Source organism: Pipistrellus kuhlii, unplaced genomic scaffold (genome assembly GCF_014108245.1).
Source record: "Pipistrellus kuhlii isolate mPipKuh1 unplaced genomic scaffold, mPipKuh1.p scaffold_m20_p_6, whole genome shotgun sequence".
Taxonomy (NCBI): Eukaryota; Metazoa; Chordata; class Mammalia; order Chiroptera; family Vespertilionidae; genus Pipistrellus; species Pipistrellus kuhlii.
In genome coordinates, this window is record NW_023425562.1 from 38,760,924 (window position 1) to 39,049,281 (window position 288,358).

General features: G+C 37.1%; 1 protein-coding gene and 1 pseudogene across 4 annotated transcripts; both read left to right on the plus strand.

Annotated features, from left to right (window-relative positions):
- Nucleotides 1–36,513: 36,513 nt before the first annotated feature.
- Nucleotides 36,514–42,903, plus strand: CBLN2 (cerebellin 2 precursor). 4 transcript variants are annotated; one of them, XM_036419156.2, is made up of 4 exons: nucleotides 36,514–36,616; nucleotides 38,284–38,802; nucleotides 41,753–41,872; nucleotides 42,120–42,903. In XM_036419156.2, exons 2-4 carry the CDS (start codon nucleotides 38,446–38,448, stop codon nucleotides 42,315–42,317), a joined length of 675 nt encoding a protein of 224 aa, XP_036275049.1. In that variant the 5' UTR covers nucleotides 36,514–36,616; nucleotides 38,284–38,445; the 3' UTR covers nucleotides 42,318–42,903. The 4 variants fall into 4 exon arrangements, with proteins under 4 accessions (XP_036275049.1, XP_036275050.1, XP_036275048.1 ...); XM_036419157.2 differs by having other exon boundaries at nucleotides 36,542–36,689; XM_036419155.2 differs by lacking the exon at nucleotides 36,514–36,616 and adding an exon at nucleotides 36,926–37,218.
- Nucleotides 42,904–259,848: 216,945 nt separating this feature from the next.
- On the plus strand, nucleotides 259,849–260,440 carry LOC118707751 (annotated as a pseudogene).
- Nucleotides 260,441–288,358: the final 27,918 nt, after the last annotated feature.

A 288,358-nucleotide genomic window follows, 5' to 3' on the forward strand; every position in this document is an offset into this window, starting at 1 on the left:
CTTTTGTTGTCTACAAAATAAATGTATTTGTGCATCCACATAAATAGAATCAAATGTAACTGCCATAATTCTCCTGTCTTCATTTTCTTTTACAGTTTATTTTATTGTGGTAAGAAAATTAATTGACTTTTAAAAAAATATGTAATATATATTTCTTTACTGATTTCAGAGAAGAAGGGAAAGGGAGAGAAAGGTAGAAACATCAGTGATGAGATAGAATCATTGCTTGGTTGCCTCCTGTGCCCCTCCCACCAGGGATCAAGCCCACTACCTGGGCATGTGCCCTTGACTGGAATCAAACATAGGACCCTTCAGTCCACAGGCCAATGTTCTATCTACTGAGCTAAACCAGCTAGGGCTAATTCACTTTTTAGATGAATAAAAGGAAGATGCAATTTATAACTCAAGTTACATAGTATTAATAAATGAATAACAAAGTAAATCAATGTAAGTATGTTAACTTCATATGGAATTTACAGTTAGGTTTTATTTTTTTTTTCATTTTTTTACTTATCTTGAAAATATCTCCACTTCACATCAAACTGATTTATGAAATGCTTCTATTTTTTTTAATGACACAGAAATAAAGCCTTGAGTATTTTTGAGACCACACATCTTTATTAAATTTTCATTATATATGTGCCACCTGTACTTAAATCCTGATGGGATGCTATTACCATTTTCATATGAAAAATGCCTATATTGAATTTGTATCTTTACACACGTTGTAACTGGACAGCATGTTCATATAAATATTTTGCAGCTACAGTTTGGGCATTTAAAAAGTTAACCTCTCATTTAGCATTCTCTTTTCCTCTGGTGGTGCAAATAAAATACTGTTGAAATACCATATCAACTTAAAATCTCAGAAATAACACTCCAAAGACCTGCTTCACTTACTGTATGTTAAAGAACTCTCTTATATAGTTAATGTCTATTTGTATGGTAATTGCTCCAATATAGGTCTATTTTTTCTCCTTTCTGCTCCATTCCACTTTCACCTGATAAAAGCAGTCATTAACATCCTGTGTGGGTACAAATGATCTTCATGAATAGTGCTGGGCAGATCAATAAAATGTTCAAGTTTGGCTTAAGCTGAATGTTTAACAGTTCATGACTTAAAATGAGATGAGAGACTTCTTGTGAATACCAGGCCTGCACTTTCATTTTATTTCAGTGCCTCTTTGGGAAGACTGGCCTCGCATTTAGCAGGAGGCTTCCTCTGCTCTGCCCTCTGTCAGTGCCATCTGAGAAGTTATGGAAATAGGAATGTTGGTAAAGAAACCCATGGCAGCGTTGCCCACCTGTAATTATTGAACTCAAATGCTCCAACTACACCATATATTAAATGATAGAAAAAACAAAAAAAGAAGAAGCCATCCACAATTTATACTAATAATAGAGGAATATGCAAATTATCCAAGATGCTGTGACAGTAACAGTAATGACCAAATAGCAGACTGCATGGGGCAACAAGGTAGGAAGGGAGGTTAGTGAGGGATGACCAAATGACTGAACAGCAAGCTGGGTGGGCAACCAAGCTGGATTGGGAGGGCAGTTCTGGGTGACCAGGCTGGGGGGCAATTAGGTCAGCAGGGCTGCAGTTGGAGGTGACAAGGCTGGCAGGCGGGGCAGTAAAAGGCAACCAGACCGGAAGGGGGGACAATTAGGAGCAACCAGGCTGGCAGAGGAGGGCAGTGGGGGTGACCAGGCTGGCCGGGGGGACAGTTGGGGGTGACCAGGCCAGCAAGGGGGACAATTAGGAGTGAGCAGGCCAGAAGGCAGAGGCAATTAGGGGTAATCAGGCTGGCAGGCAGGGCAGTTAGGGGTAATCAGGCAGGCAGGCAAGTGAGCAGTTAGGACATAGCAGTCCTGATTGTGAGAAGGATATCCAACTGCTGGTTTAGGCCCAATCCCCAGGAATAAGGCTTATATCTGCAGTTGGATATCTCCCAAGGGGTTCCAGATTGGAGAGGGTGCAGGCTAATCTGAGGGGATCGCCCCATGCACAAATTTCATGCACTGAGCCTCTAATCTATAATATAAAAAGTCATGTCCATAATGACATAAAGACCAAAGATTGGCACAAGTGGATGGGTCTGCAAGCGGGGTGGGGCTGCACAGGTGTGCAAGGTTGTGCAATTTCACATGCTAGGCTTCTAGTTATAACATAAAGAAATAATGAAACAATGAAAATGGAGAGAAAAATAAAACTGAATACTTTAAGACTTACTATATCCTAATCAGTCTTTTCTTTCTGTCTTTTTCTTCTTTTTTTCCTACTGGGCATAAAGCAGCAAATAAGACAGACAGTGTTAGTCCTCTCATTATACACTGAGTGGTCAGATTATTGTGATCTCTGAATGCATAATAATCTGGCCACTCAGTGTATATCCTACATAATAAAAGGCTAATATACAAATTGTCCCCTTGATCAGGAGTTCAACCAGCAGGCAGGCCGGCCAACCACCCATGTCCCCTACCCCTGGCCAGGCAGGCCAAACCCCACCATGCAAGAATTCATGCACCGGGCCTCTTACACACACACACACACACACACACACACACACACACACACACACTGAGTGGCCAGATTATTATGTGTTCAGAGATCATGATAATCTGGCCACTTAGTGTAAAGGGATATATAAGCAGTATACACTTATGTAAATAAACAAGATGACTTATAAGGTGGACACTGTGAAGCAAAAGAGACTCTGATGAAGAGAAATTGGAGAGGGAAGACTGGTTAGGGATCAGAAAGTTCTACATGAGGAGGTGATGTTTGAGCAGAGACCTGACAAGAATATGAGGGGTTCCTTAAACCAACAAGAAAATCTATTCCTGTTCCCAGGCCTCAGTAGAGCACCCACACAGAGCAGGAGCTTAGTAAACACAAAGCCAGTGGTTTCAGCTCTGTCTGTGCAATGAAGTCTCCCAAGAACTTTGCAAAGGGCTTGAGTCTCACCCCATAGATGACAACAGACTGCTGAGGGCTGAGGTGGAAAAGGATTCAGACATGCAGCCACATTGAGAAATACTTTGTTAGATTTTATTATGACTATATATTTTTATTTACTATATTGTTGAAAGTATAATAGATGTCCTCTTTGGTTGTCTTATCCCATTGACCCCCTCCACCTTGCCTCCACCCCTCCCAGGCCTTCACCATATATTGTTTGTGTCCATATATGCATATAAGTTCCCCTGTTAATCACTTCCCACCTATCTCCCACCCTCCTCCAACCCCCACTTCCCTCTGAGATCTGTCAATCTGTTCCATGCTTCTATGTCTCTAGATCTATTTTGTTCATCAGTTTATTTTGTTTATTAGATTCCACATATAAGTGAGATCATGGCTGGCTTATTTCACTTAGCATAACACTCTCCAAATCCACCCATGCTGTTACAAATGATAAGAGCTTCTTGATTTTCTATTTTGAAAAGAATAACGATAGTGGATATTAATCCAACATCATATGTTTTTAAAGTTATTTCATTCTTCCACTTTAGTTAGAATATACTTTTTATTTTTTTCAAAACCTCAAGACCCATCTGCATAATGTCAACAATAAAATAAAAGAAAACACCAATAACAACAAAACCTTAAAACAACTTAGAGATTTTTTTTTTAAAGTCAAGACATAAATATACACATAAAGCAAAATAGGAATAATTTAAAAGATTCTCAAATGCTGTACCTGTTTAACTGCATCGACCAACTTGGCATTTAGGCAAATATGTTAACAAAAGGCTTTCTGAAAGACCTAGGGAAATGTATTGTATTCGTACAGATGCTCAAAAGCACAGCATATAGATGAGCAAGATGTGAGTGAGGTAAAGAGAAGGGCGAGCCGAAACTGGTTTGGCTCAGTGGTAGAGCATAGGTCTGTGGACTGAAAGGTTCCAGGTTCGATTCCTGTCAGGGGCATGTACATTGGTTGTGGGCACATATCGGTGTGGGGTGTGCAGGAGGCAGCTGGTCAGTGTTCCTCTCTTATCGACGTTTCTAGCTCTCTATCTCTCTCCCTTCCTTCCTCTCTGTAAAAAATCAATAAAATAAAAAAAATAAAAAAAAGAGAGAAGGGCGAGTGGAAGTTTTGATTTGAGGACAGAAGTCATTTGGTGTCTTTCAGATGACCTTCCAGGAGGCAGAGGCACATGGACAGATAGCATGGAGCCTATGGGGGGACAGCAGCACTCAGGAAAACCTGCTCCAACACCAAAGCTGCCCCAAGGCTAAGACTCAGTCAGTTGTCAGAGAAGCAAAAGCCAGAGGACCCCATGGCATTTACAAACATGAAGCCTTAGCCACTGTATTAAACAAGGTGTCTTTAGACAGAAACACACATAAAGCAAGGCTATGTATTGATCAGTTAACCATCATGTGATGGCTAGAGGCTCACAGGAACCTAGGAACAAGGCTCCTTATTTGCTAGTTCAGTGTCTGTGGCGACTTTTTAGAACATAACTGCTGGCAGTAATGAAAATCAAGTCTATGCACAAATGTGTCCAGAAAAAGATGTCAGAAAAAGTTCAAAACAACATTAAGGAATTTAAAATAGATTTAGCAACTTGAGATATATAGCATGCTCATGTATTGTATGAGTCAATGTTGCAAAAATGTAAGATCATCACAAATGTCTATATAGTTAATAAGACTGCCATCAAAATAACTTTTTAAATGGACCTTGACAAGATGTTTCTAAAATTTACATGGAAATGCACAGATTCAAAAATAGCCAAAGCACTCTTGAAGGAAAAGATTGTGGGAGGACTTGAATTGCTATATATAAAGCCAAATTCTTAAGCATATGGTTGTGATGCAAGAATAGACAGAGACAGAAAAAAAGTAGCCTTCAAATAGCCCCATGTATAGGAACACTTGACCTAGAACAGAAATGGCTCATCAGAGCAGTAGAGGAGATGGTATAGGACACTTCCTCAAAGATACAAAAAATAAAATAAAAAAATGAACCCTACTGCATATCATTCACAAAAAATAATTCCACAGGGATTAACATACACACACATGCACATGCACATGTGCTAAGTAACCAACTAAATGAGCAAATAAACTTAATTCAATTAATAGAATACCTTTATGATGTTAAAGAAGAATAATATTTCAACAGAATAAAAAGTATTTACCATGCAGAAAAATAATCCAAAGGGCATTAAATGTAAGATTTTTTTTTATTCACCAAAGCAAAGTTCAGCATTAAAAGAGTGCAAAAGGTATTATTTGCAACACAAGTAATTGCAAAGTGATATTTTGAGAATACATGAGAAATCCTACATTTCATTAGAAAGTCAGAAAACTCATGAGAAAATGGGCTAAAGTGATGAACAAGCATAAGCAAACATAAAGGAAGCCATACAAATGATGTGGATGGTTGACATTCATGTGGCAAGGTGCTTAATCTCATGAATGAACAGGGGAATATCAATGAAACAATAGTAACATTCACTATCCATGTGAATGAATAAAACTCAAACAACCAGGAGATGGCACAAATGGGGGCCACACAAACTCTTGTATATTGATGGTGGAAGTATAAATTGTTATATCCATTACAGAAAAAAAAATATAAATTTACATATATTGATTAAGTTGGAGATGATGATACCTGATGACCTAAGCCAGTGGTTGGCAAACTCATTAGTCAATAGAGACAAATATCAACAGTACAACGATTGAAATTTCTTTTGAGAGCCATTTTTTTTTAAATTGATTATGGTCTCACATAATTGTCCTTATTCCCCCATTCCCATCTCAAACCCCTCCCTAGATATGCCCACCCCCAACCCCCGTTGTCCATGGCCACTGGCTAGGCCCATATGTATGCACACAAGTCCTTTGGTTGATCTCTTCCCCTTACCCCCTCCCCCCTTACTTTCCCTCTGAGGTTTGAGAGTCTGATCGCTGGTTCTCTTTCTCTGGGTCTGTTTATGTTGTTCATTATTTCCTCTAGATGTGTGAGATCATGTGATCCAAGAAATACCCTTGTAAGAACCTAAACTGCAACAAGCCATAATGGTTATGCTGAGAGGTAAATCAGTCTGTAGTGAGTTCCTTTCTGGGCCAACAGTTCTTTTGCATCCCAATTCAATGCCAGATAGTTCCTTATGTGTACATGCCAGCCATGATATTTCACATCTGGTTGGTGGACAAATGGCGGTAATGCAGGTCTACCTGTCTCTGGTTTGGTCCTGGGCATCTTTCAGCAACCCGCGGCTGCTGTCTGCTGGTATGCTGAGGTGTCGTCAGCATCTTCCATCTCTGAATTGTGTCTCTTCTGTCTTCATGGCTGGAGCGCTTCTGTCTATTGCTCTCTGTTACAGAATTCCAGATGGTCTCAGAGTTGTTTTCTGAAAATATACAAACATATTCTCGATCAAAAGTTAATAAAGGGATATTTTCTTTAAATTTTATTTGGGATTCTTTTTCATTTCACCCCCCCCCCCAATGGTTTTCCCTTGGCTTGTTTTGTCACCATGTGTGTATTTTCATGGGTATCTTGCTATTAGCATTTCGAATGAAGGTAATTTTCTAAAGCACAAATTTTTTACATGTAAATTATTATCAGAATATATTTTCTTACATGATATTCTTCCACTGTCACCCCCTTTTTTACTTTAAATAATAGAAAACTTTTGGAAATTTTATACTGTAGTATTGATAGCTTTTACATTTTATAATAAGTTAGTTGCGCTACACTATGACTACTTTAGATTCATAATATGTTGTGCAATTTTACTGTGGCCGCGCTGCCAATAAGAATTTTTGTTAACCCATTAGGAACAGCTTTTTGAACAGTACAATCAGTTTTGTTTTTTTTTTTTTTTAAATAATATTCATTTATTTCCATTAGGCACGTTACTTTCCTCTGAGAAATTGGCTACCATTCACCTGTCATACTCAACACTCTAGCATCAATCTCATTTACCATGTGTGTATTAGTGGAGTTGATTATTTCCCTTCTTGAGAAGGGCCTGAGCATTCCTGCTGCTAGGTTGGACCTGGATATTAAAAACCCACTTGCCCACACCATGGGTATGAGTCCTCTCAAATAAGTCTTGTTGCAGTGAGAGGGCAGCTGCTGTCAGCCAAGTCTCTGTCTGTTACCTGGGTCTCACTTTGAGCTGTGCATGGGAAGCGTCGCAGCCAAGGGGCAGGAGACCTCCCTCAGAATGGGAGAAGGTTCAGGCGCATGCCACGTTGCAGGGGGGATTGGTAAGGGTCTGTGACCCACCTCTGTTGACCCTCAAGTTCTTTCTTGATGGCCCCTCTGTGACTGTGCCTATCTTAGGTTGTTCCTTCCTTGAGGAATCTTACCCGTCTCTGGCTAACCAGCTATCCTCCGGGGCCAAGCAGGGTGATGTGAGATTTCGTTCTGTCTCCTTGGTAGCCTATACCCCTATGGGCTCCACACCCAGCACCTGCCTCGGGAACCCCTCACCTGCTGGCGGGGCCCAGGCATTGATCTCATATTTCTGGGAACCCATGTTTCTTTTCCAGAGAGGGCCCAGCTCCCCGCACTGGGTGGGCAAGAGATCCGTGGTACCAGCCACCATGGTGCTTCAGCCTTGGCATGAACTGAAAGGTCAGGAGAGCCAAATTTTTTAAACCTAAACTACTTTTAATGCCACTTCTTCAAAATAGACTCGCCCAGGCCATGGTATTTTGTGGAAGAGCCACATTCAAAGGGCCAAAGAGCAGCATGAGGCTCGCAAGCTGCAGTTTGCCAACCATGGACCTAAGCAATTCATTCTTCACAGCATACTGTGGAACAAGTGCTAAGCTTTAAGGAAGACTTTATTCATAATTATTGCAACAGGGACAAGAAATAGACTCAACTCCCAGTACACCAAAGACAGCTGGGGATTAATTAACCAACCAGCAGAATGAGAAGATCAGTGACCAAGAAGAGACTTCAAGGGTAAGGGGACTCTTGTTTATTTGATTTTATAGAATTCTTGCTAAAGTCAGGCCAAAGACTCACACATCAAAGGAGGGGGTTGAGGAACCTTATTAGATACTAGAGGCCCGGTGCACAAAATTCAAAATGAGGAGGGGCAGGTCCCTTAGCCTGGCCTCTCCTTCTTGCAATCTGGGATGTCTGACTGCTGCTTTAGGATCAGGCCTAAACTGGCAGTCTGACATCCCTCTGCAATCTGGGACCGCTGGCTCCTATCTGCTCGCCTGTGTGCCTGCCTGCTGCCCCTTACCACTCTATCTGCCTGCCTGCCTTATCACCCCTAACCACTCTGCCTGCCTGCCTGATTGCCCCTAACCACCTACTGCCACAGCTTCCTCTGAGCAGATGCCTGGAATGACATCTGGAAAGTAGTTCAGCTTTCTGGTCTAATTAGCATATTATGCTTTTATTATTACAGATTAAGGGTGATTACATCATGAAAGGAAGGGGATTCTTAATAAATTGATTAGTAAGATCTTGCTAAGACTGGAGTAGGCAAGCTGAGGACCAGAGGAGCTGGACAGGAGCTCAAACCTAGAGGAGCAGAGGGCTCAGAGGAGCGGGACTAAATCTAAATTCCGGTCATGGTTGAATGTCATATTCAACAAAAGCCTATGCGTATGTGCACCAAAACAGAGAGATGTGCTTCATAGCATCATTATTTAAAATTTGCAAATTCCAAAACAATCAAAATGTCCATCACTGGTAGCAGAATAAATAAATTGTGCTATATTCACATAATAGAATATTTTATACTTTGAAATGAATGACCTATAGTTACACAAGAAAAAAACCCCCATATAAATCTTAAAAGCAAAGCAGTTAATGTGAGCAAATTGTGGCAGGTAGAAATGGATACATATGTGTGATTCCATTTATGTAAAATAAAAAGCAGGCAAAGCTATTCTGTAGTATTTAGGATGTAAACAGGTAGTAAAAAGCAAAGCAGTGATTTGATGGCATAATATTCAGTTAGGCACTTGCTTTTAGGAGATGAGAAGGAGGTTGTGATTGAAACAAACCTGTGGTACGTGCTGGTTTCCTGGCAATATTCTAGTCTTTTCTCCAGGTGATGGTTATATATGTGCTTGCTATGTAATAGCTCAGCAAGCTGAATGCTTTTCTTCCTGGCACTTCCCTGCAGTTTATATTGCATAATGAAAAGAGTTTTAAAATCTATTCCAGATGTATTTTAAGCATTTTTAATAAGTATTATTATTATTTTTAAATATATATATTTTATTGATTTTTTTTTTACAGTGAGGAAGGGAGAGAGATAGAGAGCTAGAAACATCGATGAGAGAGAAACATCGACCAGCTGCCTCTTGCACACCCCCTACCGGGGATGTGCCCACAACCAATGTACATGCCCTTGGCCGGAATCGAACCTGGGACCTTTCAGTCCGCAGATCGACGCTCTACCGCTGAGCCAAACTGGTTTCGGTTTAATAAGTATTATTGTAGAGCGAATGCAAGTGAATGACTAGTGGCGTCCAGACAAATTAAAATTAAGGGAGCCTTTATTTTTTTATTTTTCATTTTTATTAAGGTATTATATGTGTACATATCTTACCATTGCCCCCTACGTCCTCCCGCTTAGGGAGCTTTTATTAGTCTGCTGGGCAAGCAACTAGCCAGGCGACTGCTCTGCCATTCTCCACACAGGGAGACCAGAGAGCAGCAGCGACCCTTTGTGTAGGACCACTTTTAAGCACATTAACCACATCCTATTTTTGCAGAACAAGTAACCCAAGACAAAACAGTTTTTTCCAAGCAACATCAGAGTCATGCCACTGACGACCATGTTATTAACAGGATCAGTCTGTTCTTTAGAAAGCTGACAGTGTTCTATGAAAGAAGGCCTACGTGCTGGGAAGGGGCCATGAGTCCATATTTCAAGGGCTGGCCTGGTGTCAGCACTGACAACTCTAACTGGGGCATAGTCCATGGCCTCTCTGGAATGCTCAAAAATCCCCACTCTCTAACAGTATAATTTTTAAAATTGAGTTTTCTGATACATTTAAAAGACACTTTATCAATCATTTTTCATATAAATTTCAGAAATATCATTAATTATAGTACCCTCTCTATTAATTTTTTTCTGTTTCTTATGTATATATATTTCACTACAGTTTTTAAATAATTTCTATAGGAGAGAGAATGGAAATCTATGGACTGAGTCTTCTATATGACAGTGTATTAAATACCACAAACCCCAGTAGCTTGATATTAAGGCTTTTAAAAATTAAAAATCACAATTGTTTAAATAGAAAATATCAGGAAAGGAGAATAAAGTGTAAGGTTTCTCAAAAACAAACATTACAAGCTTGGTTAGCAGAAGAAGGAGGGGACAGGAGTACCCCCAGCATGAGGAAACATGGTCTTCAACAGGGTAGGATGTTGTTCTCACACTTCTCTGTGCCCACAAAATGATCTCAGCTGTGCTCCTCATGGGTGCTCAGCGGAGTCCTTATAACCTCAATATAAGGGGAGAATAGGTTGCATCTATATATCATGCCATCCTTGAGTAAAATTTCAGTGTCTTCAAACACCTAGTGGTTATTCCTTTGCAAATATCTGTGAAGAGCAAATGAAAACCTAGTTTAGTGGGCTTATATGAATTATTAACATAGTAACATATACAATAACTTTGATATTCACACTTTAAGGTTACACTATACCAGGTGTGTTCCTGTAACAATACTGTAGGTATTGAAGTCTCATTTTACACAGGAGTAAATTAAAACTCCAAGAGGTTACCACCTTGCTAAGTTGCCGAGCATAGAAGACATAAAGCAGACCCAGCACCCAGACTGTATGAAGGCAGAGCCTGGAGGCTAACTACAGAACTGCAGTGTCACAATTTTTGAAGCACAACACATCATTATTAACCAATAACCAGAATTGGGTTTGAAAATGCTCTTAATTGGCTTTGTTCACTTCACTGTATCACAATAGTGATTCTCATAGGATTATTCTTAGCACAAATCTATTAAAAGTATCCATTGTACTCAGAGAATGACATTGTGTCTTAATGTTTTTTTAAATGTGAACTTTTGAGATGGAAATGGGATCCACTGTGATGAATTTGTCTGTGTCGTTACAGCAAGGCACCTCAGAAAAAAGATGAAAATCTAAGGAACCAGCCACAGGCTGCCTGGGACAATTCATACCCAAAGTTCTTCACCATTCCATTGGTGAAATAAGTTTGAGAAATTCTAACTTAATAAAACATGATAGAGTCACTTAGATATTGGATATTAATGCAATTGTTTTTTCTCTGTTACTGAAGTTCATACTCAACTGGGAAATTTCATGATGATAAAAAAAAATCAGTGTAAACTAACTAATGATTTAGACTATGATTTTACTCAGCTAGTATAGTTTCTTATGCTTAAGTCATAAGAATGATATCAATACAATAAAAGTGTACACAAAATTAGAGTTAAATGATATATTGACAAGACAGCTTCTCTCCTTACTTTTATACTTTTAAAAATATAGGATTTTTATCATTATAAACTAAATTATGACAATTGTAGAGTATCTTTTGTAAAAGAGAAAGAATATATAAAAAGTCAAGTTGCTTTAAAAATTACTAACATATTAGTACATTTTTTATTCTTCCACATATATTTCCATATATAATTGTATAATTATAGTTTGTATAATATTGAAACTTAATGTTTTCAGTCAATATTTTATAATAAAACATTTCCACTGCCATAAACACTTTTAATATAATTTTTAATGAGTATAATGTTATAGATTTACCATAATATGCCAAAGCAATTTCTTTCTGTTATTCCCATTTATACATTTTTATACACCATCCTTAGGTGAAAATAATTGTATGCCTATGTTATACTCATTTTAATAACACCCTAGTAGTTTTATTAGATATAAAGTTATTGAGTTTGCAGAAAAAAATTATCTTAAAAATTCTAGAAATACATTTCAGAGTAATTTTCCAAAATTCCAAAAGCTCCCTCAGGAAAAAAAAAAATGAAGTATTTGTTTCTTTCCCCCTAAGTCATAACTTAGGTGTAGATATGTTGCCCATCTGTGCAAAGCACATGTGCTCATGTAGCCATTGCCTCCTCCACAGTCTCTTACCCAGCAGGGCGCTCACATTCTAAAAAGAGTGGGGGGGGGGGAGGGGAAATTCCCCATTAACAAGAAAATAGAGACACAAGAGGCTGTGTATAAATACTCCATGATTGTGCCAACTCCTGAGTTAGTTTTAAGTCTTAGTTTCAGTCTATTATAGTTTAAGTTTTGACACACTTTTGTGGACTTTGTTCTCCAGCAGATAACCAGTTCCTGGCTGATCATATGTTCTCAAAAAACATTGCTGGTTGAATAACGTGACCGACAGTCAATAAAATGGAAGAGTCTGATTCACAATTTAGATGATAAACACTAGTGCAAGCTATCATTCAGAAAAAAGACTGGTTTCTTCCTGACTCAGCCCACTTGTTGGTGTTCAGTGGCCTGTTTTCAAATTAAATGCTTAGATGACTTAGGTCACCAGCCACTGCATATCTCCTGTCCTCTATCCTTCTCTCACAGTCCCCAAACCCCAAATTCTGCCCCAGGCCCTCTGGAAATCCCAGTGCATCATCATCAAGGTTACCTTGTCCTCAGCCTCTTTGCACCTTGATCCTTCTCCTCCTAACTCTCCTGACATCTGCCTCCCCTGCAGCCTTCACTGGGAGGTCAGGGGAGTGACAACCTGTCTCTTCATTGCTGCTTCCACATCATACTTCAACTTTATATATATATATAATTGATTTTGTACAGAGAGGAAGGGAGAGAGATAGCGAGTTAGAAACATCCATGAGAGAGAGTCATCGATCAGCTGCCTCTTGCACACCCCCTACTGGGGATATGCCCGCAACCAAGGTACATGCCCTTGACCGGAATCGAATCCGGGACCTTTCAGTCCTCAAGCTGACGCTCTATCCATTGAGCCAAACCGGTTTCGGCCATACTTCAACTTTGAATCACAGCTCAGCAGGTGATATTGACCACCATCCCTCCCTGCTGCTGTCATCCCCATATACCCTGGAAATTCCCCCTCACTTCTTAAAATTTTAGCCACTGACTCACTGCCATTCTGTGCAAAATATTGCTGTCTTATATTTGTAGCAATTTGAATGTTCACACAGATGATCTTCCCAGCTCTAGCCTCAAGTCATTTGAAATCCTCTCTTCTGATGTTCTGAACATGCACCCTACCCAGGTGACTCACTCCCGTGGCACCATCAAAAACAGACCCTCTGTTATCTTAGCTCAGTGCATTGCATTCTTGACCATCTCTCTCAATTGCTTTAGTAGTTCAACTCCAACCATCCTTTAACCCCACCAGATGGTTTTCTGTTGATCCTATATCCTCCATGACCTTTCCTGAACTACCTAGCTGAAGTTTCATGATTACTCAATTCCATCACTTCCATACATACACTCTCAACTTCCCTGCTCTGACTTGCCTTATACTGACTTGAGAATACCACGATCTGATTAACTTTGCCCCCTTGATTCCTTGATTGCATTTCCGCAGTGAACCTACCAAAAAAACGAGAACAGCCATCTCACACCGAACTCACCCTTTAAATTCCCCACTGAGAACTACAAACTGGCCCTTAATGATTCATGGCAACCATGTCCACTTTCCTATTTCATTTACCTCCCTTTCCTCAAACCTCAAACACCACTTTTTGTATTGTTATTCTTGGTTTTCTACTCATTGAGAAAATCAAGCTTCAGAATAGAAATTGCAAACTCCCACTACCACACCCCCTCACTTTCCGGCATCTGCACCCACGCACTTTGTATTCCTGCTGTTCACATAGAAGAACAAACAGTGATCCTAACTAAGGCCGTCCCCTCCATCTGTGTACCAGATTCCACCACCTCCCACAAGCACAGGGAGATACTTCAGCAATCCCTGCATTTGACATGACCACTTGAATTATTTTGTTCTTGGCCTTACTCCCCCCTTTCCAGCTACCATCTCATTTCTTTGCTCCTTTGGTAGCACAAATTCTCCCAAGAAGTATCTAAACTATTGTACTAAGATTCTAAGTGATAACATGGAGGAAGGTCCAGTGACTTTGAGTTTAGAGATGATTTTTTTTTAGATATTACACCAAAGGCATGACCCATGAGAATTCATTAAAATTAAAAAAGTTCTACTGTGAAAAACACATTCAAGATAATGAGAAGACAAGCCATGGGCTAGGAGAACATATTTACAGAAGAAATATCAGATAAAGGACTGTTATCCAAAATATACAGAGAACTCTTAAAAGTCAACAGTAACAAAACAAACAGCCTGATCTAAAAACAGGCAAAAGACCTGAATAGACTCCTCACCAAACAAAATATGCAAATAGAAAATAAAATGAAAAGATGCTCCACAACCTATGTCATCAGAAAAATGAAAATTAAAACAATGAGATACCACCACACACCTATTAGAATGGCCAAAGTCTACAACACTCTCAACACTAAATGCAGGTCAGAGTGTGGAGCAATAGGAATTCACTGTGGGTATAAATGCACACCAGACAATGAAATACTATTACGTGCTAAAAAGAAGTGAACTATCAAGCCATAAAAAGGCATGAAGGAACTTTAAATGCATGTTGCTAAATAAAAGAAGCCAACCTGAAAAAGCTACAACTATATGACATTCTGGAAAAGACAAAACTATGGAGACAGTAAAAAGATTTGTGGTGACTAAGGTTGGGGGGGAGGAAGAGATGAATAGGCAGAACATAGAATTTCCAGGGCAGTTAAAACATTCTATTGTGTATTTTTTTTCTTAATCACTTTTAATAGGATATCAGGTTTAAATTTTGAAAGTTTACATTTCATTTTTGGAAAATCACCCATCTTTCCCCCCAAATAGTTCTTTTAAAAAATACTGATGTCTTGCTAGATTCCAGCAAGCAAAGTTGGATTACAGTTCCCAACTGCTCTTGCAACTATATGTAAACCCATTCAAGTGGCTTTTAACCATGGAAGCAGTGTGTGAGTGCCCTGGGTGGCTAAGACAGCCATACTATCTCCTTTGCTTTCATCTTCAATGGTTTATTGAAGACAAGTGTGACAACTTTGTGGAGATCACAAAGTTACAAGATTGAAAGTGTCTGGGTTTTTGAATTACCTCTTGCAGGAAAACTTCTTTACTGATCAAGAAAATCTGTTTCAAACTTTATATGAGAGAAAAATGAACTTTGGTCACGCTGATGCCATGCGGTATTTCGGAGTTTATTAGAACAACTAGTATTGACCCGACTAAGGCATCATTCTCTAACGAAATCAAATATCCTCTGGAGAATATGAAAGCTAAATCTACCATTCCATGGAAGTTTTTACACAAAACTTTTGTACTATATTGTGAGTAGAAAAAAACTGGAACAAATTAAAAATCGCTCATATTGTTCCATGTAAATTTTGTGATATCCAAAGACCACTCTTTCCTATTCTTTGATATGCCTACATTCAGAAAATTTATTTTACTTTTTATTTTTGTATATGATTAGCAGGTGATATAATATATGCTTTTGTTTTATAAGAATTGTGTAAAATTTGCTAAATATCTATGCTAATGATATTTTAATGACCACGTACTTTTTAAAATGGGATTTATTAGACTTACTTCATTAAAAACAGCAAATCTATTCTAACTCTGGTTAATCATGAATTCATTGATCACTGCCCCAGGCACATTTAGCAATCATTCAGGAAGCAGGACAAGATACATGCACATTTAAAACTCTTTGAAGAAGATTTACACTATGGTCAGAAGTACTTTGCCTAATGCAACCCCAAATTATTTCTCAATGTTGTAGTTTCCTAACTGCACTAACAATGTTCTACTAGGCATCCCTTACTGCATCATGACTTTAAAATATCCTGAAAATATAGTCTTATTTGTGGGTAAAACTCTTAAAAGTTTGTTTTCAGTGCATCTTTGGTTCTCATAAATGAGACCATCTCAGTTGTACCATGTGCACCATAAAGCAACTAGCAAAAGCAAAAGAACACATCATGTAAAATAAGGGGGTGGGGGAGGAACCTGCTGATGTTTCCATGTCCGAGACACTATGATACATGGTTTACCTATTAGTCAGTGCAAAAGCATCTAAAACAAGATTTAAGGAGCAACTTCTAATGTGAAAATTACCATTAAAAGGCATGAAGGAACCTTAATGCATGATTCTAGCAAGTCAAGTTACCTGATTATATGATCAAAAAATGTGAGAAATTTATCTTTTTTGCTATGGAAGATAGTTCCTCGTATTGATACTTTGTGGTCCTGTTACTTGTATCCAGTTAACAAAATATTTTAAAAATACTTTCAGTCCTTTTAATTAAGCGGACAATTTTATCTTCTAATGCTAGACATGGTTTTTCCATGATTCTTTCTCTTTGCATTTACTAGAAGAATCTCTGTGGTTGAAATTCTGCTACGTATAATACACTAAGATCTGTCTTGATATTTCTCTCTGGATAAATGAATGAGCTATTAGAATCAATGCTTTAATTTGCTCTTTCTATGTGAAATCTTTGCAAAAAGCTTTGGAAACAAGTTGTTGATGTGCTTTCTCTTATCAGAATAAGACCTTATGGTTATATTGGAAGACATACAGCTAATTGTCAATGTGCTGATACTTCCATGCATTTTCCTTCCTTGTAGTTTCTTCTGTTGCTTTTACGGGGGTGATTTTTTATTTACTTCATTGATTTCTCCATTTCTTTTCAACACTTTTGTTCCTTCTTGATGCTTCTAACCTTCTAGGCTACTTTCTCCAATTTCTTTCTCCCCTTTTTTCTGGGTTTCACCACATTCCCAGGATTTATCACCAATCAGCTCTCCTTGGAGCCCATTTTCAGCCAGTGAACATAGACCTTGGTTTTGATGAAGAACCAACCAATCACATTGCACTTTCTCTAAACTTAATATAATGGATGGTCAATTGTTTCATTGTGCTCATGTGTTATAGTTTCCTTGTTAAAATTTGTGCTCAAAAATGTTTTTGAAATATTGATACTGCAGCCTCTAAAATCCTCTGTTCTCTGGGTTATTTTAGATAAACAAGGTCCTAGAAAACAGGCTTTGCTCTTCATGTATTAAAAAAAAAAATAGAAGTACTCTGGTATTATATATAGTAGAAGATATATATATAACTTTTTCTTTTCTTTTTTTTCAATCACCATTTATCTCTCCTATAACCTCTCCCACTCCCAGTTAAAAATAAAGGCACATTCTTAAAATATATATATTTGCATTTATTTTTAAGTATTTTTAAATTATATATATATAATAAAAATATATATTTTATTGATTTTTTACAGAGAGGAAGGGAGAGGAATAGAGAGTTAGAAACATTGATGAGAGAGAAACATGGATCATCTACCTGCTGCACACTCCCTACTGGGAATGTGTCTGCAACCAAGGTACAAGCCCTTGACCAGAATCAAACCTGGGACCCTTCAGGCTGCAGGCTGATGCTCCATCCACTGAGTCAAACCAGTTAGGGCATAAAGACACATTCTTGATATCCCTCATGTCTTAGGCCAGTGGTTGGCAACCTCATTAGTCAATAGAGCCAAATATCAACAGTACAACGATTGGAATTTCTTTTGAGAGCCAAATTTTTTAAACTTAAATTTCTAATGCCACTCTTCAAAATAGACTCGCCCAGGTTGTATTTTGTGGAAGAGTCACACTCAAGGGCCCAAAGAGCTGCAGTTTGCCAACCATAGTCTTTGGCCATTTAGACTGCTAAATACCACAACCAGGTGGCTTATAAACAACTCTTTGTTTTTCCAAGATCTGAAGGTTGAAGTCCAAGATCGGGGCACAAGCAGTTCTAGGTTCTAGATGGTGCCTTCTCTCTTCCACCTCTCACAGTAGAAGGGGCTGCCAAGTTCTGCGGGGCCTCTTTATAGGGAACTAGTCCTGCTCATGATTAAACACCTTCAAAGGCCCCACTTCTTAATAGCATTCCGGCACATTGGGCATTAGTATTTCATATATGAATTTGTAGGGGCCTTAAATATTCAGGCCTTAACACCTTGGTTTAGGAGAATCTTCTGCTCATCTTTTGGGACTGATGTAAATAAGTAATGAAAATGTGAATGAGTTATTACATTGGCCTGCTTTGATGAAACTTAGACCATTCAGAAAATTGTCTTTCATTTAATTGTGGAAATATAATGTGTGTTTATTGCACCTTTTGGGTTTTTCCTTTCATAATGTAAATCTAGTTTTATTCTATTATAATTTCATCTCTGGATTCATAGTACAAGTTGTTATTTTCTAAAGCTCTCTCTCTCTCTTTCTGTGTGTGTGTGTGTGTGTGTGTGTGTGTGTGTGTGGGTCCACGTATATCTATATCTAAATTTATGTAATTATTTGTAAAAGTATGTATTTTAATGTGAGGCTTCTCTAAATATTAAGGCAAAAATCTTACATTTACTTTAAATAATAGAAAACTTTTGGAAATTTTATACTGTAGTCTTGATAGCTTTTATATTTTAACTTATTTGTGCTACACTATGACTACTTTAGGTTCATAACATGTTGTGCAATTTTTACCGTGGGATGCTCTGCCAATAAGAATTTTTGTTAACCCTTTAGGAACAACTTTTTGAACAGTACAATCAGGGTTTTTTTTTGTTTGTTTGTTTGTTTGTTTTTTTAGAATATTCATTTATTTCCATTAGCCACATTACTTTCCTCTGAGAAATTGGCTACCATTCATCTGTCATACTTAACACTCTAGCATCAATCTCATTTAGCATGTGTATATTAGTGGAGTTGATTATTTCCCTTCTTAAGAAGGGCCTGAGCATTCCTGCTGCTAGAAATAATGAACAACATAAACAGACCCAGAGAAAGAACCAGCGATCAGACTCTCAAACCTCAGAGGGAAAGTAAGGGGGGAGGGGGTAAGGGAAAGAGATCAACCAAAGGACTTGTGTGCATACATATGGGCCTAGTCAGTGGCCATGGACAATGGGGGGGTGAGGGGGTGCATATCTAGGGAGGGGTTTGGGATGGGAATGGGGGAATAAGGACAATTATGTGAGACCATAATCAATAATAAATAAATAAATAAATAAATAAATAAAAATAAAAAATAAAGTAAAAAAAAACAAAACAAAACAAAACAAAACAAAAAAAACATAAGATAGGCAAAAAAAAAAAAAATTCTTACATTTATCTTATGTGAGCACCATTTGCCAAAATAGGAAAGAAATTCTAAGTTCATTGTCCTAGAAGCAATTTGCTTTCAATTTTCTGTAGTTAAAACTAGGGACTGCCAGCAGGTGTAACCAAGCACACTTCAACTGTCAGACAGTATCAGAGAGATACATACAATCACTAAGGTAACGAGCTTCTAAAAGCCTGTGAATCATGAAGGCATTTTCACATAACGTCAAACATAAGTGATACTTGGAAGACTAAAATTTCAAATTGCCTCCTTGAAGTAGGACTCATTTTCCGCTATTCTCTGCTTCCAAAGGCTCTGATACACTCAATATTTGTGCTGTATTCGTTTCTCTTTAAACCACAGATGAAAGCAAAACAAAATAGTGAGATTCAAAAAAAAATATTTCACTATTTTTGTTCCAAACTAGTCAAGGAGAGGTGCCCACAAATGTCAGTCAAATTAGGTCAACTCTATTCCTGCCATCTTAGTCAAATAAATAAGACTGAGAGATTATGATTAGATAGAAATGTTGGACCATACTTCATCCCTGGGGAGAAATGTATTCTATACACTTTTCAAATGCTTTATTTCTCTGCCTTTAAGATTACATTCCTTAGCTAGTGACATACTCTGTCTTCTTTTCCACCATCTCTCAATTATATTTTTGTCCCTATGTCTCCTAATTGCCATTTTCGGTCCAGCCATGCTACACACACACACCATATCAATCCTCACCCATCACACACACACACACACACACACACACACACACACACTCAATTCATCTGATATATAGTTTGGTTTGGGTAGCTGTCATCTATTGTAAATGACATCCCAAAGTGAGCATTGCTGACTGCTCCCTGCAGGGTAGTAGAGGCACATAAAACAAGAAATGCATTTGTAGGTGCAGGACTGTGAGTTATGTCTGTTGCTAATCCGTTATCACAGGCGAAAGGAACTGTGTAACCTGATGATGCTTCTGTGACTTCACCTTGCAGACCTACCTGCCAAAGCCGACCCAAATACAGCTGTTGTCCTAAAACACCTTTTAGTCCCCAGACCGGCGTGTAGTTAGAATTCCTAGGAGCCTCCAGAGCATTATGAAATTATCGTGTATGTACTTTTAAGCCCTCATCCTACTTCACAGGTCACTGCTGCATGGGCCGAGGGGAAATGGTGAATGAAACAAGCAATTTTGGATGCTTTCCACTTCCAACAGATAGTAAAGAAGGCTCCCCTATAAATGTGTCTATCTGTCATGGGCTGCTAAGGAACAATACACACAGTGGTGGCGCTATGATAATTTCTGCAGCTTTCTGAAGCTTGCCAATTGCAAAATTACTCCTGATGCAAGTTAATAAGTAATGTATGCACTGCTAATAGAGTCACAATCTTAAATTCCTATTAGAGGGGGAGATTGTGCCAAAGCAGCAGAGAAGAGCTATATTGTGAGTAGGGGAGGGGGCGGGGGAAAGGGAGAGAGAGAAGAAGAAAACTAAAGATGTGGCCGGAACCCGTTTGGCTCAGTGGGTAGAGCTTCAGGCTGCAGACTGAAAAGTTGACCATGTACCTTGGTTGTGGGCACATCCCCAGTAGGGGGTGTGCAGGAGGCAGCTGATTAATGTTTTTACCTCTCTCTTCCTCTCTTTCCCTTCCTCTCTGTAAAAAATCAATAAAATATATTAAAAAAACAAAACAAAACTAAAGATGTGTTTATAGTGGATGCTATTTCTACTATAAAGAAGTAAAATGAATGCATTTTGAGTAATTAGTAGATCTGGTTGCCAGCCTTAAATATGTTCATATAATGTCTTTTATTCCCACTCCAGCTTAAAAATTAATTTCTCTTACTCTGCATAACTTTGTGAATGTTAATTAAAAAAAAATCAGACTTTTGTTTGTTCTTGGGAGTGACTTGTAATTTACTATGCTTTTTCTGTTTGTTTTTACTTAATGGAAACATACACTATTATATAATATTCTCCATATCTGTCACCATCCTTTATGTCAAAAGCACTTACTAGTACATCCATCACAAAGTTATACACAGTACTTGTGTTCTATTCTTTAAACTCTTTTTTTAAAAAAATATATTTTATTGATTTTTTACAGAGAGGAAGGGAGAGAGAGACAGAGAGCTAGAAACATCAAGGAGAGAGAAACATTGACCAGCTGCCTCTTGCACACCCCCTACTGGGGATGTGCCTGCAACCAACGTACATGCCCCTGACTGGAATCGAACCTGGGACCTTTCAGTCCACAGACCGACGCTCTACCACTGAGCCAAACCGGTTTCGGCAATTCTTTAAACTCTTATAGCAGTATGAACCTTCTTATAGATATGCACATCTACATACAAGGGTCAGCAAACTTTTCTATTAAGGGCCAGTTAGTCCCTATGTTGGGCTTGGCAGACTTCTTGGCTCTGTCATTGCCACTTGCATCTGCTGCTATTGGGAAAGGCACATTGTGACCCAGAGATCAAAACACGGTCACCCTGGTTGTACACAATGTGCCTTTCCCAATCCTAAGGAAAACTTAACTCAAACCTAAAGTTTATCTCAATTTTCTTCTGTAATCCCCCAGGGTAATGTAACATTTTTTGAAAGCTTTGAAACTCTCCATTGTCTGAAATAGCGTCTAATGCATTTTACTTCAGAGGCGTAAGGGCAGCCCCATTCTTTTTCTGGTGCGTGTGGACTGCTGGTGTACCCATTACACAGATGCAGGCCTTGCCCGTCTACAGAGGTGTTCTGTCTCCATGGCAGGTCTGCATCCCGAGAGCAGGAGGCACCCCGCTGCCCCTCACCATCCTCTTTACAACAGGAGGGATGGGATCGGGGGAAGCTGAGTGCATGTGCCCACAGCCCATTTGCTTCTGAACAATAGTTTTGCGAGGTCCTGCCATGAGCAGCAGGAAGAGTGTGCATAGGGAACTGGGGAGACTGCACCCCTCCTGTGCCTTTTCCTGTTCAATGAGCTCAGTCCTGGGTTCAGGGCAAAGAGAGTCAATGCTATTATCCCCATGGAGAAAAGGGATCAAAACAATAGAGAATTGATCAATGCATGTATAAAAAATCAACAAAGGCCACCAAAGAGAGTGCCTCAGACCACAAAATCAAGGTGCCTTTCATCTTTCTTCCAAGCACTTCTCAATGCTCCATGTTTGACTTCAGCAGCCCCATCAGACCGCACTCCAGCACAGCTTTTCATCTCCTCTGCCACAGGAGGCGCCCTTTAAAAGTCTAAGCAAAATAATGTCACCTGTGTCTGTGTGTCACCCAGCCTTGCATTCTCCTCCGGAAAGTCAGATGGATCTGTTATGACACATGCCAGTTAGAATCCAGGCTGGTGGCTGGTAATGGCGGGTGCCTTCTCCACTTTTCCAACACACCAGCCCCGTGTTCTCCAGGATGTTTCATGTATAAGTCAGTCATGTCATCCTGCGCTGTGATGATTAATGCAGTTTTGTTCATTTAAATATTTGACACTGGGTTGTGTGTTATGTTAAATGAGAGCCAACCATAAACGCATAAACACTGTTTAATCCAAAACAGCAGCCCCAGGTGTGTGGGCCCAGCAGGCTTTCCTGGGCTCCTCAGACCCAGTGAGCATGCTCCTCTCCGGGCAATGTGGACTGTGGAAAATTGTCCTTTCCACCTATGAAAGTGCACATGCAAACTGCCATGAAAAATCGTTGGTGCCCCACTGCAGATGGCATTGGGCTTACAGAATATCAAATGTATTTGTGCATGGGTACCCTGAGCAATGCCATCCAAGACACTTAATGGTGCCAGCCAGTGAGTCCGAGTGCACTGGGTGTGGCCACCACCTCAGATGGTACTGCACATCTTTCTTCCATGATGTTTTAAAGTTATACCATATATATATATATATATATATATATATATATATATATATGGTATAACTTTATTAGATTGACTATAGTAAATATTTATAATTAAACTAGAGATCGGATGCATGAAGATTAGTGCAAGAATAGGCCTTCCTTCCCCGGTTGTTGGCACCAGCTTCCCTCCAGCACCTGGGACGCGGGCCTTTGTTCTCACCGCTGCCTTCCACCTTCGCTCTGGCCCTGCCACCCTCCTGTAGCTCCCTCTGCCCCCCTCCACACACACCCCCTCCCACACACACATTGCAGGCGTTACGCCCCACCCTGGCTGCCCCACAAGTTAAAGTGCATGCACTAGATTTGTTGTGTGTCTACTTGCTTATACAGCAAACGAGGAGAGGTGCTGAATTGGAAGACAAATTAAAATGCTTGTGTGGCTTCCTGTGAATTGTCCAAGGCCAGCCGCCTCCAAACAGAGGGTATATTCAGAGCAAAGTATCTCTCCATTTTAAACACAGTGCTGTGCCTTCAGCTCTTTGCAAACCTAAAAATGCAGGTTACAGGAAAATAAATGCCCCCTTTTATCTTTTTTATCTTTTCTCTTTTTAATTAATATGGGGGGCGGGGCGGGTTTCAGTAGTAAGAAACTCGTATTCCTTTTCCAATTTAACTTTTATTTAGGACTTGGCCTGAATATTGGCTTAGAGTATAGAGAAAATAGCTAATGTTTTGTCATTGAAATTCTTTCATCACTGAATTTCCTTTGTTTTTGTTTTTTTCCTTTGAAGGCATTTAATTTTGCTTAGTTGGTGACTTATTTAAGCTCTATAGTGCCTGATGCCAATCTTGTTCTTGACTACACCTAAGTTAATAGGAACAGCTATGTACTATGTAGTGCTCTTCAGTAGTAATTCTAAACTCTGGAATTTAATTCCATTACCTGAAAATGGAAGGAAAGAAGACAATGTTTCCACTTAAAGTAACTTTAGAAATCAGCATTTTAACCTTTTTTCCCCCCCCTGTACATTCTTTATTGCTTTGGGAGAAGCCCAAAAGGTTGGCAATGAGTTTATTTTTCTTTTCAAAGTCATTCCTGTCACTTTCTTCTGAACATCCACGAGGTAAACCAGGCATAATAGATTTCAAAACTTATAATACATTTCAAATGGACTGCTTTCACCACAGTCAAACCCTAATAAGAAGAGTGTAATGAAAACAACAAATATTAATAGTCTTAAGGTTTCACTTCCTTTCCCATTATTAGTCATGCAATGAGCTAAGGATTATGAAGGATAAATTATAGGGGAGATTATGTGATTAGTTATTAATTCTTTCCCTGCAAATTGAGAATGAAATAATGCTATAATATTTCTTCATTATAGAAATATGGGCTGCTTCCCCAGTAATATAATCAATTCGCACCGAGGCCTGGGAATGAATGATAGCTAGAAAGCTGAAAATGAATCTGACAGTTGTCTTCAAATCTCATTTTAGCCAAATTTTTAAATTCCTCTTAGCCCAGACTTCTTATCAGAATTAACAGTAAGTTTGTAAAAATAAATTTACATTTATTTGGGGAGGGGGAATTTCTAGATTGAATTGGGGACTGTAATCTTGTTCTCTTTTAATCATCATCATATCCCCAATTCTATGACCTGAATCAGGTAATTTTCTGGCAGAGAAATTATATACCTATCAAGTTGTAAATTAGCTATTGTTACCTAAATTATCCAAATGTTTGAGCAGTCATTCACTAAAATATGTTACACACACACACACACACACACACACACTTATTGCAAATTTTAAGTTCATTTATTAAAACTTGCCTGTTGGGATCCCTTATTATTTGACTAAGGCTATACTTCCTATTTGCCCTGTATGACAATAAAAATAAATTTATAGTATCTTCTTTCATTTACTTGTTTCAGTTTTGAGCCCCTTGAGAAAATGGGGGAACCAACCCTACCCTGCACTTGCCCTTGGAGTTCTATTTCCCGAAGCCCTGACATCCATCTTTGCCTTCACTAAAGGAACATGGAGGCTAGAGACACCTTTCTCCTCAGTGGTCCCCTGATGGGAGCCCTTCCTTCCCGTTTATGACTCTAGAATCCAATCCCTTCTCCCAGCCACCACTCTGCACTTAGTTTAAACATAATATATTAAAAATATATATATTTCATGTTTTTTAATGAAAATGATTTCCAAAATAATAGTCACAAATTCTCAAATACAGTAATAAATTTAAAAATACAGAAACATACATATTCAATCATACTAGTAATAGATTTTTTGTCTAATACCTTCTTAATGCCTGTAGTATTTTTTTTAAGCATTTCTTTTTGTTTTCTTCTCCTTCTCCTACTATTTCCCAGTCTAAATGATATTATTTTAGGTATATTCATAAATTTATCAACTTTATTCAATGTATTGATTTCCTAGTTGAAAGATGGAATTTTAGCTCAATAACACTAGCCTCCTGAATTTCTCATTTCACTACTAAATTTTTACGGGAATATATTACTTTTAATTTTATTATCCAGGTCAATATACTTGAAAATGATGTGTTTTTCCCATAATTTTAGTGAGCACATAAACATCTCTTAGGACAATGACCATACATGTCACTGGCTCCCCTCCACATTCTGTGAGTCCCACTTTCAATTCCCATTATCAAGCTATTCGCATCATATTATAAATTTCCAACCATGCATTGAAGAAGGAATTGGTTTCTTTCCTATACATTTCTTCGAAAAGAAATATAAAACATTAGGTATTTTTATGATAGCTCAAATTAAATATTTGTATTATGTTTTTAAAAACACTTCTTTCTGATGGATGTGTGGACTGGGAATGGAAGGCTGAAATCATCCACTGAAAGACCTGGTAGAAAAAAGGGAACTAAAAGGTGACAAGAACTGGAGCACTGGGTACCAAGCTCACTACAAAACCCAAACACTTCCCTGGCCAGTGTGGCTCAGTTGGTTGGAGCATCCTCCGGTATCTCAGGTGAGGATTTAAACAACAACAACAACAACAACAACAAACCTAAATAGCAATGGTTTGCTTTTTTTATATGAAAGGTCAGCACAATTGTACAGTCACAAAAAGGAAGTTACACTTTTAAGGTTGAATTTTCAGCTCCCACACTAAGGTGAGTCAGTGAGGTTAAGACAATATATTTCTTTCATATACTGAAGAGCTGTATTAGTTAATATTAAACTATGATATTGATATTGTAAAAGTAAACTATATGATTATAGGTTTTATATATAACTAGTAGCCCTGTGCACGAATCCATGCGCAAGTAGCTTGCTGCCACTTGCATCAGCTGGCACCCGCCCATCACTACTGATAGCTCTCCACTGCTCATAGCTCACTGCCCCGCCCTCCGGAGCTCCCCTCAAAGCCCTCCTCATAGCTTGCTGCCCTGCCCCCTCCTGTAGCTCACTGCCCCACCCTCCTGCTGATCCTTGTTTCAGTAATTAACTGGTTGGTCACTATGTCTCAGGGCATACAGATAATTAGCATATTCCTCTCTTATTATATAGGATTATATACAATAGGATGTAACTCATGTAATTTTGTGCCATATACATATCTGAAAAAAACAAACAAACTTCAGTTTGATTCAAAGACATTCTTCCCCCTCTTCCCCCCCACCCCCCCCAAGGAAACTAAGCCACACACGTGTATGGATAGAGACCCAAACATCAGCCCTATCCTATGAAGATGTATGGAAGTCAGTGATGGCTTGCACTTGAAGTGCATACAGAAGGGTAGACCTTCCATTTGTGAAAGCTTTGAAAAATTTTTCAGTCTGCCTCTGCTTTTATCTTTTACTCAATGCTATCTTCAGGCTAGATTTGGACCACCCAAAAATATAATGCTAACAATTGGAAGCACCGGATTGAACCAGGTTGGGTCTTTTGGCTGTGAGTTAGCATCTCCTGGTGCACAAGAAAATAAAAATAAACAAATAAACAAACCAACAAATCTCTTCAACCCAACTTTTCTTGATGGGCTAATAAAATTTTTTATCTTAAGTTCTGAATTGTATTTTTATTTATTTAAATAATTTTTTCTCATTTTGTATTTGTGAAAGTATGCATGAAGACATATAATAGAATTAGTTAAAATTACGAATTAATGAGTGGCAGATTGAGTTTATCAATATACAAATGTAAGTAGAACTCTCAACAGGCAGAGGTACATGTTGGATGTATTGAAAATAGATATGTATATGGCACAAAATTACATGAGTTATATCCTATATAATCCTACATAGTAAGAGAGGAATATGCAAAAAGTCATGGTTCCTGTTTGTAAAAAATTATAGTTCGTAGATAAGGGAAGCATTTGTATAAAAAATGCTAGCATAAGGGGTTGTTCACCATACACATCATAATGGAGATATAAACAAGATGATACAAATGTAACCATATATCATCTTAGGGAACTATTGAATGCATAGAAATAAATCAAGGAATATTTTAGTATGAGTCTAACATTTAAAAACTATTCTGTGCACAACATCTTAAATAACATTATTAGGTAAAACAAAACTTAATCTAATTCTTAATGTTCACTGAAAGCTTCCTAAGGACATGTAGAGGATTTTTAAAAAATGACTTCAAAACAAACTCTTCCCTGACAAGTAAGGCCATCCATGTTCTGCTATATTTTATGATATGAACTTTTGGTTTCGGTATTTTTGAAAGCTGGGTAAAAATATGTCTCATTGCTTAGGGTTCAGAGTCCAGGGATTTGAAAGGGAATCTGCCTTCGCTAATGAAACTGCTTGTCTTTCTTTACTCAAAGCCCGTCTTCCCAATGACCCCAAGGTCAGCTCTCAAACTTAACTGTCTGCAGATCCTCTGACTTCTCAGCACCTCCCTGACTTGCTGCATTCTGACTCATTAAGTATCTTCCTTCACTCCCTCAGTGGCTGGCGTCTCCTCCAGAGAAATCATGATACAATACAACATGTATCTCAGATATATTAGAAACTTCACAAACACTTATGCTTATTGGCAATGAAGAGAATCCTGCAGGGACATCCGGACACTTCCTTGTAGATCATGATGACAAGAGAAAAGCCATCATTTTTCAAACAGAAATCCAGTCAACCTGCCAGGTTCCAAAGTTTGCTCATTTCAAAGTTAATTTTTAACTGGCAAGCACTCGGGTAGTGAGTATACAAAGCCCAAGTTTCATATAAAGAAGAATATTTCGATATGACAGCCAGATTTTTAAATATATATATATATTATTGATTTTTTTTCAGAGAGGAAGAGATAGGGATAGAGAGTTAGAAACATTGATGAAAGAGAAGCATCGATCAACCGCCTTCTGCACACCTTCTACTGGGGATGAGCCCCCAACCAAGGTACATGCCCCTGACTGGAATCAAACCTGGGACCCTTCAGTCCGCAGGCCCAAGCTCTATCCGCTGAGCCAAACCGGTTATGGCAACAGCCAGATTTTTTACTCTTGTATGTGATTACAGATTCAAGTATCGATGCCATGATCCCCTTCCCCTGTGCTGCTGGGAACCACGGCACCTTCTGATGCAGGAGGCATTTCACAAAAACACACCACCACACTTCAACCCCAAGTAGCATTTGCAGAGTGATATGCAAATGCACTGAAACCCCTTTCTCGACACTTATGTTGTAACTCCTGATAAGAAAAGTTGTACACAGATGAGAAACTTTCCTGAGGTATCAATTACAGAAGCATTTAGGAAGCTGTACCTCGGTTTTCCCTAATTTGTCTTGCCAAAGTTGAGCTAGGTAGGCAAAAATAAATTTACAAAAAGTAAAATATATTGTGTAAGATTTGAACACAAACGTGATTTCTTTTGGAAATAATGTCTGTAGAATATAGCAAGTTAAACTTGAGAAAATAGCTTGAGTGAGCAGTAAGGAAACAACTGCTGTGGGATCACATTATTGGACATTGTCTTCCATGTTCACGATCACTAGACCATTTTCTGATGTGAGTTTCACTTCCTTTATTTAAGCATACTCTCCTCATAAATGTCTTAATAATGGACCTTCTAATATTTCCAGTATAGATTAATTCTCCAGAAGAATAGATTTTACTACTCAAAGTGGAGCCTGAAGATCAGCAGGACTGTCTTCAGCTTTGAGCTTGTTAGAAACGTAGAATTTTAGGTCACGTTTTTTGATTCAGAAAATACATTTGTAAGGGTGCTTCCAGGTGTTCATTACAGTTTGGGAATCGTTGGCAGCTAGGATCCCCCTTCCTTTCCTCCGTAAATTCACTGTAGTCTGGGTGAGTCCGGGTGAAACAGCAGATGAGGAGGTGCTGCACATGGATTCAGCTCACTGCTTGCTCCAACAGCCAGGCAGCACATCCTTCCCTTTCAGATCGAGAAACATTCTTAAATATGTTTGTTCCTGTACTCTGATCTCTTTGCCGAGGATGGCCATATTTCTCTTAAAAACTCCTGGTCAGGGTAAAATGGCTTTTGTAATGCATTAGATCAGAAGAATGGCTCCTATGGGATCAGCAGCTGTTCTCAGCCTGTGCAGGGTGCAACTCTGTGAGACTCAAGCCTTCAGATTTCTCAGTATTAAAACACAGCAGTCCCGTGAACACGTACTTACCATTCCATTAGGAGGCTCTGTTTCCAAAGAATAGTCTCAAGTTAAATGGTTAATATCAAGCAAGAAATAATTAGTTATGGCTTTGGAAATGACAACAAAAAGGTTGTGTTCAGATCTCGACAATGCTGGAATTGCATTTAATCTGTGTTGGTCTAAAAGATTCCTTCCACTATACAGTTTGCTGTAGCAACATGACAGAAATACCTCAGATTTCAGGTCACTAAGGCTGTGGGAGGTGGAGCTTCACCAGACTTAGCTAGGAGATGATGACAAGGAACTCACTAAGAAATTGGATGACTTTTCCCCCTTACCAGAACCAGATACTGGACTCACATCCAGACTCACTCTTGCTTGAATCACAGAACCTTCTAGATGGCTCTTCCCTATACTCCCAATTTTAATTCCATCATATCCTGTGGATATATTGCTTTTTTAGGATGTAGGCATATCCCCTGGTAAGAACAAATAGTATTCTTAGAAGTGCTTAAGTTTAGCTCCAAAAGTTTTGCAATTAAAGCATTACCAATTACTAATTCAACATCCTATATCATAAAAGGCTAACATGCAAATTGTCCCCTAGGAAGTTCAACCAACTGGGAGTTCCACCACTTGCTATGATGTGTACTGACCACCACGGGGTGATGCTGAATGGATAAAGGTTCCTGGCCTACAGCCAGTAGCTGGGAAAGGAAGGCTCTGGCAGACAGCTGGCAACTGGAAGGAAGGCCCTGATCAGCCCTGATTGCTGGCTATGCCTAGGAACCCTACCCATGCACAAATTTCATGCACTGGCCCTCTAATGCCATTATAATTTATTCTTAAAGGGGAACATTTGAAAGGAAAATACATATTGATGTGTAACTTCCTGGAATATTTCTTAAAGCACAAAACTAGCAGTTTTGTTTTATCTTAAATCATGCATGTTTTTATTTCAAAACTAGTTTCTAAGAAAAAATAAGATTTCTGTATATTATGTATTCAAAATATTCCAAATTTAATGATTCTTGAAAATATACATGTGGCTGTGGCTATTCCAGAAAGTTATACAATTAGATTATAAGAAATAATATTTAAGTGAAAATTTTAGGAAATGCTTTAGCTTCATATTAAATGAATCCTTACTCCCTTCTGGGCCGCTAGAATTCTTTTAGCAAGAGCTTGCAGAAGGAACTTTCATTTTGCAATACCATCATCTATCCTTTATTGAGAAATAAGAGTTGACAAACGGCATCCTAGTTCATAAAGACTTTTGTTTTGATAGGATTAAAATGACTAACATTAGGCACTTGACCCAATTTGGTAAAGCAATAGAGACATTGCCTACCATAAAATAGAAGAAATTAAATATTAGGATTATGTAAGACAATAAGACATAACTGAAAAGAACAAAGATGAATTGTTTCTTTTCCCAAATAATGGTCTCCATGTCTGGCATATCATATTTCAAATGTTATCAGTCCATTAAGTTACTAATTTTCCTTTTTCACTAATCCTAAGATATGCCTTAATAAGAATCAAATAGCAGGAGACATTGAGGTACCAAGAAAAATAGGTCACTTGGAATGTTTGCAATATCCTTGATTCATACAGTCTCACTAGCACTAATATAATATGTAACGGTACTTATATATATTTTTAAGTTTAAAAGGCATCCTAAAACAACAAAAAGAGATTTTTAATAATGTAATATGTTCATTTTGTAATACTAAAGAAATAATATCACATTGTTGGTCCAAGGTTGCTCTGTTTTATCAATTTGTTAATAAAATCTAAATTAAAAATCATATTTATAAGTAATATTTATTAAATTTTGAAATAGCTAGAACAATAAATGATCAATTTTTCAGACCTCAATTTAAGGGACAAAATTTCCAGTCCATATGTTATATGTGAACATTAGTACCCTGTTAATGTTAAAATGCTTTCAACCAAGGTTTGCTTATAATTAAACTAACAAGTTACTTTTTTTGTTATTAATTCACTGATATTTTAACAAATTTTAGTGAATACTCTGTATGTTAGAAAAAAACACTGTACAATTTTGCAAACATAAATATTACATATCTACAACTATAGTCTACCTATTTAAATCCAAGAGTTGCCACTTGTAAACAAAGTTCTAAAAATTATTAGCACGTGATCACACAGCATCATGAACGATAATTGGTTAATTGGTTCTGTTGTCACATGACATGACTTTCTGCAGTAGTCTTAACACATGCCAGCTGATGTTCCCATGTGCACTAAGCCACACCCCAACCCTGAGCATCTGTTTACTCACAGTGGTGAAGGCATGCATCTACTAGACCCAGTCAGTATAAATTTAAAATTACTGTAATGTATATAGAAAACTTTTCTGTGAAATTAAACTTTTCATAAACACTTAATTTTAATTACTCAAATGTATCTACATAACTAAACATAGGTAAGCTAAGTGATTTGTCAATTTTTTTTAACATAGGAATTCAGAAAAACTACTTTATTCTATAATGGACTTTTAGCTATAATAGACACCCTCATGCCCAAATTAGTCCATTATATCAAGTTTTACTGTACATGGTCTTTAAAAATAGTTTAGTATGTTCTGTGAGTGACAGAGGTAATTTGTTTTGTATAATATGACCACACAATGCAGTCTTATTGACTCAAATTCGGCCAACCTGGAATTATTAACTAATCACAAATGCTTACCTGTTTTGACCAGATTATTTTGATTACTTAGTAATTATATTCAACAATTACAAACCTGTTGCTTATAGAGACACACTTTTCCTGGTCTTTCTGTTGAACTGAATTAGAACTGGTTCCAATCTTTAAAGATTTTTTTCTTATGTTGCTAACTCAGTAAAGTGTCCGAATAGCATTGAGTATATTTCTTCTCTTTATTGCTATTATAAAAATTTAATATGCATTTCCATATGTTTTTATTACAGTGAAAAATACAGGCATGCATAGGTGATAATTTAGCATGCATAACTTAATGGTATGCAATGTTTAGAATTATTATTTTCCACATCTTACAAACCCTCTAGCATAGTATTATGTAACATTGGAAATACAGTTACTGATAATTTCAAAAAGTTTTATTTCTACTAAAGTAAACATGGAAGTACCTTGTGATCAGTCAATCCCATGCCAGCGTATTGTATCTGAAGGACATGAAATCAGGACCTCAAAGTTATCTGCACCCCCATGTCTATTGCAGCACTATTTACAATAGCCAAGATATGTAAACAACCTAAATGTCTCTCAACAGATGACTGGATAAAGAAAATGTGGTATAAAATGTGATATATATTCGAATACTCAGCCATTTAAAATAAGGAAATCCTGCCATTTGTGTCAAAAAGGATGAATCTGAAAGGTATTCTGCTAGTGCTAAATGAAATATGCCAAAGAAAGAAAAATATTGTGTAAACTCACTTATATGAGGAATCTTAAAAAAAAAAAATATATATATATATATATATATATATATATATATATATATATATATATATATATGTAAAGGTAATGTCATAGAAATGGAATTGAATGGAGGTTGCCAGGGGTTGGAGTGAGAGGGACATGGGGTGATGTAGGTCAAAGACAGACATTTTTGGTTGTAAAAGGTTCTTAGGGTCTAATGTACAGCATGGTGACTATAGTTAGTCAGATGGTATTGTATGCTTAAAAGTTGCTGAAAGTAAATTTTAAACATTCTCACCACATAAATAAATTTAAAAAGTTAACTGTGAAATATATGAGGTGATAGATGTACTTATTATCTTGCTCTTCATAATCATTCTACAATGTGTATGTCTATCCAATCATCACAATGCATGTATACTTTAAATATATCAAATAAATATATATACAAATAAATACTTGTATTTTTCAATGAAGTTAAAATTAAAAGAAAATCCTCTCTGCTTATTAATGCTTCCATGATTGTGTTTAAAAGTACATATATGATGTTCACATCTTAGAGAATAAAATATGTAGCAGATCATATTTATCATATACCTGGAATAAAATCATAAATATGCTATATTAGTTTAAAACATCAAGAATAGGCTGCAATGCACACTGAAAATGCATTTCACTGGTGTGTTTTATCCCAGGGAAATATATTTACATTCTATTAGAGAGCAATACTTAGGACAAATGAAAGGAAGGGAACTTGAATTATCTCATCCTCATTTTCACAATTAAAAAAAAAAAAAGAATACTTTCCTCTTAAATGCTACGCAACCATCTGTCAGCGGCAGGGTGATGGTGGGTGTTAAACTGTGTGTTACATCCTAGATAATGTCCAACATGTAATGGATCCTCAATAAATGGTTGCCATTGTGATTGTCTATGGGGATGTACCTACACTTAATAGTGTCGACTACTACTATTCTACTAATCGTAATGATTACTTATAATTGGAAATGGGACAGAAAAAGTAATCCCTGTGATAATTAGAAAACATTTTCACTTTTAAATCTAGTGACATTCTAAAATATTTTCTAAGCATGTTTATGGACTTAAATCTATCACGACTTGAATGTCTCCTTACAGATAGAACAGTCAATTCATCAGTAGATAAATAATGTTCCATCTCCGTCAACCTGCTTGTTTTCACAATTATCAAGTTCCTTCCAAAAATAGCCTCAAGCCTACATTTAACCCAAACCTGTTTTCCCATTATATAAGAATGCTTATGGCTCTATTTCTGTGATTGAGTTTGCCATATAGATGAACAGTTTATTTATGGAATTTAAACATGTTTGTTGCCAGCCGGAAAAGTTCTGCTTTTATTACCCAAAAGGTGATGATAATAATCTGGTTCATGTGTGTTTGCATTCCTATTAGTCAGAAAAAAATGCTTATAACGCAACCTTTAAGGCAGTGGCTTAACAGAGCTGTTATTTAAAGATGTATGATGTGTGAGAGGCATTGCTACTTCATTAGCATCCCCAGATTGGTCTGATTTTCAGTTTGTAACTCACATTTCCTCCAGAGACCTGGGGCCCTTTGTTACATATTGCCTACATTCAAATCAGAACTCTCTGTGATGGCATGCTAGTGCTGTGCTTCTTATGGCAATAGGAGGTTATAAAATTGATGCAATATTGGACTAATGTAACTGTCTGAAAATAGGAATTAACAATTTCCATTATGTAGTTAACCTCACAAAAAATGGTATATAATGGCCTTGGAGAAGTTTCCTGGCAAAATTCAGTGCATCTGACCAGGTTATAAAAAATGTTGAAGCAGCTGAAACCGGTTTGGCTCAGTGGATGGAGCGCTGGCCTGCGGACTGAAAGGTCCCAGGTTCCATTCCGGTCTAGGGCATGTACATTGATTGCGGGCACATCCCCGTCCGGGTGTGTACAGGAGGCAGCTGGTCAATGTTTTTCTCTCATGGACGTTCTAGCTCTGTATCCCTCTCCCTTCCTCTCTGTGAAAAATCAATAAAATGTATTTTAAAAAATGTTGAAGCAAAACACTTAATTTTTAGCAAATATCTTAGGAGGATAATAGATTTGGGGGCTATCTTACATTTTGTGCATGTGAAGTAGAAAACATTTGGCTGGACAGTTCTTTTCATGGGATTGTTATAACCCTCCAGTATCATGATCTCAGGTTACACAATGGGCTTGTTTCCACTTTCCCCTGTCTTCTTCCACATCCATTTAGGTTGAACTTATTTGGAGTTCTGTGCGGGATGAGGGGGAGGGGTTTCTAATGGGGAGAAGTGTCATGTGAGAGTCTGTGGGGAATGAAGCTTGAAAACACCCAGGTTATAGGGTGGAACCAGAATTTATGGCTGAAATCTCCATAAGAAAGAGGGTTAGGTGCTAAGTGAGGAGGGGGAGGGGAGGGATAAGAAATACTTTCCTTCTATTCTTAGGTATAGTATTGGCCAATTTATTTTGATCAGCCTATCAGCAAAGGGGTACCGGTCAAACCAAAGGATTAAGCATTTTTTAATGATGTTTTTAAAAGTGAATGCACATTTACATACTGTCTTTGTTTACAGGAGGCGTGGAATAGGCAGCCCAGGGTTCAGCGGATAATGATGCTGTGAGAACCTGACTGCAGCATGTGTCATTTTGGCAGAGATGTTTGTGAAAGCAAAGATCAGGAGCGAGGGTGCAAAGAAAGATAATTTATTTTTGTATTTTTGCATAGGCCAGTAGTGCTTTTGAGGGTTAAAGAGGACTCAGCAAACCCCATCCTCATCCCTAGGGTCTTTCCTCCCCCCGCCCCCCCCCCCCCCCCCCAGCCTCCGGAGCCCAAGGCAAGGAGACCCCAGCGCCCGTAGGTGGCGCCCCACGTCCGTGCTTGCGCCCTCGCCGCGCTCTGGGCGCAGCTCGGAAACCCCGCGTGTCTCCCCAAGTCCTCAGAGCTCAGAGCAGGCATTTTAACAAATAAGCGCGAGTGCCAAGCGCTCCGGGAGCCCCGAGGAACAGAGGAGCAGCACCGAAACCCCGGCGGAGGCGCCAAATCCTGACATTTCCCAAACTGGAGACTCAGAACCAAAGCCTTTAACCATTCAAATCCCAAGCCTTTTCCTCTTCTCTCCCAAGCCTTTTCCTCTTCTCCTCTTTTCTTTTTCTTTTCTTTTCTTTTCTTTTCTTTTCTTTTCTTTTCTTTTCTTTTCTTTTCTTTTCTTTTCTTTTCTCTTCTATTCTTCTTCTTCTTCTTCTTCTTCTTCTTCTTCTTCTTCTTCTTCTTCTCCTCTCTCTCTCTCTCTCTCTCTCTCTCTCTCTCTCTCTCTCTCTCTCTCTCTCTCTCTCTCTCTCTCTCATCTCTCCCTCCCTCCCTCCCTCCCTCCTTCCCTCCCCTCAATCCCTTTTTCAATTATGAAAGTGGTCATGCTCCTCAGGATTAAGATTTGTAGGGAATTTGGAAAAGAAAAGAAAGAATCAAAGATCAGAGGTGCGACCGGTGCTTTTGACGGTGTCTAATTTTTGAAAGCTGCGTCGGGGAGGATTTCGCTCTGGGTGTTAGGGTGAGAGCAGAACCTGGGTGGTGTAGGGTGCGGCGGGGTGCGGGAGCGAGTGCTGAGCCCGGAGAGGGAGGGCGCCTTGAGTGCTGGGAGACTCCGGGGCGTTGGGCTGAGCCGTCTGGAGAGGGGAAAGGCTGGGGCTGTGGGCTGGGGTGGGAGGGAGAGCCGTGAGCCGCGCCACGGGCGCAGGAGCCGTGCAGACGCTGTGCAGAGCCGGTGCGGAACGCACGCCTGCCCGGTGCAGAGCGGTGCGGAGCGCACCAGTACGAAGCTAGGGCTTGGAGGCGCAGGGCACGGAGCGGGCTGCGGTCCGGTTGGGGGCTCGGGGCGTGCGGGTCCGGGCCAAGCACCGGTGGGTGCAGCGCGCGGGGAGCAGGCGCGGCCGGCGAGGCGGAGGGGCAGGGCGGGGCGGAGCTGCATTGGCCAGGCGCGGGGAGCGGATTGCGCCCGGCCTCTCCTCCCGCCAGCTGCGCTCATCCTCCTTAAGGAGAACTTGGCTGACGGCGGGGCTCGCTCGTCATGGATGTTCCAGGTAACCAGCCCAGCCCTGCGCCCCGCGATCCGCGCGTTCCTTGCATTCATGCGTGTGTTTTAACCGGGACCATCGCGAGTCTGCGTCTGGGCGTCGGGAGAAGCGACCGGGAATAAGGACAGAATTTTGTCTGGGGCTGAGGACAGAGGCTACTCATTGGAGAAATAACTTCTCTCTTCTGAGACTGTTGGAGGAGTTGTTCAGAGGCCGTGGGCGGCCAGGGGAGAGGCTCCCGGCTTTTTTGTTTCTGGGCTGGGTGTGGGAATGACCTGTCTGGTGTAGGGGGAGCTGAGGGGGCTGGAGGAGAAAGTGGTTAAGTTAGCAGAGAGTCTTGGGGCTGCTCCCCCCAACTCAGCAGACGGAAGCCCGGAGTCTGGGAACAAAAGCTGCACCGTCAGGCCAGCTCAGGGCTCAGGTCGCCGGGATCCTAGCTTGTGCCAGAGGGATCGAGGGATTCTCTAAAGCGCTCGCTGCTGGCCGAGGGGACGTGGTGGACGTGGGTGTTTTCTTTTAGAGTCTCTCTCTCTCTCTCTTTCTTTTTCTCTAATTCATCCTAAGGATCCTGGAGATGTGGTCTTTGCATAGACTGCTTTAAAAAAATGTCCAGGATGGGGAACATACAGGATGAAAGGGAAAGCAGAGAAAGGGAGAGAGAAGGATTTGTAGTGTGTTGAAGAAAATGCCGCTGACATGAAGGCGATGCAGCATGAGTGGATTTTCCTTTGCTGCATCCTGAGCTCCCCTCCGCCTTAGGCTAGAAGGGGGTGTGGAGTGGCCTTGACAGAGCCCCCTAGGGTCCCTGATCTTGTCTCAGTGCCTCCGAGGCCATGCAGAATCGCGGGCCCCTGACCTGCCTGCACCTCTGGCGGGCGCCACCCCGGAGCCTTTGGGGATGCCCTGCCCGGGGCGCCGCCGCGCGTTTCTCGGGACCTGTTGTGCCAATTTGGGGGTGCGGGGGGGTGCTGTGCTCAAGAACAAGAGGGTAGCCTCAGGCACCTGCTCCCCGGGCCCCCTCCCGAACTGCTTCAGCTCCAGTCTAAGGGTTTGGGTTCTTTGCCCTGACAGGTCCGCTGGCGCTTTTCTTGTGAGGACGATCCTGGCCTTCGCCATCAGAGCAGGGGACCCAGGCCAGAGGAGGCTGTCCCCGGCCCCGCACGTTGCTCGGCCGCCCGCGTTCCTCCCGCCGCCTCTGCCGCTGTCCCGAGCGCGCCGCCCCCCCAAGCCCGGATGATGGCGCCTGGCCGGGGCCCCCGCGGGCCGCCGCTGACCATGCCCGGGCTCCGGGGGGCGCTGCGCCAGCCGACCGGCTGCGGCTCCTGCCTCGGGGCGGCGCTGGCCCTGCTGCTGCTGCTGCTGCCCGCCGGCTGCCCGGTTGGGGCACAGAACGACACGGAACCCATCGTGCTGGAGGGCAAGTGCCTGGTGGTGTGCGACTCCAGCCCGTCGGCGGACGGGGCTGTCACCTCCTCGCTCGGCATCTCCGTGCGCTCCGGCAGCGCCAAAGTGGCCTTCTCCGCCACCCGGAGCACCAACCACGAGCCGTCGGAGATGAGCAACCGCACCATGACCATTTACTTCGACCAGGTCAGCCGGCCGGTGTGCGCAGGGTGCCTCTTGCAGGGAGAACAGGGGGGGGGGGGGGGGGGGGGGGGGGGGGGGAGACTGGGCGCTGGGGTTGGGGCTTTCCGCATCCCGGACTTGCAGTTCCAGGATCTTCCCTTCCTGTCCTGTGCCCCTTCCTTCTCTCTCCTGTTTCTAGTGTGCTCTCCTTGGCATTCCCTCCTTATCACGTTATAGCTTCCTTGTAACTGTCAGCTCAGGTGGCGTTTTGGTGACTGAGAACCCCATAAAGCTAAGAGATCAGAAAGATACTTCCCAAAAGGGAACTGCATGGTTTACTTTTTTGCCCCGATGGGGGCTGTCATTTGTGGTAGATGGGCCTTGGTCACCCAGGTGGCCAACTCTGAGACAGCCTTTTAAACTCTCCACGCTCAAGCAGGGGTCCTCAGCCGCTCAGAAAAGAGGTACCTGCTGCTTATTTTGGAAAGAACTGGGAAGAGGACATTTATCTTCAAAAAAAATAAGTGTGCAAGAGTGTGAGGGAAATAGCAGGGTGGTTATATAAATACAAAACAAAATCGCTTCTTATATAACTGCAATGTATAGTGAAAACAATATATAAGACAATCTACATACACAATATGTACACAATATCAATATATAGGTGGTTATGGGAATAAAAAAAAAAAAAGGATCCATGATTTCTTTTGTCCTAATCCATTTAACTTCCCACTGGAGTGAAAGCCAAAAGGTTATGAATAGGATCTTACCTTGGCAACCCCCTCTCTGGTGTGGCTGCTCAGGATTAGAGGTCATGACCTTCCTCTTGGATCCCTCCCCATTTGGTTCTGTTGTTTTTCAGATGCAAATTGAAACATAATAGTGCTTTCCAAACTCTAACGCATCAATCCATTCTTTTGGACCCTGTGCCTTCCACAAATGGAGCCCGATTCAGCTGTCCACACTGAGACCTCCCTCTGCATAAATCCACTCTCACTCCTGCGTATCCATAAACCTGCGCACACACTCTTGCCTCATTTTAGGCCAGTGTGTTCATTTGTTTTCCTTGTTGTTAGGAAATATGTATATTCATGAAGTTTCCTGGGATTTGAAGGTGGTGGTGGGAGGTAGTCTGTCTTTATTTTTATTTATGAGACATAATGATATTTACTTTATGTTCAAAGGAAGGAGACAACAAGAGATAGGTAACTATTTCCTGAATTAATAAGCTCTCCGTTATGTGTCACTATAATTTACTTCCCATGTCCTACAAATATTTTTTAAGTCCATTGTTTCATTTGGGTGTCAAGAAAACGGTGATGATGGTCAGCATAAGCAGTAGCAGGGTTCTCATTTTACGGACGAGGAACCTGTGGCGGGGCAGGCTGAATGGTGTGTCACTGGTTCCTAGTTAGGGAGAAACAGTCTGCTTTTCTGAGCTGGAACAATCCTCTACAGCAGGGCTCTGAAAATGCCAGTTTCCTGAATTTCAAATTGAGGCAAAGAGTTGGAAGAAGCAGCTCCAAGGGCCTGAGTGGAGAATGCTTTATTCTTCGTGAAAACATCATACTACCCACTGAGAGCATAGCCGTGGGGAGGCACAGGACAGTTGGGCACACCATCCCTAAGCATAGAGGCCGCGTGTCTATGTGAGCCCCACAGACTAGAGGGCGGAGGTGGTGCCCCCAGCTCTGGTGCGGGCTGCCTTCCGAACCATTCCGGCAGTTGTGGTTGAGCAGCAGTTGACATGGCTCTGGGAATTGCTTGTTATTCATCTATAATGAGCACCTAAGAAATCTCCACAAAACATATTTGGTTGACATTTATTTTCTGAACAGATGACAGGCTCTTTCATCCAGGGCTGTGTTGTTGTTGCTGGATGTTTGTCTTAGAAGCTGAGAACACCAGGCAAGCCATTCTAGTATCTTAATTGAATTGTGCACTTGTGTGTGAGTAGGAGTGGGGACGGGATCCAGTCAGAGTGGCCAGATTCTGTCTTCAGCTTGTAAAAAAGATTTGGGGGCTCTATACTCTTCAGGTTCTACTTATGATGTCATGCTCCCATCCCCTCTGATTTGAGGAAACCTACTTGCAGGGCCAAGTGAGCTCATATCCCATGGCTAGATTAGTCATTATTTTTGCACCTGATGGAATTCCCAGGGTTGAGCCAAGGGTGTCCAAGCTACTGTGTGGACTCTCCTGCTATTTATTCAAGCACAATGCATGACGTCATACATAGGTCATCCAAGGAAGCAAACATCTCTCAGAGGAAAGGGAGGAAAGCAGGCACCACAGGTGTTTATGGACTGAGATTTTGCACTCAGCAGCCATTATTGAACACCTATTGTGTGCTGCCAGGGCATGTGCCAGGGCTGCAGGAACACAGCGACCAGGACCTGACACAGTCCATTCTGCCCTGGAGCACATACAGGGAAGCTGCATCGGAGGGAACTGATCTCACTTAATTGGCTTCTTGCCCCATAGCCTATTCTCCACCCACTCAGTGTGGCCCACTCATTTTTTGTTTTTGTTTTTATTTTTTAATTTAATTTTATTGTTTAAAGCATTACATATAGTAGTACATATATTTCCTCCCACTACTTTTTGTCAAAGCTCCATGCTGAAGTCCTCATCGTTCCACAAGCCTCAGAACAGACTCAACATCTGGCTGTTTACTGACCTCATTGTCTTCCTTCCTTTCTCTCTGTCCTGCCCCCAATGCATAAAATTAGCACCTACTTTTTTCAACTCATAAATGAACATAGTTTAAAACATCTTTATGAATCACTATCCCTTGGAATGCCTTTGAAATCACTTCCCACTGCGGGGGGATTTTAACTCCAGCAGTGCGTCCCCCGTGGGTGGGCAGCCTGGGCAGCCTGTGGTGGGCCTGGGTCACTGCTGTACCTGTCTGGTCACCCTGTGTGCCAAGGCGGGGCCTGCTATGTCTCTGTGTGTCCCTCTTCTTTTTCAGGTGTTAGTGAACATTGGCAACCATTTCGATCTTGCCTCCAGTATATTTGTAGCTCCCAGAAAAGGGATTTATAGCTTCAGCTTCCACGTGGTCAAAGTGTACAACAGACAGACCATCCAGGTGAGTAGCTTCAGAAACGGGACCCTTTCAACTTTGGGTTACTCATTTGCCACTACTGCAGACCCTATCAGCCCCTCTGTGAGGCAGCGGGCAGGGCTGGGAGCCCGCTGAGACCTCTGGGTCAGGCCCCTGGGGAAGTAGGGCTCCATGGAAAGGGTGGGGGGACGTTTGGGGGGAAGGAGAGGACAGGTGTGTGAGAACAGGTGGGCCCTGCGTGGCCTGCTGAGCTCTCCCCTCTGCATTGTAGGTCAGTTTAATGCAGAACGGCTATCCAGTGATCTCAGCATTCGCAGGAGACCAGGATGTGACCAGAGAAGCAGCCAGCAACGGGGTCTTGCTGCTGATGGAGAGGGAGGACAAGGTGCACCTCAAACTGGAGCGGGGCAACCTAATGGGCGGCTGGAAGTACTCCACCTTCTCCGGCTTCTTGGTGTTTCCTCTATAAATGCCGAGCCTGGGCTGGCGGGGAAGTTGTCATCTGGACCCAGGAATCCGCCCTCCCTACGCCCCTGAACTTGGCAGAACAGGACATCTTGTTTCCAAGCTCCGTCTGACTGTCGCGATAAAAGAATGATTTCCTTCCAAATCTCTAGTATTTTCTCTGACTACTGACCGTTCCTTGGGAACCTGGCCTCTAATTAGTTTTGAGCGATAAGGTCTTCAGGAGAAATGATACTGCGGATCTGAGCAATTTGTACCTGCGATTGTAACGTCGATCTGGGATTTTGCTGTTGGGACCACTGCGATTTCTTCTTTTGTATGGACACCGTATTGTTGTCCGGAGCGAGGAGTGCCCAGACCTCAGGATGGATTGCAGGGGGCCGGCCGCACTCAAAGCAAGAGGCCTGCAGGTCACCGCCCACTGGCCAGCCCGTGAAATGTGTTCTCTGTGTGTCTGTTCAGCCTTAAGAAAAAGGATGGCTTGGCTTTCATTCTGTGTGTTTCCCTGGGAGAATGGGAGGACTGGGGAGGGGGGAGGGCATTGTGATCCTGTCGGAAGTGCTTTATCTGGAGATGCGAGTTTTGCACGATTGGACTGGACTTTTGTTCTGTACTGTGTGTGTGTGTGTGTGTGTGTGTGTGTGTGTGTGTGTTTCCTCGAAAAGCTTTACTTTTGCTTTCCATGCTCGGCTCTCCCTCTTCACTCCTTGCTTTTATTCTTCCTGCTGGGCTGAAGGAGAGAAATGTATGTTGAATTCCTGGATGAGACCCAACCAAACAAAAGGTACCTGTACATCAAAGTGAAAATGACACATGCACAATTCCTCGGATTCTTTTAAAGAGATCCTCTCGGATGCACCATGAGAATGAACAGCCAGGATTTTTTTTTAACGCTCTGGAGTACTTTAAGAACCTGGCGTTCCTGGGTGGCCTGGATCATGTCAGATGAGAGCAGGCGCTGTGTGACCGAGGCTCCCGAATATCTGGCTTCTCTGTGGAGGGACCTGGGCTTCGCAGCAGCATGTTTCACTTACTGGGATCCACTCTGCGTGGGCACACCTGGGGCCATGTGCTTCAAAGGCAGCGGAGCAGCCACTCTCCAGGGATGCCCTCCTGATCTGCCCAGGAAAGAGGGGTGTGGACACGCCCCTGCCCGCTGTGTGCACTGGCAGGAAGCCAGGCTGGAGTCCCAGTGGTTGAAGCTATTTGGCAGAGGCACCCAGGAGCGGTTTCTCAAACCCCTCCTGTTTTGGCACTTTGTATAACAATATTATTAAAATCCAGCTGAGCGTTGATGAGTACAGAATTCTGATGCCAAGGAGATGTCACTAATCCCAAAGCAGTCAAAGAAGAGACCTCAAACCGGATGTTAATTTGTCCTTTGTGTAACAATGTAACCAAAATATTGATGATAAAAAGTCATAATTTAAGATTCAGAATAAATGGGTTTGATGTCTGGCTTGCTCTTCTCCCTTCCCATTGTCTCCGAACTCCCAGACTGTGTGTAAGTATCAGCCAAGGGTCAGGGACTTGCCAAAGGTAAACCCATACCTTGCCTGTTTAAACACACACACACGCACCACACACACACACACACACACACACACACACACACAGACCTAGCAATGGGTCAGATGGAATTTACACATAAAATACATTTTAATTTAAGTACAGGATATCTTTCACACAGGAAAATGTTTGAAGAGATATATAAAAAAGACAGCATTCAAAAGGTGTGCGAGAGGCAGTCTGCTTTTGTCACATGTAATCACTGATGTGGTCCTCTTTCCAATCAGAGACCAGTGATTAAACTGACATTTGAAGAGAGAGTCAGTTATTTCTAAGGCATATGAGATATTGGAAAGGCATTAGTTTTCATTCATTTCCCAAAAAGAGATGCAGTGGGGACTATATAAATGAAAAACTGTAGTTTGAGTAAGGGTCTGTTTCACTGGCCTTAGGTGAAGAGCATGATAGAATGCAGAATAAATTTAATTTGAATTAAAATGATGTTACATTTTGTGAGGATGGGGAAATATCGGGAAACATCAACCCAAAGGCACATGGAATGTTTTGGCTCTGTGATCAGTGGAGATACTTCTGAGCAAAAAACATTGTTTATGAATACCGATAACATAAACAGCAGGATGCTGACCAATATATTTTCCACGTGTTTTATTGCCCTTAGTTATCTAGACCTTTTTCTCTCATTGCCCTTTACCTTCTGTTCAACTTAAAAGAAACAGCAAACCTCATTAGAAGACAATACAGCACTCCAGAGAGTGAAAGACATATGAGTACTTGTTATTTTTATTGCTTACAAATATGGAATACATGCATTTCTTTGTATTCACAACTTTATTACATACAGGCTGTCATTTGGTTATATTGTCTAATAAATAAGTTATTGACTAATCCAAAAATAAGTATATTTCAGGAGTTTATTTTGTTAGGTAAAATGCTTCATTCTGTTTATTACACTCTTTTTTTTTCTTTTTTTCTTTTTGAGCCGATGCCAAAGACTACATTAGGAAGCAGTGGTGATACTGGTGTTTCTGCAGTTGTTATAACTCACTGTCACGTCTGCCCGGGTCCAGTGATGAAGCTCCTGTATGGTCTACAAAAATATATAGGTCAGAGCAAACTTTGAAATTGATTTTCTTTTATTTAGAAAAAAGAGCAAGTGTGATATTTGCCACCCAATTTGAGCAGTTCCACCTCTGAGCCTCAGTTTCCCCACCTTTCCCATGACCCCTGTGCCCCCTCCCAGCTCTCTAGACTATTGTGAGGGCCACATTGCGACCTGAGGACTGTCAGGCACCTTGGGGACAGGCGGTGCCAGACAGGAGAGCATTTGTATGTAAATTTCCATTTTCTCAAAGAGTGTGGTAACACTGTGGTGTTATATTGAAGTATCATCTGATTTTTATGAATGGTAATATAAACATATGCAAATCTATACATTTTTCACATGAACTCAGTTATGCTATTTGACTATCTTTTGTGGCTCAAGCCCACCTTTCTGTTCTAGTAGGTAATGCCAATATTTTATAAAAATAGACATCTGTAACATTTTTAGCACAATAGTGAATTATCATTTTTTTTGCATTATGATAGTAAGTTGGTCTATTTGATAAAGGTTAACCTTACTAACGATAAATGTTTTTTGAAAAAATTAAAAAGTTTTAACTTCAATATATATTCTAATTTGAAACACATTCCTGATGATTCATCTCTCTAGGTCCTGAGAAACTGTGTTTATCATTGTAATTGCTGAGGGTTTTTTTGTTTGTTTGTTTCTTGCATCCTAATATTTTTTATTTATATGTTCATGTATAATGAAATCATTTACATTTTAAAAATTGTGCTTATTATGACTGCTAAGAGCAAAGGTTATAAAATTGAATATTGGCCTGAAAACTCATGGAACCCTGTATAAATTACATATTTACTTGTTTGGAAAAAAAAGTTTAAGCTAAATCTAGTTATATCAAGCATCAGAAAACTTAAAAAGGTATACAAAACAAACTGAAAACTCTGCTGTATCCTTATATTTATTTGTAATATTTGTATTATTTCCTTGATACCTTATCAAGGGAACTGATTGATATCAAGTCACATACATAGCAACTATTCTATATACTTATATTGTTTGCCTGCAAACACCTGAACATATAGTTTTTATCATAGAGACATAAAATAAAATACAGAGATTGGTTCATTCTCCTGGACTCTAGAAATATGTGAGAGAAAAATTTGATAAATCACTGTATACAAACAAAACAAAAGCATGGGTTGCTCCAATACACCACCTATACCAAAGGAGCAGAATGTCCCCTCGATTTGTGTCCCCCCAATTTTGCAATATTTTAAAGGAAATAAACATGACATAAGATAATGTAGCTGTGATAAATAGTGTTTACATTTTCTACAGCATGGGAAGTATATAATAATCTAATGCATAGATGCACATGAATAAAATGCTCTGCTACATTATATTGAAGACAGTGCCAACAAATGATGGAATTCACAGAGGTAGATTACAATGAATCATTCAATAGGTTTTACTGAACCATCTGTAAAAACAAGTACAAAATGTAAAATTACATTAATCATAGAACTACAACTACTCTTTGCCCTTTGCCTTGCTTATGTAGCTGTTTGTCACTGGGATTCACACTTTGCTACTAAAATGGGATATTGCAAACATATTTTAAATTTTAAAATCAAAGCCTATAAATTCTCACAAGACTCTTAAAATTGATTTTCTTGGCATTTAAGGAGCAAGCACAGCAAATACAAGGAAATAAGTTAAAATACTATTTCCATTTTGGAAACTTGGTTTTATCATTTAACAATTTTAGAGCTTAAACATTGTTTTTTAAATGACGCTGAAGAATGTAACTGATGATGGCCACATTCATTAAAAGAGTCTGTTTACATATTTTCCCAGCCTTTTAAAACATTTTTGCAGATATATTCCACCAAAATACTATATTTCCTGTTTGTGCAGGTAGAGGACTACAATTTCCTCATATTTAGATGTTTTAAATGTCAATGTGACATATCTATCCGTGATGTACTTGTTCAGATCCAATCCTCACCCATCCCTTCAAAATAAACAAATAATTCACCCAAAAACATCCTGTCAAAATCATTTACGATAGATTCAATGAATATACACTTTTTAATAAATGGCATGTGTGTGAGTCTATTTAATAACATTATGCTAAAACCCGAATTCTAAGTAAATGAACTTTCCTTCCATTCCCAAACCCAATAGAGTTTCTTGAAATTTAAGGGCAGAAGCCAGGTGACTTTACCTCCCATGGATAACAGGAGCTCTGCTTTATTTTCCTAAGCGGATTTAGCTGTGGATTTCCATCACGAGAATCACTTTAGGGTCTGTGGCCTCATAAATCATCATCTTCATCAGCTGGCCCACATACACTCACTGTGTAGTGTAAATGAGCTCCTTGACAACTAAATTTGAAAAAGAAATCTTCATTCCCTCTTAGAATGCCTGTGGCAGGACTCCCTGGGGTTAGAATGATGCTTTGCAGGGGAACTACCTCAACAGAAGGAGGCTATTGATGAAGGAGCCAACCTTGCAACCTGAGGGGCAGCACCTTGACTTGTATTATCTTGCTCCCTTCCATTCTCTGGGAATGTTGGTGTCTCCCAAATTCATTGCAGGTGGCGAGAAACATTGTTGGAAAAGGTTGGCAGTCCATTGGCATGTGGAACTCCTGAGTATTTTGCTTAAGTCTGTTTGCTCTAACTTGGTTCATTTTACAGTACAGTCCTTATATCAATCTCTTATGCTTTCAAGCTTCTATAGGCTATAGAGAATTATTGGCTTTGACCTATAAATGGACATTTATTGTTATTCCGGGTGTATTGTTGTTATGGAACTGACTTAACAATATACCTAAAATATAACTGAATTAACTGGAAAGTTTTGGCAAATTCTTCTTTATACTAAAACCCCTCATTTGCATTATTTTACATGGGTCTTAAAGATTCCTACTAGCTTTAAAATCAATATTAATATTTATCTTTGCATTGGTAACAATTTTTTTCCAATCATGTAACCTTCAGGTCAATATATATATATATATATATATATATATATATATATATATATATAGTTTCAGAGACCAGTCTATTGCTGACAAAAAAAATGTAGGATCTCAAATTATGACTCTGTCTTTTTTTCAAATTACCAAGTACCATGTCTGGATGTCATAGCACAAGTTTTGCTCTGAAATTGTAAACTGTCAGTGGAAAGAGAAAATTATATTACTTATAAATAATTTATTCCTTAGTGATCAGGATTTAGATATTTTCTTTTCATTCCATCACTGGAAACTACCTCTCATGCACTAGGGAGGTGATGGATTCAGGTACCATTAGGTGCATTGACTCATTGACTCATTGCTCCTAACTTCTTACTCAATTGTTTGGTCTCTGTTTTATATTTTTATATGTTTTTATTCATTTTAGAGAGAAAGAGGAAGGGAGATGGAGGGGAAAAGATGAAAGAGAGAGAGAGAGAGAGAGAGAGAGAGAGAGACCTATAGACTGTCTCCTGTACACTTCCTACTGGGATCAAGCGATCAAGCCTTCTACACCAGTATGTGCCCTGACCGGAATGAAACCTGTGACCTCTGGGTACCTGGGAAGGCACTCAACCAAATGAGTCACACCTGGCAGGACCATGCTTTATATTTTATTTCTTGTATTTAGTCTTAGGAATCTATCTCACCAGAAGGTAGAAATTACATCTGGTCTTCCTTACAGACAGAGACTGAGAACTGTTGAGAATAATTAAGCCATCTGGTGCTATAAATCCAACAGAAACTTATGATAAGTGGATCTCAGCCTAATCTGCTCTTCATCCATTGCATCTGAATTACCTTGGCACAAAAGAATGACAGGGTGCTGAATTTTTTTTTTTTTAAATTGCCACATCTCCCAATCCTTAGCAGGCAAACAACATGCACGCATCAAACTGTGATAATTAGGGAAGACTTATTCTCCCCTAAGGCCTATTACTTTTGATATTTAATTTTCCCTTTTTTTTTTTTAATGTCTCAAAATGTGCTTCACCAAACAGCGAATGGCAGGCGATTTTACTTAGGATTCTTACCAATTCCTGAGTAGGTTGATAGAAGAAATTATTTATTAAAATAAGATTTCCTTTTTATCTTAATGGAGAATCTAAATGAATCTCAATTTATGCTGTGATATTTTCTTACAGAATTGCAGAAACATTAGTTTCAGAAAAAAACAACTCCCCAATAGATGGTGCTGCTGCTGTGATTTAAGCCACAGAGTAATTAGTATGCATAAAAGCTCTGGAGAGAGGCCTCTGGGAATTCCCTCACTTCAAGTTATAGAAATTAAAAAATGGGGCTTTATTTTTTGCGAAATGCAAATTGACATAATTGTCTAATTTGAAAACTTGGGAAAGATTTCTTGATGTGTGGAAGTCAAGAAATTAGTTCTCTTCTCCATTGTATCTCAAATGTCTTTCAAACACAACCACCAACAAAATTGAGTGTTAACAAAGGATGGGCTGAAAGTCCTTCCAAGTTTCATCCCCCATAATGCTTAGTAGAAGCTGTAATAAGAAAATTCCATTATAATTAAAAATGGAGTCCTTTCTTCCTAATTATGGAGAAAAAAAAATGCAGATGCTGAATCCTATTGGCAGAATGCTATGAATGAAACTCTTAATATATCAACCTTTACATGTGCCAGGCAATGTTGAATGCTTTAAAATTATCTTTCCTTTTAATCATTACAATCACACTGCAAAGTTGACACTATCATTATGACCATTTGACGGATGGTGAGAATATGGTTTAAAACAATTACATGGCATGGTCCAGATCTCATAGTATATGGAGCCCAGAGATAGAATTCCAACTTGGACTTTCTAACTTCAGAACCTATTCTCCAAACTGTGGCTTTAAACTGCATCTCAGAATGAGTGCTGAAGTGTGAAAACCATTTTTCTTAAGTAAGAAATCTATATATACTATGATTAGCCATAAGTGTTTGCATAATAGTTATTGCCATTTAATGTATTGTTTTTAAAAATGGGCAATTTAGCTTCGCATTCTACAAACATTTAAAAAAAACCTGCTTTACTGTAATCACAAGAGAAATGTGCCAACTGCTGTTATAAATTTACTGACCCTTTGATACCACAAACACCAATGTTTGGGCTGTTCCTAATGTGTAGTTCTCATTCCCATGCAGAAAATTATAATGGGAACATTTTTTCTTTATTTCTCTTGCCAAATCTCTTTGCAAAGATGGATTCAAAATACTCAAACATATAAATATGAATAGTGCATTTTCCCCAACAATAATGTATATTTTATAAAGGACACAGGCCACTGTCTCTTTAGAATTCTAGAGTGAAACCCAAGAAGTCAAGTGCCAGAAAGGAATAAGCAAAATAAATGATTGTTGAATTGAAGGCATTGCCTTAATGTTTATAAAGCTTTAAGCTTACCCTTTGTTTAGAAAACTTTCTTCGAACCTGGAGTCAGAAAGAACTTTTGCATTGAAAGCATAATTAGGAAGATTTAAATTAATTAAAATTAAAGGGAAATTTTAGAGATGGTATGTGTCCTTTGGTTGGATTAAAGGTTTTGAATATATTCTAATCAGAGGAAAATATTTTTTGAAGTTAGGTAATAAAAAGGCAAACTAAAGATATTTCCAAATGTGTTTTTTTATTTTTTATTTTTTATTTTTTTAATATATTTTATTGATTTTGAACAGAGAGGAAGGGAGATAGAGAGTTAGAAACATCGATGAGAGAGAGTCATCGATCAGTTGCCTCTTGCACACCCCCTACTGGGGATATGCCTGCAACCAAGGTACATGCCCTTGACCAGATCGAACCCGGGTCCCTTCAGTCCCCAAGCCGACGCTCTATCCATTGAGCTAAACCGGTTTCGGCCCAAATGTGTTTTTTTAGTCTGATAATAATTTTCTAATTTTTTGTTACCTCTCTTTTTTATTTATTTTTATTTTAAAAAATATATTTTATTGATTTTCTTCAGAGAAGAAGAGAGTGGGATAGAGAGTTAGAAACACCGATCAGCTGCCTCCTGCATACCCCCACTGGAGATGTGCCCGCAACCAAGGTACATGCCCTTGACCGGAATCGAATCTGGGACCTTTCAGACTGCAAGTCGATGCTCTATCCACTGATATCCACTGAGCCAAACCAGTTTCGGCTCTCTCTCTCTCTCTCTCTCTCTCTCTCTCTCTCTCTCTCTCTCTCTCTCTCTTTAAAGCATATTAGCATAAAGACTGTGGACACAGCAAAGTGATTATCTTTGAAATTACTGCATCTACATTTTTACCAATAATTTTTTAACTATTAGATATTTTCATATTTTAAGCAGATAAGGGGCTTACTTTTTTGTCATTGTTGTTTTCTTAATGTACATTTTGTAAAAACGATAAAAATAAGTATCATTCCAATTTAAAAAGATAAGGCAAAGATACCTTTAACAACTTTTACTTATTTACAATATGAGGCTTGGTCTTCCTGGGTAAAATACATGATGTTTTTTTTAAGAAAAGTGAGTGCCAATTTTTGTAGTAGTATTTGTCTGGGTTCTTTGCTCATCTCTACCACAAGCCTTAAAAATACCCTTTATTATTTGCTATAGCAGAAAATAGATTAGCCAAAAATGTAACAATTACATATAGGGATGTAATTGTTATTTAAGCAAAATCTGAAATGTACAGAAAATTAATTTAGATTTTTTAAATTTGTTTTTTTAATCAAAGATATTGATCATTTTCTAAGGATTATTTAGGATGGTTTGGTTAAAATGAAATATTATGAAGTTAAACTTACTGGCTTGTAAGGTAATCAATGTTACTTCATAATAGTATTAGTTTAAGAACATGTGGCTTATTGAAAGTATCTTGGCATCATGGATGTTTATCTTGCCAACCCTCAATTAGAAAACAAATAGGAGATCCTGTAAATCAATAGGATATGACCCATCTTGTTGGGCTTTCAGCACAGAAGGTGGTGGACCAGGGATGTTACTTCCCTGTCTTCTAGAACAGTGGTCGGCAAACTGTGGCTCACGAGCCACATGTGGCTCTTTTGCCCCTTGTGTGTGGTTCTTCCACAAAATACCACGTGCAGGCAGAGATGTACAGTGTGATTGATATTTCGTGGCCCATGCACAGAAGTCGGTTTTCAGCTCTCAAAAGAAAGAAATTTCAATCTTTATACTGTTGATACTTGGCTCTGTTGACTAATTTGCTGGCTACTGCTCTAGGAGGCTCTGGTATTTTCCTGCTTGCATGTTTTGAGAAAGGGCATCATATCATCATGAACTTGCTTTTACTCTAAGAATATACATTTTGAAAATAAAATAATTTTTTGTTTGTTAGACATAAATGTATGGAAAAGTATATCACAGCATATTGATGGTGATCTTGAGATGGAGATTTAAATGCACTTATGAGAAGGATAGATAGGTAGATGATAGATAGCTAAATAGATACTTTAAATAGATAATGGTTTGAAAATCATACTATCTCAACAAACCTTTGGGCAGGCTCTCTGCACTTTTCCCTAGTAGGCCTTGACTTTGGGCATTGTCTTCAAGCTTCCTTAAGCCAGTTGTAGCAAGAATCTGCTAAGTGAAATTAGAAAGACACAACACTCCGCTCCTCTGGATTATATATGGTGCCCTTCAGCATGGACAGTTTTAAGTCCTAAGATTCTGAGTATACTTTCAAGGCTGGGTTAGTGTCCCAGGCACTGTTAGAACACCAATCCTTCTGGAAGGTTTCTTGGCTCTTTTTAAGAATTTCTTAATTCTTGGGTAGGTCTCTGATGAGGTTTCTTATGTAGAGTCTGGATGAGAGAACTCACAAGACACAGAAACTGGGTTGGAGTGCCAGGCTTCTTCATTTGCAGAGCATCATTCGTTAAGAACATGGGAGTTTCTTGCCTGAACTCTCCTCCTCCGTCCCTATGATTGCATGCTCCACTGCTACGGTGCTAATTCTGTCTGCTTCCAGATCTTGGCTATTACAAAAAAACACTACAATGAGCAATAGGGGTGCATCTATGGTTTCAAATTAGTGTTTGAGTTTCTTGGGATAAATACCCAGACGTGTGATAGCTGAGTCATGAGGTTGTACTTTTGTGTGCAACAGGAACAGCACCGGGTGTTAGACCTGTGGGGTCAGACTGACCTGGGCTCAGCAACCTCAGAACTTGAGTTCTGGCTAGGAAAGAATTCAGAGCCAAGATTCAAACTATAAGAGAACATTTATTTAGAAAATTACAGAGCTAGAAGAAGTAATTCATAGGAGAAATGGGTGTAGGAAACGGCCTATAGAAGTAAAGGAAGGGCCCTTGAGCTTAAAAGTGAGGAAGGTCATGGCGACCTGCCTGGGAGTCAGGGAGTGTGGATGGGAAGGGAAAGGCTTCAGTGTGATCTCAGAAGGAAGAGTGAGCTGGGTCCTCAATCCTCAGGGTTTTAAGGGTGGAGAGTTGAGGGGAGGTTCCAGATGAAGATCTCAATAGACTGTTCGGCAGCTTTCCAGGTGTGTCCTTTCAGGGTTTGGGTCTCCACTGATTGATTAATTGGCACCTCCAAGGCAGAGGTCATTATTCAATGCAGCTGGTTCTGAGGTCAGCCCTGGCACGTTGTGTTGTTGCTTGTCTGGTTTTGCTGCTTTTCTGGGGTTGGAGGTGAAACACAACTGAGGTACAGATGTTATCTCCAGGGAGGGAAGGTCAGAGGTTCCAAACCACATGACCAGTGATGTGCTAGGGGAGGAAAGGCCACCCTGAGGTCCCATTCTGCAAGTGTCCTTTGCTAGGCCCCCAGGACTTTCCACCCTGGTGGTGTTCTGTACCTGGCCCATCATACTCACTCTACTCATGTCTATCTAACTGCCTACCACTTAACTGTGAACTTCAATAAGAACATATTCTCCTTCTAATAGGAAATAATTAGAAAAAAATGGTTTTATAACCAAAGCTTTGACTAGACTGTCATATTTGGGAGAAATGTTCATAGAATCAGTTATGACCAGACAGTTTTAAGGAACTAAGGTTGTCTTTATGAAGCCAATTCTTACAAAGACCTGTTGGAAAAACTAGTCTGATACGTGGCATCTGGTTTATTAGGTTCCCAGTCTTACAGGTAAGGAAGATCACTTCTTGTCAGGCCCTGGAAACTTAGACTATCTTGGGGGCCTCAAGGACAGAAGAATTCACCCAAATCTATAGGTGCTGCAGGTGAGTGTGGTGGTGAGTTCTCAGTTTGGCTTTTTAGCCTCAAGAAGCTTTCAAAAGTCTAATCTGAGATGCTTTATGGAAAGTTTCAGCAAAGTAAACTTAAAAAGGCCTGTATTGTCAATTATCATTATTGCTGAACTTATATAAATAATCAAGCCAAATCTTATATTGTAAACTTTGGTCACCTTTAATCACAGAGAGAGGTGACTGAAGAGGGCAGAGGAAGGTCGTGGTGACTAATTGTGATGGATTATGGAGTTGGATGAGTTGCAAAACAATGGCAACCATGACAGGATTAGGGAAATCATAATGTGCATGATTGATACCACAGTCAACTCGATACTTGTTAAGGAAAACTTCTGCACTACAGATATAATTAAGCTCCAATTGGTAAAATAAATAAATAAACAAACAAACAAACAAACAAACCACCTCTAACAAGTGGTAAATTCTACCACAGTGTAACCTGGGGAATTGGAGATGGAGGCTTAATGTTTTCCTCCACAAAACATTCTAAATGAACAAGTTTTATCTGCCAAGGCTGGTTCATTTTACATTAATATATATGGTTAGTCAGTTTCATTATTTTGCATCTAACAAAACAGCATTTTAAATCTAAAACATAAACCTGAATCTACTAAACTGACAATTTAATATTCCTTGCCAAATCTAATTTGAAGCTTGATTTGCTGATTCACGGTGTTCATTGTGATCCCCAACCTTGGAACTAGAGAACTATAAAACACCATGAAAGATATCTCCAGAAAACTCCTAATCACAAATTTAGAAGACATGTGGAGATGTTAGTTTATTTTCAGCATTAAAATGCTTTTTAAAGCTTACTTGTACTAGTCATACCTAGAGTTTTCCTCCCTATTATCAGATTCTAAAACTTCTCAGAAACTGCCTAGAAGGCATTACAATAAAAACAAAGCATCATCTCTCTATTAGAATTCTGTTACTCAGAGGCTAATTAATATCACTAATGAAAATGAATAACATTGATTGAAAGCTTCCCATGTACCAGTGCCATTCTAAGTGCATGTTTAACTTCTTGTGATGAGCCTGTTCTATACTTTCTTTACTCTGTTACAGAGAAAGTGGAAGCACGGAGGCTAGGTAACCTGTCCACCCCCTCTGCTGGCCGTCCCAGCCAGGGTCTGAGTCCAGGCTGACCACCTTGGGACCCAGAAGGTTATAGATTATGGCATCATAGGTTTGGGAAGCTGCCTCAGAAAAGTTCAATAAGGGCTGAATGCTCCTTTCTCAAATCGATTGTTGTGGTCAGATGCTGATCTTGCAAAAGTTTCTTTTTCACTCCATAAGTCAATTATTTATTACATTTGCAAGTTAATTGTATTTGAGGTTAAAATTAATTCACAAATTTAATAATATTTTCTGTCCAAATATAAAATGACAAACTGATTCCCAACACTGACATGCTTATCTCGATAGCTTAATATATTTGCATCCAGACTAAAATCATTTATTCATTTATATATTAGTGTCATGTACTGGGGATATGATAATGACAAACATTTACAGGTTATGAAGCATGTGGTTTGAGGGTTTTTGATGAGTTGATATGGAACTACCTGTCTGTCCAGTAAATGTTAGGACTTTGAGAAGCAAAGGGTGCCCAGAGCAGAAAACACATTGTTTTCAGAAAGGGGCTTGTTATAAGAATGAGCCAAAGATGGCCACTGTGTACTGGCCTCATGCAACCTTTCAATAGGTACTTACCTGCTAGATCAAAAGCTCCCAGGCTCCAAAGTCCAAGTTATACACATTTAATTATTTTCAAACTAGTCCAAACAAGCAAACTTTTGGCCATTCAGTGCCCGGCTCCTTTGCATATTCTGTAAACATACACCCAGCATACGAAGGCCATTGGTAAACAAATCATGTGGTTATAGGACCCAAGAGGCTGCTATCTGTGCTTCTGAGTGCACTGGCCAGAGACTCCCCATAGGGCTGGTCTCTGATGCCCTCCTCCAGAAATTCCCTCACCTGCCTCTCAATCTGTATGAAAGCCCTTAGCCATGAGCCTCTGCACAGTCACATGCTGTGAGGGACGTCCCCTCTCATGCAACCCTGATCAAGTCCCACCTGCCAGCACTTTCTCTCAAGGTCACATCTTTTCCCCTGATCATCTGAATGACAGGAGTGAGTCTCTGTGCTTCTTCGGTTTGGCTGAGCTGTTAGCAAACATCCAGTGAGGACAGAGGGCCCACATTTTCTTCTTGTGAATTTAATTAAAAACATTTCTTGGAGCAGCTTCTAGACTAAGACCCATAGATGTTTCCTCTTCAGACCACTTGATGAAAGTAGGCCCCCTTTTTGCTTAAAACTTATGTAGGTAAGATGGGCACTAGTGTGGGAGGCAGTCTGCAGAGAACCTCTGCTGGTGATGACAGATACATAGGGCAATGCCTGGGCTGCTCCGGTCTCCCAGCACCATGTTGCCCTCCATCAAAACTAGTCCTGCCGAAGCCGGTTTGGCTCAGTGGTAGAGTGTCGGTCTGCGGACTGAAGGGTCCCGGGTTCGATTCCGGTCGAGGGCATGTACATTGGTTGCGGGCACATCCCCGGTGGGGGGGGGGGTGCTGGAGGCAGCTGGTTGATGTTTCTCTCTCATCGACATTTCTAGCTCTCTATCTCTCTCCCTTCCTCTCTGTAAAAAAATCAATAAAAATATATTTTAAAAAAAACCAAAAAAAAAACTAGTCCTAATTAATTCTCATCATTTGCAGCAACCTGGATGGAATTGGAGAGCATCATGCTGAGTGAAATAGCCAATCAATGAAAGAGAAACACCACATGACCTCACTCATTTATGGATAATAAAGAACATTATAAACTGATGAACCAAAAGATAGATATAGAGACAGTAAAGCAACAAGCAGACTGTCAATTTACAAGGGGGAGGGGAGGGAGATCTGGGGGAGATAATAGATCAACCGAAGAACTTGTATACATGCATATAAGTACAACCAATGGACATAAAACTCTGAGGAGCGAGGGTATGTATGGGAAGGAGGGAGGGGGGCAAAAAAATCAATAAAATATATTAAAAAAATAAAAAAATTTGGCTCTCAAAAGAAAACAAACAAACAAAACAAACAAACAAAAAAAACTAGTCCTAATTTTTTTCTAGAAGCAATTAAGCCACCCATTCCACAGTAACCTCCATGGACTATACAAAAAAAGTGTACAAAGCATTTCAATGAGCTCCAAAGACATTTCCTGATATTCTTATATTAAATTTCATATTGTGGAGTTGCACTTTGTTTTTGGGTTGATGGTTAGCTGTTGTGTTAAAAAAGCAAATTCCTTGCACATACTTACCCTGCTACTAATATCAATTAATGGAACATCAAGACTCTTTGGATTTTGAAACCTCTATTTCTAGCCTATTTAAATGCAATTTGGAGTCAGAAAGACAGTATACAGTATAATAAAGAAGATGTATGTTAAATGGCAAGCATGCAGATTTGTAGACAATTATGACATTAGGAGAACAAGCACGTGACATCTGTAGTCATTAGATGACTTTTCCTTGAGCCAGTCTTTAGATAGACAGTACCTGAACACCTTGGTTATTTTCTACATCCTCCTCAGCAGCTAAGGATAATTTTAGTAAGTGATGATTCTAAAATACTTTCTTCCTCATCTTACTCATCTTGCTGTACAGAAAAACTGCCCTCATTTTCTCAAATGCATTCAGCACTTAGGTAGGTAAGTCTGGGTATCATAAAGTGTGAATGACTCAGCTAATTAGATGACATATCACCAGGGCCCAGGGCTGTGCTTTTCTAGAAAGAAATCTTCCTTTTTCTGCAGATGGTTTCCTTTTTTCACCCCCAGATTTGCATTCTAACAACAAAAGTTGCAAGTCATTATGTGTTAATGGTATGCAAGATGCTGTGCCCATTGCTCCATATATATTATCTCTAAGGATGGGATAGCATTGGTTGGACTAAAGTATGCTTTCATTTATTAAGAGTCTGAAATTATTAAAACACATATGGATGAAACAAATTAAAAGACATATGGATGAAAAAAAATTATTAAAAGACATATGGATGAAAAAACAAAAACATCAAAGTACATATCTTACACATCATTAATCTCAGTGACCTGTCGTTGACAATTTGTATTATTTTAGAACAAATAAAGAGAAATGTGAGAATTCTGAAAATATAAACACCTTCAGTTATACAGTCAAACCTTGGTTCTCAAACATCTCCTATCTCAAACAATTCTCAATCTGATAATCCTTTTATGCTGATACCCAGGTGATCAGTCACATGCCCATCAAGGGATAAACAAAGGAGATAATGGGTGATTATGAGTTAGTTTATCATTAAACCGCATGTTGTTAATATCTCAGGAAATTGTGCTGTGAATAATTTTGTGTTTTTTGCTTTTGTTGCTACTTGTTATTATTAAATTTTTATTTTTACTGTACATTTCATTTTCTTTTTGTTAAATTTTCATTTTCATTTCATGTCCTTTTAGTTTTTAAGTGTTTATTTAAAGATTAAATAGTACATTAGATATGTACTGTATATAAGAAAGGTTTATAGAGGGAATAATTTGGGGGTCTAGATTGGATTAATCCAATTTATGTTATTTCTAATGGGAAAAATTGATTCTGTTTTCAAATAGCCTTCCAGAATTAAGTTTGAGAACTGAGGCTCTACCTATCTGTAAGAATGTGTATTAATAGAAGAGGTCAGGGGGTAAAGGGAAATATATGTAATGCCTTTAACAATAACGATTTAAAAAAGCGAGTGTATATTTAAATTATCATAACATGACCCCAAAATTTGTTCTCATTAACATATAAAGCATATTATGTTTAATCTGCATACCATGCATAACTATCTTTTTTCTTTTAAAAAAATTATAGATTTTTTCATGAATCTATACTAATAATAAAGGAATATGCAAATTGTCCAGGATGCTGTTATGTAATGACCAATCAGGACAGGGGCAGGGCACAGAGAGAGAAAGGGAGAGAAGATAGCTAATTATGGGAACCAGGCCAGGAAGGGAGAGAATATAGGCAGTTAGGACAATCAGGCAACGAGGGGAGAGCAGATAGGCAGTTAGGGGGATCAGGCCAGGAAGGAAGGGCAGTTATGGGGATCAAGCTGGCAGAGGAGAGCAGTGAGGGCAATCAGGCTTGCAGGGGAGCAGTTAGGAGCCAGTGGTTCTAGATTGTGATAGGGAACCCAGATTGGAAAGGGAGCAAGCTGGACTTAGGGACCTCCCTCTGCCTTGTGCATGAATTTCATGCACTGGGCCTCTAGTAAACAAAGAAAAATGAATAGTTATTTCACTTAATAGTCATTTATTTAGTTTATGATCTGACAATAGTATGATTTTAAAATGTTTTCTAACATTAAACAAAAAATTCTGTGACTGATCATTTTGTGTAAAAGTTGAATGCCTCTGTGTTTCACTGTTTAATCTTGCTATCTATACTAGTAAAAGGATAATATGCTAATTAGACCAAATAGACTGGATGTCTCTCTGGATGTCCTTCTGGACAAAGCCAGAGTGGTGGGGGTCGAGGCAGAGGCAGATCAGGCTGGCAGGAGTGATCAGGCCAGCAGGAGAGAGCAGTTACAGACAATCAGGCTGGCAGGGGAGCAGTTAGGGGAGATCAGGCTGGCAGGGGAGCAGTTAGTGGCATCAGACAGGCAGGTAGAGTGGTTGGGGGCCATCAAGCAGGCAGAGGAGCAGTTAGGGGCATCAGGCAGGCATGCAAAGTGGTTAGGGGTGATTAGGCAGGCAGAGTGGTTAGGGGTGATCAGGGAGGCAGGAAGGTGAGAAGTTAGAAGCCAGTGTTCCCAGATTATCAGAGGGATGTCTGACTGCTGGTTTGACCAGGCCTAAACTGGCACAGATATCCCCTGAGGGGTCCCAGGTTGGAGAGGGAGCATGCTGGGCTGAGGGAACTTCCCCTTCCCCCACCTCCGTGCACAAATTTTATGCACCTGGCCTCTAAAGTATACATAAAGTACTTTAAATAATGAAATATCATACTTTTATTTTTCTAATATAATTAGATCCATTAAGTAGAGAGAGCTAAAATGTGGGTAAGTCACATTTTCTGGTTTGCTCATTGCCCATATAAACACCTCGCCTTCCAAAAGCTAGAACAATCACATCTGTAGCCCTTTGAGTAGAAAATTTCCCTGACACCCAAATAGAAAGGAAACTAAAACTCTTATTTGCTGGGTAGTCTAAAGGGATATAGCCTGGACCAGGAACTAGGGGCCCTGAGATCTGAGCAAATTTTTCCTCAGTATTTATGGTGAGAGATGAAGCCTAAAACTTGGAGAATCTTGGTCTCCAGGGATGAACAGCAAGAACAGCATGGTACTCCAAAGAGGAGAACTGTCCTGAAAAATGAGTTGGGTCCAGGGACCAGGCTGTAGCAGTTGGGCTGAGTCAGGAAGAGATAGCAATGGCTGGGGACTTCCCTTTAGGGAAAGGCTGCAGGAACAGGAAGGGATAGGCTCCTGAGAAAATTCCAGACATCCGCAGTAGCCAGAGGAGTACCTGTCCCTGAGGATGTGTAGTGGCTCAATGCATTCAGGTGGCTGCAGCCTTGGACCTTGGCAGATATGAGGTTGGGCCCCACGGTTTTGCCTCTAGTCTTCTGGACATTTGTGGCCATGTAGTTTAGTTCACTCCCCGTTCTGGCCTCCAAAGATCCTGTCCCCGCACAGACTTGGGTCAGAGCCTGGTCACTTGCAGCTGGCAGATGGCACAGTGAAGCTGCACAGTGACTCTGACTGGGTCATCTGGGGGGGCATAGACAATTGACTTGATTGGCGCCCTGAACCAGACTCCTTAGGGCAAGCATGGGACCGGCACCCAAGCCAAGCAGGTGTTGCTCATTCCAGGACTCTGTTGCCAGTCCCTGTAAAATGAAAAGAAGGAAAAAAAAGAGAGAGAGAGAGAGAGAGAGAGAGAGAGAGAGAGAGAGAGAGAGAGAGAGAGAGAGAGAGAGAGAGAGAAAATGAAATTTAAGATGAAGCCCTGTGCTTGAAGACAGACTTGTCTTGGTCTTAAAAGTAGATCCTGGGAGATTTTATTTACTAGTACATATCAGAGGGCTGGGGTTAGATTTAAGATCCCTTACATTTCCAAGGATACCCTTTCAGGAGGGCAGAGGGCAGCTCCTCCACTTCCTTTAAAAGCAGGGAAACATCTTTCCTGTCCCGCACCTGTGGAGCACCTGGCTGCTTCCCTGGCTAACCTGGCTCTCAGGACACATTTCTGGGGTAGAAGAGGAGTGATGCACCTGTAATTAATAATTGCTATTAATAAAACTGATTCTGATCCAGGAAATCTCACCTATAAACTCAGGATACAATTATTAAGATGAATATTGAAAACCCAACACATATCTATTTATACATGACTTTATTAGATAGCATTGAATAAAGTCAGAATTTCAAAACTTTTATGTGCAAGATAGTATTTTATTATGCTCCCCCAGGTGTTAAATATTTCCTAACATCATAGGTTTTTTTTATATTAACTTCTCTCAAAAATGACACCCATTCATATCTTTGAGAAGTACATTCTGATAATAAAGTCAAGTTTAATATTTTCATTTCTTTAATTCTCTTACATCATATCTGAGTATGCACATCCATTTTTAACAACTTATTTCTCTCAATTATAAATCAAAGCATCTATTTTGGCTTAGAACAATATATTATAAATCAAGCCGTGATGTTTCTCCTGAGGCAGCACAAAAAGTGTGAAGCGCCTTCGCCAAAATATTACCTAATTCAGGGCTATTCCCATAATATGTCTATTTTAATGGGTCATCACTTAAAAATTTTCTACCCCTTAATTTATACATATAGAATCAGAATAATTTGATAAACAAAAAAAATTATGACTATGTTGTTTCATTGTATTTATTCATTTATGGCATTTAAATATTAAAGTGTAAATTAATAGTTTACTGAGTTTTTTTGCTTTAAACCAATAATTTGGTTATTTGTTTAACAAACTTATTTGTCATAAGAGACAGCATTAAACTGTAGTTAGTTTTAATTTTGTCTTTATGTGTAAAAGATTCAGTGAGGTTGCTTTTGAGAAGACACTATTATACTTGGTATAAGGTAGATGACACTAGAATGTATTTATTTTTAACCACCAATTCAATTACTAGTTATAATATATTATATATTTGTCATGGAAAGGTAATAAATATAAAAGGAAAGTGAGAAAAGAGTAAGTAACTGATTACTAACCTCTACCTCTTAGGTTATATTAAGAAAAACGTGGGCATGCTTATTTTAGTGGAGTTTATAAAGGAGTGGGAAGTACTAGGAAAGAAATGGATAACAAAATTACCCTAAAAGGCAGGATCTTGGAAGATTATATACCATGAGGCTGCAATTTCCCCATTGATTTCAGCATTTTCGCTAATGCATTGTTTAGAATTTGGTAGGGTGAGGAGTGGACAGGGAGCTTTTTGCTTGGGTGCTCCCTGCCCCTGTGCATTTACTGCAGCCTCTGAGTGAGAGAGATCAGCAGGACCCACACCGGGGAGGATGCTTCCCATTCCAATGCTCTATAAAAAGGAAGCATATATGTAATGAAATTTACTTAATCAAAAAGGCTGTCACTCTGCTGGTTGCTGAAAGGACTAGAACAGGTCCTGAAGGTATCATCTTTACTCTTTTAAGTTGCACAGGAAAGAGTTAAGTAAAAATTTAAGCCAGTGCAAGATTGAGCTGAGAAGTAAGGTTGTCAGTAAGTGTCCCTGGGTCATAAATAGAGGTTATTATGAATGGAGGTGTTCATCAAAAGTTTACCAAAACAGGGGTCGTCTGTCCTTCTCCTCATGCCCCCATCTCCACCAATGAAAAGCATCCTTATTTTAGGAGAGAAAAAAAAAGAAAAAGAATACTAAGCTTGAACAATTACATCACAGCATTATAATTGTCTTGGTCTTATAATATTGTATCATTTCTTCCTCTTAGAAAAAATAGTGAGCATTTCCAGTCAAGTCCGAGCTCAGAAGACCCTCCAAGAAAGAAGGCATAGCAATAAAGCACAAACCAGAGCAAACAACACAAATCCAAAGTGTCAAGCAGAAAGAAAATGAATGAGCAGGAGTAAATGAAACACTATTTCACTTCATTTGCTGCTTATCAACTCTTCCCAACTAACTATACTCTGCAGCATTTTCCTGATTCTTGAACTCTTAGGAGAGAGATCATAGGGTGGTAAGGAGGAGGCAGAAAGGGAGGCTGAGAACTGAGCTCAATATGTCCTCTTCAAGAATCCATCTTTCATTTTTCTTTATATATCCCACTAATATTAATATTTATTAGTGAGCAAATTACTTAAATAACGAGCTTTTAAAATATTGAGAAGAAAGCAAAATATGTATAAAACTCTGCACTCTAAAGAAAAAATAAACAAACAAACATACATCCATATATCATTTAAATAGTAGTCACATCAAAAGCAATATAGCCTGTTACAGCCAGCAATTACCTATGGGTATTTTGGCTGAATAACCGAGGGCATTACTACAGAGTTTTCAAATTCTATTTGTAGGGTACCTCTTAAAATCAATAGCATGCAATTAGCATTTTAGAAGTGTAGAAAAGAGGAATTATGTAACCCCAAATGAGAAGGTATGAAATAAATTGGTTAATTCCAAATGAATTGGGAAAATCCTGTTTGATATCTTTATTATGAATTTGTGCACGAGTGGGGTCTGGCTAGCCTCAGCAGGCGACAGGCATGGGTGCAATGGCTTGGCTAGTCTCGGCCTCCCTCTGCATGGAGATCGCTGGTCACCACACACCTGCCACAGAGTCACTGCCAGTGTACTGGGCCTCCCTCTTTCTTTGCTGGGGTGCAGGGACAGTTACAGAAAAATTTATAAAAATAGGTTTTTAAAAGAAATATATATATATATAGCCACCTATAATCTCTACATACAGCTTTGTGAAAATTTTAGTAAATGACTTTTCTAGAACAATGAAAATAATCTGATAAAATAATCATAATGAATCACTAATAACACAATATTATTAATTATTAGATACTTCTCATGTTCCACTCATGGTGATATCTTTTTAAAATATATAATCATCTCATGTTTTCCTTCATCTATCCAATTAGTACTTTCTGTATTTTATAAATAAGGAAACTTAAAGCTCAGGAAGCCTAGGTAACTTGACCAAGCTCTTCCAGTCAACATGTGACTGAATTGTCTGACTCCAGATTTTTTGTGTATTAAAGAAGATGGCTTACAAAGCTGAAGTAATGTAAAGTCCTTCCAAATGCATAAAACATGGCAACTCTCAACCTTATGAAAGATTATTACAGGCGGTCTATTACATAAGAAAAGTGCCACATTCTTCTATTATCGTTCATGTTAGTAATGTAGAGAAATGGGTTTTATTTTTAAGCCACTTCAGAAATTGTGTAGTCTATACTGCAATTTCCAAGAATACTGAGAAAAAAATGAATATTGTTTTAATGTTTACAACATACAAAATGTTTAAAATTACTTTTTAAAATTCCTTAGAGTTCATAATAGGATTATGTGAAGGCTAGCAGTATGTTAGGAGAAACTTAGCCAGTCTCGTTTCAAGTTCATCACCATCTATTGATATATACACTCACATATGTAAAATCCCATGTTTCAGTGTGGGATTTGTGTGTGTGTGTGTGTGTGTGTGTGTGTGTGTTTATGTGTGGCTGTTTCACTATTTTGTTCTAGCTAGAAACAGAATAATATCCCATCCTTTAAATCTGTTATTTTTCAAAAGATGTCTCTAAGTGCTCTGCATGTTACAAAATGTGTTGGAGAGGTGCCTTGTAAAGGTTTTAGACTCTCAATAACCACATGGGCTTCGGGTCACTCTCAGAATAAAAGTGGCTGCTATCATGGTTTCAGAAACAAATTATGAATAAAGAAGATAAGAAGAGAATGTAGGTAATGCTGATTGATGGACCATTTCTTAAGTGATTAGAGAAGCATTATATTTTGGGAAAAGAAATTCATAAACCCAGAGCAAAGCATTCATGTTTATAAATTATTTTCTTGATTTCTTATGAAATCCTATGAATCCAGGATACTGCTTCCATGACTACCATTTTTATACATACTTGATTACTTTATATTGTAATTTACAACTCAGATGTGCAAAACTCAAAAGCAGTAGCTGAGTTAAAATTGAGCAGGTTTATAGTTTTGTTTGGCCCTTGGCACAAGTAATAAAATCCTAGCTCTAAGTACCACTGGGGTTTATAGAATGAAGACATCTGCATTTTTATATTAAAATGTTCCTCTGTGTAATAAATATAACTGACAGTGGTGCATGACTTTCGTTATGAAAAATATGTTGATAGCGATCTAGTCTTAAATCCTGAAGAAACTGCCGATTGAAATTTTATGTGCCTAGTTACCATCTAAATGCTCAACAGATGTCCATATGAACAGTTTACTGCCTGGTATTCCTAATAAAAGTCTTAGTTAAGATTATTTTTAAAATACCAATGAAAATACTGAGTTAAACTGTCATTGATATTAATACTTGTTTCCTCTTTATGATTCCAATATGTTCTTTGAGGTAATGTGGGTATTTGAATGGTTACAACTTTGACTAAGTTTCTATGATAATGTATTAGGCCAAGCATGTCAAACTCAAAGGCTAATATGCATACATACAAGTCATTTGGTCGATCTCTAACCCCCTCCCCTCCCCTTCCATTTGTCTCTGGATCTATTTTTGTTCATCAATTTATATTGATCATTATATCCCACATATGAGTGATATCATGTGATATTTATCTTTCTCCAACTGGCTTATTTCACTTAGCATAATACTCTCCAGGCCCATCTATGCTGTCGCAAATGGTATTCGTTCCTTCTTTTTTTATAGTGACATAGTATTCCATTGTATAGATATATCACAGATTTTTAATCCACTCATGTGCTGATGAGTGTTGTTTCCAAATCTTAGCTATGGTAAATTGTGCTACTGTGAACATAGGGGTGCATATATCCTTTCTGATTGGTGTTTAAGATTTCTTGGGAATAAAGTCCTAGGAGTGGGATTACTGAGTCAAATGGGAGTTTCATTTTTAATTTTTTTGAGGAAACTCCATACTATTTTCCATAGTGGCTGCTCCAGTCTGCATTCCCACCAGCAGTGCAGGAAGGTTCCTTTTTCTCACATTCTCACCAGCACTTGTTTGTTGATTTGTTGATGATAGCCATTCTAATAGGTATTTATTGTTTTGATTTACATCTCTCAGGTGATTTGTAACTTTGAGCCTGTTTTCATGTGTCTCTTGGGCTTCTCTATGCTTTCTTTCTTTCTTTCTTTCTTTCATTTTTTTTTTTTTAAGAAATGTCTATTTAGGTTCTTTGTCCACTTTTTGATTGAATTGTTTATCTCCCTTTTGTTAAATTGGATGAGTTCTTTGTAAATTTTTTAGATTAAACCCTTATCTGAAATAGCATTGACAAATATGTTCTCCCATACAGTGGACTTACTTGATGATGGTTTCTTTTGTGTGCAGAAGCTTATCATTTTGATGTAGTCCCATTTGTTTATTTTCTCTTTAGTTTCCATTGCCCTAGGAACTGTATCAATAAAGATATTACTACAACATATGTCTGATATTTTGCTGCCTATGGAGTCTTATAATATTTTTATGGTTTCTTGTCTTACATTTAAGTTTGAATTTAATTGGAAGAAATATATTCTTCTGGATGCTTCTTCTATATTTAAATTTCATTGAAGGAAATGAAGGTATGTGCAATTAGTATCTCAGGACTGTTTCCCTATGATTAAAAAATGCAAGTCAAATCCATTTGCTCTTATCTAAAAAATAGGAAACACAATTCCTACAAGTGTATTCATATTAATCATTTATTTGACATAAAAAATTCATTAATATATAATAGAACACAGAACTCGAGTGAAAAAATGTATATTAAGTAATAAAAATACTATCAATAGGTAATTCAAGCAGATAATAAAAAATCTTTGATCAATTTTTATTTAATCCTTCAAAAAATAAAATTAACCTTCCAAACCATCCTTTGTGCTTTTCATGATAATCTCAAATAAAAAGGCCAAAGGCAATGGCCAGAAACCTACCAAACGGTAGCCAAAAATAATGGCTCTGATTCCACATCTCATTACACAGACTCCTCCATTAAGTCAAGAAACCAGTGACTTCCTCGGGCATATGGCTCTTTTATTCAAGTTGGATTACTCAGCCCTCTACTAATCACTTCTTACAGCATTTTTCCTGGTGGCTGGGACAGTGAGCTGCCTCTGGTCTCACTTTGTATCATCCAGTAATGTGCTATGTGGTCTTCTTCACCTTGGAGGCAGGCACTGTGGGTGGGTATCAGAGTAGCAAACAGCTGCTCAGGAGAACACCTGCATGAGACAGAGAATGTTGAATCACACCCTGTCATCTTGCACTAATAGCCTCATCATTCAGACAGGACAAGAATCATTGTATTTGTGTAAGATGAGTCTAAATGATTTGCCCAACACTTGATTTTGAAATCAAGTCAAGTGCTTTTATTCTGGAAGCCACAAACCTTGTAGGCACAAACTCAGTTATCCTTGGGATAGGATAGTGACACCTGTTCACTGTTCTTGGAATATCCTAATATATAAAAAAGTGAGAGGCCATCATTACTGAAACAATTGGGCAGATGACCGAATAGCAGGCTGTGCAGGGTGACAGGTTAACAAGGGGTTTAATGAGGGATGACCAAAAATGATGGAACAGCACGATGCATGGGGTGTGTGTGTGGGGAGGGGCAGGCAGTTTGGGGTGACCAGGCCAGCAGAGGGGGCGGTTGGGGGCAACCAGGCTGGCAGAGGGGGCAATAAGGGGTGACCAGGCTGGTGGTAGAAGGCAGTTAGGGGCGATCAGAAAGAAAGGCAGGTGAGGAGTTAGGAGCCAGCAGACCCAGATTGTGAGAGGGATGTCCAATCACCAGTTTAGGCCCGATCTCGGGGATTGGGCCTAAATTTGGCCTTCGGACATCCCCCAAGGAGTCCTAGATTGGAGAGGGTGCAGGCTGGGTGGAAGGGACACCCCCACCCCCATGCATGTATTTCATGCACCAGGCCTGTTGTGTAAATGAGAGAAAGGTCCATGATTGACATGCTTTCCAGATTCCCTGAGATGCATGTGTTTATGTGTTAGTACAGAATATCATGGTTCCCAGGTTCTGATCCCTAGATCAGCTATAGGTACATCACCTGAGTTCTTGTTAACCTGCAAATTGTTTTCCTTTCCAGACCTAGGAAACCACAACTAATACCTACACCCTTTTCTTTTTCTCTATGCATATGTTGGCTTCCCGAAACACTCTTTTGTTAAAAATAAAATTTTCCTTGTTCAATGTGAAAAAATGTTTTAAGAAATGACAAAACATCAGGGTATTAATTACATATCACCAAGAAAATTGATGCCATACCTGGTCTAAATATATCCTAATTACCTATCAAATGGATGATTAACTGCACATCCCAGAGATCACTCTAGCATCGTTTTTCTCTTACTAATTACAGATTTGGTACATTTTTCATCAACTTTTCAAAATAGACTATCAATATGGTTCAATAATAATTCAATGCCATGTTCTTTTTTATTTGACTGTGCATCCAGACAGAAAGTTGTATATTAACAGCTGCATGTCATTCGAACAGGGTTATCAGGAACACCTGATTCTGGCTTGTGAAAGGGGCAGTTGGGCACAATCTTAAGTGTGCACTCAAGGCTGCATTATCTGGGGTCAAATCCACACTTCCATACTTACTTTCTTATTCAGAGTATTTAATCTCTCCCTGTGTAATTCTCTTCGTTGACTGGAATATTAAAAACACCCATGTCATTAGTTTACTATAGGGTTAAATGTTAGTATATCTAAAGTGCCAAGATCAACGGCTCATAATTATTTAGCACTATATAAGTTTTAAAATCAGGGAAACTGGCTAGATTTTCTGATATATCTCCATAGATTCCAAAAACACATTTGAAAAATACTTCAACAGTTTATTTCAAAATTAAAACTCATTTATAGAAAGTTTTTATGTCTTATAAACATCTGTACCATTTTACTATTAAAATAATCTCAGACCCTCATTTCACCAAGTTTTAGAAAAAATTATTACGCTTCAAATTATGTTAACAAGTATAAAACAAATAGTTATCTTTTAAGATTATGAGAATTATTTTATGTGAATCAAGCCTAATTTCTGGTATAGGATCATTATATGTATGCAAAATATTCATGTATGAACACTACTTGTGAATCACATTTCCCAAGACTTTGCTGATACAACACATAAGGTGAATGTATCAGGAAGTTTATTTCTGTAAGACATTTCCATAAGATTGTACAATGCTTGGCAGCTACCATACCAACATGGATAAATTTATCTCATTCACTTTTAAGTCTTGACTACAATAAACCCTCAATTTTGCAGACCTCAATTTAAGAGACTTTGTATTTAATGGAAAAAATTTCTGGTCAGTATGTCATATGTGAAAACATCCTGTAAATTTTAAAATCATTTTAACCAAGATTTGCTTATGTTAAAGTATTAGGTTATTTTTTATTATTATTAATTCACTGTTACTTTTAACAAATTTTAGCAAATAGATCATATGTTGGAAAAAACACTATAGTAATCCGACAACATAAATAATCATCACCTATCTACTACTCTAGTGTACATATTTAAATCCAAGAGTCACAGCTGGTAAACAATGTTCGGGAATGATTAGCACGTGATCATACCACATCACTGGCAATAATTGAAATAGGGTGACTTTCTGCAGCAGTTTGAACACCTGTAGGCCACTGTTCCCATTTAGACTAAGCCATACCCCAGCTGTGTGCATTTGTTTACAGTGACTGGTGAATGCATGCATTTACTAGGCCTATCCAGTATAAATTTAAAATTACTGTAATTCACATAGAAAACTTTTTTGTGAAATTAAACTTTTCATACATACTTAATTTTAGTTATACAAATGTGTCTACATAAATAAAACAGGTAAACTAATTTGACAAAATTTTAACATATGCTTTGAGAAAACATACTTTATTATGTATTAAAACTCCCTCTCATCTGAATTAGTCTCATTACATCCAGGTCTGTATAATGTGCAATTTTTAAAAATTATTATTTAATTATCTAAAAGCCCTTTTCCCCGCCCCCAGTAATAAATTTAGAAATACAGATGGGTCCCAGTTCCTCCAAAGAAGTGCAAAGTGAAGTCTTCTTCAAACTGCCTTTGGCTCCTAAGCTGGAGACTCTGTGAGGAGGACTGCTCAGCCTTTGGATGTTGGTGCATCTGCATTTGGTTCTCAAAAGCTCACCAGGCAATCTCTGCCTATAGACCCACACCTCAGTCCACAGTGTATATTTGAATGTTCAGAAATTTTGGGGACAGTTCATGTTTATGTCCCACACTGTGTCTTAGAAATCACCTCTGCTTTATGGTAGATAAAATAGTACATAAACATTTTCTTAAATCAAAGGTTTAATGTCAATGCATTTTAATAGATCATTTAAAGCAAGGGGTCTGTCTGATTCAGTGTGAGGTCATTTCGATGCTGTCTCCCAACAAATTGATGGCAATTAGCTCATGATTGACAAAAATATTTTTGAAAGTGTCAGTTTTGTGTTCTGGTGCCAAGGGATAAGGTAGATTGTATTTCAGGTGGAGAAGTTTAACAAATGTAGATTTGGACAAATTGGTCTGGAGAAGTACTTCTTGGTCTTGGCTGGATGAGAACAGCTTTAAAAAACTACCACCTGGATCCCTATCCCAAAGGGTCTAATGTGGGCCAGGCCTGGACTCTGGGATGTTTAAAAGCTCTGTGGATTTGGAAGTGAAGCCAAGGCTGAGAATCACTCCTGTAGAATAATGAGAGAGGAGCTCAGTGCCAACCTGGAAGTGGAGCCACCCCAGAATGCCATCAACTTTCAACAGCAGTCCAATGAAGGCATTTAAAAATCAATAAAAACAAAAACAAAAACAACAAAAAAAAAACACCCGTGCTAATACAAAACCAAACATTTAATTAAATAAATGGCAGGGGATTTATAGTGCAGGAGAACAAACCTGCAAAATGTTGTTTCCTTCTAGATTCATGGGATGGATGTAAAAAGTAGGTTAGCTTGGGGGACAAAGAGCAATATATAAAGACTAGGATAATTTCAATGTCCCCTTTTGCAATTATGTGTGACTTTTGGCTTTTTAAGTTGAGCTTTCTAGAGGGAGATTATTTTACCTTTAGGTTATTGCTGCTAATACATGCCATAAGGAGAGCCCCAGAATCCAAGGTCCTTTCTCAGTATAAAAGAATTCTTCCTGCCGAAACTGGTTTGGCTCAGTGGATAGAGCATCGGCTACGGACTAAAAGGTCCCAGGTTTGAATCAGGTCAAGGGCATGTACCTTGGTGGTGGGCACATCCCCGGTGGGGGGTGTGCAGGAGGCAGCTGATAGATGATTCTCTCTCATTGATGTCTCTAACTCTCTATCCCTTTCTCTTCCTCTCTGTAAAAAATCAATAAAATATATTATATATAAAAAAGAATTCTTCCTTATGTACTTGTCTCCCTAATTCTTTCTAGTTTCTTTGCTCTTAATCATGAAGAAGAATGCTATAACAATTGAAATAACACCGGCCTTGACACATCCGGGTGACTCCATCTCCAGTGGAGCCTGGTGCCTTTGGCATTTGTTTCTGCACAATGAATAAACTTACATGGCTCAGCAGATTTGGAGGAGAGAAAGGGTTTCCTGGAAAGACACATAACAGGCAAATTCCTAAATGTCCTACAGGTATCTCCTCCTGAGTATCTTCTTTGTAATTTTCAAGATATGGTTCCTGCAGGTAGGAATAGGTTGGAGCAGATGTCCTTGGTAGAATTTCATGTGGGTTCACCCTGATTTCTTCTCAAAGTGATATTTTACTCTTCTTCCTTGTGAATCATGCACGTTAGACACAAGTCCATAATTGTTGTGGTTAGAATAGAGCCCTCATCTTTCTCTTTCCTTTGCCACTTTCCACAGTATTTTCTTCACCTGGAGCTCCCCGTTGAGGCCAAATTTCTTCTTGTTTAAATCATCTTGTCATTTCCAGCCCACAGTGATTTCTTTCTATCCTCCCTTCAACACACATTCTTCTCTAGCTTTCTAATTTTGATCTTACTAGAGGTCTGGTACATGAAAATTCATGCACCGAAAAGGGGGAGGGTTTCTCAGCCTGGCTTGCCCCCTCTCACAGTCTAGGAGCTCTCAAGTGTGGGAGGTGATCTGATGATCAGGGGAAGGCAATGCTCCATCACACCTCTGCTGCTGCCACTGCCAGCAGTGCAAGCCTCCAGGTGGCCCTGCATGGCTGGGGGGCAGAGGGGACTGGGGGACTCCAGAGGCAGGTGTGTGCCCGAGGGGACTGGGTGCTGCCATCTTGTGGCTCTATGTGCCACTATATTTGAGGGCGGGACAGTCAATTAGCATATTCTCTCCTTATTGGCTGTGGGCACTGCCATCTTTGTGATTGTGTTAAGGTCAATTAGAATATTCTCTCTTTATTAGATAGGATTCCTCTCTCAGGCATTACTTTTGGTTTTACTATTTTTAATTTTAATATTTATGTGTGTTTTTTTTCTTTTAGAAATAGTCTATAAGTATGTTGTATGCAGAAAGGACACAATGTATTGATTTGATATCAACACCAATTCTTCCCCAATTCCACCTTTACTCCTGGGTGGTTCATAGAGCATGTTGGGCATTAAGTAAAGTGAAGTCAATGCAAAGCACATACTAGTAGATACATAACAAGGACAGACAGCACATACCCACCTGCTGTGGTAGAACTAAAACTGATGGAATTAAACTTAGTAACAGGCACTCTGTCCCCTGCATCCATTTGTCCTGGGACTATTCAGAGACCTAACAAACAAGACATTATATTCTGGGAGAGGAACCCCAACTCTTGGGCTGAGGGGAGTTTAAACTTTATGAATAGAGAACCATGAATACCTCTCTGAGTATATTAACCCTGAGTATAAGGCTCTGGGAAGAAATACAACTATAAAGTGGCAGAGCCTCTGCTCCCTGCCTCACTGCTGGATTAGCCTTTGGGTGCACTAGACTGTTGCATGCTAATAGCAGAGATTGAGCTATAATAATCCTCTCATGTCAACTCAGCATTCACTGATGGAGTGAGACAGGTTATGTGTTGGGGTAGCATTAGTATTGATCATGACTGTTTACCTAAAACACTAGGTTTTGGTCAATTTCTAGGGGTATTTCCAGATGGACATTCCTTTTCTCAGACACCTTACCTGCATATGTATAATCAGTCTATTAGAGAACACAGCTTCTCTCACATTTATTATGTTAACCAAGTGAAATTGCTGATGTTTAGCTCTTTCTTTGACACATAAAATTCAATGTTATAATGTTAAACCTAATACATATAGATAATGTGAACATTTATATATGTAGTGACAAATACTAAGAAAGTTATGGAATGTAATAGGAAAATACTTGAAAAATGAGTTAGCAAGTTATTTCAGATTTGAAAAATAGTCTTTGGTATACTTGAGACCTTTTAAATATGTTTTTCTGGACATCCCTCTCTTTTGATTAATTTTAACTTTAACATAATCTCTTTGAAGATATTTCCTTTTCATATTGAAGCTTCCTGAAATGTCCTCGGTTTCATCCTGAAGGACATAGACATAAGATTCTGGGAAATGTGGAGATCAGGTATAAACTCCTTTTCTGTTTGCAAGCCTCAAAAACCCACAATAATTCTTTAATAAAATTCTGGTATTTGCTCTTTGTGCCAGAGCATTTCCCAACAAAGGTACATTAAAAACCACAGCTCTAGCTCTAAGTTCAAACACCTCTGAGACTGCCACTCAGAGCAGGGTCCCCACTGCATCCTTGTATAAAGGCATCTATCTTGAAGTGAGTTTTTATTTATTTATTTTATTTTATTTTATTTTTAAATATATTTTATTAATTTTGTACAGAGAGGAAGGGAGAGAGATAGAGAGTTAGAAACATCGATGAGAGAGTCATCGATCAGCTGCCTCTTGCACACCCCCTACTGGGGATATGCCCGCAACCAAGGTACATGCCCTTGACCGGAATCGAACCCGGGACCTCTCAGTCCCCAAGCCGATGCTCTATCCATTGAGCCAAACCGGTTTTGGCTTGAAGTGAGTTTTTAAAATGACAATACTGAATAACATTTACTGTTATTCTGAGTTCCCTTTTTCTAATTATATTTAATTTCTAATAGTGTGAACAGGGATTTCCCTTTAAAGTGTTTAACATCTGGGGGTTGAATGTGACATGCAAGACAGGGTGAGACAACTACTAATAAATATTGACCACAGGAGTAAGTTTGGTATCTTGATTTTTGTGGCTCAATGCATAGGTCTTACTCTATATTATTTGCTAAATATCAATTGGATAAGATGTTTTCCCATAGCCAAATCTAAGGTAAGAGATACAAAAGCCAACATATTACACAAACATAATTATGGATATATTTAAATCAGCCTTCTGTGCATATATAAGCCATCTATACATTTACTAGTATATGATGTCATGTCCTTCCCATCAGTGTTTTCCCCTAGCTGTAAGAATTCCCAGATTCCCCACATTCCTAGTGACTTTTAAGCTCTTATAGCTGCTATGACAAGTTGATTCATTTCAATTTTCCTCTTTTCAAGTTATGTGGTGATAAACACACTTATACAAAAACCTTTTAATTTTTCAGAAAAAAATTCACATTCCTGTAAGTTGAATGGTCAGGTCATATGATATGGGCATAATATTAATTTATATACAAAATGTACTTAACCACAATGAAACTTCCAAAAAAATTGAGATCTTTAAAGCCACATTTTGTAACCACAATGAAATAAAAGTTAAAAATTAACAATAATAGCAATAACTAAAATTTTTCTAGCCATTTTGAATTTAAGATGAAATCTAAAAAGATTAGAAGCCAGAGGACACATGAGATCATAATATATAATGCATATAAAATGGAATTTCAACTATTTTATAATTTAGAAAATAATTTTATTGCTTACAATCCTATATTACAAGGAGGTAATATGCAAATTAAGCCTCATGCCATCACAACATTGCTGCCTTCAACCAAGCCAGCAGAGGGATTAATGAGGGACAACCAAATGACTGAACAGCAGGCAGGGGGGGTGACCAGGCTGGTGGGGTGGCCATAAGGGGTGACCAGGCTGGCAGGGGGGGTGCAGTTGGGGGCAACTAGACTGACAGCAGGGGGCAATTGGGGGCGACCAGGATGGTAGGATGGGCAGTGAGGGGCAACTAGGCCAGCAGGGGGCAGCTGGGGCGACCAGGTCAGCATGGTGGGGCAGTTAGGAGCGATCAGGCAGGCAATCAGGTGAGTGATTAGGAGCCAGTGGTCCAGGATTGTGAGAGGGATGTCCTGGATTGGAAATCTGTGCTGAGGGGACACACCCATGCATGAATTTTGTACACTGGGACTCTAGTATATAAAATAAATCAAAGGTTTAATTGAATAAATAGGAAAAGTAAAAATATTGTTAAACTAATAGAGAAGGTAATGGATAACAATTACAACTAAAACCAATACATTAAGTAAAGCTAAAGTTTGGGCTCTTTGAAAATAAAAGTAGCTTTGGGCTTGATGATGACTTTTAGATGCCAGAGGCATAATCCATGAAAAAAATAACTGAGAAACTGGATGTTATTAAAATAAGAAAATTCTGCACTGCAAGAGACACTGGTAATCCAATGAAAAGCCAAAAATTTGGAGATAATATTTGCGAAGAGCATACTCTATAAAAAAGGACTATTTTCCAAAATATTCAATGAACTCTTAAAAGAAGAAAACAGATGGGAAATAAGCACATGAAAAGGTAAATTCACTACATAATTTTCTATCAGGGAAATGAAAAACAAATCAACAAGGAGATCCCACCACACACCTGCTAGAATGGCACAAATCCGGAACACTGACCACAGCAATAGCAAAGGAACTCTCCTTCACTGCTGGTGGAACTCTCCTTCACTGCTGGTGTGAATTCAGAATGCTACAGCCAAGCTAAACACATGCTTACATTCAATCTGCCACTCCTGTTTCTTGGTATGTATCCAAAGGAGTTGAAAACTTAGGCTCATGCAAAAACCTGCTCACAGATGTTTCTAGCACCTTTACTCATAATTGTCAAAACTTGGAAGCAACCAAGCGTTGTGAATAGATAAATAAACTGCAGTACATTGGCACAGTGAATTATTATTCAGGGCTAAATGGAAAAGAACCATCAAGCCATGGAAAAACATGTAGGAACCTTACATGCACCTCGCTAAGTGAAAGAAGTCAATCTGAAAAGGTTCTATATTATATAACTTCAACTAATGACATCCTCAAAAAGGCAAAATCATAGGGACAATAAGAACAGTGGTTACCAGGGGATCGTGGTTGGGGTAAGAAAGGAATGGATGGAACCCTAAAGATTTTGAAGGTACTGAAACTATTCTACATTATGCATTTGTTTAAAATGAGAGTATACACAAGAATGATGTAAACAAAATCAAGAATTTTTTTCTGAAATTTTACTAAATAATAGTGTGGTCTGATCATTAATTTAGTCCTCAGCTGTTTGGGCAGGATAATTTTTACCTTTAATTTTTTTCCTTTTGTTTTGTCTGAGAAATCTCTTCCTCAAATTTGCAGCAGGTGTTCTCAAAGCCACCCACAAGGACATTTTTGAAAAATAGCACATCATTATATTTTTATTTTCTGCAGCCAAATGTCAGATGTACCAAAATACATTAACTAAAACTTTTCTTAAAATTGAACATGAATATCCAGTGTCCTTATTTCTCAATGATTCTGAGGTGGGCTCAGACTAAATAGTTTGCATAGTCTTAAAGTGCATTATCATTGTTCTTGCTATTACTGGTTTAGAGCCTTTCTTAATTGTGTAAATTCAGATAAGTTACATTTCTGTCATTCTTGAACCCAGTGACTTTTCATTCTAAGAGCTCAACAAATGCTGACGATTCATATTTGTGGGCACAGAGTGGGGAAGTGTGGATTTATTATATAAGCTGTTGAAAAAAAGTATTTCTAGTATCCCATTACATGGTTCCTATTAAATTTTTCTATCCTCTTTCAGTTTGAAATTCAATTTTATTCTGGTTTAGTCCCCAGGCCCATATTACCAACTGAGGTGGGCTCAGCTACTGGTGGTTTCCATTGCCTTGAAATGCCTAACCTTTGGTCTAGTCATTTCTGGTACAAAGCCTTTGAGGCACTTCATTGCGAAGAGAGGTGAAACTACTCTAAAATACTCAGGTCTCATATTAGTTCCTCTTTATCACACAGGCTTATTCTTATCCTCAGAGGAGTCCTGGTGGTAACTGATAATGCCGGAGATCTACCAAAGCAAGACTTTCCTAGACTTATCCTACCTCACTCTTTGATTTGACTCAGGAAAGACCAAGAGTTAGATTGGTTATTACAAAAGAAGTAGTAACTAGCATTGGCCAAGGAGTTTTGTTCATTTTTTATGGTAATTCATAATGGTAGAAATATACTTGATCACATAATAAGTCAAGTTAATTTACAAGTTTGGATCTACTTAATGAGTTCTATAACTTAATTAGAAATTAAGTTAGGAATGCTTTTATCATTTTAAAATAAATATCTTGTTGATTAGACATTTAGTTTTTATCATAGGTTATATGAGTTTCATGTTCCCAAGCAATTTTAGGAAATCTTGAGTAATATAAAGTATTCCTTTTTAAAACATAAGGGTATATTTCTTGTAATATATATTGGAATCACTTCATTTAGTATCACATTCAATAGCTACAGTATTGAAGTAGGAACATATGACAACAAAGTGTATACAAAGGTAAGTCTGTTTTTATTTAACTATGAGTAAACAAGGTCACATTCAAAGACAATTTAACTTTGTTCATTTCTTTCTTTTTTACTTAGTTGACCTAACTGAATGCTTTAACTCTGGACTTTATATTTTATGGTCTTGGTCAATTATCAAAAATCACAGTATACATGTCACTTAATCTGTTCACACATGTACTTGTGACAATGAAATGAGCCTTTTCATTGATACCTTCTTTGTGGCAATTTTCATAGCATTACCAATAAAGTGACTACTTGTGGAGCAATCTCTTTGAGCAGCCAACCATATGTAATTAGATTTTTCTCCTAGGAACACTGTCAGTCATTATTACCAAGTAATTCACCTTCCATGTAATATTAGGTATTCTAAAAATCAGCCACATAATTTCATATTTAGGACTTAAGTTAAAAATCATCATACTTGGAAGGGAAGGATGGAAAACATATTCACAGCCCTAATTTAAAATTTCTTATGAGGTTTTTATTTTTTAAGCCTAGACTCAATTTTGTATTTATCACAAAATAAAATATGTATTGTTCTTCATGAACAATATTTAACTCCTATGAGAACCATTTGTAAAATCTAATAAATTCCAGTATAGTACTTGTAAATTAGCATAAACTTGCCATCAAACCCAAAAACTGATATAATTTTGCATAACTTGGAGAAGATTTAAATCAATCCCTGCATATTATTTTGCATTTAACTCATGCTTTTTCTGCAGACATGTGATATTAAAATTGCTAATCAACTTAAAAAAATTCATCTTTCCAGAATGTAGAACTATGAATTCCCTTTTTATTTACTATTAAAGCGTTTATCCACTAAACTATCTAAAGGAAAATCATCCTAATTCATGTTTTTGCCTTTTAATCATAAGTAATTAAACAAATAATAATTGTGGTCTTATGAATCATTTTGTAATACAAGGCTGATATTTATTGTCAGCTCTGAAATTTTGTTTATTTAAGACTGCATAATATTTTAATGCTATCAGATTATCATAAATGACAATTTTAAGGCATTCTCAGGATATGATTAAGTTAATCCAAATATAATAAACCTGTAAGGGCTACTTACTGTGTCAGTTACTGGAGTTCTCAATCTAATATAGATGTCCTTTAATTAATTTTAACTCCCAGTTAGGGCTTTGTGTGAAGTCAAAGAACAAGTAAGTTTTCTTTAACTAAACATGCAAAACAACAGACATAGTCTAAACAACAACAAAAAGTTAGCATAAGTAAGTTATTTATTTGGTCTAATTATAACATATTAGTAATGTGTGTTACAAATGTGAGCTCACCTCACACAGCTCTTCAAAGGACTCCACTTCTTCTCACCTCCTTCCTCAAAAATCAGAGTGAAAAGATAAAAAATTTCAAGTCCTCTCAGGATAAAAGTGGAGCCACTGACTCTTTGCCTAAAGAAAGGTCACAGCTAGAACTTGAAGAGAACATGAGTTCATAGGACAGTTCACATAGGGAGAGGGCAGGTGAGAAGGAGAGGTCCAGGCAAGTACACAGTACTCACTTTGGGTAGTTGCTGGCCAATGGTATGTCATTGGACAGACCTGAGATGAAAATAAAACAAACAAACAAACAAACAAACAAAAACCTGCTGGGAACCCAACACAACCAGCTATACAGACTTCTTACTGAAATGGCTGAATGATATAAGGTCTTGACACCTGTGAATGAGCCCTATTATCTATTCACTTGTGATTTATAATGACTGGTCTGCAGAATCCCCCACAGATGCTCCCTTGGTTTGTGTAGGGCTCATCCATCACTCTTCATTTATGATACTGCCAAGAGGAAGTGTACATGAGCATGATTTGTGAGATAACAACTTGTCCCATAATGTGTTTGTACCAACAATATTTAGATTCTGCTCATGATGGAGCGGCATTAACTAAGAAGTTTGCAGAAAAGTAGAAGTGGGGTTTCCTATTATGCACCTATGAGTCTGCTGGAAATTGGGTGTATGCCCACTCTGACCTTCTTCACCATCAATCTCTAAGTACAACGACATCTCTAAACCACCAAAAGCACTTCACTGAATCTATGCAGAGCCTTGGTCTCTAATTTCTGTAAATCCACCACTGACTAGCAGACCCCAGAGATAGATATTAATATATAGGAACAGAGTTCTGAAAAACCCAACTATAAAATACAAGTGGTTTATAAGAAATAATCAGCATTCCCAAAGTCTCATTGCTACCTTTTCCCATCACTGCATTTCATAATCTCTACAGCTTTTGGTACTTAGAAAAAGACTTGTTCCCAGGAAAACTGGATCTATATTTGCATACTCACCATGTTTGGTAGGCAAGACAGCACAGTATTTAAAACAGAAGTGTTTCCAACTAGCTTACTGTGATGAAGTCTAGCATTATTGGCTGTTTGTATTTAGTTAATTAATCTGTATTTAAAAAATATATTTTATTGATATTTTACAGAGAGGAAGGGAGAGAGACAGAAAGCTAAAAACATTGATGAGAGAGAGACATTGACCAGCTGCCTCCTGCACACCCCTCACCACAACCAAAGTACATGCCCTTGACCAGAATCGAACCTGGGACCCTTCATTCCGCAGACCGATGCTCTATCCACTGAGCCAAACTGGTTTCGGCTAATTAATCTGTATTTCAATGAACTTCTTTTTAAAATTGATATCAGGTTATTTACCTAACTATAAAATTGGGAGGCTTAAATTAATTATATTCTCAAATCTTAGAAAAGCACCTTACATTTAGTAAGAGGAAAAGGAAAAAGAAGATACCTGATATCTGCCAATACTGTGTCCCTTTTCAGTAAGAAATGACAATGGCTTACATAGTTAAGAAATGACAATGGCTTACATATTTGTTGTCTGGTGGGAAGAAGATGCCCCATGCAGAGTAAATGGGCAGCTGATATTTCTACTTTCTATCCATGATGCTGGAAAGATGTCAGCTATAGCACTCAGGGAATATTCTGAAATGTCATGTGTGTAAGAGGTCTGTGTTACCCTCAGTAGTCTGATACTAAGGTTATGATTTGCTGGAAGCCAATTCCAGCATGTCATAATTGCAAGAGTTTCATCAAAATGTTTATGGAACATGGGGATTCAACAAGGGATGAGTCACATATGTTATCAACTGTTAGAATGGCTAAAGCCATTTCTCAAACCTAAAAAATATTTACATAGATGATTGTTTGCTGCCAGACAGCTCAGGGTATTTTAATCTGCATGTTAGTGCCTTCTACTGGCCAAACACCTGAACAGCTGTAGGCCATTCCCCAATCTGACAATGCTTCTGTATGGAAACCCTGGCCTTTGAAGTATATATCTCCACCTTGCCTTAGGACAAATTGTGTTAATAAAAAGCAAGGGGTCCTAAGAAAAGGAGAACTTAGCTCCTTTAGCTAAAGCTCCTCTGATTTCCAATAACTTTCAAAATTATCCTTTGTCTCTGGACTGTTACTTCAGATACACATGGCCATTCTCCAGATTGCTGAACTCTTCTTAATCCTAGAATAAGAATCTCAGCAATGATAAAACTCTATGTTGAACTATTTCAGTAATTCTGGGAAAGGGAGGAAGCCACCCATTTCCCAGCACCTTGTTAAAATAATTTCTGCCTATGATGGAGAGAAATTAGTATGGAGAGAAACTATAATTAAATTAGAATTTTATATAACTACTAGAGGCCAGATGCACAAAAGACATCACTCAACCTAGCCTGCACCCTCTCCAATCTGGGACCCCTTGAGGGATGTCTGACTGCCCGTTTAGACCCAATTCTGGTAGGATCAGGCCTAAACAGGTAGCCAGACATCCATCTCACAATCCAGGACTGCTGGCTCCCAACTGCTTGCCTGCCTGCCTTCCTGATCACCCCTAACTACTCCCCTGCCAGCCTGATTGATGCCTAACTGCTCCCCTGCCAGCATGATTGCCCCGAACTGCCCTCCCCTGCAGGCATGGTCACCCCTAACTGCCCTCCCCTGCCAGCCTGGTTCCTCCTAACTGCTCTTCCCTAATGGCCTGATTGCCCACAACCACCCTCTCTTGCAGGCCTGGTCCCTTCTAACTGCCCTCTCCTGATGGCCATCTTGTGGCAGCTATCTTGTGTCCACATGGGGGCAGCCATCTTTGACCATATGGAGACAGCCATCTTGTATGTTGGAGTGATGGTCAATTTGCATATTACTCTTTTATTAGATAGGATAGAGGTATGGTACATGGGTGAGGGTCAGCTGGTTTGCCCTGAAGGGTGTCCAAGATCAGGGTGGGGTTTCCTTGGGGCCTGAGCAAGGGGCCTGTGGTGATTTGTTGGCCAGCCATTCCCCACCCCACCCCCTGTGACCCAAGTGGAAGCCCTAGTATCTGGGATTTATTTATCTTCTATAATTGAAATTTTGTAGTCCTGAATGGAGTCCTGGGCCTGACAGGGTGTGTGGAAAGCTTGGCTTGGTCCATTGCCAGGGAAACTCAAGCCTCCTGCTTTCTCCATTGCTGCAACCATCTTGGTTGGGTTAATTTTCATATTCACTCCTGATTGGCTTGTGGGCATGGCTTGTGTGTATAGTGGAATGATGGTAGATTTGCATATTAGACTTTTATTAGATAGGATTTTTGGTAATTATTATATGTATAATAACTCATATGTAAATAATATATATATTCATTAATTAAACTAAGTTTGAAGGAAAGGAAAAGAAATTAGGAGTAAAATACTTGAAAAAAAGCATGGATGGGGGTGATGCCTTTTGATCATAGGAGATTCAATCTAGGGATGATGAAGGAGCAATAACATGAAGTGAATGAATGAATGGTCAATATTTCTTATACAACGTATAAGTACAGAAGAAATAAACACTATTGTGAGAAAATTTCTGAGAAAAAGAAAATTATATCTGAGAAGTTTAATTGTAAACCAAGAAATCTATATTTACTCAATTATTCAAAAACTATAAACCTGTCTTCCAATGGTAATTTTCTCCTCTTTCAAAGATATTTTCTAGGTCCCTGATGATATGTTTACTGCAGACATGAAACTTTTATAATTGAAATTTCTAAACAGAAAAATCTGTTAGCATTCTAGTTGCAGTTGCCAGATGAGTCATTTAGTGAATTCATTAGCACTGAATGAAACTAAAGAACTTGAAACTTTTTCCAAATATTATAATTATTGAGTTTCTTTGCATTAGATTAGCTTCATAGTGTAAAAATATAAAACAGTCTCATATTATTAGAAAAATAAATAATTTGAGAACAGATGAGTTTTGATATTTTCCTGAAGTCATATTCCCTTGCCTTTTCCATCCTAAGTAACTAATCCAAGGTGCACTTCACAACAAGGATGCCGAGCTCATCAGAACAGCAGTCAGTAAAGTGCAGCCAGAGTTGATAGGTCGTTGGTTTTCTGTCTTCTTTTCCTGCCCCAGCAGAATCAGTTATACATTTGTCATTTTAGCATCTAATCGCTCTCCTTGAAATCAATATTGGCTGACGGTATTAATGAGGTGAGCTATTGATAGATATGCAATGGACCTACAATGGCTGTCACTTCTCATTCCAATCTCAAATTCCAGGACTTTATTAGTGCTATTATTTCCCAGCTATTGATTTAGTCTTTAATAAGTCTGTTTTTGGCAGAATTACTATATATTATTTTGATTTTGAGTACTACTAGATAGTCAATGCTATTGATAACATATAACATAGAAGCCATTTGTAAGAGCCATGCTAGATTTGAGCAGAAGTGTTAGATTCCAAAATGTTTCCATTAGTTCAAAGGAGATGGACAGCTGCTGAAAGTTTTAGTGTTATCTCTACAGTTAATTACAGCAAAAAGTAGTAAATGATAATCCAGTAGAGGACATTTCAAGAGTGCCTACTGCATACTGGGCATCCACTTATGTCAACTCAACTAGACCTCCTAACAGCCTATGAGCTTAGAAGTTCTAGAAGATTTAACATTTAAAGAAACTTAACTCATAGATAGTGGATGGTGGAGATTTAATTGAATTCCAGTCTGCTTTCAAAGCACTTGACTCTAACACAGATACTCTCTACTGAACACCCCATACCTGTGACCTCCACTAACATCAATTCTTCTTCTTCTCCTTCTTCTCCTTCTTCTTCTTCTTCTTCTTCTTCTTCTTCTTCTTCTTCTTCTTCTTCTTCTTCTTCTTCTTCTTCTTCTTCTTCTTCTTCTTCTCCTTCTTCTTCTTCTTCTTCTTCTTCTTCTTCTTCTTCTTCTTCTTCTTCTTCTTCATTATCATCATCATCATTGTTTCTATTTGAATATACATTCTATTCCAGCATTCTACACATGAAGCTTTGCATATACTATTTATTTTCAGTCACACTAGGCTTTACATATACTATTTTAACTTTCTGCACAATTTCAGGGGAAATTTTTTACTAAAAAAAAATCCAAAAACACACAAAGCTATGTTTTAAGGGGTGACAGCCCAGCCCAAATAATCATATAGTGTAGTAAATATGCCTTTCTTTATTTTAAAACAAGACCAACCAAGATACATAGCATAAGTAATTATGTAAGGTGCATATACCTAGTAAATGGTAAGCATGGATTTTGTGCTCTGCATTTTTAACCTGAGTGCCTTTTGGAGATAATTGCTTTTTATCAGCTCCCTTTTGCTGTTGTAACAAATTAGTACAAACATAGTTGGTCAATACAAGACAAATTTATCAACTTAAATTTCTGAAGCTTAGAAGTCTAATTACTGGGATGGCAGGGTTGCATTAATTCTGGAGTCCTAAGGGGGGTTTCCACTTCATTGCCTTTTCCAGCTTCAAGCAGCTTCCCACATTCATTGTCTCATGGCCCTACAGCATTCCGTCCTCTGCTTCTGTCCTCACATCTCACTCTCTGACACTGATCCTCCTGCCTTCATTTTCACTTATAAGATTCCTTGTGATCAGTAGGTCCAGCCTAGCAATTCCAGTTAATCTCTCTATTTCAAGGTCACCGATTTAACAACAATACTTTTATATGCAACCCTATTCCTTTTTGCCATAGAACATAATATTCCTACAAATTATAGGGATCTTCAATGGGAAGCATTATTCTTCTTTGCACAGTTTCTTAGTTACACTGAGGTGTGCTTCATTTCATGATTAATTTACAAATTAATGGGGCCAAACTGACTATGGTTGAATTGCAGCTCTACCTTTTTATTAGTTGTGTATCCCTGGACATATTAATAGTCCTCTCTGTTTCTCAGTCCCTCTCCTATAAAATTGCCATAGTAACAGCATCTTTCTCTTAGATTGATGAGGACTACAATAATTGAGGGTTTGCAAAACATTTAAAGCAATACTTGTTACCTAGTAAGTGTAATATAATTCTTTAATTATATTAAAGTTTTCTTTAATTATATATAAGTTTTAAAAAATAAGAATAATCCCTCTATTGATGAGATATAAGTGAAAGGTGTCAATATTCTACGAGCCAAATGAATATTTGATGGCACTGGTATAAAACCAACACATATAGATAAGATTTAAGTAATGGTGAAACTATATATGAGTCCTCAGTTCCCAATTTTAATCGGACAAGAAAAAGGCGGTACCTATCTGCAAGTAGGAGTTACTGTTTTCAAATTTAGGAAGGTTCACAAGTTGTCAGGAAGACTCAGTAAGTGTGGGAAAAATAAGATTTTCTCCTGAAGCCAGGCTTCTATTCTGGAGACCAAGAGCCTCTCCTGACATCAGAAAGCAGCTCTGAGAGATCACTCATTTGGCTTCCTCTCTCTAATAACAGGTGAGCAACATCTCCATCCTCTCAGAATCCAAGATACATTCCATTCACATAGAAGAGTTGGTTTGAGGGGGGGGGGGCGTGCATATAGGAGGCCTGTGTCATTTTCAACATTGGCCCCAACTACACACACATACACAGTTATGAGGGATGGTAGGAGGAAACCAAGGCACTTGATGAAGAACTAAGAATTCCCGAGGAGACAATATACTTCCCCACCTTCTCAGAACTTGAATGAGGGAGACACCCTTCCTTCCAGGAAAATGACCTGATAGACACATAGTGGAACTGGATATCCTGCCATGTGCTATTCTTTTTAGGAATTCCATGGGCTCAATCTGTAAGCTCTGTGGTCCATTCAAATTAGTGGAAAGATACATATATGCCTGTTCTCTCTCTCAGATATACTTTCTAGGCAACTGCTAAGAATTGTGGCAATAGGGAGGATCATTCAATTTGTTTTCTTTAAATAGCTATACTAATACATAGCATGATGGAGAAAAAATATATTGGTGTGAGAATAAGCCTGGCTCATGAACCTGACTGTAACCTTATAATAGGGTGACCTTAAACAGGACTCATGGTTCAAAATCTTTGAGCCAAAGTTTCTTATATGTCTACAAAAGAAAACAATACCTCAAGTGCAGATTTATTATAGGTTTAGAGTTCATTTAATGAGAATGCCTATAACAGAGAATGCCTATAAACCTACAAAACATGTTACCTACTACTATAAGAGTGGAAAAGAAATTCTCAAGTTGAAGGTACTCACTGGCCAATTTTTAACAATTATAACTGGCCTAAGTGTGCCTGTGTATCTGTGTATGTCTAATTCCATATATATATATATATATATATATATATATATATATATATATATATATATAATCATACCTAATAATAGGCAAACATGTAAATTGACTATACCTCCACTACACCCACAGCCAATCAGAGTGGGTATACAAATTAAAACAACAAAGATGGTGGTTAATTAGCATACATATGCACCCAGCAGCCTGGATCCTGGGAACTTTCTCAGCACTCAGGTCACTCTGGGGTAAGTCTTTTGTGGGTCCCAAGCAACCTCGGAAGGGCCTGAGCCATGGGGCTCCTGGACAGGGGTGGAGCCCACAATCAGATGGAGCTGGGGGCCTCCTGCCCAGACCCTGAGGCTTTAGGCCTTGGCAGGGGCAGGGCTGGTGATTGGGGGTAGCTGGGGTCTCCTGTCCAGGCCCTAAGCTTTGGCCACAGGCTTGGGTCCTGGACAGAGGTGGAGCTGGCAATCGGAGGGAGATGGATGGCCCCTGCCCAGGCTCAGAGGCTTTAGACCTTGGCATGGGTGGAGTCAGCGATCGAGAGGGAGCTGAGGGTCCCCTGCCCAGGCCCCAAGCCTCAGCCATAGACTTTATTCCTGGGCAGGGGCGGAGCAGGCTATCAGAGGGAGTTGGGGGGCCCCTGCCCAGGCCCCAAGCCTTGGAGGCAATCGGGGATTGGTGTGAACTACAGAAGAAACACTTTTTCTGACTGCTCATTGGCTAAGCTCCCTGAAGGCCACTGGTAATATTCTTGGTAACTTGGGTATTAGAATCCAAAAAGGTGATCTAAGGTTTTCCACCACACCTCTGGAGCAAAAAACGAAGGTCCTCTGCTGGAGGACTAAGAAATGTCATATCCTGCCCTAGCCAGTTTGTATAATAACTAGGCCTGCTAACCACAGGGTCTGGGTTTTATTCTGATCAAGGGCATGTACTTAGGTTGCAGGCTTCTCCCTGGCTGGGACCCAAATCAGGGCTCATGCAGGAGGCAACCAATCAAAGTGTCCCTGTCACTTTGATGTTTCTCTCTGTCTTTCCCTTTCTCTTCCACATTCTCTAAAAGTCAATGGAAACATATCCTTACGTGAGGATAAACAAAAATAAAGAAAGAAATGTCATATCCTATGAAAGACACATCTTGAAAATGCCTAAAGAAAGTTGTCATTTTTTCATGATGAAGGGACTAGAGTCTGTATTGATGAAAACACCTTGGTGGCTGTGGTGACTGGCAGTGGCTGCAGCAGCAGGGTGATAGGGCTGGTGCCTTCTGCTGATCAGCCCTGTTGCCTCCCATAAAGGGGGAGCAGCCTAAGCCATCAGAAGGACATCCCCTGAGGGCTCTCAGTATGTGAGAGGGGACAGGCTGGGCTGAGGTCCCCCCCAACCCCAGGGCACGAATTTCGTGCATCCCAGTATATATGTAAAAATGTGAAATATATATATATATATATATATATATATATATATATATATATATATAAAATCAGTCTAATGAATATACATTTTCTAATAGGTAGGTCTTAAAGATTCTTTTAAATGATGGACAATGTATACAAGAAGTCAAAGATACCTTGTCTTGATTTTGTTTCCATAACTCTTTATATCTGTAGTAAAACCTTAAAGTGTTATGCAAACCCTAGCCAGTTTTTTCTCAGTGGATAGAGCATTGGCCTGCAGACCAAAGGGTCTTGGGTTCTACGCTGGTCAAGGGCATGTTGCAGACTCCTCCCTGGCCAGGGCTCTGATTCAGGGCAAGTGCAGGCAGCAACAAATTGATGTGTTAGTCTCACATTGGTATTTCTATCTGTCTTTCCCTTACTCTCTAAAAATCAATAGAAAAATAACCTCCAGTGAGAATTAAAAAATAAATAAGTAAATTGTTATGCAAGATTTTGTATGTATTTGAATTTTATGAGAAAGTATCTATAGCTTTTAGTACGTTTCTAATGATGTTTTTGACATGCTTAACAAATGCTAAGAAGCCAAAACCAGTTTGGCTCAGTGGATAGAGCATCGGTCTGGGGACTGAAAGGTCCCAGGTTCGATTCCGGCCAAGGGCATGTACCTGGATTGTGGGCACATCCACATTAGGGGGTGTGCAAGAGGCAACTGATCAATGATTCTCTCTCATTGATGTTTCTAACTCTATCCCTCTCTTCCTCTCTGTAAAAAATCAATAAAATATATTCTAAAAAATGCTAAGAAAACTGGCCTGGAGCCTTTTATATTGCAAACTAGTAGCCCAGTGCATGAAATTCGTGCTTAGGGGGTGTCTTTCAGCCCGGCCTGCACTCTCTCCAATCTGGGACTCCTTGGGGGATGTCTGACTGCCAGTTTAGGCCCAATCCCTATGAGATTGGGCCTAAACTGGCAGTCAGACATTCCTCTTGTGATCCGGGACCACTGGCTCTTAACTGCTCACCTGTCTGCTGACCTGCTCACTCCCAGCTGCCCCCACTGCTGGCCTTCTTACCCACAACTGCCCCCCACTTGCCTGCTCTCTCCGAACTGCCTCCCTGCCCCCCACACCAGCCTGGGTGCCCCCAACTGCCCTCCTCAGCCGGCCTCATGGCCCCTAACTGCTCTCCTCAGCTGGCCTCATGAACCCCAACTGCCTTTCCTGGCTGGTCTCCTGGTTTAATTAGCATATTACTGTTTTATTAGTATAGATAGAATGAACTGACATGTTAGAAATAGGGGTGGGAGAACATTCAGACCCAAATCTGAAGTTAAATCAAAATTAACTTAGAACCAGAATCACACATCAGAGTTAAAAAAAAAAAAATTGAGGCAGCAAATGTCTTTAATGTACAGAGCATGAACAAAAGTCCAGAGAACAGTGACTGATATAAGTGGACAACTGGTTTTGAGCATAGCCACCATCAGAATTCAGGTTGTGAGAATCCTGGCCCCCAAGTCTTCTCTCTGTGACTTACTTCTTGTGCGTGCCTATTTCCAAAGATAGACCGAGATACCTGTGAAAAATGACTGTGGTCTTAAAAAATCATGTTAATATTTTCTTAAAACAGGGCCTAAGGAAACTATCATAAGGTAAGCATAAGGAAGATTGTGACTGTCTAGCAAATTAACACTTGACTATTCAAAGTGTCAACGAGTGCTAATTTCATTTACTGTAGTATGTAAATGATGTAGGTATTGGCAGGCTCTGACTTAATACCATCTGGCTGAGAAATTTGTGATTCATTTACACAACTAGACTTTTAAAGTTGTATTTGTTTTTTGGCTAAAGAATGCACTTGGCTGCTTGTTTGAAGGACAGTAAATTAAGGCTTTTCAAATTGAGTCATCACACTTTTATATATAGCAATAGGTTTTTCTTCTGGGAATATATTTTTAATGAGCATTAGTATTTGCAAAAGGGACAAATTATGCAAATATTAATGTGTGTTCTTCCAGTTTTCCTTTTCCAAATCAGGTTTTCATTCAGCCCTCTACCTTGACTAACTATGAGCTTCAGGGTCACAGAAAATGGGATAATTATTCTATCCTGACTAGAGATGCTACTTATGGATCCTGATTCCCAATATCCAGTAGCTTTTTTGATCAGAAAACAATTTTGCAAGTTAGACTCTTTGGGAATTGCTCAAAAATGAAGCTGTCCTTTTGGATAGATCTGAAGGTTTAGATTATAGAGTGTGAGTTTAGATTCTATTATTCCTGAAGATTTAGGATGGAAAATACTGAGAGTGGAAAGTCATAGATTTGAGGCTAATACTGAAATGTGTGGAACTAAATAACAAAAAGGAGTGCAATAAAGAAGCCCTTCCATGAGGTCATGTAAGTTCTGTTCCCAAGGCCATATTGTAAGGGAGCATATGCCTGGGAGGTGGTTCAAGGCTTACATATTTTTGTAAAATAAGCAAAATACTTAAACATAAATATATGTTTTCAATACTTTAAATTATTGGATAGGAACAAGATTATTGGGTTAGACTAAATATAGATGGACCCCCCTCTAACTTATATATACCTCCCCCCAACAGACTGGGGAATCTCAGAAGGAGATAAAAAGCAAAGAAAAAATAAATTTTAAAAAGAAAAATAAAGCTCATTTTTATATACCCATTGTAATACTAATACATTTTAACAACTACAAAATAGCTATCATTGATTATTGGGAAGCATACTTGGTATTAGGTATCTTACATATATTATTTCCATTGAACTCTACAATAACTTAGTAAGACAACTATTATCATGAATTAAAACAAGGTTGATTTAAAATAATTTTTTAAAATTCCCAGGAGCAATTATGTTGAGTGTGTTCTCTGTAAAGAAGTGGCCTTTGTCTCTAACAGTCTTCCCTTTGTGACATCATGAATCCTTGACTTTGACTTCCACTGCTCCAGGAAAGTTGAAATTATCCTCATATTAGCCAGAAGTGATGGGTGACTTTCCAACATATTTTTTCTGACTGACATTAGATGCTTTAGTCTTTAATCACTTGCCTGGGGAATGCTTTACTTAGCTTTGAAAGATATATTTTTAAAAAAATACTACTTATACCAGATAATAAACATCTTTCATTGCAGTTTTCTTGAGTAATTCATTAAAAAAAGATTGGACACAGTGGTGGGGATTTCAGGCATTATATCAGCAGAGGAAAAATGTTTGTACAAAGGGGATTTTCTTGCCCATTTGAAAACACTGCAACTCAAACTTGTCTGCCTGACTACTTGCTTTCAACCCAAGATCAATTAATATTACACAGAACTGGGGCTATACTTTATTATATAATAGATAAGACAATTTTATTGCTGGGAAATTCCTTAAACAAGAGCTCTATAAAGTGTTCATTAAAATTATCTAATAATCCTTCATTATAGGTATGCTCAATTATTTTTAGAACAGAACATTTCTCTTCAATCTCTTGTCATTTAATCCACCATAAAACAATTCTTAAGATCATCATTTGATTCATTTGGTTGGAGCACATTTGTGTTACCATGCTAGCTCCCATTAAGGAACCATCAAGTTTTTCCCAGAGGAAAATGATAATAATAATAATAATAATAATAATAATAAATAATAATAATATTTTTCCAGAGAAAAAATCTTATAGGAGAGCATTATAAATTAATTAAAAGTTCTAAATTTTTAAACTTTAGTTAAAGGATAAAAATCTACACTAATAAAAGAGATACATGCAAATTGACTGTCCCTCCACTACATCCACCAGCCAATCAGAGTAAGTATCCAAATTAACCCAACAAAGGTGGCGGTAATTTGCATACACAGGCATGGAACAAAGACTGAAGAGAGAGTAGAAGGAAGCCAAATATTGAAGAAGGGAGCGAGGCAGCTTTGTTCCAGCCATAGAAATCCCTATTCTTGCAGGAATAGGCCCAACGAAGCCCTATTCTTGCAGAAATCTTTCTGCAATGGGCCTCTAGTATATATATAAGAACAATCTCTAAAATATAAATTTACAAGCATATATGGAGACGCATACGTTTGAGTAGCTTCCTCTTCATCCTATTGGCGAAGGAAAGATTCCTGTCCTAGGGTTATAGGATAGCCAAACACATGACAATGACCTTGGACAGATGAGGCTCACAACAGTTCATTAGTCACATATATTCATAGCCAGGAGAGGAGGACACCATGGCATGGAGGGTTGTACTATATCACATGAGGGAAGTATTCAAGAGTAAGATGAATAAGTAGAGGACGTGGGAGGCAAGCTTTGTAGTATCAAGAGGATAAGATGCCCTCTGAGAATGTGATGGACTTGTCTGGACAATTATATGGACTCTCATGGCATTGAACTCATTACTTAGGGATAAGTAAACACTGTGATTGGTTCCCATGATGATTGGCTTGGGGACCTTAACCATGAAAGTAGAAGTGGAAGTTGTGGTCAAGCTATTGCAAGCCTCCCAGTGTTTCTTAGATGTCAATGCACAGATAATATCAGGCCTTGATTTTGTGCCTTATAGTTCAGCACAGTATAGGTATACACTGACACACACAGTTACTCCCTTGTATCATAGTATTGCTTATTTTCTCCTCTTTTCAACCTATGGTCACCAAAATTCACACCAAATTTGTTAAACTTGGTTGCAAAATGTTTCATTATCATGGCTATTGGTAAATCATAGTCAGCATTTATTTTCACATTATTCTAATTTTATACATTTTGTTACACCTTAAGCATTTAGTTATGACTTACAGAATAAGCATGAAGTACCAGAAAAAAAGGATTTGATTTAAAAATTTTTAAATAATAAAATTTTATTTCATTTTTCAATTTTTTAAAAATATTATCTTTATTGTTGAAAGTATTACAGATATCTCCCTTCTTCCTCCATTGACCCACCTCTACCTCACACATACCCTCCACAGACTGGGGAATCTCAGAAGGAATCAGGGGTGCTAGAAGAGATTAATCAAAGAATTTATATGCATATATGTACAACCATGGAAACAGACCATAGTGCAGTGAAGGCCTGGGGGTGGAGCAGGTATGGGGTAGAGGGTGTCAACATGGAAAAAAAGAGGCCTCTGTAATACTTTAAAAAAAAAAAAGATACATTTTTAAAAATTGGGAAAAAATAAAATAAACTTTCATTATTTCATATATATTTTTTTTTCAGTAAAATTTTGATCGGAGGGAATGTCTCAAAAAGGTTATAACCAGACCATATGATTTTTACCCAACATTCTTCTAGTCTCCAAAAAAAAAACTTTTTTGGGACTAAATATGTCAGAGGTAATAAATCCTATTTTCTAGCAGATGACTTGGCTCCAGGTCCAGTGCAAAGTCAAATTCAACTTTAGAAAGCTAGAGATTTTCAACATTGAGCTTTGAATACGATATGAGACATGACTAGCCCCTTGGTTACATCTGATAGGTATGAAGTCAGGAGCAGGGTCTACTGGACATTTGCCTTCCACAATCTAAAGCCATTCTTATTCACTACACTCACTGGCAGCATATGCAGGGTTAAAAATGTTTCAGAAATAATATAAAACCATTCTAACTATTGACAAACAAGAGTTTTGAGACAGAGGAAGGTTAGAGTAAGTACCCAGAGGGATTTTCTTAGGGACAGTTGTGAGGAAGCCTAAAATATTCCATTCCTCTCCAGCCTACAGGAAACTGTAAGAGAAATACTTCATTATAATTATATAGAAGATGGAGTTTTGTTTGTTGTTGTTTTTATATTTTTTATTTGAACATATTTTATTGATTTTTCACAGAGAGGAAAGGAAAGGGATAGATAGCCAGAAACATCGATAAGAGAGAATCATTGACCAGCTGCCTCCTGCACACCCCTCACCTGGGATGTGCCCGCAACGAATGCACATGCCCTTGACTGGAATCGAACCTGGGACCTTTCAGTTCACAGACAGACGCTCCATCCACTGAGCCAAACTGATTTTGGCTGTTGTTGTTTTTTTTGTTTGTTTTTTTTGTTTTGTTTTTTTTTAGTAGTAGAATGTAGTTCTTTTCTTTGGCTTTAGTTGTCCTATCATGGAGACTCAGATCCTGGGGATGACATCAGAATGATTGTACATAACTTCAGTCCTAATTAATGACCATCCTATTCAATTTGTCCTTCAGCACTGGAGTGCAAAGCTGATTAAAAAGAGTGCCCTGAAGGCTCTGAGGTTGGTTCGCTGTTGGACCAGGAAACTACATTTCAAAAGCACAACTCCAGCTGAAAATTTATGGAAACTTTTCTAGTTCCTCATAATTAAAATATGGAAATTGACTTCATAGGGTACAGAGTACTATTTGACTACTGAGTGCAGCAGCATTTCAATAAGAGAGCATCCATAGCATCTTCCAGACTGGAGATGCCCTATAGCCTACTAACCTTTGAGTTGTGTACCATGATCCATTCATATTCCAAATTCACAGAAAGTCTCAGTCAACATAAGCCTTGTAGAGCAATCTCCTTTAGAACTAATCTGATCCTAAGAAACCCACAGTAGGTGATGAGAGTGAAGTTTCTTCAGAAACTCAGGCTGGTCTATGGCTTGCCAGGGTGGCATCTGCTCTTAACCAGCTAACTAACTATGGAAGAAAGAGACTTGAACACCAAGTAGAATATAAACATGGAAGAGTGGATTGAAATTAAGGCAGATATATTGGCAGTGGGAGAATATAAGGACTATTAGTTGGCATTGGGTAGAGATGGCACCACAGAAGATTATCTGGATATTGAGATGGTAAATTTTTTTCACTAACATCTTGTTAAGTCCTTATAAGTCAAAGGACTCACTGTTATACTTAAAAAAAAATTATACTGAAAATCTGATCTACACATTTCTTGACAGTGAGACTATCCCCCCAAGTGAGGCTATTTGGAGATTAGGCCTTTAAAGAGGTAACTAAGGTTTAATGAGGTCATATGAGCAAGGCTCTGATCCAATATGATTAGTGTACTTATCAAAGGTAGAGATAGTAGGATCTGTGCAAACAGAGGGAAGACAATATGAGGAAACAGAGAGAAGGTAGCATTCTGCAAACCAAAAACAGAAGCCTGGGGGGAAAGCAATCAACCCTGCCTGCTGACACCTTGGTCTTGGATCTCCAGCCTCTAGAACTATGAGAAAATGAATTTTGGTTATGTATTGATGCCTAGCAGACTAATACAACCACATTTGTGATTTCACACATTTGGATTCCAGTCCCAGATCTGCCAAGGACTAGTCTGAGGAATTTAACCTCTCTAGGATTTGTCTTCCTGTTTTATTAATATTAAATAGTAACATTTCCTCTCTGGCAAGGATGTGGCGAAGTTGGAATTAAAATATTAGAATACCAAGGCCTAGTGCATAATAAGTATTCCATATACTGGGATTACTATGTACATCAAAGTTGTTCAGTCAGAGGAATGAGAACCGGAATATGATCAGGATTTTAAATATATATATGTATATTTCATTCCCCCCATCAAATGTATTTTTACTGTGTCAAATAAAAATACATTTATTTTTATTTAAATAAAAGTTTGTTTTTGCTTGACAAAATTTGGTTGACCACATTTCAAAAATCACGAAGTGAATTCACAACAGTCACTTGTATCCACAACATATTCTTAGTGGCAATTTGCAGAGGAAAATGCTAGACTAAGACAATAATGATCCTGATATATTATGGCAGCTCTTAGATCTCTGACCACAAATTGATTCAGGTATAAGGTTAGTGGTTGTTTGTTTTTTCAGATCACAGAACCGTAAATCCAATCGTGTGATTGCTGACCTCACAATAGATGGACTGACCTGTGTGTCCCTCATGTTTAAGTCCAGTGATTAAAAAAAAAAGAAAGAAAGATAGTGGAAAAGTAACTTGAAATTATCTGTCATTTAAATCTAAGAAATTTTAATGTTTTCTATTTTGCTGTGATTTTGCTGCTCAAGGAATGATATAGAATTATACTCATGCAGTTCAATTGTTATGAATTAATTCTAAGCAGGCAATTTTTCATATTTATAGGTGAGCATATATAACTACGTTGTATATGCAAGCTGTTGCTTAATTTACCTGATAAAGGGTGCTCAAAAGTCTCCTTTCTGAGGCTGTTTGAAAAATGTGATGCAAAATTAATTAAATAGTTAAATACCCCTATAAACTCAAAATAAAATGTAAATTAGCACAGTGATATTCCAGTCAGATTTAGCCATGGGAGATCAGATAAAAGAAATGCTGTTAAGCTTGAGTTTAGTAACATCATCAACATTTAATCATTTTATACTCTGACTTGTGCCAGTGTAAGGCATCAGAAGATAGAGAAATATAATTTGAATGATTAATAAAGTATTAAATGTGTTTGTGAGTAGAGAAAATCTAAATGTTAGTAAGAGAAAGCAATGAGTTTCTTGACTTTGTTTCTTCCCTGGGATCTAGTGATATTTATGCACTATTGAACAATCATTTGTTGACAATTTACCTTTAAGTAAAGAATAATTACCAATAGCAAACAGAATGAAGGAATATTTTTCTATAAGGTTTGTTCATAACCCAGGGTTATTCTGAGGCCTATAGACTTTAAGAAAAACATATTTAAGCAAATATTTTTTTAATCCTCACCCTAGGATATGTTTTCATTGATTTTAAAGAGAAAGGAAAGGAGAAGGAGAGAGAGAACCATTGATGTGAGAGAGAAACATCAATTAGTTGCTTCCTTGCATATGCCCTGACCAGGGACAGAACTAACTCAACTGGGAACTGAACCCATCACCTTTTGGTACACAGGACAACACTCTACCAATTGAACCACATCTACCAGGGCTAATCAAGTTGCTTGATTCTTTGGGAACTGAGAGAGAAGTAATGGGATCATAAAATCATTTGCAATTATCAGAATACAGGTCCCACTGAAATTAGTAAAAGTGGAATATGTCTTTAGTTTATACTTTACTAGAGGTCCTGTGCACAAAATTTGTGCACTGGGGGATGCTGTCTCTCAGTCCAGCCTGCCCCCTCTCACAGTCTGGTAGCCCTCAGGGGATGTACTACTGGTGGCTTAGGGGAGTAGGGAGCAGGTCTAAGCTACAATCTGGCCTCCCTCTGTGGAGGTGACTGGCAGGCCAATCGGGTTGGTGCGGGTAGTGACTGGCCGGCCCTGCCCCCAATCGTGCCATGGTCACTGGTGGCCTCCCTCTGCTGGAAGCAACCCAGCAGACCTATCTGGGGATGGAGCTGGGTGGCCCTGCCCAGAATTGCCCTGATGCTGCTGTGGCCATGGCTTCCCTCTGTGAAGGTGACCAGATGGACAATCAGGGGATGGCACCAGCCCCCATCACCTTCTACTGTTGGTTGTTGCTGCCCTCACCCCATCCCATTGCCATCTCCTCCCTCTGCCAACTGGCATGTGCTTTGGCTGGCCTGGTGATACCTGCTTGCTGGCCCTGCCTCCCACTGACGTGTTGTTCTGCCATTCAGTCGATTTGCATATTACACTTTTATTATATAGGATTGCTTTACTTGGAGGGAGATTTATCCAACAAAATGAGCTCAGGAAGGAATGTTTTGCAAGGTATGGTCCTACATTTTAACAGACAACCCAGATGAGTGTTATGCATTGTATTGTTTTAAAGGATCTCTTTTGAAGGGTGACACTTCAGTAAAGAGACTCATTGGCTCATTAAAATAATGCCTTTAGCATGACCATATTCAGTATCTGATTTTTATTGTTAAAAATTGAGCACCCAATATCTCTTTATTATTCTATATAGTCTCATAATGTTTCCACATCTTGGAAGTCTCCATACAGAGCATTGAATGACTTTGGTAAATATTTTTAAAGATCATGCAGGAAAGCAAATTTAGATGATAGGGATGTGTAGTAGATAGAAAATATCCTACGTTAGGAGGAAAGATGGCACGTTAGCCTTACATGGTGGTGGCCAAAGGCAGAAAAACAAATGTGGCAGCAAAGAAAGAGCATTAAGTCTGTCTTCTGTCCTAATTGTTTGGCTGTTGCTGAACTAAGCAAGCTCCCTTACACTGCTCCTTTTCCTCGATATCTTCTCCCAATTATCAGAATCACCTATTCAATGAAGTTGCCCAATGAAATTGGGCTAATACCATTTTCTTTGTTTGCTTTCATCCCTGTTTAATCAGCCACATAGTTCCATCAGGTTTCCTCATAAATAAGTCTCCGATCCACTGCCTCTGTCTATTTCTAGTTCCCAACATCAGTCTCTCTTTTTCTTGGGTCCTAAAACACTGCTGCTAAATTGAACCTTTCCACAGCCACCAGTATGGTTCACTTAAAATGAAAGCAAGACCAGGATGCTCCCATGCTTGACATTCTTCACTTTTCCTCCTTCTGTGGAATAAAATCTAAGCTCCCTGTTAGGATATATAAGACCCTCAGTGGTCTGTCCTCCGCCTACAGGCCTGACTGGTGCCATGGGTGGCTGGGACCTGGACCTGACTTGTGCAGCACCAGCCACTGCAGAAGTCAGGCATAACTGGTACTGTGGGTGGCCAGGACCCAGGCCTGACTTCTGCCCCAGGCCCCCTCTAGCCCCTGCCTTTGTCTGCTCCAGTGCTGCTGGAGCTGGCAAGGTAGCTTGGCCAGCCCCAGGCTCCCCCTGCCTCTGGCTCTGCCTCCACTCTAGGCCTCATCTGTGCGTGCAGCATTCTCTTGACTGGTTGTGACTGTTAAGGCTTCCCAGCCTAATTTGCATATATATAAATTTTTAAACTTCCTTTTAAAGTTAACCAATTCATTTGTATATAGGTATCATAGACTATAGGATAATACAACTAATTTATTATCTTTATTAAAAAAAAACTAATTTGAAGTTTTGCCCTCTTGTACATTTTGTGCAACTTTGATGCTGTGAATCTAGGTCCTTTCTCATTGTAATTAAGGAATACTGTGTGGATGGCACAGTATATGATGACATCATTAGTAGTAGTATATTATCATTATAATGTTTTAGGTGTCGCCACTAATCGTGGCAAAGACAAAAGAGCTTCATGTAGGAAAACTTGGTAAAAAAAAGTAAAATGCATCATGTTAATTAAATATTGCATATATAGGCTGAGAACACGAGGACATGGTGCATATTGACTTGTAGGTTTGGTTAACATTGAACATAGCCTTGCTTTAAGATAGGAGATATTTTAACACTCACATATTGTGTCCTCAAAATTAATGTGTCATGGTTCAAGTTTTTCTGCGGAAAAAGCTGCATGCGCCCTTTTTTGGATGTTTATAACATTGAGAAATTGAAGAGCAGGGAAGTATGATTAAAGAGTTATATTTTATGCTCCTACAGAAGCTCATAAAACCCTTTCAGCTAACCCTGACTGATAGCAGACCTTGAATGTTTGTTTAAGAGCCAATTATTCCTAGCTGGGCCCTGCCAACTTTTATACAAACTTCCTTTGTCTCACAGTCTTTCCTATAATAAAGCTTTGAGTTAAGACAAATAATACAGGATCGGGCCTGGCCGGCATGGCTCAGTGTTTACCTATGAACCAAGAGGTCACAGTTTGTTTCCCAGTCAGGATATATATCTGGATTGCAGGCTCCATCTCCAGTGGGGGAACTGCAGGAGGCAGCCAATCAATTATTCTTTCTATCATTGATGTTTCTCTTTTTCCCCCCTCCCTTCCTCTCTAAAATTAATAAGAAAAAAGAAATACATGGGTGGTCAAAAATAGGTTTACTATTGTAATACAAATAACACAATAACAAAAATAATACTACAAAAAGTATTTTCAGGTACTCATAACTGTAAGCCTACTTTTGCCAAACTGTTTACAATGTTGTTAAAAAAATAATTAAATTTGGCTTAGGAGTTTATTGGCCAGAAGGCAAAAAGGGAATTTGGGTGGGTTCCATGATCCTTACTACTTATAAGGAAAACATAAACCCACTTTTTTGGGGGGAGAGGTTGTTTTCCTGGCATAAAGATACTATATTTTTAGCTCTTTCATTTGTCCCTGTGTATAAATATTTGTTTATATAGCTCCAGTTCTCTGGCTCAAAGTGGTTTTAAACATACGATTTAGATTTGTACCTTATATTATTTGTTTCTTAGTTGTAAATTATTATGCTAAATGGTAATGGCCAACAGAAGATTACAATTTTTTATTAAATTTATTGGGGTGTTGTCACTTAAAAAACCATACAGGTTTTAGGGTACAACTCAATAAAACATGATCTGCACACTACATGGTGCATTTACCATCCAATATCAAGTTTCTTTCTGTCTCCATTTATCTCCCTTTGCTCTCCTCCATCTCCTCCCATCCCCCTTTTCCTCTGGGGGTCTGTGTTTTTTTTCTTCTCAATGGACTGCCTCTTACTTTTTTCACCCATCCCCCCAACCCTCCTCTCCTTTGACAGCTTTTATAATTTTGAGTTAAAGAAATAAACATATTTTTCCCTTTTAATTTTAAGAATGAAATCCCCCTGCAAAGTCTATTGTCTCTTACTTCTTTTGTTGATTGTAGAGAGAGGAAGTGAGAGGGAGAGAGAGATAGAAACATCAGTGATGAGAGAAAATCATTGATCAGTGGCCTCCTGAATGCGCCCCCCTTCCCCCCATTTGGGGATCGAGCCTGAAACCCAGGCATGTGCCTTGACTAGGAATCAAACCATGACCTTCTGGTTGATGGACTGATGCTCAACCACTAAACAACACCCTGGGCAATTGTTTCTTAACAATGTTTTTACACCTGTCCCTAGCCATCACTTTTATTTTATGGATGAATTTTCTGTTTTATCAATATATCCCAAAGCACTATGTTGCAGTAGTTCATAATCTCCCTCTTCCCCCCAGACTTTGGAGTAGATATATTCTGAATTCCTTTTTAGGTATAAAGTAATTCATGCTACTATAATCTAAATGTAACCTTTTCATACTTTTTATGAAATGTAAACTTTTATGAAATTGAACAGCAAATTAAGGTTTAAGTTGAGAATATCTCACAAGTAAATATGGGTGGAGGAAAAGTAGGTTTACAGTTGATCTTATGGACAATAATATAAAAATTAATAAATAATGCTACAAGAGCCCTAGTCAGTTTGGCTCAGTGGATAGATTTTTGTCTTGCTGACTGAATGGTCCCAAGTTCGATTCTGATCAAGGGATTGCAGGAGGAGCCAATCACTATTTCATCTCTCATCATTGATGTTTCTAGTCTCTTTCCCTCTCCCTTCCTCTCTGAATTTAATTTAGAGATATATTTAAATAATAATAATACTACAAGAATAAGCTCTGTTTTGCATACTCATAACTATAAACTACTTTTGCCTAACCCTGTATTAAATATATTATTCAAATAATGGCTCTATTTGGTAGTGCTTGATTTCATTAGCTTGGTGCCATTTTTTAAAATACGTATTATTATTAAGGGATAATTGACATATAACAGTAAGCGTGGTGCCATCTTAAAGAATTAATCATAATGGCATTTGTCTATATATAACACTTTCTTAGGAAATATTTATATCATTATACTTGTTCAGAGTGAACATCAGTAAAATAAAAATTTTAGGAATAAAAAGTGAAAAAAGAAAATCCAAAAAACAAATGTCCAATTTTGTAAAATTAAAATTTTAAGGGAAGTTATGATGCCAATTATTTTATTTGGCTGAGACCTTTTGAAACCTTTCTGAACCATGACACTGCCCATGAACCTCTGCTGCTTAGCAAATAATAGGAACAAATTCACTGGAAAGCCAGTGTGCTAGAGAAATATGGCCAAAATGTAAAATGCATGACTCCTATCTTCAGGAAATGTAAAATATAATAATTAATACAATATTAACAGCAACACAAAAATATTTAAAACAATAATGCATACCAGTTTAAATTTTTTTGCAAGATTGACGAGTACTTAGTATCATTATTTTACAGATTTGAAACTATCACACTGAGCTATGTTGAACAGAAATGACTTTTGGGAAATATGGGATTTAATATTAGCACTTTTTCTGAGTGATATTGGTCTTGATGCAGAGAATAGAATGAACCAGTTAGATAGAATTGATCTGGGAGGAAAGTGAACGATGTGCATAGGGACAGTAAGCATCTCTGTGACATGAGTGGGGCTCAGGTTGAAGAGATATGACTGGGCAAGTAAGTTGGTATTGCTGGTGGGAATAGGGTTCTTCCATGGAATCATGACAAAAGCATGTTGGGAATCCATGCCCGGGAGAGTGAGGTGTAGTGGGAGGATTTAGTGAAGCTATGGCAAACATAAAGGACTGTCTCAGCTATTCCCAGGTGGCTCAGATCCTTCCCACTGTGAGTAAAGTTCAGCCTTGTCTTCACCAGCCCAGGAGGGCCAGGGTCCAGATATTCTGTGCCATTGGCTTGGCATTGGCAGGGCATCCAATGTTGCCATAGTTTAGTTTAGTCATGCCAGAACTTAATCCAACTCAGTCTCTGTTCCTTACTTGGGCCTTCATAGCATCTACAGAGAGAGAATGCTTGAGTGAATGTAGGAATCCATGAATGAACGGGTGGGTGGTGCTATTGGTGGTGCCTTGTTAAGCACTGATTATATTACCTCAGGCTTTCAAACTATCCAATCTCTTTCCTGGCTCTCTGTGGGCTTGTGTTGAGTCCTACTGCTATCCAATCTTGTCTTTTCTCTAGGTTACAGACTAGGTACCTCCCCTTTGTGGTCACCATCTTGGCTTTTTCTGATCATGTCCCAGAATTCTGCTTCACATAAACAACTTTTACAGATGGCCACTTTATTCACATTACAGCCAAAGACAGACATTAGTCTTAATCTATCTAAAGATGCAAACTATTAAATAAAAAAAAAAAAACAGTGGCCCTTGCTAGCATTGATCGGTGGTTGGAGCATCAGTCTCAGCACTGGAAGATCTCAGGTTCAATTCCTAGTCAAAGGCATGCACCTGAGTTGCAGGTTCTATCTCCTGTCTTGGTCAGGGTGCATGCAGGAGGCAACCAATTGATCTGTCTCTCTCACATGGTTGTTTCTCTCTCTTTCTTTCTCTCCCCCCCTCCTCTCCCTTCCACTATCTCTAAAAATCAATGGGAAAAATATCCTGGAACGAGGATTAACAACAACAGCAAAAGTGCCTTTTTGATGTTAAGGTCTTAGTTGGCCTTAAAGATGCAGAGAACCAAGAAATAGAAAAGTAGTCTTGCCTTTGCCTCTTAGAAATATACCTGTATCATATTATCTTTCACAGCATTTTTACTAGAGGTAAAGGTAATACAATCTTTTTAATAAAATTGTTATGTTTGTTAAAGAACAACAACAAAAAAGCTCATGGCCCAAAGCTGTTTTGATGAAAGGGTTTTATTGAGCCAAATGCCAGCCAGAGAAGGACCAGGTCCTGGGTAGTTAAGTAGGGGTGACATAAGAAATGTGTTTGTCTGTCAGTCTAGCCTGGATACAAAAATGGGGTGGAGCCACTGTAAGCGAGCAAAATCTTAGGTTAAAATCTTCAGACCTGTGGTCAGCAAACTGCAGCTCGAGAGCCACATGCGGCTCTTTGGCCCCTTGAGTGTGGCTCTTCCACAAAATACCATGGCCTGGGTGAGTCTATTTTGAAGAAGTGGCATTAGAAGTTTAAGTTTAAAAAAATTTAGCTCTCAAAAGAAATTTCAATGGTTGTACTGTTGATATTTGGTTCTGTTGACCAATGAGTTTGCCGACCACTGCCAGACAAAGGAATTCACTTTTGTTTCTTTTGCTTCCCTCCTGCTTCCTTACACTCATCCATGGCCCCTCCATGGATGTGGCCCTAGGAGCCATATGGTCCATGGGTATGCAGACCCCGAACACAATGGACTGCAGCTAGGAATACAAACTAACCTAGCCAGATGCTGGACTGGACTATGCAAATCGGAGCAGAGATCCTGGACCCTAGCTTTAATCCTAGTTCTGCTGAAGACAAAATGAAAATTCTTCCTTAGTGGGATGGGGGCAGATAGGACCTTGTAAACTCAGGGGTTTAATTCTACACAAATAAACATCACTCATTGTCCTGTACAAGTCTCAGAAAATTCCTTTTCTCATTGCATTGCAAGAAGCCCACTTCCACCAGCAAAAGTTGGGGACATGGAAATCACCCCACCAATAACACTTCCAATTCTATGTATCCCCACTTTAACCTCTTCCAAATCATCTCATTCCCCTTTCCCTCCAGTAATCACCATATTGTTGTCTGTGCCTGCACATTACTTTTTTCTTATTTTTATCTCCTTTTAAACCTAGTCCCTCAACACCCTTCCCCTCTGATAGCTGTCATTCTGTTCTCTTTATCTATGAGTCTGTTTCTATTTTGTTATTTTATTTTGTTCATTAGATACCACTTATAAGTGAAATCATATGGTGCTTGTTATATGGTATCATTACCCTTTTGTTTTAAACAAAATTAATTTGGACTATTCTGGTAACTAATGATAACATCAATTTAGAAATGAAAACAGAACCTATCCATTTCTTCAGATGAACACAAAGTCTTCCTGAATGCATTTTTACTAACCATTGCTGAGGCAGTCTCAATAGGTTTATTGACTGTCTCACAGCCCTTTTTGGTTCTGAGAAATCTTTTATGTTCGTGAAAAGTACCAGCTAAAAAATTACCTGCACTAAGATATACACCAGATGCAGAGGGCACCTTGAGATGAATGCATTTCAGACAAGAATCCATCGCAGCCTGACAGTCTCTTTATTTTGCTCACCTGCTCATGTGGAGTGCACCTGTGGCATGCTGGCCTCCGTGTGGGAGCTGTTTGGGGGATGTCCAAGATTAAAGCTGCTGTTAGATATTTCTCTTTCATATAAGCCTTTTGATTTCCCCCCTCACTATTATAGTCTGGATCCTGATATTTTTTTCTTTTGCTGCTTTCCCATCATTCTTTAAAACAGTCTGCTGCAGGGCTCTGAAAAGAGGACCAACCATAGAAGCTTAAATATCCGTTTTCCTAAGAGGATCAATGTCACAATAACATCACTGTGCTTTCTTCCGTTCTGGGCACTTTCCTGCAAGCACCCTCAAGCATTTTGCTAAGCACTGACTGGTTTTCCCAACATCTTCTCCAGGGCAATGAGAACTACAAAAAGGAATCAGTCCGTGTCATGCCAAGTGCAAGGCTTTCTAGGGAGAATGATCTTAGGAACACAATAACAATTTACTGATTTTTTTTTTTGAGTATGTATTTTAAACAATTAATGCATTCATCCAAAAATGTTTTTCAGTCCTTACCTTGGGTATTCCGGGCACTCTGCGGGACGATAGGTATGATCGTTGTCCTTATAAAATGCTCAGTATAATGCTGCGGCTCTCAAACTTGATTGGCATCAATAGCTCTTGTAGAGCTTGTTACAGGACAGGCAGCTGGATCCAACTTGCAGCATTTCTGACTTAGTGAATCTGGAACTGAGCCCTGAATTTGCTCTTCAACTGATGCTGAAGCTCTGAGAACCACCGTGTAGATAATTGGATATCCTATGGTAATTTAACATTTGAGTATATGACTGAATAAAATGCAAATGTTGCTGGAAGGAAGGAAGGATGGGAATAAAGATGAGCACAAGAGCTCACATTAGAGCACGTTAGTTTTCTAGAGCAGCTTGGAAAATGGACACCCAATGTGGAAACCCATAAAATTCACTAAGACAACAACATTGAAGAGGAGGAAAAGGCAATGAATGGTGAAGTGAGGTTGAAGGCTTAAGAGAAAATTTGATGGAATAATCTAGGGCAATTTACAATGTTATTGGTATTTAAGATTTAATTTGAGATCTGTTAAATTCACAAATGCTTGTTTTGACTCTGGGCTGAAATAGAAGGGCAGAGATGCAAATAGAAATCCATACTTCACAATTTTGCCTTGGGCTAATCTTTTGTTGAACACATGATGGATATATAGCTTGCAAAATTAATTACCTTTATAGTTGCATATTTCTCTTAAACAAGGATTTACTGAGAGATGTTATGGTAAATATTTAACAACTGGAACAGTTTGGGAGTGAAGGAGGGACCCTCTTTTATAGCATTTGCTTATAGCCAATTTTAAGCCAGCAATGTGCTAAAATCCAGATGTCACAAAATTCTTGAAAATTTAACACTTAGCTCATGTGATCCAATATAAGCTGGCTCCTGGTCAAATACTCTAAAACCTGGTTATTTAAATCAGCTTAGGTTTAGAATTTTGAAATCATAGGTGTGTTTATTGTCCTCTTGTTTTACTAGAAAGAAATGCAACTTAACATTAAATAATATTTATTTAATGATTAAAAATTTTATTGATTAAAATGTCATGAGCAAAGGCATATATGAAACTCACAGTGGTAAGAAATTTTCAAGTACTCCCCTGCAAAAATTATCTTAACTGAGTCTAATAATATTTCCATCATATAGTTTTTTAACTTTATTTTTTTCATGTATTCATTGAACTACAAGAGAAGAAAAATAATTTCATCTCTACCTTTCTCAGTTCTTGCCTGAAAACGCCCTGCATTAAAAGGTAGATTAACAAAAGAAAAGCAAAAATAACTTTAATGGCATGTATACATGGGAGATACTGAGGAAAACTAATTCCCTAAAATGACCAAGCCACACCTTAAATATCATCTCCAGCTAAAGATAAAAAATATCAAGTTGGGGTGAGTCAGACAAATTATTGACTTAAGCATAATGATGGACATTAAAATACAAAGAAGGCTTTAGAAGATCATAGAAAACAAAGTGCCTAGTTATAGCCATAAATCACAGTGGGCATAAACAAGTTGATTGGCTGGGCAGACCTGTAACTGGTGCTCCATTGTCACTGAGCTATCATTAAACTGTGAGGGTGTTCATCCTCAAGAAACTGCTCTTGGAATTTCAAAGGTGTCCGAAGCCAAAAGATTGTGGATTGAATCATTCTTATTTCTTTTAAACACAGAATGTAAACATTTACTATTCTATTCCCATATGTCATTATACTTGTTCTTAGTGTGATTTGAAACTAAACTGAACTATGTAGAAGTAAAGATGAAAACTCTGCATCCACAAATTCTCCTCTTCAAGTCCTAAACTATACTTCATTACTTTGTAGTGAAATGAGTAATGAATAAAGAATGTATAATAAACACCGGAGATTAATGCCTATTCAACACTGCTGAAATCTAGACCTAATGGACTTGGGCAAACTCACACTGATTTTGATGAGGCTACCATTATACTTTTTTAGTTATTTATTTACTTAATCTAGCCTCTTTCTCAACTGTGATTTACAAAAGTCACCAATTTACATTTGTTAAAATGTAATGAAACAGACCAACATTTTATAGGAAAATAGATTGGACTGAGGATCAAGAAATTTTACATTTATCACATTTTGTTATCTTTATTATTATTTTAGCTTTGAAGCACTTTTATTTTAGCCTTTAATAGTCTTCCTAATTTCAAGCACTTTTTTTTCTAGAAAACATGAGATTAAACATCTAATTTTTAATTAAGAAAAAACATTTTTAACAGGAAGCCAATACTAATTTTTATCAGATAACTTAAATGTGACTTAAATTTTTATTTTTTATTTTTTTATAATAGTTATCTCATCTTTTGACAGCTACAGTACTGACACAGATTTACAAAAATACTTATTTTATTGTTGCAATGAAAAGATTATCAAGGTAATAAAAGTAAGGAATAGTCATCTCTTTTTGTTTAGTTTTCACCAAGGGTCAAAAAATAGAGGATTTTTTTTTTTTTAAATGTATAAAATGAATGTCCACTAAACTCAAAATTTACAAATTGATGTAAATTTGTTTATTCTGATTAAATTTCCTTTTCCATCAGAGTAGATAACAAAAACAAGTACTTTATACATAATTTTATAGTGATTGTTCTACCTAAATAATTGTGTCCAAGTTCCCAAATATTTATGTATTATTTTGAAATGAGAATGAGAAACATTCCATCATACATTAAAAAGCTGACCATCCAACAAGCAAACACATTCCCCATAGAACTCAGAAAGAATGAATTGCTTCTTTAACTTTAGTCTGAAGTTCTCAAAAGATTCTCATATACTGAAATTTGCATCAGAAATGCTTTTAAAATTCAGTATATTTATACATACATCATTATGTAGCTAGTTTGTTTTTCAAGTAATGGGGGAGTATGACTTATTTAAACTAAAGAAAAATGTATGTTCTTTCAAGCAATAATTGTCACCACCTACATTACAGCAATATTTTCTTTCTTAACCTAGTGATCATTATACAAAGCATCCGGCCAAGCAAAAACATGTTTTAAATTGCTGTCATTTTTCAGTTTAAATGCAATAACTTTTTAACAAACTCTATAGATTTGATGCTTTATTTCACTGTCATAGGAATATATCTATAGAATCTACATTTAAAATAGAAGTAGTATGCAAATTATATAAACAAAAACAATATATTTCTAGTCCTAATATTAGCTTAGGTACTTTTGTACTCTATTCCAGTAAATAATTGTGATTTCCTTAACTCTAAAAAAAAAAAAAATTACAAATCTTAGTTTAATAGTTTTGTGCTCTACTTTGCATTTCCTCTTAATTATGGCCAATAATAATTTGATTTATTGTAAACATAAAGGTGAAAGGCTAATATATGTTTTAACAACAATCTTTGCATAACATATGTGGATATAACTTTAGTAAAAGAAAAGTTGTTAAAAATAAGAAATAATTTACAATAATTATTACACCATGGACTAGGTTAGCAATGAATGCCAAATGGACTTTTTTCTCTTGGGATATTTCAAAATAGAATGGGTGCAATGGTAATTGAATGGTCATACATTTATTTTCTAATAAATAGAGTCTGGACCAGCAAATGTCTTAAGGACATTTTTAATATGATCAACCTATTAAAAGTAGTTCAAATTATTTTTCAATTCTTGAGAAAACTGCTCTTTAGCTTTTATTAATGCCAGTTTATTAAATTCTGCATATTTAAAACTTGAATGTCTACTTGATATTAAAGCCTGTCTCCATTTCTTTTTTATGTGGAATCCAAACGATTTGGTCAACAATTCCTGGAGTTGTTCTGTGAAAACACTGTGGATGTATACCTGGCTAACCATGTGCAGGTCTCTCTTCTGCCTGGTTTATGGGGCTCCTCCCATTGCCCCTTGAGGACAATGAGGTAGGTTGTCCCACACTTGGAGTCCTGCCACAGAGCTGCACCAAGTGTGCAGTGCAAGGCACATGTTCACCCACATCTCCATCACTGAATGGAATCAGTGATTCACACTGTTTTTTCCCTAAATCCATTGTCATTTACATGGGTGTTATTCAGTCAACCCCACAATGTATAAAACACCCATCACTGATTAGGAATGGAAGTGGACATATGCCTACTATTTTAAACTTATAAGGACAATATTTTAAAACTAGAGGCCTGATGCACAAAATCCATGCAAGGAGCTTGGCTCTTGCAGCCCAGCTACCTCAAAGCCCTGGCTCCTCATGGCCCGCCCACTGGTTGTTCTGCCATCCGGTCTAATTAGCATATTAACTCTTTAATATATAGAATAGTTTTAAGGTATTTTTACCTTGAAATTGTTTTAAAAGTTTAAAAGAAATGACATGGGAGTTAAAGAACTTTGGAAATCCTATGAACTGACAAAGTTAGTTGTTAAGTTTAAAAAAATCTCATGTGCCTTATACAACCACTTCTTATCTCTAACACCATCTAAAAAGGGTGGTTAAATTATGAGTTTCTAGTTCAGTAAAGGTTTATAGTGGCAGGAGTATTTCCCTTTGCAAATGGGAAGCCTGGTACTGACAACATAAAATAGCTTAACTCCATGATGTGCTGGTCAGTATTGAACAACCGGCTCTTGGAGGAGAGACTGAGTCCTGATTTGTAGCATTTGCTGACTTCCATGCTGTTCATACTGCTGCTATGGCTGATTTTAAGGTACCAACATGTCAGTGAGCATTACTAGAGAGAGTTATGAAAGATGCACAGTAGCACACCATTTACAGTACTTCTACCTTATAGGTAACACACACACACACACACACACACACACACACAACTTTGAGAGTATAGTTAATTGTAAAATTTGATAAAAGTATTAAAAAGTAATGATTTTTGGGTCTAGTGCCTTTGTTTTAGTATAATGTTTTTAGCTGTAAATTTGCCTATTTTTTTAAAAAAATATTTGTGCTTAATAACTGGCATACAAAATTCCTGCAGTTTTAACCATCAGCCCAACATCTCCACTACACCATGGAGCTGCTCCCAGAAGTGGGAGAGGTACGTTTAGAAAACTGAGGGTTTTTAAGAAACAGACACCCTGACTTGGTAGGTGGCCTGTTCAGAGGAGTGTTTGTCTCCTCCTTGGGGGGTGTGTGGGGAGAGGTGTGTGGAAACTTCCGAGGGCCCTTTCACACAATCAGACCAGCTCCTGAAAGAACACAATTTTGAACTCTCCAAAGCATGTCTCTTTGCCAAAGATGCCCCTTTCTTTCTTGCCCTTAACGTTTAAGAAACTGTCCTTCTGGGCTTGTTTTTGTCAGGTTCATGTCAAACTGCATCCCCTCCACCTTTTGCGTTCAGTGCCCAACTCCTAAGCCCTCCCCTCCTGTCTGGCTGCTCTTATTACCTTTCCTCTGAAGTTCTGTGCTGAAGCCAGTTATGAGTTTCTGTCCCAGTGGCTCACATGATGAAGTTGAAGCGGGCTGTCATCCAGAGCTGTGGAATGGCCTCCGATGGGGAATACAGAGTGCCAGGGATTATTGATGGAGTCGTAGCTGCAGTGCCGCCAACAAATTTGATGTCTCCTCTGCTATCTCTCTAATATTAAGAAATATTTCTGGTAACATGTCATCCCATGGAGTCATTTGGAGTGGAGATGATGACACAGATTTCTAGTTGTTTATTCTGATTATTCTGGTCACAGGCACAGTGTCTAATGATATAGAAAAAGCAAGCAATTAAACAGAAAGGAGGGCCCATATTAAATCTACAGAAAATCACAGTAGAAAGAATCTACTTGGGTCAAAAATTATCATCAATCATTCAATGGTTTAATCATTCAATGGAATGGATTTTTCTAGTTAAAATATTCCTACTCTAACTAATGCACATATCCTCAAACGTTAGCAATTACTTCCAAAGTACCTGAGGCAGAAATCAAGAGACAAGTAGTTAAAAGATTACATTGTTTTGTTTTTCTGACAAGTAGATTGATACCTTTGTAGTCTAAGTGGAGTAGTTTCTATGCAAAAGTATTTTCTAACTAGGCACACATTTTTAATTTGTTTTTTAATCCCACTCCATAGCAAACCCAGTGTGAAAAAAAACCCACACACCTCATTTTGACATTATAAAATGCAATTTTAAAGACTTGGTTCTGACGGAACCCAGGAAACTCTGAAAAATCATTCCATTAGTACTTCCTTGTGCTATATTTTCATTCATTCTTTAGGATGTCATCAATGTATCTTACTATAAAATTAGAAATTACTGTGATATCATAAAGAAAGAATCAAACCTAACAAAGGAAGCAAGATACACATGAGGTTAAGAGTATGGCCAAGATTGATTATGGCTAAGGTCTGTATGGAAAATTTAGTGGTTTTACACTTCCTTTTCCTTTCCTTCACAGTATAACTAGCCAGCTCTTGGGACATAATTTAAGACATGATTTCCCCTCAGAAAGCCCAGCAGGTTTATATATGTGACATAGTGCTTCATTATTCTCCTCCCTTCTCTTCATCCTCCCTTTTAATCCAAAGCAATTATCATTCTTACACACAGATATGGTTAGAAATAAAATTGATATGAACAAAATTGATTGGCTTAACTTATACATACTCAGAAAATTTTTTGCATTGTGGATGTGTGCATACTTGTATGTTATGCATATTATTTTCTATATATTTCTAGTTCTATGTTCAAACCTCTGTGCCATAAAGTTATTTTTTAAATCAGGGAGAGTTTCTTATGAATGTATCTTCTTGACAGTCAGAGTTGAAGAAAGACATGGTGGTGATGCAGAAGAAACTTTCTCCATTGAAACTGACTCTCCACTTGTCTTCAAAACCAATACAAAAGCTTGTTCTCCAGGGAAAGTTTTTCAAAGTAGGTAAAATAAGTCTAGCTTAAAAATCAAGAAACGTGGCCCTGACTGGTGTGGTTCCGTTGGTTGGGTGTCATCCTATCCACAGAGGAGTTGCTGGCTCAATAAGGGCACATGCCCCAGTGCCTGGGAAGCAGCAGATCAATGTTTCACTCTCACATCCATGCTGCTCTCTCTCTCCCTTTCCCTCCATCTGATTTTAAAATTTGAAAATTTGAAAAAAATAGGAAAAGCGAAAATAATAAAAATGTTATTTTTTTATAGTTGGAATGTTATTTCGTCTTAAAATTCACATTATTAGAAGAGTCTAAAGAAAAGCAATGCCTAGCATGATTGCAGTCATGGCATGGTATCAACCATACAGGTTTGTTTGTATTGAGTGCATATTGCAAGTTTGTAAATCAAGTGAAGGGAAGTTGGGAGTGCTTTATAAAAGTATTATTACATTATCACCTTTTATCATTTTATATTGAATATTTTATCGCCATGATTTTCTGTTAGGCAAGAATTCACATCACTCAAGTACTTATCATGCAAATAAATATTGGTGTTTTGCTGGTAACAATCTTGTAGAATGAGATTATGATTCTAGAAGAGTATAGCCAACCACATATAATATATTCTGCTTCCAAAATACTTGCATTGCCTTAACACGAGTAAAAAATGTAAAACAAAACTTCTCAAGAAAGAACAGGATGAATAGAAATCAAGCTTATGAAATGAATAAACTTTCCCCTATGCTTTTGACAGGTAAGATAAAAATTAGTGAACTCAACCCAGCACTTTATTGAACTGGATTTGTGTAAAGAATAATGGTAGGCATTCCAGGTGAAACAAGGATGAGTAATGTAATCATTTTTATCATCTGAAACACAAGGCAAGTTTATCTGCAGAGTAAAACTTTCCTAAAACCTTTATGTTGGTGCCTTTTATATAGAAGACTAGAGGCCCGTTGCATGAAGAGATTCATGCAATAGGCCTCCTTCCCTTGGCTTCTAGCACTGGTTTTTCTCTGGCACCTGGGACCCAGAACCTTCATTTTGGCGGGAATCTGCCACCTTTTCTGCAGACTCTGGCCAGAGTTCTGCTCCTTTAGATCTCTTCGCCCTCCCTCCCCTGTCCTCCCTCTCATAGCAGACATCCTGCCCTGCCCAGCCACTCCCACACCTAGAGGAGCTGGGCGGCTGCTATCTATGGCCTTCTAATTTGCATGTTTTCTCCTGATTGGCTAGTGGGCGTGGCTTGGAGTAGTGGAGTGATGGTTAATTTGCATGTTTCTCTTTTATTAGTGTAGATTGGGTATTTACCAATAACATCTATTGTAATAGGATAATAAGGCAGAATGATTTTGAAACTTATTAAGTAGATTCTTAATAACATCTGTTGCATAAAATAGGTAAATAGATAAGTATTTGCACAATTCATGTAAATATGTATTTATATATGTTTATTCAAACTGATGGCATAATACAGAATTAGTGTTCTAAGGAAACTGAGATAACATGTTCAAGTATTTATTAAACTTAAATCTTATTTGAGAAATGAGAAAGTAAATATTTTATCTATTCATTAAATTGCTTCCGTGAAATTTGAAAATGCTTAGACAAGCCTTAGAAAGTATTAATTGAAATCTATTCATGATTCAAGTATCTATTGAAGGTTTCTGAGAAGTGAAGGAAAACAGGTTTGTCTTGAATTTATAGAAATTAGTAGGTTTACCTGCACAAAAGATAGTATCCTCAAGGTCTATTTCATGGTAAAGACTATAAATCTTTCCTTCTGTGATGTGATTTGTAGACTATTCTTGACAAATAAGATATTCTTGGCCATTTCATCATTCACAATAAATCAAGATATGTACAATAAAGTGTAGAGAGTGGGGCATATGCATGTGTATTTCATGCACATAGATGTATATCCATACAGATATAAATTTAATTGAAAAGTTTTAAAGTCAATGCTTTTAATTTGCATTTCTTATCAGTTCTCAATTAAATCATACCCCCTTCCCCATTTCTTTCTTAGCACCTTCTATTTCTTATGCCCTGCTTCCTTTTCATTTTCCCAGGCTTTCTCTACTGTAATATAGTAGACCATCAAAAAAGCAGGATAAGTACATTCACAGCTTTCTTACTGCTGCCCACAGGGTGCTATAAATGCACAAACTGGATATAATTGAGGCACACATATTAACTTACCTTCTGTTGTACAGGAAGAGCATAAGCAGGCTGTTAATGTGCACTCTGTTGAAACTCTTAACTTGGGGGATGAGAATTAGCTTGCAGTAGTAATTTGGTAAGCACCTGGGAAAATTGCAAGCTTCATTTCTTGCAACGTGGAATATGATTAAAAAGAGAATATATTATTATCATGGGCACCATTAAAAAATGTGTAGACAGCATTCTATGATGTTAAAATGGAAATTGGAAGTTGTACTCAAATGTTGAAGATGGTGCATGTTAATTACTGTCTACCACTGTGCACTGCAAGTACAATTCAATTATTTGCTTTGTCAAGCAATATTTTGATTAACCTGAACTTTAATTTTATGCATATAGTGTTTTTCATATAGTGATAAAACAGTAGAATGGTGCATTGCTCTGCCAAGAGCTCTCTGGAACCACCAGAAATACATTCATTGCCACAGGAACCCACATTTAAATCTAGATATAAAACATTTCTCATATTTAAGAAATGTCTTTTTAAATATCAGACAGGGATATTTTAAAAAATGTTCCACCCTATAGCATTTTTGTTCTTCCCAGCAAATTTGTGGAGTGAGCATTATTGTGGTCATGTTTTATTTGAAGAAGCTGTGGCTGAGATAGAACAAGTGATGTACTGAGGGTCACTAGTTTTTAGTGTTGTCAAACTTTAGACTGATGCTTACCTTTGTCCCAAATTTAAATTCTAAGAGAAACTAACTCTCTCTGTTTTAAATCTTATATGCTAACTGGGATTTGAGAGACAGAGTCTGACCACCTGGTTTTAATCTTATAGTATCCCACTATTTAGAACAATATAAATAATACTAGGGATCTAGTGCATGAATTTGTGCACCTTGAAAGGAACTGTGGGCTGTGAGGCTGTGGTAGGCACAAGGGTGGGTCTTGGCCCCTCCTCTGCACCCCCACCTAGCCCCTCCCGCCATGGCTCCGGATGCCTGTCTGTGGGCAGCACCTCTCCCACTGCCACCACTCCCACATGCTGACAGTGCCAGCCCTGCTTGCACCCACTGAAAGCAGGAAGCAATTGGTGCCAGTGCCAGCAGTGGGTTCGAGCGAATCAGGCACCATCATTGGGTGCAAGTGGCAGCTGCTGCCCTGATTCCCCCTCAGGAGCAGGGGGAGGTGGAGAAATCCTTAGGGGTAATCAGGGCAGGCAATTGCTGCTTGCATCGCTAATTGCGCTGAGTGATCCGAGCTGGAGTCAAGCCCTGGCAGTGGGTGCAAGCAGGGTCAGCACCTGCAGCAGGTGGGAACAAATAATTTTCAGTAATCACCAGGGGCTCGATCTGATGACAGTGACCAGTGCCCTCCTTAGTTGGTGCCCCCACTCACCTGCTCCACCATTCCACTGTGGCCCACCATGTTCTCGGCACGCCCCCTGGTGGTCAGATTATATTATAATGATCTGTTGTTCAGTTGTTCAGGGTGTTCTGCTGTTCAGTCTATTTGCATATTACCCTTTTATTATATAGAATATTACAAAAGTACTGCTCATCTCAGAGTTGGAACTCACATATAGATAATCATTTCAATGGTTAGTGAATAAATTACCTTTTATTTGCTGATTACTCAGTTTTATTTAAAGTCAGTATTATATCTGACAAAAACAGTTGATTGCTTGGCTTCTGGTCTAAATTGGCTGCAAAACAAAACCACACTAGTCATCTGTCCTGTATTTTGTTTGGTAATTAATCCTGTTATAGAAAATGATACAATCATGTACTTTTAAACTTAACTGGGATGACCAAAATAATGCATCACATAGATTCTCAATTCTTTCAATAAAACTTGTTTTGAGTATCTACCAATTATCTTCAAACTGTGTGAGGTTATAAAAATAAAATGATTCACATGATTATTTTTAAAGTCAGTGTCAAATAGCTGTGTAAACTTACATAAAATGGTCCATCATGTAAAAGTAATATTAATGATACAAGATAGGACAGAACAAGACACTAATTGACCACAAAGGAGAGGCTCAGTAAGGCTGCCTGAGGGAGAGCAGCAGAACTGAAAGGAAGAATTGGGTCAGGCAGTGGAATAAGGAGCTTGGGCAGAGGAAGGGTTGAGGAGCAGGAGTAGGGAGCTGCCAGAGAGCAAAATGGCTTATTCCAGGTGAGAGGGGTGAGGCTTCTTTGAGAAAGATAGAAATGTAGTCTATATCCTTTCACCAAATACTGATATACACATACACACGTGCACACATACAGGCATCAATAAGATGTGTCTTGGTTTTCTCTGTATCACTCTAGCTATGTGATTGTTTATACAGAGCACAAAGCAAGTGTATGTGCATGTGTGTGTGATATGTGTGCATGTGTGAGCATGTATGTTCACGTTTACTTAAAATCTTAAATGATATTGATTCTTTAAAAGTTAAGCATAATAAAATTGAATAAATATAATATTTTAATTCTGAACTTAAGAAAAACAGTCTCCTTGGTATATGATTTACTTAAGATAAAATAAGTCTAGAATCAATCATTATTACATTAGTGAAATCCAAGTTGGCAAGGCTTTGAAGCAAAACAATATTTCAAAAAATATATCACAAAAAACCCAAAACAAATACGGTTTAGCTTAGTTGAAAATTAATTAATAAACAAGCCAACTTTATTTTATCTGATGCAACTTTGATCACAGTTTACTAATCTAACTAATATAAAGTTGTATACTCTTTTATTGAACAATGAATACTACCTTTTGTTAAGGGCCTTCTTTCTTTAAAAAAAATAAGCTTTTAAATTTATTTAGAAACAAAGAATTTAAACAACTAAAATTTCACTTGCAGTGCATGGATATCTATATTTTTATTTTATTATTATTTTTAAAAATATGTTATTGATTTTTTTACAGAGAGGAAGGGAAAAGGGATAGAGAGCTAGAAACATCGATGAGAGAGAAACACTGACCAGCTGCTTCCTGCACACTCCCACTGGGGATGTGCCCGCAGCCAATGTACATGCCCCTGACGGGAATCGAACCTGGGACCTTTCAGTCTGCAGGTCGACGCTATATCCACTGAGCCAAACCGGTTTTGGCTCTTTATTTTTATTTATTTACCATATATCACTCCTGCCATTTTCTTATTTTTTCCAAAATTATAATTATTCTGTTGTTAAAATATTTTTGTATTTATCATTTTGAATTTATTATTAAATTTTATTAATCAAACCAAGGGTAGATTTGAATAAGACTATTCAGTAAATATTCTTCAGATATCAAATAGTAAAGAATAATAATAGATTTCATAAGAATGCCAAAATATTTTTAATTGATATAGTACGTAATTTGGCACTAATGTGTTGTAATACTATGGCTAATAAATGCTAGCTTATTGACATCATATTTTGTAGGTTTTCTGAGTTAATGGAAAACTATTGTATACTCTTTTATTGAACAATGAATACTACCTTTTGTTAAGGGTCTTTTTTCTTAAAAAAATAAGCTTTTAAATGTAGGATCTATATCCTGATACTAGCCTATTTTCTATATATAATATATATAGTAATCAATGCCTATTGCTATAAAACAGACATTCAAGTTAAACTAAATTTACAGTATTTTAACACACACACAAATACATATATGTGTATGTGTCAAATATTCTGAGAATTCACCACATAAAAATATATTATTCTAAATTTAATAATAAGACATATGTTATTTGTATAATAAAGTTATTTCTAATGCTCCTCAAAAGAAGCTGGAGAGTGGTCCACCCCATTATACTCTCTTATTCAATTAATTCTCATTCTCTATGAATATGAACAACTTCACCTGTAAAACTGACCTGAACGCACAGTCTAAGCATGTTTGCCCTCTTTCTCATTAACTTCGCCGTCTGTTGAGCTCATAATGACCCCAGGTTGGGAGAGGTAATTAAGTGATTTGATTTTTAATAAAAGACTTTTCCTTTCAGCTCTTGCTAACCAGCACTAGCTGAATAGCTCTCCTGGGGTTATAAAATGTAAGAAATGATCTCACATTTGCAATGGAAATAAATTAAATCATTTCCCATGGTCGCTCCCGTTAACTTCATTAATCTGAAGTGTATAATTAACACATTCATTATTTATTCATTTATTAATTCATGTATTTATTCACAAGTGTCTCAGAGAGTGGAGAGGGTGGGGCCACCTCAATCAAAGATTGCTCAGGGGGCAGGGTGACAGGACCTTGTTGAGCCCAGAGGCAGAGGCTGATGGGGGTTTCATGAGCTCAACAGGCAGATTAAACCACAGAGAACCAATAGGCCTTGAACCTGATGGAACTGACCTGCTTGGTTTCAGATTCAAATTATTCCTCCATTTCTTCTCTTTTGGAATGAAAATGTCTGTCCTATGCTGTCCCACCAAGATAAACTGTGTTCTAGCTTCACAGGTCTGCAGATGGAGAATGTTCCCTTAGGGTGCACCATATCCAGCACCTCTCTAATACCTGATTTAAATGACTTAGATGATAAGACTTGGACATTTTTGAGTTGATATATAGATGTGTATTTCAGACTTAGGATTTACTTTGGAATGGGAATATTAGGATGGAGTCAATTTTGAGGAGCAAAAGGCCACCCTTTATTGGGCTGAATGGTATTTAAATTCATGTTCACCTGGGACCTCTGAATGTGACCTTCTTCAGAAACAGAGTCTTAGCAGAAGTAAAAGGTGAAGTCATATTGGATTGGTAGATCCTAAATCCAATGCCACTTATCCTTACAAAAAGACACAGAGCACAGAACACCACATGATGATGTTCCTTAAGTTCAGAAAAGTCAAGAATTGCCAGCAAACTGCCATGAGCTGGAAGAAGGGCCTGAAACATCTTCCCTTCAATCCCTCAGAGGAACTCATCCACTGACATCTTGATTTCAGACTTCTGGCCTCCAGAGAGAGAAAATACCTGCTGTTCTAAACCACCTAGTAGGTGGTGGATTGTTATGACAGCCCTGAAAAGTAAATCCACCAGTTTCCTAAGATCCAGAGCTCTGACAACAGAGCCAGGGAGGTGATCCCAGGAGGAGGTTTGAAGTTCCTCCATAGCTCTGCTGCCTCCACAACCTGACATTGCTGCTTCCGCATGCATCCATTATTTTTTGGATAAACATCGACCAGATGTCCCTCACACAAGCACAGACACCAGGCAACAGCCTGCAGAGCCAAGAAAATGTACACTCCTGGTATGAATTCCCCAACAGCCCTTCTCATCAACAGTCTCCTGCCTCCTAGTACCTTCTCCTTACACTCTTTAGATATGAGCCTTGTGGGGGTCAACCAAAACCTGCTCTTTTTGGTTTGAATGGATCAATCCAGCTTTAGCCTTCCACCCATGGACCCTAATAAAAGCATTTTCCCCAGGTCCTCTCTATCTGTCTGCCCATGTCCTCTCTTGTCCTGCTCATGTGGTTCCTCTAGGCAAGACTTTAAGTCCTCCAGGACCTGTCAGTCATAAACTTCTCTATTTAGGTATCTTTTGTGGCCTTTTATGGGACATGTTTAACTATTTGGCATCCTGTGTTCTGCTTAACAAATGTTAACAAAGTCCTAACATCTATGAATAATGACTTCTGAACTCTTAGATTAGGGTTGGACCCAGGTCCCACCATGTCACATCACTTCTCAGTTCGTCTGATGGTTATGTCCCTCTCTCAGAGTGTGAGGTCTCACCCTGGTCAATCTACAAACAACTTCCTAGAAAACAAGAGCAGCAGGGCCCCTTTCCTGAGAAGTTCTCTTCAGCAGGCTTGGTGTGGATGCTGTTTTTCCTTTACCTTTGTTCAGCTTGACAACAGATCCTGGCAATTAGAAAAAAAATACACATTACTTCCTCATACCTTATGCTTTCCTTGCATAATTTCTTTTTATTTGTCCTCTTATTCCAGCTAAAAAACAATTTGACATCAAAAGAAAGCCCATTTATTAAAAATGTTACTTTTGGTAAATCATATGTGATTGATTAGGAAAATAAAGTAAGTGAAGAACATCAAATGACAATACGCATACATTTCGAAATACATATAATTCTCATCTCTGTTTTCTAATAAATATTTTAGTTGATATTTTCTCCTTTGAATTCCCTAATTATTTTTATGGCATGCCTTTGTCATCATTGTTGAGGGCACATATATTACTTTGAGCACACAACAGCAAAAAATATTTTGCTGATTTCTATAATTTTTTGGTCCTTGAGATAGTTTGATCTATTTTTAGTACTTTTACTAGTTCTGGCTAGAAGATTTTTTTTTCTCCCAAGTATATACACATATTATGAAGCCATGAGATTTTATTTAAGAGACATTTTTTATTTACAAAAATATATCAGGACTTCAATCATTCAAATTTCCAAGTCTCAGTAAGATGATACCTAGGTCAGTGAGTCGGGCAAGACACCGGTTGTGTAGGAATTTAGTGTAGAGATTCTTTTCTTCACCATAACAAATGAAATCACTACTTTTAATTGGATAAAGTTGGATATCATTTCCCATTTCATGATATCAAATTAAAAATATTCATCATGCTTATATGTTCCATTATTCACAACCCTGTGCCAACATGACTTTAGATCTTATCCTTTGATTTCAGATTCTTAATGATAATGTGCATGTCTTATTTAAAGCCACATAGAAATTATCATGGTTGGTATTTCTCTTTGAAATGAATAGGAATTTTTCCCTTAGATGTGTCCCCTTGGGACTGGTACAAAATGAGACCTATTCCCCATAAATCTCCATTTATTTCTTCCATACTGTTTTCAAGAAGCTACTTAAAGTTTTAGCCCAACATAATTAAGGAATCCAAGACAATATTCTTAGTTGGAATTTGCAGAGGATAAAAAATGTCACTATAATTGTAGGTTAAAAAATATCACTATAATTATATCTTCAATGCATGGATCACATACATTTGCTAATTTCTATAAAAGCTGGCCTTTGAGAGTAAGTGGCAGATTTAGTAGCATTTATTAATGAATCAGTAGGATATACAGAGACACTCTGGTTCACAGTATAGTACCCTCTGTGCACCTCACCATGTGCCTTCTCCCCACCTGTGGCCATGTCCCTGTGCATATTGCTGGCAGAAGCAAGGGCGAATTTTGCAGAATGTTAGTGAGTACATGTAGAAAGCTGACCAAATTATTCAGGACTGAGAAAAAACACACAAATTGAGCATTCAGCAGTGCTGTAGGGAAAGCTAACAAGAGCCTGTCTGTATCTGGCCTGGCTTCACAGGATTGAGGAGACATCACGAAATCCTAAAACTCCTACCCAAGAAGAAATCAGAAGTATGGGACAGATGTACCAATAGGATGTCTGACATAGCCTCAGAATCCCCAATTGGGCTGATAGGAGCTATTACCATCCTAAAGTCAGTAGAGACTGGAAGAGGTGTCTGCTTCTCCAAATGCAAGGACAGCAATGCAAGACTTCAGGAAACATGAAAACATCAATGAAATATGACATCACCAAAGGTACATAATAATTTTTCAGGAATCAACTCCCCCCAAAATGGACACCTGTAAGAAAAAAAAAAACAAACCCAAAATAGTTATTTTGGGAAAACTCAGTGAGGCACCAAGAAAACACAGAAAAGCATTTTAATAAAATCAGAAAAATAAGACACAAGCAAAATGAGAATTTCTATAGCTGAAGAATATAATCAATGAAATGAAAATATACAATAGAGCTAACCAATAATAGACTGGATCAATCAGGAGAAATAATCTGTTAGGTAGAAGACTAGTCATTTGAAATGATCAGGTCAGAGAATAAAGGGGGGAGGGGCAGAGGAAAATTATTGAAGAAAGACTATGTGAATGCTGGAATACCACCTAAAGGAACAATTTAGGTATTATTGGGGTTGTGGAGGAGAAAAGAGGGAGAAAGTGGCAGAAAGCTACTCAAAGATAAAATGGCTGAAAACTTCCCAAGTATTGGGAAACATCTAGAATATCCAGGTTCATAAAGCTCATGGGTCTCCAAACAATTTTAACCTCAAAATATCTTCTCAAAGATACATCATGATAAAACTATCTAAAACCAGAGACAAAGAGGGGGGGTGGATTCCTCACATACAATGAAACCCCCAGAAAGCTGTAAGTGAAATTCTTAGAAACCTATAAGCCGATGATTTCATGGACAAGATCTGTTTTATAACTGTGCTTTTACAGTGGATTTATGGGTGCTTGAAATTAATGATGCACATTCACATAATTACATGGACTTCCTATCTCCACAGTCAATCTGGGTGCTGCCGGTGCCGGGTGCCAATCTGACCATGGAAAAGACTAGGCTAGAAGTAGGCAGGTTTATTGTTTAACTGTTTTTGTTGTGGGGACACAGTGGTTCTTCCTCACTGGAATGGACACTTATTCTGGAGTGGACTTAACTTATCTGTCCGCTATGAGCATCTTTTATTAGGCAATTAATTAGTCTATAGCCTCTTAAAGGAAGCCTACTTTTGGCAAGGTCATGTACTTTGTAATCTACTCTACTAGTGTCCACCCCAGTTCTTGGCCCATTAGTAGAAGATCAATCAATATTTATTGAAACAATAGATACATAAAATGCATTAAGATGTCCTAGAATAGAAGTAGGTGGGAAAGAGAAGAGGAATACAAAGTTAGGGACTCATAAAATGGATCCCGAAATGAGACTAATACAAAAATCAATTCTTAAAAACCTTTCACATCTGCTGCGAGTGGGCCACAAAGTTGCCTTTCAGCTTTCTAGCCAATATGGAGAAGGAAGTGGCATCCATTACACAGGTCACTGTGTCCATAACTCAGGCGTTCCGTAGTTATTCCTGATTTGGAAACATCTGATTTCACAGCATCCCCTGATATACAATAGGCCTATTTCCATCCTAAGACAAGATAGCATTTCTTTTAAGGACCTTCATAAATTATACACTGTTTAGTGAAATTAAGCATCTATTTTTAGAACATCTCTCACCATAGGCCAATGGAGTCAGTTCAGGGATACAAATGAAGAGAATGTGACAATGTTTCCCAGTCATTACCTGTGATATTCTAGTGGAGATCCTTAAATTACCTCTGTGGCACATTTCAAGGAATCAGCAAAGCATACACATTTTAAGCAATCTTCCATAATTATTGCTGTTTCAGCTGACTTACTGAGAGCTAATTGGCATCAGTGAGGCTGAAATGTTTACTACCTTTCAAGTTCTTGGGGTTTAGCTCTCTGAGTTCCAAATTAACTGTAAAAAATACAATGTATAATAATAATCATACCCATTTTTTGAAATATTTATAAATGCCAAGTACCATGATGAATACTGTACATATTTTATATGTTTATTCCTTCACAACCTCTCTGTAAAGTTAAGTTCTACGTTTCCAATTCCTGAATGGAAAAAATCATTCTCACACATATTATATTGACAGAGGTCATATGTCCAGAAAATGCAGAGTTAGAATTAAATCCAGGACCCTTTGACTCTAAATCCATGCTCTTAATGTGCACCAAACCTGATTTTTTCTCAGGACAGTGAAACTTGTTATAAGATTAATAACTTCTGCTGAAAATTAAGATGTAAGAATAGATCTGTAAGCCTGGCTAGATTTTTCCCCCCCAAAACAAATCTTACCATTCTTATTTACAGATAATATATCATTGAAGCCCTAAAGTTTTACAATTAAATATTGATAGCAATCTTGGTATGAAAGCTATAGTGCTTTTTGTTGAGCATTTTGCAATTAATTTATTTTCAAATGATGCAAATAGTTATACACAATGATACATGTTATTCAACCCTAGTACCTCACCAATGATTCAATTCTGAGGTACTCTTTAGACTTGCTTGTTCAGTCTTTCAGAAATCACACACACACACACATACACACACACACACACACACACACACACACACACGCCCACACTACATTGTGATCTTGCACCTATAGTTTGACTTTATACTAGATAAGTAAATTGCATCAGTAGAATGGTATTTAGAATAATATTATATTAATAGAATTAGAATACCATCTATTCTAAATACCATTCTACTGATGCAATTTACTTATCTAGTGCTGTGTTGATAGACATCTAGAGGATTTTCTAATTGTTTTTAGCATAAGCAATGTATCAAAAACATACTTTGCATTTACAGTTTTTTGCCATTGCCTGAGTATATTTTTAGACTAGATTTCTGGAAATAGAACTTGTTCATTGAGATTGTATTATTGCAGTGATGGTAGACGCTATAACACCTCCTTCAGGGAAGTTGTGCATATTCAGGCTACCCAGAGCAACAGTGTCTCAGCACTCCTCCACGGGCTACAAACATTTTGATCTGTGAAAACTTAATCTGTGAAAAATGATATGTTACTCTGAATTTCCATTTATAAGTATAATTATGCATCTTTTCACATGTGTATAAACCAGTGAAAGATTTGGGGGGAGGTTAATGTTATTTTATAACAATAGATTGGGGATTATAAGAACTCTAGATACTTAAAATAAATTTATCTTTCATTAAACATATTGTGAATTTTATATTACATTTTCTGAACTCATTTTTTTCCTGGTACCTAAGAAGCATTTTATGATCTTCACTATATAGATCTGTATGTTTCATCAACTTTATTTCTAGGTATTGTATCTTTTTTTATTGCTGCTATAAATTGGAACTTCATGCTATAATATCTCCTAACCTTCTGTTTATACTTCTTATAGATAAAGTTATTGATTATATATATATTATATTTGTAATCATGCATTGTACTGAAGTCTCAGTCCCAAAGTTTTTAAGAGCTTTTCTCAGATTTTCCAGAAAAAAATCAATCACTAATTTTCAATGTATACTTTGTAATATTAAAAAAATATTTATCTTAATCACATAGTTTATACATGAATACATTATTATAGTAATAGTTAAAACTCCAGAGACAAGTCTAGGGCAAAAATCCCAATACAGTATCCTAGAGAAAATCAATTTCTTTCTCCTAGTATCTTTTCTTTTCTCTCAAGAACACATATGTAAGTTTGACATATATAATTTGCTATAGACAAATAAATAATACCATCTTATAGATATTGTGCTCTGATTGCTTCTTTGGCTCTGCATATGATTGTACCCAATTTAATTACATACATACATACATAATTTAAAAGTGTTGCCTAGTGTATTTTCAGTGTGCCAATTTTTATTAAATGTATTCATTTGCCAGTTCCCATGAATTTAGACAGCTTTAAACTTAATGTTTAGAAACAACTTCAAGTGACCATCTCTGGGCCTCAATGCTTATTTAAAATTTTAAGACATATTGCCACACTGCCTTCTAAAACAGCTCATTGTCTGTAAAAAAGCAGAGAGGGTGTTTGTTACTTCTTGGTGGAAACGCCCCTTTGGAAAATGAGCCTCATCTGGTTTGGGGTAAAGGCACCGCTGATGATTAGTGAGGGATGTGATTCCAATTAGATCTACATATGGAAGCAACATCAAAGAATATAGAACTTCAAGTTCAAGGGAGAGGCACAGAATTCTGATCATATCATTTGAATCCCTGCACAGATCAGTGCTAATGCTACTCTTTGGCTTCCTGATTCCATGTGCTAATGAAATGACAGTTTTGCTTAACTGGGTTCAGATTCTTTATTTGGTAGCCAATGAATCCGGACTAATGTGACCACTAGCACATGAAGAAGAGTGAATGGAGCACTGGGATGTGAACGGTCTGTGTCCACACAGGTAACAACAGGACCTGCGATTTCTCTGTCTTCAGCCAGGAAGTGAGCCATCTCGTTAAGCAGTAGCAACACTGCTAGATGTTTTTAGGTTTTTTTTATTTTGCTTTGTTTTTTAATGTTATTTTATTGTTTAAAATATTACAATTACAAATAGTAGTACATGTCTCCTTTTCCCCCCCATTGATTTTCCCCGAGCTTTCCCAATTCCCCCTCCCCACTCCCCCCCCCACATCTCCCGACCCCTGCCCCAGTGCTAGCTATTTAAATTGGCCCCTTCAATAAGTTGGGATTCATATTTTTGTGTACCAAGTTTCAGGCTTTAGGAAATTTAGTAATAATATGGCAATACTTTGAAACATGTTAACTTCTTGTTACATTCAATAAAGTTTAACAGGAGTGGTGCTATGATCAGTCTATGCCAGCGTATCTGAAAGCAAAGAGAGAAAAATGCAACTGTAGTAAAAAGAAGCCTTTTCAGCCTGGTGTGAAATCCACAATGATGAACTTAAAGAAACAATGACATTCTCTCTTCTCTTCCCCCTCTCCTTCATGCTCCCCCCCCAAAAAAAAAATTAGTGCCTACACTTAGGAAGGCAGTTAGAGAAAGTACAGGACCAGGGAGAAGTGGGGACTTATTTGTCTCCAGCCTGTTCCTATTCTCCCTCTCTGCCATTGCATTAAGGAACCCACTGAGAAGCCTCATGGTGTTAAATGAAAGGCCTTGTTCTCTAGATTCTAAAGTTTATAAGATAGTTCCCCTCCCCCAACCTCTCCCTGCCAGGTAAGGTGCATAAGGCAAGAACTACTGATAAATAAATCTCTAAAATCTATTGCTAGATGGCAGAAGACTCCATGCTGGCATCTAGACCAGGAGTGACCTACCTCACAGTGATGGCTAACATTTCTACCCGTGTGTTTCAGACATTGTCACTCACCAGTAGCTGATAGAATATAGGAAGTTGATAGAACATAGAATTTTTGCATATGGGAGCTTCACTTTTTTAAAATATATTTTATTGATTTTTAATTTAATTTAACTTAATTTAATTTTTTTACAGAGAAGAAGGGAGAGAGAGCTAGAAACATCAATAAGAGAGAAACATCAATCAGCCACCTCCTGCACCACCCCCCACTGGAGATGTGCCCGCAACAAAGGTACATGCCTCTGCAGGAACTGAACCTGGGACCCCTGAGACTGCAGGCTGACACTCTATCCACTGGGCCAAACCGGTCAGGGTGAGCTTCACTTTCTTAAACGTGGTCAGGGAGGTGAGGTTTGGTGTTGAAACTATGAAACAACATTGAATAAATAACCCATGCTAGGCATTTTTTTTTTTTAGAAAAATATCCCTTTCTTCAAAATAACATATTTTCTTAATATGCTTAAGGAGAAAGAATAGGATGCCTTGTTCTAACAAATTAAAAATCTATATAGAGGTTTAAAATTGGGCAACTTATAAACAATACAAAACAGCTTTGATTTTGAAATGGATTTTCTACAGCGCTTCTTTTTGTAAATGGATTGCAGTGCAAATTTTTCACTCCTTTATATTTTCCTTTTAGACTAGATTTGGGGGAAATAAAGGAGCCAATACCCCAGATGACTTCTTTCTTTTCTCTCTGAACAAGTACACAGACAGTGTTCCAGTAAACTGCAGTAGAGAAGCCTGGACTTAGAGCCTTACGCAGAAGACAGACTACTAGTCCTACATGGTAAGTGCGAAACTCAAGTTGTTTCCAAGGTAGCTAGTTGCAATTGAGACAGCTAGCTACAACTGTCAACTAGATAATTGATATAAAAATCTAGATTTTATTTTTTAAAGTATTTTATTGATTTTTTACAGAGAGGAAAGGAGAGGGATAAAGAGCTAGAAACATCGATGAGAGAGAAACATCGTCCAGCTGCCTCCTGCACATTCCCCATCAGGGATGTACCCACAACCAATGTACATGCCCATGACCAGAATCAAACCCGGGACCCTTCAGTCTGCAGACTGACACTCTATCCACTGAGCCAAACTGGTTTCGGCAAAAATATAGATTTTATAGAAGAGTCTTGGTCTTCAGATATCAATGAGGAGTTGGAAGAAATAAGATTATGGAGCTGGCCACTATGAACAGCCTCATTCACTCAGAAACTTCTGATTTCTGTGGGTATCATGGTCATAGGATTCTGGAGAATGAAAGTAAGTATAATATATTCATTCCTTAATTTCTACTGAAAAGGGGGGGGGGGGAAGCCTTTGACCCTGAGAGCTAAGCATTGTAGCCCATATTTTAAGGAACATGCATATTCAATAATTTTCCTCAACCACAAAGTTGGTGGTGTCTGAGGGGTAGTTTACAATACTGTCCAACTTGAGTTAGCACTTCTCTAACACTTGACAGGCTCCAGGCGTCTGTCCAAGTGCCTGGATGTTATAACTGACTCAGTGATCACAGCGGCCCAATGAGATAGTATTCTGTTATGCACATTCTATACAGGAAGTATGTAAGCCACAGACAGGATCTGGCCCTAGCCTACCGAGTTGGTGTCAGAGCCATAATAAAATCCAGGAGACACATCCCAGCCTGGCTCCAGGACCTGCTTTATGGACTGTACAAAATAATGACTCTAAATTTATTCTTCATAAATACTCAATGGAATCAGAAAAGCCCACAGAAAAGTACTATTATAGATTTTTAAAGCTTGTGAAGTCCTCATTTCTAAGGCAAACCTATTTGTAGGCAATCTTTTTTTTAATGTAAGAATATGGGGAACAGGCATTATTGGAATCCCAGTAGGGTTGATAATGGCGGGCTAGCTTATTACACTGCTCCCGGGAGAGAAGGAGTCAGAGGCTGGAACACATCCATCAGGGGCCTCTGAGAGGCTGCTGGGTCACAGCAGAACAGGAACTGGAGGACACAGGGGAAAGAGATGGGGGCAGGGTGGGAAGGAAAGGTCCGGGGCTCCTATTGTCAGCCCTCTTGCCTTTAGAAACGTTTTATGTATAAAATGTAGAGCGTGTTTAGGTTTCCTGAAAAAGCAGTTTATGAGGGAAGCGGTTCATAAAGAATATCTCAAAGACACAGTTATAATTCAGGATTGTGTGCAGGTGAAATAGCCCAAGGGGGTTTCCAAAGGTGGAGTCAGAGACAGCAAAAACTGCAGGAACTTTGTAAGAAGCCTCCTACAACAATGTCAGCCATTAGAGATTTTATTCAAGTATTCCCACACCTCCGAGGGCCCGAGGTCTTTGACTGATGTCTTATCGTGTACAGATAAGGCAGCTGCATGAACCTATTTAAAATTGGGCCAAGCTAGAAGATCAAGTACCGAAAAAGTACAAAATGATTTATAGTGTTACATTATGTTGCTCTTCAGGCATAAGGTGAAATTAATGTTCAATGTAATTTAAAATAAGAATTTATTTTATGAATTGAAATAATTTTATACCTAACCTCCTTTTAAAAAGTTGCCAAGAAATTAAATAAATATACTCCTGAATTATTTGATAAAAAGATATAGAAATTTCTAAATTCACTTCTGATTCATACAGATAGATTGTATTAATTAAAATGTAAGAAATGTATATGTTACGCCCAGATTTCATGATCCCCAAGGACCATCAGGGGAGCTGAGTCCAATGCAATAAACAAAAGAGCCTTTTCCATGCTAGCATGGGCTCTGTCCCACTCACGCCGGCAGCATGGTGGAAGAGCGCGAATTTCGGTCGGTGGTGATGTCACTGCCTCGGCTAACCCTGATTGGTTGGATGAGGGCCAGGGTTCAGTTACAGAATGGAGGATAACTCTGCCCTGCCCCACAGTGGAGTCAGGAGCTCATCTTCGCCCCGCCCTGCCCTCTCATATATACACAACTTGAATAGTTTGATCCTATCTATTATCAAAAGAAGACAAATACTAAGTATCTAAGGTAGCCAGAGCATTTTAAAAATTATTTTACTTGGAATGTGAAAGATAGGGGACATTCAGGAATTTGGGAAAATGTGCATTGTTTCTGTGTAAGCATCCTTGTGCTGGGGAAAGGCTGAGAGTGTGGCTGATTCCTAGCACCCACACAGATCAGAACTGATGGAGGCTCTGCCTAGAACAGCATCTGCCTTTGCTGTGCTCACCTGCTGCATTTGGAAAGCTGCTACTGAGTGCTCAGTCCAGGCTCCTAAGAGCAGAGTTGACAGGAAGGCTGCTCTTCATCCTGCTCTGGTTATGGTCACTCTCCTGGCATCCCCATGATTATGGGGTGTGCAGAAGTCAGGCCTGCTGTGATAGGGATTCCATAGTCCAGCCTGTCTCACCACATTTTATTAATGCTCCCCAAGAAAGCCAGTGTTTTCTGCCTACCTTTGAAACTGTAAAAACAAGCCACCTAAACTAACACACCTCTCAGGGAAAAGCTTTACTTTCCCTGAGTCTATATCAAAAAATTACCTTGCCCCTCACAACCTATAAATTCTTAGCTGAAATTCTTATGTATTGCTGAAAGATAAACTATTAGGCAATATTTTATTATATAAAAATTTCATTAAAATATTAAGTTGATGCACAACATTCTATTAATATCCTAGGTTTACAGTATAATACAGTTTTAGGATGATTATTAAAATGCTTAGTATTAAATATAAAGTGCTTAAATAAATGGAAAATTTCCTTCTTTAATTCTTTCTATGTGTTGTGGGTTTACATATTTAAAATATTATCATAATCCAGTTACCTATCTGCTCTCTATCATCTACCTACCTACCTACCTACCTACTTATCTACCTACCTACATATCACCTATTATCTTCTTTTATTTATCATACACCCAGGCATCTATCAGGTATCTGCCTAATCTTCCCACTCTCTTCCTAAAACAGAGAACTCTGTAACATTGCTTTATTTCTATGTCCTAATCAGCTTGGTTTTACCCCACCTTTTCAATGTGGATGAAGTTTTTTGTTTATTTGTTTTGACAAGTAACATAAGCTCCCTCCATTTCAATTTCTCATATATAAATTTTCAAACATAGAGAAATATTGAAATAATACTACCATGCAGATGAAAAAAATGTACGTTTGGCTATATTTGTCCTCACTGTCTCTCTCTCTCTCTCTCTCTCTCTCTCTCTCTCTCTCTCTCTCTCTCTCTCTCTCTCTCTCTCTCTGTCTCTTTCTCTCTCTCTTTCTCACACACACACACACACACACACACACACACACACACACGATGCACATTTGAAAGTATAATGCTGAAATCATGCTGCTTCACATCTAAATACACCAGCATTCATCTTGGGAAGAGCAAGGACAAATACCATCCTTTAGCAATAGTTTCTGGGAGGAATTATTACACATAGAGTTGCAAAGCACAGGGTTTTCACCATTCCTTCTAATTTTATTAGAAAGCAGTTTTCTGGAAAGAAAATATTTATTTCCCATTTTGTCATTTATTTTTTGTAATGCTATAGATTCTTAGATTTTTAATTATTAAAAAGCAATCTAATATCATTGAGTATTGATTCTACATTAAAATGGACATAATGGTTATAAGAATATATTTATGCTTTTTAAAATTCAAATAAGGATACAATATAGTTTCAACCTTTTGAACTGATTGCTTTGTCCTGTTAATTTCATTTTGTCTACATGAGGTCCATGCCTTGTTTATGACATTGACTTCTTAAAGAGACTCATAGACAGTTTATTTTTCTAGATTATTTCTCACTCTTACTTTGTTTGATTTCTCATGTGTTTAATTCCATTCTTTATTTTTGCATTTTCAAGAAACTGGGAAGAAGTCTGGAGGCTTGATTTTATTTCCATTAAATACTGGAGATTTTATAGATGACTTAGTATATGGCCTACCCATCAGGGGGCTGTCCTAGCAGATTTCTCACTATTAATAATGTTTAGTTTGATTAATTGGCTAAGGTGACAGATCTCTCCAAGGATTTCTCCTAAGTGTGTACTTGTCTGTATTCTTACTTGCTCTGGTCCTCTATCTTCCCAGGCTGCCTTTAAACAGGTGATTGTTTGTGTTTTATTTGGCTTTCCTCTCCTTCCTCTTGGGTCCTTTGGTTTGCTGCAAGATACTCTCTCACCCAGATCATCAATCTCCTCTCTTTTTATGTGTCCTTATAATTTTGAGCACTTCTCCAATTTGTGACCTAACTAGATATCATAGGCTGGTCTTTGTTGTTCCTTCCCAACTCAGACATTCCCCCTTGGCATTCCTGCTTCTTCACATGGGGAACAGTGGGCAGGGAGGACAAAGTCAAGAGTCAGTGTTCTCATTACAAATGTGATGCTTTTGCTTCTAGTCTTTTTAGTGAAGGCCTTTGAGTTTTCTTTTCTCTCTTTTTTTAATGTTTTTATTTAAAATGATTTCATAGAAGAAGGGAGAGGAAAAGAGGGATAGAAACATCAAAGGTGAGAGAGAATCATTGAAAGGCTGCCTCTTGCATGCCCTCTACTAGGGATTGAGTCAGCAACCTAGGCATGTGTCCTTGACAAGAATATAACACAGGACCCTTCAGTTCTAAGGCTGATTGATGTTCTATCTACTGAGCCAAACAGGGTTGGGTGAGTTTTTCTTTTTATACATCTCTCAGATACATTGTGCACCCCATTGCCCTTGCCTTGACCATCTTTCCTCTGCTCGGTACAACAATTTGTTAGCCATCACCTTGTTTACTTGAAGGCTTTCCCACATAGCCCCAGGGAACATCTTCCAGAGAAAAATCCCATGATCCAATTACTTCTTGATAAAGACACAAATGTGCAGCATGGCCTTCAAACGCCACACTCTCTAGTCCTTGCCTCCCTGCTAGCTCTTATCTTACATCATCTCCTCCTCATGCTTTAGGCTCTGGCCTGATGTTCATTCCCCCACAGGCATTATGATGTCATTAACAAAGAAACTCTTAATATATTATTCTATTTGGCAGGAATGCATCTCTCCTTTCTCCCAACTTCTTCTTTCTAAATATAGAACATATAACAAACACAAGCATGTACAGAAGTTTACACTGATCCACAGTTTTGCTTTCTATGGTTTCAGTTACCTGTCCCCTTCACCTGAGGTTATAAAATATTAATTAAATTTCCCCAACTATCGACATCATCTGCTCTTGATACCCAACTATGGACATGATCATGGCTCCATGAGCCAGAATCACCCAAAAAGGATGATCCTCCATCTGATGTGTGTGTGTTCTCAGAGGCCAACAGCATTCTAAGCCTATGTCACATTGCCAAGTCATTCACCTTACTTCTATCATGTAGGCACTTTATGATTTTACAGCATCACAAGAAGAAGGGTGAATACAGTACAAGAAATACACAAATAAGTTGCTAGTGTTTGATTCTGTCAAGCACAGGACATGAATCCTACAGTCATTAGTTGCTAGAGAGACACATTCCTAACAGGAAGTTTAATGATCTACCACTCATATTCTGGGAGACAAGTTGAATTATATATATGGATAACTCATGCCAAGAAATAACAAAACCAGAGATGTGTGCTAAAAATATACATTACACATATTTAATTAGAAATAAAATACACTATACACCCTGAACTTCAAACATGACAATTATTTCTGCTTTAGCTAATACCTGTCTATTGCATGATATTATCTAAAACCCCATGATCAATTCAGTGAAGAGCTGACTTATTCCAAAAACCCAAAACACATTAAAAAAAAAAAAAAAAAAAAAAAAAAAAAGCAGGGTCAGGAAATTTGCTATTTTAAAGTTTATCACTAATCTGTCAGCCCCTACAGAAAACAGAGAGGGAGTTAGGGTGACCTTTTGGGGCCCCTTTAGGTGATGCTTATGCCTTGTGCCTTATGTCTTAAAAAGACAACCTATTCCATTTCACCCCCCTCCCCCAAATGATTTTCCCCTGGCTTGTTTTGTCACCATGTGTGTATTTGCATGGGAATCCCAAATAAAATTTAAAGAAATTATCCCTTTATTAACTTTTGGTCGAGAATATGTTTGTGTATTTTCAGAAAACAACTCTGAGACCATCTGGAATTCTGTAACAGAGAGCAATAGACAGAAGCGCTCCAGCCATGAAGACAGAAGAGACACAATTCAGAGATGGAAGATGCTGACGACACCTCAGCATACCAGCAGACAGCAGCCGCGGGTTGCTGAAGGATGCTCAGGACCAAACCAGAGACAGGTAGACCTGCATTACCGCCATTTGTCCACCAACCAGATGTGAAATATCATGGCTGGCATGTACACATAAGGAACTATCTGGCATTGAAATTGGGATGCAAAAGAACTGTTGGCCCAGAAAGGAACTCACTACAGACTGATTTACCTCTCAGCATAACCATTATGGCTTGTTGCAGTTTAGGTTCTTACAAGGGTATTTCTTGGATCACATGATCTCACACATCTAGAGGAAATAATGAACAACACAAACAGACCCAGAGAAAGAGAACCAGCGATCAGACTCTCAAACCTCAGAGGGAAAGTAAGGGGGGATGGGGGTAAGGGGAAGAGATCAATCAAAGGACTTGTGTGCATACATATTGGCCTAGCCAGTGGCCATGGACAACGGGGGTGGGGGGGAGTGCATATCTAGGAAGGGGTTTGGGATGGGAATGGGGGGATAAGGACAATTATGTGAAACCATAATCAATAATATATATATATATATATATATATATATATATATATATATATATATATAATTTAAAAAAAAGACAACCTAAAAGAGGATTAATAAAGAAGTAAGAATTGTGGAGTAGATTTATAAATGAAATGAAAATATTTATAGTGATTACTTTAGTTAAAGAGAAGACAACCAACAAATAAAATGGAGCAGATATTCTTAAAGGCAAATATACTATAAAGACAATTATAAAAAGCAAAGCTTTTAAAAACAATTTTTTTCCTTTGTCAATTGTGTCTTTGATTAGTAATTACTACTCTTGAGGGAAAAAATATAAATTATTTATAATATTCAGTAAATATATTAAGTTTACCACACTTTAACTTTGTTGTTTGGGTTTATAATTTCCTTAGATGTGAAAAATAGACCTAATTGGCTTTGGCACATGGAAAATATGCTTCAACATATAAAAATCAGAATGTAATGGAAAAGAATTCTCTTGCCTACTCCTACTAATCCTGTCTCATAAAGAAATTATAAAGCAATGAATTTAAAATGGGTCAGATGAAAGCCATTTAAACTGTGATATATATAATCAATTCAAGTAAGTTAGTGCTACAGGCTTATTGAGACAAATCCTTTATCAAGATATAATGCACTAATAAGAATAGAATGTGCAGTTACTGTAGATCTCGCCTTGAAGACAATGTAATTTTACTTTATGATGCTACCATCATCAACACTTTTTCCTGTGCCCACTGGGCACACACTACTGCAGTAAAAGAACCCTTGGGAGAGAGAGAGAGAAAGTCTCTCTTAAGTGCGCATACAACCTCTAAGGATTTGCAATCTATGGAGATGCAAATCATTTCCTCAAAATAGGTTTTCCATGTGAATTAAGTTTCTAAATTTAATAAGGCATCTGCAGATCTTTCCTTTACAATATGAGACAATGGCTTTGACAAGGGCTCTCTGATTTGATCATATTTTTTTCCCAAACATCCTATATAATAATGAGGTAATATGCAAATTAACCCTCACACAAGATGGCTACCTATGACCAGACTGACAGGGAGTTAGTGAGGGATGACCAAACAACTAAATAGCATGTTTGTGGGGGTGAGCAGGCTGGGAGAGGGGGGAAGTTAGGGGCATTCAGGCCAGCATGGAAACAGTCAGAAGTGACCAGGCTAATACGGGGTGTATTTCAGGGCAACCAGGCCAGCAGGGGGGCAGTTAGGGGTGACCAGGCAGGCAGGCAGGTGAGTGATTAGGAGCCAGTGGTCCAGGATTGTGAGAGGGATTGGGCAAAATTGGCAGTCAGACATCCCCTGAGGGGTCTTGAATAGGAGAGAGTGCAGGCCAAGTTGAGGGAACACCCCCTGTGCATAAATTTCATGCACCAGGCCTCTAGTAGATAATAATATGAAAAATTCTGACACCTTGTCTGTTACGTGCCTTAACATGTCATGAAATGGGACTTTATTGAAGAGCTTAGGTGAGACAGTGCATCAAAAAGTAGTCTACATGGTTTTCTTTGGCTGATATTTTTGAATAATTCATGACAAGGTTGGGAAAATAAATTGTTTAAAACAGTGAAGAGGTATGTGACAATGTAGTGTCATAAAATTTGAGTATTGATTATTTTTGGAAGTATACACAAAATACATTCTTATTAATTTAACTGAAAAGAGAATGTGTTCTTGACATGTAAATTACATGGTGCTTTTTAGAAATTAGTGGGATATCAGTGTGAGTTATTAGAATACATTTTTGTGATGAAAAATAGAACCCTCTGGTAGTCCTTTGTGGTACTTGTAATTGCTGCAAGTGAAGCACACAAATGGTGGCATTTTGCTGCTCACTTCAATTCAGTGGTTAAATTTTATCTAAATCGATGATCAAAACATAAACTCAAAATATTTAGTCAGCCCTATAATAATAGGCACCCTTCAGATCTTCTGATAGATCAGTGAACCAAGTGGGTAGTAATTCCTGCTCTTTAAAGTAATATTCTAGCAGAGACACCAACCATTTTAACATATGCCTAACAAATATATCTGTCATGTAGTATCATGGTTCAAGGAATCTGTTACAAAATAACGATTAAGTACAGTGGGTTAAGGAAACCCAGGAAGAGTAAAGACAGTTGTGTTATCTAATTTGCTTAGGGTGAGCTCAGTCAGAAAATTATGTTTGACCAACATTTGAAGGTGATAATATCCAGGGAAAGGTTGTTTCAGGCAGAGGGACACACAAGGAAAACCCATCTAAAAGGGAAGAATGGTTGGTCTCAGGAATGATGATGCAGGTGTGTCCAAAGAGAATGAGGGGTTCTTGAGACGGAGGTTAGATCAGACAGGTCCTGGGAGCTGGACCTTGTAGGTACTTCACAGGACTTGAGAAGGATTTGGGTTCTACTATGAATTTAAAAAGGAGGTAGAGAAGCGACATGAGCTGAGTTACACTTCGGAAGGCTCCCTTGGTTCTCTGGGAGAAGTTGACTATAGGAGTAGGAGAAGTAGCAGTGAGGGGGTGATTGCAGTCATCTGGCAGTAGAAGATGGTACATCACTGTGGGAAGTCAAGTGAACATTGGAGCAAAAAGAGAAGGGGAATTTAAGAAGTAGAAGCAGGATGTGGGGCTTTGCTAACAATGCCCTTGATCTGGAAGGTGCAAGATTTCAGAGGTTGTAGAGAGATGGATAAAAGTACAGAATAGAGGCATCCCATGTGTAGTGATGATGTTAATGTGTTAACCAGTAATCTTACAGTGATAATTGTCACTTAAACACATTAATGCTTGTCCATTTTTCTGAGCCAGATTCTCTTTCCTTGCCCTTCATACAGAGTTAGTCAATATTGAAATAACACTAAATAGAAAAATGGCTAATGAAGTTATCACATGCTAGAAAAGATGATCCTTAAGAAGCTTTGGGATAATGCACTGAAACAATTCTTTCCTCTCCCAATACATCTCCATCTTCCTTAACTCTGCTTCCTGCCTGAAGTTAGCTTTGAAGGACTGTATCAACAGGCTCCTTGGTCCCTGAGCTCTGGCTGTGTTGTACACAGAGTAGAGGCACTAGCAGAAGAATGGGCCGCAGACAAGTGAGGCTGTTCCTGAATTCTTCCCTGTCAGGCTACAGGATTTCAATCACCACATTTACCCACCAAGGGCACAGTTCCTGTCATGGAACCTCTTCTTATCTGTAGTTGCTTCCTTTTCTGCCTGTATGGGTGGTGGTTCCTTTCCTAAGACACAAGCAGTAGATTAAGACAATAGAAAGTTATTCTCCCAAAGTTCTGTGGTAAGTGAGAAATTCAGTGTTAGCAAACCTTGTTTCTTTTTAGAGGGCTCTGAGGGAGAGTCTATTCCATGCAATTTTCTTGACTTCTACTGTAGCCAGCAATCCTTGGTGTTCCTTGGTTTATAGACTCATCACTCAATTTTTGCATCAGTCATCACACAGTGTTCTGATCTGGGTCTTTGTCTCTTCTCCTCTACTTAAAAAAATATGAGTCACACTAGATGGAAAACCCACCTACTGCTGTATGACTTCATCTTCATTAATTATATCTGTAATGGCCTGATTTCCAAATAAGGTCAAATTCTGAGATTCTGGGAAGAGCATGGATTTAGGGAGGACCCTATGTAATTCAGTCCAGGTAATAACAGCTTTTCTATTCTTGCTCACAACTTTTTAAATACTCCTATAATTAAACTCTCCTCCTTTGTCCCTTTTGAACATTGTCTTTTCTATTGGGACTTTGACTGGTAAAGACCCAGTGATAAGTGCTTGAAGAATCCAAGAACTCAACAGTGGAGGGTCTGTATTTAAGGATGGAGATGCCATATTTAACTAGAACTAGACAGCTGAGAAAAGAAAGAGAAAGAAAACCTCAAAACCTTAAATCCCTAGCTATGTAATAAACCAAAAACCAGGTCTTTTCTCTAACCATTGAAATAATTTCTTATATCTTCCAGCCCTGTGGCAAAGATACTTAAAAAACAAACTCAAATATTGATTTTGCAGGTGGCTGAGATGCAATATCAGTACAATTCACCATCTGGCAAGGTCTCTTATAAAAATTTAGTGCATTGATGATAAACGAGTCAGACTCTGAGATTGAAAATGGTGAAATATAGGAAGATAAGAGGACTGGGAGAAATGAAACTCAGTACAATACTAGGCCTGCTATGCCAGAACTTATATCAATGAGAAAAGAATTTAATTATAGAAAGGGCTGAAATTTTTAGTGCAATACACTTCCTAGAGATTCTAGATTAATCTATGTGTTAAAGTAAGTTATTGGGAGGGTTCTAATTATTTCCATGCCACTCAAAATTCTTGTTATAATGAAAAGAACCTAAGGATTTTGGAACTGGAATGCTGGAATGGATTTATGGTGTACAATCAAACCTTCACCACTAAGCCCATTCCTTTTCTACATCTTTTACAATGAGACTGACACAGAATTTCTTTAAAAAAGCACTGCTGTGGTGGATCTCTATAGGCTGGTAGCACACTCTGCATTCAAATGGGCTCCCTGAATTCATATGGTATGGGTGGGTCATGAATGGGATGACAGAGAAAAGGCATGTGCATTTTATATATTTACCAATTCAGAGTGATTTCACTGACAAGGGTTTAGGCAATGGTTAGTTGCTTATTGGTTCACTGGAATAATTCCTGGGCAAGCCACTGAAGTGCTATCAGTCTTATACAAATACTCAAAATTATAGATCTGGGTAATAGATTAGATCCACCAAAATAGAGACCAAGTCTTCTGATTATTTTCATAATTGTGAGTTGAGTCAGAAATGCTGAGCTCCTGAAACAAATGCTAGAGCTCAGTAACCCTGAGGTTAGACCTGGCAATAAAACTGTTGGGGGACCTAATAGGTAACCAGATTTTGCCAAAAATTTGAAGGATTTGGAGGATAGATATAGAGCATAGGAGATGGGCAAAGAAAGTACCACTTCTATTCTTGAAAAAAATGTGGATTTTATCTGTGAGCATTTAGGCTTTCTAATGCTGAGCTTCATAACTGGAGAGGCTTCTTGCAAAGATACAGTGCTCATCCATGTACATATCTCAGTAGAAGGAGAGTCTTCATATGTAAATTTATGACATGGAGTTTCAGAGGAGAGTGTTGCTTTTACTATAATGATGGATACATGTTATTATACATTGGTCAAAAGCCATAGAATCTGCATGAACCCTAATGTAAGTTATGGACTTTGAACAATAATGTGCAATGTGGCCCACCAATTATAACAAATGTACCATCTGTTATGGGAGTGTCCATGGTCAAGGACACCATGCCTGTGTTGGGGCAGGGAGGTTATGGGAACTCTGTACTCTCTGCTCAACTTTGCTGTGAACTTATAAGTACTCTGAAAAATAAAGTCTAAAAAGAAAGAAGAAAGAGTGAGAAGGAGGAAAGAAGGGACGGAGGGAAGAAGAGAGAGAAGGAGGGAGGGAGAGAAGGAGAGAAGAAGAAAAGAAGGAAGGAAGGAAGGAAGGAAGGAAGGAAGGAAGGAAGGAAGGAAGGAAGGAAGGAAGGAAGAAAGGAAGGGAGGAAGAGAGGGAGGGAGGAAAGAGGCGAGAGGAAGATATGGAGGGAGGGAGGAGAGAGGGGAGAGGAGATATGGAGGGAGGAAAGAAAGGAGGAAGAAAGAAAAGAAGGAAGGAATGAAGAAGGGAAGGAGGAAGAAAGGAGTTAATTCCTATGGTGTAATAGCTTCTCATCAGGGTGATGTGTGGTCCTACTGTGTGCCACACCCACCTTGCCAGATGCTGCCTCTGACACCAGGATTTCATTGTGGACCCATCATGATAGTGTAGCTCTTCTAAGCTGCGAGAGATTAGTACTAGACATTCTCTTTTCTGTTTTCCTATGCTCTCTTGGAAAGCTCCAGGAGAGTAGAAAATGTAAAATTATTAATGTTCTATTGATATATATAATAATTTAATAATACACTTCAATTTTAGTTATCAACTTCCCTCTCTCTAGGATTCATATATGCTTCCTCAGGAAGATGGGGGTTCTACTCTCTTGGATGGTTAGATCAGCTCATGAACCTCAATGTGTCTACTGCCTCTGTTTCTGAAACTTCTGATTTATGTGAGCACTTATCCTCACCTAGAGACTCCAGCCAATGGTGACATCATATCTGGCACCATAATTGGCACATTATGAATCGCTTTATATTTCCTGAGTCATAATGATAAATTTGGGTGAAGGTGCTGGAGTCCTTCTGAGCCAGGAGACTGCTGTGACTATTGCAGGAGTTGTGGTTCTTTCCCACAGAGCCTGAACATGGAGAAGTGTGTGGTGGTGCTGCTACAATGAACTTGTCACCATATGGATTGGAAACAGCAACTCCATACCAGGAGCTCTCATAGATGGGAACCAGCAAGTTAATTTTGTCCAACCTGCTGACATATTTCTCATAGCAGGTCATTAATGATAATTTCTAACAACACTTCTGATCTTATTTACAGTATTCTATTAATTCAGGTACCTATATATTATGTTTTCTTTGGAACAAAATAACTTGAAGTTTATGCAGGTACATCCATTTCTATAGGTATAGGTAAATAACTTCTGTTTTATATAAAATGTGTCACAAAACCAATTTTAAAAGTATAAAATATAAAACCTTTGTTTATCAAAGATTTAAAATAGAGTAATTTAAATACAAAAATATGAACCTCCAAAATTCAGATTTTCTCATTTTTGATGGCTTAGAACAGCAATTTTTAAACTGGTTTAACATCTCCATGACACACATAAATTAATTACTAACACACAAAAATAAATTTTTTTTTCATCTGGCAGAAAAAAAGTCCAATTTTGATTCATTTATTTTGGAGGGCTATTGTTGTGTTGGCTATTGTCATTTTTTCACTTGACCATCTAGCAGGGGTCCTCAAACTTTTTAAAGTGGGGGCCAGATCACGGTCCCTCAGAGAGCTGGAGGGCCAGACTATATGAACTACTAATTCCTACTGTAACACCTCGGCTGCGCTCACTGCCCAAAAAACCTGGCGGGCCAGATCAGACTCCTCTGCGGGCCGCATGTGGCCCGTGGGCCGTAGTTTGAAGACGCCTGAAAGGGATAAGAGGTCAGTGCCCCTGATTAAATAGTCAGGTATTGCACGTTTTAAAAATGATTGCACCACACTGGCTGAAAATCTCTGGCATAGGACAACCTCAGGTGATATTGGTGTGTTCTGCACACAGCAGCTTACTTTTGTTATCAGTTACGATTCAAGGATTTTTGCCAAACTAACCATCTGGAAATCAATGTGATATTTTTAGCAAAATACATCCAAGTTTTCAATTTAATCAAGTGATATTTTAAAACATTCTACCATTTTAAAGATAATAAACAATTCCTTTGTGCCTCATCCTGAGATTTTATACATACTTTATCTTAGAAATGGTTTTTAAAAATATAGCTAGCACAACTATAGTTTTAGAGTTTTATTTGTAAGAAATGGGGTTTCTGATTAGTCTTACAAAAACTATTTACTAATGTAAGTTACTCTTGAAAACGGGGAGGTACTTTTGATTACTTATCTTAATTTTATACTTTATTTCTCCCATAAAAACCAAGTTTACAAAGTTCTTTAAAGAAATTTATTTTATTTAGCTTTGGGTTTACTTAAGCCGTGTAAATTTTGAATATCAATTGTTTTAATAAAATCAGGACTTGAATATTAAGGAAAATGCAGAGGGTTCTCTTTGTTTTCTAAGAATTTGCTTTCCTCAGCACCTTCTTTTAGAAAAACTCTGACATCTTAGCATATCTGTCCAATTCAAAGTTTATTTATGTATAATTGGTAAAATATAACTTTGCAATTCCAAGAAAAATCTAAAAGTTGTACAATTAACATCTTAAAGGGTTCTTAAAAACAAATAAGACTTCCTTAAAATATTTTGTATGAGTGAAGTAGAGACTGCAAAGAATAATAGAGTTTTAATTTATTCATATAGACATAAATCATAACAATTAAATAGAAGTATGGATTTCTAAAAAACTACATAATATTTTTAAAAAATCTAAACTTATATTGTCTAATACAATAGCCGCTAAGTTTGTGTGGGTGTTTAAATTTATATTATAAGCAAATAAGTCAAAATAGAAAAAAAAAATTTTCCTGCCTTATTGGCTATATCTCACATGCTCAATAGGTACAAATAGCCATTGGTTGGTCAGTTATAGCACATTGCATCATTGCTGAAGGTGTTAGTGGACAATAATAATCTTAAATGTGACTTATTTGAATTTTTCCAAAAATATTTATGAGAAGCCATTTAGATCATGCTTTATTAAATCATTAACCCTTCCATGATGATTTATATAAAATCTTGAGAGAAAAATTCATTATAAACTTCTGAAAGCACTCAGGAACTATTTTCAAGAGAAACAGAAGTCACCCTAGTCAGTTTGGCTCAATGGATAGAGGCTGGCCTGTGGGTTGAAGGGTTCCAGGTTCGATTCCAGTCAAGGGCACTTATTTCAGTTGCAGGCTGAATCCCTGGCTGCGGCCCATTTGACAGGCAACCGATGGATGTGTCTCTCTCACATCAATATTTCTCTCTCCCCCCTCCCTTTCACTCTCTCTAAAAACCAATGGAAACATATTCTCCTGTTCCTTCATCAGAGCAAACTCACTTAGCCTCAAGATCTTTGCATTAGCTCTTTCCTCTGCCTGGAATATTCACCTTCATCTTCCTCCATTCATCTGAATTTCATGTCAATTCTGTTAACATTAATAGATGTCCTTCTTATCTTGCATTCCAGTTTCACACAAAAGAAAAACAGTGGTCATCTCTCCTTTTATTTCTCTTCAGATCCATTCATTTCCCAACAATGAAATTAAACTAATTTTCCATATTTCAATGTTAATTCAAATCTAGTAGCTGTCATTTTATAGAGATTTTCCTATAGATCTTTAGTTATGTGTCATCATTCACATTTTATTAAACCACCAGAAAACCTGAGAAATTCTGAGAAGTCCACTGAAATGTCCAGAGACACCTTAATTATTGAAACCTCAGCCCAAAGGCTACAAATGGTAGAAAACCTGAATGATTTATCAATTTACACATTACACAGTTATTCACTGGAGTAAATAGTTCTTTCAATTTTAAGATATGACTTCTGTTTCTTTTTTATTATTGTTAACCCTCACCCAAGGATATGTTTCCATTGATTTTTAGAGAGAGTGAAAGGGAGTGGGGAGAGACAGGGAGATAGAAATATTGATGTGGAAATGGGAGTCAGGAATTTGTCCCATGCAGCTCAGCTGGGTGCTGCTGGTACAAGTTCCCTCATGAAACTGCAGACAAGCTCCTGGCCCAGGCTGCAGTCTAATTTGAAGCCTCAACTAGTGGGAAGAGGAGATATGTAAAAGTTCAGTCTCTTGGTAGGAGGCAGACCCAGCCTGGCTCCACAGGGCTTCCTTGTAAAGGACAAATTTCCTGACTCCTGGAAGCTATGATATGATAAGTGTTTCTTGTTTTCAACTGCTAAGTTTGGGAGTCATTTTTAATATAGCAATAGATAACTAATATCCATTCTATCAATTTCACACTGAACATTATACACTGCTTCCTGGAAATAATCTTCTGTTTTTAAAACATTGACAATAATATGTCTTCTTTTTTTCTTTATTTTTATTGTTGACACTATTACAGATGTCCCTGTTCCCATACCCCCTTTGCCCACCACCACCCATCCCTTGCTCTCTCTTCCCTCTGAATAATATGGTTTTAAATATTGGGCACTGGCAAAGAGAAAAATATGATTCAGTGAAATAAATAGTGTTGACTTTTGTACAGTTCAAACAAGATGGTAGACATATGTATTTTTTAAAAATATATATATATTAATTTTTTTTTAAAGTATTTTATTTTTTAATATATTTTATTTTATTTTTTTACAGAGAAGAAGGGAGAAGAATAGAGAGTTAGAAATATCAATGAGAAAGAAATATTGATGAGCTGCCTCCTGCACACCTCCTACTGGGGATGGGCCCGCAACCAAGGTAATCCAGGCATATGACCTTGACTGGAATCAAACTCAGGACCCTTCAGTCCACAGGCCAACACTCTATCCACTGAGTCAAACCAGCTAGGGTGACATGTAATTTTTTAAAAGCTGTTCATAGAGAATGTTTTGCAAAAGGGTTGTATGTGCAATTCAAGTTAGGTATATGCAAGAACTTCCTAATCTGAATAACAAATTTTAAAAATGGTTAACTTTTCTATCCAATATCTTTCTGAGTATATATTTATCTACTTATATACTCAGGCATTCCTTTATTTATTCATAGTCTGAGAGGAAAAAGTTAAGACAGCAAGTCTGTTTTACTCAATTCTTGGTAATCTCCGCGGCCACAAAAATGACCATCAGTCAAATCCTGAGTACTAAGCCAAAGGAGTGATCACATAGCCAGTGATGAGGGTTACTCTATATACTTGAGAAAGTGGATGGAGAGGAACTAAGTTATCAGCCTTGTTTAAACAGATTATTGATGGACACCTGGCATCTGGTTTGAGGTCTGCACAATGGCTGATTGTATAACTATGTACACAGCCCCAATGAAGAGTTATGGACCCCAAGATTCCAATGGCCTTCCTTGGGTGGAAATATCTTACATGCATCTTTGTTGATGGTGACTGGAGAAGAAAGTCCTGTAGTCCTTACAGAGAGAAGGAGGCCTTAGGAGTCTGTGAATAACCATTTTACCATCTCTTATGTATGTATTTTTTCTACTATTTCTGTAATGTGTTCTTTGCTATAATAAATCTTATCTGTGAGTTTAACTTATGGAATCACAGGGGTGCTTCCAGGCAATCACCAAGCTATTGGGTGGTCATGGTTATCTGAAATACACTCAATGTCCTCCTATGATTAAAAAAAAATTGCTACTGGGAATGGGAACTAATAAACTGGGAATTGGCAAGCTAAGTTATACAATATTTTCTTTATCTTACCTGTTTCTAGGACTGTTTAGATAAACCTTTGTTTAAAGGGTGTTTACATACCCACTAGAGTGATTATTAAAAAAAAATTAAATGTATTGATGATATAGAGAAATTGAAATCCTTGTGCATGGCTGGTAGGAATGTGAAATGGTGAAGCCACTATGGTAAACAATACCATTTTCTGTCAAAAATTAAACATAGAATTATCATGTAATCCAGAAATTTTACTTCTAAGTATATACCCCAAAGAATTGAAAGTAGGAAGTTAAATAGCTGTTTGTATTTCCATGTTTACAGAAGCATTATTCAGAATAGTAAAGGTAAAAACAACCCAAGTGTCCACTGACAGAATGAACAATGCAAGTGTGATCTCTACATACAGTGGTTATTCAGCCTTAAAAAGGAAGAAACTTCTGATACATGCTTTTATATGGAAGAATCTTGAATAATTATGCTAGGGGAAATAAGCCAGTCACAAAAAACGAATATTGCATGATTCTACTTATATGAGGTTCTTAGGGTACTAATTCATAGAGACAGAAAATAGAAGGGTGGTTGTCAAGGGAGATGGAGGAAGAATCAAAGGATGGTTAATGGTACAGAGTTTCAGTTGGGGAATATGGAAAAGTCCTGGAGGTAGAGAATGGTTATGATTGCCCAATAAATGAATATTTGAATACAATTATAATATCCCTATAAAGTTTATTAAATATAACATATTATATAAACTTAGAAGTATTATTCTAATGGGTCAAGAAATAATAAAAATAGGTGGCTTGGTTGTCACCATCAGTAGCTTTTTGATTTTTAATGGACTGTGATGCATTCATAATTAATATTTCAGAGTCTCACATTCTTGCTGCAATAGCCAGCAAATTGGAGGAGAAGGAGGGGCAGCTTCCAGCTGTCTGGATGCCTAATATAATGAGAAGCAAACATTAGAATGCAGAGATGAATTATTGGGAAAATTCTTAATTACTACATTTTTGAAAGAAGCACAAGTGTGGAAAACAGTTATTTAAAGATTGAAACTTCTATAATGCTATCATAAAAGATAAATGGCAAATCCTTCCTTAATTACTTATTCCAGTATACAACATCAAGACAAAACATGAAAATCAGGGTAATAAATTGCCAACATTTCTGAGTCACAGTAACAGGATTTGAATGAATATGCAAGGGTTATATGTTTGAAGATCTTACAAAAACCACTCAACCTTCTCTTACCTTGAATACATATATGATCAGGTACTGCAAGAGTGTGATTGCAATGAATGAGGATCGCCTTAGTTTTAAAAGATATTTTTCTGATATTCAAATTTTTCATAAAACAATTGAATGTCTGGATATACTTAGCCATCTGTGGCATTCATTGCTTTCCTTCATCCACAACCACATGCTTTTAAAGTTATATTAAAAAGTCTCCAAATTGTTATTTAACAAATATTCTGTGTTGTTTTATGTTTTATGTTTTAAATATATTTTTATTGATGTCAGAGGGAAAGGGAGAGGGAAAGAGAGATAGAAACATCAATGATGAGATAGAATCATTGATCTGCTGAGGATCGAGCCTGCAACCAACTTGCCAGTAGTGGAACCTAGGACTCCTCAGTCTGCAGGCCAATGCTCTATCCACTGAGCCAAACATGTTAGGTCTCTGTTACAAATGTTTTTAATTGACACCATTATCATTTCTTTTTTTGGAACACAGAAAGATAGTTTTTTGTTTTATTTTTGTTTTTTAATTCATGATAAGTCTCAACTCTCCCTCACTGTCCTCATTGCAACTAAAATTGGCATTTTATGAAGCTAGACCTTAACCAATCTTAGGAAAAACTACAATAGCTTTCCACAGTTACTGGAAAAAATCAAAACAATTTAACTTGGTGAAAATATTCCAACTTTATGGCCTTACTTAGTGACACTTAATTAATTTTATCCTAGATTCTGGCTGTGTGAGGGTAATTGAGCATGATTTTTGACTTGTTCTTTGATCATTCTTCATTTCTTATCTGCTTCATTTCAAAATATGTAAATATTGAAAGAGTTAATGTTTATCACAATATAATATCGCCAGGGCTCCTCATATGGGGTACCAGCTTGCTGGGACTGTCCAGCAGCCCCTGAACAATGGATGAACAGGTTACTCTGACACAGTTTCACAATGAAGAGAGGGCTAAGGGACAACCTGGCTGAAGAAGCCAGGCAGCCTCAATAGCCTGCTTTGCTAGGCTTTTATTGGAATTTTTATCTTTAGATATAATCAGAAGGGTGAGTAATCTTGGGAGGACACTTGTGTTTACATTGTCCTCTAGGCAAGGGCATCAAGGGATTAAACATAAGCATTCCAGTAAGCACCGGGGGGTCTGCACATGCACAGACTTGTTTGGGAAGGTTAAGAAATAATTAGAGGCTCCACCTTCTACAATCCACTAGGTCTCCCCTAAATTGGAATTCTGATAAACAGGTCAGGCAGCCTTTCACACACTTCTCTTTTCTTGGAATATCCTCCTTACAAGCTGTCCAGTCAAGTCTTATGCTTCTCCACACAATCTAATCATAGACATACATTTGCCTTCACTAAATCAGGATACTATATGAAAGAAGTGTGTGTGTCTTTGCATCTCATTGTCTCACATAATATTCAAATTATGGAAAGTAGTAACGAGCAACTATCTATATAATAAAGGACTATACAAATTAGTTGGGATGCCATACCATCACAACTGAACAGCAGGGATCTGAAACTGCATGGTACCTGGCCAGGGCAAGGGACCTCAGGAGCATCCTCCACCTGGCAGGGCTTGACAGGGCAACTCAGGCTGTGACCCCCTCTGGTGCCAGGCTGGGAGACCTAAGGCTGTGCCCCTTCCTGGAGGGGCTTAAAGGGTGGGTCTGGCTGGGTCTGGGTCTCCTGCATTTTTGAAATGCATGCAGGTGGTGGGCAGGGACTTGACTCTAGGTCCCACAGCATGCCCCAGGCTCTGACAGGAGAGAGATTTTCATATACATTTTACTAACTTTCTTTCATCTGTGACACTTCTATTATAGAGAAAGGGCAAATAGCAATATTAAAATACTTCTTCCAATCAATACTCTTTTAATGTACAAGAATTTTCTGCACCAGGCCACCAGTTTAGTTATAATTTAGTTACAAAGTTGACTCATTCATGATGGAATGGAATTATTGAGATCACTCAGTAAAATATAACACAACTATTATTCAGTAGACTTAACCCTATGGTGAAATGCAAAAATGCTAACTTAAGACTATCCACTCATTGCCATGATGGTTGGTTACTGCTCTTCTTGGCTTCCTAACCAAGGAAGTTTAAACCTATTCATTGATTCATTCATTAGACAAATATATACTCATCATCAATTACTATGCTTGAAGTAATTGATGAGTTAATGCTGAGTTAAGATATTTGATAATGCTGAGTTAAGAATTCCTTGAAAAACACAGAGGAAACTGGTTCTCACATGGAGGTTATAGTCTTTCACTCAGTACAACTATAAGTCCTGAAATGATGTAAGAGGTAATTAATTGTTAGAATAAATGAAATGGGAACTGAAAAAGCAAGAGCAATAGGAAATTGAGATACTTAAAATTAAAGTATTGGAGGTACATAATTATTGGTAAGAACTAGAGTTTTGTGTTAATAAGGAGATGACAGACAGTAGAAGAAAGTAAAATAATTAAGGGGCTAAGATGTTCAATCAATAATTTATATAAAGTAGTGCCAAAGGAGCAAAGAGTAAACATGATTGAGGCCAAGATGATTGATTTGGTGGCAGAGTAATGATTATGCTCTAGAAGAGCCATATTCATTTACGTTCTCCAAATAATAAACATAATCATGAGATCATGCTTATTCTAGTAACATAACTAATACCATATATGAAGGATCTAGTTTTGTTCAATGCAGACTTCATGTGTAATTATGAAATAGATCCAATTCTAATTTTATTCAAAAGAAAAATTCTAATAACTTAATTAAATAGAAAAATAAATGTTTAATTCAGAAATTAAAACTTTGGATCATGATTTTGCTACTCACTAAGTCTGGAAAATGGATGGGTAGCATGTTTGTTTTCCTCATTAGCCTGTCTTCTGTTGCAAAATAGAAATATTAACACACTACCATACCAAGTACCTATTATAAATAGAAATTAGATATTCACATTTGGGACACACAGTTCTAATGTGATAATGAACTCATTGGATTTTGAAATATTCATATTAATTACTAGTGCTGACTGTATCTTGACATTTCTCTAGCTTCTGCTTGTTCTTTACATCATCTGAGGTTGCTCTCTCTATTTCTCTGACCTTTGTAATTTAAACATTCCAAATTACTTGTTTTGTCCATACTTCATATACTTCTTCATGATCTCTTGTTTCTGCCCACTGATTTAACTTTTTGGAATAAAAGTCCTCTCCTTGTGTATGTAGCTAATTAGTCCTTTATCATACTTTATCAATGGCCCCTTTTCTTATTAAATTATTACATTTTTAAGACAGAGATTATGTTCTATCTTTATTTTGTCTCTGGAAACTAGTACAATGCCTGACACATAGTCATGGGAACAAAGAATAAAATAATCTATACATGAATAACTAATATTATTTTTGCTGGAAGACTTTTTTATAGTAAAGTAATATCATTCAAATATTTTAATAGATGTTAGTAAGGCTTTTGTTATTTAAGACAAGGACAGGATAAAAAAGAATGATTAATAAAACACAAATATGTGGAAAGGACTTCATTTTTCATGGGAAACAGTGTAATCATTTAAATTGGATGCTACAAGCACTTCATTGCATCCCTTGATTATCTTTCATCTCATTAAGAGCTGCTGAAAAACAATTTATTATTTAGTTGCTAACAGATGATAAAAAATTCATTTTTTGCTAATGGCACAATCAGATTATATTTTATTGCTCAATTTTTATTGGCCTTGATAAGAGGATAGTAGATTAATTTCATATCTATTTCACCATTCCAGAAACAGAGGAAATTATATTTGCCAAAGTAGGACTTACTAAGATCAAATCAATTTTGCTGTATTTCAATGAAATTATTTCTAAGATGGAAAAGCAGTGATGTAGCAACTCAGTACTTTATAATTCCCCTGGAATACTGTAGTTGGTAATTCATATGAAAATATAATTATGGCATTCTTAACACATACAATGGAACTGAAATATTCTTACAATTATAATAGTCATCAAACTAGATGCAATTGGCAAAACACTAACCTGTTGATGGGCCTTCATTTAAAGAAAGAAGAATTCCTGCAGGGTGGGCCCTGAAGGGTATGGAGGACAGGAAACAGAAACAGAACCATTGATAATATGTTCTGATATTTATTTTCCTGGAATCACCCAGGTATTATCCACACCATTTCTATACTGCACTCAGGGAAAACACTGCTACCAGCGAATTCTTGACCCACCAAACCTCCTTTAATTATCCTTAGTAGTAAAGAAACCAACAGAGAAATATAAGGATGTATTTATCCAACCAAAAGATGTAAAGAATACTAGTAACTAGTTCAGGTTTACCTATTTTACTGCACTGTCTCTTTTCCTATATCACAGATGTGTTTAGTAGTCCAAATCACTTGTGGTAAGGAAAAAGATCACCTCGAAAAATATCTGCATCCAGTCTCCCATATTACATCTATGAATGTGTGTCATGTAATTAATATTGCTCCCCAAAAGATGCTGAATTACTAACTCACAGGACTAAAACTATGGTCTTATTTTAAAATAAGTTATTTGCAGATTATCATTCATGATGAGGACATTTGATTAAACCCTCATCCAACATGACTGGTGTCCCTATTACAAGGGTTCCTAGACATATATATGGAGAGAAGATGCTGTGAAGACACTAGAACACCATCTATAAGCCATGGAATACCAAAGGGCACCAGAAACCATAGGAAGGCATGAAACATATTCTCCTTCAAAGGAATCCATCTGCGGACTCCCTTTTCTTGGACTTCTAGTCTCCAGAACTGTGAGACAAAACATTTCTGTTGGTTAATCTACCAAGATTGCGGTATTTTGTTATGGTAATCTTAATAAACTCATACATTATGTTTCTGTCATATCTCAATGGCAGATACTGTTTCTAACACAGTTAGGTTTGGTAATTAGCCGACCTTAAAATAAGATTATTCTGGATAATTTGGGTGGGCCTATCTAATCACAGGATTTACTAAAAATGGAAGAAGGTAGACAACAAATAGGTCAGAGAGATACAATGTGAGATGGACTTGACCCTCCATTTCTGGCCTTAAAGTTGAAGCAAAGGCGAAGGACCACAGAATTTGGGCACCAATTTAAAATAATCCTAGTGATAAAAATGATCCTTTCAACCTCATTTTTATGCTGTCTCTCCACAGCTCTAAATTTCTCCTAAATGCCGGATATATTTTGGATAAAGTGCTAGATTTATACCTTATTTTAAATTGTGTATATATTGAATTTGAAATACGTAGACACATATCATACATTGCATAAAATCATTTCCAATCTGAATTTTTCAAATATTATTCTTTTCACTAAACATTACTTTTCTCATCTTGCATAGCTTGGATATGTGACAAAGCAAGTATTGTTTCAGTCAGTTGGGATGCAAAAGAAAACCTCATTGTAGATGTGGTGGCTTAAACAGCAAAAATTAATTTTCTCACAATTATGAAGGCCAGCAGTGTGAGATCAGGGTATCAGTATGGTTGGGTTTGGAAAGGGGCATCTTCTTTGTTGCAGAGGCTGTCTTCTTACTGTGTGCTCACCTGACCTTCCCCTCTTGGAGAAAGTGAACTCTCTTCTACATCTCTTCTAATAAGGACATTTGATTAAACCTTCTATCAGATCAGGGCTCCAAATGTATAATCTCACTTAACTTTACCTCCCTAAGGGCCTTATTCCCCAAATACAGTCATCTTTGGGGTTAGGGCTTCAATACATGAATTTAGAAAAACACAATTCAGTCCATAATAATTATTGTATATTTCAGAATTAGTAGTTAATATATAATTACATAATTCTACATAATATATAAGCATAAAAAAAGGCAAAAGAAAGGAAGATAAGAAAGAAGGAAGCAAGGGAAAGCCCATGAATGTCATGAATTAATAGTGTAGCAGGTTTGGCTCAGTGGATAGAGCATCAGCCTGTGGACCAGAGGGTCCCGGGTCCGATTTCAGTCAAGGGCTGCAGGCTTCTCCCCAGCCTGGGCCCTGGTCAGGGCTTGTACAGGAGGCAACTAATCATTGTGTTTCTCTCACATTGATGTTTCTCTCTGTCTTTCCCTAACTCTTTCATTCTCCCAAAAAAGTATCTTTGGTGGAGATTAACAACAACAAAAAGAGTAATTGTTATGTTTTTATTTACATGATATTCTATATTGATCAAAATATATGTATTTCAGCCATTTTCACCAATTTTTTTCTTTCTTCTTCTTTTTAAAAACAGATTGTAATGATTTTAGAGAGAGAGGGAGAGGGAGAGAAAGATAGAAACATCTATGAGAGAGAAATAACATCAATTGGCTGATTCCTACTCGCCTCCAACTGGGGATCCAGCCTGCAACTCAGGTGTGTGCCCTGACCAGGAATTGAACCTTTAAACTCTGGGTGCAGTGGAAGACACTCAACCAACTAAGCTACATTGGCTGGGCACCACTTTTTGTTTTCTTTCATGTAATTCTTTATGTATCAGTTGATTCTCTCTTGGTTTTAAGGACTGCCAGCATCTAGCAGAATGCTACTAGGTTTTCCTGGGTAAGTGTCCTCCTCCCAGGCTCTTCTCCACATTCTGTGGTTGAACCATATGGCTTCTTTGTGCACAGTTCTCCACCCTGAACCCCTCAAGTTATCTCTAATTAAGACTCACCATGATTCAATAATCTGACATTTTAAAAGAATCATATGATATTTCAGTAATATCATTTCCAATAATGATCATTTTGAAATATCATTTCCAATAATCTTTAAGATACCTGTTTCCCCCCAAAACTATGTACTTATTTTACACGGTGATAAAATTGTTCCATATTATTTACCAACATTTCATGTTGTGTTGTATAATATTTAAAAATTAAAGAAAATAATTTTTGAAATTTTACAGTGATTTTTGGTTAGAAAATAAGGATAACAAAGTTGTAAAATTCTGCTTAAATATTAAAACTTAAAATTTATATGGCTGTCTCAAGAACTCAGTGAGTAGAGTTTATAGGGAATGATGCACATTTCCTCAGAAAGAAATGTAACTGGGAAGGTGTGCTGACTGTCATTTCATCTGAGCACTAAAGAAAAAGGAATGTGGAGCTCAGCTCAGCTTCCTGGGTAACAGCAGAATTTGAATTGGAATGAATAATGGTGCCAGAGGAACACAGTTTTCTTCAGACCCAGCTGGGACCAAGTTGTCAATGGGAGATCCTGAATAAGAAAACTGCTCCTTGCCCAGCCGGTGTGTGGTGGCTCAGTGGTTGAATGCTGATCTATGAACCAGGAGGTCACAGTTTGATTCTGATTAGGGCATATGCCTGGGGTGTGGGCTTAATCCTTAGTGGGGGGCATGCAAGAGACAGCTGATCAATGGTTCTCTCTCATTATTGATGTTTCTCTCTCTCTCTCTCTCTCTCTCTCTCTCTCTCTCTCTCTCTCTCTCTTCTTCTCTGAAATCAATAAAATATATTTTTTAAAAAGAAAGAAAAAGGAACAGCTCCAATGAATGACTCATTTCTGCACAGAAAAGCACATCAGGTGCACCAAAATAGATCATGTGAATTTGGTCTTATTCTACAGAAGTTAGGGTGATTAAATTACCTACAACATCAGGTAGTTATTGATTCTGGGAATGAGGAATAGGACTGAATGTAAAGTGGGGAATCAAATCATTTCAAAGTGGACAGAGGAAAAATGCAAAAGTTTTAACCCATGTTTCCTTTTGAAATTGTACTTTCAAAGCCAATATAATATACATTGCTTTTATTATTTTTATTGATTTCAGAGAGGAAAGGAGAGAGAGAAGGAGAGATAGAAACATCCATGATGAGAGAGAATCATGGATCAGCTTTCTCCCACATGTCCGGGCATGTGCCCTGATGGGAATTGAACCCATGACCTCCTGGTTCATAGTCGATGCTCAACCACTGAGCCATGCCAGCTGGGATGTACTTATTGCTTTTAAATACATTATCTAATTTTAAATTTCATAGAAACTCATGAACATGTATATAAAATGTGGGTCAAGAAATATTAAATATCCATCTTACAAATGGGTAATTGTTTTCCCTCCAGAACCAGACAATAAATTCTTCATACTATTTTTAGCTCATTTTTTTAATAGTTACAATGATGCTCCCTCACTGGAGCCAGACATTACAGGAAGCGTGCTCTGCTGCCCATGCAATGAACCAGGTCCAATTTCTACCAAAGCTAATAGGAGCAGAAATGTGATTCATTAGACTACCACAGACAAATGTGCTAATACCCCCAACCAATTTCCTCTGGATGTTAGACACAAGAAAGGTGGAATCTGCTTTAGTGGGTAACAGTAAGTATATATTATCAAGTCTACAAGAAATGCTTAATTTCCCTGCTGTGGTTACAGCCACATCTCAGCAATTCCTTTCAACTGCACTGACAGAAGTCACTCAGAATATCACTTCAATTAAAAGCAGAAGTAGTAACACAATTCTCTCCTCAGAGCTGTTACAGAAACACTTACAACCTTAGGAATCTGAGTAAACAAAGTGCTAAATGTCATTACTTTTGGTCTATTATTAAAATTAAACCATTTTGATTTTATTGTAGAATTACATGCAGATAAAGGAATATTATTTTCATTTAACATGGGGAAGCCAGGAGTAAGGAGGCCAAACTCTTTTTGCCCAGACTAGAAATTCAGTGTAATTTTATAATTTATATATATAAAAGCCAAGCAACCCTAAGACAAACAACTAAATGACTGGAACAACCAGTTGCTATGATGTGCACTGTGGCCTCAACTGCCCATGGTCCCATCCCTAGCTGGCCACAGAACCTCCCCCGTGGTCGACGCCAACCCCAATCGGCCCCCTCACTGTGATTGGGAATGGGGCCAGCTGGCCAACCTCCCACAGTTCCTACTATCCCTGCCCCATTGGCCTAGCACAATTGGCCCCCATTGGGGCAGGTCAGCCAGACCCCACCCATGCACAAATTTGTGCACTGGGCCTCTAGTGTACTTTTATTAGGTCTTGCTGTAACATGATCACACACTGTATTCAGTTTTAAGTATGTTTTATTTTTCCAGAAGGGATTTGTTTCTCTGTGAACTATCACAGGTAAATCACTATGATTCTAAAATATAGTCATAAACTAAAAACTATGGAGTCAATGCTATGGAGGTTTTCAGAGTATATACAAATGTTCGTTTTGCACTTGTAAAAATTATCTTTATTAATGCAGGTCCTTATATAACTGTCCTTTAGATTTTTACCACATTTGATGATTCATCATTGTGACATATCACAGCACAGCTGGTTACCAGCAATGACATTATAGCAAAAATGTATATAAAATACCTAAAAGTTGTGTAGCTGTAATGTTTCCATCCCCCGGGTAGCACCATCAATACCTATTTTTAGGATAATCACTCTGGAAGAAAAAAGTTCTACAAAGAAAAACTCTCATATTGAAACTCCTCATCTCCCACATGCCAGCCAATGAAACATAGCTGTAATTTTGTGTCATGAAGTATGCATCACCCACAAGGAGTCAACGTTTGAAAGTTGAAAGTGGATGATTAGTTTAAAGTAGGTCTTATTTGCAAGCTTAGAAAGTATAAAAATTTTAGTAGCTTAGTAAATAAGCTTTATTTTAAAAGAGATTTAGAAACAAAAATTGCAAAGATAGTATTTGTTAATTTTAACTTTGTAAACTATTATGTTGTTATAGTATATTGTGATAAAAATTATTTGGTTTTAATTGTGTTTCTAACTTGGCTGATGACTAGAAATTATGAAATCTATGCTGCCAATGGATGTAATCTTGCATTTAGAATTATTGTAGAAATGAGTCAACATGGACTTTTATTCCCATTACCTCTAAGTAAAATTTCCATCAAAAGTTTTTTCCCTCTGAAAGTAAGATTTTATGCATATTGTTCCTCCCCTGTGTTTTCAAAGTCTACATAATAAACGAGAAAGACTCAATATATTTCTAGCTTTTAAAACTCTTATTTTAATGTCTCCCTAGTGAATAATACATAAGATATTATCAGATAGAATTTTAGTCTAGAAAATATATAAGAAATCTAAAGAAAAGATAGTTGATTTATTTCTTACACTAACATAAAGAGAATTTAAAAAACCAAATGAAATGGTAAGAGTAAGGCACATATTAATTAGACAAAAATAAATGGAACAAAAATTTAGTTCTGACTTATTTGTATTATTTATTATACTAATAACTTGTGGTCTCTAACCTTTATTCTTAGGTGCCTTCAAATTAAACTATTTATCATTATAGTGCTCTGATTTAAAAGAATTCATTACTCACAGAATTAACAAAGAGGATAGGAAGGGAGAAAACATACAACAAAAGAGATGACTAACTTGTGAGGTCAGGGAAAATGTATGTACGCAAATGCAACAAAAACTTATTATTTACAAGTAAGAATGCACACAAATAATAGAAGGTCCTGTCCCTAAATCTGAAAAAGAGCATCTAAAAGAAACTATAGGTACCATAATACTTAATATCATATAATGGTGATATGTTGAAAACTGTCTCCCTGATATTGAGAGTGACACAGATACTAACTTTCCTCATTTTTCTTTAATATTGTATTAGAATGGCAATAAAGCTAGAAAAAGACACAAAAGGGATAAAGAGTTGGAAAGAAAACATACAATATCATTATTTGCAGATATTGTGTGTACCAAAAATCCAAAAGGAACTATGAAAAATTAGAAATAATAAATGAATTCACAAAGTTAATAACACAGGGTTAATTTTAAATTAAATATTTTATATAACTTCATCAGACATAAAGATAATAAAAATAATAAAATTAGATTATTTGCACAAACACCAAAAGTTATTGGTGGCCTTCTGCTTCTGTTTAACATTAGAAAGCTGCAATGGGCCATGGTTTCCAACAAAGCAATGACAGAAAGTCTGGTCACCTTTAAAATAACTTTTCCAGAGTCCATCAGAGTCCTGAGGTCCACCTGACAAACAGGTGGATTGAATTTAAAAATGAGGTCGAAACCGGTTTGGCTCAATGGATAGAGCGTTGGCTTGGGGACTGAAGGGATCCGGGTTCGATTCCGGTCAAGGGCATGTACCTTGGTTGTGGGCATATCCCCAGTAGGGGGTGTGCAAGAGGCAGCTGATTGATGACTCTCTCTCATTGATGTTTCTAGCTCTCTATCTCTCTCGCTTCCTCTCTGTACAAAATCAATAAAATATATTTTTTTAAAAATGGGTAAGCCCATCCAAGAGAATGCTGGGAATGTTCCCACTCTGTCAGAGCACAAGAGATAGAGGCAACCACTATCTGAGTGGGTAAAGACCACTGTGGTATATGGACAGCTTAGAGCTCTAGACACACAGGCATTTGTAATCAATTTCAAGCTCTTTTCCAAGGGCCTGCACTGGGTGCTCATGAGTCATTTAGGGCTGGGCTGGTCACTTGGAATTATTCACATTGGTGGTGCAGAGGCATGAAATTTCACTCTTTTCCTGTTGGAGCCCCTCGTTTGGGCATCAATTGCCAGCGTTCTTTTTCCCCAGCCTTACAAAGGATTCAGCATTCTGGAGAAAAGGGCATCGCACAGATGATTAAGAAGGAGTTCGTGGATGAAAGATATTTTTGAGAGGCATTGGGGGTCAGAGGAGCTTCCAGCTGAAGGAACTAGAAGAGTCTACCCTTGACCGAGGACCCCTGCTTTTATTAAAGATGATTTGTCCCAAGGCAAGGTAGGAATATACACTTCAAAGGGTAAGGTATCAAAGGGTACAGAAAGATTATCAGTTTGGGGAATAGCCCATAGCTGTTCAGGTTTTGGGCCTACAGGAGGCAATAAAATGCCCTGAGCTCTCTGGGAGTTATCCTATTCAGGTTTGGGGGAGATGCTTTGAGCCATTTCCAACAGGTAAATTACATGTGATTCAACCCTGTTGAGCTCCCCAAGCTTCACCAACCTTTTGGTAAAACTCTTGCAATTATTACATGCTGGGATTGGTTCTTGGCATCTTCCCAGCCCTTCTCTCACAACAAGCACAGCCTATACCTTCGGTGATGGGCAGGACACATCTTCCCACAGAGCCCAGGCAAACACCCCCAGTTTTGGAGGCTCAGGTGAAAGGAAGAGCCATCTGCTTCCATGGGAGGGTCAGGCACCCCTAGGTCAACGCGGATCTTTTAGCAAGAAAAATCAATAGTATCATTGCAGGCAAATGTACTCCGCCAGTAAGGAAGGAACAGGAGTCAAGCCTCTTTAGCTAAGGAAACTGAAGAAAAGTTCCTAGTATTTCATCCAGATAAAAAGCAATCTTTTGAAATATAAATACCTACATCTATCCCATAGGAGGCTGTCATGTCCTTAGCCAAATATGACCCAAGGAATTATAATACTTCATTGGCATGAAGTGAACAAGCTGATAATTCATTTTTATAAAATTTCTGAAAATAATAATTCATCTTTTATAAAAGGTAACATAAAATAGATCCAGAGACATAGAAGCATGGAACAGACCGTCAAATTTCTGAGGGAAGGAGGAGGTGGGTAGGTGGATGGGAAGAGATCAACCAAAGAATTTGTATGCAAATAGGCATAACCCATGGATACAGACAATAGGGTGGTGAAGGCCTGGAAGGGGGGGGAGGGGACTTTTCAATAATGTAAATATCTCAGTCATATCCTTTTGGCAAGTTTAATTAAATAGAAATTTCTTTGGTGAAAGATTGATTTTCAAAATCATGGAAGCATTTAGAAACTTGATACAAGTAATCAGGTGTTCTCCATGATTTCAGCTGCCCTCACACTTTTCTGTAGGTATAGCTGTGGATTTCAAACGTGTCAGATGGAAATGCGAGGGCTAATGGTGGCACCACTTTCCCATGGAGGTGGCGAGCTTTGCATGTCTGAAAAATCAGTGTTACCCTGGAACAGAGGTTGTCATGATCTGCCTTTTCCAAGTGTTAGAACCACTAATCAAGAAATGGAGGAAGGTTTTGCTCTCTGAAAAGGTACTTAGATCAAATAGAATTTAACAGAATTCTGGGATAGAAGACAACAATGACACAGCCTTGGCAGCCATTACTGTTACACAAAAGTCTGCAGGCAGTGGCCTCATGAGTCTGCAAGTAAGTCACATGTTTTATTCTAAAATTTAGATTTGAAAAAAAAAATTCCTCTTTCAATCTTATTTTTTTGAGATTATACATTTGATGAAAATAATTTACTATATCTATCTTACACACGATTAGGGATTTACACATTGCAGCATTTTTTACATGCCTTATCCAGTGTGTCTTTGTTTTCATAGGAATGCTGGGAGGTGATTTCCACTAACAGTGCAAACTGTGAGCTGCCCAGATGGAAATGATTTGTGTCACCTCACATGGTTTGTCAATGGTGACGATAGGAGCAGGGTCCGCTCTTTTATCCCCAAGGAAATGCATGTCTGATACTTCTGATATTGGAACAGACATACAAGGGGAGAAAACTGAGCAGCTGATTTATATCAGCTGTGCAACCTATATAAACCCCCCTGCCTGTCTTTCCCAGCAAACATGATCCACCAACACAATTATTTTGCTTTTTGATGGACTTTGGCTTTAGTGACCCAGGACTAACTATGCACATCTGTGTTAAGGAAGAGAATTGTTTGCTAGAATTTTGACTCTTAAGACTAATCAGGTTAGCACACTCGGCCAGGCCACATTCCAGATACTATGACCTACTAACCCATTGCCCCTATTCATTATACAAAACAAATGTAATGTAAGTGTACTTCAATAAACAGGCTATCAGTGAGCATATAAATATCTATTGTTTGCAAAAAAAAAATCCAAGGTCTTTCATGATTATATTTTGTGACAACTTCAGGTATAAATAATTTGTTGCAATATTTGCAGCTATGTTTTAAATAGCTTCAGGATATCCAAGATTTTACTTTCTCCTTGGCAGAAAAAAAAAAAGTATGTCATTTCTGTATTTTAGCAACATGTCATATCTTTACTACTAAGTATTAGTATTCCTACAGAATTTTTCTCGTCCCCATCTTGGTTTGTTGCCATTGAATATAGAGAATTGTTTTCTGGATCGGTGCTTGTCAACCCCCAGGACTTGTGAATCATGTTGCCTCTTCCTTTGCCCTGAATGCTAATGGGTTTCTCTGGCAGGTCCCAATTCGGAACGTAATGTGCTTAAGCCCAACCTGGGTAGCTGATTACTGGAACACTCTGGGCTCCACTGTGTAGGTCACCTTTTTTAGGCAGACCCTGAACATGTTGCTTTGGTGGTTTCCAATTGCGCCAACTGAGCTAAACTGTAACTTTTCTCCCTCCCCTTTATGGTACCAGCTTAGATTTGAAATGGAGCAGAAATTTGCATGTGACAATGAAGAAGTGAAGCAGCAGCTAGTGCTATGACAGTTGACAGTTTCCAGGGGCATCTGCAGCCCACCCCACCTGCTGGCTCCATTCCTTGGCTTATGCAGTAGCAATGGCCTTGTGGCTCCTCCACACTTCCTGCCTCATCTCCTTTGTTTCTCCCATAAACTTGATGCTTTTTTTTATTGCTCATTTCGATGTGGAGTTTGCTTTCCTGAGCTTTTATTAGGTTCAGAATAGCTGTTGTTTTTATGTAGTGTTGAAAAGAAGTGGTTTCCTTTCTAAGATTCCATGACTGTTTCTCACCCCAATTTCTCTTTCCTTCCTCTAACTGGCCCACATAAATGCAAGATCAATTTTGGTTTACTTTAATTGCATCATTAAATGTGAGAACAGGTTTAGTGCTAAAAATTTTTAAGAAATGCTATATTAGACTTGTCATAACTTTATTTGGTAATCTGCATTGTTATTCTCAAAGATTGATCTATGTGATACTAGAGGCCCAGTGCATAAAATTTGTGCATGGGGGTGGTCACCTCAGCCCAGCCTGCACCTCTCCAATCTATGATCTCTTAGGGGATATCTGACTGCCAATCCTTGGGATCAGGCCTAAACCAACAGTTGGACATCCCTCTCATAATCCTGAACTGATGGCTCCTAACTGCTCACCTACCTGCTGGCCTGATCACTTCTCACTGCACCTCCTGCTAGCCTGGGCACCCCTCACTGACCCCCTGCATGTCAGGTCGCCCCTCACTACTCCCCCCTGCTGGCCTGGTCGCCCCTAACTGCCACCCCTCCTGGGGCGTGGCAGTGGAAGGAAGCTCTGAGCCCTGGCTGGGGCATGACAGTGACAGGGAACTCAGGGCCCGGGTCTGAAGGCCACCCATGGCCCTGATGGCAGGAGACTCAGAGTTCTTCTGCGCCCCGATTGGGGCCCAGAGCTCCCTTTCACCACTTGGTCCCAGCTGGGGCATGGTGGCTACAGGGAGCTCTGGGCCCAGGGTTTGAAGGCTGGCCACGCCCCCAATCATGGGAGACCCAGAGTTCCACTGCACCCAGACCAGGACCCAGAGCCTCCGCACCCTGATGGGAGGGAGCTCTGAGCCCCACTTGGGTGTGGTGGTAACAGGGAGCTCCAGGTCCGGGTTTGAAAGCTGGCTATGCCCCCAATTGCAGGAGACCCAGAGTTCCACCCCAACTAGGGCCCAGAGATTCCTCCTGCCACGGTGCCCCTGCTGGCACCCAGGGCCCAGCTGTTCGGTCCTCTCTCACTGCTTCCCCTGTCAGCCTGGTCACCCCATACAGCCTCTTGTTCAGTTGTCCATTCAGTTGCTTAGGTCTTGATGGCTCCTGGATTTTTATATATTAGGGTAGTTTTTCCCAAAATAATTTAATCATGTAATTCTTTCCCTCCAAATATCATTACAAAATAATAGTTTTATAAAACATTTTGAAAATATTGATTTCCTTATCTAAAATATATATTTAATGTCATTCAGATAAAAACTTAATATTATATAAGTTACTATTAGTTATAATGAATAATAAAAAAAAATTCCTATCACAGTGTGATTCTTTATTTACATTTTTAAGGCTTTGATGTCAGATATTTCAAGACTATTCTAGAATGATTAAGATGGAAGTGAGGCATTCAGTCCTGTGACAATTTCAGGTTTTATGACTTAATATTCATTATATTTCAGAATGGTTCCTGTGTATTTCTGAAATATGTAAAACTTTTGTTTATTTTCAGTCACTCACTATCTTTTTTTTTTTTTTAATTGATAGTTTGTATGAATACTAAAGAAAGACCCAAACATTCTTTAGATCACCTCATGAAAAATGGTGGACAAGTTTGGAAGATCTAAATTGCCAGCCTTTATGTCACCTTATAAAGCTATAACACTTTATAATATAGTCTTTCATTCTTCATAACCAGGACAGGTCAGTGGTTTTATATATATATATATATATATATATATATATATATATATATATATATATATATAATTTATCAGGAAATCCCCATAAAGAAATATGTTGCATGTATATAGATTTTTTTTAGAAAGAAAACATTTTAAATTATCCAAAAATAGTTGACACCCTGCATAGTCCTCATACTGAAATTAATGATGTTAGTGTCTGTTACCATCTGTTCTTTCGATGCCCTTGTGATCTAGTTATAAAGAAAAATAAACACTCCTTACCACTGCAAAATTATATATAATTTTTAAATGGATGTTAAGAAATATTATTATTATTTCCTTTCCCAATATCAAATAATCTTGGTATTACAATTAAAAAAGAAAAGAAAAGAAAAGAAAAAGAAAAGAAAAGAGAACAAATAACATAGCAAATGCTTTATAATATAAACAGTACACTCTGACTGATCATATGACCTCTCAAACACTAAAAATAAAACTTACATTGATAACTTATCCTTTGTAATCATTTTCTTTGAAATTGTAAATCACATGTGTAAATTGTTTTTAAGGTTTTATTTATAAAATATACACCTGTGTGATTTTCTATTAAGCAGCAAAAAATCATACTTAAAAGCATAGCCAATAACTACAGAAGGAAATAAAACAAAAACAAAAATTAAGAAGCACATTTAACTAGGTGATTAAGAAAATATGAAGAACAATAACAAATAATCTTCCATTATATGAATTGATTTCAATAATTTATTTCAGCACTTCTTACCTATTGATAATCTGTTATGGTTAAAGCAGTGCATTTGGTACTTAGATGAATAAAAAATGACTAATCTATTATCTTGGTTAGAAGTCCAGCTACTTTACAGATTGTTTAGATACAAAATTTTCCAGTTAAGACAATTAAAGCCTATTCACCGCTCTTTTGACAACGAGCCGATTAAATGGACGTGAGTTTATACCAACAATTATTCTGTAATTACTATGTGGTATGCTTCAGTCAATTAGACATTGTGACATTTGTAGAATATAGCCAAAGAGAAATAGATTGAGAGGAAAACTCTTCTTTCTTGCACATGATTCTTCATGACCTTAAAATAATATTTACCTGCTTTGTTTTAAACAGAATCTCCCCACACCTTTGAGCTCTTCCAGTCTCAACATCCATTCATGGGCTCTATGCAGCAGGCAGCTGGATCCTGCCCACTCCTTTTCTCTGCACATGTTCTCCTTTTGCATATAATGAACCCTCTTCCTGGGATGCTTTCCCTGCGTTCATCTATCTATCATGAAACCAGTATCTTCACTAGGTCTTTTTTTTTTTTTTTTTTTTTTTTAAATATATATTTTATTGATTTTGTACAGAAAGGAAGGGAGAGAGATAGAGAGCCAGAAACATCGATGAGAGAGAGTCATCGATCAGCTGCCTCCTGCATATCCCCTACTGGGGATGTGCCCGCAACCAAGGTACATGCCCTTGACCGGAATCGAACCCGGGACCTTTCAGTCCCCAAGCCGACGCTCTATCCATTGAGCCAAACCGGTTTCGGCTTCACTAGGTCTTTTCTGATTATACCAATCAGTTGGGATTTCTCTCTCCAGTGAAATCCTTGGTTTGTTCTGATTTAGAATATTGACAGTGCTATGGATTATGTTTTAGTTGTTTGTCTACCCAGGAAGAAATAGAACTGTGCTTAATTCATCTTTATATTTCCTACAATAATGAATGCATCCCATTAGATTTCTAGGAGATACTTAGCTTTTAAGAACACTTGACACATAGATCTCAGTAGGAGGTGTTTAAATTGCTGACGGAAGCATCATATGCATTATCAGTGGTCCTGATGGGAACCATCTGTGAAGAGGATATGATACATGTGCAGCCATCAGTGACAAGCTAGCTTGCTTTTGTTGTAAGAATGAGGTAACATTACTACACTTGTAGCCAGTGCTTTGATTTCACTTAATGGGTTGAATTATGGTTTTGGAATAGTGTCACTGCTAAAAGAAAAAAAAAACAAATTATTTATTTTTAGGCTTTGACAAATAATAAATAACTAATAAAATTAAAACTTATCAGTCGTTGGAAAAAAAATATCCTTTTACCTATATTGTTTCCTCTTTAATTATTTTTTTTAAATTTGAAATCAGTTGTGAAAATGCAGCTATAAAATACCTGGAACTCTGCCCTTTCATCCTGCATGACCTAATCTGCTTTGTATCTTCCTCCTGATGTTGCTAATGTAATGTTGTCACCTTTGGCTTTTATAAAATTCTATTCTAATATAGTCACCCGTGCTTTCTCTCTACCTCCATGATCATTCCATCACACACACCACTAAGCCTAAACTTCTTGATGACCAGGACTGTATCAGACTAATCTTTGAATCTCTGCCTAGAAACACTCAAGTCTTTATGTTAAATTTTTTTAAATAACTAAAGTTTTCCTAGTCATTCTTAAAATTAATATGTCTAATATTAAATCCTTGTACTAATCTCTTGACTTAATAACAGTGAACTGGAATAACTGCTTTAGAAAAATCAGATGCAGGTGGAAATTTTGGAAGAATATCTTACAGAAATATTAAAAGCTATTTTCTTCACATGTTGTCACTTGCTATTACTATACACTTCATCTATATTATATACTAATATATAAAACCACTTGATAGCTTCTAGAGATTGCTTAATCTGTTATGTAAATAAAAACATAGGATTTAATTGTTTTATTGATTAAAGTATTATATATGTGTCCTTATCTTCCCATTAACCCCCAAGTCTCCCACTCATGCCTCCAACCCCCCCACCCATGCCCTCGCCCCCCCTGTTGTCTGTGTCCATTGGTTAGGCTTATATGCATGCATACAAGTCCTTTGGTTGATCTCTCCCTCTTACCCCCACCCTCCCCTGCCTTCCCTCTGAGGTTTGAAGGTCTGATCGATCCTTATCTCTGGATTTGTTTTTGTTCATCAGTTTATGTTGTTCATTATATTCCATAAATGAGTGAGATAATGTGATATTTACCTTTCTCTGACTGGCTTATTTCACTTAGCATAATGCTCTCCAGTTCCATCCATGATGCTGCAAATGGTAAGAACTCCTTTTTTACCAAAGGGTAGTATTCCATTGTGTATATGTACCACAGTTTTTAATCCACTCATCTGCTGATGGGCACTTAGGCTGTTTCCAAATCTTGGCTATGGTGAATTGTGCCACTATGAACATAGGGGTGATTTTATATTTATATAGATCTATATTTTTTACATTTAAAGATTTACATTCTATATGTAAGCATTGTCTATTCAAATATCTTTTTGCTTTAAGATATATGTCTCTCACTTTGATATTTTTGCAGATTTTTTTATTATTAGGCAAAATTATATTCATTTCATATATGTAGCAAATCTGTCCACTACATGTGAAATAAACATATAAGTATTCATTCCATGGGAAGGGCCATGACTCCTCTCCTATTTAAGTAACTGTATATTATTCTCATACCTGCATAATAGAAGGGAGTTCAGTGGTCTTGGTGGTATTCACCTAAACGCCCCACTGACACCTCCTCCCTTTGGCTGCAGCTTCAGACTTGGCTGTGTGTGTGTTATCTCTGTTCTTTATAATACTGCCACTGCTTCTTTTCTACAGAAGGCAACAATCTTCTCTTAACCCCAAATATACTCTCCTAAGGACCCTTTAAACTTTGCAGTCTTTGCTCTATTGTGAGGACACATGAGAGAGTTGTGCCAGGTGAAAGGGTGACAGACTCAGGTAGCTTCTGGGCTATGTGTGCTCTGCAGGAGTTTCTTAGGGACTGGCCTCTGGAATCCCATCCCATTTCTGAGGACCTTGGTCCCACCCTGAAATCCCTGCCACTTGTTTTATATCCACATCGAGCATACAGAGTTGTTTGGGAGGATGTGTTTCTTTAAGCAGGAATATAGATTCACTTAAAAGTACATGGTGAATAGAATTGTACACCTGACATGATATAATTTTATTAACCAATGTCACCCCAATAAATTCAGTACAAAGGAAAAAAATGTTCATATTGATGTCCACTTCTGGTGACACCAAGATGCTATAGAATCTTTGAAATTACATTTTTATTTCAGGGTGTTAAAGCCAAGATTAACTTTTTAAGTAGAGGTGATGAAAGTACCAGAAGTTGTGTTGCTCAGAGGTCTTGTGAGTGGAAAGCTTTCCTTAAGTCAGATCCAAGCTCTAAATACAATAAGTGGCAAGAAAGGCCCAGGGGGCGTCATACCTTCTCAACGTCCTAGGGACATACTTCTCTTCATGAGCCATATTGCACTTTCTGATACTTGAAAAGTGACCATATGGAGCCAAATCATGTACTTTTTCATTTGAAATAAATCAATAGATAACTTTAAAATCTTAACAAATTTTCAAATGATTCTAATATGATACATATCTCTTCATGGGGATAATAGGAATTGTTCATCAAAAAAGAGCAACTTAGATAAGATGTGGCTTTAGAAATAGGATTTTATTCCATCTATTTATCTGACTGTCAGTCTTTCTATGTATTTAGCTAGGTCCTATTACCATGGCAACTATGCATCTCTGGAGTCTGAATGACAACTTACAGTAGTCAACTTTTTTCTCTATTGCTTTACTTCTGCCAATTTACAGGAAGTTGAATATTTTAAAAACATGCTCCTATACTTCTTGTTTGAATTACAGGAGAAAATTAAAAAAAACAAAAACAATCTAAGCTGTGATAAGATGTTAACCTTCGTAGTTAATAAAGTTATACAAATAGAAGTTTTTGTGAGCAGAATAATGCCTAATTCTTTAAATGCTTTCAGCATTTAGAAACTTTATGGTCAGTAGCTTGTCAATTCCTGAAATTGACAAGTTTCTTAAAATGGAGGAGCATTTGACATTTTATCCAAAGTCTTCTCCAAGGTCAGACAGAGAAACAAGGTCTATTTCTTAGAAAGGAATCAATAGTTTTCTTTTAAACATCAAGGTTCCTGTTATGGAGAAATTTAATGTCAGCACTTACAGATCTGTAGATGTATCCTCAGCATCCTTAGAAAAGAGGGCCATGGGATCAACCTTTGAGATGTCAAGTGTAAATTTAGACAAAAGGTAATATCCAAGAGATACATACCATCAACTTAAAGGAAGGAGCCATAGCAGCAAATGAAACACCAACCTGTTTTATCTTGCCAGCAAGATGTGACAGGTACCTCATAGATTACAATGGACACATCTAAAATAGGAATGTATCAGTCACCAATGCTGCTTGATGATCTATGGAACTACCTAGAAGTCAAAGAGGCCACACTGACCATGCACAGAGTTCAGTGGCTAAGGAAAAGTCATCAATTCTGGGCACTTAAATCTCTTATAGAAGAATGAAGAAATGTATATCTTAATCCTGCCAACATTAAATATTTATCATTTGCAACTAAATGCCATTGTTTTTCATCTGTCCTCCCTGAGATAAGGTCACATCAATGGGTGCTTTTGGTAGCTAGTATATCAGGAATGGAGTCAACAGTACACCCAATTGTATTTCTTCCTGCAAATGAATGCACTGATTCTCTGGTTTTATGAGGCCCTCTTCTGAGAAATTTCACTGGTATCTGTGTCATGACCAGGATCATTTCTGAGCACAGAAACTTTAGCTGACTAATGTTCAGCTTGAATATGGTGAACTCAGCAAGGAAAGTAAGGGCTGAGGGGACCAAATAGTCTGAGTTTTCTCTCCTTTTCTTCATTCTTCTTCAGACTTGTGCAAACTTAAAGCTGAAGAAAGGGACAAGAACATTTGCATCAAGTGGATTAGAAAGCAGAAAGCGAATGACCCAGGGCTGTAAGCTCAGGTAGACAGAAAGCCCCCTCCCACCCCCCACCCCTCCTGCAGGGTCACTCCTGTGGGTCCCTAGCTCCAACTCTGGTGAGACCAGCTCACTTCTGATTCCACATACCGAGCAATCCAGCAACACAGATATTTGTTTATTATTAATACTATGCTCCCTTCCTCCTGTTGTCTGCTTGCTTATGTAAGAATTATTTGACTAGATAGAAAATAGAAATTCCCGCAGGAAATAACTTCTCTTGTCTGAGGTGAATAGAATTTCTACTAGAACATCTTCTCTGTGGTTAATAAAACTTCTACTAGGATAAGCCAGAAATGATATATAAGGCACACGGTTGGGCAGTGCCCTGGTTTTATTTCCACATGGAAAATTCTTTTCTGCATGTCAGGGGCTACTATTGGACAATTACATGTGATTTTAGTCCATTTTCTCAGGAACAGAGGCAACTTCACAACCTGGAGGAAGGGCCCTCTCTGTGGTGGTCCTTGGAGACTGGAGGCTGGTTATAACACTGCCAAGAGGTCTATAAGGAGATTTACATTTCAAAAGAGAAAAGAAATGATAGCAAGTTGTCTAAAGTAAATGCTTTAAAACAAGGACAGGAGGGCCCTTGTGGTTAGGGCCTGTGGATTCTGTAAGGAGCAATGAGAGGGAAGGGAGGGGCCCAGGGCAGGAAGAAACCTGTCTGAAGTTTAGTCAAGCTGAGGGAGCCTGAAAGCTCTCCCCTCAACAAAAAGAGATGAGCTGCCTTCCTTTCAAAGTCAAGGGTAAATCTTGTCTACTCCCACATTTCTGGGTCCCATGACAGACATTGGCAGTGACTTCCTGCACTCACCAGCCTTCAGAAATATCTGGGCAATTCTGTCTACTCATTGAGGTGCACCTGACATAGGCAAGGTACTCATGTATGTTTGTCTTGATGAACTCTTATCCCACCTCTGGCAGAAAGGGTGTCCTAGAGCTTCCACAGCCACAGCAATGATGCACTTTGGAATATGTACTCAACATCAATTTTGTGCCTGCTGCCTGGCCTAGGGCTTCTGTGTGCACCCACTTCAGGGAGGGCCATCTGCTCTACTCCGTTCACCAACTCAAATGTCAATCTCATTCCCAAACACCTTCTCAGACACCCTCAGAATAATGTCTGAACAAATATTTAGGCACCCGATAGCCCAGTCAAGCAACCATCACAGTAGTATTATAGCTGGAGAAACAGATTCCAATGGAAATAAATTAGTAAATACAAAAGGCATTAAAATTGAGTCATAATTGAACCCTGTTGGTCTGTCCCCAGGGTATACACTTTTAATTCCTCTGTTATGTTCCTTCTCATAAAAAGTCCTGGAGCTTAATTTTGAAAACAAATATTGTAAGATATATCTCTTCAGAAGAAAGAAAATAGGAATTGAATTTCAGTGGCAATCATGAACAGTCCTCTTTCATGTTGATGGACATCTAAAAAAAGTAAGCTTTTGTGTCCTACCTGACCTAAATCTTATGTGGTATTTTTGACTTAGGCACCAGGGAGACAGTGTCATGTACATTGAAAATGAAATCACACATCTCACTCATTGCACATTTCAGTAAGAGCTAGAGTTGGCAGAAATGGCAGGAAGAACTGCTAAAAAATTGCATAACCATTATGGCTTGTTGCAGTTTAGGTTTTTATAAGGGTATTTCTTGGATCACATGATCTCACACATCTAGAGGAAATAATGAACAACATAAACAGACCCAGAGAAAGAGAAGCAGCAATCAGACTCTCAAAGTAAGGGAGGATGGGGGTAAGGGGAAGAGATCAACCAAAGGACTTGTGTGCATACATATGGGCCTAGCCAGTGGCCATGGACAAGGGGCAAGGGGGGGCATATCTAGGGAGGGGTTTGGGATGGGAATGGGGGGATAAGGACAATTATGTGAGACCATAATCAATAAAATAAAAATTTTAAAAATTGCCTTAATTAATGAAGCAACACCACCAAAAATTACAAAAGTAATTATTCCTCCTATTTTCCTAAAATTTTATGGTTCTAATTTACTTAGACAAAAAGATAAACAACATATATACTTTTAAAATTTTATAATAATGCACTATTTTAGCATGCATTCAAATTATTACTACAATGTATATCTTAGAAGAGGTTGTATCTTCATTATATACTGTTCTTACTACATTAAAACAAAAAGAAATTGTTTCAATGAATAACTTATTCTGGGTTGTTTTCATATTGAAAAAGATTAAATCTAATTTATAAAATATTCCAGTGAAAACTAGAATAACTGTGTTGCCTGGGAGAAAAACCACTTTTAGCAATGGAGAGAAAAAGGAAAAATTGTCTACAAAATGCCATTCTTCCCAGGTGAGAGACAACTGGCAAATTATTATACCTTCAAATATATCCTATAGACATAAGTTTTTTATATTTTGGCTTAGGCAAGTGATTTCTTATGTGTTATCTGCAGCTAAATGTACAAAATCAGAGTGTTTTAGTTATTTAATTTAGCTTTTCCCCATCTTTTCCCCACTTAACAGGAAGTATTATAATTTGTCAGCATATATGTGTATATTATATATATAAATTTAGAAAAACTAAGCTTAAGTGAATAGGGGATCTTACATTTAATTTCATTTATTACATTATGGTTTATATGCAAGTTTTGGTCTTTTTATTAAAAATACTATGTTGTTTACATTTGTTTGGTTGATTATTAGTTTTCTTTTTTTCTAGTTGCAATGACTATCTTCTGTAGTTGTGCTTGCAAGTCGCCAAACTAAAAATAAAATAAAATACAAAAAAGTGATCACCTGACTGTTACATACAGTTCTATTGTCTAGAAAGCATTATGATCATTTTTCACATATTTAGATAAGTAAATTTGATATGATTTCAAAAATAAGTGTTGAAAAATATCAGTTTCATGAAGCTGATGGTATTGAGTGACATGGCGAAAGATGCTGGTCAAGCTACTGAGAGGTGGGAGAATGGGAATAGGACAGGGAGACAGTGTGTGATGGCCAGACAGCCATGCTCTTTAGCTCTTTAGCTAAAGGAGGAAGCTTGTGTACAGTCTCAATGAGTGCACATTTGTGTCACCATCTCTGCTGTGACTGTCACCCCTGCTGCTGAGTCCATGGTGGAGTCCCAGCACCACCATCCTGATGAAAATGCCTGCTCTCCTGCAATCATGAGGATACACAAGCCATGGGTGGGAGCAGGTGCTTCTGTCTCCTCAACCAGAGTCCTGGGTACACACTTGCAGTGGCCCCGAAGTTGCACTCCTGTCCAGGAAATCTGGAAATGCAGTCTTCAAGCTTCCAGACTCAGGAGGTGGGTTGCAACAGAGGAGATGGGCTGAATAGCAATAGACAATAATGTGTAGTGTGCTCTCTGCATACTCATCACAGAATGCCGAACACAGCAACTTCAGTATGCTGTTCTTGACACTTCATTTTGTTGACACTTCCAGCAAATCTCACAGTTACAAATCAATCAGTTTTGGTAATACTTCCAAATTGGGTGGCAAATGGGATCAGTGTGTTGTATGTGTTTTTGATTTTTCTTTATTACAACATTAGAAGTTGCCAAAGAAACACTGTAATTCTTATTTGAACACGAAGCATATGTTAACCATGAAAATAGGATTTGACTGATTCTCATCAATGATCCAGTTTCTACCAATAAAAGTCACATCACATCACTTGCCTCTTTTGAATGCCCCAGGATGCCTACAGCATTATAATGAAATTCAAAGTCCCTTCAATGGCCTACAAATAGCCACAATGCCTGGATTGGAATACAGTTTGAATCTCATATAATACCCTAATCACTATGTCCTGTGACTTGCTCCCACATGGAAAGCCACTTGTTAGAGACTCTATCACTAACTCTCCTCAATGCCTACCTGCTTCTGTCCTGATTTTTGGCATGGCTGATTCCTTCTCATACATCCTGTCATCTCAGCCTCAGAAAGATCTTCTAACCAAGCTCATTGAGATTAACTAACCACACCAGCCACAGGTTCTGTGGCTTATTGCCCAGTCTCATGCATGCATTATCTCTCACTTTCCCCTCACTATAATGTAAGTACCACAGTGGCAATAATTTGTGTCCCTTGATCATTATACCTATAAGAACATCCAGAGCAGTTCTTATTGTGGGAAAATCACCTACATATATAAAAGGCTAATATGCAAAGTGGTCCCTCAGGAGTTTAACCAGGAGACCAAGAGTTTGATCACTCCCTATGATGTGTGCTGACCAACAGGGGTGGGGGGATAGGGGAAGGGAGAGGGCAGGCACAGAATTAAGGAAGGCCCCTGCCAGCAGCCAGAAGGCCCTGATTGGCCCTGATTGCCTGCCAGGCCTAGGGACCCTACCAGTGCATGGATTTCATGCACTGGGCCTCTAATAAATATATATAAAGATTAATGCAGGAAATATATGGATGTGTGAGCATTAGCATTTACACATATATCCAAGTATTAGTTATTATGATATCCTCCTATTTGATCCATGCATATAGGGTTCAACAATATGCTCAGAATAATATTTTGTCTAAGGTCTCCCATATTCTCACTGGCTGAGTGAGACCTACAATCTATGTCACCCTGCTCTAATTTCAGAGCTCAATGAATAAATATTTACACCCAGATTCAACATCATTGCTTGGGGTAGATTGTTAATGCAATATATAATTGAAACACAAATAATCAATTATTTTAATATATCCATTGTTTTCTCAGCATAAATAGAATATGAGTGTTGAAAATTTCACATCTTGAAATCTAATCTCAGCTTCCTTTACAGCCTTCTATGGTATATCCAACCCTTCATGTATTATTTTAAATATATATTTATTCAGATACTTGAACTTCAGGCAAAAGTCACAAATCCCCTTTGCAAAACAAGTCTAGCAAGTTCTCATGATGTTACACCAGTTGACATAATCTTCAGGGACAACACATTGCATTCATTCTAATTCATTTAACATTTTTTGGTAACTGACTATAAGCTTGCTCTGGGCAAAAAAGAATAAGCTATGATTCATACTTTCACCAAGCTCACAGTTTGTCAGGGGAAATACTTTATTTAAATATAATGCATTAGGAGCCATAATAGCAATATTTAGAAGATATAATGAAAATTTTCAATGCATTTTTCCAAACATGCTTTTTAAAAAGTTTAGCTAAAACACTGTGGATGAACATTTGCTGATATCCATTTCACCAGGGTAGACACCTCACCCAGGCCTTGCTGACTGAATTCTCAAACTTTTGAAATGTTTATTGGGATATAGGGATTTTTCAAGTCTATGATGAGCTCACAAATTATAAAGTTTTAAGTGTCTGGATAGGCTGTGTATGGTCATGTGCTCAGAGATCTACAGAAAACTCATTCTCAGAGAGAAAAAAATAACACTCAAAAAGATATGGTAAGATTTCTTAGGAAATACCATGTGGATCCTAAGAAAGAGAGAGCGAAAGAGAAGGAGAACTAAAGATGTCTGCCCTTCTGCTTCCAGTCCCTGTTCTAATGGGACAACAAATCCAACTGCCAGCTTCCCAGTCCATTTACTACTTTGACTTAAACCAGCTAGAAGAAGTGCTGTTTTGTTCCTCAAAATGTGATGCAGAAGACACATACACACAGAGAATGGAGAAAAGAAGTCTCTTTCTTCTGGATGGTAAGGATTAGGATAAACGCAACAAAACCATGAAGGTGAATTAGTCTAAGAAGATGGAGAAAACACTGTTGGATGAAGAAACATATGGGTAAGCTTAACCCTAACCTCTGGGAGAGCGTGCATCATTTGGACAAAGCACTGTTTCTCAATAATTGGATGCATTTGGGGGCAGCTATTTTGGAGATGAGACTAAAAAGTTGAGGCTATGACAAATTTAAAATAGGATACACACACACACACACACACACACACACACACACACACACACACACACATATATATATATATATATATATATATATATATATATATATATATATATCACCATAATAAATTCAACAAACCCTTCTTGGATTTGAGAAGTCATTAAGTGAATAAAATAATGCATTTCCTATTTTCTTGTGAATCTGAAGAAAAGACAACTTTTGCAGGGTTTATCACTCTAATAGGTAGATAAAACAGCACACACCATGATTATGGGTATATGTGCTTCTTGAAGGCATCTGCATTCTGAACACAGAGTGACTGATTTAGGATTTAAATATTATGCAATTTCTCATGCAATTTGTATAAATAAGTAATACTGCATTTTCTTCTTGAAGACATGATTGAAGGTCTTATTTATTTTTTAAGTGACTAAAAGAAATAAAGACCAATCACATCTCTAGTGAAATAACTTGCTTGCATCATTATGTTAGCCTTCTTGAGAAATGTCTATGGTTCTTGATGGTGTTTATACTCTTAATGTTGATCATTATTTTTCTCTTATTTTAGTAGAAAGAGATAAAAAAAAAACCCTGCAGTTTTAAGGAAACACACACACACACACACAAACACACACACACACACACACACACACACACACACACATACCAGATAATAATAACTAGGGATAGTATTTAACTGAAGCACTGATTCCTGATGTGTTAGAAGTTAATTACCATGTTTTACAACAAGGCACTGAGTCAGTGTCGTGCTTTTCCATATGGTTCAATACTCGTGAAGGAGAACCTCCTTGCAAAGAGCAAACCAGGCTAAAAGCTCCATTTATCATATTCATCATACTTTGTATTGCTGCTTTTCCTGCTTCCAGTTTCTAACTTTCTATAAGGAATGGCAACATTTTTTGGTAAGTCTCAGCATTAACCTCATAGAATGTCTTCATTAGGGGTAGAAAAAAAAATAGGCCTGACAGAGTTCTTGAATCAAATCAGGATCTAGTAATATTGACATTTCTTATTTTCTTGGACAAAGTGTTACTCTTTTTTTTAATATTTTTTATTATTATTGATTTTTTACAGAGAGGAAGAGAGAGGTATAGAGAGTTAGAAACATCTATGATTCTCTCTGCCTCTTACACACCAAGATCAGCTGCCTCTTGCACACCCCCTACTAGGGATGTGCCCGCAACCAAGGTGCATGCCCTTGACCAGAATCGAACCCGGGGCCCTGCAGTCCGCAGACCGACGCTCTATCCACTGAGCCAAACCGGTCTTGGCAGTGCTACTCTTTTTCAACTTTGTACTAAGGTCAGCAAAAGACCATAAAAAGTAGACAACGTAGTTAGATTTGCCTTAGGATAATACATTAAGATTATATTATAGTTAATACCTAAAAAAATTTCTACCCCTATGATAACACAAAGCTGTGTTTGGTTCACATAACCCTTTAAAAAAGAAATAAAGTCCAGGTTACTATCTGTTTAAAACTTTGCTGTATAATATTTTGTCTCTTGGCTTTTGTATTGTTTATTTTACCCAACCTTAAAAATTCATGGTTTTTGTAGTTGACGCTTTCTATAGTTCCATATATTTTTCTTTTACAACATAAAAATAAAATCACTGATGATTAACTTGTTTATCTTCATTTCTAAATGGTTAGGACTATGTAAATAAAATGCATTTAAAAATTTATACAAATAAAATTAGTTTCCATTTATATATGAGCATTGAAGTGTTTTGTTTCTTCTCATTTTGCCATATTAGCAGGCCCATATTTCTCACAGAAAAATTATGGTCTTTCCACATTTATCTAGCACAATCTCAGTGTGGGCATATAGTTGTTATCCCTTTCATAATGTTATAATATATGATAAATTATATTTACCATAAGACTCTGAAGAACAGGAAAATGTTAATACTAATATTCAAAGTAGCATTCCTTTATAAAGCTGTATGATTACTTTTTATGATATTTCATTGCATAATTATTTCAATCACATCTTTTTTCTCTCTACCAAATCAATAATGTAAGAAGTTATCAACCCCAATTGGATCTCTAGCAGATTAGGGCAAATTAGAAACTGTCTACAAAAAGGCTAGATAATATTAACATAAAAGCACTGTACATAAAAACTGCAATAATGAATCAAATTCACACTATGCCTGAAACTCTGAAGTCCAGCAAATAAGAATCTATCCACACATTCCCTTCCCAGACCTCTCAAGGGGCACAATAAACACTCAGCAAAGCAAATCTAATACAATCCTTAAGACTTATTAAAATTCTCATTGAAATTCACTGATTATCTACAAGAGAATATATGCTATGAGAAAAGAGAGTATGTTGTAGTTAGACATTATTTGTAAAATAATAGGAAAAATAAAGTGGGGTCTACTTTTAGGATTCATGGCCAAGGAGCTCTGGATATTTTAATTTCAGTGAAGAGCAAATGTGTTATTATTGAAGATATTTGAAACTCTAGTTATGCAAGCTTATTGCTCTATCTTACATAACAATAATACCATGGCTGACACTGAAAAAATATTATAATAATACAAAAGGTTATTATAATATCACATTAATAAATGATAGCAATGTGTTGGACACTGCACAAAACAGAATTTATAGGCATGTTTTCTGATGAAGGAATTTTTATCCTACCTAAAAATAGCTAACTATAGCTTGCTAGATTCTTCTCTAATGCTTTATATGTTTTACCTATTTTCTTGTCACAACAACTTATGTTACATATGAAGAGTCTAAAGCTGAGATAAAGGTTTTGCTCATATCCTTATTGAATTACACATCTAATAAGTGGCCAATAGCAGATGCAACCTTAGGTCAGTCTGGGTTAATTATAATTAAAAAAATATAGTTCTTCAGATACTCAAAAGAAAGAAGTAAAGAAAAACAGTGTGAAACCAAAAAGAATTTTATTTAATAGTTTTATTATCAATCAAATGTGAAGATTCTGAGTGTCCAAATGGAAAATACTTTGTGGAGCAATGAATGCAAGCGTTCACTAAAGGAGAAGCTTACCTAGGTATGCTGGGGGAACATTCATTGAAACATTGACTAAAATGTAAATATTGAGAGACTAATTCTAAAAAAAAGGGATATATATATATCCCTTTATATATATATATATATATATATATATATATATATATATATATATATATAACAAAGTAGCCTTTAATAGTAATTTTTGGAATATTATAATGCTGCAATAATCATAGGGAGCAGATATATCTTCAGGAGTCTGATTTTTAAATTCCCTTGGATATGGACACAGAAGTGGGATTACTGGATAACATGCTAGTTCTATATTTAATTTTTTGAGGAACCTCCATGCTGTTTTCCATAGAGTCCAAACCAACTTACATTCCCAACAGTACATAAGTATTGCCTTTTCTTCACATCCCAGCCAACAGTTACTTTTTGTCTTTTAGATAATAGCTATTCTAACATATTTGAGGTGGTATCTCATGTGATTTTTACTCGCATTTCCCTGATGACTAGTGAAGCTGAGCATCTTTTCATCTTCCTGTTGTTGTCTAGGAGCTGAATAGACACTTCTCCAAAAAAAAAGAAAGAAAATCATACACTGTGGCCAACAGGTATATGAAAAGATGCCCGATAGCTTGTCTTTTGGAGCTTCCCAGAGACTCACATAAATAGAGCTCATTTCCTTTTCTGCAGCTGCTCCATACCCAGGGTTAAATCTGATGCAAAACATCCTGCTTCCCACCTGTTTCTCCCATGTTTTCCTGGAAGTGCCACACAATAAGCCTCCTTCAGAAAGGTCTCTCCTCATGCAGATAGTCCTATATAATTGCCTGCCTCCAACATGCCATTGCACACATCTGGACTGTCTGATCCTCAGTTTAGAGTCTACTAACCTCTGGTCTGCATATCTAAAGAGCTCTATCTCCCCCCTCCCACCCCAGCATTTGGTTACTCTGTTTGTCGTTAAAAGCTCTATTATCTGTTGTTCATTATTAGCAAAGGGGTCAAAGCCCTCCTTGATTAGCCTGACATATGACACTTTTATTTGAGATGCATTGGTTCATATCAAGATGTTTGCATTGATCAAAGTGGATATACTAGTATACAAATTACACATTACTGTATCATATGATTAATATCTTAATGTAGTTTAGTTTATCGAATTTGTTTGGTCACCTTCATAACAGATACATTTTATAGAACGTGGAAGATCAAATCTGATATAAAATGTTCACTTCCACTTATAGAACTTGAACCAGCTCAGGGCTCTCTGCTGGACAGCCCTCCACCACCAAAGGCTCAAGTTCACAGGACTTGGTCCTGCACATGGGAGGGCTGGTGACAAATTCTGAAAAAAAAAAAAGTCATCATAGGTCTCCCTTTGAAATACATTTTTCATTTTATGTTGGTTGATAAGTCTCAATTCATTCCATTTTACTTTGAATAATGACATTCAAAGAGCCTCACAATTCTAAAATGAAACACATCTGAGGCTGCCTAGTTTGGGGATGAAACATGAAAAGGCCCCTGAAACTTTTGAAATGGAAAATGGAAAAAAAAATGTGCAGATCAAAATGCATTTCATGTTCATAATTTCCCAAAGATACCGACTTCCTGAAACTACTTTTCATAAGTTAGTTTTGGGTTTCAATTGTTACTGTAGGGTAACAGAATCAAACATTACAGTGTTGACTGCAGGTTTCAGGCAAAAGCATGACTCTTTTCCAAGTGGCTTTAAAGACTGAAATTGTTTTTTAAGTAATTTAAAACAGCTCTGTTGTCTTGTATTTTGTGTAAAAATGCATTGTATTGTTTAATGATTGAAAGTCAGCACTCATTAACTTGTTTTTAAACAACTCTATACACAAAGGCAACTAATGATGCAAATAGGTAAAAGAAAGAAGCATGCTGAAATCTGACATTAACTTGTCTGGGCCGTGATATCACGATGCCTAGATATGTGGTCAAACACTATTATAGAAGTTTCTGCAATGATGCTTTTGGACAGATTAATATTCAAATGGGTGACCTTTGTGTAAAATAGGTGGTGGACTAACTCAATGTGGGTAGGTCCCACCCAATCAGTTGAAGGCCTGAATAGAACAAAAGCCTGATCTTCCCTGAGCAAGACTGAATTCTGCAAGCAAATGGCTTTCAGACTGTAACTGAGATTTTGGATTTTGGACTTGCCAGTCTTCATAAATGCATGAGCCAATTCCTTAAAATAAATGTGTGTGTGTGTGTGTGTGTGTGTGTGTGTGTGTGTTCTACTTGTTGCTTTTTCTTTGGAGAATACTGACTAATACAGTTATATAGGTGGCTTTTGTTTGTACAAGCAAAAAAGGAATAATATTTAGAAAGTGACATTATTTCCTACTTAAATAAAAACTTAGTTGAATTCATTAATACTCAAAGATACCTAACTAATATAATGTTATACTTTTAATTATTGAATTTCTCAGTTTCATAAATATATAGGCCATGTATTCTTCTTGAGGGATTATAAGTTGATTAAAATTTTATGTAGGTTGCTTATTAATATGCAATAACATACTATATTAAAATTATACTATTATACAACTACTAGGATGTCCAGAATTAAAAACTGACACCAAGTGCTGGTGACAATGTGGAACAATAAAAACTCTCATTCATTGCTGGTGGCAGTGCAAAATGGTGTGTCTACTTTGGAAGATAGATCATTTGATCTTTGGGGTCCAGATTAGGAGAGGGTGCAGGCCAGGCCAAGGGACCCCACCAGTGCACGTGAATGGAGCCAGGGAGGTACCACAGGAGGCCCCAAGGCTGTGTCATAACAAGGTCATGATAGCATATTAATTTTTCAGTTTACCTCTAATTTATATAATCATGATAAAAAGGCCTACTTATTTGTCAATATGCTTTATAGTACTCAGCAGAATGAGGCATACACAGCATAGATCTACACATTATAATGCATTACCTCCACTACCAGATACGAGTTTTATCTGGAAAACAATACCAGGAATCCAGAACTGTGCAATTTCATGTGTAAGATTTATGACTACAAATATATCAGTCCTGCCTTGTTGTCATTCTGTTTTCGTATTAACTTTATTTTATTTTTAATTTAACAATCACATAATTAGCCTTACAATGTAGGAAAGGACGAGTTAGCAGTGGGTCTAGAAAAAGCCACTGGGCACCTCAGATTTGTCTGTTGCCTTTGGTGCTATAACCAGATGTCCAGGAATTGACTGTCTGGAATATAACAGTGAAGAATGTAGGCACTACTCTGCACTTAGATCTCACATATAAATGCTTTTAGGAAGATATTCCTTTCCAGTCCAGATTGGTTATTAGAAATATATTTGAAACTTGCAAAATTATGGGGTACCACTGTCAGCAGAATGAACATGAATCTTATAGAATGTGTAGCATTGCAATCACCAAATTATAAACACAGAAATACTTCCAAATTCAGTAGCTTCACTTTTCCAATCCCTGCCATAAGCATTTTATCTCATCACCCTGAAAAATGCACTTTATAAGGCTGCAGCTGAGAGACTCATGGTGTAACACTGCTCCATCATGAATACGTTTTCTTATTGGACAACAGCTATAATTTGTGTGAGCCAGTCTGAAAATATATCCTTTTGTGGTAGTGCAAAAAACATTTTTGAATGCTAATCTAAGAATAGTATCTAAAAAGAATATATATGTGTGTCTGTAGAAGCATAATGTTTTCATTTTAATGTGTTACAACTTCATGACATGATTAGCCTATTATACTATCTCTTACTTTTCATCAAGAATAATGTTTTTGGCTGTGAAGGAAAGGGAAGCTAGCATTCTGTTTGTTTGTTTCTTTTTATTTATATCTGGCTATTTCGATTCTTCCCAGGTTTGGAGTATATTGTTAAGCACACTGTCACATAGTAATGAGGAGTAGCCCACAATTAGCTCCACTTCCTAAGCTTACTACCCCATTATGTGCTAGTAAATGATTGGTCAGCATTTCAGATGCAATGATAATTACATATCAGTTGGAAATATGAAAATACTGTTTTGCACAGGAGAATAATAATGGCATTTTTCAGCTGTGCTAGCACTTTCCTGTAAATTATTGAGTTTTATTTTACTATTTAACATTCCTGAATTAAACATTGTCCCATGAACAAATAACACCTAATCTTCAGCAACAGTAAACACAAAGTAAGAAGAGTTTCCAAAGTCATCTATTAGAAAGGGTAAGTGGTTCTGTTTAAGTAGGTAATTATTCCTCATAGTCATGGGCATATAAGAGATGAAAAATGTTATTTATTTAATCTCAGCAGTCTGGCTGTTCCTCTTGGTAAATAAATATGGTAAAGCCAGTTTCAGACAAATTATGTACAAATTATTTACAAATTTAAAATCTCTCTATGAAGTAAAATAAAAAATTTGTTTTCAGCTCTACATGGAGTATAGTGATATGATAAAATTTGTACTTCATATTAGTATGTGAACAGAAAAAATGCCTTAATCCATATTACTTGAGCCTCTGGCTCTTCTTGTGTGTGTGTGTGTTTGTGTGTGTGCGCTCGCGCGTGTGCACATGAGCGCACTAATAAGATTTAGTTCTTAACATTCTAATTAGTTCTTGGCCAGGATCTTTTTGTCATACCATCATCAAACCTACAAATCCACTTTCATCATATAACTTCCCTGTTTCTCCTGATTAAATAGGGAATCATTCTCCACTTTGTTTCCTAGTCATAACTGGTCTCATTCAGAACCCCACATTGTTCTGATTATTTATAAATGATTATCTTATGAAAATCCTGCAACACCACTCTTTTTGTCCTATTTGAATTATTCCTACCAAATACAATTTATCAAATTATAATCTTTCTGAAGTCTTATCTATTTTTTTGAAAAAATGAAACAAAATTGACCTCAACAATAAAATATTCTCAAGACAATTTTGCTTTCTTCTTGTCATTCCATATTCTGCTCACATTATGCAAATTTATACAACTGTTTGATACCTATTCTTCCTGTTTTTGTCATTACTCATCCAGGATTGCATTTCTGAGTCTCCTATACACATAGAAGAACTATGTATTGATAAATAAGTATGGACCAATGATACACAAGCAGAAATGATATGACATCTCCTTAATGACCAAACTAGTAATCATTGTTTTTAATTTATCTCTACTTTAAGCATGGAAAATGGTGAAGACTAGACTATAGTCTCCTTGGTGATCACATTATGGGCATGTCAACATGGATGCTCAACCTATGCTTGGAATGCTCATCTCTGCTATTTACAGAGGAGTTCAATATTCATGATATTGACAGAGGTGCTTGGCTTGTATAAATTCAAATTCCTCATCTAAAGCTCAAACTATGTGTTCAATTTTCATACAAAGTAATAACTGCTTAATTTAGGTTTGAAATATAAATCACATGATTCATAATATGAAGTGTAAATGTTCACTGCAAAGATGTTAAATGTTTTATTGAGGGTTTTAGAAAAGAACACATGACATGTTTTTATATGGACACAGATTATTTTTTTAATTTTCTTACAACTTTATAAAAAATTTCTCTGACCATTAAGATTTGTTTCTTCAGCCAAAACTGGTTTGGCTCAATGGTAGAGCATTGGACTGCGGACCGAAAGGTCCTGGGTTCGATTCTGATCAAGGGCATGTACGTTGGTTGTGGGCACATCCCAAGAGAGGGGTATGCAGGAGGCGGCTGGTCGATGTTTCTCTCTCATCGACATTTCTGGCTCTCTATCTCTCCCCTTCCTCTCTGTAAAAAAATCAATAATATACATATATATTTATAAAACAAATCTTTATACACACACACACACACACACACACACACACACACACACACACATATATATATATGTATATGTATATAAAGATTTGTTTCTTCAACAAGTCTCAAAAAAGTATCCCCTGAGAAGCTTCTTAAATTATTTTACAAATTCAGATTCTGTTTTAGTTTCACTCATAAGTAATCCTTGAAGAAATAAAATTTCATCATATCCTGAAACTCATAGAGAATCATAACAAATATACAAATGGAATAATAGATTTAGAATTATAGGTCAGATATTCATATAACATATTAAAATCACCTAATTTCTGTGCATTTTATGCCTTTAAATGTGTATAACCATTTATTATTTCACTAAATCTTAAGATTTATAATAATTACAGATATATGGATTTCTATATGATTCTGAAAGTCAGGAATTACATCATGTTTTGTTATTTGTATACTTATTTGCACCACTCAAATTTATTAAATGTACTCATTTTTTTTTTCATTTAACAATGTCCCTTCATTAAAGTAAAAAATAAGGCTGGAAAAGTAACAGGGAACAACAAATTTAAGGGTCTTTACTTATGTAAAAATCCCAATGGTCATTCTAAATTAGCTGGAAAGATATAGTAAAATGTGAACTAATAAAGGGCACGACCAGATTTGTGCTGAAATAGACACATCGCTGTAATATGGACACAATATGAAAATGGTAAAAAGTGGTCGTGCTTTGACCAAAAAACTATTATACTAACTGTGATAGTGGCCCAATGAGCTGAAAGTTAGGAGTAAATATGTGGAAAGTCATTAGATTAGGATGTGTTTAGGAGAAAAAGTTGTAGGATATTAGGGTAATAGCATATGAGAGAGAAATAGTGAGATATATTGAGGACTCTATTTCTTGCTTGTAATACACTGAGATATCTGCCCCTCCCATGAATTAAAATAGGGGCACCTCTCCAATGTAGGCAACAATGATCCATTTGGTTTTAGACAGATTGAGTTTGAGTTGCCTGTGAGATATCTAAGTAAATATTCAAATTACGAACTAAAAATATGAATCTGCTGTGAAGATGAGAAGTCACAAAGTCATAAATGCATGTGGTGATGAAAAATACACGTGCGAAAAATATTGCCTAGAGAGAAAGTGTAGGGAAAGAAAAGAGGTAAGTTGTTAGACATACCTGCCCAGCTGGCATGGCCTAGTGGTTGAGAGTTGACCTTTGAAACAGGAGGTCATGATTTGATTCCTGATCAGGGCACATGTCTGTATTGCAGGCTCTATCTGTAGGGGATGAGCAGGAGGCAGTCAATCAATAATTCTTTCTCATGATTGATTTTTTATCTCTCTCTCCCTTTCCTTTCCTCTCTAAAATCAATAAAAATACATTTTAAAAAATAGTGAATGACTAAAGCCAAAGAACCTAAAGGGTGTCCAAGGGAAGTTGACATTGTGGGAGGCCAAGAGAGCATCTGTTGCTGCAAAGAAGTCCAGGAGAGGATATCTCAGGGAAGAGGGCATGACAAATATTGCAAAATACTGATGAGGTAGCATATCTCACAAAGTTCATTAATTATCTTTTAAAAAGTATTTTGTTGATGTGCTTAATAGATAGAAAATGATTGAAGAATGAATGGGAACACTAGGAGTAAAAGCAATAAACTTAATAATTTCTTTTTAGAAATTGTTTACCTTACCTAATAAAAGAGAAATATGCAAATTAACCATTACTCCACTATGCCCACAACCAATCAGAGTGAGTATGTAAATTAACCCAACAAAGATTGGGATTAATTTGCATATGCAGGTGCAGAGCTGCTGGGGGGGGGTGTGAGGTCTGCTATGAGGGAAAGAGGGATGGCAGAGAAAATTACGGGAGCCTCACTCAGGATAGAAGCAAGGACTTGCTGGTTCCCATGGACTTGCCAGCTCCGTGATGGCCAGGGAGTGGGGACTTGCCAGTTCCCAGGCAGCTGGGAGAGAAGCCAGAGGAAGGAAAGTCTATTCTTGCATGAATATTGTGCAATGGGCCTCTAGTCAATAGTACAAAAGTGATAGGATAGAAGAATGCAAGACATAGTGTGAAATAGGAATTTTATTTTTCCAAGATGGCAAAGATTTAAATATATTTAAATGCCAATGAGAAGGAATGAGATGGTAATGTGAGGATGTATCTAAATATTCATTTACTTATTCAATTATTATTGATCACCTACTACATTTCAAGCCTCATTCTAGGCACTTGGGGTGCATCAGTAAACAAAACAAACACTTCTGCCACCATGAAGTTTACAATCCAAGAGGGGAAAAAGCAGTCAAATGGAAAATCACTAATGACATGTTAATAGAACATGGAGTCCTTAGAGGCAAAATAGTTAGATAGCCAACAGAGATGCCGTTTTACACCTGCCATCAAATTAAGGTGAGGATGGAGGAAACTAAGGGAAGTCACCTTCCTAAGAAGACATATCTGTTGCTCAGTTCATGAATCTGAGCCAATGTGGAAACTTCTCACTGAAGAGGTGGTTCTGTCCCCAAAAGAAATGATTTTGCAAAATCAAAATATATATGATAAAGAGTCCCTATATACTACCTGTAAATAGTATGCTATTTCGGGTAAGAATATTAAACTGCTTAGAGTTAGTGGTAGATACCAATGTTTAAGATTATGGTTTACAAGTGTAGCATACTAGATCCCTTGGGTACTTGGAATTGGTTCTGGAAACTTTCATCAAAGGTTTGCCATTTGGGATGGGCTTTAAAGAACAATAATGACTTTACTAACTAAATATGAGGTGAGGTGAGATCTCTGTGTAGGTGATATTTTGAATTTACAAATGGCTTCTGGAGATAATTCATTTTGAAAATAATATTTTAGTTTTGCAATAGGACTCAAAATATACTTCGAAAAGAAAAGTGTAGTATACTTGGTATAAACAAAAACTTTACAAGATTTCTGGGCCTCATCTCAGTTCTACTACTCTTTTATATACGTGGTAGCTCTCCAACATGCTCCTTTTTCAAAATGAGTTGTTTGTTCTTGCTCAAGGGTATTGATGAAAAGATCTTTTTATGTACAAAGGGAAGAGTGAGCATCATATGAAATATATTTTCTATGAACTACAAAAGGTAAGCCAAGTGAGTAGTTTAACCATTTAAAACTAATGTGTTCTTTCTTTCTATCATTGAGTTATAGGATAAGCTAACTGTGTAGATTCTACTAAAATCACAATATACATAAAATAAGGCCCCATTATAATTTCCTTGGCAATGCTCAATGCATTTCCAAGTGTAGTTTGCTAAGATTATAAAAATTTGAATTCTACCTCTAACAAAAATTTTGACTTTCCAATAATCAAAAGCACCATTACAAATTATCTCCTCTTTTGTAGGTAATAGGAACTTTGCATTTGCATGTAAAATATTATTCAATTCTATTAATGAATCACTGGAAACAAAAGTGAAATTACATATATGAAAAAAGGACTATTATAGTTAACATAGAGGACAAATTGATACAAATGATAAAAATATCACAAAAATAAGATGGATTAACATTTTATTGATACTTTAATTTAAATTTCTACTTTGTTCTATTTGTATATTTATTCAATATTATTTATTTTTCTTATAATTTATGTCATACCTACCACTAACAGGACTAGAATGCATATGAATACTTCATATATTCTATCTGCAGGTTTGGGTGTTAAAAAACCAACAACTCATTGAAAATTATACAAAAAATAATCAACTGAATGACCATAATAATTTATAATATGATTAATCTCATCATTTCTTTGATGTGGACATTAAAAATGGAATGATCCTAGCTTAGATGAATTTCATTGAAAAATATTTCATGTCTTGAAGGAAACAAACTTTAAATTTGGCAATACATTTCAGAAAGAATTTATTTCATATATTCTTATAACTGAAGCTATAGTTAAACTATATTAAAATCCCTATTTTGAAGCTATTGTAAATTGTTTTGTAGGTATTGACAACCTTATTCTAAAATGTACGTGGAAAGGTAAGAACCAAGTATAGCCAATTTAAGACTCCTGGTGAACAAAGTTGGAGAACACATGCTACCTGATTTCAAGAGTTATTATAAGCCACAGTAATGACACAGCATGGTATTGCTAAAGAATGGCACACAGATCAATGAGACAGAACAGAGAGTCCAGAAATACAGCCACACAAATGTAGTCAACTGACTTTTAACAAAGGGTATTCAATAGAGAAATGATATTTTCAACAAATAGTGCTGGAATAATTCCATCTTCATACACAAGAAAATAAATCTAGACGCAGACCTCACACCATCCACAAAAGGTAACTCAAAACAGGCCAATATCTAAATGTGATGTGTAAGATAATAAAACTTTGAGCTCAAAATATAGGCGCAAATCAATGTGACTTTGGGACTGGTGAAGTTTTTATATACAACACATACAAAAAATGCTACATAAGAGAAAAAATGCTTAGTTAGAAAGTATTAAAGTTAAAAACCTCAATTCTCTGAAAAATCCACTTAAGAGAATGAAAAGATAAGGCACAGACTTTGAAGCATACCATCAAAACAAAACCCTGACAAAGTACTTACACAAGAAATATACAAATAACACAAAGTTCAATGATAAAACACAAGTAAACCATTGAAAAATGGCCTGAAGACCTAAACAGAGAAGATACACAGATTACAGAGAGCACATACGTGAAAAGATATTCACTATGATTTTTTTTATTAAGGAATGCAAATTATAACAGCAAAATACCACTACACACCTAACAGAATGGCCCAAATCCCCAAAGCAAGGACACCAATTACTAATGATGCAGACAAAGGAACTCTCACTTATTACTAGTGGGAATGCGAAATGGCATAGAAAGCTGAGTGGTGGTTTCATAGAGAGCTAAATTCAGTCTTAGCATCCTATCCAGCAGTCATGCTCCTTAGTACTGAGCCAACTGATGTGAAACTTTAGGTCCACACCAAACCCTAGCTGCAAATGTTTACAGTAGTTTTATTCATAACTAGAGGCCTGATGCATGAAATTCATGTAAGAGTAGGCCTTCCTTCCCACACCTGCTGGCACTGGCTTCCTTCTGGCCCCAGCTTTGTCCAGAAGAATGTCTGGAATGATATCCGGTCAATTAGTATATTACCCTTTTATTATTATAGATTGACAAAAACTAGAAGCAATCAAGATGTTCTTTAATAGGTGAATGGATAAGCAAACTTGAGTGTACCAATAATACGCAACACTAGACAGACATCAGAAGGAAGGTGCTATTGAGCTATGTACAGACATGAATAATTTTAAATGCATATTAAGTGGAAGACACCAGTCAATAAGGGGTACTTAACTTCACTTATATGAATAGTAAACAGGTCAGTGGGTACAACAAATTTAGTGATTCGGAAAGATAGTGCAGAGTAGACAAAATTTGGAATTTTTTGTCACAATGAAAGGATTGTGTGATGATGCATACATGACAATGTGCATTTGTCAAAACTCATACAACTTCCTAGAAAAAAAATGAATGAACTTTAAAACATACAAATAACAATATTGAAAACATATTTAGGAGGTTATAGAACTCCATAATATAATGCAGAATGCATCAAAATGACCTCATTGGATTAAAAATGTATGAAACAACCTTACTCAAGGGAGTGGGGGGGAAAGCTGCTCACCTAGCTTCCTAAATGAGTGGCATTAGTAAGACCCAATGTAAAAGAAACTACCCTTCTACAGATTGTAAAGTCATTTCCCACAGGGCTCGGGGTTCAGTTCTGAAAACTCTGTACGTGTTCACTGGAACTGAACAAAGCAGTAAGAGTGGGGCAGAGGGTGGGAGCTAGTGTTCTTACTGTTAGAGCTAGAGGTAAGCAAGGGGAGGCCTGTGTTTTGTGTGGTAGCTATAAAGTTTTTCAGTGCTCAAGGCTTAATACAAAGAAGCAGCAGGACCAGACTCTGTGGTCCACAAAACAAAAATCATTTGTTATCTGGCCTTTAACAGAATGTGTTAGCAGACCCCTGACCTGAAGATTTGCTTTCATGTTCCTTATGCTATTACATGTTGACAACTGTGCCTATGAAGGCAGGATTGTAGTTTCAAGGAAATTAAAAAACACACACACAAAAAAAACCCCACAAAAAATGGATATAACTGAAGGTGATACATTTATGAGGAAAATACCTTAGAAAACCACATGTTGCTGTGATTGGTTTGGCTCAGTGAATAAAGGGTTGGCTTGAAGACTGAAGGATCCCAGGTTTGATTCCAGTCTAGGGCATGTACACCCAGTAGGAGGTATGCAGGTGGCAGCTGATTGATGTTTCTCTCTCATCGATGTTTCTAGCTCTCTACCCCTCTCTTCCTCTCTGTAAAAATTCAATAATATTTTTGCATGTTTATATATATATTTAAAAAAGGAACCCACATGTTAAAAATATTAACAATGAAAAAATATTGATTACAATGAGGGTAATTACACTTGAAGTTTAGAAATTTTAAATTTAGTAGACATCATAAGAACTGCTTAATGATGTACTAAACATTAAGGAGTTCTTTCCCTGAAATGACCTATAGGTATATAAATAGATTTGAAAATATCCTGGTTGAATTCAGATAAAAGCCCTGTAATGAGTCATGAAGGGAAATTCTGGGGAAATTCTAGAAGTTAGGTAGTCCCTTTTATTTCCTCTCTGTGGATATTCCCTCACATTTCCTGTCATGGAAAAGCTTCCCTCCCCAGAGGACAGATGGAAATAATAAGAAAGAGACAGTGCAGGGAATAAAATTATAATTTACTTCAACTCTCCTAAACTCTTGGCTGAGATCCCATGTATTAAAAAGTAGACTAAGGCCAACCAGCGTGGTTCAGTGGTTTAGCGATGATCAATGAACCAGGAGATCAGGGTTTGATTCCTGGTCGGGGCACATGCCTGGGGTTGCAGACTCCATCCCCCGTGTGAGGCCTGCAGGAGGCAGCCAAGCAATGATCACCTCTCATCATTGATGTTTGTATATTTCTCTCTTTCCTCCTCATTGAAATAAATTAATATCTATAACTATATATAAACCAGGGGAAGGTTGCAATGCATATTTAAATCCATGCCTTCTCTGCTGATAAGAATTTCTAGAGGTTCAGACAACTTCCTCTTACGTGAACACAGAGAGAGACTCCTTTACAAAGAGAGGTTTGCAGAAGATCAATTTGAGGAGCTTCTTTAGTGTTCCCTGTTTTTTTTTTAGAAAAATAACAAGCCTGGAATAATCCTGTGCTGAAAAGGTGGATATTGGGGTGGCAAATTCTATTGCCTTCAGATGGTTTTGGTCAAAGTATTTAAATGTGTAAATTTTGAAAACAGCAGTAATATAAAACATTGTCAAACACCCTACGTGAACTTGAAAATGATTTTGTTAACACACTCTGAGGGTTGAATGTGTGAAATTGAGTTGAAAAACCTCAGGTGTTCTCTTGGTGGTGTTTTGAAATATATTTTACAAGGAAAATCATTAAAAACTTACTATACATTCTAAAGTAGTAAAAATTATCTAAGGCTGAGGGACCGACCACCTATGACTAATACAAAGGAAAGAATAACAGTAATCAAGTATTAAGTTATGTCTCTATTCCTGGCAATCATTGTGGTTTGGCTCAGGTTTGGAGCCCCTTGGACATCCTTGAGCTGGAGAGGAAATGATTTTTGCATGTTTTAGACACACTTGAGTAATGTACATTCCAAACGTAAAAATGAGCTTCAACTCCCAGGGGTTTGAGTTCCATTTACAGTTAGGGAAAAAAATGTGCCTTTCAAAAAAAAAAAAAAAAAAGGCACTGTGAGAAAAGCAAAATCCTACTACCCGAGTTGTTGAAAAATGTGATAACTGTTCTTTTGAAAGATCTTGATCTTCCACAAGCTACATTTTATGCAGTCATGAGAAATTGGGGAGAAGGCACATAGGATCAGAGGAGAACTGGAAGCTTAAAACTCTCCGCAAATTGAAATCTGGATAAGAAGGAAGGAAGACAGTAGGCAAGGTAAAACATTTTGCTTTTATAAGATCCAATCCCCAGTTCCAAATCACCTCGTAATTTATTTAAGAGTTCAAAAATCATCCTCTCAATTTATTAGCAAATTTAGGTGGGAGAGATAATTTCTAAGCCACATAATGGATATGAAAAGCTGAAGAATATAGATATGAAAAGCTAGAGAAATAAAAAAATGAATTTATTCTGCTTTAAAAAATGATCCCTTATTTTGGAACAAGGAGATTAAGACAGAGACAATGATTTACATATTTAACAACTTGAGACTCAAAAGACTAACTTCTTTTAAAAAATATATATATTTTATTGATTTTTTACAGAGATAAAGGGAGAGGGATAGAGAGTTAGAAACATCAATGAGAGAGAAACATTGATCAGCTGCCTCCTGCACATCCCCTACTGGGGATGTGCCCGCAACCAAGGTACATGCCCTTGACCTGAATCAAACTTGGGATCCTTCAGTCCGCAGGCTGATGCTCTATCCACTGAGCCAAACTGGTTAGGGCCAAAAGCTTAACTTCTGGTAACACTTTGAGTTCTCATCTGCTAACAAATTAATGAAAAGTGCATGAATTAAAGCACAGAATAAAAACATGTTGCAAACTTATGTTTATAGCTCTATGTAATTACCCTTAGTCTGAGTTGACATTCCTCTGGGGTTCATTAGTATGGCCTTACCAATTGTTGACGTCCACTGTCTGTTCTTAATTGCCCAGCCTGATAGTGTTCCAGCTCTTAACTACTCCAGGCATTGCTTCTGCTTACTGGGATGTGCATTATCATGTCCAGATTAGAAATTTCTTGGCAGGCAAAAGCCTTACTTAATCATGTAGGTTACAGTCAATGGAATCCCTGTAATATTTTACAGTGACTCCTAAATTTTGGTAATATATGAACTGTTTCTAAAAAGAAAACAACCCGAAAGTCACAGACTCCCATTATTTCCCTTCAAATGTTACCTAAGCGAGTATAAGTGTAAAACTAGGTAGGTACAAAACTTCCACTCAAAAATTGCTAAATGATTCCCTGGCAGGCATGGCTCAGTGGTTGAGTATCCAACTATGAACCAGAAGGTCATGGTTAGACTACTGGTCAGGGCAAATTCCTGATTTGCAGGCTCAATTCCCAGTGTGGGGTGTGCAGGAGGCAGCCAATCAATGATTCTCTCATCATTGATTTTTCTATCTCTCTCTCTCTCTCGCTCTTCCTTCTTCTCTGAAATCAATAAAATATATATATTTAAATTTGCTAAATGATACTTCACAGTGCTTTCCTCTCATCTTCCCCTTCAAATGTGTCACCATTTTTGTAGTTCTTAACTACAGGTGGCAGGGTACAGAAAAGTGTCCTTGTTGGCAAGACTCTCTGTGTATTTTTGAAGATCATTTTGACAGATAAAATATGCATAGAAACAGGGTAGCTTAGATAACTTTTGCTGTTTTTTGTTTCTTTTTTTCTTTAGAAAGAGTGTTCACAGCAAAGGGAGGGGTGAACAGAAAATGTGTAAATGGCATGACCATAGAGCTTTGGAGACTCCTACTTAGCATTTTGGAAATACTTCAAGTGGAATAACAGCAAAATAAAATAGCTTTATCTAGGAAAATGAGACCAAAAGCACACAGAATCACATCCTTGGAGAAAAACAAAACAAAACTGACTTTCTCACAAGAGATCTGCACAGTAATGGAGGACTCTTGACCAGACCAAAGCATCATTTCCACACCAGATTTAAATGCCAGTGTCCATAGAAGCTTTATTGGTAATAATGCCAAACTGTAAATAATTCAAATGTCCATCATTATGAATGGATAGAATGTGGATATAAATACAACAAAATACTACTCAGCAATAAAAAAGAAATTAACTGTTGATTCAAACAATATGGATAAATTTCAAAATAATAATTTTTAATCACTATAAAATATCACTGCCATTGTTCCTTTAGTACTGTGTCATATGATGACTTTTTGCCATTCTTTCCTCTACCACCAAACTTAGAGCATCATTCACTTGATCTTGCTGAGAAGTTATCAGGTGAACATTGAATGCAGTTCTGTTGCCTAGCTTAGCTAAGTCATGTGACATAGAATTGTCTGGCTCTAATGTGATCATCGACATAGGTGCAAAGGCAAGTCAGTGCTAGTTTCACCTGTCAGGAAAAAAATGGTCATTCCCATGGCAGAGCATATGCTTATCATCAGTTTATAATAAAAATGAAACCTCTTTGGTACATCTTAAACCTAGACAGAGCCATATGTCAATTACTAGTACATCCCAATTAAACTGAAAAAAAGTGAAATCATAAAAATAAAAATAAAAATCTCACTGAACAGTAGTAACTATCATACATCCTTAGAAGCAGCATGATTTTAACCAAAGCATTGCAGTTCTTTAAAAATTGTACTTGTCTGTTAATAAATAAGAATTACGTGTCTCATATGACTCCTGTGTGAATTATATTAAGTAGCTAGCCATTTCTAAGTTCAAATGCACAAACTAATATAAAAATTAACACTGAACTATAAGTTCTTTTGTAAAATTATAAATTTGTTTTAGTAGAAGATTATAGATTGAGAAGATTTATAATATGGCAGGCACTATGTTTTACCAAACACCATGGCTTTTTCTGGTGGTTCCTTTTTTGTCTATTTTACACTTGAGAAATAATGCAGAAATGAGTCTTAACTTCAAAATAACAAATTAGAATATATTTCCCTAGCCATTTGGCTCAGTGGATAAAGCGCTGGCTTGTGGACCAAAAAGTCCGGGGTTAGAGTCCAGTCAAAGGCATGTACCTTGGTTGCAGGCTCCTCCCCAGCCCAGGACTTGGTCAGGGAACATGTAGGAGGCAACCAATCCATGTGTTTCTCTCACATCCTTGTTTCTCTCTGCCTTTCCCTCTCTCTTCCACTTTCCCTAAAAATCAATGGAAAAATACCCTTGGATAAGGATTAACAACAACAACCAAAACAAAACAAAACAAAAACAAAAACAACTAAAGAAGAAAAAGGAGAAGGTAGAGGAGGAGGAGGAGGAGGAAGAAGAGGAGGAGGAGGAGAAAAAATATGCTGGATTAATTTTGTTCTCTGATTATAAAAACAAATTTACTTTTTCTTAATTTGAGCAATTAGTGATTTTCTTAGATGTCAAATATATATTTTCAATTTTTCCTACTTTTGTTACACAATATATGCTTTTAATCTAGAAAGTATTAATATTTTCATTAATAATATGGGTGTTTTTTTTGAAAATTCAATGGAGTAAAATTTTGTGTTTTATCAAACACAAAGAAAGTGCATCCTCTTTTTGTGCACATGGAAATCTACTGAATACAGGGCAGGTGTACTGTAAAGGCAACTTATTTCCAGAAAACTGATTCATTTCTGTCATTTGTTTTGTTTGTGAATAGAGGGTCACAATTTAAAATGGGTATTAAACATCAGAGATCAAAGAGTTAGGCAGTTTTAGTGCGTCAGTGCTGGTTATGCAGAAGGAGGGATGTTAAATGAATTTGTATTTAAGCTGTTTTGTCATTTGGTGTTACTGCTCTTGGCAGTCTACTATTTAATCGTTTGCTTAAAAATATTGATTTATAAGAAATTATAAAAATATCAACTGGACACTTTTATAAATGAGAAAATACTATAATTTAGTGATTATACATTGAAATAAAACGGAGTCTTTATTAGAAGAAATACATTCAAAGTGTTAAAGGAAAGGAAGATCCTATTATTTAGGATCTGTATAAGAAGGAAAGGCGTCCTCAACACAGTTTTCATTATTTTCCTTTGGGTTATGACTTGGTTGTAGGTATGCTAGAAACAACATTTAATGCTACAACAACAGTGAGCTTTCTTCTTACAGGTGATATGGATACCCCCGGCTTAAGGACACAATTTACCTTCTGCCTACCATTTTATTTTGTTAGTGAAAGATCAACCAGTATAGTGAGTCCTGGATTATCTCAATAACCACATACACCTGGGAAATCCATTTAGCCTCCCAGGCTGTTCTTCCCCCCCCCTCGCCCCCCCGCCCCACATACAAGTGAAATTATATCTTGTAGATATCAACATTCTAAGTTATACTTACCAAATTTTCATAAACTTATTCAAAATAATAAATGTATCAGCCCAGGTCTTCCAGAAAGCATACACCAAGGTAGGTAAGATTATGTGCTAATTGCAAATGCATACAATTTTAAAAGTTTCTTATTCATACTCAGTAAACTCTGAGTGAATAAACAAGAACATTTTATGATAGATGTCCTCAGATCATGAATTTCCAGTTAGATGTTTGCATATTTTATTAAAATGGTATAGTGTCCTTGCTATACAAAGGTTCAGCTCACTTATACTATTATGTTTCATTGGGCAATTACAATAAAATACTTGGGCATTATTCATGAAACAGCTATCATGGTTTACTTTAGTAAATATGTGATATTACATTTCCCAAATAATTTGCTAAAATGATTTCAGTAAAAATGAGTTTAATTATCAGGATGAGACAATTTTCTTAAGTGAAGTTATAACTAGAACTTAATGCAATGCCATTTGTATTAATTTGACAAGTTCCTAAATGCTATTTTATTGGCTTGAAACTATTGCTCCAAAACCTTCTAAGACAGTTTGTTTTATTTTTCTCATTAAGAAGCTACCAAAGAATGTTATTAGACCTAGGTCAGACAGTAATTGGGATGGGTGTCTTTATTTAGATAAATCACCTTTGGAACAGCCACAGCCACAGTGAAATGTAGGGCTGGATGTTTCTTTTACCACATTCTTTCAGAAAAATTGTTCTTCCTAAGAATACTCTAACAATATATACATATCAAATCTTAAAACATGTTATTTTTTAAAATTGTATGCATATATGTCTAGGTAGGTTGTAATGATGCTGAGGACTTTGTCTTATATGTCACTGCATAGTGGGCATGTATAATATTAATTATGTAGCCCCCCCCCCTTTTTTAGACCCAATTTCCTCCATTGATTACCTAACACACAAAAGAATAGTTCACATACTTTGAAGTTGAGAAGTGGCAGATATAGAGAGTATGTCAGCAAATGGCTTAATGCCTGTCAGCCAGAGAAACCAGCATTGCAAAGCAGGTGACTAACAGCTATTTGCCATCCTGGCTTCCCATGGCCTTTTCAAAATGCAGGTCTTGTTATGGCAAAAATGCTCCTATAATTATCACGCTGTTTGAATATCAAACCCTTCATGTGGCTCAACTGACTGGCAGGTGCTCCCTGCTATCTAGTGTCCCTGACTCTATGTCCAGTTTACTCTCCGTGTCCCACTGGTCATTTTCTAGTTCTTGCATTCCCTCATTCTCTGAAAGAATTCACTTTCCATTTTCCTAATGACTTCCCACTCCTCTTTTATCATTTTCTCAGATAAATCTAATCCCCTCAAAAACAACTTTCTTTCTTTAGTACAAATTATCTCATTATATGGTTTTATGGCATCCTATATAATAAAAGGCTAACATGAAAATTGTCCCTTCAACTGGGAGTTCAACCTGGAATTCTAACAGGGGGGCAGGGCTGGCTGACCAACCTCTTATGTCCCCTCCCACTGGCCAGCTCAATCGCCCAAACGGGGTGGGCCTAACGCACCCCACCCATGCACTAATTCGTGCTCAGGGCCTCTAGTATAGTATAACAGCCTGCATACTTGCCTTCAGAGTTTAAATTTTATAATTATTTGTAACATTCTCTGCCTAGTTGCCTTCTTCACTGATCTGTTTCATAATTAAAGAAGTTAAAAGCATCTATTTAACTCTTCTGTTTAATTCTACATGGTTTCACCATTGCCCAGAATAGGACAAGAATTCAATAAATGTTTTGAATGATTAGTTAAAATTCTCAATGTACAGAACAAAATCTAAGATTAAATATTTGACACTTTCTGAAAAAAATCTTAAGAACAAATATATTTCTCATCACTATTTATTCTGACCAACCGGAAAAGTATACTTGACATGATTTTTAAAATTTTTCATATGCCACAATATAATAATATCAAGATACAAATATGCCAACTGTTAAGTCAGAAAAATAATTCCAGTCATCCAAGCTATGAGTGTAGAACAAGATAAGTAATATATTTTTATTTCCTCTCCTTCAGAGTCAATGTATCCAGCTAAGAATTTTAATTGAAGCTGGCAGTTGGTCAAAAAACATAAACAAAATAAGTATTCTTTTTTTATTGACTTCTGAAAAAAATATCAGACCACAGAGGTGATTTTTAATGAAACTATTATAAAGAGTTTCATACTGTCATTGATTTTTTTCCTCACAAAATACCAATATGCGAGCTGGTATAATTTGAAGCAATTGTGCTGTATTGTATTCCCCATAAGTGCTTTTTCTCTGTCTAAATAGAAATTGAGTTTCAACAAGAAAATAATCTTTGAACAAATCATATTTGGAAAAATATTCAAAAGAATAAAATTGATAATATTTTGGACTTAATACAGTTCATTTTGCTTTCAAGTACTCTTTTCTATGCTTTTCCATATTTATAGGTGCATTTTCTTCTCCCAAATTGCCGTTTAACTCACTTGAAATAACAATAGCTTGAAAAATAAACCCTTTTTAAAGAGTGTATTTCCTTCAGACAACTCTAAACATTTGGAAAAATTCATGACTACCCTCTGAAATAAATACAATAAACTATAAATGCATTAACTATATTTCATGTGGTTAAAAAGTATGTGTTTGGAATTTATATTAAGACATAGCTAGATGCAGAATCAAAAACTGACTAGTTAGGAGAGGCATTTCTTAACTTCTTGAACTACTTTCTTGCTATTAAAACTTAGACTACAGATTCATAAACGTTTTAAAAATATTCTGTTCTATCTGAAATATTTTTGTATGATCCAATGTTCATCAAAATTCAAAGCCATTTTTGAAAATAAGTCATTTTACAGAGATACATTCTTTTATGGAGTAAGGCAGTAACATTATGAATAGTATAAGAACTGAGGATAAATGTGATTATTTTTAATAGTTTATACTATTTAAAATCTTATACTATTTAAGATATTCTTTCTTGTTTTGTCTATCTCATAATTTTTATTATAATCAGAAGCAGTGCTCTGTCTTAGTCTCATATACTTTTTGTTAAAAATATTATGTTTAGAAGCTATAGGAAATCAGAAGAACAATATTTTGCCATGTGGATATGAAGCATACCCACTCAGACCAGTGCTGTTAAAAAGAACACTGAGTGGGTCTGGTAATAAATCTTTCATTCTGTGGAAACCAAGGTCATCACTATATACTTCTTATGTGGAAGTCAAGCAAGGGAAAAATATCTAAGAAAAGCAGGTTCCTTGTTTATAAATTGAAGGTTATCATCCTTCCCTGGTTGGATTGCTACCAATAATCTTATATAATAAAAAGGTAATATGCAAATCGACCCTCATGTGCTCACAAGATGGCTGCCTACAACCAGGCTGGAAGGGAGGTTAGTGAGGGACAATTAAATGACTGAACAGCAGGTTGCATAGGGCAAGCAGGCCACAGAAGGGGGAAGTTAGGGGCGAACAGGCCAGTAGAGGGGGGGCAGTTGGGGGTGACCAGGCTGGCAAGGGGGATAGTAAGGGGTGACCAGGCAGGCAGGGAGGGGCACTTAGGAGTGACTAGGCTGGCAGGGAGGGGGCAGTTAGGGGTGACCAGGCAGGGAGTCAGTGATTGATTAGAAGTCAATGGTTCAGGATTGTGAGAGGGATGTCCAACTGCCAGTTTAGGCCTGATCCCTGGGATTGGGCCTAAACCAGCAATCAGACATTCCCCAATGGGTCCCAGATTGGAGAGGATGCAGGCTGTACTGAGGGGACCCTACCCTTACTCCATGCACAAATTTCATGCTCCAGGCCTCTAGTACTGGTATAGGATAAGAATAAACACATAGAATACAGTCTACCACAGAAAAAAAATAACCTAAGGAATGATACTGAATTTGAAAAGAAGCCTTGTATAAGTGTCAACAAAATTAATCCTTGAGTCCAGCAGGTGAAGCTCAGTTGGTTGAATGTCAACCCATCTATCAAGGGGTGACCAGTTTGATTCCCAATCAGGGCACATGCCCAGCTTGCAGGCCCAATCCATAGTAGGGGACCTGCAGCAGGCAGCTGATCAATGGTTCTCTCTCATTGATGTTTCTATCTCTCTCCCTTTCCCTTACTCTCTCTCTAAAATTAATAAAAACATATTTTAAAAATAATAATGTGGAATGGTATGGTTAATGGAGGAAGGCAACAGAGGCTTTCAGATATTCAGATGCAAATAGAAGTTAGGGGAAAACAAAAAGACCTATGGAATAGAAATAAATAGATATATTATTAATATATACAGATTTATGTATATACTAGAGGTGTGGTGCATGAACTTCATGCATGGGGGAGGAGGTTAGGGGGAGTTTGTGTGTCCCTCAACTCAGAAGGCACCCTCTCCAATCTTGGACCCCTTGAGGGATGTCCAACATCCCTCTTATAATCCAGGACTGCTTCCCCCAGTCGCTTCTGCCTGCCAGCCTGATCACCCCCTAACCACTCTGCTGATAGTCTGATTGATGCATAACTGTTCCCCTGCCAGCCTGTTTGCCCCTAACTGCCCTCTCCTGCTGGCCTTGTCACCCCTAACTGCCCTTTCATATAGGCTTGATCAACCCCAACTGCCCTCCCTTGAAGTCCTGGTCCCTCCCAACTTTCCTCCCCTGCTGGCCATGTTGTGATGGCCATCTTATGTCCAAATGGGGGCAGCCATCTTTGACCACATGGGGACAGCCATCTTGTGTGTTGGAGTGATAGTCAATTTGCATATTACTCTTTTATTAGATAGAATATATATGTCAATTATATATATTTAAATAGAAACACTTTTCATAGGCTACTTTTAGATGCATAAATATTTAAATATTTGTTTTACATATCTACAAATATCAATATTTTCCTGCTTTTATATTTAGCATATCAGTATATGTTTTGTATTTAACATGTAAATCAATATGAATGCATATATGTGTATTTTCTGTGTATTTATTAGAATGATGGGACATTTGATCACTAACATGGTCCATTCCCTTAGGCCCACATTTCAGATTACCTACTGGTGATTTTCAAGTAGCTCTTACCACTTTATATCTGATATTTGGAAGTAATAGTACATTTCCAGTCATAGAAATCACATTTCTCTTCCTAATGGAGCAGACAAGTTAGGCTAACTCATTTGCCAAGTTTAGAGTCAAGTTAATACTTCCAAGTTCCCCAGGCCTCTCACCCATCAACATCATTCATTTTGGCTTCTGATGATTATAAGTTGAGCAGAGTGATGGGGACCTTGCTTCTAAACTCACATTTTACAGGATTATTTTTTAGGTTCCAAGCTTCTTCAAAATGCTGGGTGCATTTTGTTAATTGCTATGCCACTTTTGTTAATTGCTCTAAACTTATGTCTCACTAATATTCCCACAGTCATTTGGCTCAGGCCACATAACCCCCTCAAAATTTTGGAACCCCTTGCAGGCATCCTCCTCTTCATTTGTTTCTCCAGCAGCCCCAGGAATACCTAACAACATTACACCCAGAGTAACCCAGATCCACCTCCAGGGCTTCAAGCCTCTGCTTAGATGTTACCTCCCACTTTGTTTTCTCTCATTTACTCAGTTAAAAACTGCAAAAATCATCACAAAATTTTATCACCCTCTCCTGGTCTATTTTTCTACACGCACCTACCATTTTCATCAGCTGTGTATACTATATTCTATGTATTTACTATTTATTTTATTATTGTGTTTCCTTCCTTCCATAATAATATAAAAGCAGGGATTTTTGTGTCTTTTGTTAGCTGCTGTGGTCCCCAGACGTGACATAGTTGACTGACAGCTAGTAGGTGATAAATGACTGCATTCCTCAGCAGTACTAAGACAAATGATTTGGGTACCTACTTAATGAGAACAGTCCAGTTAAAATAGGACAGATGGTGAGTGTCGTTGGTCACACACTGACCCACAAGCCAGGGAATGAATGGAAAGCAGTGGAGAGGATGTGAAATATAGCAGGTTTGTCCTGAACACCAAAGTTACTGATTTGTTTGGCCAAAATTGCCCTCCAAATTACCAACTAAAGAAATGCAAGTGACTTTGTCCACTTTTTCTTCCTGTCTCCCCTCCTTCCCTGACTTAAGAATCATCAGAAACATTTTAAATGTTAGGAATGTACAATTGCCATAGCACGTGAGTGATGCCTGTCTTCTCACCGGTTTCCCTTCCTCACTAGGATTCTGGCACCACCTTTCTATCACTGAAGCTCCCAATTTTAAGCCTCTATCATGTTTTACCTGAATGATTGCAATAAATATTTTACATATAGTTTACTATCTTTCAATAAGAATACATGTTTCAGATATTCTACAGATGAATATATTTTCCAAATTTGTTATTACAATACATTAATATTGTTCTATTAATATATTTTCTAATAATCAGCATGCCTACAGAATAAATATTTGGCCTTACTATTTTATTAATTTAATATGTTTCACAATGGTTTACTACATACAAAGTGATTAAATAACTAGCTAGTTCCCTATTAGAAACTATGAAATAAAATATTATCCCTTTCAAAATATTCAACATAACAAAAATCCAGACAATCTTTGGAATAAAGACAGTCAACATAACAATTATCAGAAATTGATATAGATTAATATGTCTATAATTTTTGGTTGGAGTATCCTATCTAATAAAGAGGGAATATGCAAATTGACCACCACGCCAAAACAAGATAGCTGCACCCACATTGGAGGCAGAAATTCCGTAACACAAGATGGCTGAACCCACAGTGGAAGCTGAGTTCCTATAATGAGACTTCACAAGCAATCAGCAGGGAACTGAGTCTGCTTGGTGCTGGGCTGGGGTAGGGATCCCGAGGCTGTGCCCCCTGCCTGGTGGGGCTTGATAGAGAACCTCAGGCCATGCCCCTTGTCTCAATTACAGGCCAGGCAACCTGAGGTCACACCCTCACAACCAGCAGAGCTTGACAGGAGTGGGACCAGTTGGGTCTGGGTCTCGAGTGATTTTGAAGTGCACATGGGTGGGCAGGGACTTGACTCTGGTTCCCGTGGCATGCCTCAGACTCTGACAGGAAGAAGATTTTTATATACATTTTACTAATTTTTTTAATCTATGACACTTCTATTATAGAGAAAGAGCAAATAGCAATATTAAAATATTTTCTCTAATTAATTCTCTTTTAATGTGTACGAATTTTGTGCACCAGGTCACTAGTATTCAATAAACACAGTGACAAAGTCAGAATAATCTAAGAACAGTAACATTAATTCTCTGTAATTAAATAGTGCTATATGCCAAAACACATAATAAATTTTGAAAGTGAAGCTAAAATAATGGGACAAGTGGTGTTCTAACACCACAGCAGGTAAGGCATTAATGCTTTTAAAAATTAGGTGAGTAGATAGATGTAGGTATGTTTAATTATCACAAAATAATATACAATGCAAAATATGTCAGAATGACAAGAAAAAGAAATGCAAATTCTAATATGCATTTGTAATATTGTTCAAAATTTTGTCAGGTCAATAAAGGCAATTAAAAATTTTTCATTATGGTATCTGAAAATAAAAAATAAAATTGAAATAGGATGTTGTTTGCTGTTGGTTAGAGTACAAATGATACATGTTGTCTAGCTTTCTTTTGCCCACAAGGTTTATCTTGCTATTTATATTTTTTTCAGTAAATTAACTCAGTCTTGCCCTAACATTTAGCTAAAAATATCCATTACTATGTTTTAGAGTAAATGTTTACTATTTCTCAATTATAGCTCCAAGAATTTTACATGATTAAGTAATTTAATTCCCAGAAGATACCAGCTCAATTTTATTATCATTTTATTAAAAAGAAGCTATTGTACAAAGAAGTTATTTTCCCAATTCTTTTGCTTATAGGCAGAAGAATGATGATTCAAACCCTGAAAATCTGCCTTGTTTCTCAAGGATTGGGAAAATGATTTAATCTTAATATAATAATAGGATAATATTTTAACAAACATTGGAGTTCTATGTTTTACATAATAGTTAGTAACCTAAGTAATATTTAAATATGTACTATGTAAATGCTATTGTATTGGCCGAATTTACTTATATTAAAATTTAATGTAACTAAAATCGTGTATGGATTATAAGACAAATTATTTTCATTAGATATATTTCCATCTATTTTTGCTTTAATCTCTAATGTACAAAAGCCATAATTGGAAAATAACTTTTTTATTAAAGGAAGAAAAAATTAATTGATTTTTTTGGCTTATATATTTATATTTTTAATCTTAAAAGATGTTTTATAAGTCACAGGTTTACTTTAAAACTATGACTGGCATCTCATATATAGACTAGTAAATGTGGCAATGAGGCAAATGTGGTAATGATTATTACAAATAAAAATTATCAAGGTTCTGAAATCTTTATTTCTTTTGTCTATAATATTGAAAAACTACATTTGTAAAATCTCAAACTGAACTGAAATATCAAATAAGTTTTGTTTGTTTTGCAAATAATATGGTGATTAAAAATACTTACTGGGGGAAAAAACTATGTTTCCTATTTAACAAACTGTGAGAAGAAATAAAGCATTCCGAAATAAAATTGGAATGTTATTTACAAAGCTCTCATTTAGGCTGAATAACATGATGCCTTCTACTTGAGAATGGATTTTAATCTGTAGTGATGGGCAAGAGCTGGTATATTTCTTACTGCCATTTCCCCTGGTTCCCTCACTTGCTAAGTCTAGTATCTATTGGATTTTGTTATAGTTTATGATTACTTTTTGAAGTATGATTCTCATGGCTCCCAGTTCTCTCCTGCAGTTTTTGCACTCTTCATACTTTTATTTATTTATTTATTTATTTATTTATTTATTTATTTATTTATTATTCTTTTTTAATTCTTATTGTTTAAAGTATTAAATATAGTATTACATATGTCTCCTCCCCCTCCTCCTTGATTTCTCTCTGACAACCCCCATCTCCCAGCACATGCCCTCACCACTCTAGTGTCTATGTCCATTGGTTAGGTTAATATGAATGCATACAAGTCCTTAGGTTGACCTTCCCCCTTGCCCTCACCTTCCCTCTGAAGTTTGATGGTGTGTTCGATGTTTCTCTGTGTCTGGTTCTATTTTTGTTCGTTAATTTATGTTGTTAATTATATTTCACAAATAAGTGAGATCATGTGATATTTCTCTTTCTCTGCCTGGTTTATTTCACTTACCATAATGCTCTCCATGTCCATACAAGCTGCTGTGAATGGTAAGAGTACTTTTTTTTTTTTTAATCGCAGCATAGTATTCTGTTGTGTTGCTGTACCACAGTTTTCTAATGCACTCATCTGATAATGGACACTTAGTATTGTAAATTTCACTGCTATGAACATAGGTGTGCATATGTCCTTTCTGATTGGTGTTTCTGGTTTTCTTGGGATATATTCCTAGAAGTGGGACTACTGGGTCAAACAGGAGTCCCATTTTTAATTTTTTGAGGAAACTCCATACTGTTTTCCACAACGGCTGCACTAGTCTGCATTCCTACCAGCACTGCAGGAGGGTTCCTTTTACTCCACATCCTCACCAGCACTTGTTCTTTGTTGATTTGTTAATGATAGCCATTCTGACAAGTGTGAAATTGTACCTCATTGTCATTTTGATTTGTGTCTCTTGGATGATCAGTAACTCTGAGCATGTTTTCATATGTCCCTTGGTCTTCTGTATGTCCACTTTCAAAAAATGTTTATTTAAGTCCTTTCCATTTTTTTTTTGAATATGATCCTATCCACATGAAAAAAAGTTTCAAAAACTCTCTATTTTTAAGTATTCATAGAGAAAAGACTGGGAATTCCCTCCTCATGCAGATTCCTGAATATGAGGATTCAATATTTGAGCTCAGAGTGATCTGGCTGAAGGACTAGGTCATGATGGGATAAGGATGGACCCTGATGGCAGAGAAATAATTTTAATGTCACCTTGGCTTCCTATGATCTGAAGAATTTCCACACTAAAATATTTTATTATAAATAATAAAGTTAGATGACCCAAAGAATGTTTCAATGTACTGATCCTGTATCATGAGCTTCACATTCACTCAGAGACATTATTTCACAACAAGGTGGCATTCAGTTTTATATGTATTGACTGTAACTTCCAATACTTTGTTAACAAATAGCTAAATCAGGAGTTACTATGGTAGTTTTATTGCTTAAACAATTTCTACACTAAAAAAAATTCCATTTTTAAAATTAGAGGACATTTTAAATAACCTGTCCTCTAATATGCATTTTAGCAGGATGTTAACATTAGTAGCATCTCTAGTTATTAAATATTTACTAGATTTTTCTTAGAGTAATTATTTCAGTCCCAAATGAGATTACTATCCAGCAAAACTATCCCCTCTACTTTTAAGATTAATTAAAAAAGAAGTTATATGAAGAAAAATAACATGAAGATAAAGTAGCATAGAAAATCTGACCTTGATAACCTCACAGTCTGACAGTGACCTCTAAATGCCTCAACCAGCTTTTATACATCCTCCAATTATGTGTCCAATTTAGAACTTGTAGAATAATTGATCAAAGACTTCCATGACATGCTCTTACTCCACCCCTCATTTTTCTTTGTCCCAAGCTTTTCTCTAGGGCCACACTGGATGCTCTGAGGCTCTGTGTTTACTAGTGGACCACTTAGACTTCCCAGAGCACTCAGCATTTCTCTCTAAACATATTCAGGCCACAGAGCAAGGAATAAAATGAGAACAAAACATATTTCGTATCTTGGCTCTTTTCCCTTCATACACATCAAAAGGTTATCCTTTCCCATCGTCATGAAAGAGGTTACTTCAACTTAGTTTCAAAATGTTTTCTTTCCTTTTGAAAGCAACTACTAATATTTTCCGGTTCTTTGGGGGAACACAGAGATGAAAACTGTAATCTTTTCTTTCTGTGAGAATAGCACTTTTGGGGGAGGGGAGAGCATTTTCCACTGACACGCTTACAAATTATGATTGTTCCTTTTTATGTCAGTCCTCAGAAGAAACCCTGCAAATGGTAGCTTTACAGATTTAGAAAATAATGAATAAGGCCTCCAAAAGAAGAGTCCCCTGGCTGATGTTAGCTCCCTTCAATGATGACATTTGATAGCAGTTTTTGTTCAGCATAAGGTTCCTCTGGTAACTGTTTTATTGGAAAACTGGAAATAATAGGAAAACACTGAAATATACATTTTTATTTCAATATGAGTGGTGATTCTGCCCCCGCCCCCCCATTTTTGCTATTTTCTAATGCGGTGAAATCATTTAATGGGATAGACCATTAATTTAACATTAATTTGTTCAAAGCACAACTATATTTGTAAGGAGTAAAGAGATTAAGGAAGTGACTTGGCTTCCATAAATTTAGTCTAATATATATGAACTTCTTTAGGATTTGAGATCTCATGAGAAAGGTGGTAGAGTGTCATGTGGTCCAACTTTCCAAGTGTGATTGATAGTACATATTTTTTTAATGTGTTTTTATTTATTTCAGAGAGAGAAAGAGAGAGGGAGAGAGATAGAAACATCTATGAGAGAAAAAATATTGATTGGCTGTCTCCAGAATGCTCCCTACTGGGGATTGACCTGTGACCCCTGCATGTGCCCTGACCAGGAATTGGACTGGTGACCTCTGGTGTGTGGGACAGTGCTCAAGCAACTGAGACACACTGGCCAGGCCAAATTTCTTTTTCTCAATGACTTTGTATTGAGAAGAACCCAATCTTTCCTTTGAATAGTGGACCACAGTGATGAATTAGTTGTTATGTGAAAAAAACACTAGATGAAAATGATTAATGAGCAATAGAAGCTAAGTCAAATTTTAATGCTAATATTTAAGTGTATATTTAATGAGACTACAAAATATAGTATAATAGACTATTTGTTAATTATAGTTTATTTCAATTATTGGCTATTTTTTTTCTTCAGTCCATTTAAACAATATATTTATTGATGCTCAAGGAAGACAGAATTCTGATGGCAAGTAGATGACTTCCCAATATGAGCATATAGTCCTGACTGTAACACTTGAGTTACATGCTTATGAGATGCCTTTGTGTTTGTTGAAAACTTGATTATGTCAGTTGACTTTGTTACTGATATTATTAAATTGAATTAAATATTTTATAAGCAAGCTTACTAGAAGCCCAGAGTTCACAATGGCATGGCCCTGCCCACCCACACGCACCCCACCCACCTGCCTGTGGTCCCACCTTGACACCCTAACCTCTCCACCCAGAGCTTGAGAGCACCTGGCCCTGCCTTCGACCGCTCCAGCATTCTCTGGTCCCTTCAAGCTCCACTCATGGTCCTGCTATTCTCCTCGGGCTGGTCTTGCCTCCTCTGAGCACCTCCCTGCTTCTGCCCCTGTCTCTGGAGCAATGCAGAGGCTCTGCCCTGTCATACATTCACAAGCAACCTCCTGCTGATCAGTTGTTATGGTGTGAGGGCATCATGACCATTAGCATATTAACTCTTTATTATATAGAATTAACGATGAATGCAAGAATAGATCCATTTCGATGAAAATTAAATAGAATGTATTAAAAATCAGTTAATGTAAATTTCTCAAAATGAGATGCTTTTCTGAGATTAAATGCTGAAGTCAAGACTTTAGCAAAATTTTTGGTGAGACTATAGGATGATGTAACAACTAGAAACCACCATAGGAACCTTGGAGTTAGAAAACCTGAACTGTCACTGATAGGTAACTGCAGTCTCACTGTGGGCAGTTGCTGTGGACCCAGTCACAGGGAGCCCCCACCAGAGTTTGAGATTTATCTTCAAGACCTTGATCAGATTCCAGTTTATATTAAAGAAAAGAGAACAAAGACTGAAAAGTAATCAGAATACCCAAGGACTATATAATAATAATAATAATAATAATAATAATAATAATAATAGATGTACCATAGGCATAATGGGAAACCAAAAAGAGAGAAAACAGAAAAAGGAGCAGAAGTAATATTTGAAGGAATAATAAACCCTCTTATACAGAAATGCCACAATCTATTTACTCGCTGACTTGGTGGTTATTTAGGTTGCTTCTGGCTTGGTTTTTACAACTAAAGCTACATTGACCTTAGATCACAGATCCTTGTATGGCATGTGCTTTCCTGGGTACATAGTTATGAAGGGGTTGAATCATGGTAGGTGTGTGTTTAAATTTTTATGAAACTGCCAAACATTTCCAAAGTGGTCCTCATATTTCCCATTCTCACTAGTATTGTATAAATGTCAGCTCTGCCATATCCATGCTGACATCTGGCATGGTCTGTCTTATTAGTTTTGGTTACTATAATGCAGACAGACTGCTAACTCATTGTTTTCATCTTCACTCCCTTAATGATTAATGGTATTGAGAAATATTGAATATACTTATGTATTTTATAAAGTATTAAAACTTCTTTCATATTCTTTTCATTATGTTGTTTGCTTTATTCTTATTGAATTTTATAAGCTATGGATACAAGGTATGTTTTTAAAATCATATATATGGCTTGCAAATATTCTTCTCATTTATGAAAGGGTTTTTTTTTCATTTTCTTAATAGTATTTTTTGCAGTGCAGAGATTTTTAGTTTTGATGAAGTCCAATTTCCCATATCTTTTCCATTAAAAATCAGACTTTGAGTGTCTTACTTAAAACTATTTGCCTAACCCGAAGTCTTAGGTTTTCTTTTTTAAATATTGCTGTTTTAGATTTTGCATTTAGGATTATGATTTTCTTTGGGTTAATTTTAGTAGGCATGATATATAGATCAATGCTCATTTTTTTAATGCATGTAAAACTCTAGTTTTTGGCAACATTTATTGCTTGAAGACAATGAAACCATCTCTTTCCTGAAAGAGGCATCTGGACAGACATATGGTGGTAGCCAAAAAGTGTAAATACCTTTGTATTGCCTGATGAAACCAACTGGAGAGCATCCAGGTGAAAGAGGTCAACAGAAATATTGCCAGTCAGTGCCAGTCAGCCTGTCATCTCCCACCCTGGGACTGTTATTAACGGCCTCAGGATGCAGAAATCATATCAGCACTTATGAGACCTAGGGATGGGATAGCAACTATGTTCCCACTTACCAAGATTGGTTAGTTATTGCTACTAGTGAATGTCCATATTGCCAGTAATTTAATCCAAGCTAATCCCCATATGACACATTCCATAGGGAAGCCAAATTACTGCCTAGTGCAAGGACTTCATAACATCAGGCCCCTTTCACCAACTCCAGATAAGAACTTGCATTTTCTGCCTTCAGGACCTGAGCCAACTTGGCTATGAGGGCTTACAGAATGTGTGATCTGCTGAAGTAGACTCCTGTATACCATCACCTTTGACCATTACTCCCATTTATAGCACAGCAAGGGTCCCGGTTCTTTTGGATAACAACACAGAGATATCACAGGTTGTTACAGGAAAAAGGTAACCTTTAAAGCTGGAGCTGAAGCATCAGCTTAGAGATAAATACCTGCCATGAAGAATGCCCCCATCAGGATGTGATAATCCAGTGACCTTTATAAGGGCTCTCATCCATTGCTCCATGAAAACAATTGGCAAATTTAACAAGCCGGGCTTGCCAATTGCCCAATGCAGAGACAGTCATGTAACCTGGTGCACTGAGACTGTTCAAAGGTTTTTTTCTGTGTGTGTGATATTAATGGAAGTGTTTACTTCAGTCTGTTCTATGAGTTACTCACCTGTGGACAGACTCAAAATGTAACACTGCACAAAATAATATGCCCTTAGTTAAATGGGGAGGACTAGAAGGGGGTAACGTCTAATCCTTTGTACACAGGACTATTTTGTCAGTTGTTTTACATTGTGAACAAGTTAGAGGCCTAGTGTACAAAATTCTGCACGGGTAGGGTCCATAGGCCTGGCCTAGGTTTGGGGCCTTCCAGCTGCCAGCAGGGCCCTTCCTTTTGGCTGCCAGCTGGGGCCTTCCCCCAGCTTCCAGCTGCAGGCTGGGGCCTTCCTTCATTCTGTGCTGTCCCTTGGTGGTCAGTGCATGTCATTCTGGTTGGTTGAACTCCCAAGGGGGCATTTAGCCTTTTATTATATAAGACAGATTTCAGTGGGTTTACTGTACTTTTGGTCATGGTTTTTTTTGTTTGTTTTGTTTTGTTTTTTGTTTTTTTCTACCACTGCTTGAAAACATTTGATAAAAATAATCTGGCTAGAATTATTTGTCTTATTGATTTTCAAATACCCTTTGATTTTGGACAAGTTCTGACAATAGACCAATTAATGTCAATATTACTTAGGTTCTCAATTAATGATGCTTTTGGAAATTAAGCTTTTACTACCACCAAGAACCAATAAAAACAAATCTATTCTCTTGCCTATACAGATAGAGATAGTAATAGTTAAAATATATATTTAAAGCCTCTTCTATATGGTTTCAAATTTATATGAGTTGGACATATTTCCTTTGAGAAAACATAAAAGACAGGTAAATATGCTCCTTCAAACTAATGCCATCAAATTATTACATTAAAGCCAGAATTGCAGCAAAAAATGTTACCCTCAGTATTTCTTAAAAATGCCAAAGATAAAAATAAAACTATTGGATATGACATACAGGATTCATAACTTGACTGACAGATTTGGTTTAATAGCCCTCCCTCTGTTAATTAGTGTTTTCACTTACACCATGATATCTTTTCCAGCTACTTCCCTTGGCCAAAAGTCAGGGGCTGCATGGCTAGAACAATCCAGAGTCTCACTGCTGTGCTAGCCCAGGCTGTGATACTACTGCTGACACCTGCTTTGATATGTTTCCAGGCCTAAGTCCGTTCTCCCTGCTATACCTTAGAACTCTGGGGGACTCAATAAAGTGTTTGTACAGGCACTGTTGCAGCTCAGACAGCTCCTGAGCAGACACTCACCCTGATGTCCCTGGAATCCTGTGGCCACCCTCTGTTGAGATGGGCAGTCTTTCAATTATGGAAAGAAAAATAGTCATACTTCTGAAAATGTTGTCAGTCTCACCAATTACCCCTACACGATTTCCCAAAGAATAAAAATCTGTACTTATTACCAATATAGAGTATCAGGAACCCATGTTCTTATTAGAAATGCATTCAATTGTTAACTCTAAGGATGCTGTTTTATAACAAATCATTCCAATATGAATAATGCTCTGATTTTTATATCTCATAGTCAAAATGTCCTAAGTCATGAAGAATTTCATGATAAACATATATCTACAAATAATCAATCATGTTTCATTGCACTGTGCCTACTATTCAAAATAAAATAAATGAGGATTTCACTTCAAGAAACAGTTGACCCGAAAGATGTCAAATATTCCCTTGCAGAAGTGAAATGTCTGTCCCAGGCATCACCTTTGCTCCTATTTAAGTCAATTTGATTTTTCTGGAGAAGCATTAATTAAGTGTTGTTGTCAATTAGTTCATTCTTTACCTCAAATAATGAATAATACAAACGTTGAATCTTTTAACCAAAAACTTCCAATGACCTGGATTGTACTGTTCTTATAAATTGGAGCTACAATTTTAAAGGAAATTTTCATTTTAATTTAAAATAATTACTCAGAAAATGATGTATTACAAAAAAGAAACAACTGAACTTTGCACATACACACACAAGTTCAATACCCTTTGGCTCTGAATGTCAGTGAATATGCCTTGATACAGAGTTAGGGTGAAATAATGGCTCTAATTTGCATTGTTTTGCTGCTGGCACCTTGAGCCCCAAACATGATATCAGTTAGTCAGGGCTCTCTGTATTTTACTAGTATAATGAATTATTAGCACATGTGTGCATTAGATCAAATGTTAAGAGTTTTTCTAGGAAAATGATGTAGAAGTGAGTATGCCTATCATTAAAAGACCTGAAGGAGTGTTATGCAAATTATGAACCCCACAATAATAAATTAATGCATATACACTATTAGCACTTTTCTTGCTCTTCTCAAGTGATTATTAACATAAAATAATGCATGAAAATTAGCATTTCATTGCCACCCCTGCACTAGGCGAGCTTTGTCATTGGTAAAATTATGTATTACCAGTCACATTTTAAAATAGTTGGATAATTTTTTAAGCAAATTGAAAACCAAAGACATAGGACTATAATTAGACTTTTATATTCAAAAAACATATTTGACTCCTTATCTTTTTTCTCTTATTAGCTATTTGGTTCTGAAGAGCCTGTTAGTCTCTTTAAATTAGTCTCTTTAAATCAGTGAAGCAATGGGAATAATAGCTGGTTCTTCCCTTTGATAAGTCTGTGTTTAACATTCCCTGTAGGTCACGTCATTAGCCACCAAATATTATGGACAAATGAAAGGCATTTCTTCTGTGCCCATATAGATTAAAATTCTGGTGTTTTGCTTATTAATACAGAGTGGGAAAAATAGGTTTAGAGTTCTAATACAAATAAATAATATAATAATAAATAATAATACAAAAATAAATGGTGAACATACACAAAATGGCATTTGCCTCAAGCCAATGTTAATGCTTATAAGACAAGATCTTTAAAGAGTTATAACTTACTCCAAGCTTGTTATATTTTTAATTTCTGCACTACCTCTCCAAGAAGTCCTGCTTTCTAAGTAATTTGAAACAAACAAAAATAAAGTATTTTTTTGGGGGGAAGCATATATATTTTGTAGGAAAGGGAAGATATTAACTACAGTGTAGTTAATATCTTTTCCTGACCACAAAAGCAAACTTCTGTTTGTTCAGTTTTTGAAGAAATGGGTTATTGGGATAGAATAGTGACAATGAGGCATTTTCTAGCTATCCTCAAGATTTCTCACACCCTACATCATTTCATTAAGAAAGTGAATCCATGCAGACTACTTTTGTAGCTGTAAAAGCATGAGTAAAGACAACTGCAATATTTGGAAAAGGTCCTGGATAATTTTAAGGACAAAATCAGCTGACAGTTAGATGTGAATTTGTTAGCTAACAACCAGTTTTTTTGTTTGTTTGTTTGTTTTTTGTTTTTTTAAAGATATAACAATCAAAATGAAAAAAGTACAGCAACTGGCTTTCCAGTCTGAGATGCACTATCCTTGTAGGATGAAAATTGATATTAGAGCTTCTAAGTAACACTTATGAAATGGGAGAACACTCCTGCATTCACTATGTCCATGGACAATGGATCTGCTCCTGTTCTTCCCTTGACTAATGTGAAATCATGTTTGCGGCCCATTGGTCATACTGATGTCTATTTTCTTTTTCTCTCTTATTTAAACATTCTTGGTGATAGTTCCTACAATCTGTGACCCTGATTTTCCTTTAACTCCTGGCAGGAAGAATGAGAAGATAGAGAAAATGGGTAACTGAAATGAGCTGATTGATAAATAAAGCATAAAAATGAAAAGTAGTATTTCATTTTTTATAATTTTATTAAACACTAGAGGCCCAGTGCATAAAATTTGTGCACTGGAGGAGGGGAAGGGTATCCTCAGCCCAGCAGGTACCATCTTCATCCCTTGGGGATGTCTGATTTAAGGATCAGGCCTGCTGGTTCCTAACCACTCACCTGCCTGGTTACCTGATTGCCCCTAACCAGTCTGCATTCCAGCCTGACAGCCTCCTAATTGCTTCCTTGCTGGCCTGATTGACACCTAACTGCTCCCTTACTGCCATGAGTGATACCTAACTGCTCCCCTGCTGGCCCAATAATCCCAACTGCCCTCCACTGCAGGCCTAGTCACTCCCAACTGCCCTCCCCTGCCGGCCCAGTCCTCCCCTCTCCCCCGCCAGCCCAACTTCCCTCCCCTGCTGTCCATCTTGTGACAATGTGAGAGCTACCATCTTGTGATGATGTGGGGGCAGCCATCTTGTGACAAAATGGAGGCAGTGACATGAGGGCATGAGGGTCAGTTTGCATATTACATCTTTATTATATTGGCTTATTACAGTTTTACTATAAAAACTTCTGGAAACCAGTATATACTCAAACATCACTGGTGTATTTGTAATGATCTGAAGAAAATTAGTTGTTGGTGTTTGGTGGGTACACATGGGAAGTATGATATTGGTAAACTTGGGTGAGTGTGACAGTCAGAGATCACCTGAATCTCTGAGTATGTTCTCTTAATCCAACAATCTTATTTTTAGACATACCTATCACTTTAAGCTAGGTTGTGAAGTTTCTTTTTTATCAAGGAGGTAGGCTTTCCACAAAATAATCTGAAAGCTCAAGAGTATTGATTAGAAAGTGTAAAAAGACATTTTCTTCTCAGGGTTTTTATAGCATTTTCAACCTCACTCAAAGTCCACTTTATTTTGGAGTGCTGAGAATTTAACAATTTTAACACTGGCCAATTACTAGTAAAAGCCTATAGAAACCCCAAGAAAAACAGAACAAAGAGCTAAGTAGAAGAAAGCTTTGCACTTAGCAAGTTTCAAAATAGATCATGATTTTATGTTTGAAAATAAACTTTATGTGACAAATTTTTATAAATTTATCATTAAATTCTATTAAAGTAATAGATAAATTAATAACCATTCAATATTTAGAGTGAATATTTAGTATGTATAACCATTCTACAAATGAAACAAAATTATTACTGTTTTAAATATTCTATATTGGAAATGACATTTAGCAAAGAATATATTGACAAGTAATTTACTTTTTATTCAAATTCACAAAGAGATTGTGAATTATCAATCACTTTAAATCAGAATAAAAGTTTTAGAAATTTTATAATGGAATGGAATACTCTGATTCCTTATATTTTTTAAATCCTCACCAGAGAATGTTTTTTCCATTGATATTTTAGAAAGAGTGAAAGGGAGAGAAGGTGGGGAAGAGAGAAATATCAATGTGTGAGTGACACATTGATTGGTTGCTCTTGCATCTGCAAGGCAAGGATCAAACCTGCAACCCAGGTATGTACCCTTGAACAGGAATTGAGCCTGAGACCATTAGATGTGTGAGCAGACACTAATCACTAAGAAACACTGGCCCAGGATAGCATAATATTCTATATAATAAAGAGGTAATATTCAAATTGACCATCACTCCAACTCACAAAATGGCAATCCCTATATGGTCAAAGATGGCCATCCTCATGTGGACACAAGATGACTGCCACAAGATGGCCAGCATTGGAGGGCAGTTGGGAGAAACCAGGCCTGCAACGGAGGACAGTTGAGGACAATCAGATCTGCAGGGGAGGGCAGTTAGGGGTGACCAGGCCAGCAGAGGAGGGCAGACTGGGACAACCAGACCTGCAGGGGAGGGCAGTTGGGGGTGATCAGGCTGACAAAGGAGGGAAGTTAGGGGTGACTGGGCCAGCAGGGGAGGGCAGTTAGTGGCAATTAGACTGGTTGGGGAGCAGTTAGGCATTGATTAGGCTGGCAGGGGAGTGGTTAGAGGGTGAGCAGGCTGGTAGGCAGAAGCGGTTAAGGCAATCGGGAAGTCAGGCACGTGAGCAGTTGGGAGTCAGCAGTTCTGAATTGTGAAAAGGATCCCAGATTGGAGAAGGTGCAGGCTGGGCTGAGGGAAACCCCCAATCCCACCCATGCATGAATTTCATGCACCGGGCCTCTATTTTTCATATATTATCTCCTTGCCTTTTCATTATAAATGAAAAAGATACATAAATAATATTCTTGATGTCTCATAAATATGTAGTATATTATCAAAATAAACTTTCTATTGTTTATATCTATTTATCAAAAGAGGAAACAAATGTAAGTCTAATTTTCAATTAACTTTAAATTTTATTGGAGAAATTGAAGAATTCTAGAAGTAAAATATTTGACCAAAATTTATATCATATAATCTTAAAATTCAGAAAAATACATTGAATAAGTTTCCTAGGTTTATAGGTTGATCAAAATTACTTGCATTTTTAGATTCTAGACTGTAAAATAAGATCTATTTTATATTTACATGATAGCATCATCCACTTTAAATTTTAAACAGCTTTATCAATATCTAATTAATATGCCATTCAACTTATCCTTATTAAGGGTAAAATTGAGTGGTTTTAGTACATTCAAAAGTTTTACAGATCATCATCACTATCTCATTTTTGAATGTTTATCACTCCCCACAGAAGAAACCCCATCCCCCTTAACTGTCAGTCCTCATTCCCCATGCGCCAGACTCCAGCAACACTAATATAATTTCTGTGTCTATGGATTTACTCACTGAACATTTCATACAAAGGTTCATAGAAACCCTCTGTTCTGTGAATTGTGCTTTCGCTAAATGTCTGAGCAACGAAACTCAGTATCAAATGTCTTATTGTTTCCCTAGATCATTTAGCGTATAGTAGGTGCTCAAAAAATGTTCAGTGGCTAATATAAATGCAAATCATACATAGAAAAAAAAAAGTTAAAACAATGACAAAAAATGAAAATTCATATTTATTATGTTTAAATGTGCATATATCTAGACCATATATTTCCATAAATATCTTTGATATATGGCTGGATTATTTAATTCTTTACTTGTTCAATTATCAAAATTTTTTTTTATAAAACAGGAAAACAAAGAGGGTAAGCTAGTATGCAGAGATTTTAAATAACCAGCAAATCCATAGCATGTATTTCTTTCTAAAGAAAAACTTGTAAATCTTTGGTATAAATCTGTCCCATCATAAAACCTGTGTACTCTTTAAACAGGTCATTTCCTGAAAATTTATAGAAGTGTGTGTGTGTGTGTGTGTGTGTGTGTGTGTGTGTGTGTGTGTGTGTGTTTATACACGTGCCTGTTTTTAAGTGCTGGCATTACTGTAATTTTACAAAGGTTTCAAAGAAGCAGCTGATGCAGTTCAGATATTTATGGCAATTTACTTCTCTGGGAAAGCTTCCTGATTTACTACCCATTGGCTGCAGAGGGCCTCCAGGTCTCACCAACACCAGGCAATTTGATAGCATGCCCAGAAATGCTTTCACAGGCAAACGTCTCTTCCAGCACTAGAACATTATCGCGGAAGATCCCCACAGAGCTATTTCCTAAATTGTCTGAGAAAGTAGAGTGGGAATTACTGAAAAGAAGACTAAATGTTTCTCTTACACTGTGGTTGGCACAAAGAAAGCAACTGACTCGTAGAAGATGGGTCCAAGAGAGGAAATGAGAAACTCCCTTCACCTATAACTTGCATTTTTGTAGATGTTTTCAAAGGACTTGGCACATGTGCCTTTTCCATGATTTTCAAAGCACCCCATGTCTCTGTTCTCAACACACATAGCATTCTTGGTGGAGCTGGACTTACTATTTTAAGACCAAATGCACTTTTTTAAAAAAATAATTTTTGTTTGGTTAAAGCTTGAGATCTTAGTGTCACTGGTGGTTGTCAGTTAAAGCTCAGGAAATGCAGGTGGCTCTTCAAGATCCTGATTTCACTTCCTTTGAATATGTGCACAGAAACAGGATCATGGATCATATGGTAGCTCTTTAACTTTTGGAGGAATCTTCATGCTGTTTTCCATGGAGTCGGCATCAATGTACATTCCAATCAGCAGTTCACAAGAGTTCCCTTTTCTCCACATCCTGGCCAATACTTATCTGTTGTCTCTTTTGGTACCAGCCCTCCAAATAGGTATGAGGTGATATCTGATTGGTTTTTTATTTGCATCTCCCTGTTGTTTATTTTTTCCTCTCACAACCTCCTCCCAGAACCCTTATAACTTCAGATATCTCCAATCTCAAAATTGTTCAGGTCCTCCTATTTTGAATTCCCTCAGATTACTCTGAGCAGCCAGTGTTCCTGGGACTGTCTCCACATATAACTGTTTTAATTGATTCTCGAAGTATCTCTGAACAATATGTAAGAGATTGTGTCAATTGTGGAGAAAATAAGACCGAAAAACCACAAAAATTAATAGACTCTTCAGCTACCAAGTGTCATTGTCTGAGGATGAAATCAAATTATTGTTTAGAGTCTTCAATGCTACCAAAAAGAGACTCTGGCTTGTTTTCGATTAATTTATTTTGAAACATTATCTTTGTTGACTTTAAGTTAAAATGAGAAACTAATTTCCTATTATAACAAGGCCAAACAGCTTATTTTTCTGAAAATTATTTCCTTTTACTCTGGGTGGACACACTGAGACCTCCCAGCACACATGTATTCCATTGGGGATTTATTTGGGAAGAGGCCATGCTGGTAACAGGTTCACACTGATTTAGAAGACACTTACTGTAAAACTGATAGGCAGTATTTATATATATTGCAATATCTGGGTGTTGGAGGTTTTTATTTGCATTCCTATCCCTCTGCGTTCAAACTCATCAATCACACGGAGAAGCTGACTTGTATTCTCCACACTGCACCACTAACCGCATTACAGAGCTGAAAAACTTTCTCAAAGTTTAAAATGTGATAAACGTAATCAAATTGCTCTAGTCAAATTCTAACAGTGCTGAATAGATGACACTAATTACCTTTTCTTATTATGCTACAAATGTGGTTTACTCCATCTTTATTCATGAAGAAATATCCTGCACCCACGAAGGAGGCTGTGGCAGGATCTAATATTGGCTTATTTGTTTCCTCGATTTTACTTCTCTCTTTTATCAGCATTCAAGAGATGTAATTTTAAGCTGCAATATTTTTATATGCAGTACTTTTTTTTTTTTTTTTTTTACCTACTTTGGGAGATAATTGTTACTCACTGACAATATTCACAATCCTACGTAAATAAGTGCTTTCCGAATGCCAGTCAGATGATATAACTTTTTTTTTGCTGTTGTAGTTGGAGCTTATTTTTGTTTTGGAGAGAGTGAGATTGTTTCAAAGCAGTGAACACCAAAAACAGATGCAGCATATACAAGGGAAATGCATCACGATGAGAGAAATTATACGAGTCTTTCCATGGGAAAAAAAACAAAAAGCAAATATACTTCTTTTCAAACATAATCTCCGGTTTTGCATGGGGACATGCCTCACTAATTCGCCTTGAAAATCATTTGCAGAAATAACTAGCTGAACTGGCTTACATGCTAAGTAGGTTAAATAATTCACATCGCTGTTTCCAATGTCTTGGTAGCTGCAGTTTCACAGGCCTTTCAGCTGAGGATTGCAGGCTCATTCTCCATCCCAGATGCTGGACAGTGGAGACTTCTCTGCACATACTTGCTTCTGTTTGTCAGACAGCCAACCTTGGCTTTGTCTTTTCACTTGCAAGGTGAAACCAACCTAAGTGTTTCCTCATGAGTCTGTAAAACTTACTCTAGGATATTCAAACAATAAGCATAACAACAGAAAGACGGCAGAGCATTAATTAACAGGAGAACCCTGGTATGTTGCTCATGCGGATGGGCTTACCTGGAGTTCAGTAAGAAGATTTAAATAAGAAGAGAAATTTGGAAATTGTTAACATACATATGGAAATTAAATTGATGAATCGTTTGGGATTTTCACAGAAATAACTCCGAGTGGGCTTCAGAATAAGAACTAAAAATAAAATAAAGCATATGAAGCAACTTGCAGGAAATCATAAACCCAGGATGCTCAAGGCAATCTATTAATAGTTTTATGCCTGTTGTTCTATTCCAGTGGTCGGCAAACTCATTAGTCAACAGAGCCAAATATCAACAGTACAACGATTGAAATTTCTTTTGAGAGCCAAATTTTTTAAACTTAAACTCCTAATGCCACTACTTCAAAATAGACTCACCCAGGCCATAGAATTTTGTGGAAGAGCCACACTCAAGGGGCCAAAGAACCGCATGTGACTCGTGAGCCACAGTTTGCCAACCACTGTTCTAGAGTATTAACAACAGTTCCTTTCAGTTTTAAAAGTGACTGGGTCCAGATGTTAAATTAGGCAGGCACTCTATTTATGGACAATTATAATGATATTATATTCTCAAAGCAACCAAGTCTTAGTAGGGCTTTTAACAGGGGAGTTACTCCATGTAACTCATATTGTGAAAGCACAATTGATTGGTGGCACCAAAGAACAGAATGAAGACAAGAGTGGCTCTAACATAGGGGACAAGGGGACAGGTTGCTGTGAGGTTAAGTCAGAACCAGGTTTCGTAATCCTTTATAAACCACAATGAGAAGTTTACAGTATTTCCCCCTTGTGTGATGGGAAGCTTTGTAAAGCATTAAGTGGTTTAATTATATTTATTCTTCTTGAAGGAATCATGTTGGCTGTTGTATGGAGACTGTGGTGGTACAATTGCAGAATCAGCGTGAGCATTGGAATGAACTATGAGACTACAATCAAGAATCATCAGGCTTTAAACTGAGATGGGAATAATGAAGAGAGGAGGATGTTTGTCATGTGGCTTGGAGATTGCGCAGATGGGAGGTATTATTAAGTAGACATGTGAGAAAAGTGATGTCAGGGATGAATGCTGGACTTACTGATTAAGCAATAATATGGGTGTTGTTTAGATGAAGGGGGGGTTAATGTATAGCATTTAGAGGGAAAATGTCCTCTGATTGTAAATATTAAGTTGGGTAAGTCTGCCCAGACAATGAGAGGAAAGAGTAGGGAATCACCTAAACTCACTCAAAATAATTCACTGATTTGCTAAGAGTCTAAAAGGTAATTCTCTTGATCTTAATGAAGAATGTTGGAGATTACTATATTATACAATCACATGCTTTCTGAGCAAATGTACCTGGCTCCACTTAACAGTTTTTTGAGTAAAAATATAAAAATATACACATAATAGATATGCCCTTTTTATGGACAATCAAATTAATAAAAATAAAATTAGGCTTGCAAATATCATAAATGCAACCATAATTTAAAAATATATATCTGTCAGAGTTTAAACACTATTCTGAACTTAGCCAAAATTTCTCAAAATATAAAGGTATTAATGTATCATTAGTTCTGCTTTATTAAAAAAACATTTACTTTTTGTACACAAATAAAGAAAAAAGACTCCATTGATTTTGAGTCTCAGACACAGATCCTCATGTGAGTTTCTTTTATATCCACATCTGGCCTTGAGTAGGTAAGGGGAAAAGAAAACACATTCAGGAACCAAGTCTACTTTCATCAACTGCGAATACTTCTCAAAGCCATCTTTAAACACTTGTATTTCATTGCAGACAGAGAAACAGTAATTAATAAAAGAGTCTTTCTAGAAAATAAATTGGTAAGAAACAATTCTTTGTTAAAATTGCTGGCAGTGAAATGCCCTGTGTTGGCCGCCTTCATCTGCTGTGAGTCTCACTCTCCGCCTCTAGGATACTGTTCTGAGTGCCGCAACTCCTTTCATTCAAGTACAACAGCCACATAACAACTCCATAGAGTAAATGGGAGTGTGAATAGCATTGGATACAATGAATAATTGGGTAAAAAACCTTTTTGCACCTGCTCTTCTTTCCTTTTTATGAATTTTAAGAATTTAGATCTAAGGCTTAAAGGCAGTGATTTCACCCAGTGATTGCTACATTGGATTGCAATTGCTTTTTCTATTTCATTAGAAGTGGTAACATGTGCTCACACTTAATGACTATTTAATTCACTAATTTAGTCAACTATGACAGTAAAATCCTGTTGACTTTACTAATGAATTACTGCTTATCAGGAGTGATAACATTAAAATCACTTCAAATACAAATTGTCTTGAGATAAAAGTACAATGTAAAGTATAATGGTTCACTGTATTCTGAATTGATTTTAAATCTATTTCTATTGAAGAATAGTTGATCCTTCAAAAGTGGGCTGAAGGCTCTTCCTTTCTCCCTAAAACTATACTATTATAAAGTGTTCTTTCAATATGTCTCAAATACAAAAGGAAAAGAACACTGAATGTGGTATGTGGGTAAATTTAGTCCAAAAATAATTTAAAGCATTTCAAAAATGTAAGAGCCTGCGGAGAACTTACCATAAAAATCTCCAAATATATAAACCAGTTGTAAAAAGGAAAGAAAGCATAACAACCAGAGGATGATATTTTGTTTTAAAACCTCTTGTGGAAATTAGTATAAAAATTAGTGTTCTAAAAAGTGATGAGCTTCAAATTTTAACATTGAGTTAGATCTCCAGGAGTAGCCACATGGTTGGGAGACAATAGCACTCCAGGCTTTGGCATCATGAAGTAAAATGATGAAATTATCAACAGAACAAGGACTTACCCAACATCTTGGAGTGTATTGCCGCTCTAAATATTTTACCAAGAATGACTTGACTCACTCATAAGACATCTAATTTGGATAAGGTAGAAAGGAGGAATTTAGGGTAATGGTTGTTTTGCAATAACCAAAATGGCTGAAGAATGATTATATTGGTGTTTTCACAAGTCAGCTGCAGGTGCATCTGATGGAGTCAAATGCTTGCATACCTACTTTGTCACTAACAGATGAGGATTTTAAAAAAAATATATTTTATTGATTTTTCACAGAGAGGAAGAGAGAGATAGAGAGTTAGAAACATCGATGAGAGAGAATCATCGATCAGCTGCCTCTTGCACACCCCCCACCGGGGATGTGCCCGCAACCAAGGTACATGCCCTTGCACAGAATCGAACCTGGGACCTTTCAGTCTGCAGGCCGACGATCTATCCACTGAGCCAAACTGGTCCCAGCAGATGAGGATTTTTTTAAAAGGTGAGCTTAGCAGGGGTGAGCGTAGCAGGGGTGGGGACCATTCTGCCAGTGAGCCATGCAAAATCACCTGCAAAATCATTTGGTCTGGTCCTGCCAAGGCATTAGGGTTGCATGAATTAAATGTCCAAATATAACAGGCTAATATTTTAAGTTGCTAATTATATATGTCCTGGTAATGACGTTATAAATATCCAATTGGCCCTTGACAGTAAAAAGGTGCCCCACTCCTGGATGGGAATTAGAGGTTTAGTGGGTAGGAGGTAGTCAAATAGTAAAGATCCTTTATTAGATGGGTCATTCATATTTATAGTCAAGTCTCTATGGGCCATTTGTTTATGAGTCAATTAGTGTATTTTTTCCTACTTTTTCAAAATGTTATGCTGTTTTCTTCAATGGGGATTGTGTATATCATTCATTTTCTTTTATTGTTTTCCCCACCTACTCCGACCTATTGGCTCAAATATTACATAATTAGAGAAGCTTTCCTGACCACCCCTCTTAATGAAGTGCCCTGCTATTATTCTCTGCCACTTCCGGAGCCTTGCTCTGTGTATGCTCTTTTCCATGGTCTAGCATGAAAGTTCCAGGACCTCAGAAGCCTTGTTTTTCTTAGTGGGCACTCCAAATTATTAGTCAGCAGAGTGAAAGGTATTCATTTAGTACCAAAATGTATTGATTTAAAAAAAGGAAAAAACTAACAAACACTTATGACCAAGGAATAAATAGCAACATATTAGCTTTCTTATAAATGCACAGGATAAAATTAAATTAGATGGGAATGATCATGGAGATATAGAAAACCTAAGCATATCAAGATACATGAAAAAATTAGAACTCTTTCAAATAGATTCTTCCCATAGAATCTCCCTCCAGATAGTTTTATGGGTGAATTACTGCAAATTTGGAATAGATAACTCTGGCATTAGTTCTACTTTTTAGTAGCATGCAGGAAAAGAATCGCTTCTCAATATATTTACAAAACAGTGCTTTCCTGACAAAGTCTGCTCATAGAGAACATTTGACTTATAAATATTGATTTCAAGCCATAAATAAAACATTAACACACAGAATCAAATAAAGCATCAAATGAATAATATACTCAAATATAATTTATTTTGGCAAGGTAGGAATAATTCAGAACTAGGAAATTAACTAAATATATTTTATAATATTAACTGGTCAAAATAAGAAAAGTCTAAAAATATTTACTGGTGTTGAAAAGGCATCCCTGATGAAATAGTCCACTACAATGTGAACACAGGATTATTTTCTCAGCATGATGAAAAGCATGGACTAAAATGCAGAATGTTGAAGGGGAAGACATCAGGAGCATGCTAACTAGGAAATAGGAGGACAGGGAAGCTTTCCTTCTTTTTAAAATTTTAATGGTGTCATGAAATATGTAGACAATTCAATCAGACAAATAAATAAGATAAAATGTATATTTTAAAATAATAAGAAATCAATATAGTAATATTAACATGAGAGAATTCAGAAAGTATCCTACTTATAAAATAATCTAGATCAATAGCTTTCTCATCTATGGTAAAAAGTAGGTCAATGGGGGTAATTCTACTTGAAATAATAAACACACTACGAATGAAAATAAACTTAGCCCAATAATACTTAATATACATTATCAGTGAAAATGTGCTGATGGGTGAAAGAATTGGACAAAAGGAAAACTTATTTTTCTTTGAATGAAGCAACATTTTAAGTGTGTTAATTGTCCTAATTTCAATTGGATCTCAGTAAAAATCACATAATTAAAAATAGCTGAAGACTGATATTTTGAAGAATAATTAAAGCAGTAATTAGGAAAGATAGGATATAGTAGGATCTATCTTATTCTACTTACATTAAACATTAAAAAGTTCCAATAAGGAGTAATGAATCTGATAGATAAAGGGCATAGATCATATAGCAAGAAGTCAAATTTAAGATTACACAAATTCTGTATCTTATAAAAGTTCAATTTTATATTAGTGGGAAAATAAAAGAGGTGCTGGAATTATTAGTTTTTAAAATATATTTTATTGATTTTTTACAGAGAGGAAGAAAGAGGGAAGAGAGTTAAAAACATCGATGAGAGAGAACCATCGATCACTGATCACTGCCTCTTGCACACCCCCTACTGGGGAATGTGCCTGCAACCAAGGTACATGCCCTTGACAGAAATCAAACCCGGGACCTTTCAGTCCACAGGCCAATGCTCTATCCACTGAGCCAAACCGATCCCGGCGAGGTGCTGGAATTATTGAACCATTGTTGTTATTATGACAAAAATATTTCCAAATAGAAATAAATGAGAAAGTGTGATAATGCATTATAAACCATTTACAAGAATATAAGACTATATACACATGAAATCTTGGGTTGATAAAAAAAAATCTTTACAGTTATTTAGCAACCATAGTTGCATATGTATATTGATATATTTTAATATTTCAACCAATAATGATAACTTGAAAAATTAATACTTTAATTTATAACACAAATTTAGAATACTAGACTTTTTTGTTTTTATTTTGGTGTGAAGTTATATCATTTGGATTTTTATTCTAATAATTTTAGTAATTCAATAATCATTTTCAAATTAGATTTTTTCCTTTTGTTAAAAATTGTGATTAATTTTCATTAATAGATAGAATACCCTCAAAATTATTAATTCTATGTTTTGATTTTGAACTTGTCCTCTGTGTAGTATATTTAAAATGTAAATAGTTGAATGAAAATTTAACATGGATATCCAATGACTGCATGTTGAGTGTCTCTCATACTTTTTAAAACTAGCAATTTATGTTGAGTATAGTCATTATTGCACTGGATGGATTGCTCTTTTTTCTTTCTTTCTCACTGATTTTTGAACATTGAATTATGTAAGGGGTATATTATAATACTCAGCTGTTAAGATTTAAGAGGAATAACCACTGTATAAATATATAATTACTTGAGCAAGAGCATTTTGAATTTAAGCTTTCATGCATTTTCTAAATATAAAAGATACCTTTGGTTTGATATTAAAGTGACCAATTAAGTGTGTTGTTTGTCAGCCACCTGGCATAAGAAGTCTCATAGAATTGTCACAAAAGTGGTTTAGAGTAGCATTAGCATTTGTGCTTTATAGGTTTCACAGGACAGAGATCATGAGGCATCTGAGCAGTGTAGTGAGGATGGTTGTGTGTGTTGAATTCTCATGCACCTGACACTGTTCCCAAGGACCACTGTAATGCATCTGTTCTACTGTGAAGTAGTGGATGTAATTACCTATTGATTCATGTTAGGAGACACATAAGAATAAATGTGTGGACATTTTAGCCACTCAAACAAAAGCTGAATTGACTCAGGATGGGTTTATAATGGAGGGATTTCAAGCATTTTTCATGGAGAGAACTTAAATATCTCCTCAGGTCATCTTCCTACATTGAGACTTTAGATAAAAGGCCAGATTCTAAAAAGTACTAAGTACAATTGATATCATACTTTCAAAATATTTATATTAGCATTAGAAAAATGAGAAAAAATATTCAAAATGGAATATGTTAAAAAATTTCAAAAGAATACCATAAAGAAGTCATAAAGTAAAATGCATTTAAGTTCTACATATATTGGAATTAGAAAAAAAAGATATGTTATTAAATAGATAAAGATTTACTCAAAGAGAAAAATTATATATAAAAAAGAAAACCTAAATTTTAGAATGAAACAGATATGTGTTGGGGTGTAACTCAACTACTTGCTATATTTAGACTTTGTCATTGTTATTAATCAATGTTTCTTTCTTTTTTTTTTAAAGCAAACAAAAACATGAGAATAAAATTACTTGAACCCCTACCACTGTGGATATACCCTATGTAGTAGATTACATACTTGTTTCTAATTATTGACTTCATTGCCATGTAACTGTGTAGTACCTACCACTTAAGTTAGAGGTTGAGATTATTTTTTCTGACAAATGTAATATTAAGAGATAGGATATGAACAAAAGAGTATATTAGAACATTTAAATATGTTTGTATTGTTTTTATTTCCTCTTATATTTCTACCAGGGACTACAATAATATTCCCTGAACACATTGACAGTCACTAGCCGTATCAGAGAGCAAAGGTCAAGCAGACCTGACCCAAACTCACGGTAGTAAACAAGCCTAGCCCAGCTCAGACAAAATCGACCAAACTCTAGCCAATTGCAAATTGCTGAATAAAAACAAAAGTTGACATAAACCACTAAGATTTTAAGACTGTTACATGATGAGAACTGACTAATACATCTATTTTTGATATTTTGTTTACTATCTTGTTCACATATCTTGTTGGGTCTGTGCCCATACACTACACAAGCAAAAACATATTCCAACTTATAATTTACAGTCTTATTGTAAACATTTTTTCATTATTCATATGTATAAACATATGCAGGGAGAGTCAATTACATTTTTATGTTAGAAAATATAATTAAGGGTTGAGATTAATGTTCATTTAAATGTGTATTAGTGTATAATTTCTATACTGCTTTCACAAAATCAAGCATTTTGAAATAAATAACATTACAATACAATTTTTATACTTCCACATTAAGTATGAAATTTATATATTACTAGAGGCCCAGTGCATGAAATTTGTGCACAGAGGGGGATGTCCCTCAGCCCAGCCTGCACTCTTTCTAATCTGGGACCCCTCGAGGAATGTCAGACATCACTCTCACAATCCAGGACTGCTAGCTCCCAACTTCTCACCTGCCTGCTTGCCTGATTGCCCCAAACCACTTCTGCCTGCCAGCCTGATAACCCCCTAACCACTTCCCTGCCATCCTGATCAGCACCTAACTGCTCCCCTGCTAGCCCAATTGGCCATAACTGCCCTCCCCTGGGACCTGGTTGACCCCTGATTAGAGGAAAATTAGAGGAAGGCATAAGCTTCATATTCTTGGAAAAATTTTTAAAATCTCTCAAATGCTAATTAGAAAGGATAAAAATCACAGGAAAATGATTAGAAGACAATTATTTATAAAGAAGAAATTAACAAGTAAATAAATATGTTGCCAATAAAATAGTAAAAATGGGTAAATGATAACATCCAATAATAATCAAAATTTGATTGAAATAACTATAGTAAAAATATAAATTGAAATAACTATAGTAAAAATATAAATTCACCTAGATATTTTGGAGTATTGGACAGTTGGTAACCCAACTGTCCAATATATCTCAAAAACTGAAAATTTAACTTATCTTTTAACCAATAGATCTACTTCTCCAAAAGAAAATAATATAATGCATTTATAAAATTAAAAAAAACGATTTTTATTGGAAAAAGTATGCCACAGTAGTAAATTCATTTTTAAATTTCACAGTCAACAATAAGGTTAAATTTTGTTCTTTCCATGAAATGAGATTCATTTAGTTAATTAAAAATGATATAGTGGGAGGTTTTATGTATAATATTAAAAGTAGAGATATTTTAGAGAGACTTATTTTGGTCATGTTTGCCTCCTAGCATTATTTATCCTAACAGATTCTCATCAGGATATGCTAGGAGAAAAAAAATACTTCATAATATATAGATATGTAGATTCCACCTATAGCTGCATAATTCTCAATGACATAGAAATGTTTAATAATTAAAATTCCTAAAAATATATCTGCAGTGATATAGAATTCACAATGGTATCACTATTGCCTAATTTTTATTTTCAACCATAACTGTTGCCAAGTAATTGGGTTGTATGGGTCCCAAGTTTTGTCATTTTTTTTTTTAATCATTTGCTCCTTTTTATTCCCCTTTGGTTAACTATTCAGTGAGGCTATTGCAAATTTCAAGGAAAAGAAACCTGCCCAAAGGGTTCTGAATGATGATGTTTCATTGTAATGACACTGGAAGAAATGAGAAATATAATCCTGACTCCACAGCTACATGTCCATGTCTCATGAAACTAAATGTTTGTATGGACACAAGAGTAGTTAAAATCACCCTGATGAATCACTTGCGATGGTAATCCTTGCACTTCAGGGGCTCACCTTCCTTGCTTCTTCAAGTGGAAGTGAGGCATACTCTGATTAGTCCTCTGACAAAACCGACTGCCCACTTCACATGTCTTCTCTTTCTCTGTACCTTACACTCAAACTTTTTTTTTTTTAAACAGGGAGAGTTTGTTTCAATGACAGTCACTTGTACTCTTGTTACATCAAATATAGTCACAAAGCAAGAGGACATGTGCAAGGAGCCACCATTTAGTGATTTGCAATGGTGATGTTAACACACCGGTATAAGGATGAAGAGAGAAGGGATAATGAGCATCTCTGTGGATAATGATACTATGCAAGTAGATGAGAATTATAAAGGACCAGATAAATAAATGCATCACACTCTTGCTCTGTTTTCTGTTTCGAAGGCGGCATTTTTTTTAATGAATAATTGTGTGACTTTTCAAACTGAAAAATAAATTTGACATATGAAGGATATATTTCCTAAGTTAGAGCCTAAGTCAATATGCCATGAGAAAATTGAAAATAGACCAAGTGATCAAAGCCTTCAGTTTCGAAATAGTTCCTTTTTGAACAACAGATGAAAAGGGAAAAAAATAAATAAAGAGAGACCTGCTTTTTAGGAGAGGTTGTCAAGGTATCATAATCAACCTAAGGGACTCAGAGTAAAATAGATGTAGGCATTGGGACTTAGGGAAGTCACAGCACAGCTCTCCTCTCATCTCACAGCAGGGAAAGCACTTAGAGAGTCCTTGAGTGGCATGATGAATCAAATCACCTGGGTCATTTCTTTTTTTAAAAACAACAACAACAACACATCATTCTAAAGATAGAACACCACACTCAGAAACACTACTGGCCAGCATCAATGGAACCAAAGAGACAGACTGGGAGAATGCGCATTCAAGGCCTGTGTGAACACAGGTTCCTCTAAGATACTCGTCCCCGTGTCCCTGAATCCTGATACAGACACCCTGTCTACTTACGACTTCGCCTGAATACAGTGCAGAGATTACCAAAGACCAACCAAGTGAGAAAAGAAAAGGTTGTTCATTCTGAGCTTCTTACAGCATGGGAGTCAGCCACTGATGCTTGCATTTTGGCGGAGATTGGGAGCCAAGCAGAGGAGGGGAAAGTTTCTAGTGGTAAAAGGGAGGCTCCTGAGGCTCTGGGACTGGCGAAGCTTCTGTTAGTCCTAGAAGACCATGTGCTCCCAAAACCCCAAATAGAAATTCTCCTGATCCAGAAGTCTCCTAATTCCAGAGCATCAGTGGCAACCCTGATCAAGCAAATAATATCGAGAAGAAATGGCTAAATAAAAATCAATTAATTCAAGAGTTAACAATTCCCTTCTTACTGCAGTTTCCTTGTGAAATGTCTTAAAAGTGTTAATTCTTTGTGAATTCATTGGAACTTATGATTTATTTTATTCCCCAAATGTTCAACCACTGTAGGTCATTTAGATGAGGAGACTATTCTTGGGTTTATCTATTGACTTGGAAACTTGGTAAGGTATTTGGTGAAGTGGATTTTGCACCCAAACTCGTAGTGAAATAAAGAACTTCCTAAACAGAACCCACAGTTACATTTGGTATATGGAGCGAGCTGCACAGGCAGTGAACCAAATTGTTTCTTTCCTTTTGTGCAAACAGGCTTCGTGCAGCACCATACTTTGTACATTTCTTTTCTTTTTATTTAAGGTCAGGGAGTTCACATGCCTTGTTTCTTTTATTTTGTAACATTTGACTTCTGTTTTCTTCTTCCTCTTTCTCTGCCTCTTGTTGCTGCATTTGCCAGATTTTCTGTTGGAAAGCTTGAATAGTGCTATAGAGGTTCAGCAGGAAAAATGGTTGGGATCTCCTCGCTTGTCAGAGAAATCCCAGAGTGCTTCTGCTATATTACCAACACATTGATTGATTTCTCTTCTCCTGCAAGTCTGGGACATTATTGCACCATTTAGCTCTCAAAGTGAGAAGTCTTTGCCTAGGAGAAGCACTGTGTTACAGGTATCTTCAGTGGGATCCATGACCGAATATCACTTTGCAATCTGAAATATCACTCAACAAATATGACCCTAAAAAGAAATATTGGGCAATATTTATTTGGAGCATATTTCACATAACATGGATGTATTAATCACCCAATTCACAAAATAATTTACTTTTCTTCTTTATGTTTTTAAAAAATATTTTATGTTTTTGGATTAATTAATGAATACCCATAAAACAAATGGAAATGACATTAGTTCCCATTAAGGGTGACTGTTATCTTTGAAAAAACTTTTTTCTAAGTAGGTTTTTATAGATCACTTCTAGCAAATGTTTGTTATTTATTGTGATTTTACTTGTGATAATATATGGTTTTGTTTTATTCATTGTTTCAAAAATCAAATTGTCAATACCCTATGATTCAAAAATAAGCTGAAAGAAATGTATCTAACCAAATATTGAGTTGGTACATTACACACACAAAGAAAGCAATTTACTCAAGTTACTTTACAATATAGTGTTTTTGTTATAATTCCATGTGAGTTTCTGAATACCCCAAAACAAGGAAAAATTGTTATGCTTTAAAAGGCATTCAATAAATTTATTATTACTTTGAAGTTATTATTATATATATAACATAAGACATATAAGTAATTACATTACTTATAACAACACCAAAATTTTATGTATATGTGTGTGTGTGTGTATATATGACACTACTGTGAAATCAAGGAAGTTAAAATAAAAAACTATATTACCTTAAACTTCAAATAGAAATTTCAGATTGAATTTATAAGCTTGTGGACTATGTAATCCTTTTTTTAATATGTGGTTTTTTTTTTGAGAGTTGAGTTATACCTCAGTACATGATTAGCATACTTAATATAACAAGAGAAAAGAAATAACCATTAAAACTAATAATAAATAAATGGATCTTCTGAAAAAAATAATCAACAAACTATAAAATCATCTCCTAACATCAAAAGAAAAAATGTTGAGAGAGGGACAAAAATAAAATAAAATAAAATAAATACAAAACTAAAAACTGTCAAGGTGGAAATAATCATTAAAAAAAGAGAGGTATTAAGTAGTATATTGAATGAGGTTAAATAAATACATGTGAATACCTATATGAAATGGGACTAAGGTATATTTATCTATCTAATTATCTATCTATCTGCTAATATAAATCTCAATAGGAAGAGGAAGTTTGAAGAAAAATTATATGTAGGGATATTTACAGATTTTCTTGTCTCATAGCTCAATAATTATCAATGACATAATAATAAAATCCTATCATAAAAGAGAATAAAAAAAGAGGGAAGACAGGAAAATTTTAAGTGCATGCAAGAATAGTGAAATTAATAAATTAAAAATGCAAAGATGGATATATATAATGAGGCAAATGACAGTCAAAGAGTTTATTTGAACTAACTAGATAATACTCTTTGAGAAAAATACCCTAGGATGAATGAAGTATTTATTTGCTAGATATTTTATAGTGTACACTTGACTTGGTTCAATTTTATTTTACCAGTCTTTTTAATTTCATTAGTCAATATTAAATTCTTATAATTTCTTCTCAGACCTAATATTTTGAGAATAATGCTCCTAAACTGAAATTTTAGCAACTAAGCTGTTCACTTACAAAAAGTTAAAAATGTAAATATTCTTCAGTACAATCTATTCTCTTATAGTTTTTTTTTTTCTTCCTGTTTTTCATTTTGCTGTAACTAAGGTAATTAGACATTTAGCCTCTTTAATTGAGAGATTAGGATGAAAGAGTTATTAAATAGTGATGTTCAAATTTACATCTAGTACATTTTAACACACTTTGAATTTGCACCTTAAGTAGGCTGACATGTGGCAAATTAAATTTAATGTTGACAAATGTAGAGTAATGCAAATTAGTCTCAGATATAATAAGCAACATAAAAATTATAGACAATTAAAGTGATACATGAAGACCTTGAAAAAGACCTTCAATTGTTTACAAACTTTCAGGAACCTTCTCTGAAAAGAAACCCAATGGTCTTTCTTGAAATGTCAGAAATTAAATACAAAAGTCTAAATACCTCCAGCTATATACTAATTGGGCCACATGGTTCCAAACTGGAAAAAGTTACATTCTTTTTATATCAAGTGCATCTTCTAGAGAGACAAGTAACATCTCACTGTGATGCTTTCTAAAATATTTGCACATAGAGTAGAGACATTTTTCTATCTATTTACATCTGGAGAGGAATTTCAGGGGCAAAGACCAAAAAATACTGCAAGGGTATTGGGCATAGAACTCCAGCTCAGATCTTGGCCAGTGAGAAAGGAACTACCGGGTAGCATTGCTTCATCATGCTCCTAGACATTGCTAAGCTGTTAAGACACATTGCTGTCTTAGCCAGGTGAGAATTGGAGTGCCTTTTTCACTCCAATTTTACTCTCATGTTTATGTTCTGGGAATAACCATGAGATTAAAATCTGCTGTAACTCCTTCTAGGCTGTAAGATTCTTGAGGGAGCAATAGAAACCCACTGACTCATCATAAAAGAATAAAGGCAACACTGGAACTTCAAATGCTTTCTTTTTCTTTTCTTTTTCTTCTTCTTTTTTTTTTTTGTCAGTGTCTTTAATCCTTAAAAATCACACTGACACACTGAGGGAGATATTTCCCTAAAAGGTTTTCCTTAACCTTAAACTAAAAAACTCGGTCTGAAATCCTATTCACATAATAAATGTGTCACAATGTAAATGAATTAGAATTTCCTACTTGTTTTTAAAACTAAAATTAAACAAAATTGTGCACTTACATATATATTTTATGGATAGTGCATATAAAATATCTGTGTGACTATACATTTACTAAATGCATTTAATTGCTTTAAGGAATGAACAATTTAAAATATTAGACATATTCTCACATTAGTCTTTGCCACACTGTTCTATGTCCATAAAAAAAGAGCTTCAACAACCAAGATTAATAAATGTGCTGGTTTCCTGAGTTGCAAGCAACTTATAGAAGGAGAACAAATTAAACTTAAAAGTATAAAATTTTATTTTTTAAAAATTTAAAATGTTTTATATATTTTATTGATTTTTTTACAGAGAGGAAGGGAGAGGATAGAGAATAAGAAACATCAATGAGAGAGAAACAGTGATCAGATGCCTCCTGCACACCTCCTACTGGGGATGTGCCCGCAACCAAGGTACATACCCTTGACTGGAATCGAACCTGGGACCTTTCAGTCCACAGTCTGATGCTCTATCCACTGAGCCAAACCGGTTAGGGCTATATTTAGATTTTTTTATTAAGGTATTAAATATGTATCCTTATACCCCTATTGACCCTACCCCCTCATTTAGGCCCTCACACCCCCTGTTATCTATGTCCATTGGTTAGGCTTATATGCATGCAATACAAGTCAAAATTTTAAAGGACTTTCAAAACAAATTTATATGAGAGAGTATTTAATGTCTTTGATTTAATTCTAGCTTTAATTTAATTCTTATGATTCTGTAAGTAATAAACCTGTGGTTGTTATGGGCTGTCTTCTCCATGTCTTCTCCATAGCACTTAGTACCTAGCTGTGCACATGAACATAGTTAAATGCTTTTGATAAAGCTGGCATGCTTTCAGATAAAACTAAGTGGGTTGATAGAAACAAACATATATTAATAAATTATTTTAAGACTTTATATTTTACAATGTACACATGCAGATATTTAATCTTCATAAAACACAGAAGTATATAATACTATTCTGATTGATAGGATATTGCATATGAGGATGGAATATCTTCAATTTCAATCCAACTACAATTACAATTTTAGAATCAAATATATAACTCCATCAAGAGATTTAAAATAGGATCATTCATAATACTTTATGAATCATACATGTGTAAATATGCATTGGTGTTTACAACTCATGTGAACTGAGAAATAAACATAAATAATATCAGGGTGCATATAGATAATTTTGTAATCGTGACCATAACTAAATCCCATTAGTAATTGTTAACTAAAATAGTAACTGATATTTCAACCTCCCTTTCCTCACATTATTAAAAAGAAAGATGCTGGCAAATATTCTATATCTGTTAATACAAGTATACCTGAGAAAGCCACTCCACATTGTATTCAGAAAGTTTAGTAAAAAGAACTGTTATTTTTTTTTCTTTTAAAGCATTCATTTTATGTTCATTTACAGAATAATGTTCTTCCCTACTGAGCTGGACTGAAGATGCTTATTTTTATACATAATAACAATAAATTTGTTCAAAGAACACATCCGCTAATGGCTAAAAAGACTGAGTAGGAAAATGATGACTTTGTTTAGCTCTCTACTAACAGCTATTCTAAAAGGTTGATGTTATTCATTTTGAATCACTGATAAATGTTGTGGTACAGCAGGTGAAACACTGATAAAATGCTTTCAGAGTTGGCATTACAATGTTATCCCCCAGGAGGGAAAAATAAACTATATATAAATACATATAATTTAGTTATGCAAGGAAAACAGTGCAAATTTTATATAAGTTCAGCTATAAAGTTATGATTTGGGAAAGTGAACCATTCATTCACAGCTTTATTGCTTTACTTTATTAGTAAAATTTCTAATAATTTTTTACCTTCATTTTATGATGCTTTATTCTGAAAGGAATTATTCATCTACTCAGCAGAAATACAAAAGTTTCATTTTACTTCTAACAAGTCAATGGAGATTTGAAATGTTGCATGCAGTCGAATAAAAGAGATAGGCTTGTGAGTGAATTATGGAAAAGTATTGTCATCTTTCAAGAAAATGTGGTTAATTACTGTTCTTAATATTTTATATAATTGTTTAGGTACTGTTTTTTTGTGTGTGTGTTTGTTTGTTTTTTTAGTCCACTGTTTATAATTCTGGTGGCTTGCATAATATAAAGGCACCATATATCTTCATCCAAATATCTCAAAACTAAATCTTCCTCTCCAAACAATTTTGTTTTCATTTTGGCCTTCAAAATTGGGAACCTGTTTATTAGCTATTAATTTGTAAATAATATGCTAAAGGATAGACATATAAAATTTAGATTTTTTTCTCTCTAGTATCTAATTCAAGTTTCATAGTAAAGTGTTAAAAATACATGTTTTATAAATAAATATGCACACAAAAACCCATCTCAAAATCATACGTACATGCTAAATTATCAATTGTTGTGCATTCCCCTTATAACAATAAAAATATTCATTATTATTGTCAAAACAACGAAAAAGACATAGGGCGATTTAGGTACACGATGCTTTGTGGTGTGCTCCCAGTGGTATAGTTTGAGTTAACCTTTATCTATGAGTTTGAGGTGAGCACACCACCTCTTTGTTCACACTAGCTCTCTCAGTTTTGAGGAATAGATCTACTCTTATTTCTATAGGCTGAACTTGTTTCATAATATCTTGAGTCATGGTGATGAAATTTAATTATAATTTTTTAAAAGTCTAATTTAGGCTCTGATTAGTTGTAAATGGAGAAGCCCATCTATTCACTGCTAAACAAAGTATCCTAGCTTCACCCAAACTATTACAGTTTTTAATACCCTGTTATATCCAGATCTAGAAAAGTGTGTAGAGGTTGAGATCACCATTAAATTATTTGACCTTTTTTTTGTAATTTTGAAAAACATAGTAGTTTCCAAATGAATAATTTTAGATCAGAGAAGAGAGGGATGGAAAAAGGGAGGGATAAAGGAAAAAAAGAAGAAGAAGGAGGGATGGAAGGAGGGAAAGAAGGAGGAAGGGAAAGGGAGAGCAGAGAGGAAGAGACAATTTGTTACGATTTTCCTTCCATTCAAGAGAAAGAAAAGTTGGACATAAAGAAAACCCACACATCATTTAATCCTCCTGGAACTGTGTTTTGTGATTTATAAAGCCTATAAAAATACTATCACCTTAAACATTATTGAGTATGAGATGTCAGAAAATCCACTGGTGACTTTTATACTGGGATACCTTAAAGTGAATGATTAAGACATTTTTTTATTAAAATAAGTGATAGTTATTAATAGATATCTATCTTATCTAATTTAAATGAAACCATACTTTAGAACTTGCCATGCCAAATGGTGAGAGACAGAGAGAACTTAATTACTCTTATATTCTTACTTCTACAGGAAATACTTGTGTGTCTTAGTTAAAATTGTCAACTTTATAGGTCACCATTTCTTCCTGGGCTCTCAGAAAAGAATAATCACTATTATTGTATATACACCTGTATCCTCCTGTCTGCAAATAGTTATAGTTGTCTCTTCATTGAACAACTATTTACTGAGCTTCTACATTTCCAGGTACAGAGTACCTAATAGCTAATAGAATAAAAAAAAAGTCCATTCTTTTGAAATGTATGTTCCAATAGATATATGATAAACAAATATTTTTAAAACTAAATCTGGATACTGTTAAGTGACCAGAGAAAAATAAATTCTAAGGGGTGATGGGAATTTTGAAAACAGGTTGAGATTTTAATTGCTAACCAGGAAGACCTTGTTGAATAGATAATATTTGAGCAAGGACTGACTCACAGGAGGTATGGAGTCATGGCGATACCTGATAGAAGATGAATCAAACTGATGTGTTAAACACCAGATGTTGAAATGAGAAAATGTATATTGCAGGCATAACCAGGATGAGTCGGGTGGCTGGAGCAGAGTGAGTGGGCAGGAAGCAGAAGTGAGAAATATATGGATTTGGTGGCGGATCATGCATAAACTCAGTTTTGCATAGATTATGGCTTTGCTCTGAGTGAAAGTAGGAGGATTTCCAGGCATTATCTAATCTGGATATAGTGTGAGTGAAAATGACAGGAGCCCAGTATGACTGCACATGTTGTAGCTTAAGCAATAGACAGAGGGGACCATTAGTGAATGAGAGGTAGTGATTTTGGCAATACTTGCAATATTAATATTCAAGTAAAGAGGTTGAATTAGACATTGACAATTTTAAAATATACAATATCCATGGAAACATTTGGTGTGTCATTTATAAACATTGTATTTTACTGGATACATCATTGTTTTCTCATTTTATTTCATATTATGATACTTCTAAAAATAAGAATTTTAAAATCTCACATTTAAATAATGAAGTGAACTTATTGCTGGAAGGCTACTTTAATCATTAGTGAATATTTCCTGTCATGTAATAGATGCCTTACGATCAATGTAAATATAAAACAACACATGTTTATAAGCTCTCTATCCACTCACAAGGTATGTCTGGGTGAATATGGTCCTAAGGAAACACAATAGCTGTTTTAACTTTATGCCTATATCAAATCTCCACAATTGTGCCTGTAAATCTTCCTGTTCCTATGTAAAATGTAAATGCTTTTAATAAGATATTTCAATAATTTTCAAAAAGTTTTAGGTATTATTTTAACATTAAAAAATCCATGCCCTTTATGAAATAATTATAAAATACTAGGTTTCATTCATATATATATATATATATATTATTGATTTTCTTACAGAGGGGAAGGGAGAGAGACAAAGAGCTAGAAACATTGATGAGAGAGAGTCATCGATCAGCTGCCTCCTGCACCCCCCTCACCGGGGATGTGCCCACAACCAATGCACATGCCCTTGACCGGAATCGAACCTGGGACCTTTCAGTCCACAGACCGAAGCTCCACCGTTGAGCCAAACCGGTTTTGGCAGGTTTCATTCTTAAAGATTACAGATGCTAATGGTTTTCTGGTTTGAGTGGTCACCATGTCCCAGGGATGAGTCTAATTGACTTACAACCTTTCTAACTGGTTCTTTAATAACCCATAATATGAGTACTATTTTACCAGTGAGAAATTTGGGGTTCAGAGTGTTGAAATATCTTGCTAACAGGCCAAAAGTGAGTACCTGTTGAAGATTATTTTTAAATTAAGAAAATAAGAATTCAGAATATGTTCACTCAGCTTGCTTTCCTCCTCTACTCTATAAAACTGAATCAATTTAGGACTTATATGAGGGAGAAGGGTCCTGAAATAAAGACCACAGAAGTGCAACAAAGATAAAGTCTTTGTTCACTGCTAGGAGCAGAAATAGTTTGGAAAGTAGGTAGCAAAGGTTTTATATGTTACAGGCACTCATATTGGTCAGAAATAAAAAATGGAACAAAGAAATAGAATTGTGATGTACAAAGGAGAGAAAATGTTTCATTATCAGTCCTTGCAAGTAGATGACCTGAGGATAAGCAAGTCCAGACAGTACTTTCTATATATTTGAATTTTATAAAAAAAAAAAAGTTTAAGCAAATCTGGGACAGTACATCTGTAGTTTCTAGTTTCAGGTTCAGAAAAAAATTACTATAGACACAATTCTTGGTATAGAAGTTATAAAAAAAGTGAACCCTATACCTGTATTATTCTGTGTATTGCTATTTAATGAATAAAGAACAGTAAATGCATTTGGTTTCCATCTGTATCACTTTCTAATTACTCAAATCATATGCAATAGCTAATATGTGTTACATGTCATGGAGTCCACTCTGACTCCTGGTGACCTATGGATGACTGATGTCCACAGTGTCTTATCCTCCACAGCCTTGGCTGCTCCTATATAGTTAGACCTATGCTTGTTTTCTACAGAGTCAGTCCATCTCATCTTTGGTCTTCCTCTTTTCCTGATGTCTTCTATTTTTCCCAACATTATTGTCTTTTTCAAAGAACCCTGCCTTCTCATGATATGCCCAAATTAGGTCAGATTCAGTTTTGTCATTTTTGCCTCCGGGGTTATTTCAGAATTAGTTTTCTGTAGGGCCCACTTGCTTGCCTTTCTGGTAGTTCTGGGTAATAATGGTCGAACTCTTTTCTAGTACCATATTTCATATAAATCAACTTTTTTCTTATCAGCCTTCTTTACTGTCCAACTTTTACATCTGTACTTAGCACAGCTGATTCATGAACAATGGGGGTTAGTGTGCTGAACCCTGCACAGATGAATATCCAGGTATAACTTTTGTCTCTACTTTCAGTCCTTCTCATCCATGGTTTCAACTGACTGCAAATTGAAAACAGCATTTTCAATTCATGATTGGGAATCTGCAATTTGGAAAGCAGGGCTGGGAATGTGAAAATGTTGTTTTCAATCTATGGTTGGTTGAATCTAAGGATACAAAACCCACAGACACAAAGGGCCCACTATTTATTGAAAAAACAAAATCCATGTATAAGTAGATCTAGGCAGTTCAATTTGTGTTGGTCAAGGGTCAAATGTAATTAGGAGTATTAGCGTGTGGATGATCTTAGCCTAGGTCTCTAATGACTCATCTTTGCTCTTGGAAATATTTCCTAATTATCCTATCATTGTCCTTCCCAGACTCAGCCTCTTTCTGATTTCCTGGTTGTGGTCTCCATTTGGATTGATGACTGAACCGAGGTAAGCAACATCTTTAACAATTTCAATGTCTTCATTGTGTATGTGGATGTGGTGTCTTCTGTAGTCATGATGTTTTAGCTCTTAATGTTCAAATACATGCTGCTTTGCTGCTTTCTTCTTTCACTCATATCAGAAGTAATATCAAATCATTGTTACTTTCTATCAGGAATATGGTGTCATCCACATATCTTGTTATTAATATTTCTTTCATCCATTTTTTTTATTTCTCCTTCCTCTAATTTTATCCCAGTTTTTCATATGATATATCTGTGTACATATTAAACAAACAGGGAGATAAAATGCAACCTTGTCTGACACCATTGCCTATTGGAAACTTTTGTCTCCCCTTATTGTGTTCTGATAGAGGCTTCCTGTCCCTAGCACAAAATACTCATCAGAGCTCATCCATTTCTTTCAGAGTAACCCATATAATTTGTATGATACATGTAGTCACAGATTGTATTCTATAAACATAGACTCTCCTTCTGAAATTCATTGGAGCCTTCCAGTTTTCAGCTAATGCTCAGAATTCACTTTGAGTGTCTTTACCTTTCTGAATCCAGCTTGAACATTAGGCATTTCTTGTACTGTCTAAAGCACAAGCTTTAGCTGATCTGCATCTTGTGCATGAAATAGTTATGGAAACAATATTTTAAGCTTTTTAAAATATCTTGCTTCACTGTGAAATATTTTATTAAGGCTATCCAGCTCTGGAGTGACTAAATAACACTGTCAAGTTAACCTTTTACATAAAAAAGCAATATCTCCAAGTACCTAAGACAGGATTTGAGACAATATAGAGCAAAGACAAGTTACAAATTATTATCCTCTTACCAGTTTCAATTACTAATTTTAATATCTTTAAGGGTGTCAATTAAATTCACTCTATCTCAAGAAAAATTATTAAATTTTATAGAGAAAATTTACTTCCTCTTGTAAATAAAATTGTAATGTTTTTATAGTATCAATAGTATATTTTATTTGAATCCTACAATAAGCATGCATTTTATTGCTTACTGTTGAAAAAATTAGAAATATAAGCACAGGTGCAAATTGAGTAGTGCATATTTTATTTACATTGCCTAATAGCAAATACTATTTTGTTTATCACACAGAATAGAACTATAAACTCCACTTAGTCTTATACACTTTTGAGGGTAAAAAATATCATTGATTGTGATAAGAAGAGATGAGTGAATGTAAGAGGCACAGCTAAAATTTTCAGTGACCATTCAAGAATTCGGCCATGTAATATAACTTGATTGATCTCACTAATCATAGGTGGCCATGCATTCAATCCAAGAGCACAAATTCAAGATTTTCTTCTATCCACACTAATTTTGTTATGGCTACAGGCAAATTTAATTCATTACAGACACAATATTTTTCAGATATAATAAGAAAATATTTTCAGAAGAGGAGGGGAAAAGCTCTTCTTAAGGATAGTATTTTCCTGTAGCATCTGGTAGTTCCTATGCAGTTAATAATTTTAAAACAGCACAGAACTATGAGCCACTTCTTGTTTCTTGGTATATAAGATTAAATTAAATTAAAATTCAAGCCAGATACAGCATGAAGCGGGCAGTTTAGAGAAAGCCTGATTTAGACTTTCCAGGAAAAGTGGCTTTCTTTTTGCATGTGTTCTTTCAGTTTTGGAGGGATAACACACAGATATCTCACAGAGTGAGCCAAGAGGCTTCCCCCGCTGTTTTTCTTCAAAAGTACAGAATAATTAGCATATAGAACAGATGTCTGATATTAAAATACTATGATGAATATCTTGCCAATTGTTCTGTATAAAAGACACACAAAGCAAACAATAAAAACCCCACTTTATTAACGTGGTATAAAATAACAAACTAAGTCATTTTAATTGGGTCACTTTATACTGCTAAATGCTAGCATAGAATTTTATGTTTTTAAAAGTGAAGACTCCTAGTATAATATGAAAAGCATGATCCCAATTGCTCCATTTTTCTTTATACTTAATACTGAACAGTTTACAGAAGGACAGGTGCATGTTGTATTTCCTGATAATCCATGTGGGTACTCTTTGTCCACTGCCTTTACAATTGAAGGATAACTTGAATCTTTATTGATATTTTGGGGCCACAGGTTTCCTAGAAACTCTATGCATTTTACACCATGATATCTGGTACTGAGGTTTAAGATAGATCATTTTGAGGCTGCTTCCTACAATCCTCCATCAATTCAAGATCTTCATTTAAACATCTATTGAAGTTTATCACTTAGAGCAGTTAGTTGTTTCAATTGCCAGGGCCCAGTGCAGGCCACCCTAACTATCAGAAAATGGTTATAAAGTTTCTTATTTGAGCTCATTGGGGTTATTATTCATTTTCAGATTGGATTTGGTTTGATACTTACTTAATTAAATACTTCCTGAAAAAATTTTTGATTACTGAAATACTACAGTCACTTAATCATGTGCTTCCCATTTTCAAGAAATGTTTCATTTCTTATAATTACATTAAGGGAGGCATTACATGATACAACTTTGTATCCTTGACATAATTTCTGCAACTTTCACTTTCTTTGTCTTCCATTTTCATTCCCTGGAGTCTTGAGTCAATTTAATAAAGCTGTGTTGTAAGAATTCATTTTTTTTTTATTTACAGTGTCTATATCTTGACTTACTTTTATTAATGTGTTTCTGTTCTTTGGTTTCTTTTAGAACAATAATGATGAAAGCAATAACTTTAGAGATCTAGGGCCTCAACTTCATATAAATAAATAAACTTTATTTTCTATTCTAGAAAATATAGACTGACACCATGATATTTGGGAAAATAATACATAGATTCCCATCTTTATATATAAACATATCAATAACTCAGTTAATAAGAAATGGTTTAAACACCCTAATTTCAGGCAGAAGTAAAAATATTGGAAACTAAAGCAACACATAATATGCTGAATATTAAAAAATGAGGTTTAAATATGAAATCCAAGTAGGTAAATATGTATTTCATAAAAATATTTTTCACTATTTGCATGTCTATAATTCATCAAATATGAATGTAATTTTATTGTCATCAATTGAATGTACAATATTAAGAATGACTATTAATAAATGGGTATTATTAAATTTTACACCAGGGAATTAAATAATGTCATTAAATAATTTAAAGTTATGGAAAAGCAACATTATTAATAGGAGTTTTCTCTGGACACTGAGATTTAGGGACATATATTTTTTATTGTTTTTCGAAATATTTTTTTCATGATTTCAGAGAAGCAGGGAGAGGTAGAGATAGAAATATAGATGAGAGAGAAGCATTGATCAGCTACCTGCTGCACACACCCTAATGAAGATAGAGCCTACAACCAGGGCATGTGTCCTAACTTGGAATTGAACTGTGATCTCCTGGTTCATAGGTGGATGATCAATAACTGAGCAACACTGGCTGGACTGTTTATTGGTTTTAAAAATTGTTTCTACAATTAGCATAATTTTCAGTTACTGCACATAAATTATATTCATGATCACACATACAGATCTACACAGCACACACACACTCTGTTAAGATGTCCGGCCATGGGAGAGATAAAAATATGAACATTTATTCTTGTGCTTGTGCAGCCTAAAATTTACTGGTAGTAGAGTTTAGAAAACAGATAACCCTACTTTATTATTGAACTGAAATGCAAATAAGGGGCACAGATAAAATACTCTGGGGGTTCAACTGAACCCCAAAGGAAATGGAAAATTTGGTTGGAAAGGATCTGAAAGGCTTTGTGAAGGTATTTGATGAGAATTTCAGCAATTCTCTAAAATCCGGAAGTGCTATCATGAGACTAAGAGCATTCTAAGCAGTTGAAAGATGATGTAGAAAAGTATAACTGTGCTGGCCAGGGAATGCATTAAAGGAGCCATCAGGAGCTGAGTCATTTCCCCATGGGAGAAATAGCAGATTCTAAAGTGTTCTACAGAAAATGGAGGTGGCTATTTCTGAGGATGACCTTAATTGCCAGAAAGGAAAAATCACACATACTTTGGTAGGCAATCGAGAGAGCTTAAAAGCATTAAAACAAGGGGAAAAATGAGCCTATTATTTGTGTACCTGTCCTGTGACTGTATGTTCATTTGAGTTTCCTTGGAGACAGAGGCTAAGACAAGTACTGGGTACAGGTAGTTTAATAGAGAGGAGGTCTCAGGGGAAGAAAGCTTGGGCAAGGGACATGGAATCAGGGAAGGGAGAAAACCAACTGAATGGTGCATTATCCAGTGTTCTAGTCTGTGCTCTGGCACCATAGTTTGGTGGCATGAACTCACCCACACTTCTCCATGAACTTGCACAGAAGCAAACTGTTCAGAGTAGGGGCTTTCCCTGAAGCAGAAGATAGAAGTGTATTTGGTGCTTAGAATAGATTTTTTTTGCTTGGATCTAAGATCCCAAGGAAATGCTCATTACAGCTGTGGGGAGAACAGAAGTGGACTGAGGGATGTGTTCCATGCTTAAGATTTTAGGGAGCTTATCTTATTTGAACTCCTACAATGAACTTGTGAAGTAAATATTATTGCAACTTAGGTTATATTTTAGGCTAAGTTTTATGTCATGACAACCTTTTATTCTCACTATGTATTCCACACTACAAATACCCTAAATTGTCACCATAACTTGAAAGGTATTTTATTCTGTCTTTTCATATACATACCTGTATTTAAATATCCTCTTAAAACCATGAGCAGGTTATTTGTTTTATTAAGTTTCAAAAAAACAACAACAACACCCAGTAGCTAATCCAATACTATATAACTTATAATACTCAATATTTGTTCCTTCTAGCACAAAGCTTGCCAAATAGACAAAAAGTGTTGTGACTTTACTTTTATGTCACAAGTGGGTTGTCAGTTTCAATTCACCATCTTCTTTGCTAAGTATACCATCCTGCTGACCAATTGACAGTTAGGATAATTATAATTAAAATACACAGTAAGTATTAAAATAATTCTTCCTGCTTGGTCTTGCTCTAACTAATATTCTCTTTTAATCTGTTAGTAGGAGAATGTTCTGTTCCTTATATTTACAGTGAGATCATTGTGTTTTCCCTAATACTGAATTTATTAATACTGGATTAATTCTTGATGTCCTTTCATTGTATTTGTGTTTATGCCATTAAAATATTTTATTTTATTCCTAGACAGCTCTATATACGAGGTGTATTAAAATTAAAACACTAATGGCAGAATGTGGAACAGCATATTCTCATCTCTTGGGATCTTTCTACAATGCTTGTTTTGTATGGAATGAACAGAGATTGGTATATGCATAGATTAATTCTCAAGTGCTTCTTCCTTTGTAGCTTAAGTCAGCCTCAATGGCAATTTCCTAGCAAGTTTTTATTTGCAGTAAAATGCTACTTGCAAAGTAGCATTTCCAATAAAATACTTGGACTGTGAAGATGACAGGAAGAAATCAATCTGAAGTAAAATCAGTAAAGTTCACATTCCATGAGTCTGGGAAGTTTGTTTTTAGGACAGGGCCTATGTCTTACTAATTGTTGCCCTTTATAAAATTCATATGCGTAATGCAATTTTACTCAATTGTATAAAATAATACATATATCAACAATGATTTATATTGAACACAGATATAATTGTGACAGTCTGATCAGTTACCAGTGGTCAGCAAACTCATTAATCAACAGAGCCAAATATTAACAGTACTATTGAAATTTCTTTTGAGAGCCACATTTTTTAAACTTAAACTTCTAACGCCACTTCTTCAAAATAGACTCTCCCAGGCTGTGGTATTTTGTGGAAGAGCCACACTCAAAAAGCCAAAGAGCAGCTATGGCTCATGAGCCATGGCTTGCCGACCACTGAGTTAGAGAATCTCATATCAAGTTGAGTGTTCTTTTAGAAATTCCACATTTATTATTAAACATAATAAGCCAGGAGCTGCCCTAAGGTGCTTGAGATTCACCACTCATTGAGCCAAAAAACACACACAGAGACCTTCATACCTGTATGTCATACTCAGTGTTGGGAAGCAACCAATAAATTAAGAAATTGAATTATTATTGGGATTATAAATAACAGGTGACATGGATTAACTTTCCTTGTAAAATACATAATATGTTAATGGGTATTATCTTTCCCTTAGCACTGAAATAATGGCAGGTACACAGAAAGTGAACAGCAAGTGCCAGAGTGACAGAAGCTAGAGTATAAGTGTGTATCCAATGACTAGAGTATGTTAGGGGATTATGAGGTGTGTGTGTGTGTGTGTGTGTGTGTGTGTGTGTGTGTGTGGTGTTCTTTTAGTCTCTTCAAAGCTCTGAGAAATATAGTCTTTTCCTTAGAAAACTAACTGCAGGTTTTGCTTAATACATGCTATACTTTCTCTTAGAGCTAATGATTAAAAATCCCTCAATTGTTACATCAAATATGAATTAGGATGGTTCAACCCAGTGGAATTCCTACAAGGTAACAAACAAGCCTGAACAGAAGGTTTGCACTTCCCTGAGAACTAAAATGAGCAGGAAAGGTATTCCCATCTGGTTCATGTAGGCTGTTTCTCTACCGGTCACATTAATTATTTTACAAGCTGAGAAAACATATTGACAACTGACTCTCCCAAGCAGGCTGTGCAATCTGAAGGAAATGTTTTGTTCCAATGGAAGGGATGTGAGTGATGGCTTATCACATATCTCAATTTTTGAGCATGGATATGAGACCATATGTTAAAGTATAAAAATGATTCATCTGTGTCCTCTACCATGTGGAAAGTGAACATAATTGTGTCTTCAAGAATGCTAGTGTTTGTATTTACATTAGAAACCACATGGCTGAATATTGGTTTGCAAGTCATTTGATCTCTGGAGCATTTTTTACAACTACTTTTGCTAATGTAGGAATTACAGCACTTTCCTGTGACTTTTGTATGACTTTCATAGGGCTGCCAAAAACTGGTGGCTAAAAATGACAGAAATTTATTCTCTCTTCATTCTAGGGTGGAAGGCCAAATTCAAGGTGTCACAGTGCTGCACTTCTTTCAGAGGGTCCAGGGGAAAATTTGTTCTTTGCCTCTTCTAAGGTCTGGTGGCTGCTGGTTTCCGTGGTTTAGGGCCACACGACTCCAATTTCTGACTGTCATCACAGTCTTCTCTTCCATGTGTCAGATCTCCTTATTATAAGGACATTTGGAATTTGATTTAGGTTCCATCTGGATAATCCATGATAATCTCCTCTCATTTGCAGGGACTAGGAATTAGAATGTGGACAGATATTTTGGGCATCACCATTCATAAATATTAGTTCTTACCCAACAAGTACAATAGAGCATGTGGAATTAGGAAAGGTTGTAGAAGTGTTCTCACTTCTGATAAAGTTGCTTCAAAGAATTGTTCACTTACAAGTGAAAATAAGTAAGTGAGCAAACCCAAATTTTCCTTGGGATTTCACTGAATAAGGATGGCATTTTCAGTACCTCAGGAAAATAAAAACTGTGACTCTTTGTTCTTTTCTTCCCAGCAGAAGTGTTCTTAATCTATTTATAATACATTGATTTATTTAAAATGAAAAACAAAACAAAAGAAAACTAAAGTGGTCTTTTGTTTCTCCCTCCTTTTTTAGATGTCAGATATAGATGCTTATGCTGATTTTTCCCTTTATTGCAGGATATATCTTTAAGAACAAGTAAAAAAGGTTGGCATCATCAAGGCCGCATTACTACATATTTAAGAGTGCCCCACGGGTCTGGTAGGGCAGCTACTGTGGTTGTGCCTCCATGCAGTGTGTAGTTAGTAGGGGAATTTGAATATTGCACACTTAATGAGGTGTCTATTAGAAATAGATGGCCCCTCTATTTATAAAATTTGAAGTCTTCTAGCTATTCTGAATTGTTTAAATACTTTTTCATAAGCAAACACCATTGGATATGGCTGTGTCTTTCAGAAGACTAAATAAATACATGTATCAGCTTGAAAACAACATGATGACATTGTTGGGTATATAGTAAGAAGGTTATAATTATAGATAGATTTGTTTTCCAAAATTAGAGACTTTCCCAGATAGTTCTCTGCATCTGACTAGTTAACTATATATTAGACAATGTCATAGCTACCAAAGAGTGTGGCAGTTAAAACAAAACAAACCTCCAGAATGAGTATAGATTAATACTCACAAAGGTGATACATGGTTGTTATTATATGCAAATAATCTCAAAAACACAGTTTAAGAATTTCTGTCATTTTATAATTGATGAACTCTTTTCTGGTATCATTTCTGTGCAATTAAATGCATATGTGACTCAAGAGCCAATTTATTTATTTTTCTATCTTACACATGCTATGCCTGAGAATGCTATTACTTGTTTCAATATATTTTTTTAAAATAATTTTAAGCAAATATATTCTGAATCCTATTGAAAATCTATTATCAATTGTTCAGTCAATGGTGACAAAATTAGTCTGTTGGTCATAATTTCAAACATATTAAAAATTACCGAAATAATAAAACACTCAAGAAAATGCTGGGCACATAAGATAGGTCCAAAAAAATAGAATTGTTTTATTACTTTTCATTATCTTGACTCATCTTTAGATATTCCTCTGTAGAGAGCAGAAGCTATTTTATGCAGTGCTGTCAAATCTGAAAGTTTTAAAAACACTAATTTATTTAAAATTTAATCACACTTTTAATTTCTTTTCCTTTTCTATAAAGTTTTACTTCAAATAAGTAACATTTTAGTATTTAGTTAATGGGTCTGCTCAGTTACTTAAATATATCTGGTTCTTCACTTCATGTAGCCATTTTATCTATTTGTTGACAGTATTTGAAAATAATGAATGACTTATTTGACCCGTGAGAAAACATATCATAAATGTGTGAAGCTTGGGCTCCATGTATTATCTTTAGGCTTTCACATTTATGGGAAGAGGCAGCTTGGAAATGATCAACGGGGGGGGGGGGGGGGGTGTTTGAAGTCAGAAGGGCTGATCTGAGAGCTCTTACAGATCTAACTCACCTCATGCTGTGAGGTGAATCCCTTCATCTCTGTTTCTTCAGGATAAAGTGCAGAGCATGACCTCTGAAAAGCCAGCCAGCACAACAGACTTAGCAGGCATCTTAATATGATCTGCTAACTGGTCCTTAAGGCAGTGACAGGACATGCCAGTCAACAAGTTTGGTTCCAAATGAAGTCACTGAAATGAGCCATCCAATGTCAACATCCAGCCAAAGGTCCTTCCACAGTATAAATAGGAGTTCAAAAATCATTTTACATTTTATTTTCCCCTGAGCTAACTCCCCCTGCTTTTTTCCTTTACATTTTAATTTATGTGAGCATTTTTATCAGTAGTAACTGGAGCACAGAGCTAAGAAGTATAGATTGGAAGCCTGCTCTTTCATAAAATCACTGTTTTACCTGGAGCAAGCAGTTTATCTTTCTGTGCCTCTATTTCCTCCCGTGCAAAAGTGGGAGAGGTACTATGAGTATCTACCTGGGAGGGCTGCTATCAGGATGATACAATATAGTGCCACTGTAATTCAGTATTTGGGGGGTGACTTTGTTATCAGATTCATAAAATGACCAGGAGGGATCTGTGCAGCCAGCTGCCCATAAGACCCAGGGTTGAGCTGGAGTTCTCCAAATCTGTCACTTTGCCAGCAAGACTCGCTGCATTCTGGAGGCCATGGTCAACTCTGGAGGCAATGATCAACTCTATGTATTCTTGGGAAGGACTTGGGGTCCTTGGGTGCTTTGGGATTCTATCCAGTCTAGTTCTCACCTCGTACAACCCATTGTTTTCAACCCTTACTTCTGTGTGTAACCTACACACTCCCATCAAGAGATAAGACAGATCAATGTTTCTCTCTCATTGATGTTTCTATACCTCTCCTTTCCTCTCTCTCTAAAAAAAAAATCAATTAAAAAACATTAAAATAATAAAACATTTAATTTTTTAATCAACAGTGAGTTCAGTTAATAATTGGCATAAAACATAAAACAAAACAAATATTTCTAAGATAGTCATTTGCCAAATATAATGCAGAAATTAACAAGAAATTTAATTACGGTGGTAGGTAGATCATAGAAAATTTTTACTGGAATGGTTATTGTTTAGGTTTTTATTTGCTTTATTATCTAATCGCTTATTTTACTGAGTGACTTAATTTGGCAAGGTCTAACATTTACTATGTTTAATTATAGAAAGAAAAATAAAGTTTCTGTTTTTCATGTAATATTACTACTTAAGGGAAACTGTGTTAAGCTATCTTATCAAGATCCTAGATACTGAAGTAATTATCTGAGTTCCTGTATATACCCGAGTGCTTGTTTTTAGAAATTGTTTTGTGGTAGGAGACTATTTTTGAAAAAAATAAAACACAAATTCAAATGTCAGAGTAGTTGGATAGAGTCGTTTTGGCAGTGTGTGAAAATGAATTCTGAAGCTTATATTTTCATTTAATGTCTACTCAATTTCCATGACCCAGATACCTTGCTTTCCCACAAAATATTTTCCCTTGAAGAAGATGGTGCATTATTTCATTTAATATTTTATACCCATCAAATGTTACTATAAGATTTAAAGGAGATTAAAATATGCAAAATTTTAAGCTGGGCTATTATTACTTCAATTCAAATAGCAAATTTGGAGGAAGGAAGGGAGAGATGACAAGTGAGTTAGGTTTGTGTCTTCATTCTTATTATGTAAAAACATTTGTGTAGGGTTTTAAGCATATGCACAAGTACTGAAGGCCATGTTTTCTTCAGAAAACATTCAATTTTTCTGTAGTTTCATCTGTGTTCAGTATCATTATCTGGAGCATTTCTCAATGAAATTTCCTTGAATGGTAACAAAAAGATTTAATCAGGCTATATTTTGATAACAGCTGAAAGTTTTTTGGCTTTTTTCCCCCAACTAGCTTTGACTAAGGAGACAAGACAATTTAATAAAATGGTGAATAGCATTTCTGCTGACAGATTTAATATAGCAAGACAGTGACTGTCACATAAGAGGCGACCACACATACGTGCTCATTCCTTAGTTTTTCTTTCCTCATAAGGCACAAATGGAAGCTATTTCTCCTGAGGTGGCATAATTGCGGTGGAGCTTTGTTGATTTTACCCACCTCAAGACAAAGAAGACAGCCAGTGCTCTCATTAATATTTGCCTGCAGAATGGCAGTTGACAGGAAAATAACTGTCATTCATCATTGAAAAGTGTTCAATTCTAAATAGTATGTGCAGCTATCATGAGCCCAAACTAAACTCCATCCAACTATATTTTAATGTGGGTTTTCAAAAATAAAATATAACTAGAAACACACACACACACACACACACACACACACACACATATATATATATATATATACACACACACACAGAATGAACTGCAGGCTCTGCCAGAAGGCTTCCTCGGGGCTATTTTAAATTGCATAACACCTCCTCAGGAGCTGGCTTAGTCCCAGGCAGAAGGCAGACAGTGGGCACATTCTTGAAGCTGTAATAAACATCAGGTTCAAAATGCTGATAACAAAATTTGTGTCAGGTTTAAAAACAGCAAGGGATAGAAATGTCACATGCAAGATCCCCCCTCTTTTCATTTAGAAGATTAGAAATTGGATTTGCTTCATAATCTCTCAGAAAACACACTTTATGCAAATAGAATGTATTCTAATATTCTGTTTAGCGTAGCTCAATGAGCTGTATCATTATGGGACAGAGTTTGATCTCTTCAGAATGTTGGCTTTCCCTGAAACATCTTAATCACATTGAAAACTTTTTATATGACATATGAAAACTTGAATTTGACATACTTTTTATAAATATGTTATGCTTATTGTGTGTGCTCCCTTTATCTCTAATATTCTGAATGTATTTATTTTGAAAAGAATTTGGGAATGAAGTCATGAGATCATTGAATGTAACTGCCACCACTGGAGGGAAAGAAAGTGCTTTGTTTCTGAGCCTGCGAGGCAGCACAAATCCCATTGGTAGACAAAAGCTGGCTGTTCGATATCAACTGGAAATTTATCTCCAATCATATAAAAGGTGTAGATTCAATATTAACACATGCAAAGAAATTCTAATGTAGTGGTGATTCTTCTCAACCTTAAAATTACAATTATTAGGGAAATATAAAAATGCCCAGTCGGCCAATGGAGTTACAGGTTGTCATTCAAATGGCATCTTTGGACCTTGCTTGACTCATTTGAAAGGTGCTGCTGGAGAAAGCACCATAGAAATAGTACTGTCACTGTGCCAGCTCCAAAGGCATTGTACCACAAAGGGCGACAGTGATCACAAACAATGTTCATGATTGGAACGAGGGAAGAGCCACTCTAACTTTGTGTCAAGTCTGTCACATTCTGAGGAATAAGAGACCTGTGCTTTCTGGGTGTTCATTAAACCTCTCATGTAGCTTGTTGACACCGGCACAGAGTTCAGTTATGGTGCAGGAAGCTCGGTGCCTGGCTGTGGGAGCATGTCATTCCACTGCCAGTTCCCCAGTAACAAGGAGGCCACAGCCATCCCTTTGCATCTGAGGGATAGTGATTGATCAGGCTTCCTTTGCGTTTTTCTTTCAGAGAGGAGAAACCCAGGGCAGCTAATTGAGGAGAAATGACACCAGTCATTTGAGTTCCCCAGATGTGGCATCGCAAGGAAGAGAATCAAATAAGGGGAGCGGGAATTCAATACACTAGAGATATGAACAAGATATTAAAAAAAAGTCATATTCTGGAGCCAGAATTCATTCAGTAAGAATTTTACTGAAACATTTTTAAAACTGATGATTAGAGTAACATGATCCAAAAATATATATTTAAAGGAAATGGCTATAATTACAATGTGCAGAAGAAAGAGAAAAAGAAAAGTTAAACAAGGGCATCTCTTTAGATCTATCTTCTATAAAAGCAGCTTTTATAACCCAGGCTTACATAGGGTTTCTAGTATCTCACATTATTTCATAGACTAGGCTAAGTTCTAATACTGGTGCCAATGTTTAAATGTCTATAACTTCCTTTCAGTCGTGTTCTTTCGTATGGTTCCAAGAGTTTGTACACATTGTACACATTTATGTCTACACGCTTTCAGTTGTATAATTGGAATTACCATTGAGTCCCCTGACTAATTATTAAAAAGTGGCCAATGGAAAGGCTTTTATTTATTTATTTTTTTAATATACAGGGACAGAGGTCTGAAGCAAAGCTCCAGGGAGCAGGAGAATCCAGGACTCTGCCACCAGCGTGGCAAGTCACATATGACTAAAGATAGAAGGAAGTGCGTTTTTACGGCAAAGAAAGAACACAGGGAGGTGGCAGGTGAAGTTGGCAGTCAACCGGATCAAGTGCACACAACTTTGGAAAGGTCCACAGAACAATAGTCGGCAGCCCCAGCGCCTGATCAGAACCTCTTTGAAATGCTCTGGGAGAAAATGCCTCCTGACACCTTCGGACTCTATATTCTACCTTGCCCTTGACCCCTCAAGATCCAGCAAGAACACTATTCACCGAAGACTCTGCCAGCAGATCTGCCAGATTTTACAGTAGACATGCTCGCATGTGTTGGCATGAAGAGCCAGAAGGGATCTCCTGTGGCAAGAGAGCTGCATTCATCTCTTCTTAAATCAGTGCGTCGTATCAAAGGGAACCAGTGGTTTTGATCCGAAAATAAGAGTATGTGATATTAGCATACATTCTCAGCCACTGTTCTGCAAGGGGGAGGGGAGGCGGCTGTCAGAGCTCTGACAAGAGGAAGTGGAGAAAAAAAATCAAACTGTTCCATTTTCATATATATTGAGAGCACAAAGAAATACTGATTTAGTGCCTAAGCCATGTAGGGTATAATAGGAGCAGATGAAAGCTACTTTGTCCACTGGTGGATTCTCTTGAAATATTATATGTTGGAAAGTGGACTGCAGCATAATAGTGCACTCAGTAAACAGCCTTGCAGGAACTGAGGCCACCTGACTCAAATAATTATCCAAATGTGTCTCCCTAGGAAGCAGGAAAAATAAGTGTGAAACAGTTTATATCAGAAATTCATAGTGAGGCTAATTGAGAGAGTACTGAGAGGGGCAGGGACATACTATGTAGCTAGAAGCAGTATGTTCACACACATAGATTTGAAGGAGATTGAGATGGTGGGATACTTCTGGCATATACATGAGGTAATAAATGGTATTTCATTGAATTCACTGGAGGAATTCTTTGGGGAAAGAAGGGATGAGGTGAGAATATCCCAGAACTCCACTAATGAGAAACAAAGCCAAAATAATCTGATATTTCCCTTTCATTGTGAGATTATTTTACTTGCTGCCTGATACACACTCTGCAGCCATAAATTATGTGTAAAAAAAATTAGTTCCCAGAAGCCTAGTTACTTGAGCAACATTATGTTTTGCGTGTTTACTTATAATTTCTGTTAGGGAATTATCCAAAAGGGAACTCAAGTTAGGGCACACAGCATTCAGAAAGACACAGGGTCACTTTCTAATAAATGATGATGATGCATAGTCAGTTCCTAGGAAGAAGATTGAGATTTTAAAACCACAACTCAGATGCAAATTACCAATCAGGTAAGCAAAAATAAAGTGTTTTGCTTCTATTCAACATTTGGCCTAGTATGCTTTGGATCTCCAGATAATAATTGGGGACAGTCTTCACATAGGATGTCAGGTTGAGAGCTTACCTGTGACCTCAACTTTAAAAAGGGACACAATGGCTGAAACTGGTTTTGCTCAGTGGATAGAGAATCAGCCTGCATACTGAAGAGTCCTGGGTTGGATTCCAGTCAAAGGCATTTACCTTGGTTGCAGGCACATCCCCAGTAGGGGTTGTACAGGAGGCAGCTGGTCGATGTTCTCTCTCATCGATGTTTCTAGCTCTCTATCCCTCTCCCTTCCTCTCTGTAAAAAAAACAATTTTATATATATAATACAATAGTGGGGAGCGGGGCACAAGGAGTGAATTCTAGACCTAAGTCAACTAGCTAGAAAACTACCCCTGCAGTAAATGTTCTATTAACCCTTTTTAGATGGAAATTAAAATACACAAATGGCAGAATACTAACAATTATTTTTCTTTTTTAAAATATATTTTATTGATTTTTTACAGAGAGGAAGAGAGAGGGATAGAGAATTAGAAACATCTATGAGAGAGAAACATCAATCAGCTGCCTCTTGCACACCCCCTACTGGAGGTGTGCCTGTAGGGGGTGTGTCCGCAACCAAGGTATATGCCCTTGACTGGAAATGAACCTGGGACCTTTCAGTCAGCAGGCCAACGCTCTATCCACTGAGCCAAATTGGTTTTGGCCAAAGCTTTTCTTATGCACCAAGTGGCAATCTACTTTTTTACATGTATCTGTTTATTTTTGGAAAATTTTATTATTAAAAATACATGGAGAATCCCAAGTGTATGTAGTTTGTAATTATTTTGTAACAATATGAGCACCTCTATAGTATTTAATAAAAGCTTAATATGCTAAAGGTCCAGTGATGTAGTCAGCCATTCAACCAATCAAAGCATATATGTTAATGATATGCTAAGGCCATTCAATTGCTCACTATGATATGCACTGACCATCAGAGGGGGCAGATGCTCCAACGCATAGGTTAGCTTGCCATTGGTGTCCAGATGATCAGGCCTGAGCAAGATGGGACAGACACACCCTGGAGCCCTCCTGAGTCCCTCCCTGGCTGGCCAGCCTTTTGCATCCCTCCCTGGCCCTGATTGTGCACTAGTGGAATCCCTCAGCCTGGTTTGTGGCCTCTCACAATCTAGGACCCCTCAGAGGTCCTATTCCTGCAGGCCAAGCTGAGGGACCCCACTAGTGCACAAATTCATGCACAAGGCCTCTAGTTTAACTATAAAGCATGTCAAATATAAAAAAACTAGAGGCCTAGTGCACAAAATTCATGTTCAGGCAGGGGGTCCCTCAGCCCAGATTGTGAGAGGGCACAGGCCAGGCCGAGGGACTCCACCGGTGCACGATCCAGGCTGGGGAGAGACACAGGAGGTTAGCCAGCTAGAGAGGGACCATAGGAGGGCTCCAGGGTGTGTCCAGCCTATCTTGCTTAGTCCTGATCATCAAGACCCCAGCAGCAAGCTGACCTACCGGTTGGAGCATCTGCCCCCTGGTGGTCAGTGCTCGTCATAGTGAGCCATTAAATAGTCTTAGCATATAATTAGCATATTACGCTTTGATTGGTTGAATGGCCTACTGGACACTTAGTTTATTAGGCTTTTATTATATAGGATTTCTTAATAACCGTGATCATGCCTATTTCTTTATTATAGCATTTAAGTTAACCACTATTCTAGCATTTATATTTATTGGTGAGTTTTATTTTTTCTAAAATTGGTATGTATAGAATCACATTGAATATATAATTCAGTGTCTGGTTTCTTTTCTTCAAACTTTTGCTAGTGAAATTCTTCCATGCTTTTTTCATGTAGCAAGATAAATTATCTGCTGCTGAATATACTTAGTGGCTTAAATCAACTCTACTCACTCCTACTTTCTCATAGATTTGTGAAGGTGGGTCTGCAAAGCATCTCCTTTCTGTTCTACTCAGCATTGCCTTTTAGGCTGAGGGCTGGGACTTGGTAAGATGAAAACTAAGTCACATGATTGATGCTTAAAATGAAAATATGTCTGGCACACTTTGTCATCTTGGGCATCAGTCTATTCTATGTCAGAAATTAGCAGAGTGGATTAAACAGTCTGTGATTCAATTACATGCTATCTGGAAGGGACTCACTTCAAATACAACAACATGGAGATTGACAAAAAAAATGGGGGGGAAAAAAGAAATACCATGCATACAACTATTAAAATACAACAATAAAACTGGAGCAACTATATTAAAAGCCATTCACATAGATTCAGAGCAAGGAATATTACTAGAAATAAAGAGGGGCATTGACTAATGACAAAATAATGACCCTAAATGTGTACATATCAAACAATAGAGCTTCATAGTAGGTGCTGTGAACACTGACAGAGCTAAAAGGAGAAACAGGACATCCACAATTACAAATGTTGGAACTTCTATTATACAACCTTTCCCTAAACCAGAAAGATATAGAACACTTGAATGACACAATCAACCAACAGAATCCAATTGACATACATGTATAGATAAGAAGTGTCAGAATTTATAATAGAGACCTCAACTTAGGAATCAGGTGGGCTGCTGGGAGGGGCTCACACACCCTGTGTCTCTGGAAAAGCCCTACAGGAAAAACTAGGTTTACAACAAAGCTGTCTGGTTGGAGCAGCCCCTTGTCTTTCCTCAGTGAAAAGGGGCTTCCTGTTTCCTGTGTCAGGGTGTGCCTATGGCTGTATGTACCAGTTTGCAATTATCTTTCTACCAAATCAATCACTTTTGGTGACAAAATTTCTAGTTGGCTTTTGTTTACTGTTGGCAGAACAAAAACTTGTTTCATAGGTACTGAAAACTGTAATATAGCCTAAGTTATTATAATCGTTGCCTTAAATAGCTATTGTGTTTTTAGATCCCAGTTCAAAATTGTGAATGATGTTTGTATTTTTGCAAGTGTACAAGTAACATCAGTGCTGTTGATGCTTGTATTGTAACAAGTGTATTATAGTTATCCTACATATAACTTAAAATCTTCTAGGCCAGCATATTTAAGTGTTAACTTATATAATAGGATTAATTGAGATAATTCCCACACTATTTCAGTTTGTTCTTTCAAAATGCCTGTTCTTGCTGATCCCTCTGCATCAGTCCTTGTCTCTCTTCCAGGGACCATATGGCATTTATGTGAATGCTCTATCACTGCCTAACTTTGTGTGCTCTAACAGCCCAACAATTCACTGCATTTCCAAAAGCTCTATAATGTTTATCACTGATGGCCATTTGATACTTTTATCTTATCATCGTGATGTATTAGTGCAGAAAATAAAATTGGTATTAAAAACACTAGAGGCTTTGTGAATCTGACTGATATATAAGATTCTATTGTTTTTTGAAAGATCAATTGCTTATGTAGATGCACAAAATTGAGAAAATAGCTTCTTAATTTGTAAAAAGAGCAACCATAGGTCCATAGCAGTGGTATAGAGATGTCAGATTGCAATAGAAGCCTTGTAATTTGACAAGAGGGTGTGATTAGAGAATGCTTAAATTCATTTGCTTTTTTTTAAAAAAAAATATATATTGATTTTTTACAGAGAGGAAGAGAGAGGGATAGAGAGTTAGAAACATCGATGAGAGAGAATCATCGATCAGCTGCCTCTTGCACACCCCCTACTGGCGATGTGCCCGCAACTAAGGTACATGCCCTTGACCAGAATCAAACCCTGGACCTTTCAGTCCACAGGCCAACGCTCTATCCACTGAGCCACACCAGTTTCAGCTGTTTTTTGTTTTTGTTTTTTTTTTTTTTTTTCCTTATCTCTGTTTCTCATGCTACTTTAAGGACTATATACATATGCACATACACACATACCTACATACACACATATATACATACACTAGGTGAATCCTTAAGATTTTTTTCTAAGCATAAACTACAATTTTATAATTCCAAATGGTGTCAATTCTTATGGAATATTTTAAAGTATTTCTGGTCTTCAAGAGGACAATGATGTTATCAAATTTTGATTTCTACATCAATGTTCAGGAAAGGATAAAGCCAATTCCATGAAATATAGCAGACATAGGGAATTGACAACTTATATTTTAAGATAACTGCTCAACATTTCAATAATTTTATATTATTTCAAAATCTATGATGAGTCTTAGCAGATACTGCCACCCCGAAACCAGTGACCAGCCATGGTGAACCCCACCAAGTTCTTCAACATCGCCTTCGAGGGTGAGCCCATGGGCCACATTTCCTTTGAGCTGTTTGCAGCCAAAGTTCCAGAGACAGCAGAAAACTTTCGTGCTCTGAGCACTGAGGAGATTTAGTTATAAAGGTTCCTGCTTTCACAGAATTATTATGGGACTTATGTGCCAGGGTGGTGACTTTATATGCCATAATGGCACAGGCAGCAAGTCCATCTATGGGGAGAAATTTGAGGATGATAACTTTTTCCTGAAACATACAGGTCCTGGCATCTTGTCCATGGCCAACGCTGGACCTAATACAAACTGTTCCAAATTTTTCATCTGCACTGCCAACCCTGAGTGGCTGGTTGGCAAGCATGTGGTCTTCAGGCAGGTGAAGGAAGGCATGGATATTGTGACAGCCATAGAGCCCTTTGGGTCTAGGAATGGCAAGACCAGCAAGAAGATCACCACCTGATTGTGGACAACTCTAATAAATTTGACTTGTGTTTTATCTTAACCACCAGACCATTCCTTCTGTAGCTCAGGCGAGCACCCCTTCACCCCAATTTGCTTGAAATGTTCTCCAATCTTTGTGCTCTGGACAGTTTATTAGGATCCATAATTTCCTTACCCCATTCCAGTCTAGCTGGATTGCAGCATTAAGTCAGTTTATGATTATGGAATACAAACTAAACAGTTGTCTGTCAAAAAAATATGTCGGACGTTAACAAATTGGAAAACAACATATTCAGTTGATGATTATGGAGCAGTTTCTTTCATTTTTATAATAAATATATTCTAAAATATTCATATTCAATGAATACTATAACACAAAAGAGTTCATGGTCATGATAATTTTCTTGAAGATATTACACCACTCAAAATACCATTATGGTAAGATGGAAGTGCTTTTACAAAAATGCTGTTTATAAGTCTTAGTGAATGTCAATGAGCCTATCAATAGCACATTAGAAATGAATAAATGAATCTAAAATAAGAAAATAAAAGACATAATCTTAGCATCAACTGTAAATACCCTATACTTTACAGTAATAATTACTATAGGTCATGCCCTTTGAATACTTTCCAATATTCCTTTCTACAAATTAAAAACACATGTTGAAATGTGTTATTAAAAACAATAAAATAATTGTGTGTTAGTGTGAAAATATGTTAAGTACCTCTACACAATAAATAAACATACTTTCTCCTTCATGTCAAGTAATGTTTTTTGTTTTTGTTTTGTTTTTTTGTTTTGTAGGCAAGATGTCAAAAAAATTGCAGGCAATTTTTCACATCCAAATTTTTAAAACATATTTTTACTGATTTCATAAAGGAAGGGAGAGAAAAAGAGAGACAGAAACATCAATGAAGAGAGAGAATCACTGATTGGCTGTCTCCTGCATGCCCCACACTGGGGATAGAGCCTGCAATCTGGGCATGTCCTCTGACCAGAATCAAACTATGAGCTTTTGGTTCACTTAACTACCAAGCAACACCGGCCAGGACACATCCAAATTTTTATAGCCATTTTCATAGTGAAGCACTGTCAACAATAATATTCTAAGGATGATAAAGATGTGACATTCTGCGTTATAATTTATCACAATGCAAAAACTACCTTCATGCATTTGGGATTGTACTCTCTACCCCTCCATTCACCCCTCCTGAAGCAAGCCCCAAATTTTCTGATGGGTGATTTCCATAATAGAAATCACTGAGGCAGTTACACATTCAAACTCCGGCTCCTTGTCCTTCCACTAGGAAGGTGAGTCTATTCAACGAAAAGGGAGATAAACATTTAAAGGACAGTCTAGAAAATAAAAAATATTTACTCCACCACACAGTTTCCTTGACATTACTACAACAAAATAAATCCATCTTCTTCTATTCTCTTTTGGGAGGAAAAAAAAGAGAATATGTTCTCCATTTAATTTAAGTGGAATCGAAAATGTAATCACACAATTTAAAATGTGCTATGCCACAGGCACACTAGTTATGAATTCAAGTGCTGGTTAATGAGATTTTTTTTAGGCCAACCCTGCCTCCTGTGACATAGTGCATTATACTCACTGAACACATGCGAGCAAATTATGAGAAGAACAAAAGTAGAGAATGCAGGTGCCTGGCTCTCCGAGGAGTCCCAGCTGCGCCGCCCTTTGTAGAGCTCCAACATGACATAATACCACCATCCGCTTAGGCAGAGGGTTGTAGCTACAGGATTTTTGAGATAGGAACTGAGTGTACTCACCTGCTAAATGTGGATATGTTCTCATGGCTATTGAACTTGAAATGCTTCAGGGTAAGAAAAAGGCAAAGATGTGTTATTTTCTGCCTTTAGGGAGCAGGGCCTATACTCATCACCAAAGGACAAGCTTGACTGTCCCAAATATGCCTCCTGAACTTCTCTATGAAACCTCATTTTCCAAGTACATGGAAAGAACACTCTCAGTAGGATGTCAAGAGAAAATTATAAGCAGATTTACCTAAATGCATAGACAACTTAAGTTTCAAACTATATGCATGTATGTATAATGAATGTATTGCATTTATTATATCACTGCTATCCATATAGGTGGCAGAGCATTTGTACATCAAAAAAGTCACTTGGGTTCCTAAAAACAAATTTACTGAATGGTAAATTTGGTTTCTACAAAAGTAAAATTTAATTTGGTGCACAGACATAATTTTTTTTTTTTGTATCTAGAACTCAACTGCCCAGCTTTATTCAAGCATTTCTGCTTTGCTAGCATCACCTTGCCTGATAAAACTAAAACAAGATTGGCCAGAACACCATTTATCTTTCCCTGGTAAACCCATTTTTATCTGTCACAATATCTCTAGGGACATCTGAGAGGAAGACATGGGGCTGGTGTGAATCTTATCTGTCTCCTCATCACTTCTATCTCAGCTTTCCTGTTTCTGCTGAATTTTATGTTATCTGTGATGCTTTCAAATAATACTGAAAAATATGTCAGATGCGTCCATAGCTCAAACAATTACCCAAACAGTTAGATGCATGAAGCTCATTGTTTATGAATCAAAGGAGGAAAGGAGTGGAAGCATTGAAGCTTAGTTATTTAACCCTGGGTAGTGAGGTGTCTTTTCCCAAAATCCTTGCACCATTTTGACCTTAAACTTTTAATTTGCTGTCATTCCCCCTTCCCCTTCTCCTCACCTCCTCCTCCTCACCTCTCTACCTCAGGCTGCCCTGAGAAACACCAAAGGTTTTTTTAATTGCTACGCACAGTGACTTAGTCTCCCCAAACATACACACACACACACACACACACACACACACACACACACACACACACATACAATCATTTAGTCATTCCTGGTCCAACTGGGCATCTCCATTCCTTGAACAGAACAACTAATAATCTGATGCTAAAAAAAGAAATTTTACTCCCTAAAAAATTGCTGATAGTCTGCTTTTCCATCCCAGCTTTATGTCTAATCTTGAATCTGTCTAAATAATGATAAGAAATATGTGGAAGCTCACATTCTAATTAGAAAAAAAAAACAGACGTATCATACAATGTCTGAGAGCAGTGCATGGCAAATTCCTTCCCCTTCCAGCCACACTCACCGCCATCATCTCCTCAGTCAGTCTACAGGCTTTTACCTTCGCTTCCCTTTCCAAATGTCCTTATTCTAGTGTCCTTTAGTCTAGCTGTTAATTTCCCCATCATATTCCAGCCTAGAATAAATACTACTTTACTCACATAAATGCCACTATATTCCTCAATGTTTCCTTGCTCACCCAATGCTTCATTAGAAATATATATATATATATATATAATCCTATATAATAAAAGTCTAATATGCTAAGTGTCCTACTGATCGGTCAACCATTAGGTCCACTACATGACCAGTCACCATGATGTGCACTGACCACCAGATGCTCCAAATAGTAAATTATCTGTTGCTGGGGTCTGGCTGAACAGGACTGGGCAAGAGAGCCAGAGATATCCTAGAGCCCTCCTGCAGTTCTTTCCCAGCTGGCCAGCCCTGGACGAAATGGCCCTGATTGGCCCTGATGGCCCATCAGGCCAAAGGACCTCACCCGAGCATGAATTCCTGCACCAGGCCTCTGGTATATACATAAGTATATTTGTATGCATATATAAAAGCATATTGAGCCTGTGTAAGTTTTTAAAAATATATTTTTTATTGATTTTTTACAGAGAGGGAGAGGGATAGAGATTTAGAAACATTGATGAGAGAGAATCATCGATCAGCTGCCTCTTGCACACCCCTTACTGGGGATGTGCCCACAACCAAGGGACATGTCCTTGACCGAAATCGAACTGCGGACCTTTCAGTTCGCAGAACGATGCTCTATCCACTAAGCCAAACAGGTTTTGGTGAGCCTATGTAATTTTAATTTTAATTTTTTTTGAGATAAAGGAGGAAAGAGGGTCACAAAGAGAGAAACATCAATGTGAGAGTGAAACATAAATCTGATGCCTTCTGTACAACCCCTACTGAGGATCAAGCCCAAAACCCAGACATATGCCCTGACTGGGAATCAAACCAACAACCTTTTGGTGCATGGGATGAAACCCAACCAACTGATCCACACCAGCCAGGGCTATCTGTAATTTTTTAAATGAAGTGTAGCATGAACAGGGATACCTACCTCTGGAAAATGTAGTAGCATTTATGTGAGTTTCATTTCAGTAGTAGAACTATTTGTTTCTATTTTTGAGCTAAACTATTTAGTCATGAAATGTGGTTTTCTGATTAGAATACCTTATTCCTACTTGTATTATCTTTCTAAAAATAGAAGAATATATATATTTCAAATATAATAGGGAAGTAGACCTTTAAAAAGACTTTTAGCACTCATAGTTTTTCAATTTAATTCAAAGTAAAATGACCCAAAAGTTAGATACCAAGCATTTATTTGAGAGTTCTTCCTAAGTTACTTCTCCAGATGAATTACACATTGAATACTCTCAATGTGAGTAGCTTTAAAACAATAAATTAAAGTTATTTTTTATTCATCTCTGTCCTCTGAAACAAGAGAATTTTAACACTGATAGAAAGTAGAGTTCATCCAACCCATAGCATCAACTGAATACTGCTTTGAAAGTATTAGTATAATCTTATACTAAAAAACCACAACTGAAATCCTTTAGGTTTTTCCTCAGTGATGACCCCACAGTGGAAGCCACACTCAAGTGCAGTCCCTTCCAGCATTGAACTGATTCTGGTTTGGCTTTGTTTAACAGGAAGATGTGACAGATGTTATATTATGTGACTCATGTCTGGACCATCAGTTGACCCTGTCCCAGATGCCATGTGATGGCAGTTTCTTGGGAAACATCAAATCAGAACTGTCCACCTCAGCTTATTCAACCCTCCAGCTGTGAAAGGTAACTACACATTGGTAAGCCACTGAGTTCTAGAGTGATTCCTTACACAGCAATGGATAATTAAAATAATTTTCCATTTCAATCAAAGTATGGCAGCATTATTTTTCTGAAAATAATTTTGCAGTGTTTTTTCTTCTCCAGACTCATATATACTTCCTCCTTACTTTACTGTGTATGTGTAATGAGCTCCCAGCTGCTTCACTCTGCATGTCATTTTTTAAATTGTTATTATTAATTATGTCCTCTCTATCATTGTTATTCTTCCCCATAATCCTGGAATACTCTGTCCACATCTGTCTAGAATTCTGGTTAGCCATCACCTGCTCCACAATGATCTAGGTTCACCCCAGAACTTACAGAGCATTCTGTTTACATGTCTATCATGGTATTTACCACATTATATTATAACTAGAGGCCTGGTGCACAAAAATGCATGCATTAGAGGGGGGTCCCTAAGCCCAGCCTGCCCCCTCTCACAGTTTGGGAGTCATCAAGGAACATCCTACTGGCCTCCCTCTTGGGAGGCAACTAGGCTAATCAGGGGAAGGGCGCCACCCCCATCACCCTGCCACTGCTGCTGCCTCTGGCCACCCTCTGCAGGAAATGATCCAGCTGATCAGGGGAAGGCACCACCTCCATCACCCTGCTGCTGCTGCCTCAGCTGCCAGCCCTTAGTTCTTGCTTCTTAGTGCTGGCCCTCTCTGCAACCCACTGGTATGTGGGGGGAGGGGGGGAGTGGCAATCTGGGACCAGGCCGGGTGGGGAAGAGACTTTGAAAGGATGAGACACAGCAGGTCGCACCCCGGTCAGCCTCTGCGGAGGCGTGATGCCGGGACCCGGCCCACACCACTGCCTCTGTGGAAGGGGCAACACTGGGACTAGGACTGCACAGCCCCTCTCCTGCTGCCTCTGAGGAAAGGGCCACAGTGCTAGACCAGTCCATGCTACCGCCTCTCCCACGCCACCTCTGTGGAAGGGGCCATGGCACTAGACCAGCCTGCGCAGCTCCCTCTTCCACACTGCCAGACCTCGGCCCTTGCAGCTGCCAAGGCTGCCGGCCTTAGGCCCTCCCAGTCACTGCAGCTTTGTTCAGAAGGATGTCTAGAAGGATGTCTGCAAGACATTCAGTCTATCAAGTCTAATTAGCATACTGCCGTTTTATTAGTATAGATTAAACTAGAGGCCCAGTGCATGAAATTCATGGACTGGTGGAGTTCTAGCAGCTGTCAGCTGCCTTCCTTGGCTCAGCCCCACCCCCTGGTGGAACTCCCAGTTGAGGGGAAAATTTGCATACTATGCTTTTATTATATAGGACTAGTGACCCAGATCACAGATTTGTGCACATTAAAAAAAATTAATTAGAAGGTGGTTAACAGGGCGGGACTGGGAGAGATGTGCCAGATACACCCTGGAGCTAACCTTCCCTGGTCTCTCTCTGGCTGGCCGCACCAGGTGTGGCACCATGGCTTGAAGGGTGTCTGCAAGTGAGTGGGGTCCATCCAACAGGTGAGGATCGAGCCTGCAGGGATCAAGTCGGATCTTCAACATCCCACCAGGGCACTCTGCAAAGTTGCTGTTGTACAGGGTATGGAATGCATATGCAAGTGTTCAGTAAACCAGATTCTGGATTGACAGTGCCCCAGCAACAACATAACCGATGGCTGAATGTGGAATTGTGTGACCCTGTGAGGAATCAGGCTCCCTCCTCTGGATTCTGGTGCATCACCTGAGAACCATGGCTGCCAAGTCACTGCAGCTCAGCAGCTCCTGTGTTTAGAGTCTGCTCCCTGGTAGTCAGTGGATGGCCCAGTGACCAGTCAGCCAGTGGGAGGAACACTTAACATATTAGCCTTTTACATATATAGACTAGAGGCCTGGTGCATAAAAATTCAGCCCAGCCTGCCCCCTCTCACAGTCTGGGAGCCCTCAGGGGTGGGAGGCAACCTGGTGATCAGGGGAAGGCAACACCTCCAAAGCCAGCCCTGGTTACCTGAGCCTCAGAGGCCCTGGGCAGCTGAAGGGATGAGGGGACTGGGGGACTCCAGAGGAAGTGGCCAGACCCACCTGGGGGCAGCCCAGCCATGCCACACACCTGCTGCCCCAGCAGAGCTGAGAGGACTGGGTGATACCATCTTGTGGCTGTGGGCAATGCCATCTTTGAGGGCATAGCATTCAATTAGTTTTTCCCTCTTTATTAGAAAGGATTGCTCTATTGCTCATACAGATGGTGGTATATATGTATATTTATAGACACACTAATATATAAAACATAATAAATAATACATAATATATGCTATTATATTTAGATATATAATATATAAATATATAACATACTAGAAGCCCAGTGCACAAATTTGTGCACCAGTAGGTCCCTCAGCCTGGCCTGTGCCCTCTTGCAATTCAAAGCAGCAGGTGGCCAGAGAGTAGCCCAGGCTGGGAGTTGTGCTACTCCTGCTCATCCCAGCCTCACTGTTCTTGCAGGCACCGCTCTCAGTAGCATGCTGTTACAGAGTGGGGAGAGGCTTATGCTGCCACAGCTGTGCACACCAGCTATGAGACTCATGTCTGGCGCCCCTCAGTCAGCTGAGTGGCACTCCTGCTGTGGGAGCTCACTGACCACCCAGGGTCAGCTCCTGCATTGAGTACCTGCCCCCCTGGTGGTCAGTGTACATCATAGTGACTGGTCAAACAGTCATTCGGTCACTTAAGCTTTTATATATATAAATAATACATGACAATGCATTCCTTTATCAATTGTTACAAAACTAAAAATGCATCTCAAGTTAACACAACCTAGATTGAATTAATATTATCTTAATTTTAATACTCTACAGAAACTTACTCCAATATATGTCCTATCACCCTCCTTTGTATTGTTATAATTATACACAGCACATGCTTATATGCTAGCAGCCTATTAATGCAAATGTATACTTATTAATAAACAGACAACATAACATAATGTTACAAATACAAATACCTTCATACTGTTTTGTTGTTGTTTTTTTAATAAAATCTCTGCAGTTACTATACTGCTGCCCTCTGTTTTCCATGTAGGTTGGCTCTGCCCTCAGAGTCCTTTCATCCCAGGCTGAAGGATGCCCTAAAGTGTTTCACATGAGATGGATCAGTTCTACCAGTTAATGGAAATTGATAAGATGTGCTGCAATATTATTTCTCTATACTTGAGAATGATCCCTGTCTGGTTTCTGTATATTTTCTGTGTCGGCTGCTGTTCTTTCTCTAGAATATAATTCTATATGTCTTTTGTATGATAAGATCACTTTGGGTTTAAAATATAAAATGGAAAACCACTTTCCTCTACTCCTGCTTCCAAAAACTGTAAAGTGCTGGCCAGAAATTGAATAGTTGAGATGTGTACTGCAGTCCTAATTTTTTAAATGAATTTTCAGTAGGACATTTATTCTCTTCTGTTCTCAGATTTTTTGTTCATTCTACCATTCACTATATTTGACCATCACTAAGTTTTCCTCAGAATCCTTCTCAATACATGGCTGGTACTACAGAAATTACTAAAATAAACAGATAGAAATTCTGAAGCTACAAAATAAAATAAAATAAAATTCCATTAGAGAAATGCCATAAAAATGTGAGCATACAGTAGAAAAAAAGATGGTGAAATTGAAGATAGTGCCTTCAAAGTTTTCCAGTGAGCAGCAGAGTAAGAAAATTGCAAAGTTATATATACATATATATATATATATAGCCAGTTAACAGAATGTTGTAATGACCCATCTCTATGATGCCCACTTCAGCCAGTGAACTGGCCTGATTGGGGGGTGGGGCCAGTGGCCAACCTCCCGAGGCCGCTACCAGCAGCCAACCCCTGATCAGCCTCTCCCACAGCTATCAAGGGCAGGGCAGCTGGCCAAACGTCTGCGGCCCTTCCATCCAGCCCAGCCCCCGATCTCCCTTGCATCCCAATAGAGGACAGAGATGGCCAGCTAATCCCCTGCAACTCCTCTCCCCAAGGCCCCATCCTTGATTGGCCCCCAATACCTTGATGGGTCCGTAACATCTACCCCTGGTCGGCCCCACTTCAGTTGCCCCCACCATCCCAATAGGGGCCAGGGATGGCCAGCCAACCTCCTGCCCTCTCCTCCTCCTGACAGGCCTGGGCCCAATCCACACTGACTGGGGCAGGGCCAACAAGACCCCACCGGTGCACCAATTCATGCACTGGGCCTCCAGTTATTAAAATAAACTAAATAGGATATAAGGCAAGAAAACATTTTCCTAATGATCTTCTAAAATATTTATTTTTTTACCTTCTCATTAAACTTACAATTCAGCATCAATTAGTTTGTAAGGTCTGAGGTAGGAGTCATTATTTATCCACATGTATAACCAATTGAACTACACCTTTGTAAAAGTGACTACATATTTCTCACTGTGCTGTCAGCCCTTGTCCTAAGACACATTTTGGTACTCACTGTTCTGATTCATTGGGCTAAACTGTGTCAATATCACATTATATTAAACTCTATAGCTTTACAATAAATTACTATCTCATATGCCAAAACCGGTTTGGCTCAGTGGTAGAGCGTCGGTTTGTGGACTGAAAGGTCCTAGGTTCGATTCCGGTCAGGGGCATGTACGTTGGTTGAGGGCACATCCCCGGTAGGGGGTGTGCAAGAGGCAGCTGGTCAATGTTTCTCTCTCATCGATGTTTCTGGCTCTCTATCTCTCTCCCTTCCTCTCTGTAAAAAATCAATGAAATATATTTTTAAAAAATTACTATCTCATAGAGGACATTCTATGTCACTTTCTTTTTCAAGATTGTCTGATTCCATAACTTTTAGTTCTTTTTCTTTTTTATGTTTACATATATTTTACAGCCAGTCTGTTATGTTCCTCTTGAAAAAACAAGATGGGCTTTTGATTAAGGAGAATACATGTGCACGTGCACTCGCATGCAGGCGCGCGCGTACACACACACACACACACACACACACACACACACATTATTCTACCTCTCTAATGTTGGAAATCATTGTAATATTTATTTTAGTGTTTATATATTTTTTAAATGCATTGCTATGTTATTTATAGTTTTAACTAGGGAATTTGTGATTTAAATTTCCACTTTTTATGTAGACATATTTTACGTATATTTATATTTGAAAGGAAGGGTAAATAAACCTAATAATTATAATTACTTATCTAATATTAGTCTTTACTTACAAAATAATGTCACTTAAAAATGACAATTGTATGTGCTTTAAAAAATGTTTAATGTGTATTTATATCTTTTTTCTCACTCTATTTGTGAGGATATCTTCTATAATGTGACTAGAACTAGAAATCATCAGAAACTTTCCTTCTTTCCTGTTGACTTAAAGTTGCTGCATTTATGTATCTTTTTGAAGTCTGTAGGACCTATATTGATATTTTTTCCCCTGAAACTTATATGTTAAGCATAATTTCCTTTGCAGATATGATGCAGATTACTTATCTAGTATTACTTATACTGTGAAATTATCTTATGTATTTGCTGGTTTCCTTTGTTTATTATTTATATAGTTATTTTTTATTCAGTGAGTTAGTTTGCTGCATCTTTTATTTTCTGTAAATGTGTGTCCATTGTAGAAAGGCAGTGGACCACTGTGCTTAACCATAAAGTCTTATAACACATATCTGATTTTTAAGCCAGGTTCTAGATTGTAGTATTAGACATTTCATCTTGAGTATACTTCTTCTGTTTCCTGTGTCTGAACATCCTAACTTGTAAAAGAGGAGAAATAATAAAACAACTGATAGTGTTATAATAGGTAAATAATTTTATGTGAAGTTCTTATATCAATGCCTACTTCTAAAAAGCATTCAATAGGTGTTATAATGATCCCTCGAGGGCACATGAAATTCTTGTAGTAAAATTATATATCTCCCCATTTACTTTGAGATATCACTGCACTCACTTTCAGGCAGTGTGGACTGGATCTGATGCAAACAATGGACATTCCAGGGATCAATCCTGATTGATCTAATTATTCTCTGGATTCCATATTCTAGACTACTCTAAATAGTCTAGCACAGTTCAGGTAAAACCATGAATCACATAGACCTAATGCAACTTCTGAGAGTACAAGAGTGTTTTCTATCCACTAGACATGAATCTGGTTGTTACAAAGTTTATCTCTTGCAATCATTTTGTCACAGATTAATAATGAAATAACATATAGAATAAAATGGAAATGAAGACGATCGAAAAATAGAAGTAACTTTTCTTCATTGTATTTTTTTTAATTCTAATACACCTATACCTAAAAGCCTTGTTATCCTGGGAGTTTTCTTTTAAGGTAAATTAATAAATTATATTTCCATTTAGTGGCTTTAATTGGTCTTTGTCACTTTTCTTCAACAGTCATATTAACATCTGTTGCTATGATTGACAGCTTTATCAGAACCAAGTAGTATAAGTAGTATACCACCAACTGAATAAGAAGGTGACAGGAAAATAGACTTGTCAGTAAAAACTCACACTGTAACTATCACCTTTTAGCCAATGGATTTGTCCTCACAGGACCTCAAAAACAGCCCATCCCAAGGCAATTTGAAACAAAACTATATTTTAATTCATGGCTGATATTTCTTCAAAGCACTTGAATTTGTCTTTCCAATTTCAGACCCCAGAATATAGACCAGTTTTTAATAACTGCAATTATCTGTTACTCCTACAGGAAAATGGCATAAGAATAACATCCTAAAAGATTGTCATCAGAATTAAAGGATGCATTAAATGCTTATTAAAATGTCGTGTGAAAACTAAATGCAAACTAAATTTTAATTACTATTAATACTACAGATAGTACTAGGGATTTAAAAATTTTTTAAGTATAATTTATTGATTTCAGAGAGGAAGGAAGAGGGAGAGAGAGATAGAAACATCAATGATGGGAGAGACTCATTGATCTGCTATCTCCTGCATGCCCCCTCACTGGTGTTCAACCCCACAAACCCGGCATGTGCCTGACTGGGAATCAAACAATGACCTCCTGGTTCATAGATCAATGCTCAACCACTGAGCTAAGCCAGTGGGCTTATTTTCTAAATTTATCTTTACTGTTCAAAGTATTATACATGTCGCCTCCCCCCCTCCTCCATTGACCTCCTCTGCCCCTCAGCTAATACCCTCCCACACTGTCTTCATGGCACTATTGTCTCTGTCGATAGGTTATGCATATAAGTTCTTTGGTTAATCTCTTCCCACACTCTCTGTAATTTTATTATTTGCAATATTGAAAGAACTTGCCATTTATATATATATATATATATATATATATATATATATATATATATATATATATATACAGTTTGACTTTTATATTCATAGATTTATTGTTTTGAAAAGCAGGGAGCTATGTCTGAAAAGCCAATATATGGTAGTATAGTAAAAAGCATTCTAGCTTGACTACTTGTTCCAGAAATGTCCCAGGGAAATGTCCCTTCATGTTCAGGTTTTATTTTCCTTCTTGGTGGAAGGAAATCTTTAGCTGTATGGTACTGTCAATAGTACATGTTCCTTTCTATTTTTCTTTATTTTTTTTTAAGGACAGGATTTTTAGCAATGATTATTTAATGATTTAGAAATACTGAAGTTTGGGAACTAAAAGAACTGGAAGAGTTTTCGAATCACAGTGATTAAATACAGTAAGTGCTATAAATTCTGGCTGAGTCTAGGGATGAATACAACTCCAGGTGGAGATGTCCTCCTGAAGCTCCAAGAATTATGAGTATGATCTGGAAAGAGGGTCATTTGGGGCAGTTTTCTCTACCTGTGCTGAATTTCTGGGATGTCCGCACACAGTGGCCTGGCGAGGTGTTCCTGAGCTGCGATTCCATGGCATGGAGATGAGTTTGGGGCTTCCATAAATCAGAATTATTCCCACTTTGACAGCCTAATTGGAGTTTTGTTGCAGCTGCTGTTCCTATTTGTTATTACACCCAGCAGTTAATTATAAATGATGTTAAAACATTCAGGCATTCTGATTGCTAATTTGGCTAAATATTACCTGTCTTATAAATCTAAGTAATAGGTGTCATGTGGACTCAAATGGGTCCTAAAACAGATGGTCACACTAAAACATACATAGATGTCATGAAGGAGAAGGGTAGGAAAGAAAATGAGCTTTGTTCTAAAATGCTTACCTTTCTCTTCGCAGTGGCAAATGAATTGAACCATTTTCTTTTTAAGTATTTTTTTTTTAGATTTTTCTCTTTTACTTGGCTCCCAATTACATTAATCTAAATTAACACTATTCACTTCTTATAAAATATAGCTATAAGCTAAAGTTATAAATAGCTTACTCCTTTTTTTTGGAATCACAGGAAGATAATATCAAACAATAAAAAAATCCACATAAAATTATAAAATTCTCCAGTGAAAGGACATATACTCAAATTTTAGGGCAAGAACGTGAATCTCAAAGCATTTGCTAATTTTGTGATTGCCTCTTTCTCTTCTAAAGGCAACATGACTTATGTGCCTTTTTTTTCAAATGTCTCACCCATTAGCCTTCTCACTTGACTTCTTGTGGATGCTCATATATGAGCAAACTCTGTGGACCTTCTAAGACATAAATGTTTTCCTACTTTTGCTATAAAATGGAAATGTTTAATACAGTTGTGTTTTATGTGTATATATTTTACATTAAATTATTTCATTCCATTTTCATGATGTAGCAATTCAAATCAAACTTCTAAATTAAATGTATATTTCAAACTTTCTGTTTCGGTGTGAATCTCTACATTGTCTCCAGCAATTAGCCTATGTACTTCTGAAATATAGTGGCAACCATACTTTGGTAAAACTGCTGTTTGAATTTTAACCCTTCTACTTTGGCTCTTGCACCTGATTAAACACGGGGGGAGGGGAGAGAGGAAGCTATTTACCTTAGCTTTCAGGTGGAGACTTGGAGGCTAAGGCAATTTTCCCTTGCCTGGGATCAGGAGCACAGGAGAGTAATTCCCACTAACTCAGTAACCTTCAGAGATAGAAACTGCAGATAACCTCTGAGCTCTGCTTCTATGATATAGGCTATTGCAGGATAGGGCCACATTACAATGTCCAGCAGGATGTGACTAGTAACGACCCTGCAGGCTGACCCCAGTTTAGAATGTAGTCTTTAAGATTTAGAATTTAGAACAAAGGAAAATTCCTGTGGTTTGAACCTTTAAAAGGGATTGCCTACCCCTGAAACGGGGCAGTTGTGTGGAGACCACCTGCGTGTGGTACTCTCTCATCTGTCCTGGCCAGATATTTCGATACATCTTTGCCTGCTTTTTAATTAATCATCAGCCTCCGGTGGTCTTATGTTGAACCCAGGGTTCGACCCCATAACACTTCTTAACTTAGCTTCAGTCATAATCATGCCTTTCCTTCACATTAATAAACTTCCCTTCCTTTCAATATTTTGTTCTCAGGCTATTTACAGTGAGAAACTATTAGTTGAAAAATGATGTCTACTCTTATATTGATTCAATTACTCCTGTATTTCCTAAACCCTATATTAGGAATTAGGGTTGATAAACTAATAAACACACACACACACACACACACACACACACACACACACACACTAATAAACACACACACATAATTTGTAAAGCAAGAGCTGAGATTCTCAGTACTAACTTTGTAAATTTAGACTTAAAAATTACCAAAAACTTAAAACATTCATCAGGTAACAGCATCAGCTTTGAGTTTTAAGTCTCATCATAGGCTATTAGGATTTCCTTTTATTAGTAGTTAATTGGCAACTTCAGCTGCAGAAATCTATTTTCAACCTCTTTGCATTTCTTAAGTAAAAGTAAATGGGAAAGATGATGAGAGTATTATGGTGCTTAGCTTACTTAGATTGTCTTGGGATCATGGTTAGAACATGGATAAGCACAAACCCCAACTCTGAATCCAGCTTGCACTCTGGGGCTGTGCCCTGAGACGTGATATTTAACTTCCCTTTGCCCCAGTTTCTTCATTGGCATTTGGGAGGACAAATAAAAACTAACCTCAATGATTATGTTGCTCATTACCTGAAATGGTCATGGGAAATATGGACCAGTACTTCTCAAAAGTTGAACATTTTGATCTCTAGATGATATCCTCCATTGCTTATTAGACAACATGCTTTGGCTTAAAAAAATGAACATTTATTTAAAAAGCCAAATCAATTTCTGATAAAAAGGCTAACCCATTTGCAAGAAGTATTTAGAACAGACACTAAGAAGAATTTTGTGGAAAACAGCTAATTGTATAACCTTAGAAGTCTGTGTTGTTGTATTTTTTCCCCTTTCCTTATTTTAATCATGGTAAAAACACTAACATAAGACCTATTCTCTTAACACATTTTTGAACACACAATACAGTATTGTTAGTTATAGGTACTATGTTGTATGGTGGGTTTCTAGAACTTACTCAGTTTATACCTGTTCAACAGCAGCTTCCCACTCCACCACCTCCATCTAGTCTCTGTAGAGCACCACTCTACTAGTATTCTTTGGGCATACTAAGAATATGTCCTGTTTATAATGTATTTTGCTGTATTTCCTACAGAATATGACCTGTTTATAATGTATTTTGCTGTATTCCCTACACAGCTGTTACAATGCATGGTTGCCTAAATCCTGCAGTTGACTTATCATTGATGGATTTCAAGATTAATTAAAAACAAAATAAAATAGAAAAATTGAGATCAGGAAAACAAGTTGTTTCTAACTTGACTTAAAAAGAAAAGCTTGGTAAGATAATATTTTTTTTTTCTTGAATCCATGAGAGCGCTGAAGTTGCAACACAACCAGTTAGTTGGAAAGATAAGTCCACTCCATGGGACATGGGGCGTGGATGCTGGGTCATCTATGGCGGAGCAATAGATGCAACATCAAGTGCCAATCACAATACCTCACCACACCTCTCCCTAACAGAACAAGATGCTTGTACCTCTGGAGAGGGTCAGTGAGCCTGTCATCCATTCCTGGGGCAGAGGTAAAGACCAGTATGGCTGGGAGAAAAATAAAAAACAACAACAAATCCAACAGCATCTGCCACCAGAGGAAAAGACAAAGAATGCTGAGTCCATACTTATACTATACTCATAGTATTCCTCCCACAATAAAGGGTGGGGCAGGGCATGTTATCTCACACAAGTTTCACAAATGTATTGTATAAGACAGAGCTTGGTTCTCATGGGGAGGAGAAACAGGACGATCAAAAAAGCCACACCATATAATACCAGACAGATCTGAGCCACATGACCTTTATGTTAGACTAGAACAATAAAAAATAAATTTACCTTTCCCATAAAATTTGCAAACAAAGGGCAGTGAGGAATTGTTTCTTATCACACAAGTATAAGAGATTGGGGAAAAACATCTCTGAGACACAGGTACAAAGGGAAGTTACCAGTAGAAGCAGAAATATAGCAAAAAATATCTTTTCCATATTCATCTCTGTCCCAACTATAAAACTAGAGGACTTTAAAACCAGACCTACAACAAACAGAATGGTCTTCATAGGTATGATTGAAAGAACTAATTCCAAACTATATGAAAGTGAATATTTCTAATAATTCTCTATTTTTGTTGTAAAGTTTCAGAAATAAAATGTGATATAACAAATCATAAAAATACTTAAATCAGTTTTACTAATAACAGTCCAAAATTTAATAGAATTGTTTCACTAAATCTATGGGTTTTGCATTGGACACAATAAAATATATGCTTTCTTTTTATTAAAAATAAAGTTATGCAACCCATTATTTCTGTTTTATTGCCTTCAACTACCATGGAGTTCAAGTTCCATATTCTCATTTACAATAATTATCCTTAGCCTGGGTTTTTTTTAAAGTAATTGTAGAGTTCTTATGGTATTTTAATGTTTTAATAACATTATGGAATTGGTATTTTTAATTAAAAAGCCTCCTATAGTCTCTTGGTAAGTATACACTTAACATTTTTGTGTTATAGATAGATGCTATTATGTACTCAATACATTTTAGGCCACATGATTTAGTGTTGACTTACAAAGCATTTCTATGGAAATGCTCCAAGAGACCTAAGATCACACAATAACAGAAATGTACATATATTGCCTCCAAGGGCAACTCACAGCTGTTACAATGCATGGTTGCCTAAATCCTGCATTGAATTGCCATTGATGGCTTTCCAGATTAACTAAAAGCAAAAACAGAATAAAATACAAAAGTCCTTTCTCAAAAGTTTTCCAACTCCAGAATTTAACTTGTTTGTTACTCTCTGAAACAGAAGAACAATTTAGATGTCTAAAATTGCAGTATGATTATTTGAGTGGTTCAGACAGCTTTTTATTTTCATTCCTGCAAAAGAAAAGTTAAATTATTTTTGACAAACACCCTACATATCCTTTGATCTAATCTTATCTCAAAAAAACCCCCAAACCATATATATATAACCATAGAGTCATTCAAACTAGTTCAAATATACAGTTCCCATGAATTTGCACAAATGCCTCTAGTTACACTCTGATCAAAGTTTTAATCCAATCGAGAATATGAACCTTTTTTTCTCTCCAGTGCTTCTCAGTGTTTTAGTAGAGACTTTTACATTTCTGACCAATAATATTATATTCAAGATTTTATTGTTTGGCAATTTTTGTAACACACTTTATCATCTCGAATATTCTCTAGATCATACTTAGCTGAGCTCTTTGTTCAAGATCTCACAAAACTATAACAATTTTATGGCCCTTTGAGTTCCTTCTTGCAGCTCTAGGCTCTCTTCTAAGCTTACAGTGATATTGGCAGAATTCAGTTCCTTGCATTTGTAGAAATGAGGTCGTCCTTTTGTTGTTGGCAGTAACTGGGGTATTTTCTATAATTCCTATAGGCCTTCCCCAGTTCGGTGCCATGTGGCCCCCTAAAGAATGATAATCATGGAAAATAGCATATCAATGCCTTTGTCATATCACATAATATAATCAAGCAAGTGATATCCCATTGTTTTTGTGATAGAACCCAATCTAATTAGGGAATTGTCTGCCCCATCATCTTTGCCTCCTTCTAATGGCTAAAACCACAATGGTGTGACTTAGTGGAAATCACCATAGTGTACATAGATTCTAGGACTGATTATTCTCAACACTGGATTTTAAATATATATATTTTTTTATTGATTTCAGAGAGGAAGGGAAAGACACAGATAGATAGAAATTTCATTGATGAGAGAGAATTATTGATTGGCTGACTCCTGCATGCCCCACACTGGGGATTACTCCTGCAACCTGGGCATGTGCCCTTGACCAGAATTGAACTGGGACCGATCAGTTTGCAATCCAACACTCTATCAACTGAGCCAAACTTGCTAGGGTAACATTGGATTTTTTATTATAAGAACTCTTTACTTTTTTTCTTCTTTGGATCATGTCTAGGTTTTTGTTGTTGATAGAAATGGTTCTTTCCACAGAGTCACAAGAATAGTATTTTGGGGACCCATATATGGAAGGATGAGATGTAGTGATAAGATTTATAGGAATAGGAATAAAAGATTTCCCAGGTTCCAGGTGTCTCATCTCCATCTGACCCACTATGGAAAAGGTCCACCCTTGTCTTCTTCAAGTCCAGAAGAAAGGCCAGGGTCCAGAGACTCCATGCCATCAGTTCAGTCCATGCCAAAGCTTAGTCCAGTTCAATCTCTGGCCCCACCACACTAGCTCAGTCTCTGTTCCTGGCTGAAACCAGTCTATGCTGTGTTGCCAAATTGTGTACCCAGACTTGTGCTTGAAGCCTACTTGGAGCCCATGCACTGCCAGGCCTACACTTGGAGACCATGTGGCTGCTGGTCCCACATGGCTGCTACATATAAACCTGTGAGTGTATATTACCCAGTGAGAGGCCTTTGTTCAGCTCTGTTTATATTACCTTGGGCTTGGGAAGGAGCCAGCCTTCTTTAAACAAACCAATTGATTTTCCTATTCTTATAGGCTTGTGCTAGGCCTTTCCCCTAACCATTCTAATGTTTTAGATCTTTGCTGGCTTGTACTGGGTCCTCCCCATAACCAATATGATCTTTTATCCAGATTAGACACCACCCCTTTATGGTTGCCATCTTGGCTTCTATTGCACATGTCCAAAATTCTGCTGTCATCTAGTTTCTATTGGGTATGTGCTCAGCAGAGAACTTTCTCCTTTATTGTTTTATCTTTGCCTAGATAATCCCAGATAATGGTCAGTAATGATCTTTCCTGCTGGCTTCCTGGATTAAGTCCTGAGGTCAGAGGATGCTCCCCTGGGGAGCCTAGGAATGCTACAATTTACTAGTGAAGCAAGCTTATTGTCGGAGTAAGCTTCCCAGTGTATTAGGCTAAATAATGTCTGATTCTCTTTGCTCCTTTATCCTTTATTGATATCTAGCTACCTACACTAACATTTTTACCTAGTTGCATTCCAAATTTGCAAACCCTAAGACTCTTGAATAAATACTTATCATTTCTTTTAACCAAAGCCCTGGGACTTCTTTGAAGTTTGTTGGACAATTGAAATTCAGGATATATATTTTTAAAATATATTTTATTGATTTTTTACAGAGAGAAGGAGAGAGGGATAGAGAGCTAGAAACATTGATGAGAGAGAAACATAGACCAGCTGTCTCTTGCACACCTCCTATCGGGGATGTGCCCACAACCAATATACATGCCCTTGACTGGAATTGAACCTGGGACCTTTCAGTCCACAGACCAATGCTCTACCACTGAGCCAAACCGGTTTTGGCATAGGATATATCTTTTAAACTTTTGAAAACTGATTATGTTTACCCTGAAAAAATATCTTAAAATGGAATGAGCTACATTAAAATAGACCTCTAGAACCTAGGTGTGAAAGATGGAAAGCAAATCAAATTATAATTACCATCCAAAGAAACTGAAAGTAGGAAATCCAGAATAAGATAGGTCTAACAGTAATTATCTCTGTGTGGATTAAATTATAAATGATCATTTATAGATATTGTACAATCTTCTCAAGTCAGCTTAAGGATATATGTGGATTTTTTTGTTGTTGTTTTTGTTTTTGTGTGTGTGTGTCTGTGTCTGTGTGTTTGTGTTTTAAAACTGCATATTCATTACAAAGTATCATTGAGACATATTTTGAGTCTAGTCAGTTCCTGGGAGATATGGCTAAAAGAAGAAATAAAACAGGGAAATATTTGTAGGGCTGCAAAAGGGGAGCATAAGGGAAGAAATGAGAGGAAGAAAAGGAAAAACAGAAGCAGCAGCAGTGGTGGGAGAAGGTGGAAGATAATGGATTAAAAGAAGTAGGTTGAAAGAACAAGTGCAAGATGCGAAGAGTAGGCAAAAGAAGAAAGCAAAAGGATCCATAGTAGACAAATTTCCCTTGGTCCCTGGATCTCTACCTGGAGGAAAAGGAAGGAAAGAAGCAGGAACAAAGAGACAGTTGCCACATCTCAGCAAAAGTGTCACTGTGACTGCCAAATGGGCTCCAGAAAAAAAAATGGTAGGATTCAAGGATATAGAATCAACAGCAATGTGCACCCCACGGCTGGTGCAAATGCATTGCTTCTTATGAATTGAGCTATTTTTGCAAGAAGATGGAGATTGCCTAGGAGTTTGTTTAAATATTTGGAATTTTATGCCCAACTCCAGAGCCACTGAATAAGTTTCTGCATTTTAACAAGATCTCCACTCGATCTGTATGCACACTGAAGTGTAAGAAATATTGCACTATTCTCTATGGATCCCTAGGGCAACATTAACATGGGTTTACATTCAAATAAATGAAGAGCCAGCCACAGGGGTGCTTTAAAAGCGACCTGATATCTAAGTCAAGTGACATTCCAGGGAAGGTGGTAATTCTTGAGAATCCCCTAAGAAATGTTGGCCTCTTGTATTATACTTACTCATGGGGTTACTTTGCCTAGAAAAATAAATGCTTGTTTGTGGAAGTGGTAGTGAGAGTCTATCAGCAAGGGTAATGATTGCATTATTTTCCCCCCTTATATACACTACAATCTTAATATGGTTTTATTAACAAGCTACTTTTTCAATAGAGATACTTTTTTATCAAAATATCTATATTTCCAAGAGAACTGAATGAATGTTAGTACATCAGTTTATGACTAGGTACAAAATTATAGCTCTATTGACCTTACATATGACATTTTATCTCATTCTTATTTGTATGATGATTTAATGTGAGGGAAACTTCACTAGAGTATGTTATTAGTGCAATCAGATTTACACACCAGAGGCTAAGATCTATCATCATATCATTATGTCATCCAATCACCATTTACATATACATATAATATTATTATTTTATATATATAATAAAAGTAATAAATTTAATCTTCTTTTTTTACTAAGAAATTCATATAATAATAAATTCATGAATATTGGAATGTGTGTTTCTCTACATATAGATCACAGTAACTGAATTATTTGATGGTTCTTCTTTGTCTTCCAAATTGAAAGGGAGCCGAATAAGTAATCCTAAAAAATGCCTCTTAGCCCTAAGGATTATTGTGAGCTGACTATTTTTAAGAAAGAGCAAACACTGGAGAAACTCTAAAACCCTACCAGAGATTAGCCTTTTGTAAGAGACATTTCCACTTCTAAGAGAAATCTCCATTTGTACCAGGAAGAAGATAATGATTAAATCTTTAGAAACTAGTATCAATGTGTTACAGTTGTAATTAGTTAGTTATCAATATTAATAACGGGGAAAAAGCAAAGGGGAGGCCAGGCATCATAGGCATGGCCATCTGGGCAGCTTCACCAGAAAGCTGCCATTTGACTCTCCCCAGGGAACCACTCACTGGTCCATTCACTGCAGATTCCTGGGGGAGGGACTGCACAAAGGAGAAGATGGATGCCCTTGCAATAAAGTTGGGTTGTGGTAGTCAGTCTAACCTGGGTAAATGATATTGGCTAATGTGGGTGGAGCCATTGCAAACATGAAATTCTGAAGGATTCATTGGATAAACTCCTACTTAAATCCCACCCTAAGGGAATTATCCCTCTCTTGTTCTGCTTGCTTGTTCTTGCACTCCTGTTTCTCACTTTCTCAGTGCCCACAGTCACCCCATGCCATGTGGCCCTGGAAGAAGAAGCTTGGCCCATGACATTGGGGACCACCCCAACACACACACACACACACACACACACACACACACACACACACAATGGACTACATCTGGGAACACAAACTAAACTAGCCAGATGTTGGATGGGGCTGTGCAAATAGGGAATGGAAACTCTGGGCACTGGCTCTGATCCTAGCTCTGCTGAAGGAAAAAAATGAGACTTTTTTTTTCAGGGAAATGGAACCCTCAAAACCCAGGGCTTAATTCTACAGATATAAAGCTTTCCACAATACCTAAGATACATCATCCTCCTTGAGAGTCAATTAATTATTGTTTCCACTGCATTCAAGAAACCACTTCTACCAGCAACTGGTGGGAATTTAGAAGACTCCCCACCAATAACAAATGGAGAAGTCAGGACCTTAAATCTGTATAACAACCTTATCCTTGTTTACTGTGCTTTTCTTGGTCATCTCCCATAACTAGCTCCATCAAACCCACCATCTTTATTTTCCGTTAGCTGTAGATGGTATTTAAGGTGGTGGCCTGGGTCATTTCAGGCTGTTACTCAGTTTTCCTGGGATCAAGCTTGCAACCCTGGCATGTGCCCTGACCAAAAATTAAACCATGACCTCCTGGTTCATTGGTGGGCACATAACTAGTGAGCCATTCTGGATGTGCTATTTATGCATTTTTTAGCTAGACAAGTAGGTAAGTGGGCTATACGTGAAGGGTCATGGAGAATATTTTTGAATTTTGAACGAACTTATAAGAATTTTAAATAAATACCAGTGAAATTTTTTTTTATAATAAAGATTTATATGTCCATGTCTTGAAAAAAGGGGAGTATTTCAGGTCAGATTTTATGGTATCCATCTGGATTGAAAATATTAATTATCACTTAATATTATAATAAGGGTAGGAAAGAAAAATTTCATTCTGAGATAACAATTCTCACCTGCTGACTAAAGACTGAACATTTTATGTCATGTGCTAGAAAATAGAATCAGATGTGGCAAATTATTAGCTGACAAAATTTTTTACACTCTTACTCATCTATTTTCCTAATTTGTTTTGTTTCTTTTGTGGTTTAGACAATAATATTTTTTAATAACATGCATTTTTTGAATTAAAGTTGTCATTCTTCCCATGTAACATCATTTTACTTAAAAGAATGACTGAGAGGCAAACTATGATTATTCAGAGTTGGGTACATGGAAGATCTCTTCTCAAAAATGAAAGAAGTGAGTGGGTAACTTCAAGGTAAATAACTGACATTATTTTTTGCCAATGATAAAATGTATGCCTCAAGCAAAACATTAGTTTGGAAAACTTGTGTCCATCATCAACACTTACAGACTTTCCTGATGGACTAGTGGTAACATTAAGGAATATGATTTCATATGAAAACGGTTCATGCTACAATCAAATAATATGTCTTTGGAACTAAATTATCAACCAAAAGAAGGTGCTTTAATGTGAAAAGTTCTTCCCACTGTGGGTACCCATAGTCCTTTCACCATCAAATATTTATTGAACACTTACTATGTATTAGGTTTTGGGATAGAGTAGTGATAATACAAAGACAAAATCCCAGAAACTGTCTTAAGAGTTTTCATATATTGATTAAATGATTATAATAATATTATGAGAAAAGTATATAATAAGCCTCATTTTGCAGTTGAGGAAATTGAGCCATAGGGAGATTGAATAACTTAATTAGGTCAAAAGCTTGTGTTGAAAGCTTATAAATAATGAAACCAAGCCCTTATTAAATCTTTTCATCATGGTTAATGGTGCAGGAACAATATGATATAGTTGAATCTCATCACACATATTTTAAGTTACCCTCATCTCTTGAATAAAAAAAAAAAAAATCTGACATTCAGAGCATCTTTACTCAGAGCCAGGCACCCTTCAAAGAATAGCATAGAAGTGAATCCTTACTCTGATGATGTGGTATCTTCACAGATGAGGAAACTGAGGTGGGCATACTTCATGTAATTTTTAAGTATCAAAGATATAAGAAGGGTCTAGAAGCCAAACTCAGGCCTTCAGCATCTTGAGATCCTTTTATTCACCATTGGGCTACAATTCCTCATGAAGCACAAATGTGTTTGGCTTCACATTCTCAAGGAAACAAATACATTTATTACCAGGCATTAAGATTAGAGAAGTTTGAAGTAAAAATAGAAAGGACTCAGCTCTACAGGCAAGAAAATCTATTTTGCAAGTAAATTTTATTTTTATTGAAATATATAAATAGCTTAAGTCATGTAAAAATCATGTCCCATTTCAGTTTCCCTCATATTTGTGCTAAGACTTTACTGTACATTTTTTTTGTTTTCCCCTAGAGTTTCTATTTGCTTTGGCTGTTTCCTGAAAAACAACAAAAATGTATACTTTGCTATATCCCTGAATTTTAACAAGCTTCTTAAACAAATGATCTATGTCATAAAATTCACTTTTTTAAAACTACTTTGTTCAAAATTCAAATAACCTCATAAGTGCTTCTGTACATTTCAGAAATAATGTTTTTGCAGACTTCCCATTTTGCTATACAGATATTTAAAAAACCAAAGACACATGTTCCTAAGAGTGACTTGGTTTTCCATTGTGGAGTATGGGGGAGACTAGTGGGGAAAAGTTTGGAACAAAAAAGATTATTTCTATTTGGGGGCATAAAGTAGCTGGAAGGTATTATATTTGAGTTGTTTGGAATTCCAAACATTACAGTGAAATGTTGTATACTAAATAGATTGGTGAAATTAAAAAATCAGACAATACTAAGGGTTGGATATAGAGTGCATTATCAAGAGTGCCTGTCTTCTGCTAGTTGGGAGTGCATTAGTATTATCATTTGGAAAATCTCATGGTATTTTGTATGAATTGAACATTACATTCCCTGTAATTCAGAAAATTCACTTGTAAGAATATACTCTACCAAAAATCTAGCACTGGTACACCAAATTAACTTCACAAGAAAATTGGTGCATGTTAAAAAAGTAACAAATAAATACATATGCATTTTTTTCAATTATTCTGTCAGATATTATATCTAGTACTTACTTAATATGTAACATTGTATATTTATTTTTTGTGGGAACAGGAGCACCTAGAAAGAGAACAGAGGCTATTTATGGTGATTAAAGAGATTAGATTCAGAGGTGGGGGTCTTTGTGAGGTGATTAGGTCATGAGGGTGAAGCTCTTATGAATGGAGTCAGTGCTCTTACATGAGTCTATAACCATTAACTGTTCTGTTACCTTTATTAGATAATGTCACAATTTGTTCATTTCCATATGTTCAGCAGCTATGAGCTCAAAATAGGCCATAGAGTAGAGGCCAATGAATGCTTATGGAATAATTTAATAGACCAATAACTGAGAAAATCAGGAGTTCTTTCCTGTACTTTATTGTTACTTTCTACAAATTTGCAAAAATAAATCACTAATCCCAGTTTATATACAGCTTTAGTTTTTCTTTTCAAGCCTCCAAGTCATTGATTCTTTTCAGCAACAAAATTGATTCCTTTATTTTGATCTTTTAAATATGTTTACTGTCCTCTCAGAAAAGGCAATAACAAAACCTGGGATAAAAAAGGAATTAAAGAGGAAAAGGAAAAGATAAAGGCATGAATTTATCACTAACTAAATCATCAATATTTGCTTAACATGGAATTTACTATAAATTTCTAAAAATGTTAAGAAGATTTATCAATTTCTTACCTCTCTCAAAATAAGATTTGAATTTGTGAACTAAATTGGATTTCATATATTTTGTACCTGTGAATTTATTTTGCTGAAGCCATGAGTTTTAGGTGGCAAAATAAAAATTCCTTTCCAAATTATTTATATAAAATAATAACACGCAGGCATTCTCTTTTTTGTAATTTTGCAATTTTCTGAAATTTTTGAGACATTCATTGATAAATACAAAGTGAATAATTAGGAAAGATTAAAATGTAACAGCTCTCTTTACCCCTTTCCCTGCTCTGGCTCTACTCTTGTACATGGCAGACAGGAAGCAATGTGTTATGAATGTTGTGTGACCATTCACTTTACTCCTTGCAAGGTCAAACCAACCAGTCAACATTTATTATTTAGTCACTGAATCCAATTTGATAATAAACTGCTCAGGAGTTAACAACAGTTAACCACAGCTTAATAGTTTAGTTTCATTATTGTATAAAACTTCTAAACTTACATGCTTAAATGTAAAATACCTTTCAAAGTACAGACACACCTCTCTGATTCAAACCAATAGGAACACATATTTGTTTAATTGTTAATGCTTTATTTTCTTCTCTTTTTGAAAAGGGTAAATTTAATTTCAAATTACAATTTAGATAAATTATGTACTTAAAACAATATTTTTTATATTTCTAGGGGAATATAATATCCCATTCTATCTATTGATCTAGTCATCTAGCTATTTACCTATCTGTCTATAATAAAATATGTTTAATAATAGACATTTCATTGGTTTCACAAGGCATATAGTAGAGCTTTTGCTATTGTTCCATTAAGAGAAAACATCTATATTTAAATTAATTCTATTTAAAAACATCTCGAGTTTCAGGCAAACCTTACATATGGCACTGAATTTCTGACTAATCTTTCATTTCTAAAATACTACTGTTTTATCAAGACCATCTGATTCAAGAAAGTGAAATGGCCTTCTTACAGAATCTACAAACTGTAATATGAAAGATGAAGGTGGATATTGTTTTATCAGTTCTGACATAACTGGTTTTTAGAATTATAAATGACAGGTGAAAATTAGACATGTGAAGATGGTACTATTATTTCCCACTTTATTAGTAGATAGCATTCCTAATTTCTGATGTGCTAACTGGTGATGACAAGGATTGTTTTCAAAATTATATAGTATTTGGTGAAAACCATTAAACTGAATGGTTAACTCATTGAGCCAGCACAGGATGGCTAAACCTCAATGGTCTTAGCAACACATTGCTGAAGCTACTTTTCTATGTGACATGATCAATATCTGTAGCTTTGCTGTGTGATGGTAATCCTCACTGACAAGTCCACAGTTGGGAGACCAGGTCATAGCCTTGAGAGTCACCCTCAAACTAATCCAATCTAAAGTGTGCGACGCTGAGGCATGAGAAGCAAATGGACTTAAAGTTTGTTTGCATCAATGGGGACTCTTCCTCAATTCCTCTCAGTGCCTCTTCTTTGCTTCTTTGCTTCCCAATGCACTCAAAGCAGAGTAACAGTCTATGAGACAGGAAGGATATCTCCATATAAATAGTACACCAAAACTTTTATGACCCCTTTTATGCCACAACTTAAATATTCACTGAAACAAGGGTGATGCTTCACCTTGATGGCAGGATAGTTGGACTTTTTATCTACCTTTTTATTGATTTTCTCCTAAAAAATCCAAAAAAGAAAGATGTTTGTGTGCACTTGATAACAAGAGAGACATGTTCTTGTCTTTGTGTATTCAATAAGAAATAATGGAAATGTGCCTTTGAAGTAGAAAACCCATTTTAAAAAATAATTTCAAGTCTTCATAGTCCTAAATCACCCCATTTTATTACACTGAACAGTCAGTTTCCTAACCCCAGCATATTATAGTTAACATGGAAAAATATGAAAGCAAAATAAACTATGATCAACTGAGCAAACAAAAATGGCTGTTTTTTCTTCTTCAGTATTGTTGGCCATTGCTGATTCTCATCCGCTTTCCCCCAAATCTCAGTTGCTGTCACTTGTTATCATCTGGCCTATTATGTAATTGAGACCCAGGAACAGCTCTCACCATGTCTGCAAACCATGTGATGGGAAAGATCCAGGATGAATTTTAAAAATGCACAAATTATCGATAATTCATCAAAGATATATCTACAGAGAACTCATACAACTTAACAAAAAGAAGATAAACAATCCAATCAAAAAATAAAATGGGCAAATGATTTAAATATACACTTATCGAAAGAGGACACACAGAAGGCCCAGAGACATATGAAAACATTCTCAAAGTCACTAATCAT

What these genes read in the sequence shown, in the direction of transcription:
- CBLN2 (XM_036419155.2), top strand. An exon ending in TGACCATTTACTTCGACCAG is followed by an intron (nt 38,803 to 41,752) that starts GTCAGCCGGCCG and finishes CTTCTTTTTCAG; the next exon opens with GTGTTAGTGAACATTGGCAA. An exon ending in ACAACAGACAGACCATCCAG is followed by an intron (nt 41,873 to 42,119) that starts GTGAGTAGCTTC and finishes TCTGCATTGTAG; the next exon opens with GTCAGTTTAATGCAGAACGG.